Consider the following 241,545-nt stretch of genomic DNA (forward strand, 5'->3'; position numbering starts at 1 on the left):
AATTATAACATTCATAAACCAGTCGGAGAACACTTCAATCTCTCTGGTCACGCGATTACAGACATGAAAGTTGCGATATTAAAACAAAAAAACTTCAAATCCAGACTCCAGCGAGAAACTGTTGAATTGGAATTCATTTGCAAATTGGATACAATTAACTTAGGCTTGAATAGAGACTGGGAGTGGCTAAGTCATTATGCAAGGTAACCTATTTCCCCTTGTTTTTTCCTACCCCACGCCCCAGACGTTCTTGTTAAACCCTGGATTTGTGCTGGAAATGGCCCACCTTGATTATCATACACATTGTAAGGAGAGTGGTCACTTTAGATAAGCTATTACCAGCAGGAGAGTGAGTTTGTGGGGGGGGGGGGGGGTGAGAAAACCTGGATTTGTGCTGGAAATGGCCCAACTTGATTATCATACACATTGTAAGGAAAGTGATCACTTTAGATAAACTATTACCAGCAGGAGAGTGGGGTGGGAGGAGGTATTTTTTCATGCTTTGTGTGTATATAAAAAGATCTTCTACACTTTCCACAGCATGCATCCGATGAAGTGAGCTGTAGCTCACGAAAGCTTATGCTCAGATAAATTGGTTAGTCTCTAAGGTGCCTCAAGTACTCCTTTTCTTTTTTAGTAACATTCAGGTTACTTCTGGTCCCAAAGGACCAGTCAATTGCACTGTAGATCTCAAACCAAAGAATGCTTTTGGCCAATCCCATAATAAAATATCTAGAGATCTGTTATATAAGAAAAGGAAATTAGTTATTTACAAGGTTAAAGCCACACACACACACACACACATATGTTCCAGTTTTAAGTTTCAAAAAGTAATAGAAGCTTCTATAATAAGAAAGCTCTGTGTGTCCATTAACGCTAACCCAGACTAAACAATGGGGATGTTTTCTTTATGCTTAGTAATCCTTGCCCCTCAGAGTCTAAGCAGCATAATAGATAGTTTTTTCTTGTTAGGGCTTCTTATTTCTTCCGCCCTTCTGCTTCAAGGTACGAACTTAGTCAAAAAGAGGAATTCAGTTGCACATCTTTTCACAGTGGGTGGAGGAGAGCAATCAACAAAGTCTTGTTTTCTGATGTTCCATCCTAGTTTGTCTGGCATTGATTAGCCTTGTCAGGCAGGACATAACACTTGTTGGAGACTACGGTTTCACACCAGTTAATGCTTCTTTCCTGTCTAGTGATTTACAGTTACAGAGGCTTACAGTGCAAATGTTCAAACACTACCTTACTGTATGTGCTATAGATGTTATACACGAGATTAATGCAGGCAGCAACTTACAAGCATTCAATAAAGCCTAAATACTAAGCACATTTTTATAACTATTCTCTCCCAATTTCCCCTTTCTGTAATTGCCAATATCACTAACCTGCTGCAAAATGCTTCAGAGTAAGGGGGGGAAATAGCCTCCTTCTGTTCCTGTGACTCATCTTCTCCTAACCCAGGCAGACACCCTTTTGCAAAACAGCTGTCCTGACCTCTTGCCCTCAATGGAGTCTGAGTCCAGCAACAGGGAACCTACTGAGCATGTTCAAAACTACCAAACCCAATTCCAGAAACTTCTGGGTGTGGAGGGCTAAATCTGTATCTGCTTAGCAACAATGATCCAGACAACTCATTCCTCCCACCTCTCTATAGATGTCTTAAAGAGAAATCTCCCTGTTACGAACCTGGTTACCTTTGCAGATGATATTCAGGGACTTACAACATGAACTGAGAATGAATCCCTGAACAGGCCTTGACACCTTTCAGGAACTAATTATTTGGTCAGTGACTTATGCTTTCATGCAATCAAACCCGTCACACATAAAAAAAGGAGTGTCACACACAGGTTTAAGCATCAAACCCAAACACAAGAAGAATATAGGGACGTTTCAAGGCTTACCATTGCCACCACTGGGAGTCTGGCCACAAAGACTCCTGCAAACCAGGACTTTTGCACTGATTCCTTGGAACATTTTCAGTAGCTGCTCTGAGGATCACTACAACAACGGAAATTGGCACGATTGTTTGTGGTTCTCCCTGGTGATATTATTCATCAGCCAGTCAATGAACACTATCTTGCCATTTTATATCTTCCTTCTTATATCTCAACTCCTAAAACACCTTTTTTGAAGTAAATCCTGCAATTTCATCTTTGACATCTTAATACGCCATCATTCTTGACAGATTTGTATAAAAGCATACTATCTTAATATAATATAGATTAATTCACATGTTCTCTGTTTATATTCTGTCTTTAATTCCTCAGTGGATACTTATCAGCTTGCTAAGGACTTTTTCTATGCCATGTGTCCAGTAGTTAAGTCTTGCAACATGTGCTGAGAGGCTCTCCAGTATGTGACATTTATCTTGCCTTTTCAGTCTTACTTATTTCTTTTATTTCTCATTTGCAAAGCCAGAGATCAACATTAGCTCAGTTCTGTGTTCATCAATGGGCAGAGGCCAAAGAATTTTAGAGCTGTAGAAAGTATGTATGTTTTGGCTTCTATGGCACTGTATATATATTTTCATGTGTCCGGTCACTCCCAATGGATCAGTGTCTGACTTTGGTTCTCACAGCCTCGTCAAATCCACAATCTTCAGCATTTTTGGCATAGCCAAAAATTTGTCCCTTACTTCTGTAATCAAACATACATCCTAATCCATATATTTTTCTTTGTTACCTCTGCTTTCTAGATATTAATAGAAGAAATGTAAATAGCAATCTTTGCAATTAATATAAAAGATTCAGGGCAAGCTTCTCACCTAGTGTAAATCAGCATAGTTCTATTGAAGTTAATGGAGCTTCACTGATTTACATCATCTGAGGATTACACTTGTTCCTACTGCTTACATTCCAGTGTTTTATGCCATTCCACTATAATGCTTCACCTAATCAGGGCTCTATATGGCCTGAGAGTAGCCTTTCCTTCTAAAACTAGGGATACAGTTGACATATTAGGGGGTAAACATTTTGGATTTTGCTGGGACATTTGAATCACAGCCTGTATTGGGATGTGATGGTGGGGACGGAAAGGTCTGTACATCAGCAGCAGCTCCTGGAAGCATTTAAAGACATTAGCAATCAGCTGTACGTTATTTCTTTACACCTTTGCTTTGTTTTAGAACTTGTCATTTAGGAGCTGCTTTGCTAACTTTACTATTTCTACTGTTTTTACCTTGTTTTGTTATATTTTATATATTTTTATAATACTTTACATACAACCCTGTCTCCACTGGTGGTGAGGGCAAAGGAAGGTTTGGTGCCAATTCAGTGAGTCAGGCATACACATAATTTCCATTTACTTCAATGGCAGTTCTATGCACAGAGGTTATGCAGGAGTAACCAGCAGGCCTTATGCAGATACAAGAAGAATTTTCCTTGAGTGAGAATCTCCAAGTTTGACCCTTGTTGATTTAATAACTGGTGTCTCTGGAACATCATCATTTGATTTTGTAAGATAACTTCCATGATTTGCCTGAGCATGTGTTACCAGCCTAAACAATTTCCAGAGTTGTATCAACTCTGTCTTAGCAAAGATGTCATAATGTAATTTAACTTTCTTTCGTTTGTCTAGGGCAACAGTGACATCTGGTGGTCACTTTCATTCAGCAGGACTAGTACAGTATTTCTATACCTCTCCTCTTTCAAACTCTAGTCCAGGGGTGGGCAAACTTTTTGGCCTGAGGGCCATATCAGGGTTGAGAAATGGTATGGAGGGCCGGGTAGGGAAGGCTGTGCCTCCGCAAACAGCCAGGCCTCCGCCCCCTCCCACTTCCCGCCCCCTGACTGCCCCCCTTAGAACAGCTGACCCATCCAACCCCGCACCCTGTCCCCTCCTCCCGGGACCCCACCCCCTTTCCAACCGCTCCGTCTCCTGACCGCCTCCTCCCAACCGCCACCCCATCCAACCACCCCCTGTCTCCTGACTGCCCCCCGGGATCTCCTGCCCCTTATCCAACCCAAGCCCCCCCCCCCACCCCGCTATCCCCTCCCCCTTACCAGGCCGCTCAGAGTGGCAGGACAGGCTTATTAAAAATCCTGGGAGGTGGGCTGGCACAGGCTGCGCTGCCTGCATGGCAGCATAACTGTGGGGGAGGGGGAACAGCAGGGGAGGGAGAGGGGGCTAGCCTCCCCGGCTGGGAGCTCAGGGACCAGGCAGGACGGTCGCGTGGGCTGGATGTGGCCCGCAGGCTGTAGTTTGCCCACCTCTGCTCTAGTCATTTGAATTTAAGGCACCTTTCAATCATATGTCTACCATAAAATAGATACCATTGCTGACTGAACATTCTGCCCTTTCTACCCTGGAGAGAGAGGGAGATGCTGCCCCAACAACAAAGAGAGGTGAATAATGAAAGATCCCTAATATGATGCCTGCATAACTGAACTCTGTAAAGGGAATGGCCTCCCTTATGACAATTGTCCTGCAACACTCCCCCTATTCCCATCCATGGAGGAGGAAAGGGGTCTGTGCAGTGCAACCTCCTTGCCTGAGGAGGTTGTGAAGGCTCAGACTATAACAGGGTTTAAAAGAGAACTGGATAAATTCATGGAGGTTAAGTCCATTAATGGCTATTAGCCAGGGTGGGTATGGAATGGTGTCCCTAGCCGCTGTTTGTCAGAGGGTGGAGATGGATGGCAGGAGAGAGATCACAAAATTATTACCTGTTAGGTTCACTCCCTCTGGGGCACCAGGCATTAGCCACTGTCGGTAGACAGGATACTGGGCTGGATGGACGCTTGGTCTGACCCAGTATGGCCATTCTTATGTTCTTAAGATATTAATACTGCATTTTTGCATGGCAAAGTCTATCAATCACTGCACATCTGTGGAAGGGATATGGCTGTCATGAGGGTTATACCATGGATTGTGATGGAGCCAGAATGGAGTCATCTGGGGAGGGAATGGTATTTTGATGGGGAATACCGAGGGGCCCCCACCTACAGAGAAAATGACCATATTCTGAATTCATTTCCAACAATGGATCTTAAAAAGTAGCTTCAAAGGAAGGGCAAAGGAAGGTTTGGGCCCAGTTCAGTGAGTCACCCATACACGTAATTCCTGCTGGACCAGCCAGATAAGGTGCAGTTCAATGCAAAAGAGTCTTCAAATTCTGTTGAAAAGAAGCTTCATCCTATTCTCATCTCTGTGGAGTGAGTCAGACCCCAGATGAGTCATTGAAAAAATGAGAACTGTTTCAAAGCCAGCAGGAAGCAGCCAGTTACTAACACTTCAACATGTTCTAGAACCTCAGCCCATCACTGGAGCTCAAAACAGTTTAATGCGGGGAGCCAAGCATTAGCTTCATGTTCAGACAGGAAAACCAAGACATGGAGGGAACTGATTTATAAAACCAAACTGTGCAGTAGCAGCAAAGCCACAAGGAGAACCCAGTTGTTCTGACTCCCAGGCCTCTGCACAACCACACTGCTTTTGATTCTTCCATTTCTCTGAATCCATTAATCTGTGAGTGACCTGGGATTTCAGAGGGGGCTGGTTGGGCAGCCCACCCAGACATACTCATCACAGGAGAAGTTGCAACAGGGCTGTCACATCACCAACTCATGGCCAGTTGCTGCTAGCAGACCCCATAATATATTGGCCCCAGAAAACAGCAGAGCAAGATGATGCTGGGGAAGCCAGTGTTTATTCAAGAACCAGACAGACCATGGAGTATCATGCAATGTTGACTGTTCAAGGGCGATCGAACAGGGAGAAAGACATGAGCATAGGAGAACTTGTGGATAGTCAATTTCACTGTTTCTCTGGCATAGCCAGTATCATCCTGTTTGTGTGGGTCTGTCCACCAGCCAAAGGAAAGAAATGTAAAAATAGGAAAGTAATTGTGACACCAGGACAGGGGAAGTTAATTTCACTTTTTAAGGTGAAGAATGACAGTGCCTCACAATGGTTTGTCACAATGCTTGTAAGAGCCTATGAACTCGTTAGTTTGCTAGCACCATATTGCAGAGCATTGTGACTGTACCTAATGTCATGAGAGTTTGCTCATATACTTCAAGAGAACTTCAGGGTACTCAGTACTTTACAGGATTAGGATCAGAATTATGGGCAACACATTTCATCTTGTTTGTATGTCATTTAATTCAGGTATAATTCTTCATTTTCACAGAGCTATGCCCATATTTCTTGTAAAATGCCAAGATTTACTTTAGAGAGACAAGGTGAGTAAGTAAGGTAATATCTCATTGGACCAGAGGTTGGTCCAATGATAAAGACATTACTTCACCCATCTTGTCTCTCTAATATCCTAGGACCAACACAGCTACAACACCACTGCATACAAGATTTACTTTATAGGCCAAATTAAACATTTGATTTTTCTTTTGTGTTTTTATGCTTTTTCCTTTTATAAATATAGGACATTTTCATTGGCATTAAATCAAATTTGCTTTAATTTTCCGAACAGATAATATTCCTTACAATTACTATATGATTTTAAAATTCAGTACATCATGTATAACATACTTTGCCATAACCTCTAGCCACTGGTAAACATGATACATATTTTCTGGTGATGAGATAAATCTACTTTAGGCTTTCAAAGAAACATGGGTTGTTAAAAATATTTAACAAAAAAATTCTTAATCTCTTCCAGATGGCACATCATTATTAAGAGCTTGGAGTAAAGAGAAAGAAATAGGGCCAGATACCCAGTTCTTATATCCGGCGCATTATAACCACAACAATTTGCCTACAGCTAATAATTATTTGACTGTTCCAATAGTTAGATATTTTTACTGCGTACTCTGGAAATCCTCCTATCTTTGTTCAGTTCTACTACATACATAGATGATATCAGTTTTGTTTGTTGAATATGTTCATAATGTAGTTTTAATCCAGGCATTTCACATTACTTGATGTTGCTTTCGCTTTAGGACTTTGTCAGAAGATCACCACAAATTATTTGGAAATGCAAAATGAAATTCTATCACCCAGTAGGGTTCATCCAGATTATTGGACTTGAACACATCAATTGTGATCCTCTGCTGTAAGCACAGTGTGGTTTTGGCAACATTAGTGAGGTTATAAAATGGATCTTGTGCCATTAGGCCAGGATGCATAGTTATTTTAATAACTAAGTACAAAAATTGTTACATTACCTTAATGTTGTAACCAAAAACAGCAAGGACATTTGACTAGACTATATCAATTTGCCCTTCACTTATTATGCCAAAGTATTCAAAGGTCTGAAGTACCAGTGGGAAATTTTACAAAAGCTGTAGGTTAAATCCTAGCTCCACTGATGGAAAAACTTCCTTGGCAAAACAAGTAAATTCAGTTGACCCAAGAATTCACTCTCTGGCAGCTGCACAATATGTGAGCACAGAGAAGTTCAAGGATGATGCTTCAGTCTTAACTTTGAATTTTCATTCATATCAAAATCATAATTCTAAAAAATATTTGAGAGAGAAGAATTGGTTCCTTTGGTCTATTGAGAAATTCCGCCTCATAACACTGTAGCAGCAGGAATAGCTGAAGGAATGAAGTAGGATCATGCTTTCTAAAACTCCAAACAAACTTTAACGCAGCTAGAGCCCTCACATTGCATCTACTGCCTGCCTGGAGCTGACAAAAGGCAGCCCCTCCTCCCCCCCAAAAAAAAAACTACTTTGTTTAAATTACCAATCTTCCAGCCTCTCTCAAAACACACCCACCTGCCACCCCGCCAACAGGAGAGGGGAAGTCCATTACCATATATGACTGAAATTAGCACATTTTGAAATTCTCTCCCACTCCTCCATGGACATGGACAGCCCAGGATGCAGTGTAACTAGTAGGGCTATGCTGCTTGTGAGGTCTTGTAGGTCCCTACATTCCCTTTTATTTTATATTATAATAATCTTGCACCTACATAAACCCCGATCCTGTGAACACTTAAGAATATGCTGAATTTCACACCTTATAAATAGTCCCTTTCTCTTCAATGAAGCTAACATGCTTAAAGTTAAGCATGTGCTTAAGTATAAGCAGGATTGGAGCTATAGACCAGGGGTCTCAAAGTCCCGGCCTGTGGATCATCTGTGGCCCGAGAACCTCCCCACTGCAGCCCGCGGAAACTTTTAAAAAGTTCTTTCAGCCGGCCCTTGTGGCTGCCAGCCGAGGGAGGAGAGCGGGCAGGAGAGATTCACATGCCCCTCCCCCCAACATTGCTCCATCCTGCTGCTCCTGGGACCAGGGTGAGCTTGTAGCAATGCAGTGTACCATGTCCAAGTTCAGGCCTCAAGTTCCCTATACCTAGGGTGACCAGACAACCCGATATTAGGGGATTTTTCTTATACAGGCAACTATACGCTCCCCTCCCCATAAAAGTGTCCCAATTTTTCACACTTGCTATCTGGTCACCCTACCTGGACCTGGAACACTGGAACTAGGGGTGCTGCCACACCACCTGGCTTGAAGTAGTTTCTGTTATATACAGGGTTTACAGTTTGGTTAAATGGCTCTCAGCACCTCCACTATATAAGTTGTTCCAGCACCCCTGCAAAGACATCACACTCAACCCCTTGGAGTGATCCCATTTGAGCATCCAGAATGGAGCCAACAGACTCTTGAAAGAGGATCACTTCACTCAGTGTCAAGCTTGTAAGGTGGGCAGGGAAAAGTAAATGGAGAATATGGAAATTCCAGTGGACTGAATATTTAAATATGCACAGAGATACAACTATTCTCTCATCCTAGCGGAGGTTCCTCTCACCTTTGTGATGGCTAAAAAGGCTTATGTGAGGACACTGGCACTGCCATGGTGTCAGTGGCCAGGACATGGGCAGTCACGTCGAGTGATTGACACAGGCACCAGAGCCCAGGGTCAGAGCCACAATCAGAGGCTAGGTGCCAGAACTTAAATTAGGAATCAGGTCCAAGGGTCAGAAACAGGTTACCTGAAGTGGGGCAGGGCTAGAACAAACACACATAGGAGCTAGCTCAGCCATGAGTAAATACTTTGAAGAGACACTGAACTGCTGCTGGGCTTAAGTGCTGGCCTGCTGACTCTTCAAACCAATCAGGCAGTGCAGTCAATCAGGCAGCCAACTACAAGCCAGCTGTTTTTGTTAGGTTACTAGGAGAGTCGCTCTGCTAGTTCCTGGAACATGGTTTGTGCTGTACCTTTTCTGGGACTACATAAAGGGCCCCAGTCTCCCTTCGCAACATTATAGCCAATGTGGCTGTTTTAAAGAAGAAAAACTTATGTAGGGGCTAATAGTGTCCTTAATTGATTCTGCCTGCTCTAGTAATCACACCTGAGTGTCTCAGGGCTTGGCTACACTTACATTTTATAGCGCTCTAACTTGCTGGCTCAGGGGTGTACGCAGCAAGTCAGAGCACTTTAAAGCGCTAGTGTAAACAGGCTGCTCCCAGCACTCGGAGCTAGTCCCCTCGTGGAGGTGGATTACCAGTAAAGCTCCCGCGACTGCGCTTTGAAGTTTCCAGTGTAGCCATGCCCTAAGCTTCTGATCCTCCACTCACTTACACCAATGTAAAGCAGGAGTATCTTCAGTGGGGCCAACAGAATTACACCAATGTAAAACTGGAGGAAAATAAAGATCTTTGTTCCTAAAGCAATCATTCATTTATATAGGTTTTGATACACGAAGGATAACTTTACATTAGATAGCATAATATGTATGAGGGCTATAAAACACTCTTGCTTCAGGGCATAGCCAACCTGTAGCTGATAGGTGTTGAGAAGAAACTTCCCCTGTGAGCAAGTTATGCCATAACTGTCCATTATGGGGATTCTTGCATCTACTTCTGACACATCTGGTGAAGGCCACTGCTGGAGACAGGATTCTGAACTAAATGAACCAATGAGCTGAGTGTGACAATTCTTATGATCGTCTGGTGCAAACTGTCATAGCTTCATAACGGAGCTATGAGAATTTATATCAGCAGAGGATCTGCCCCATTATATTTTGTAAGATAGCTCACTGAATAGTCAAAATTGGGTAGTCAAGGCTACTATGCTGGGTTTTTTCCCCCGAAAATCAGCCAAAAGTTGATAGTCATTTTCAAACCAACTTCCATTCTCCAGCTCTTTTAAAAGAAAAACAATTTCATGGTCAGTAGAGAACTTTTAAATATGGTTTTAGAGAAAGTCAAATTTCAGCATTCATTATACCTTCTTAATAACAATCTCTCACTAATTTTCCTCTCAGGTGGCAGTTACATTGATATCAAAGCAATCGCATGTGACAGGATACTATGGCCCATTACTCTCAAAGTGATTTATATTTATTTATTTATTTTACTGTAAAAAAGGAGTAGTAGTGGGGATTTCGTGGCTGTTTTACAAAGGCAAATTAGTGCTCAAGAGAAATACAGGCCCAAACAATGGTACTAGCACTCAAGAATACAACTTTGAGCATTCTGACCTTAAATGAACCATAAAAGGCCTTTCTATGTGTATTCAAAGCCATATGTGACAGGAAAGCAATTTACCCACCATCTCCTGGAACTACTCTGCATTGCTGGGCAAGAACAGATGCCGTGCGTCCCCAAAGGAAAGTGTAGGGTGGAGCGAGTTGGGCCATGACCATACCATCTCCCTGCACCTTCTATTCCACTTTTTGGGCAGCTTGTGTCCCAGGAAGCAGTTCCTGCACTCAGGAGAGCACAGAGATTGCAGTTATGGCAAACCAATGTACTGCTCCTTGTGCCTTCTCCCTCCTGCATGTTTTGCACTAGCTCAAAGGTCACAGCTGTTCAATGTATATGATCAATTTAAGGTTTGCTCGAGCTGAACAATTCCCTGATTAGCCTGTTCCTTTTGACACAAATCTGAAATGCCGAATCTACAGCTTACACAGTGCAAAAAGGGGAAGATACAGGAGATAACTAAAGTTCCGTACTGCTGTAGAGAGAAACAGACCCCTGAGCAGATTCATACAACTAGAAGCATATTTCCTATTATTAGTGCATACAGTAGCTCCTTACTTAACACTGTCCTGGTTAAATGTTGTTTCATTGTTACATTGCTGATCAATTAGAGAACATGCTCTGTCAAGGTTCCTTCCCCACTCTGAGCTCTAGGGTACAGATGTGAGGACCTGCATGAAAGACCCCCTAAGCTTATTCTTACCAACGTAGGTTAAAAACTTCCCCAAGGTACAAGCTTTGCCTTGTCCTTGAATAGTATGCTGCCACCACCAAGCGTTTTAAACAAAGAACAGGGAAAGAGACCACTTGGAGATGTCTTCCCCCAAAATATCCCCCCAAGCCCTACACCCCCTTTCCTGGGGAAGGCTTGATAATAATCCTCACCAATTAGTACAGGTGAACACAGACCCAAACCTTTGGATCTTAAGAACAATGAAAAAAATCAATCAGGTTCTTAAAAGAAGAATTTTAATTAAAGAAAAGGTAAAAGAATCACCTCTGTAAAATCAGGATGGTAAATACCTTACTGGGTAATCAGATTCAAAACATAGAGAATCCCTCTAGGCAAAACCTTAAGTTACAAAAAGACACAAAAACAGGAATATACATTCCATTCAGCACAGTGAATTTTACAAGCCATTAAACAAAGAAAACCTAATGCATTTTCTAGCTAGATTACTTACTAACTTTACAGGAGTTGGAAAACTTGCATCCTGATCTGTTCCCGGCAAAGGCATCACACAGACAGACCTTTGTTCCCCCGCCTCCAGATTTGAAAGAATCTTGTCCCCCCATTGGTCATTTTGGGTCAGGTGCCAGCGAGGTTACCTTAGCTTCTTAACCCTTTACAAGTGAAAGGATTTTGCCTCTGACCAGGAGGGATTTTATAGCACTGTATACAGAAAGGTGGTTACCCTTTCCTTTATTTTTATGACATGCTCGTTTAAAGATGCGCAATGCTGCCTTATAACGTTATTTGGCAGCCGCCTGCTTTGTCCACTGTTTGCAGAAAGAGCAGCCTGTCGGAGCTAGCTAGTCGGGGCTTGGAACCAGGGTGGGCTGGCAGCCTCCCTATTAGCTCCCCTAAGTTCCCTGTGCGGCAGTCATCTAGCAGGCTATCAATTGCCGGGCAGTTCAGGTATCCCTCCCCACACTGCCATGTGCTGCTCCTGCCCTCTGCCTTGGAGCTGCTCCTGGGAGCCTCCTGCTTGCTGTGCAGGGGAGGGGGAAGAGGGGGGCTAATGTCAGGGTGTCCCCCTTCCCCCGCTCCTGCTTCCCGCTCCTGTACCTCATCTCCACAGAGCAGGGGGGACACACAACAAGTCTCAGGACGGAGGGAGCTTGCAGGCAGCAGCTACTGTCTCAACTTGCTGATCTACTTAAAAAGGCAGTGTACTTAGAGTGGGGTCAGCATACTTAAAGGGGCAGTGCACATCTCTCTCTCTCTCACACACACACACACACACACACACACGGTGTGTGTCTCTGTCTCTCTCTGCCATGCTGTGTCTCCTCCCTCCATTCGTGCTGCCTTGTAGAGTGTGAGGGCTCAGCCAAGTGCTAGTTCATCATTTAGCAGTAAGGCATTCCTTAGGAAATATCCCACCCCCTTCCAGCCTCTGACTCCACCACCTCAACCAAGCTTCACAATGATCATTGCTGTATACAGTATTAAATTGTTTGTTTAAAACTTATACTGTGGGGGGCGGGGGAAGAGAGTGAGTGAGTGAGTGTCTCTTGTCTGGTGAAAAAAAATTCCCTGGAACCTAATCCCCTCCCCCATTTACATTAATTCTTCTGGGGAAATTGGATTCTCTTAACATCTTTTCACTTAAAGTAACATTTTTCAGGAACATAACTACAATGTTAAGTGAGGAGTTAATGTACTCATATAGCCTCCTATTAGTTATACTAGTGCGACTAATCTGGGTGGTAGTATTTGCAATGTCATTTATCAGAAATAACACTGCCTCTTACAAGTCACTTACAGGAACAGCTGTTGTTGCACCACTGCATAGACTGTATGTATTTCATCTCCTGACCCCTTGCCAGATGCTGCAGTGTTATCCACCGTACAATTGGCTGCATTTGGGTCCTCATATGGGCTTGTTGCAAGTGAATACAACACTTCATTTCTTTGCAAGTCTTTGCTGCTGCTTATTGCGTACGGGGAACCTGTAAAACAAGTACTCTGCATCAAAGAGTTTATGAATCTCACAGAATTAAAATACAACATCAACTAAAATAAATCAACTAAATAAAGTAGTAACTATCTCCCTTTGAAAAGGACGTTAAATAAATTCTTCTCTCCTACCTCCAAATAATGGAATTTGACTCCATTCTATTCAGCCCAGAATTAAGACCTGTGTTGGTTACTGTCTACTGTACCCCACCTCTAGTAGCTAGGAAAACGATTCAGAATCGCCTAGCTGCTAGATTCTTCTATGGACCCAGCACTATTCTGTCAGAACACACAAACACTGAGAACACGACTCTATCTTTGCACCCCAGAGAGAGCAAGAAGCATTGTTATATTCATTTTACTGAGGAGAAACTGAGGCATAGAGAGATTCTGTAACTTGCCCAAAGTCATAGGGACAGGATGTATGTGAGAGAGCCAAGAATTTAACTCAGATGACCCATATCCTATTCCAGTGCCTTAACTGCAAGACATCCTCCCTAAAGAACAACTGTCTACTTAACCAAAACTAATTTGATTAACAAAAAGTTACTTGTCAAAAAAAGCATTGGCATTATTTGAAGTTTAAAAATGTAAAACTGTGCCCAGACAGTCTAAGACAGGGGTGGCCAAACTGTGACTCCGGAGCCACATGCGGCTCTTCGGAAGTTAATATGCGGCGCCTTGTATAAGCACCGACTCCAGGGCTGGAGCTACAGGCGCTAACTTTCCAATGTGCCGGGGGGTGCTCACTGCTCAACCCCTGGCTCTGCCACAGGCCCTGCCCCCACTCCACCCCTGAGCCTGCCATGCCCTCGCTCCTCCCACCCTCCCCCGAACCTCCTGCATGCCACAAAACAGCTGATCGGGATGCGGGGAGACAGTGGGAGGCGCTGATCAGCAGGGCTGCTGGTGGGTCGGAGGCGCTGGGAGCAGTGTGGGGGAGCTGATGCGGGGCTGCTGACCTATTACTGTGGCTCTTTGGCAATGTACACTGGTAAATTCTGGCTCCTTCTCAGGCTCAGGTTGGCCACCCCTGCTCTAAGAAATCTATAGTACACAATTCTCAAAATGTGCTAAGTAGACAATCACTTCAAAAAGGTTTATCAAAAACTTAATGCTCACATTCATCTCCTGGAATTTCAAGAGGAGCCTGAGCTCTAAAATAAGAAGATAAGGGAAGAATCTATTTAGTCATTATCAGTTGGAAAAAAACACTTAACTAATTAAATATTAGTATCATTTTTAATGTCCATTCAAGGCCATACCTGGGAAGTTGTGCAGATGGCTTTCCTGTAACAGATAAATAAAACACACTGTAAAGTTTCAACGGTTAAAATATTCCTGCAGATCTTACTTACTAATTTTACTTTTCCTACCTTTTGATTTGATTTTCTTTTTATAGATCAACCATGCTATCCCACTGATGATGATAATCCCTACGATCAATCCAGTGGTGGCATACAACAGCACGGAAGCAAAGGCTAAAGAGAGGACCAGGGTTAGTTAATCTTGAAAAATTTAACTAGATAGTCAGAAACACACTTGACCATCACCTCCATTATACGGATAGTGCTTTTCAAGTGATCAAAAAATGTTTAACTACAAGGTGGATAATACACATTCAGCAACCCATTAATGTGCACGGTTCCAGGATACAGCATGCTAGGATTGGTAATAAAAACAGCAGATAAATTAGCTTATAGAAATCAAGTTTTCTTATGAGAAACTTTTTCAATATTCTACTGTAATGATGCAACACAATATGTTACAGTAGCAATACTGCAGTGTCTTCTGACATTACTGAAGAATACTGTAGTATTTTAATGGGTTAATGCAGCACAACTGTAAAGCATAAATATTGAGGTTCACATTTTTAAAGGGGCTTAAAACTGTCCTCCATTTTTGTGTCCACACGCATTTGCAGGTACAAATGTTGGACTCAACTGTGTTTTGCCATGAGCCCTGAAAAAGAAACAGTCTGCCTCCAGGTCTTCCCCCACCCCTGCACTTAGTGTACGCCTGGTGCAGTGTATTTCTTACAGTTCGCTGTCTAGTATAGCTAGCCAACGTGTTGGGGAGGCAAAGTCAAGAATCTCTCCATTCCCTGCCCATTTTCATTCACCTGCTTATGGAGAGGCAACCAGGGGCGGGGGCACGGTGAGTGTAGATGCTCCACAGAGCCTTCTGTCGTCCCCACACTGCAATCCATGGTATGCCTTACATCTCTTTACTGCTATGCAAACCTAACCTTGATTTTGCTCTATAGCAATTGGGGTGACATCCTGTCTCCATTGAAGTCAATGGGATGTTTGCCATTAACTTAACGGGGCTAAGATTTCATGATCTCTGGCTATGTGTTATGCTGGCACAAGCCGGTGGTAAGACCTTGAAATACTGTCATTTGTTCCTACAGTTAATCAGATTAATCCCTCAAACCAAGTTATTTAAAAAATGAAACCTAGACTGTAAACTTCTTTGGACAAATGGGGAACTGAGGTCAGAGAGATTAGGGTCTAAAAATCCACTAATTTTCCATCCCCCATTTGAGATGCCTAGGACCTGCTATTTCATAGAACTTAGCATTCTATGGCACTTTATATGTTCACTCCCACTGACTGAAGCTGCAGCTGCTAGTGCTCAGCACTTCTGCAAATCAGATCCCAGGGTCTCAAGTCAGCAACCTTAGCACTGGCATCTCTCAACTTTGGAGTGCTTGGCTTTGCAACCTTAATGCTCTTTTAATGTGTTGGGGGTAGGGGGTAATTTACTGCTTTCTTACGAAAGCAAACTGAAAAAACAGAAATTCTATTATTTGACATCATATTGATACCCACTGGGTCATCGGCAGGTTGGGACATTTAGATCCACCACAAAGACCTATGCCACGTAAGCTAACTTTGTCACTGATAGCAGTAGTAGTACGTTGTCATGTGGATCAGCGCTAGAGGGGGACATGACACTTTCCCTGTGAGTTTCACAGATATTTGCTAACAGCAGAGGAATGGTGAGACTCAGGAATCTTGACTTCCATGCCAGGCTCTGGAGGGGGTGGCTCTAGCAGGCATGGACTCTTCTGACCAATCCCCTCCCAGCATGACCCCTTTTGCCCCATCCTCTCAAACCTGTCCTTGTCCCAGTCCTGTCTCTTCCCCATCCCAGTCCTGTTCTCCTTGCCTACCCTAATTGCAGTCACCAGTCCTCAGGCTTCTCATCCCAGTCCCAGTCTCCTTGTCTCACCCCCTCCAAACTTCCAATCCCAGTCCCAATCTCCCCTTCACTCCCAGGTCCAGCCTTTTTGCCAAGCAATTCCCTTTTCCTGCCTCTTCCGGCTTCTCATCCAACCTGTCTCTCTTCCCAATGCTTCCCTCCAGTCTCCCCCTCCCGCACTCATCTTCTCCATCCCCACTGGTTCCCAATCCCATTCTCCCTCTCTGGGCTCCTTGTCTAATTGCAGCACTTTCCCCACCCCATCCCGACTCCTTAGCCCATTATTTTTTGCTCAGCCATTCCCACTTCTCCCCCCCGCCACACACACACACCCTGGCTCATCAGATCTCTGCCCCTCCCCTTTCCTCCTCCTCCTCCATCTCACTGCTTCTCAGTCCCAGGCACTTTGCCCAGCCAATCCCAGTCTCTTCCCAGTTCCTCATCTGATCTCAGTCTCCCTCACCTACTGGCTTCTAGTGTCCTTCTCCCCCGACCACACACACATTTCTGTCTCCAGCTCTCAGTCCCAGTCTCCCGCACCCCAGCTCCCAGTCCCAGTTTCCCTCTTCTGCTGCCCCATCCACTAGCCTCCTGCATTCAGTCTCCCCCACCAAGCTCCTTCTCACACTCTGATCTTTTCACCCTCCCCCAACTGGCTGTCTAGCTTCTATCATCTCTTCATTCCTTCTCCTCCATTGAAGCCTGGGCCCAGCAGGGATGTCACTGACAGCACAGAAGTTCAGTCTCAGTTCAATTGCTTGGAACTGGATACTGCATGGCTCACAGCAGCCCAGACCTGCAATTGCAGGGAAAGCCCACTCAGCACTGGGCTGGAGCATTGGGGAATTTAGTGGCTGAAATCTAAGAAGTCTTTACTGAGCATCTGTGCACTGCGATTTTTAGAGGCTTATAACTTGGCCAAATTTGGGCAGACTTTCATGGGAATGGTAAAAGGTACACTGCTAACACGAAGGCTGCTCTCCTGCCAAATGTCAAGTCCCTATTCCAAAGATCTGTTCAAAGAAAATGTCACCAGAATTTTAAACTTGCGCAAAACAGCACATTTTTCCATGGGTTGTTCTCAAAAATGGCTGAACCATTTTCGCTGAAGTTTTCCCAGCATGGAAAATTTTATCCCAAATAGCAAAAGTTTGGCAAAATTATAAACAACTCTGGTACCAACCCCAACTATAAAACTTCTAACTTACATGGAATGGCTTGAGTCCTCACTTCTATAGAAAGGTTATTTGCAATCTTCCACACATGTTTACCATTTGACCAGGCATTTACAACACATAAATAAGTTCCACTGTCAGAGTAAATAACATTCAAGATGGTAATATTATGGACTACATGTAACTTGGTTGTATCTAAGCTTGTATTGTACAATAGTCGCCCTTTGATCATCTCATCAATACAGCAAAGTGTATTATACGAGAAATTAGAAGTAACTTGCTCTGTCTGAACAGAAGACAGGCATTTGCTTGTTTCTGTATATTTGATCCAATATATAACAAATGTTTGTCCTGAGTGCTTCATTTTAAATTCACAAGACAGAGTGATGTTACTTTCTTCTTCTGCTGAACGATTATTGTGTGATTTTGCATGAATGCTCTCAAAACTCTCGTTATCTGCAATACAGAATGAAACAAACACAAAAGATGTGACAAACATGCACTGCAACCTGTTATAACATGCTTTGTCTTTGAAAAGCGGGGGGGAGGGTATTTCATTTTAATGAACACTTTACAGGGCATTTTTACATTACCAGGCGCAAATACCTACTGTACTATGGCTAGAAGTCAGCTATTTTAAATAGCCATTTGGGGCCCAATCCTGTGAGGTCTGAGTACCTTCTGCAAAGTTGCCAGTACCCGCACATTCCACTGAAGATGAAGGTGCTCAGCTTCGCACAGAAGGTTATCAGAATGTTCAGTCCATCGGTGGTTATCAAAATAATAATTCATCGGCTGGACCAGCTGTCTACTGGCACCAAAAAAGTGGGGCATCTTCTTAGAGATACTAACTATGCTACTCCTCCTACAGATATATGTCCAGTTTCACTGAGAAAACCTCTGGGACTTAGGAACACATGAAGTAATTCTTCCACTCTACTCTGCACTAATAAGGCCTCAACTGAAATATTGTGTCCAGTTCTGGGTGCCACATTTCAGGAAAGATATGGACAAATTGGAGAAAGTCCAGAGAAGAGCAACAAAATGATTAAAGGTCTAGAAAACATGATCTGTGAGGGAAGACTGAAAAAACTGGGTTTGTTTATTCTGAAGAAGAGAAGACTAAGAGGGGACATAACTGTTTTCAAGTACATAAAAGGTTATTACAAGGAGGAGGCTGAAAAGTTTTTCTCCTTAACCTCTGAGGATAAAACAAAAAGCAAGGGTGGTTTAGGTTGGACATTAGGAAAAACTTCTTAAATTGTCTGGATAGTTAAGCACTGGAACAAATTGCCAAGGGAGGCTGTGGTATCTCCATCATTGGAGGTTTTTAAGAACAGGCTAGACAAACACCTGTCAGGAATGGTCTAGTTATTACTTAATCGTGCCTTGAGAGCAGGGGACTGAACTAGATGCTCTATTGAGGGCCCTTCAGTCCTACATATCTATAATTTTATGATAACATCTGGGAAACCACATTCTCAAGCTGCAATAAACATACGTTGTCATTTCTGCTGCCTGGTTCAGGGTCTTCCCTGGCCTAAGTGCTGATAGTATCACAAGATACATTATTAGACAAATGGCTGAAAAAATGTGAAATTGTGAAACAGCTATTAAAGATTAAATATTAAACAGGACATTCAGAGAACAGTGGTTTTTAATATGAACATATTTAAAAACAACAATGGCCTGTAGAGTGAGATTCTGCAGCATTTACAAGGTAAAATTTTCAACTACCCTCAGACCAGGCCCCAAATTGCAGACACAACATTTAGCATATACCTGTTATGGGTGCTCAACAAATATTTGCATACACAAATTTGGTTCTTAGGTGCCTTCTCTGCACAAATAGGAACAAAACCAATTTTGTGAGTACAGTCAATTGAAAGCTTAAAACACTAGAGGTAAGATTCTGTGTTGTGCCTCTAGACACACAGAACAAAATTCACAACCCAGGCAGAGGGGGGCTAAGGTGACTTTAAGCAGCCCCCAGTACAATTTAGGCAGCCCTGAGGAACAACTGCCCTGAATTTAAGCAGTGCTGCATTCTGCAGCCTGCATCCAAGCCCATACCTGCTATGTCAGGAGTTGCAAGAGTGTTGCTAAAAAGGACAGTCTGCTGCTGTCTTCCTCAGTTTCTGTGCCAAGGGGGAGTTCTACCCAGACCAGATGCTCATTTTAGAGACCCTTTAGCCAGTTTATCCAGCCAGAGCATGGTTGAGAATCTCACTCTAGGGGCAGAAATTCAAAGAGCAAGGCAGAAACCTGGGCATTAATGTTTTATAATTTGTGAGCCAGATCCTCAGCTTGCATGAATCAGTGTAGTCCCATGGCCTTCCATGTACAAGGATCCCTTCCCCTACCAGCTTTAAAGTAGAAAGGTGGCAGGTAAACTGTACCAGATTCACTACAAAAAGTGTGTTTCTAAGAGGAAGTGAAGAGCAACTTATTCCGCTAAAATCAGTGGGGATTTACCCAAAAAAGGGCTGAGCAAAAACTGAATAAAGACATCATGAGTAGGCCTTTGAGTTGGAATGCATCTAAACAACAGGGTAAGTAGACTTAGTATGGCAAAAAATGCGGATTTTCAATGACCACTCGCCAGATATTTGTTTTAATTTATTTTCTTTTTTAACAATTTCCACTTTTGTTCACCACTTTACTCAGTCTAGTTCAAATGCCTAATTCATTCAAAGCCAAATTCAGTCACCCTTCACTCATAACACCTCCTCCATAGGTGTTCCTTATTTAAGTCAAGGGAACACTGGTGGGGAATTGTATTATTCACTCTAAGTAAAAGGGGCAGAATCTGGTCCTCAGTCCTGAATTCTCTAAATAAGCTCCTTTTAAACTCATTAACTCCCTTTCTGACCTCTCAGCTCTAGAATGTATAGATAAAAATAAACCCTTCCCTCCTCCATCCCCCCCAAGAAATGCACTCACCTGCAGTTATGTTTATTATCACCACAATAAAAAAGTTATAAAGTCTGCAGTGAGTCACATTGGTAAAAAGTGGGCAAGTCTGTGATGTGCCAGTATTTGTAAATTGTTCACAGGCAAATACCCCACCACCTTTGGAAGCAGAATTTGGTAATTGGTTTGTACACTTTGTGTTACCACAGCCTTTTTTTGGCCTGTTCATTTCTTCTGCCCATTGATTACTGCAGTTGATTTCTTTGAATTGTTCCAGAGTTTCTCCAGTTTTGTACCAAACTGTTTCCTTGTTCCCATTAGCCACTGTTTCATTGCATATAAGTGTGAAATTTCCGTTTTCATAATGATGAAAGAAAGTCTCACCTGTTAAAAATATGTAAATGATGCAAAATGATTCAGAAATTATTTTACAAATAACCTGCAGCACTTTTTTTACAGTATTATAAGAATCATTAAGTGCCCAATCCTGCGAGCTTGTGTGCTTCTGGGATGCTGCTGTGTTCCTCGTGGGTCATGCTCAACATCCTCCCATTGCCATTAGCAGAAGCTCAGTGCTCTGAGTACTTCCTATGACACCCACAGAACGTTGTAGGATCTAGCACTAAGAACACAGATCTGGAATTTTATACTTGGACCTTGGGGAATGAGCAGAATATTGCACAGATCATAGTAAATGCAGATCAAATTACATAGTTTAAGACTTGACATTGGCTTTGTTTTAAAGGGTGTTTTTTGGCCATTTCTGACCATGAGAATGACACCAAAGAGAGTTCAAAAGAAGAAAAAAGAGGGTACAAATATGTATTTTTGTACTAATGATTGCCATATTTATTAATTCCCTTGGCCAATGGCCAATCACAAGCAGCCATGGCACAAAACTGCAGTTTTAACTTAGAAAATCTGGCCCTTGGTAGTTAATTTTTAGTAAACTACATAAAGATTAAGTCCCTGATCCTGAGAACGTTTGTGCACATGAACAGTTCCAAAATTCAATGGGACTATTCACATGCATAAAGTTACTCACATGCCATTACTGATTACAGAATTGGGGCCTACATGTGAATTACAAAGGCTTTATGAGGCATGTGTCTAAGAGACACTGTCATCACGATTATGCCTCCAATCCTCTTTCCTAAATTTTAGAGTTATAATAAAATATAGCCATTTTGGTGAAATGCAACAAAAAACAGTGTATGAGCTCCTCCAGCTGGTCTGCTGCAAAAAAATTAAGCATACTTAGAACTATTAATATAAGCATAGATGATCGTAAGTAAATAGACAAAACATTTTAGCTTTTCTATTTTCACAGCTTTTTAAATACAGTACTGAATAAATTGGGGTTTAGTACCAGAGCTGGTTGAAAGATAGGGAAATATATTCCACTTTTTTTCATTGAAATGTCATGGTTTGATTAGCATTTTGTGAAAATATTCATGACATTTTATTTCCAGTTTATCCATTGAAATTCAAAATTTTGATGTAAAATTTTATCAGATTTTGAATTTTGTCAAATTTTGACCAGCGAAGTTGAGGACGTTTTGCCAGCCATGGAATCTAGAAGTGTCAATACTTGTCCAAACTACAAAAGCCCCAACAGGCCCTGCATTCCTCTGTCCCCCCAGCATCCTTCAGCCATTAGCAGACCCTGTGACAGACTCTGCCTTCAATAGACCATGAGCTTTCCAACCTGTTCTATTGTGCTCTTTCTGAACAGAGTGAAGGGCAGATGGACTTTTCAGGGCCTATTCTCTGCCTCCCACAACAGGATGGTGCCCCAATGGGACTTTTCCCCCCTTATAAAGCAGTTCCCTTTCATAGGAGAGTCCTTGCCACAAAGACCTAAGAAAATTACTTAAAATAGCTTCTGTTTGGATCTTTTGGGGTAGATTTAGCCAATCGGGGTACGACTGATTTGATCCTGCCCTATGATATTTTATTGATGCTGTATCTTGAACTGGTTATTGGGGTGTTTATTGTATGAAAGTATTCATTTAGCTTAATAAGGGCGCTGTTAGGAAATGTACTCAATAAGAAGAGAACAATGGCTCAAGACAGCCACATGTGTGCAATCACTTGAGAACTGTTAAGGGACAAGACCAGAACTGTTTGCTTTGGTGATTCTACCTCCATCTCAGAACAATCTACAAAACTGGTTCTGACTAGAAACTTTTCCAACATTACACGGTTTTACTATCAGCTGTGTACACATGATACATAATAGAGCCCATGTATACTTTCAAAAGCAAAATTAGAGGTGGACAGTTAATATATCTTTTTTCTCCTGATCAGCTGTGTTTGAAGCTCAGTTATGCACATACAGCTGGGGGGATTTTTTTTTTTATTATTTTTGGGTACAAAAAGGAACCACTAGGTCACATTCACATTCAGAACTTCTGTGTACATTTTTAAGACCTAGTCCTGCTCCCTTGGAAGTCTATGGGACTCTTTGATTTCACCAGTAGCAGGTTTGAGCCCATATTCAATTAAATTAATTAATTAAATAAATAAATAAATAGAGAGCTGAATGCAATTTCTAACTCTCTTTTTGAAAATTTCCTTAGCAAAATGGAAATTGGTGACGTGTAATATGTTAGCACTGTGAGAGCTCACTGAGGGCCAGACTCAGTGACCCTTATTCCTGGGAATAGCAAGTAAGGTGCTACTCCTTCTGAGTAAGGGAGGCAAGATCTGGCCCCAAATATAGAGAAAATCGCTTCCCTAACAAGTGACTCAGTTTTGCTTAGTGCAATATTCTATGAAATACTACACCAGTAAAAACTCCCCACTCCCAGTTAACTTTGCCACCAGCTACGTGCACTTTTGAAACATTCCCGTAACCCTCCCCCTCTGTATTTCACACAAATGCACTTTCCAGACATCTCTAATGCCTCTCCCCACTCCCTCGTCCATTTATTGGTGGAGAAAATAACCTTTTAAAATGTTTTTAAAGTCAGTAAATATAGCTTGCAATCAGGAATACTTCTTGAATTATTTATAATATTAGAAATAATTAATATTAATATGGGAGACCACCAGACACTAATTTAACCATACATTCCTTTATCAAATCCAAAGGCCAAATAGTATTTTAACCTGCCTCTAAACATGCCTGTCAGCCTTAAAATAAACAGTCACTACGCCCAATACAGTAACAAAGTATTCATAACCATGCGATCAGTATACTTTCAAATAGGCCAGACCTAAGGAAAACCATCTAGTCCTGGTGTGCACAAGCATAAAAGAAACCTCAAATTCATAACTCTTTTTATACACTTCAAAAAACAAATGATGCCATAGCCAGTTATCACATTAGCTAATGGCTAATTTGAGACAGTTCACCCTTATTTTCAGTTTTGATCCAGATAAGATTTTCAATCTGCTTTCTCCCAAGATCTTTGCTCCTTATCTTTTCTTCTCCCCCCTACTGTCCAACAGCTTTTTCATTTCACTTGACTTCATCCAGGCTTTACTTTTAAGATCATACTGGTATGTGGGGTGGAAAGGTCCAGGCTGGCTCCTTTTAAAACAGATTCTCTTTGCCTTATTTAAAATCATCTGCAGTCAACCCTGTCAGAGGCATCCTCCCTACTCCATACCTTCAGGCCTTATTATTTCCTTATGTTCTACTTGCTAGTCAGTGCCTTTCTTTATAACACAATATATTCTTAACCAAACTTAAACCAACTCTAATTCTTTAATTTCATATTTATGCTACACTTCAGTACGTGTTTAGATTAAACATCCCAGAAAATGAACTTGACACAAAATACTCTTAAGAATTAAGAAAGTGAGATATGAATAGAAATGAGCAATTTTTTTCTTAATAGCAAACATACCAGTAATTCGTCCTAGAGAAACCAGGATTACCAAAAAATACATTCTTCTGGGAGGAAGAGTTGCAAAAGTTTCCTCTTCTTGGTTTTGTCACTAATTCTAAAAAAATTTCTTGTGAAGAGAGAGAAAAGCGGAAGTTCAGTGAGCACAAGCAAAAGAAACAGGAAACAGATAACTGCCCAACTGCAAGATATGCTGTTTATTTTAGAGTCTGAGACACTGCCATCACAAACTGTCATTCAGTGATGACAGAGGTAATTTATACCTTGGGAAATAAAGTCCAAAGACTAGAGGCTCTTAGGCAGTAGGAGAAAGTCTTCCCTAGAAAAGACAGTCTGAGGTGCCCACAGTAATTTGCTATCCCCTGCCCATATCAGTTGTGTGACTCCTGCAGTGTAACAGGATAGTGTAGTCCTCATTCAATGGGCAAATGTCTAGTGAAATGGAAGCTATTTTAGCCTCCCACTTATCAGGGATTCTTTTGGGCCTGAGCCATTGTCTGAAAAGCAGCCCCATAAGGTATCTGGGTCAAAGATGCAGCAGTCATTGAGTCACTAGCTGGTTCTTTTCCATGCCCCAAGGAAGACATCCAGACAGAAAACACCATTTGGGGAACAGAGACCATGTGAGGGAAGAAAGATTCCTTCATAAGCCTCCACTACTTCCACAAGGGTACTGGGTGTGAAAATCAGAAGAGAAGGTGAGCAGGGCCTGTGAACAGGTGGTCTATGCCACTCCAGCTTATTTTGCACAAACTGCTGCATTGGTCCTTTCACATTTAAGGGGCAAAGTGATACCACCAGTTTGTGAGAAGTAACATGACTTTATTCCCCTCCAATAAATGGAATGAACTTTTTTAATCAAAAATCTGTTTGTCTTGTCTTCAGAAATGCTAGCTCTTCGGGGGAGCTAGAAAAACCACAGTCTGACCAAGTTGTGCTGAGGGTAGGATGACATCACAGGTAGTTCCCTAATCCACTGTCAGTGAGTATGACAGCTTGTCTGGGCAGTAGGGATGGCTGGGAAGTCTTGACAAGGTCCCCTGGAGTTCTGTTGGGGGTTGTCTTAGACATGGGGTTTTTTTTGGAGATTGAAGCCTCAAGAAGCAGCCAAGAAGCAGCAGGCTGAAGCTGAAGAATGGAAGCTGCTTGAAAAGAAGACTGGAACATCCTGGAAAGCAGCTACCTGAAAAAGCAGCAGCAGCAGAATTCCGAGGTTGGCTTGGCAACGAGCAGCTACCTTGCCAGCAGCAACAGAAGAGCAGTAACCGCCACTGCATCCGCGGCAGAAGAGCAACAGTGCAGCTATGGCAGCCACACTCCGGGGATCAGACCGGACAGAAGGACCAATAGACGAATCGGAGGAAAATTTAAATAAGGAGTGTAAGTCTGATCTTCTTTTTTATCTATTATTTAAGAGTGCATGGGTTTGTCTGTGAATAAATCTAGATGCCTGCTTCTTCAAGGAGATCTCCACTACCCATCCCACAACTGGCTGATCACCCCTCATGGCATGTTAAATGTCAGGTGTTAAATGTTAAAATTTCAATGTCAAGTGTTAAGTATTCATGTTGATGTTAAGTAAATGTTTTAATCTGTGAATGCAGTAATGGGTTCTCATATGTGTATATAGGGGCTGCGTATACTGCATTGTGTTAAGTCTGAGGTTAAATTATATCATTAAGATTAGAAGCCTTTATGGATACAGGACCTCTCTATGCTTGTTACATTGAAACCACTGTATTTCTTGTATGTGTTAAGATATCCTATGTAATATGTGTCTTTTATTTTATTGCACTGCTTTAAGTCTTTAATGTAATTCTATTGCATTTTGCTATGCTTTATATATCCTTTCTTGCTTCATTTACTACATTGTAACCACTTATTTCCTTTAAATAAATAATTATTTTGTTTTCGAAGAGTTACTGCTTGTGTGTCCATCCTTGAGCGGAAGGCTGTATCCCTGTCCTTTCAGAAGTCAGCAAGACTAGCTTGCTCTGCGGAGCCCTCTGTGGGTCAAGACAAGCCCCCTGGTAACACTATGGAAATTCCTTTAGGGCGAGCCACAATCTTGTTTATTCCTTTTCTTAAAATTAGCCAACCTTTAGGTAACTTAATTAGCGTCTAAAGTTTTGGGTAACAAAGCCTCCCCATGCTGCCGGAAGTCCTGTAGTGCTATGAAAACCTCCCCGTACTGCCAGAAGCCATCGTAGTGCTATGGAAGCTTCCCCAGACCCGCACAGGCCATCACAGTGATAGGAAAACTGCTCTGTACCACCAGAAGCCATCACAGCACTGTGAAAGCCTCCCATATTTCCAGAAGCCATCATAGTGCTATGTTAGCCTTCCCCTTCTGCCACAAGCCATCATAGCACTATGAAAGCCTCCCTGGACCACCACAAGCCATCGTAGTGCTATAAAAGCCTCCCCATACCACCAGAAGCCATTGTAGCACTATGAGAACCTCCCCGTACGGCCAGAAGCCCTCTTAGGGCTACAAAAGCCTCCCTGTACTGCCATAAGCCATCATAGCAGTATGAAACACAAACTCAAACATATTAAAAAGGGCCACTCCTAAGGGAGAACATTTGTGGTCATGGCCATCATTAGCGTTTCTGTAAATTCGTCAGGAAGGAAGGGTGAACCAGTTTGGAAATGTTACAAAAAACTCCCACCTCCCAACCTTTGCCCATCCCTCAGCTTATTCTGGACCAAACTATTTCCAAAGTTAGAAAATATCTGGTTCCTACAGGCCGTGAAATGGTAAGTATACTTCCACCTAATCTCTCCCCCGAATTCACCTGCTCTGGATGCTCTTCTAAGGCCTGTGAGCTTCCTTCAGGGGACATAACGATGGACCTACTCATACCTCAAACCCCTACACTGGTATCTGAAGTCAACATCATCAGGATTTAGTAAGTTCTCTCCAAGGCCTGCTGCTTGCTCTCTTTATGGGTAAAAAGTATTCTGGATTTTGCAGCTCAAATAGTCCTAAGAAATGCCAGTTTCCTCTTTTCCAAACTCCCCATATTCATGCAAAATTAGTGGCCAGAAAAAAAAAAATCTGTTTAATAATCCCATGGGCCTTTCAATTCACTAACTGTGTCACTCACCCCAGTGCAGAAGGCCTCATGTATGCCCTCTGCACCCATTAATCCTCACATTAAAAGCCAAATCCTGAAGTCATAATTTAGGTTAACTCAGTCAAAACTGTACTGATTTCTGTAGGACCAGGATCAAGCTCTATGGGGCAAACCCATTTTCCAGCCTAAGATACTCAGGCTGGTTGCTGGGGAGATCCATGGCAGAGGGAAAGCTGGGGAGGAATCTTCCTTGGAAGGTCAAAGAGTTGAGCCACTGTGGAAACTACGCTCTGGAAACCCTCCAGTTCAACCCTAACCCATCCCACTGCCTGTTCCATTCCTAACTCCAAAAACCCTGAAGGGGTTTTGTGCCATACAGAAGGAATAGTCCCTGCCTCCTAAAACCTTCACTCACTTGAGAAACCACACTATTTCAACTGTCAGAACCTCTCTACCGCTACAGAAAGGGATGCCCCCCCGTTGAGCAAAATGAAGAGACCACATGATGGCAGCATGACACTAAAAACCAGAAGGGGCCGCTCCATTGTATAACGACTGAAGACTCTTCCTCTTGGTTTTACAGAGACTTAGTAAAGTCAATTTAGAAGCAAATTTTAGTTTTGCAAAAGCAAGCTTTTAGAAAACCTAGCAGCATCAGTAGAAATATCCCTGTGTCTGTGTGTTTATTTCAAAGGAGACAGGTTGTTGAGATTTCAGAGAAGTGGATTTCACCACACATCTTCAGTTGAAATGAACACAAGATGTGCATCCCAAATACACTGCTTTGACAATCTCAAACGTTATTTTGAAAGAATTAATATTCCCCTGCAGAGTTTGCAAACAAGCCGCCCAGCACCTGCTTGTGCAGGAGAACCAGAAAGGGAAACTGACTGGAGAAAAAGCGAAAACAACTCCTCTATTTCTCTTGTTCAAGCAGCGTGAAATACAGAGAACAAGGAGTATAAATGATGACAAGTAAATTAGGTGTGTACATTTTTCTCTGTGTTAGTAATCCAACCCCCTAGCTCCCAGCTTTATTTTGTTCAAACCCCTGTTGTGATGCTTCAGCAGGTCCCCTTCCATGAGTCCTCCCACCATGCCCCAAAACTGTTGCCATTGTATGTCCTTACTTATGTCCATTGTCTCCTTCTCTGCTATCCTTTCAGCCAGTTCCTTCCCCCTGCTCCCAGTCTTGGTTTTTCCCCCTTTTGCTTTCTCTTTTTTGCTGCACATCCCTGCAGGCTCTTCCTCTCCACTCCCACACTAACCATGGACCACATCTTGGGGCTTGAAAAGGATATCCGTTAGCCGTCTTGTGAGACTGAACTGCACATGTTATGTGAGTTGAGTTTCACAGCAGCAGGCAGGAGAAACATGGATCAGTGGACTACTGTCTGAACCTGTAACCCTGTACACATCTGCTGCTGCCAGAACTGGTTGCCGTATGGGCCACCATAGAAGAAAGAAGGAAAGGTGAGAGCGAGGGAGTTTTACCTGCATGTTTGCAGAGAGCAATGTAGATCCAGGTCAGGTAGCTTTCTCTCTCTGCCCACAGAGCTCTTGTTCTCTCACTCATATCTGCCTGGCACCCACCCCTGAAGTTTGGAGACACTGGTGTAATGCTGTTATTTAGTAACCTGGATATGGATATTATTTTAGAAAGAGATCATTTTTGACCTGACAATGTCCCTTTATTCACCTTTAGGGAAAAAACTGTTTTCAAAAGCAAAAACCGAGTAATCAGCTAGCATTTCCTGTGTTGTTTTATATATGGGCTGGATCACACAAGGTTTTACAAGAGAAACATTTTTATTAAAATCATATATAAATTGTTTCTCTGACTTACTGTATGCTTGTTCATTTCCTGTAAGATTCACTTTGTTACAGATTTGCTATTGTCGGAGAAAAATACCTTCTGCAGGGAGGCCGGGGGGGAAGAGGGATACAAAAGGCCAATGATTTCTTCTCCACCGCACATGGCTAAATATTGACTAGATAGGTATACAGACATCGAGAAAAGGAATTTTAAAAACAACTTTTCAGAAATACCTGTAAATGTTTTAACCATCTCCTTCCAGTGAACAGGAATCTTATCTCTAGCTGCCATTTTAATTATATTTCACAGCAGGTGGCCAACTAGGTGACACAAAGTGGGACGAAAAGAGTCTTTTTTGCCATTAGAGAGCATTGGAAATCAAAGTTGTAAAGTTTTAAGGTAAGTTCTATAATATGTTAAACACACTTTTGGCTATATTGGCAGCAAATGCTACTTTAGCCCTTGATCCAGCAAAGACTTGTGCATTTGCTTAATGTTACACACTGTGCATTGTCCTACTGAAATCAATGAGTTTTAAGACCTTGCAGGATTGGGGCCCTAACTGTTGTACTATTTGTTCCACACCTTTGGCCCATCAAAGTCATTGGGAGTTTGCCACCGACAGTTCAATGGCACCAGCATTTGGCAATATGGGCCTGGGCAAAAGCCTACTGAAGCCATTGCAGACTCCTATTGACTTCAATGGATTTTGGATCAGGCCACGTATTCTGAGTGATGGCTTGATTCTGCACCACTTGACGATAATGGGAGCAGGATTAGGCCCTGAATGTTTTCCCATCTAGATTACTACACAGTGTTGGTGCTAATTTTCATTGTGTAATCTATTATGGAAATTGAAATAAGCACCAGTGTAATATAAAGTACATTAAGAGATTAAAATATTCTTTGGAAATTTTGTAAATACAATACTAATTCAAATCTACTTATCCATGCTAAATTATTAAAACCTACTTAAATAAATTAAATCTGAAGAGTCAGTTGTCTTACATCAGCAATACAAATTTCTAGTAGATCATAAAACATTTTAAGATACATCAAAATGCATCTTATTTTTACATCGTGTTCTCCAGAATTATTTGAATTATCACTTTCTCCACTGACAGCAAAACCCTCAAAGTTTACACTGACATAATGAAACAATGCACAAGAACACAACTGATATTAAAACTTACAATAAAATACTGTACACATTATCCTTCACCCCATCTCAGCTCTACCTGGATATTAATTAGAAAGTTCACAATACCTAAGGACTTCAAACAACGACATGTTAAGTTGCTCGTGTTCCTCAAATGGATTATTCTTAGTCTACAACTACAAAATATAATACTATATAGTTAACACGCATGTGCGCACACACAATATTTTTTTTAATGAAGCAAAGGCATCATTCTCTGATGGTATTTGGATTTTTAAAACTGGTCTATTAGAAGCCAGTTCTGCTTCCAGTGAAGTTAATGGGAACATTTCCAGTGACTTCAATGGCCGAAAGATCTGGCAAGGTGGTGAATTGCAAAGTGATATTGACCTGTTAAGGCTTGACTTTTAAACAGCAATTAACTGTGGGTACAAGCGTTAATATTTCAAAACCCACAAAAGTGGAGGCAGCACTGAGGTTCCTTTAACAAATTTGGCATCACATTCACCAATGTGTTACTCCACTTTTAAACAGCTGTAACTCCACCGAAATCAACTGGAGTAAAACAATGGTGAGCTAGGGCTTTGCCCCCTAAAAACTATTTATCAGCTTAGCTATTAAAAGCTTGCATTTACCGCTTACAGTAAACATACACACCTGTGGAACAGAAGCATGTTATTTGGTACATGCACTTAATTACAAATTGGAATGAGGTTATAGCCTATTTAGACACATAAGTGCTCTTCTCTCTGCATAAATCTTGTGATCAGTCATGATCTTGACTCTCCCTATGTCGGAACTTCCTGCTTCATTTGGTGCATCTGCTTCTGTAGCTCATCCCTGTCAAGTTTCATTTTGGCTTCTAGAACTTCCCGTAGGGACCCAATGCTCTCATAGATAGCCGCAAACCCTAATTACAGATAGAAATTGAATTAGTTTTATTATTAAAACTAAAGAACATTAGAAAGCAAAATTCAAGATTACAACATATAACAGTGCATTTTTCATTATCAGTAGAGCAAATGTCCCTAATAAAGATAGACACTGGGCCAAATTCTCTGCTGGTATAGATGTGTGAAACTCCATTGAAGTCAATGGAGCTGTGCCCATATACACATTATGGCAGCCAAGAGCTGTTGGCAAGCACAAGTCCACACCCTCTTGCCTGCTACTCCCTCAATAGACTACTGAATTCTTCTGTTTTCTAAAGACAAAGAAAACAACAACAAGAAATCTAAAGCTAATTCGGTTTCGCTCTGTGCTTTGTAGGAATCTCACCACTGTGCAGATACCTGTGCATGCAACAGGTGCGTGCACGGTTTTGTAGGTACATCCATTATGCACCCAGTTGAAAAATCGGTCCCAAAGTTGGTAAAGAGCTTTGAGATCCTCAGATGAAAGATACATTAATGCAAATTAGTATTATTATCATAGCTAAATTCTGGTAGCAGAATTCAGAGTACAAAGCTTGACAGTAGTGGTCCTACCAGCATTAACTTCAGCTTTCATTTCTTTTATATCTTCATTAATCTCCATCTGAAGCTTGCTGATTCGAATATTTATCTTCTCTTCAGCCTGTTTTGTTCCATGTTCTTCCATGGTTATTTTTTGAATTTCTTCTATTTTATCAAGTTTCTCTGACATCTGGCTGAATCTCATCTCTATGGCCCTTTCACTCATTTCCTGAGATCAGTGAAAATAATTATATTTGGTTATTCTTTGGGTAATAAATTACCAAATTCTTTGGGTAATAAACTGTTCATTCCCTAGATATGCAACAAGCATCAATGCTTACTTATAATTTTCTATACAAGATTTAAACGTTTAAGCAGTTATAGAATATAGTTAATAAAAATTCTCAAATTGGCTGGGTCACTGTAAGCTGCTTCTTCATTTTATTTTTAAGATAGAATATTTGTAAATTTAAAAGTAATGTTCAGATTTATCTATCATGATAGGATGTGTTTCAAAAGCTCCCAATCAATGGGAATTTTATCATTGCATCAACAGCAGTGGACTTATGCCCATATTGAGCACTTCTGAAAATCCCACCAAATGCCAACTCAGTAACATTTGCTTGTATACATCTCTAGAAGTATTTTCAAAACAGTTTATTCTTTTATTACAGAAACCTACAGTCTTTTCCTTAAGGGCCACGGAAATCTGATCAATTTTCTGTAAAAGCTCTTTTTCAATCCGTTCATGTTCCTGTTCCAACCAGCTGCGGGCAGACAATATCTGGCTGCTGAGTTCTTCTACTGCACCTTTTAATCTAAGAGAATAAAATAAACGAGCATGTTTGCAAATATACAAGAGCATCTCAGGTTCTTTGATCACTGGGCTGTGGAGTTTTTATGACAATCAGCATAAAAATCCCCTTCTTCCTCCATAGCATGTTTGACAGCATATTCATGCAGTGTTTTGAAATTTCACACTGCTAGGCTTGGTTTATGTTAATTGTTTCAGATAATCAAGGATGAGAGAATGTAATAGAACAGCAACTAGTTGCACAAAATATGGTTGCAGTATTTTGAGGCATATATGATGCAGACCCTTCAAGAAATAGTATGTCATAGCCTAGAAACAATTGTGGCATCCCATTCACTTTACAGTCTTTGAAGCCCATGAGAGTTTGGACTGGAAAGAACTGAGTAAAGATTTTAGGATTTGGATCTACATGTATATTTAAATGTGCTGTAGTATTTGAAGTCCTATGCATTTGCCTCTCTCATTTTGGCATAGTGCTGAGATAGTTGCAGTAACTCTATGTGCACATATATATTTGCAGTCAGTTTGAAAATGTTACAACTATTGAATTCCGTGTCTGGCTGTCTGCACATGTATATACAGTATACATTCTTTTCCCGGTCTTAATACTAACATCTGGCACACAATGTTTTACAAATTTAGTTCAAAGTGGTTTGTGACCAGATTTACAGAAGTATTTAGGTGCCTAAAAATACAGAAAGGTGCATAGTGGGGTTTGCAAGACTAGCCCCTTGATTTATAAATAGCATGATTTTCCAACAAGGTGAGTACTCACTTAACATCCAGAAGGTGGAGCTGTTGATTGCTCTCTTTGTAGGCAATCTTCAGTTTTGCTTCTTGTTGCATTATTGACTGCTCTACTCTGCTCAGAAGGTAAGAAATCTGAAACAGAATTCTGAATTTACTATTTTTCTCCTCGAACTCATCACACATTGTATTTGGAACATAAATACTTATATTATGAGTGAAGATTTTAAAGGGACGCTGCTCTAATTGATGGGCCCAAACTTTAACCTACTTGCAAATTTTCCTTTTAGTTTTTTAAACTGTCCTCATCTTGCAAAATGTACTAACCCACACAACTGGAGTGGCAGCATTACTAAGATCACAATTTCTCAGCCAACAACAACCGGGGGGGGAGCTGTGTTTCCTTGCAGTAAGAGCATCTGCCTGGACCTGTTTTTGTGAGTAGGTGAGGAATATCACCTAGCCGCACCCCACCTCCAAAACCTCCCTGTGTGAGGTAGCTCTCAGGAGTACTGTCCATGGTACACACCTCTTGGGCAGGCCCTCATTCTTCCTTCCATTACCTTCTGGACTTTCCAAACCCATTGAGAGAGTATGGGGGAGGGAGGAAAATAGGATTTGTCCCAAATGCACACATTAATTCCTATTATTGCCCATGTGCACACATCAGGTCATGTTACAACCTCATTCCAATGCTGAATTCTCATTGACAACAATGGTATTTACACACAGAGACTGAAGGTAAAATGTGGCCCATCAAGAGAACAGGCCCTGTGCCAGCAGTCAGTGTGCTGGCAAACTCTGTAAAATTGTAATTTTAAAAGTTACTGCTTAAGAGCTGTATACCTCACTACCTGGGAAACCTGAGTTACTCAACACATGGGAAATCTGAGTTTATAAATTAAAGGAATATTTTAACTATATAAGTGTAGAAAATGCATCTTAAACCAATCCATTTCTATAAATCAGCTTCTATATTTGAGGCATTCATTAAAACAGAACAGATTGTTTTAAAAGCTAGTAAGAAAAAAAGTGAATTATCAGACTGCTCTTGTGTGCCAAGCTTTAGATCAGTGTGAAATTTTTATGGCATACAATGGAAATGCTAATGTTCAACTACAGCATCATGAAGAATGAGACTGTAGTTAGCAGGTTACGGAATATAGATTTTTTTCCATGTTTTAAAATTGTAAGTGTAACCTGCTTGAATCATGGAAAATGTCTTTGTTGAGCTCTTTTCTGTTCAGGGTTTAAATATAGAAGTTGGAAGTGTCATGGGATTGATTTTCCTCTGTGACTAATATACCTACAGTACCACTGGCTAACTCAGTGGGATTACTTGATATATTTGACAGATTATTACTGCACAGATACAGGTCTAGATTGTGAGTGGCCCCTGTGAGGCTATGCTAGTGCACAGGAACAAGCAAGAAGCTTGTCCCTCACCTGCATGTCTGCTGTAAAACAGATAGAGACAGGAAAAGCCCTGGCATCACTCCCTCCATACTCGCCCATGGAATCAGGCTGGTGCATCATGGTATTCTGTAAAACTATTTTCTTATATACAGCATTTTGTATAACCCAAATGGCTCGTGAAAAATGCACAAGGAGCAGCACTCGTGGAAACTGTGCCTGCATGGTACAAAGTGTTCCTGGTGCTCTTGCAGGGGCTCTGCATCACTCCTGGTTTGTGGCTGAATGCCACAGATTAACCCAGAGGGAACCCCTACTGAAATGCAGCCATTACTGGGGTTGCTCACAGAGACATTAGAACAATACACGCAACCACTAAGCAACATTTTAGGGACAGGAAATTATGAATACTTTATCCAGTTAGAGCAATAGAAGAATGTAAGTAGGTGAAATGTACGTACCAATTCAGATTTGGTCCGGATTCCAGAGCAGACACATTTGCATCTACATTTGCACAGAGTGTCATGGGATCTTTAATGAGTAAAAATGGTCAGGACCTTGATTATGTTTCTTCTGAAAGCCAGCAACTCCAGTGGCATTAGCTTAACAATATGGTATTTTTGTTCATGAAGTTAAACTCTCCCTCCTATGAGGATCACTTGTTTTATACAACATACCTGTATTTCTGCTTCTTTGATTTTAGATTCCAAGATCATTTTAGAAGCTTGTTGATCTTTGCTTAGGCTTTGAAGTCTTTCATATGTAATTTTGTGCTCTGCAGACAATCTGGCTAAACCAGCATCGCACCTGTTGAGATAAATAAATACCAAAGCAATGGATGACTGTTGCTGAACACAATGTATAGGCCAAACTTTTTAAAATATATCTATTTTAGAATGGACATTTCTATGAAGGTATCAGTCTCTCCTGCAAAACATTGCTTTTCTATGAGATTCAAAGAAATATTGATGTCTCTAACATCCACCTAATTGCCCCATAACTGGTATAAGTCTCCATACTGTAGTAGGTGCAATCCTGCGGTAGATCTCAGCTCTGAAATCATATGGACAAAAGGTGTGCTTATGGAAATCACATTACAAATTCAAGGATGTACAATTTCAATACCTTATACTATTCCTTATGATCCATCAGACATCTCTTAAGGTGTGTGTAATTGGCCATTAGTCTGCCACACAGGCAGTTACTCACACAGTTTACTTATTAGATGCAATTAGAAAGTAATTATAAAGAGCATATTTAAATTATTGCACCTAAGCTGCTTTGGGTTTTACATGCTTATTTATACTTCTATTCACAAAATAATAGCATGGAACCATATTAACTACTCCAGGGCCAAATTCTGCAGTCATTAGTTTGAGGTTTTCTCCTCTCCAGGTAAGTTCCCATTAAAAGCAATGGGAGTTTTGCCTCATGAACTGGCGAACTGCGCCATAAGATTTACCATTTCTCTTCTGCACATTGGAATACTTCTGTAATTCCACCACATTTTCAAGACAAATGGTGTGTTCTAGTATATGCCTGTGTTTTTTCTCCCACATTTCAGAAATATTTTTGACTGATAGACTTCATCTACAATAATACAATAAGTGCATGAATGAGTTGTAAAAATATAGGTACTGTTGGTTCAGGAGTAAGACCTCTCAAAAGTATGAGTAATGTGTATTTTTGTTAAGTGAAATATGTAACTGTCATAGTTACATAATCTAATATACGGAACTGATTAAGATCAGATAGCAGTTAAGGTTTTGGAAGAAGCAGGCGTGGAATGTGACAAGCAACAGCAAGCTAAACCATTATCTAAATTAATCTCACATTTTAACCATTTTTGGTATCATTTCAATTGGAAAGCATTCACTCTGGGATGCACTTTCATCATCTGAATTATAGCAAGTATCATTGTTACTTTCCCTTTGTGCTTGAAAGGTAACAACTCAAATGGCAAACAGAAGGGAAGACACTTAGCAATATGGTAGAATTACAATATGAAAATAATAAAAGAAGCAAAGTAATAGAGAAGTGAGAACACATTAGAAAATCATCATTTAGCAATTCAGTGTACTGGAGGAAACGTGATATGGGCAGCAAGAACAACTTAAATTGGATGTTTTTCTAGAAGATATGCTCTAAAAATTATTTTGCAGAAGTGCTGGCCGGTGTTATACGGGAGGTCAGATTAGATAATCACAGTGGTCCCTTCTGGCCTTGGAATCTATGAAAAAAGTCAACATAGGACTAAAGATGTACCTCCAGACTAGGGTATCTGTGGAGTGTTTGGAGAAAACAGAAGCTAAATCTCTCTATGTAGTTACCATTAGTGGAAACCAGAGACATGAAATTATCCTGTGTCTATTCACCAATAGCACATGGACTCCAAGAAGTGGTTAGTCTTGTGTCTGAGTTCTCATAGAAAAGCATAAAAAGCAATTGCTTTGAAACTACTGTAGCAAATGTATGCAACAGGCATCCATAATTTTTATGGCACATTGTTATTTTTGGCTCATATGATCATAGTGGATCGTTGTTGTTTGTGAAATTGAGTACATTTGAAAGGGGGCAGCTGGTTGTATGGTATAGAACATAAGGGATTTCCAAAGTATCCCAGATTCTGATCTCAGTTACACTGATGTTAATCTGGAATAAACAGAACATATTGGTTTATATTTCTCCAGGTATATTTTGGTTGGTACCATATGACAAACTGTGGAGGCATAAACTCAAAGTATTAAGACATCAGCATGCTCTTAATGTTCATTTTACTAGGATTTTCTTTAAATTTTATTCAGTACTCTGTACAGTATGGTCAAAAGAGAGACTATCTCAGTGCTGTACATTCAAGCATGTGGTTGGTATCTTCCCAGAAGAAAGTACAGATATGCTGCAACTATGGGGCCAGATTCTGACCTCCATTACACGAGTGTAAATCTGTAGTTAAAGGTTTGTAATGATAAAAGAATGTTTAATGAATGTCTCCACTGGTTTTCAAATGGTACCAACCAAAAAATAAGATAGCATGATTTACAATTTGAGCAATACCTGTTTCTTAAAATAACTCTGGTTCAGATTTAAAGACAAACTAACAAACAATCTCAAGAGACTTCACCTCTGTTGGGCCAAAAGCTCATTACAGTGACTATTCTAATGAGATTTTGGCCACATCGAAATTAGGATAAAAACAGAACCTCTTTATGGTTTTGAATTTTACTCTGTAACAAAACCCTGAGGATGGTGTACAAATCCAACACCACTCCAGTCATACTCCTCTGAAATCTGAACGAGTTCTAGTTTCAGGTTCTTTTTTGGCCAATCTCTAATGTGACTATAAAGTTCTTTTAAATAAAAATGTATCAAAATCCAACCTGCAGTATTAATTAATTCCTTGTGCTGTTATCTTTAACAAAATCATGTTGCCAAGCCCACACACCTAGCCAAAAACATGCTAATGGTTTGTGGGACATAAACACAAAAGAGAAAAAGTCACTTTTTTGTACCCTAACAGATTTTCAAAGGCCAAATAAAAAATACTTGGCACATATTTACCTGAAGTGAGATCATTTAAAAAATATGAAGATACAAAAGACTGGGATTAGAAGAAGTCCCTGAAGAAATTTTGTTACTTGAAATCTAAGTGCTGAGCTTACAGGACATAAAGGACCCGATTTTCAAAAAGGTGGATGCAAAAATACACATCCAGTCACCCACCTAATTTGTTTGTGTAGTTACTAGGGTTATACATGCAATTAGAATTTTGTGCAAACAAATATATAAATACATAGTGTACATCTGCATGCTTAATATGCCCATTTTGGCCATACAAATATCACCTAGTTTCACAGGCATTTTTTCGTGTGCAATTGCAAGCACACATTTTTGGAGCTTAGGCCAAAAGTATATTTTGTTGTTTGTTTTGTTTTTTTAAAAAGTTTACTGCAAGATCCCTTTACAAACTTCTGTACTTATATGTGCTCAGTAAGTAAAAACTAACATGGAAGAAGATGACTTTGTAAACCAAGTATTCTGGGTTTCAATATAGAATATAATTGCAGAAACCAGCGGTGTTTAATATAAACTGCACAATTAAGCTGCCTTCCAAATCTCAGTAAACAAAAGGAGTATTTAGTTTTATGAATCACTGAAAAGTGTTTTTGTTGCTAAGAAATCATTGGACAAATATGAGGAGAGTCTGCTGTTCTATTACTTCAGAGGTTATGCCTACAGTTCGAGTGGGTGTGCTACCCAGATCGCATAGACATACTCACACTCGCTCTCATTGAGCTAGCATGCTAAAAACAGTAGTGTAGCCAGGGTAACAGTTAGCAGCAACATAGAGTAGCTGTGTGGCGTATGTACCCACAAGTTTCAGTCAGGTTTGTATTTTGCTAGCTTGTTCACTCGCTGCTGCCATGGCACCCTGGCTACTCTTCTATTTTTAGTGCGCTACCTCAATGAGACCTAGTGCAAGTATGTCCATGCAAGCTGGGAATCACACCAATAGCTCCAAGTGTAGACATACCCTGACTGTCGCTAGTGGCTGTATGCATATGGGCACCAAACCAAGTACTAGTCTGCAGGAGGTAGATAGAAGTACAAAAATGGTTTACTTAAGACTAAATCCTGTACAACACTCATGTGACTTGTAGTAGCATGATGTATATTCAAATGTGCAAGCAAGCTACTCAGGGTAGCAGTGGTTACACATTATGCACTGTTCTGCCTCACAAGCAAAGGGTGTATTAGTGATGGGACGGTTGTGTGTCAGGAACAGTCAGGATGTGTCAGTCCCTGCCCCTCCCCATTCTGTCTGCTCAGGGAAAGGGGAGTAAGCAAGCACACAATGCTTGTTTACTCCTGTGTGTCTGGAACCAAAAATTTAACAGTATATCATTTGACTGAAGAATCTACAAGCACAGTAACATTTCAGTGAGTTTTCATATTGCAAATGCCATAGGCATCAGCATGCTTTTATTTATTTATTTTGGTGCCTTTATGGGAACTGAGCTCTTTTAGAAATCTGGCCCCAATTCCTGGTTCTGAGCCCTTCTAAAAATTCTGTCCATAATGACATGGAAAGTTAAAAGAGACTGGTCAAGCCAGACGCAAGAGGGAAGCTCAAACTGCATTTCCAAGTATGAGATCAAAAGAAGACTAAGATTTTTTTAAAACTTCAAAATAGTTTTAAAGAATAATCTTCCACCTGCTAGATGCAAGATACAACCTCCACTCTGTAAAGCATGCTGCAGTTCTGGGCTTTTGCATTCCTTTGTGTCTTATGATACAAATCTCAAGATGTTGTTGGAATTACACCCACAATTCACCAAGGAGCAAACATTGTAGGGACAAAAGAACAATATTCAAGAGCAGCTAGTTGTAATAAGGATAAAAAGCATTCCAGTCCACCTAGGATAGCTTACCAGTTTTTTTTTTTAAAAGTATTTCATGATTTCTATGCTTTTGTGAAAAAACATAATGAACATAATTCACCGAGCGCAGAAGTTTTAACAGCTGTTCCATTCATATAGCAAGGAAATGCACCCCAGTGCACAGGGGCCAATGCAAGGCAAAACTTAAACATTTATGCATTTATGCATAAATTAAAACCATTGAAGCCTATAACAGTAGGCTTCACCGGTATGTGGGACCTTGGATGGACCATCTGAACATGTGTGCTACAGTATATCAGTTTACCACTAAGACACTTTGGAAAGATCATCCAGTGTTGTAATAACAAAGTGTACCCACTGGGTTCCGGGAAGAGGACAGGCGGGAGCCCGCTCACTGCTTAAGGACCACCTCCCCCCCCCCCAGCCTAAGGGAAGGATATACAGGACCTGGAAACCAAATGATTCCAGGGGACAACTAATGAAATAACAGGGACAGGAGTGCGGTCAAAGGGTCAAAAGAAGGGAGCCTGATGGGGACACCAAGCAGAGAACCCCGGACAGCGCCCACTGCTCCTCAAAGGCATCAAGAGAGCCAGTGGACACCACCCAGAGGAACTCTGCCCGGATACGTGAACGGATAGAGGATCGGAAACAGGCCCCACAGTCACAGGAGTCTCCATTGGCCAACCTCCTCTCCCTGGTTTTATAGATGGCTGTTTTAGCCAGGGCCAGGAGGGGGTTGTCCAGGAGATCCCGTAACTTTGTGGGGCCAAGGATACGGAGTGCATAGAGAAGGAGGTGAGGGGAAAAGTGCAGCCAGAAACGTAACAGGATATTTGTGAGGAGCCGGAATAGGGGCTGCAACCTGGCGCACTCCAAGTAAACACACGCCAGAGTCTCCCTCACGCCCTCATGTTCAGGTGTCCGGGATAGGGGTAAACCACGCCAAATACATGCCCGTGCTCACGGCCCCATGAAAGAGCCGCCAACTGATATCCCCGGCGGGCCTTGGGACCAGGGTGGAGCATAGGCTGGCCTACTGGGGCTCCTCACCCTCTAAAGGTGGTAGGAGGTCCTGCCACTTTGTGTCAGGGCGGGACGCGAGGGTGAGGAAGTAAAGAGTGTGGAACACGAGCATGTAAAGATGTTTCCTTGGTGCGGTCTGGAAACGAACCGTGCAGCCGGCTCACGGAGAAGGGGCGGGGGGACCAGTTGGGTCCACAGAACAGGGGCCTGATGAAAAGGTCCGGAGAGCCTGGGGTGGTGGGTGGGTGGGGTGTGCCCTCATGCAGGACCCGATCGAGGTAAACCCGAGCAGCGGGCATCAAAGCGGCCCTCACCTCCTGAAGTACGTGCCGGGGAGTACAAGGCCTGGAGAGTCCCATGTGCTGAGCAAGCGTCAGGGGATCCAGCCAGTCTCCCCGGTCGTAATCCAGGAGGTCTCCGACTCTGGTGACTTCTGCCAGGACCAACCTCTGGCACACCGAGGGGGACTCCACCACCTGCACACGGAGCTGGGGATTGTGTAGCAGGGGCTCCGCGAGGAGATCTGCCCCCTTGGTGGCCGCCACGGACCTGGTCGCCGAGAACAGTTTCCAGGTCCGGAGGAGGTCCTGGTAGAAGACTGGCAGTCCAGAGAGGTCTCGCGGAAGACCTCTCGGATCGAGATAAAGGAGCTGCCATTCATATCGGAGCCCTCGGAGGCGGCGCAGGAAGGCGTGCGCCAGTACTCTCCACGCTGGACTACCTGCACCATAAAGGAGTCTCTGCAGGGACTGGAGGTGGAAGACATGGATCTGAGTGCATAGGCACTTCAGACCCTGCCCTCCCTCCCCAAGGGGCAGATGGAGGACCCCTGCAGAGACCCAGTGCAGTCCTGGCCAAAAGAACTCCAGAATCGCTGTCTGGAGGTCGGCCAGGAAGCCCGGGGCTGGGACCAGGGTGTTGAGCCGGTACCAGAGCATGGACAGGACTAGTTGATTGAGTACTAGTGCCCTCCGTCGAAGGGAGAGGCACCTGAGTAGTCCTGTCCAGCTCCAGAGCCGCTCCGTCACCCTGCCCTGCAAACCATGCCAGTTCTCCGGCAGAGACAGATGTGTGGCAGAAAGGTAAACGCTGAGATAGAGCAGCGGACCAGCGCTCCACCGGATGGCCTGAAGCATGGTGGGAGGGAGCTCACCTGCTACCCGTCCCCGACCACCAGGCCAGAGCTCTTGACTCAGTTGACCCGGCCAGAGGAGGCCACCGAGTACACAGTCTGGCAAGCCTCCACCCGCACCAAGTCGCCCGGGTCCTGGACCACAAGGAGCACATCGTCGACGTATGCCGACAGGACCAGCTGCAGCTCCGGCTCTCAAAGCACCAACCCCATCAACCTCCTGCGGAGGAGACAGAGGAAGGGCTCAATCGCCAGAGCGTACAGCTGGCCCGAGAGGGGGCACCCCTGCTGTACTCCCCACCTGAAGCTGACCGGCTTGGTCAGGGTCCAGTTGATCCTGACCAGACACTCTGCGGAAGCATACAGCACCTGGAGAAAACTCACAAACTGGGATCTGAAACCTAACGCTCGCAGAGTGCCCAGGAGATACCCGTGGTCCACCCTGTCGAACGCCTTCTCCTGATCCAGGGACAGGAGGGTGAAAAACAGACCATCCCTACACCCAAGCTCCAAGAGATCCCGGACCAGATACAGGTTATCAAAGATGGTACGGCACGGGACGGTGTAGGTCTGGTCTGGTCGGATCACATCCTCCAGCACAGACCCCAGCCGCAGCGAGATGGCCTTCGCTACGATTTTGTAGTCCGTGCTGAGGAGCGAGATGGGACGCCAATTCCATAAGTCGCGGAGGTCCCCCTTCCTCGGCAATAAGGTGAGCACAGCTCGCCTGGACGAGAGAGGGAGGACCCCGCTTTATAATGACTCGGACCAGACAGTGACTAGATCTGGGCCGAGGATGTCCCAGAACACGCGGTAGAACTCCACAATCAGCCCGTCCATGCCCGGAGATTTGTTGGTGGGCATGCAATGGAGGGCTTCCAAGAACTCGGCCAGAGAGAGAGGCAGGTCTAGCCGGTCCCGGTCGCCCGTGCTGACCGTCGGGAGTCCATCCCAGAGCACTCTGCAAGCGGTAGGATCGGTCGGATCCAGGGAGAAAAGATGTGCTTAGAAGGTCCTGGCCCTCTCGCACATCTCCGCCAGATCCATGAGGGGGGTGCCGTCCTTCGCTAGAAGGCAGGTGACGTGCTTCTTGGCCCCCCTCTTTTTCTCCAGGGTGTAGAAGAAGCAGGAACTGCGATCCATCTCCCGAAGATCATGCGGGATCGAACAAAAGCACTGTGGGCCCAATGGTCGTCGAGGACCCAGAGCTCCTCCCGCTTCTCCCGGCACGCTCTGCAAAGGGATGGATACTCAGGGCTGGTGGCCGCCTCTCTAGCTCTAAGACCTCCTGTTCCAACTGCTCTATCGCTGCATCCCTCTCTCGGCTGGCACCCTGGGTGTAGTCACGGCAGAAGAGCCAGGCACGCACCTTCCCCAGGTCCCACCACCGCTGCACCAAGGGAAAGGCACACCACTGCCCTCGCCAGGCCAGCTAGAACTCCTGGAGGGACGCCACGAAGCCCATATCCTCCAGCAATCTGTTGTTAAAATGCCAATAGGCCACCCCCGGCCTCTCCGCACGGAGAGAGGCCATCATGGTGGCCAGATGGTGATCCGAAAAAGGGGCCGGCCGGATGGTGGAGGAGTGGGCTCGTGAAAGATGGAAGCGTGACAAGTAGAAGCGGTCCAATCAGGAGTGGCACGACCGATGGACCTCCACCCGGACATAGGTAAACATCAAGACATCATCCGGGTGGTGGTCATGCCAGACGTCCACCAGGGAGTGATGCTCGACAATCTCTCGGAAGACATCCGCAGCAGCCGGGCTCTGCTCGGTCCCCAAGCGGTCCCGCTCCTCGAGGGTGGCGTTAAAGTCCCCACCCAGGACCAGGCACTCACAAGGATCCATGGAGCCGAGGAAGGCAGACGCCTGCTGATAAAAACGCATCCGCTCCGGGCCCGATGTCGGGGCATAGATGTTAATGAGGTTGACTACAAGCCCCTCCATGTGGACCTGGAGGTGCAGCAGGTGGCCCGGCACGACCTCAGCGACACCCAGCACCTCAGGCCATATGTCGGGGGAGAACAGGGTCACCACTCCAGCCGTACGAACTGTGAGATGGCTAAAATAGACCCTGTCCCCCCATTCCAGCTGCCAGCTGTCTTCGACGGCCGGATCCGTACGGGAGAAAAGATGAAGAAAACCACAGAGTACCCACCCTCCCGAAGGAAGGAGAGCACCTGGCACCTGCGGAGACCCATCCTACAGCCCCGGGTGTTCAGTGTTGCAAAGGTAATAGGTGCCATGAGGAGGGCTGTGGGGGATCCTCGCCGGCAGGGATGCTCATGGCCCCCAGTGGGCTGCGCAGCAAACCATGACCTACCCCGAAGGTGAGCAAGGAGTCACTGAAGCCGCAGACCCGATGGTAAGCCGTGGTGCCCTGCTTCCTGGTCCTCTTACCCTCCCCCATGAGGGCCCTCACGGCCCGGAGGATTTGGTGAAAATGCCCCCATCACTGGAGAGCGAGCTGAACCTTATTGCGGGAGCCACAGACGTCTTCTAGAAACTCCCGCAGCTCGTCTCACAACCGATGGGGGTGTGGGGTCACTGTCCCCCGGTTGACCTCCGGTGGGGCCCCTGGCACAGCCCCGTGGCCCACCAAGATGGGCAGGCAAGGGGCAGACCCTCGACATGGCGCCCGATGGACCGGTGCCACCTGACCCGCCTCAGACCCCAGCTCAATGGGGGGCAGCGGAGGGAAGATAGCAGCCCCTAGTGAGTCGGGACAGGGAAACACAAAGGCCGCTCCCTGGGGGTCATCCTCCGGGAAAGGGAAGGAGACGGCCCCAGGGGTGGCAGTGGCATCATGGGAAATGGAGAGAATAGGGACGGGGTCAGGAGTAGGGTCGGGGAGAGGGGCAGAGGCAGGATCCTGGGCCCCAGTAACTGGGAGATGGGAGATGGCTCCTCTCGGTCTGGCTCAGGGGTCTGAGGCTCACCGGGCCTCTCCCATGGAATAATGCACCCGGTAATGGGCCCCCTGGTAGGTGACCAAGAAAGACCCCTTGAGCGCCTCTCCGCCACGCACTGCTGGCGGCAGTTGAAGCTGCACCTGCCGGTGGAACGAGAGGACGTGACGGAAGGCGGGGTCTTTGCAGCCCAGCGGGAGAGGGCTGATGACAGAGATTCCCCCAGGGTAGAGAGGGCAGACAGCAGGGCAGCATTGGGGAGGAGAGGAGGAATAGAGGTCAGGACTACACAGGCACCCAGGTCCTCCAGCGGCTCCAAGGGGATGAACATGCCCCCCACCGCCAGGCCCTTCGCCACTGCCTCCTGGGCGGCGGCCTCCGAGGCAAGGAAGAAGACGACCTTGCCATACATTCTGGAGGCCGCCACCCTCACCAACGCCCACACATAGGTCTCCAGGGCAAGGCAGGCACCAGGAGGCAATGGACGCCGTGCTTTCTGGTCAAGGTGGGGAAGGGGCCCTGGCCGGTAGGGATGGTAACAGCAGCGGTGGCTGGGAGAGATGACAAAGTAATTGGCGGGGGGCTGCCGCCACCTGGGCATACGCTCTGGGGGCTGGAGGGGGTGGCACCCACGGTGCTGGTAGAGGGAACAGCAGGGAGGGATGCTGCGGCCGATAGCAGGGCCGCAGCAGTGGGGGCAGCCCTTGCCATGGAAGGCCTAGTCTTTTTAGCTAGGAGCTCCCCCAGAATCGGAGGGGGAAAGAGACGTGGCAGCAGCGGAGGTCACCCCATTGCCTGCCACTGACGGTGCCCCAGCGGGGGCGATAGCCAGTGGTTCGGCAGCGGTGGTTGAAGTAGAGGCTATAGGGGGTGTCGGGGGGGGCGGGGTCTCCCCCAGGGATCCCACCCGTCATGTCTCCTGCCATGATGAGCTGGGAAGGAGGGGAAAAAACACCGGAGAAAGGGGTTGAGAGGGGAAGCAGGTCAACCACTCCTCCCCGCTAGGCTGCAGGCAGGGAGGAGAGCGCCCAAAACGGGGGGAGGGGGCAGATTCGTGGGCTATCAAGGACTTGTGGGGGGGTCAGTCACCGACCTAGGATGGAAGTGCGGCTCCTCTAGCTGCACTAGGGGAGGGAAGGTCACAATAACATCGGGGGGGGGGGGGTGCAGTGATCAACCAAAACGGGGGGGGGACACAAGCACATGAGAGGGGGGCATGGGCACACAAGGGGGAGGGCTGCAAAGGAAAGGGAGTAGCCAGGCTGGGGGTGACAGGGGAACCCAGGGGCTAGCTGTACGGCCAGGGCAGGACAAACAAACCAAACCGTGGAGGGGAAATGGGTAGGCAAAGAAACTGGGCTCGCAAAGGGCTTAGGCAAAAAAGTTGGGGGGCAAAGGGCTGTAATCGGAGGGGGAGGCAGTTTGAAAAAGGAGGGGCGGCACGTGTGCTTGCGAAAAGTCACTGTTGGCTGGCTGCTGCTGCAGGCCCAAATGGTGGAAACAGGCGTGGCAGGCCGGGCAAGCAGCTGAGTCCTAGAGGCGGGAGCTTGAGGCAGATGGTATGTGGCCGGTGGGGGTAGTGGAGGGGGCAATGGTAGTGGTGGGGGTTGGGGACACACATGGACCAGGGGCAGGCTGCACACCACACCCCCTACATCCCCACAAACACAGTCAGGACCCCCCACACACCATGACCATGGACCACCAGGACCATGAAAGCGCAGTTCCATAATCACTCAGTCCTCAATGGCCCCCTCCACAGTGGTCTCCAGGGTCTGTGCGCTCCCCCAGCAGCCGATGGTCTTATTAGTCCTCTTCCAGCTCCAGCAGCTCCCCAGAACAAACGCAGCAGCAGCAGCAGCTCCAGCAGCCCTGGCAGCCAGGCAGGAAGGACCCCCACAGGTGGCAGTAGTGGGGTCCTGGCTTCTCCCTCCAGAGGTGGGGGGAGGGGGAGCAGGCCAGCAAGGCCCCCCACACACACTCAGCAGCTGTGGCAGCAGCAGCAGTCCTCCAGGGAAGGAGAGAGCTCCAGCCAGCAGCAACAGCCCAGGGCAGCCAGAAAAAGGAGAGAGCTCCAGCCAGCAGGGCAGCCCAAGCAGACTGACCCTCCTTCCTAGAGTGGGGTGGTTACCCGCTCCGGCCCTGACGGGACTGAGGCTGGCCCGGGGAGAGGGCTGGAGCTGTGGGGAAAAGCCCAGCCGGGTTAAGGGAGCAGCCGCAGCCACGTCAATCAGGCCCAGCTGGCCCCTATAAGAAGCTGTGAGAGCCCAGTCAGTCTCCCTCTGCCTGGAGAGGGAGAAGGGCCTCGCTGCAAGGTGCCGAGCAGGACACCTAGGTTGGAGCAGGGCTGGGGAAGGGCCAGAGTTGCTAGGAGCTCTGGCCTGGAAAGCCTCAGGCTGCAGGCCTGACTAGAGGCTGAATAGGTGCAGGGTTGCAGAGGGGCAGCCCACAGGTAGGTGGAGGCAGCAGGTCCAAAACCCCCTTGCCTGTGATGAGTGGCGTATATGCTGCAGTCTGCCCCCGATACAAGGAGCTAAGTGGGAACTGGCAGTAGCCCAAACTGAGGTGAGTTGGGGTTAGAGGGTGGGGGTTCCCCTGGGTGGGGAGACCCAGAACCTGAGAGTGTGGGGGTACTGCCAGGGGGGCAGCACCCCAGAGAAAAGGGCACCAGGTCCTGGGAGGTGGATCACTGGCCTGCAGAAGGCACTCCAGGGCTGGATGAGCTAATTCCCAATGACTACCGGCAGGAGGGGCTGCAGGGGTAAATCCAAACTTTTACACAAAAATTTAAAAAAAAATTTTTTTTGGAAGAAATATAATCTCTCATTTTCAGGGCATAAATCAACCTCTCATGACTGCCGATAAAGAAGAAGCTTTCCCTACTGGCATGTTATTCCTTTTACCTGCCTTCTGAAGGGCTTCTTTTAGCTTCCTTTGACGGTAGACAGGACTGGCTAGTTCAGAGACAAAATGCTGGATTAGATGGAGAACTAATCTGATCTAGTATGGCAATTCTCAGGTTCCTAAATTTTTCATAAAAGTTTCAGTTAGCTTAATGATGTTGATTATTTATTATTGATATTATACAGCATCTTTCATGTTGAACAATTTCAAAGTGTTTTACAAAATGATTGGCAAATAAAAGTAAGTAGAGATGGGCATGAGGCACAAGCTGGAATCTGAACTTAAACTTTCCCAGAGTTTGGAGGGTATTCAGCTGTAGGGATTTAGGCTCATCCCTTTATAGAGATGAGAACAGCTGTGAAGTTCAGATTCAGGTCTGAACTTCTCCAGAATTTGGGGGAGTTTGGATTTGTGTTATGCTTCAAGAGCATCTGTCTATAAGGATAACACTACACTCACTGAGAAATGCAGCTACCTGGAAGAAGAAACAGAATAGCTGTTCAACACTGTACAGATGAGATCCACTACAGAATGGTTTATGATAGGAAATAATACAATATCCATTTGAAATTGCAAGGGGAATTTAGATAGGCAGAATGTAATCACCCATGTTGATATTTCGCCAGAACCCTGGATTAACGCTCAAATTCTTACAGAAGCTGGTCAAAAAAGTTAACTCCTAGATCTAGCCTGAGAGCCAGCAGGCCAGACTCACCCTTTGGACTCTCCTGGTGGAACAGTTTGGGTGAAATTATACAAGTGAGTTAATTTCAAATTTATTGATGAAATAACTGCAAGCAATTTAGAACTGTCTCCCACTATGTATTTGTATAGCATCTAGCACAATGAGGTCGCAGTCTCAGCTGGGGTCTTTAGACACTACTGTAATACAAATAATGATAAATTGTAATCAGGAGTTATGGGAATTTTTACAGCAAAATGTGCTTGTAACTGAAGGCACTTCATTCACTCTCACAGAACAATGTCCTAACTGAATTCAGCATTTTACAAGTAAAACAAGTTTTCTTCCCCTCAGGGGGAAGATTTTAACAAAATGCCTGATGGGGAACCACGAAACAGCAAACAACAAGAGAAAATAAACTGGTTCTGTCTCAATAATGAACATGAATTTCCAGCCCGAGGCACTCTGATGACTGACCTTGAGCATTGCACTTTGTGTAATCTGTCATGTAGTTATAATTATCAGGGGAAACGCATGAACTTCCCCGAGTAAACCTATCAAGAAGAAATAATGGTCTAAGTGCTGATAGCCCACTATCATCCCCCATTTTAAGCACTTAGCCATTTAGGGCCACATTTTTACAAGTTCTCATTCATGTGAGTACTCCCATTGAATTCAATGGCACTACTTGCATGAATGAGCACTCACCAGTGTGAATAAAGGCTGCACAAGCTGGCACTAGCTGTGTTGCTCCAAACATGGGATCTTGTAGAATCTCACTGTGAATCCTTTACATGAAAAAAGAAAAGGAGTACTTGTGGCACCTTAGAGACTAACAAATTTATTATTTGTTAGTCTCTAAGGTGCCACAAGTACTCCTTTTCTTTTTGCGAATACAGACTAACACAGCTGCTACTCTGAAACCTTTATATGAAAGAGCTATGCAGGAAGACTCATGCAGATGAATTTGGCAGTGACCCTTCAGTGATAAATAAATATTGTTCAATAGTTTGTCTGACTTGAAGACAACAAATCAAGAGATGGTTTTGTTTTCCTGCTGTACTTAAAAGAACTGACTGAATGTCTGTCTGAAAAAATCAGTCCTCTATAATCAGTGCTTTAAACCCTGTTTAAACCACTCCTTGGAAATTGGGCTAACAAGTCAACGTGGAAACTATATGCCGCCCAATATAGACACCAGGAAATCTTACAGAAACTTAACCTTTCACTTCCCTTAGCTGAGGTTTTTCTGACCTTTTGAAGGTATCAGTAACTATCATTTCAGATGAACCGCAGTCAACTAACAAAACTGGTCCGGCAAAAAAGAATAGAATGTCTTCAAAAATCCAGATAATTGGACAAATTCATCCCTGATGTAATTCGGCAGAAGCCATCAATCATAAAGATTCTGTATGCGAAATTAAGTCCTCATCTACACGTGTGCAACCCCACTACCTTCCGATTGTGTCTTCTTTGTCATCGGTGCCAGCTGTAAGTAGGTTTACCCAGGTGTCATTGAGAGTATAACCGAAAAACAAAGTCTTGTCTACACTTAAAATGCTGCAGCACGTAAACTGCACCGATGCCGCTGTACCACTGCAGCATTTCAGCGAAGAGGCTACCTGCACTGACAGGACAGCTTCTCCTGGCAGGATAGTTAATCCACCTTTCCGAGAGGTGGTAGCTACGTCAACAGGAGAAGCCCTCCCGTCGACATAGCCCTGTCTAGACCAGGAGTTAGGTCCACACCCCTGAGCGACATAGTTATACCAACATAAGTTGCTAGTGTAGACCAGGCCTATATGAGGGCTTAACTTGGCCTGTAGAATCTCTATCACTCTATGCTTTCCTCCACTCCCCTTTACTTTAAACCCTGCGAATAACATGCAGTTTATCTAATGTTTAATAAGAGTAAGCAGTTTGTTTGTTTGTTCAAATACATTCAAAAGCAATATATAATTTTATTTTGCTCCCTGGGAACGCAAACTGTTCCATGGTATCTTTATTACAGGTGAGCTAAAGAGTTAGTTTAAAAAAAAAAAAAAAGACAACCCAGCCTGAACCTCAGTCCTTTCTAAAACTGAACCAAACTGAAGCATTTTTAGAATTCAAGCCCATTAACTGAAATCTAATTTCAAGAATTAAGTCATGTAACTAGTTTTAATATTTGATACTGGAAGGCAGGAGATTATTGTGCATTGCCATGAAAACACTGAGCCAAATTCATTCTGGAAGTTAAGCCAAGGTTAAATTTGACCCACTGTCATTCAATGTCAAAGGCATACTTCAAGATTAATAGAAAATGAGCTGATTGCAAAAAATACCCCCAAAACTGACACTTACCTTGCAACTCTCCCCCGAAGATCTCCCAAACCAGACAACTGCCGCATTTCCAGGCTCTTTAAGGTAGAATTAGTTCCATAACTGAGGTTATCCCTGACACGTATCTGTTCCTGCAGCGTCTATAATGCGTTAATATGCAAACGGGAGTTCAATAAGTCAATTATACATTCAACAGGCCACTTATTATATTTTGCTAAATCCAAATATAAAATCTATTTTTTAATTTAATAACTGTCTTTATAGGCATGCAGAAAGTGATGCATTATATTAATTTATGGCTTCTCCTGATTTTCAGGGCCCAATCTACACACACAACTGTCACTGAAGTCACACTGGAAGCAGAATTGGGCACTCAAATACTAGCCTATATTTGTCCATCTACCACTACCCTGCTAATTTCTGCAGACGTCAGCCTTAAGGTTGCATATTTGACTGTGATTGGATCACCTGGATGTGTGCATTGTGGGTGGTGCATGTGGAAAGTGAAAGGGAGTTTTTCTTGCAGGGGTGAGGAGTCTGAGTATGTTTAGGTGATAGGGCCTTTAAACTAAGGTTGAAATGCATGTTAGTGCTGCATTAACTGATGATTTCTTACATTTTCTAGTTTTGTGTTGAAAGGAAATAGATAAGCACCACAAAACTGTTTGTGTAGAATTTATATTTAAATTCCTGCCACCTATATGGTTTTTTTTATAGCCATGAAAAGAACTACATACTCTGCATGCACTTTGTAAGGATGTACACACAGTTTACAAACTCTCTTCAGACCTTATACTTGCATCATATATTAAATCTTACTAAATTTTCTTATTACTCTTGGCGTCAATAGCAGAGATGAGGTCAGCCCCGGGAAAGAATCAGAACATACCTCAATGTCCCGGTTAAGCTGCCTCACTATTGCCGTTATGTTTCGGATGTGTTCCTCTAAGAGTTGCCTAGCCAACCGATCTCCTCCTCCTTTGTTCTGCATTCTATGCAAAGTGGAAACAATGTCCTCCTTAATGCGAAAAGCGTGTTCCACAAGGGCAGCAGTTGTTTTCTCATGGCTTAGAATTCTGTCTTCTAGCTGATCCACTAGACTTGCAGATGCTAATGGGACCGCGGTCAAAGCTTGGCTGTGTAGTGGTATATTTCGAACCCGTCTAACAAAAGAAATATATTCAAACAAATGAATTATTAATGCGTTGGCAGATACTGAGGACCTTACTCACAATTCTATTGTAACTTTTAACCACAGCCATGTATGTAAGATTGATACCACCTCAGTAGAACCACTGGGAGGTAGAGTGCCTCCAGAAAGAATACTACCTCCCAGAAATCCTGAACACTTCCAGGGAGAGGCCCATTACTGTACATAAGCAGGTGCAGCATTTACTGCCATGAGTAATAGGTGTAAAGGGAGATCAGGGCCTCCTCCCCACCTCACTTAGGGTGACTAACCCAGGCATGTGCACTTAACAAAAGGATATTAGTGTGTTTTGGGACAAATTAAGACAGACAAAGCAGTTTGGCTGGGAACATGAACTCAGCATGTTTTTGATTAAATTTTGCAAGCATTACTACATGTGTGCAAACTTTGCAGCTGCTTTTTATCCATCTTTGTTCAACGCAATAACTGCAATAAAGTTAAATAAAAATAGACTAAGAAGAAATATCTGCATCCATTCTCTTCTCTCCCGGTAAGGCTACTCCTGGAGTATGCATCCAAAAACTTCTCTTGGGAGCTGAATAAATGCATGCTAAAGCTTTGTAAATCCAGGAGGGACAAAATCCAAGCTTCTCACAGTCTCTAAGGCAACATCAGCTCCCATTTAGGCACCTAAATAATTGTGCAGATTTTTCAAAAGAGCTCAGCGCGGAGCAGCTTCTATTGAAAGCAATAGTTGCTGCTGAGGTGCTGAGACTTTTGAAAATCTGGCCATCAATGAACGCAGTCTTTCGCAGAGGTTAAGTTTTGTAATCCTTTGGGGAAAAGATTTTCAAAGGCACAAAGAGAAAAATAGGTATTCAGCTCCCATTGAAAGTCAATGAGCATTGGGTGCCTAATGCCCCTTTGTGCCTTTAAACAGCTCTTAGTTATTTTCTTTAAACACCTTAGTTTTTTTTTCTTGTATGCTGTATATTGTATCTGATATTCACAGGGGCCAAATCATGAAGTGAAAGCTAAATTCTGTTCTCACTTCAGTGAAATTATAGCACAATGTAAGTTAATGGAGATGCAACCAGGGTGTAAATGAGTGTAGAATTTGGCCCAAATTTTTACCTTCATTCCTTACTCATGAAAGACTTCCACTGGGACAAGTCCTGATGTCCTGGGTTTTCACTCTGTCACAGTTGAAGCCAGTAGAAATTTTCCTTGAGAAAGGACTGAATAAAAGCCAAGGGCTTTAGGATTTGGCCCATGATTTGGATATGCAGAGTATATGTCTACCATATTTAATTTAGTTTAGTTGTTGCATTAAGTACAAAAGCTACAATGTTAAGCATGATTGTAAATAGAGAATTAAAGGAGAAGCACAGATACTCCTGCGCTCTGTAGATTCTAGATTTCTAACATGCCAGACTGTACCTTTCAGTAGGGGCAAGTGTCGGAAAGATTGGGCTTCGTTGTGCCATTTTCTTTTCAATAATTTATGTCTGTTGAGAAAATACACATTAAATTATTTAACAGTTGTTTATATCTGGCACTGAAATGACTTTGTGTATCTGTTTTAAGTGAACCTTAAGATTATGCTAACAACCCTGACATTGGAAGACATTTGATATATTGCCCATGATTTTGCTTTCAGACTACTTGCATCCAAAATTTGATATAACACAACAAAACAGGGGGGAGAATTAGATGACTAAAAAGCTTTTTCAAGTGAATGCAGCATGCATGAAAGCTGCTAGATTGACAAGCCTGTAGGCGTAGTTCTTTGTTTATCCACAGAACTAATAGTAGTAAAGCCTCTCTCATATAGCACTTTTCATCAGTCGACCTCAAAGCGGTTTAGTGTCTCTAATGTGTTTAGCCTCACAACCCTGTTCTGAAATAGGGAAGCATTAATACCCCAATTTTTTACAGTTGGGAAATTGAGGCACAGAGAGGCTAAATGACTTGTCCAGAGTCACACAGGAGGTTGGTTCTTGGTGGAACAAGGAATTGAATCTGGCTCCCCATGTCTTAAGCCAGTGCCCTCACCACTGGACCATCCTTCCTCCCAGAACAAGATTGGCACAGGCAGTGGCAAAGTGAACTTCCTAACACCAGTCCGCAAACAGGACCACTACTAGGGGTGAGAGGATATTATTATGTCAGGGCTTAGGCCAGGTGAAATTTGCCCCATGAAAGGCCTATAGGGAACTCAAGTGATTCAGAAGTCTAGTGTTTGTCTTCTGCACAGGGATGAATCTGACATTCAGTTCTTGGCCTCTCTCATCAGAGAAGAGTGCCAGTTAGTGCCTCTGGTGGCTTTGTGATGTGGACACAAGCTTGTTGGAAATTTTCCAATGGAACATTTTTGTCAGAAAATGCTGATTCGTTGAAAACTTATCTTTTATAGAAATATGTTGATTTTGATGGAATTCTTTTTCATGAGAAGAATGGAACAGAACATCCTGATAAGGCTGAAGTGTTCCATTTTGATCTTTTCAGAATGGAATGTTTTGTTTCCAAACAATTTTTCAGGGTTTTTAAAAACCCTGATGTTATTGAAATCAGAATGAAACATTTGTATTTTATTTAATTTTTTTAATTTCATTTCATGGGAAACTTCAAATTTTTTGGTTTTGTTGTGTCTCAGAACAGAAAAAAAATTCTAAATTATGGAATTTCCCATGAAACAGAAAATCTTGTTCCCACCCAGGTCTAGCAGATACCTTTCTACTGTGAACTGGACTGAGACTTGCTAAAGTATTTTACACAAGTCACCTCAAAGCCACAAGATAACTTTTAGTCATTATTGACCTAGTGAGCACAGTGGAAATTATATATACAACTCCTATTTCCCATTCTAAGTATTGATAAATTTGGTGGTATCTCAAATATTACTATACGGTACCCAGGGATAAATATAAATTGTGTAACAGTGACCACACAGTGATGTGATGTTCAATGGCTTTGCAACTCATTACCAATCCTCCTGGCACTAAGGCTGCATGTCTTTGATGTTTTTCGAGTATCTACAGTATGAGAGAAGAATTTGCAACACAAGGATTGTCTGGTAGTTTCTCTCAATGTTCAGATCATAATTAATATGGTGCTATTTTAAAATTTTGTTTTAAATTAGTTTAGTGGGAAAAATTCAAATACATTGCAATTAGAGTGACTTCAGCACATGTAGTCACAACCAGGGTAGCTTTGTTCTAGCTTGCTCAAATAACAATATCGCTGAAGCCAAGGAAGCAGTGTACGGACTAGACACAAGTACATAACCCAGGGTCTGTGCTGCTGAACCAGCTGCTGCAGCTCCACAGCTATCGTTATTCAAGCTAGCTCAAGTAGCCATTTGTCTAATTTTAGAAATTAACTAAATTGCTCAGGTGATGTACACACCACACTTTGTCAGGATGGTCACCAGGATCTGCTTACACTGGATTCCATGCAGACCACTCCCATTTGGGGAAAACTATACTCAAACTGTGCCCTTGCTTTTCATTTCAGATAAAAAGATGGATACATGAAATGGTTTAGATTTTTTTACAAATATATTATTGGGACTATGGGGAGATTTTCAAAAAACATAAAGGGCAGTTAGGCATCCAAATCCCACTGACAGGAATGGACATTAGGCACCTAATTCCCATTTATGCCTTTGAAAATTTTTCCCTTTATTATTGCTCCCTATTATGAATAGTCTCATTAACTTCAACAGTACATGTTTGCAAGATTGGGCCTGTGGCCTAGCTCAAAGCTATGACAGTTTACACCAGCTGAGGATCTGCCCCCATGATTCTAAGGTCTTGTCTATATGAATATTTAGTTCACCGCAAGCCAGGGTGTAAATCTACCTCACTCTAGCCTGCCATGGAATAAGTGTCTGTGTGGACCCTGCTACCATGCATTAAAATTCCATAATGTGCTTTGATCACTCCCATTTTGAAGCAATATAATTTAAGTGCACTTCCGAACTTTCAGTGTGCAGCAGCAGGGTCCACACAGACATTTTAGTGCACAGCAGGCTAGTGTGGGGTAGATTTACACTCCAGCTTGCCAGGCGCCAAGTGTTCATATGGACAGTCCCTATATATTGACATCTGTGGTCATCTAAACAAACTACGGTGACCAGACAGCAAATGTGAAAAATTGGGGGACAGGGGGTGGAGGGTAATAGGAGCCTATATAAGAAAAAGACCACAAAATTGGGACTGTCCCTATAAAATTGGGACATCTGGTCACCCTAAAACAAACCCAATACTCACAGGCACCTACAACTTTCTAAACTGCTATACCTTTCTGATCCAACTCTAAATTGATATACAAAAATAGCATAGAAATAATTCTAAACTGTGATTTAAAAAACCAGTAAAAGCAAGAAAATTTAGTGAAAGCTGACACTCCCCTCTCAATTATGGTTAACTTTTGCATGGATCAATTAATAGTGAGTGTCTGCTTGTTAGCATCTACAGCTGTACCCTGGAATTACCAATCCCCAGAAAAATTTTAAAATATCCCAAGTTAAGAGACTTATTCACAGATGAAATATTCATTAAAATCAGTAATTTAAAACCAAAAATCCTTACAAGAAAGATTTATGGTTAGCCAAATGAACCCCACCAACTTCATAGCTAGGCTGTGATACTACTCTATAGGAGCAAGAGTACCTCTTATAGAGTAGAAATATTCATGGTGTAATGTACTATTCAGCATGGGTAAGTGTATCATGTTGTGGCCATTAGTATTCCATTTAAGTAACCCAGCCATTTGAAAGCTTGTTTTGAGAGACAAATAGATTCCACAACACTGTAGTCTGTGGAGCAGACTTAACTGTGTTTCCAATATAATAGGCTTTGCAATTTAATAATGGAAATGTTAACCCTAGTGTACTGGATCAGGAGCCAGCCATGTTTTAACCAGGTCCCCTGACTCAGTTCTAGTTGGGTTGAGTAGCCTTGAGAGAGAGGAAACCCCACACAAAAATAAACAAACCGTCTGTTGACTAATTCATCTCCAGCATCAGAAATTGGGAAACCACCAACTAAGGTCAACATTGCTAACCTATGGCACTGATGGGAAACAACAGAATATTCCTAGTAATAGGAAATGTTTTTGCATCAATGATTAATACAAAAACAAAACACAGTCAGGATGATACGTAAGGATGTGTTTGTTGAAGAATGGAACAAATGTTTGAGACAGTACATTATATGGGATAATATGTTATGCTGGTTCAAATATTGGCAGAAAGACATCTAACTTGTGCCTGTAGAAACAGAGGTCATTGAAAATCTGGTCAAAATTTGTTTTCTATTTCAACACATATGGTAATAACCACAGATCCTGATATCACTTGCACCCATGTAACTCTAACTTCAGTACAGCAACTCTGGATTTATACAAGTGTAAATGAGATCAGAATTTGGCTCAGTAGGTTATTTGCAAAAAGGAGTGGTAGCCATAACCAAATCCATCTACTCTATGCCATCTGAAAACAAATGTTTTTAACATTGTAGTGGGGTGTTCAAACCTCACACTGGACTGGAAGGGTTAAAGGGCAGTACTGGGCCCAGCTAGCCCTACCCTTCCAACCCTGCAGAGCATGCTCCATCTGGAGACAGGGCTGAAAAGGAAGCAACCAAGATCTGAAGGGGGAGGTTGTGGAGGAGTGCAGACCAATCCTGAAGCGGGGCTGGAGAAGCCTCCCTGAAGGAACAGGATTGTATGCAGAGCCCCATATGTGCTGGCAGTTGGGTTTCATTTTCATTTTTCTTTTCTCCTTATCTGGGGCCAGAAGCTGAGGGAATGAAGCAGTGGTAGGAATTGACCCAGGGAAAGTAGCTCAGAGTCCTGCTCTGTAGGCAAATGCTGCTGACCCTCCTCGGGCCCTGGGTCAGAGCCCAGTGTAGTGGATGGGTGCAGGCTACCCTACCACTGCACCATGAATGAGTGGACACTAACCACTAGGCCCTTCAGCCCACTGAGGATCCTATTACAGATGTAGCAATGATTACTCCTTTTTCACATTGGGCCTGATCCTGAATTCCATGTGAACTCAGAATTGCTACAGAATACGAAGAGTTCTATGAAAACAGTTTTGCAATTGCTGATGAAACTTGGTGCAATATGGTGAACAGATGGAAGGAGAAAACAGGTTATTTTAATACAAGTGTCAACTTTTGAAGTTCAAAAAACCTGTGAGGGATATCCTGAAAAAGTATCAAAATACATCTCATGTTCATGCATTAGAACATGTTTCAAGGCACTGCTTAGAAAACAGAGAGCATTTTTGTAGCAATGTGTGTGTTCCAGTTACAGTATAGCATTCCATGAATAAGGTTTATTTTTTTAAAGATAGCCCCATTTTAATGAGAAACACTGTAGTAAATGGCCAGGACACTGACTGGGACTGAGACGACCTGATTTCAATTCCCTGCTCTGCTTCTGCTTTGCTGGGTGCTCCTGGGCAATACTCCTCTGTGCCTCAGTTTCTCCATGTGTAAAATGGGGATAATGATACTGACCTTCTTTGTAAAGTGCTTGGAGATCTATGATGAAAAGCATTATATTGGAGATGGGTATTATTATTTACACATTTTTACACTGTACAGATACTAAGGGCCAAATCCTACAAACCATTCCTCACAAAAGTAGTTTCCACTAAGGCCTGGTCTACACTAGGAGTTGAGGTCGAATTTAGCAGCATTAAATCGATTTAACCCTGCACCCGTGCACACGACGAAGCCCTTTTTTTTTACTTAAAGGGCTCTTAAAATCGATTTCTTTACTCCACCCCCGACAAGGGGATTAGCATTGAAATCGGCCTTGCCAGGTTGCATTTGGGGTAGTGTGGACGCAATTTGACGGATTGGCCTCCAGGAGCTATCCCAGAGTGCTCCATTGTGACTGCTCTGGACAGCACTCTCAACTCAGATGCACTGGCCAGGTAGACAGGAAAAGGCCCGCGAACTTTTGAATCTCATTTCCTGTTTGGCCAGTGTGGCAAGCTGCAGGTGACCATGCAGAGCTCATCAGCAGAGGTGACTATGCAGAGCTCATCAGCAGAGGTGACCATGATGGAGTCCCAGAATCGCAAAAGAGCTCCAGCATGGACCGAACGGGAGGTATGGGATCTGATCTCTGTGTGGGGAGATGAATCAGTGCTATCAGAACTCCGTTCCAGTTTTCGAAATGCCAAAACATTTGTCAAAATCTCCCAGGGCATGAAGGACAGAGGCCATAACAGGGACCCAAAGCAGTGCCACGTGAAACTTAAGGAGCTGAGGCAAGCCTACCAGAAAACCAGAGAGGCAAACGGCCGCTCCGGGTCAGAGCCCCAAACATGCTGCTTCTGTGATGAGCTGCAGTGCCATTTTAGGGGGTTCAGCCACCACTACCCCAACCCTGTGCTTTGACTCAGTCAATGGAGTGGGAGGAAACACGGAAGCAGGTTTTGGGGACGAGGAATATGATAGCTCACAGCAAGCAAGCGGAGAAACCGGTTTTCCTGACAGCTAAGAACCGTTTCTCAACCTGGACCTGGAGCCAGTACCCCCCGGACCCACCCAAGGCTGCCTCCCGGACCTGCCAGGCGGAGAAGGGACTTCTGGTGAGTGTACCTTTTCAAATAGTATACATGGTTTAAAAGCAAGCGTGTTTAATGATTGATTTGCCCTGGCATTCGCGGCCAGCACAGCTACTGGAAAAGTCTGTTAACATGTCTGGGGATGGAGCGGAAATCCTCCAGGGACATCTCCATAAAGCTCTCCTGGATGTACTCCCAAAGCCTTTGCAAAAGGTTTCTGGGAAGGGCAGCTTTATTCCGTCCACCGTGGTAGGACACTTTACCACACCAGCCCAGTAGCACGTAGTCGGGAATCATTGCAGAACAAAACATTGCAGCGTATGTTTGCTGGCATTCAAACAACATCGGTTTTTTATCTCTCTGTTTTCCTCAGAAGAGTGATATCATTCATGGTCACCTGGTTGAAATAGGATGCTTTTCTTAAGGGGACATTCAGAGGTGCCCATTCCTGCTAGGCTGTTTGTCTGTGGCTGAACAGAAATGTTCCCCGCTGTTAGCCACGCGTGGGGGGAGGGGTTAGCCACGCGGTGGGGGGAGGCAAAATGTGACCTCGTAACGAAAGCACATGTGCTATGTATGTAATGTTAACAGCAAGGTTTACCGTGAAAGAGTGTAGCCATTGTTATATAAAATGTATCTTTAAATACCACTGTCCCTTTGTTTTTCCTCCACCAGCTGCATGTGTTTCAAGGATCACAGTATCTTCTCCTTCCCAGAGGCTAGCGAAGATTAGAAGGTGGAAACAAAACGCAGTCATGATGAAATGTTCTCTGACCTCATGCTGTCCTCCCACACTGACAGAGCACAGACCAATGCATGGAGGCAGACAATGTCAGAGTGCAGGAAAGCACAACATGAACGTGAGGAGAGGTGGCGGGAAGATGATAGGTGGTGGCAGCGTGATGAGAGGAGGCAGGATTCAATGCTGAGGCTGCTGGAGGATCAAACTAATATGCTCCAGCGTATAGTTGAGCTGCAGGAAAGGCAGCTGAAGCACAGACCGCCACTACAGCCCCTGTGTAACCAACCAGTCTCCTCTCCAAGTTCCATAGCTTCCTCACCAAGACACCCAAGAACGCGGTGGGGGGGCCTTTGGCCACCCAGCCACTCCACCCCAGAGGATTGCCCAAGCAATAGAAGGCTGGCATTCAATAAGTTTTAAAGTTTAAGTTTTAAAGTGCAGTGTGGCCTTGTCCTTCCCTCCTCCCCACACGTCCTGGGCTACCTTGGCAGTTATCCCCCTATTTGTGTGATGAATTAATAAAGAATGCATGAATGTGAAGCAACAATGACTATTTCCTCTGCAAGCGGTGATCGAAGGTGGGAGGGGAGGGTGGTTAGCTTACAGGTAAGGGGGGTTTCATCAAGGAGAAACAAACACAACTTTCACACCGTAGCCTGACCAGTCATAAAACTGGTTTTCAAAGCTCCTCTGATGCACAGCATGCCCTCCTGTGCTCTTCTAACTGCCCTGGTGTCTGGCTGTGCATAACGAGTGGCCAGGCGATTTGCCTCAACCTCCCACCCCACCATAAACGTCTCCCCCTTACTCTCTCAGATATTGTGGAGAGCACAGCAAGCAGTAATAACAGTGGGAATATTGGTTTCGCTCAGGTCTAAGCGAGTCAGTGAATTGCGTCAGCGCGCTTTTAAATGTCCAAATGCACATTCTACCACCATTCTGCACTTGCTCAGCCTGTAGTTGAACAGCTCCTGACTACTGTCCAGGCTGCCTGTGTATGGCTTCATGAGCCATGGCATTAAGGGGTAGGCTGGGTCCCCAAGGATAACTATAGGCATTTCAACATCCCCAACGGTTATTTTCTGGTCTGGGAATAAAGTCCCTTCCTGCAGCTTTTGAAACAGACCAGAGTTCCTGAAGATGTGAGCGTCATGTACCTTTCCCGGCCATCCCACGTTGATGTTGGTGAAACGTCCCTTGTGATCCACCAGTGCTTGCAGCACTATTGAAAAGTACCCCTTGCGGTTTATGTACTCGCCGGCTTGGTGCTCCAGTGCCAAGATAGGGATATGGGTTCCGTCTATGGCCCCACCACAGTTAGGGAATCCCATTGCAGCAAAGCCATCCACTATGACCTGCACATTTCCCAGGGTCACTACCCTTGATATCGGCAGATCTTTGATTGCGTTGGCTACTTGCATCACAGCAGCCCCCACAGTTGATTTGCCCACTCCAAATTGATTCCCAACTGTCCGGTAGCTGTCTGGCGTTGCAAGCTTCCACAGGGCTATTGCCACTCACTTCTCAACTGTGAGGGCTGCTCTCATCTTGGTATTCATGCGCTTCAGGGCAGGGGAAAGCAAGTCAAAGTTCCATGAAAGTGCCCTTATGCATGCAAAATTTCGCAGCCACTGGGAATTGTCCCAGACCTGCAACACTATGCAGTCCCACCAGTCCGTGCTTGTTTCCTGGCCCAGAATCGGCGTTCCATGGCATGAACCTGCCCCATTAGCACCATGATGCCCACATTGCCAGGGCCCGTGCTTTGATAGAAGTCTGTGTTCATGTCCTCATCACTCTTGTCACCGCGCTGATGTCGCCTACTCGCCCGGTTTTGCTTTGGCAGGTTCTGGTGCTGCATATACTGCTGGATAACGCGCGTGGTGTTTAATGTGCTCCTAATTGCCAAAGTGATCTGAACAGGCTCCATGCTTGCCATGGTATGGCATCTGCATGGAAAAAAGGCGCGAAACAATTGTCTGCTGTTGCTCTGATGGAGGGAGAGGTGACTGACAACATGGCTTACAGGGAATTAAAATCAAAGGGGGTGGCTTTACATCAAGGAGAAACAAAAACAACTGTCACACAGAATGTCCCCCTCAAGGATTGAACTCAAAACCTTGGGTTTAGCAGGCCAATGCTCAACCCACTGAGCTATCCGTTCCCCTGGTATTCCAGGTAGGACTGAATCTCCATTAAACTTTTCAAGGTGTGCCTGATAGACCTCACCAAAACAACTGTTGGCCCTTGATTTCATGGAGGGAGGGAGAGAGGGAGGGGGGAGCAAATGAATACAAAACAAATCTGGTCTATTTCTTGTTTTGATCCACTCCATCTATCTTTTACATCTTAGGCTGGCAGCAGATGGTGCAGTAGGACTGCTAGCCATCCTCATCTCCTGGCTGCTCAGCAGAAGACGGTACTATACGACTGCCAGCAGGACTAAAGAGAAGGACCTGGTCGAGTCACTCCTATTTATGTCCCTGTGCCTATGTCTGCCCAGGTGCTCCTGACTGACCTCACCGAGGCGGCATGATGATGATGATGGTTATCAGGCCTATTGCACCGTCTGCTGCCACAAGACAATGAGCTGCTGCTGTGTAACAATGCAGTACCGCATCTGCCAGCACCCAGGAGACGTACGGTGACAGTGAGCTGAGCAGGCTCCATGCTTGCCATGGTATGGCATCTGCACAGGTAACCCCGGAAGAAAGGCATGAAATGATTGTCTGCCATTGCTTTCATGGAGGGAGGGAGGGTGGGCCTGACGACATGTACCCAGAACCACCCGCAACAATGTTTTTGCCCCATTAGGCATTGGGATCTTAACCCAGAATTCCAATGGGTGGTGGAGACTGCGGGAACTGTGGGATAGCTACCCACAATGCAACGCTCTGGAAGTTGACGCTAGCCTCGGTACTGTGGAAGCACTCCGCCGAGTTAATGCACTTAGAAAATTTTGTGTGGGGACACACAATCAACTATATAAAAACGATTTCTAAAAAACCGACTTCTATAAATTCGACCTAATTTCATAGTGTAGACATAGTCTTAGGGTATGTCTACACTACTGCGGTAAGTCAACCTATGCTATGCAACTCCAGCTACGTGAATAACGTAGCTGGAGTTGATGTACCTTAGGTCAAGTTACCGTGGGGTATACACCATAGGGGGTCGACGGGAGAAAATCTCCAGTCGACTTACCTTACTCTTCTTGTCGGAGGGTAGAGTACAGGGGTTGACTGGAGAGCGATCTGCTGTCCATTCGGTGAGTCTTTACTAGACCCGCTAAATCGACCGCTGGTGGATCGATCTCAGAGTGTCAATCCCTGTGGTAGTGTAGACCTGCCCTAAGTGTCATTAAGACAATGGATTACTCATCTGAGGGCTATCCTCACAACAGTCTGTGAGGTAGGTTTGGTTAGCACTATTATCACAATTTTACAATTGGGGAAATTTAGCCAGTGAGGTTAAATGACTTGCCCAAAGAGGTCATACAGTGAATCAGTGGCAGAGCCTGGATCTGTGCTCATTCCCCCAGGTCAAACTGCATGTTAATGACCCTGATGCAGCAAACCATTTAAGCACAGCTTAATTTTAAATATGTGAATAATCTCATTGACTTCAGTGGAACTATCCTGATTTATATCACTAAGGACCTGGATATTGTCCCAAAAACAAGACAAATTTTAAACTATTTTAAAACATATAATTGACAGTATATTTTAAATGTGGTTTGTTTTTTTACCTCAGCTCACAATGGCTTCATCCTGCCATACTTTTGCATCTGTAACTCCCACTGAAGTCAGTGTCTGGATGCAGAAAGACTGCAGGATTAGTCACAGATGTACTTTCAAATACAAATTGTCCTAAAAGCCACCAAAGACACTGATTCGTCTGAAACAATATTTCCAAATATGAAATATTCAGCTATTTGTCATTTTTAATTTAAACACATCACTCCATGGACCAGTGCTTGTGCTAGGCCATTGCCGGCCCTAAGCAGAAATATTTCCTCCCCCCAAACATACACAACACAAACTAATAATTAATAGGGGGTTCCCTTAAGTTGCTCGGGGTCCTAACCAATTGTTTATTCTGCTTACACCTCATGCTAGCTCTGCAGTACATGCTCAGATCTCTCTGATGTTGAGACCTGACACACCTACAATGATATTTGAGGCAGTTATCTCATCCTGAATGATACTGGGGGCATGTCTACATTGCCCCGCAGTTCGGACTAGGAGTCTGAATGGTAGTGCACACCAAAATGCTGCGCTGTAACTCCTCTGTGTGGATTCTGCAGGTGTGAATTTAAAAGGTCCCCAGAGGAAATAGACCTATTAGATCTGGCACGTAACTGTTATTGTTTACAGAGAACTCATGACCGGTACATTCTTACTTGCAGCACCCACAAGGGGGAGTTACAGCACAGCATTTTGGTGCCCACAGCTATGCACACTCCCTTAGTCCGAACTGTGGGGCAATGTAGACATGCTCTTAGAGTTCTCACCACCTTCTTCACTGCCAGGCTTGCAATGGTTTAAATCTGTTGTCAGCTTTAAGCTCCATGCTATGATTTGTTTACTAGCTCTTCACTGTGGGCCAAGTTCTAACAGCCTTCCCCAGGCCAGAGCCCATGACAAAGCACTGGGGGGTATGTCTACACTGCAGTTAAACACCCACGGCTGGCCCATGTCAGTTGACACAGGGTCGTGGGGCTCAGGCTACAGAGCTGTGAAATTCTTGTGTGGGCATTCTCAGGACCCCACGAGAGGGGGAGGGTCCCAGACCCCAGGTTTCAGCCTGAGCCTGAACGTCTAGACCACAATTTTAGAATCCCGCAGCCTGAGCCAGCTGACACAGGCCAGCCACGGGTGTTTAATTCCATTGTAGACATACCCTGGGATTTTGCTCTACTACATACTGAATACGCACTGGGTAAGGACCCCAGGATTGGGCTTTGTGTGTCTAATGGGCAAGCCTCAGTAAAGGCCTGATCCAAAGCCCATTCAAGTCAATGGAAATACTCCCACTAACTTGATCAAGCCCTAAATTCCGCACTTTTTCAGAGACCAAGTCTCCAGCATCTTGTCCACCAGCATTCAAATTCCACGCAGCTCTCTGCAGTTCTGGAAGTGTATGTATGTCCTGTAAATAATAATAGCTACATGTCAGAACTAATAGTTATATTCCCTCTCTATGTATGTGTGTAATACCCATTAATGTTAACAGGTGTGCAGCAAAAGAAAAATGTAACTCTCAGGGTCAGATCCTGAGCTGGTGTAAATTGGCATAGTTCCACTGAACCTAATAGAGGTCCAGGCCCCAAATGTTTAACTTTTTAAGTCAGTAGTTATTTTAAATTAATTTTACTGTTTGATATATTAACTTAAAGCACAAGACAGTAATCAATATTATCAGATTTACAAGATTATTTCATGAGTTCTTTTCTGAATATTCTACATTTATCAAATTGCAGATACATGGATATCTCACAGCTATAAGTTCCATACCTGATTGCAAAGATACCCACTCACTTGAGGCCTACCACAACTTCTGTCTCATATGAACCTGGAGTACCTCACTGTTATTCCTGTAGATCATTGACATCAGAAACACAAAACTTGAAACTAAAGATAAAACTACATGCAAGAGTAAAGAAACAGACATACATAAATTCAGGTTTGATCCTGTTTTGTTGTGGCATACCTCTCCCTCTGCCACACACTGAAAGCACCCATTGCCCTGCACATTTGATTTCTGGGGGGATGAGAAGAAGGATGTTCTAATGATTTAGGCACTAGCTTAGGACTTGGGAGACTGGGCTCAATTTCCTGCTCTGCGATAGTTTTCCTGTGTGACCTTGAACAAGTCTCTTAGTTCTCTGTGCTTCAGATACCCATCTGTAAAATGGGTACAACAGCACGCTCAACCTCAGTGGGGTGTTGTGAGGGTAAATAGATTACAGATTTTGAGGTGCTCAGATTCTATGACAATGAGGGCCATACAAGTACCATACATATTCACAATGGAAGCAGTTCTGTTCTGTAGCTTTCATAACATTGAAATCTACCTAAGATACATACAATAGGATCTGAGCACCTCACAGTCTGTAATGGATTTATCTTCACAACACCCTTGTGAGGTAGGGAAGTGCTATTATCCCCATTTTAGAGTCAGGGAACTCAGGCACAGAGAAGCTAAGTGATTTGTCTTAAATCCACACAAGAAGTTGATGGCAGAGCAGGATTTGAAGGGCTTCCCAAGTCCTAGGCTAATGCCCAAACCATTGGATCATCCTTCCTGTCTCAAAACAGTCCAGGAATACCTTTGGAGGCGACAAGGTTGTGGCAAGGGGCCCTTTGGGAGGGCGTGGCAGGGATAAACTCAGGAATCACAATGTTGCACTGGAGCATTGCAACATACCAGGATGGTGTTTCGGAGTGAGCAGAAATGTTAGTGTCATGACTCAGTGTGAGGATGGGTCAAAAAACAAAAAGCCCATCACTTTGCTACATCAAACAAGTCCCTACACTACATACACTGCATTGCCACATTATGAAGTTTTACAGGTCCCCTAAAATGACTGCAGCATACGTCCATGAGGGATCATCTGAGAATATGGGGATGATTGTGGAAATGCTATGATGGGGAGGAAATTGACATAACAGCACAACACAAACATCACCATATTGTCATGCGACAGAGAGGGGCAAAGTTCAGACAGACTCTTAGTTGTATTAAAGCTCCTGTATTCACTCACCAGTGTTGGATTAGGGCAGGACATGGCTGCCCATCCTTCCCTTGCATCCTAGCAACCTCTCTGCTGGGTGTCTCTGCTCGGCTTTTTAATATGTTTTTACTTCTGGGATAGCTGTATGCAAAGATTCACAGATCGCAGCTAGACAGCCTGGATGTCCATCCGTCCCTTCCTGCTGCCAGTGGCAGCCAGGTCCTCTCCCTCTCCGCGGGGCCTGTTGCCACTAGGCCTGGTAGATGGGAAGAAAACGGCTGCTGAGAGTTGTTGCCAGGACGCTGTCTCCATAGAAACCTGCAGCTCAATCAGAGGGAGCCAGGGTTCTCCTAATAAACAGAGAGCGAGAGAGAGAGACTTATTTATAGGAGGCAAATATTCACACTCCATCCAACAACCAGAACAAATCCCTTCTTATCACCATTTCCTCACAATCTATTTCATAGCAGTGTCAACGCCTTGCAGAACAGGGAGGGGAAAGACACAGCAAATAAAAACCTTATTCCATATGTTACAGCATGAATGACTAATGGTGACAGATTCTAGCACAGTATTGGGCCAAGTATAAATGCAGTGGCTCTGGATAGCTTGCATTCTGTTCAATACAGTCCGCTGAAGCCCCTGCTCTAGTCAATCTCTTGCTTGAGAAAGGTGATCGATTTAATTGGAGTTACTCTGAATTCCTAATGGTATCAACAAGATGAGAATCTGGACTATAAGGGATTTTTCCCCACAGTGTATGGAAAATCCTGGTAGAATACAGGGCTGTCAAACTGTGCCAATTTGAATCAGTGAGAAGTTAAAAACAATTACTTATATTTTCTGTTGGTCTCAAAGCCAGTGTACTATTTTGTGCCTGTAAAAAGTAAGAGTGTGTGTGTGTGTGTGTTAGAGCCCATGAAGCGTGCATTGACCTACATTTGCATGCACAAATCATATATATAAGCTAGGGGAAAGAGTAGCCAGCAAAAATGGTGAACATTGGGTCTGCTTCTGCTCTCATGCTGGTGTGAGTCTATTGACTTCATTAGAGTTACAGTGGTACAAACCAAAAGTAAGTAAAATCAGATCTGTTGCAGCAATCCCAAAAGTAGAGCCTAAGCTACATTTGCCTTTGGCTGAAATAGATATCAAATCCCACTACTGCTGCCAACACAAATCATCACAGTGCTAACCATCTGGTATGTCTGAAGGTTAAATAGCATCCTGACATGCACATACTTTTAAATAAAAGCAACTAAGGGTTTGAACCTATAGGGCATTGATTGCCCTCTGTTTATATTAAAGTCAACTGCACCTCAGAGAATCAAGTCTGAAATGAAACAGTAACTCATTTCTGACCATCATTGGACCTAATTACAAATTTATTCCCTGATCCTGACACAATAGAACATGCTTACTTTATGCATCTGAGTAGTCCTCTTGATTTCAAAAGGACTACTCAGGTACCTAAAGTCAAGATGTTAGAGAGCTTATTCCTTCACTCTCCCACTTCCCTGGTCCTTCTCGCATGAACAGAGAGCAACAATACCCGAAGTCCGAAGGTGCAAACAATTCGATGTTTATTGGGGTGAACTTCCAGCAAGCTTAAATACAAGTTCCTTTTTCCTTATTTTCGAATCCCAACTTACTTCCTGTTTGCCCCTAATTTATATAGTAATATTCTTAGCTATACCTTAACCAATCATTCTACTGAAATTTAACTAACCAATCCTAACATATTGTAACATGATTAGCTAACCAATTATATCTCACCACCTTAATTAGATTACACCCAGCAAAATTAATTATACAGCAGACAGAAACAATCACAGAACCAGACAGAGATTATACAGACAAACAATAGCAAAGTGGGAACTATAATGACAAAACAATCCAGAAGTGAGGATTTCACATCCCAGCTATTGATAAGTGAGTTCTTGCCAGACAGGATGCTATCAAACTAAGTTTCCTTTTACATTTTCTAGGCACTTCCCTTTCTCTGGAGGTGATAGGAATACAATCCTGTCCTGATAGTGCCTGACAGCCCAATAGCACCTTATTTCAATGTGACTAGTTTGGAATGTGAGGATGTGACTGTTCGCTTCCTAGCTTATGGCTGCCTCTGCTGCTTAGCCAAAGGCCTTAGCCTAAGAACAGTGCCTCAAACGGTCACAGTAAGAGAAGGCCCTTACACCAGCAGACAGTGATTTTGATTCTTTCTTTTATACCTCTAGAACTAGCCAAGTGATAAGAATACCCCTAAATTCTTAAAGTACAGGCCTTTGCAGACAGGCCTGAATATCTATATCCTAACACCTAAAGTTACTCGTGTATATCATTATTTCCAGGATTGGGGTTTAAGGGTGTCAAATGTACAAGTAAAATTGACTTGTTTGCTTCTTCTTTTTCCAAAGAGTATGTGAGGGAGTGAGTGCCTGTGTATGTGAACAAAAATAAGGGGCAAATATTGCATCCGTTGTGCAACTAAATTCCCATTTATTTGATGACTCCACTAATTTTCAAGAGTTTCTGGTATGCAAATAATGCAGGGCACTATAGTTATAGCAATACATACATGGTATCTCTATTAGTCTTCTCAAGCCTCTATCAACCTGGCCATCTCTGGTCCCACTACCATCCAGAGCCAAAGGGCCTCTGTACTTTGTGTTAGACCAACAGCTCCACCATCCCTTTTGATTATGGTATGATTTTGCTCATGAGGCTGGTCAAGCATGACTGCAGAGAAAACATGTTGTGTCTTGCAAACTGATGTTTCCTTTTAGGAACTCTCTAGCTGTGTCTGGATGCACTGTGTGAAGGCTTATCTTATCTTGGAGGTGAACAGGCACCCAACGAACATAATTACTGTGATCTAACACAAAGAACCAGGGTGAGAGCTTTCCAAGGCATTCATTGTAGAGAGCAAAGTTTGCCTGGCACATTTACAGCACATAGGTCAATACAAGAAGATCCAAATTAAGTGTGGTATGCCAGAAGTGGAACACTGGGTTTTCTAATTTTCACTTGTCACACCATTTATACCTCATGAGGGCCTCATCTTCCCTGAGACATTGGGTATATGGTATGTGTGCATTTTGGAGCAAGATGCACAGACTTTTTTGGCAGTTACTCGATGGGCATGCCTAGTATGTATGACATGAGACTCTTTCAAGAAGTCAGCCATTCCTAGGGAGGCCACTTTGGCCTGAACAAAGGCTCCCATTCATTCACTATCTTCTAGCCAATCTCCAATTAAACTTGCCATTTCCAGATGACCACATAATGACAGATTTGTCCTCACCATACCCAGCAAGCCAGGTCCACTGTATCTGTTTGGGTATGATGAGAAGGGGTTAGTTCTCAGTGATCACTGTCACTTGACATGGATTTAGGTGGAGTACAGTGTTCCTTATCACATCCATGACATGATGAATCATTGCCACAGACTTCGAGTCATCTGGAAAGACGGGAAGAAGCGCATTGATGACTGGAGCGAAGTCTGGCACTGGATTTTTGCTGGCATGGTAAGTTGCCCAGGAAATGCGTTCATCTCCATTGAAGGTATCCAGACTTGCTGCTTGCTTAACTTGTTCAAGCCACCTGCATTCTTCCTGCAGGGCTTGGGTAATCAGTCTTGATTTCAACATTTGCGGCAGGGATGGGAGTATTCATTTTCTTAAGATCATTGGAGGGACAATTGTGTAAGACTCAGAAAGTGATGATAAAATCTCCTTCACTGATACTACAGTCTCACAGTCAAGGATGGAAATTCCATGGACATCTCCCTCCACTTAAGTACTGGGAGGCTGAAGAAAGTGGTATCCTAGTTTTGTGGAAGGAGTCTGTTGCTGTGGTGAGGCTGGGATTGTGGTTTGTGATGTCTACAGCCACAGTAGTGAACAATACATCACAAAGCTTTGGAGGACAGACTACATTCTCAACCTCCAAGTGTTGGCATGCTCTGTTTGCTGGTAGAGATGGCCAACACTCTGTCATAGGAGATGGCCAATCCAAACTTAAAGGTATCTGGTAGCTCACTTTTTCATGTCTGTGCATGAAGTGTCAAACCAACATAGATAGGTAAATGCATTTCTCATGCTCTGTTGTGGTACAAACTTTCTGTTCCTTCATGGTAACAGATATTTCTGTTGTACTTCAACAGCTGTCCCAAAGTAAAGGTAGCTGGATGAATGGAAACTTGCTCTGAGTGAGGTTTAATGTTTGGACCATCCAATACCATGGACATCAGTGCCAACAGTGACTTGGGAACAGATTTTTCTTGGCATCCTGGGTCAAATGATCCATGAAATTCTGTTTTCATTTGAGTCATTGTTGCTGTTTGGGATAGGTGAAGAGCTTCTTCCTCACAGTCTTCCTCACATGCTTTTTGGAGTGCGTATCCAATATCCTGGTTGAAGGCAAGAAGCACGTCATGTGTGCTTGGAGATCTGGAGTAGTGAAATGATGTGGGATTTTAATTCAGTGCTGTGAATGTGCCCTGCCAGTGTCATTCCCAGCTGTTCTAGTCTAGCAGTATAGAGCCTTGTGAGGTCTGCTAGTTTAAAGAATGGAGCCACGTCTTCATTCAGTCTTGTCTCTTCAATGTATGCTATCAGTTCAGCAAAGGCAATGCCACGTGACATCTTCTCTGTGTTGATTTGCTCAGTTTTCTTCTCCCTGGCTTTGTTGCAGAGACACCAAACATCCTACATGATACTTTGCCTCTTGGACCTCTAAATCCCCTCTACTTAGTTTTGCAAGCAAGGGCTGGTTTTGCAGATGAAGTGCACTCTTGTGGACTCTACTATCAATGCTGAGGGTAGAAGTTTCATGGAGGTCTTCTGATGGTAAGCTCATTTCACAAATAAAGCACACTTCTTTTTCTGGAGGCCCTTTGTGTTCATCACTTAAACGTGTGTATTTCCTCTGCAGTTCGCCAAGGTGATCCATAGCTTACTCAGTTCTTTTTTTTTTCCTCCTCAGTTCTTTTAAATTTGGTCCTGTTAAACTTGATGTAGCAAGATTTGTGCTGTCCATTGTTCTTATTCAAACTCTTTTTAATACCATTACCATCATCTAGTTTGCATATGTTTATGAATATGGGAAGTGCATTCACTTTATGGAAATGTCTGCTATTTTCTGTTAGAGTTCGATAGCCAGATCCAACATGCTCTCTTTTCAGTTCTGCTGGATTAACTAACTCTGCACCTGTGTCTTCCTGACAAAGTACACACTTCAGTCAGTAGAGGAATGGGATGTCTGTGTTGATGGACCTGGATCTTGAACAAGTTTGTGTCTTTTTGAGATGGGTGAAGCACTAGTACTAGCCAATGGTAATCTAATATTTTTTGCTACTGTGTACAGCTAATATTACTCAATCACCAAGCAGCTTTCACACAACCAAAGTAGCATCTGAAAGAAAAAGAGAAGAATACACTGGCAATCAAAATTAGTACAAAATGTTTCCTTACAGCAATTTTAAGATCATGCTGAAGCAAAACCAAGAATACATCCCTTGTGTGTCCAACTGCAAAACAACGTAATTTGCCAATAATGACAATGATGTTAAAATGGCTGCCACAGCCAACATGGCATGAGCTGGTGATATCTCCATATCTGAACATCTTTATTAGGTCATGCTCTGAGACAAATTTCATGCTTTTACATAAAATGCACAATTCCAATCTTTTTTTTTTTTTTTTTTGGCCACAGATCTGATCAGCTAAATATATAGGGGCAAAATTCAACCTTTGGAGGGTCCCACATGCCCCAGAAGCCCCATAGTAGCCTTCCACAAGGGTCACAGGAGTAGCCATCCTCCCCAACACCCACTTGTTTGCTTTATTATTCAGGCTTGGTACAGGGAGATGCATATTTAAAACTAAATGTATATTCAAGGCATTTTTAGTTTAAAAGAACATTCTTCTTAGTTTTTGTACTCTTCTTAGAATCATGACTTACCATTAAAATATATTTCCACATTGGTTTTCTTGTGTTCTTTCTGACACACAATGCTCCCCCCAATCTTTGTAACAGAATTTAAACTTAACATGGTTATTGAATTCACTTCTTCTTTAGTGCACCAACATCTTCAAAGCACTTGGTGTTTGTCAATTAACTGCTGCTGCAGAGGGAGCACCAGAGGACAAACTGTTTTTGTGGAAGACCAATTAAAATATTGCATATTTTTATTGTGTATTTATTTATTTATTTATACTACTTCCTACTGATAAGGTTCATGGTCCTGCAGTCCTGACTTAGGTGAATATCTAATTCAGTTCAGTCAAGAGTTTCCCCTAAATAACAGGCCCAAAGAAGTAGTTTGTGGGGACTTTGTTTGTTTATTTAAGAGGGAAAATGAAGAGGACGTTCTCCACCATCTTAGAATAATCTTAACCTAGGTCAGAGCTGGAGCATACACAATGATATTGCTTTTAAAAAAGTGTCTAAATAAATGCAAAGCAATTGACCACATTTAAAGATCATTTTCCAGTACAGGTTGAACCTCTCTAGTCCGGCTCCCTTGGAACCTGACTGGTGCCGAACCAAAAAATTTGCCAAACCACGGGAAGTCAATATTGTAGCAAGCGGGGTCTCTTTTTATTTTTATCTCACTGAGACAAATAAACGGAACGTTTGCAATGCCACCCAGCCAAGGTTTACCAGCTCTCTTCATAACAAAGTGTTAGTGTTGTTACACAATTTTACTGTATTGGCACAAGGAAATAAGTAGGTAAAGTATAAAAAAAAAAAAAAAAAATCATGCCGGACCACGGATGTTGCTGGACCAGAGAGTGCTGGACTAGAGAGGTTCAGCGTGTAATTGTTTAGGGCTTTTTATTTTTTTGTTGGTCATATCATATTAGAAATTAGAAAGACAATTGTTTTCCTTTGACATTGTGAAAATATTGATTTTTTTTGTCTGAGTGGAAATTAGCTCATTAAACAACTCCACCTTATAAAGAATGCTACCTTGCCAAACATCATTGTTGTTGTACTTGTAACCATATTTGTTGATGTTGCCAACAGAGACCATGAAATTATGTGCTCCCACAATATTTTTATTTTCTGATAATGAAGAGATAGATTGCATTCTTAAAAGATAAATTTAGCAACTTTCCCTGTTCAGATCGATAACAAACAATAATAACCACTAATGAAACAGTACTGACCAAACATTTCAGTCAGAAGCGAAGACTCATTTTAAATAGTGGCAATATAGGTACAATTTTTAGCTTAAAAAGTTTGAATTGATATTCATGAATGTTTCCACTGAGGACAAAAGGGCAAATTGTATTCTTATTTACTTTGGAGTGACTCAGGTTCACACCATGGAAATCAATGGAGTTGCTTGAGTTTTATACCAGTGTAAGTAAATGGAATTCTGCAACAAATCCAGTAAAATTTCTGTAAATGGAATTCTGCAACAAATTTCAATGGGAGCAGGAAAGAGCTCTCTGGGCCTAAGTTTGAGATATCCCTTAATCAAGTCCAAAGTCTCTGTAAGTGGAGATCCATGTGATTATGCTCTCAGTTATACCATGTATAGCCAGAGGAACTCAATTGACTTTGTTATTATTATTACTACTTATTGTTCCAGTAACATCCAAAGGCCCTATTTTGCTAGGCAAATATAAATGCATAGGTAGGAATGTTAAAGCTAAGCATGTGTTTAAGCATGCTTCCTGAATAGGTGTGCTTTCCTTCAAGGCCAATAGTATGGAGTAGGGGATGAAGGTGTCAGATTCAGAGGATGACAGTAATAAGGTCACATGGTTACATTGATTTATAATGTGGAAAACCTGATTGTTCCAATCATTTACATGTTTTTTAAATGTACTACATTTACATCTACACTACATTTATTCCTGTGTAACTGAAAGTAGAATTTAGCCATCTGTTTGTTAGCAAAACAAGTTTAAGGGTATTATAGTATATAATTATTCTTTGAAAAGCAAAATCAAGCAAAAAATATCATCTAAAGTTTGCCTGATTTATACCTTTTTTTCTCTATGATATAATGTATACATCTAAGAAATACCTAAGTGTGTGGTTTACAAACTGTAACTCTTACATTTTTGTTAATGATTCTAAGCCCTATTTTAGCAGTTTTCAAGCATTTGAATATTAACAAAATGAGTCTAATTAATAAAACACAAAGCTGTGGTCTGCATAGTGGAAAATTTGTTCTAAATATATTTCAGGAACTTCTAACAAAAAAGCAGCAGTGCATTATTTTTTTTTACTGTCAGCTTTTACCAATTAAAAAGCAGACAGAGCAGTGCCTATGTCATGAAAACTTCAAATCTTTTCCAGATTCACAGAGTTCCTATAAGAATGTTATCCTTTGAAACTTCAGTACATTTTGAGATTGAAGGTAAAGTGAAAGTTGTATTCTGTAAGGTTTTCAAACATTTAGAAATATTTTCTTGGCAAAAACAGTTAAAGCCCTAGATATTTCAGGCTCGATCCTGTTCAGTATTTACCATCCTCGCACTTTTCTAGAAGAGCAGTTAAACATGTGCTTAACATTAAGTCAATGAGACTACTCATGCACTTAAAGTTAAGCTCATGCTTAAGTGTTTTGTTGGATCAGGGCAACCGCACTTAGCACCTGGTAGGTACCAACCCCACAGTGTTTAAGTCAAGAAAAAAGAAAAGGAGTATTTGTGGCACCTTAGAGACTAACCAATTTATTTGAGCATGAGCTTTCGTGAGCTACAGCTCACTTCATCGGATGCATACTGTGGAAACTGCAGAAGACATTATATACACAGAGACCATGAAACAATATCTCCTCCCACCCCACTCTCCTGCTGGTAATAGCTTATCTAAAGTGATCATCAAGTTGGGCCATTTCCAGCACAAATCAAGGTTTTCTCACCCTCCGCCCCCCACCACACAAACTCACTCTCCTGCTGGTAATAGCCCATCCAAAGTGACCACTCTCTTCCAAGAAAATGTCCACTTCAAAGTGGACACACAAAGTGACCACTTCAAGTCAAGAAAATGTCTCTTGTATAGTCAGATCACATTATTTCATGGGGGGTATATGAAATACAGATTTGTATGATAATGTATAGGGATGTAAATTCACTTTTGAATCCTGCTTTCACACGTTCATTTTCATAGGAAAACACTCCTTTCCTCCATGGTGTTATGGTCAGTTCTGTAAAGACACTATCAGCTAGGTTTTGTTATATTCATTTATCAACATTTTAAAAAAAATCAAGTGTGACAGAGCACCTTTAAAGTAGTATATCCTGTATTATTTGTTTTAAATTTCCTTATAAACCTCTATAAAAGGTTTTCTGCTGTCCTGGTGATAGTTCTGAAGGTTTTATAGACATCAGTTGACCCGTGATGTGAAACTCACTGCTGCAGTTTTCTTTTTTTTTACAGTGCAAGCCCAGGGTTAGTGGGACTCGAATCAGTGGATCCTGGGTTTGTAAGCCCATAGTTTGAGCATCCACACACATTCTAAACCTAGAGTCACCAATTTCTGGACCTGAGCACCAAACCTGGGTTCCAGCGTCCACACTGCAGTACACAGACCCGAGTGAAACCATCATATCCCAGGCTTCCTAGCACCCCCCTCACCTGTCACCACTCTGGTTCATTGTGCAGTTTAAGAAAACTTGACTATCACCTCCCTCATTACAGACAGTTGTCGCAGTCTCCCAATTCATCCTGCCGAGCCATCTTTTAGGTCTGCGTGCTCCCAGCATCCAGAGCCAGAAACATGGAGGAATGACCATGACAGTCTATACCTTGGGAGAGCATACTGTAACCCCCATAGTCCTCATTTTCATATAATCGTGATCTTACATATAAAGCATGCCTTGTAAAGTATGGTTATGATCTGCTGAAAGTCCTTTCTCTATCCATAGATGTGTATCATTAATGCATATGCATTTATGAGAATTGTGTTGTATGGTGTCATAAATAGAAAGGGAAGGGTAAACCCCTTTAAAATCCCTCCTGGCCAGAGGAAATCTCCTCTCACCTGTAAAGGGTTAAGAAGCTAAAGGTAACCTCGCTGGCACCTGACCAAAATGACCAATGAGGAGACAAGATACTTTCAAAAGCTGGTAGGAGGGAGAGAAACAAAGGGTTTGTGGGTCTGTCTACATTTTGTCTTTGCCGGAGATAGACCAGGAATGAAGCCTTAGAACTTTTAGTAAGTAATCTAGCTAGGTATGTGTTAGATTATGATTTCTTTAAATGGCTGAGAAAAGAATTGTGCTGAATAGAATAACTATTTCTGTCTGTGTATCTTTTTTGTAACTTAAGGTTTTTGCCTAGAGGGGTTCTCTATGTTTTGAATCTAATTACCCTGTAAGGTATTTACCATCCTGATTTTACAGGGGGGATTTCTTATTTCTAATTACTTCTATTTTTATTAAAAGTCTTCTTGTAAGAAAACTGAATGCTTTTTCATTGTTCTCAGATCCAGGGGTTTGGGTCTGTGGTCACCTATGCAAATTGGTGAGGCTTTTTATCCAACATTTCCCTGGAAAGGGGGGGGTGCAAGTGTTGGGAGGATTGTTCATTGTTCTTAAGATCCAAGGGTCTGGGTCTGTAGTCACCTAGGCAAATTGGTGAGGCTTTTTATCAAACCTTGTCCAGGAAGTGGGGTGCAAGGTTTTTGGGAAGTATTTTGGGGGGAAAGACGTGTCCAAACAGCTCTTCCCCAGTAACCAGTATTTGTTTGGTGGTGGTAGCGGCCAATCCAAGGACAAAAGGGTGGAATATTTTGTACCTTGGGGAAGTTTTGACCTAAGCTGGTAAAGATAAGCTTAGGAGGTTTTTCATGCAGGTCCCCACATCTGTACCCTAGAGTTCAGAGTGGGGGAGGAACCTTGAGTTTTATAGACATCAGTTGACCCGTGATGTGAAACTCACTGCTGCAGTTTTCTTTTTTTTTTTACAGTGGAAGCCCAGGGTTAGTGGGACTCAAATCAGTGGATCCTGGGTTTGTAAGCCCATAGTTTGAGCATCCACACACATTCTAAACCTAGAGTCACCAATTTCTGGACCTGAGCACCAAACCTGGGTTCCAGCGTCCACACTGCAGTACACAGACCCGAGTGAAACCATCATATCCCAGGCTTCCTAGCACCCCCCTCACCTGTCACCACTTTGGTTCATTGTGCAGTTTAAGAAAACTTGACTATCACCTCCCTCATTACAGACAGTTGTCGCAGTCTCCCAATTCATCCTGCCGAGCCATCTTTTAGGTCTGCGTGCTCCCAGCATCCAGAGCCAGAAACATGGAGGAATGACCATGACAGTCTATACCTTGGGAGAGCATACTGTAACCCCCATATTCCTCATTTTCATATAATCGTGATCTTACATATAAAGCATGCCTTGTAAAGTATGGTTATGATCTGCTGAAAGTCCTTTCTCTATCCATAGATGTGTATCATTAATGCATATGCATTTATGAGAATTGTGTTGTATGGTGATCACTAAAACATGCTGTAAGTTGCGGGATCATGTAAGGACAGGATTTTATAATTGTACTATAAAAATTGATGTAAACTTTGAATTAATTCTTCCAGCCACCCTTTTTGAACAACAGAAAGGAATGACCGTCTGAGACTGGGATCTTGTTTCCTATATGCATTATAAACTTCCCTCTAGTCATTTCTTTGGTTTAAGGTTTAGTGAGTAAAACACAGGATCTTGTATTGTGTCTATGTTAATTAGATTAAAGGAATGTTAGTTCTGAGCCACAATGTAAACTGTTTTGACCACAAGATTTAGTGAAGTTTAATTTACAGTGTATTCTGCTGAATATAAAATACTGCTGTCTTCTCTGTGAGAGATTGTTTGTGTGAATGAGGAATGCATGCAGCAGGAAAAGATAAGGTGTGAAAGCCATCACAAATGTCCAGATGGTCAAGAAAAAGTGAGATACTTGGAAACACCAGGAGACAATCAGAAAACATCCATTGTATCGATGCTAAACATGTTAGCAGCATTGACGGCCTCAGAGGTGAGGCAACCACTCCCAAAAGGCGTCAACAAATAGGAGATAACGATGGGAAGCCCGACAATAACCATCAAATGATAACAGTGGAAAACCCCAAGATTACCATCACTAAGGACTAATGATTACAGGATGACGTTGCAAAATGCATGGACTCAAATAGGAATTTACAACTATAAAGCTGGGGTGTTCTGCCATGAAACTCTGGGTTCAGTCCTGCAAAGCCTTGGATCGTGACCAACAGAGCCCAGCTCCTTACTCGTGCTCAGTCTAACTGACCATTAGATTGTCTTGAGCTACAACAGACTGGTAACTATAAAGACCATCTGCAGGATGTGTGTGTGTGTGTGTGTGTGTCTCTCTCTGAAAAGCATATGCTAACTGTGGTATTCTCAATAAATATGGCGTATATAAAAGATCCCGTGTGCTTTGTATAGCATAACAATCAGCCAGATATTATCTCCCCAGAGGCAACAGCAAGGTAACCAAGGTCCAGGCAGGGTGTCAAACAACTCATCAACAGCCATTGTCCAGCAAGGGAACAACAATGCAATGACTCACCTGCATGAGGCCACACCAGGGGAATTGCTCAACCTTGCTTGGAGAGACTCAGCAATGCCCCCAGACATGCCTGGACTTGTGCTCCCCAAGCACATGGACTGAGAGTATAAAGCAGGCACAGTGGACACGTACTTGGCCCTTCTCCTGCCCCCACCTTTGCTGCAAGCAACTAAGACACTGAGAAGAAGACAAGACTCCAACAGAGGAGATTGACCCAGGTTTAAGGAACAAACCTGTATATTAAGGACTGCAATATCCAGCGGGGTGAGGAAAAACTGCTTAATCTAGATGTTGCCCAGTCTAATAGGGTTGAGAGTTTAGACTGCGTGCTTATATATATTTTATTTTATTGTGGTAACCACTCTGACTTTCTGCATATCACTTAAAAACAAAATATCTCTGTCGTTAATAAATTTGTTTGTACTATCTGAAGCAGTGCATTTGGTTTGAAGCATGTCAGAGACTCCCCTTGGGATAACAAGCCTGGTACATATCAATTTCTTTGGTAAATTGACGAACTCGTATAAGCTTGCAGCATCCTGCGGGCATAACTGGACACTGAAAGACGGAGGTTCCTAGGGTTGTGTCTGGGACCGGAGACATTGGCTAGTGTCATTCAGTTGCACAATCCCAGCTTACATGTCAGAGCAGCTCACATGTCAGAGGCTGTGCGTGAACCTGCCCAGGAGTAGGGGTTCTCACAGCAGAGCAGGGTAAGGCTGGCTCCCAGAGTCAGGGATTGGAGTAGCCTATCAGATCACCAGTCCGGATAACACCAGGGGAATGTCACAGTGACCATTTGAAGAATTTCTCTTGCTTAGGCTTTCACGAAACAGGCAGAGCATCCATGAGATGCTGGTGGACATTCCAGCAGCATTTTCTGACATACTATAGACCTACTTGTGACATTCCCCTCTGGTGTTGTCTGGACCACTGATTTGCTACCGTGGGTCACACTGAAAGGTGAACTGTCAGGCTGGAAGGTTACTAGTGGAGTTCCTTAGGGATTGGTTTTGGGACCAATCTTATTTAATATTTTTATTACTGACCTTGGCACCAAAAGTGGGAATGTGTTAATAAAGTTTGTGGAGGACACGAAGCTGGGAGGTACTGCCAATACAGAGAGGGACCGGGATATCATACAGGAAGATCTGGATGACCTTGTAAACTGGAGTAATAGTAATAGGATGAAATTTAATAGTGAAAAGTGCAAGGTCATGCATTTAGGGATTAACAACAAGAATTTTTGTTATAAACTGGGGACGCATCACTTGGAAGTAACAGAGGAGGAGAAGGACCTCGGAGTATTGGTTGATCACAGGATGACTATGAGCTGCCAATGTGATATGGCCGTGAAAAAAGCTAATGTGGTCTTGGGATGCATAGGTGAGGTATTTCCAGTAGAGATAAGGAGGTGTTAGTACTGTTATACAAGGCACTGGTGAGACGTCATCTGGAATATTGTGTGCAGGTTCTGGTCTCCCATGCTTAAGAAGGATGAATTCAAACTGGAACAGGTACAGAGACGGCTACTAGGATGATCTGAGGAATGGAAAACCTGTCTTATGAAAGGAGACTCAAAGAGCTTGGCTTGTTTAGCCTAACCAAAAGAAGGGTGAGGGGAGATATGATTGCTCTCTATAAATATATCAGAGGGATAAATACCAGGGAGGGAGAGGAATTATTTAAGCTCAGTACCAACGTGGACACAAGAACAAATGGATATAAACTGGCCATCAGGAAGTTTAGACTTGAAATTAGATGAAGGTTTCTAACCATCAGAGGAGTGAAGTTCTGGAATAGGCTTCGAAGGGGAGCAGTGGAGGCAAAAGACATATCTGGCTTCAAGACTAAGCTTGATAAGTTTATGGAGGGGATGGTATGATGGGATAGCCTAATTTTGGCAATTAATTGATCTTTGACTATTAGCGATAAATATGCCCAATGGCCTGTGATGGGATGTTAGATGGGGTGGGATCTGAGTTACTACAGAGAATTCTTTCCTGTGTGTCTGGCTGATGAGTCTTGCCCACATGCTCAGTAGCTGATTGCCATATTTGGGATCGGGAAGGAATTTTCCTCCAGGGCAGATTGGCAGAGGCCCTGAGTGTTTTTGGCCATCCTCTGCAGCGTGGGGCACGGGTCACTTGCTGGAGGATTCTCTGTGCCTTGAAGTCTTTAAACCACAATTTGAGGACTTCAGTAGCACAGACATAGGTTAAGGGTTTGTTACAGGAGTGGGTGGGTGAGATTCTGTGGCCTGCGTTGTGCAGGAGGTCAGACTAGATGATCACAATGGTCCCTTCTGACCTTAAAGTCTATGATTCTATAGCGCTCTAACTTGCTGGCTCAGGGGTGTGAAAAATCACCGAGTATCCATTGTTCCTGTGAGGCTGGGCTAGGTTTGTCCCATCCATGCCCTAACGAGGTGTGAACTGCCTCTCTGTTCTTGGAGAGTTTTTGCATGGGCTTGCTTTAAGCCACGAGGATACATTTTCAGCCTCATAACTATATACATGAAATTATAACCTATAACCTTACAATAAAATTACTGTAACAATTACTGTAACACCACTAGAACCATGCTCAGTGCATTATGAGCCTTCCAAAGACACCCAACATGACAAACTTTGCATTGGATACCACACAGTCATTTTATAAAGATGAACCTGGGGGTGTAGGGTGTTTCCCCGGGGTACAGAGCGTCACACAACTGAAGACTCGTATTGGCTGATGCTGCTCACAACTCTTAGTATAGCTGCTGATATGGCCTATCTAGATCAGGGCTTCTGGAGCAGGGTCACAAGCACAGACTGGTGGATCACATCATCATAAGGACCTGGTATGACCAGCAGTGGGTCCAGAATTGTCACATGAAGAAAGCTACACTTCTGAAGCTTTGAGAGCAACTTTCAATCGGAAAGTATGCCTATCACAGCTGGGGCAGTATGCACCCAGAGAACACAAATCAGGGTGCTCTGTGCTCCCACATTATGGACTTGCATGGGCCAATCAAAGTTCGATAATAGTATTGTGATGTTATTGACATGAACTGTGACCATATAGATCATTGTTGCAACCAGACTCCTATAGTTGCACCAGGTCTTGTACAGAGGAGGTCATGTGGGGTGTCTATGGAAAGGTTGTAGTTTGCTGGTTATGATTATGCTGTCTGTATGTGTGCATCATTTATACCCTGTATAAACTTTATACAGAGTAAAATGAATTTATTCTGGGTTTAGGCTCCCAGAAAGACTGAATACTGGGTGCTGGGAAAGTCCCTGTTAACTAAGAAGCCCCTGAGCTGAGTTGAACTCAGTTTCAGTGAACTGCAGAGAGGTGTCGCCCAACCCCTAGGTCTGTGCTGAAGCAGATTGAAGTGTCTAATTCAGCAAGACAGGAGTGGAGGGAAGCCTCTTCTGGCAGGGGGGTTTGTTCTCACTCGTATCCCAGCACATCTAGTGACAGTCTTGAGGGAGTTTCTGCAACCCAACCTGTCACAGTGGCGTAGTCGGCAGGATCTATGCACAGCTGATTGCTTTGAGACGCTGGTAGTGATTTTAAGTGAGTTTTGGGTGTGGTGGCTGGAGAACAGACAGAGTGGTTACTGGTTTGTTATTTTCTGTTTGTTTATTTTGGGTGAAGGAAATAAGCACGAGAAAGCAGGAAAATGACGACCAGTGAGGCAGCTACAAACTAGAGCTGGCCAGACTGGAAGCAGAAGAGAAGGCAAAGGACCGGGAGTTTCAAATGAGGCTCAAAGAAGCAGAGGCAGCCAGGGAGGAAGCTGCTCACAAAACAGCCATGGAAGCCCAGAGGTTAGCCCAACAAGCTGTTCAAGAAGAGAGGCAGCTAGCTCTAGAGTTAACAGACAGAGAAATACAGGCCCAGATTGAGACCCAGAAGCATGAACTGACTGTAAAGGAGTGGAAGAGACAGAACCCTTCAGCAGCTGGCTCCACTTCCCCCAAAATCCATAAATGGGAACGGTTATGTCCACAGTATGATGAATCCAGTGATATGGCTGAATATTTAATCCCCTTTGACAGACTGTGCACCCTCCATGCGATTCCTGAAGATCAAAAGATGACCACATTGGTAGCAAAATTGACTGGGAGAGCTCTAGACACATTCAATAAGATGCCAGTTGATGATGCTCCAAACTATGGTAAATTTAAGGAACTGGTTTTGAAACAGTTTCAGATTACACCTGAAACCTACAGGGTTAAATTCAGGAGTCTTAAGAGGGGATCTGGATTGAGTAATATGGTTTATGTAAATTAAATGAGAGATTTGTTAGATAAGTGGGTGAGGGGAAAAGGCATTACAAGCTGGGAAGAAATGTGTGATTTGGTTACTCAGGAACAATTCCTGCATGTGCACAGTGATGATGTAAAACAGTATTTGTAGGACAAAAAGGTGAATGCAGTGGGAAAATTAGCTGGGTTTGCAGATGCTTACGAGTAGTCACCAGCTGCAATTAAACATAAACCAGCGGGGTACAGGGTTGGGGGAAAGCAGAATCACCATTTTACCCCTGGGAAAAAGGAGGCTGGGTGTTCACCTCCCCATCCCCCTGTTACTCATCCCCAATCTCCTGTACAAGCAGAGGAGCCCAAGAGGTGCTATCATTGTAAATCCACTGAGCACCTGAGGAATAAATGTCCCTGTCTGAGTGGGAACAGGCAGCAGATAACACATGAAGCTACTGTCTCTTTCCACACAGGATTTGTAAAGGTTGCTTCTACACAACCAAGCAGTGAGCATACTGCTGTTAAACATAATGGCAAAGTATTCCAAGGATGGAGAGACACTGGTGCAGAAATTTCTGTGGTCAGGAGGGACCTGATCCAGGAGAAGGATTTGTTACCAGGGAAAATGGCAGAATTAGAATTGGTGGAAGGTTACAATGTCCTTGCACCTTTAGCTAAGGTACACATGGAAACTGGTGATTTGCAGGCTGAGCTCACTGTTGCAACAGTGGCACACAATTTTGCTCAGTTGCTACTGGGAAAGGATTTCTTTAGTGTGGCAGAATCTGTCCCAGGGTTTGTTAGCAGCAAGAGGGAATCTTGGGCTGAAAGCCCCAGAGGGGAGGGTAAAGTCACAAGTGCTGCTGGGGAAATAGGAGAGTGTCTCTAATTCCTCAGTAGCAGCAGGGATGGTCATAACCAGATCCTGTAGCCCCGGGGCTCAAGGCAAATCCCTGTGGGAGGAGCTGGATAGAGCCAGCTCCTGTCCTGTTATCTCCCTGGGGGAGGGGAATGTTCCACCTGGTAACAAGGAAGCCTTCCCAGCTGCTGACTGCCAGGAAGTTGCAGGTCAGCAGGGGACAGGTCCTGCCCTGGGGTGCACAGAGACATGTACCCCGGAGATGGAAGTTGGGTGGGAACAGACCCCAAGGACTCTGTAGCTGGAAGCAAGCCCAACCTGAGTTAAAGGGGGGCAGATTTTGCTGGCCAGTGAAGGGCTGTCATAGCTGGTAGCTGTGAGCCTACAGCTGGATCAGGGTCACCTTCCCTTTTGGGGGACACAGGAGTGTCTGCCTCAGAGGGGAGCCCAGAGAGGGAAGTCCAGACAGAAGGTAAGGGGGGACCGGAGGGTCTGCCCACCTTTTGTAGGGAGGCTTTTCCCCAGAAGGAGGGTGAAGAATCTGCATCTGAAATGCCAGTCCCCTCACCTGTGAATCAGGTTTTAAGGGAAGACTGGGGGTCAGATCTCCTGGAGGGGAGTGTATACCCAGACGACCTGTTGGGACCAGAGTGAGGTAACAGAGGGGATCTTACCAATTCAAAGCACTCCATTAAAGAATGTTATTCCTGCTACCTTTGTAAAAGATAACACTGTCTTTTCAAGGCTGGGGAAAGAAAAACTTTGCATTTAGGAAGCTTCACAAAGGGGTGGGGTCCAACCCAAAGAAATTCCAGAGGGAGGGGCCAAGGGCAGGCATGGTTGCAGTGCACCCTTTCCTTGCCAAAATCTCAAACACATTGAATTGAATTGAAAGCCTTCTCCAAAGAGTCAGAAAAATCTGTATCAAAGCACCTACCATGGTACACAAAGGGGTTGGACACTGACCAAGCCCAACTGTGTGAACAAAATCTGTCCATCATAAATTGGCTGTTAATCCTGTGTCTTTTGCTACTTCACCTATGGGTCAAGACAAAGGAGTTAATGCTAATGGTAAACACTTTAAAGGTGTGTGACATACCTGATTTGTGGAAAAAACTTTTGTACATGCTAGGGATGGTGACAAAACAGTCCCACAAATGTGTTGCTTTTCAGCTTATACCTGCAAACAGGCTGGAAGCTTGGCACAGCAGCAAAAGCATAACAGGCCTACACGGCTGTGTGGATGGGGAAACTGAGGCACACCGCCTCCTGGCATTGGTGGCTAAATGCCAAGACACCTACACTTTAACAGATATTGCTACCTGCATACTGTTAGCAATACTGCACCCCAACATGTTTTCAGGCACCCAGAGACCAGGAACTTTGCTAGGACACCTATGAATGACATCATAGGGTTTAAAGGTACTGGGATGGTGTGTGACCAGAGACAAATAGGGATTTTACATGTACTGCCTCCACCATGGACAGTGTCCAAGACTCTGGCAGTAAGTTCAGGAGGAGGGTGTGACATTATTGACATGAACTGTGACCGTATAGATCACTGTTGCAACCAGGGTTCTATGGTTGCATAAGGTCTTGTACAGAGGTCAAGTGGGGTGTCTATGGAAAGGTTGTAGTTTGCTGGTTATGATTATGCTGTCTGTATGTGTGTATCATTTTTGTATTTGAAGTTATGAATATTGGCTATGTACTTGTATCTCAGTGTGTTTGATTCTAAGTAGCCTCAGTGAAGCATTTGATCAGCTTCTTGAGAAAGGACTATCCTCAGTAAGTGTCCAGTCAAGAAACACTTAACTGACAATGGACTTTGGGAGACACTAATCCACATCTGAGCTTTCCTGGGAACGTTCAAACTAACATGTAAACAATGGCATTGGCCTGCAAAAAGCTGAATCATTCATGGATAAGTGACTTGCCCAGGTGGCTACAAACTCCATCTTGTTGCTGCGACTTTGCACAGAAGAACAAAGGGGTTTCCACCCACAAGACAGAGAATATAAAAGGCTCTGGAAACCCCTCCATTTTGTCTTCAGCTGGCTCAAGAGATGGCCTCTCCATCCCCAAAAGATGCCTGAAAGAAACTGGAACAAAGGACAGTAACTATGGTGGTGTGAGTGATTTCTGGACCCAGACTAGGAAGGAGTCCAGTCTGTGAAAGAAGCTTATTGGAACATCTCTGGGGGTGAGATTTCATCTGTAATCAGTTTCTTAATGTATTAAGCTTAGATTTGAGTGCTTTGTTTTATTTTTCTTGGTAACTTACTTTGTTCTGTCTGTTATCACTTGGAACCACTTAAATCCTACTTTTTATACTTAATAAAATAACTTTTTACTTATTAACTAACTCCGAGTAAGTAATAAATACCTGGGGGAGCAAACAGCTGTGCCTCTTTCTCTCTGTGTTATAGAGGCTGGACAATTTAGGAGTTTACCCTGTATAAGCTTTATACAGAGTAAAACAGATTTATTCTGGGTTTAGGCTCCCAGAAAGACTAAATACTGGTGCTGGGAAAGTCCCTGTTAACTAAGAAGCCCCTTAGCTGAGTGGAACTCAGTTACAGTGAACTGCAGAGAGGTGTGGCCCAACCCCTGGGTCTGTGCTGAAGCTGACTGAAGTGTCTAACTCAGCAAGATAGGAGTGGAGGGAGGCCTCTTCTGGCAGCGGGGTTTGTTCTCAGTGGTATCCCAGCACATCTACTCATAGAATATCAGGGTTGGAAGGGACCTCAGGAGGTCATCTAATCCAACCCCCTGCTCAAAGCAGGACTAATCCCCAATTTTTGCCCCAGACCCCTAAATGGCCCCCTCACGGATTGAACTCACAATCCTGGGTTTAGCAGGCCAATGCTCAAACCACTGAGCTATCCGTCCCCCCCATACTGACAGTCTTGAGGGAGTTTCTGTGACCCAACCTGTCACAAGTATGTTTATAAATGTGTTTGTACAATGATTACAGTAAATGAGCTATTATCACATCATGCAGTGAAATGGGGACTGATTGCCATGCATTGTACTTATGGGTGACATGACTGATTATGAACTGCGGGAGGACTTATTGCTGTGCATTATACTTATGAGTGCAGTGACGGATTATAAACTGGGGAGAAGAGTGTCTGGCATAACCTGTGGATTTACAATGTGGACTGATGTAGGAAAATAATTGAGTAATTGTGTTAATACAACTTCCCAGTTGTCCCTTATGTGTTTATCTTTATTATTTGAACTACACATTATATGATGTGATGCAGTGATGCTAACAAACCAATGTTCTTAATAAAAGCCTTTTTTGTGAACATGGATGTAATAAAATAAAATATTAAACCACTGCCAGGCAGGGCAATTACCTAATAGCACACCAACACATTAGCAATAAACCAACACCAAATTCAACAATTTTCAAATTAAACAAAGGGCATAAACCAAACATTGAACAGCACAAACAGCAAACAAATAAATAGGGCCAACAAATAAATTCCCTAAGTTTGCGTGTCCTCTGGCCCCTCCATTCTCCTTTCCCTTTCTTCCATATTTAGCATGCATTTGATGCCACTGTATGGGGGCAAAGGCCGTCACAGGGGTGGGACCCTGCAGAGGGAGGGGTCATCACATGGGTGAAAGCTTGCAGGGGTGAGGGTGTCATCAGAGGGGTGGACATATGCAGCAGGGTAGGGACCTATATGGGGGTGGAGAACTGGATGGGGTAGATTTGCCCTGTCCAGCTGCTGTTAAGTCCTGGTTGCATGGGCAACCCAAGCACTGTTCCTGGTCTGCAGAACATGGTACTGTGGAGGGGACTCAGGATGTGCTGGGGATGCAGCAGTAGCCTGTACTTCGGTGGCCATAAACGTAAACAGCCTCTAGAACAGTTCTTTCTGCTGAACTCTTATCTTCTTCCCTCAGCCGGTGTTCCTACTGCAGAAACTGCACTGTAAGACTCTCCTTGCGCACCACAATTCAGTCCTCTTGCTCTGTCACCTGTCTGTGCCATTTCACTTGCTGTGAATCCTTCTCCCTCTGTTATTGCACCCCTTGGGACTCAGACTCAACACTCCCCTCCCCCGCAGGTACCTGGGCCCAGAGGGCTTGCTGGCCCATGTCAGACAGAACTATGTAGGCATACCCATAGTTTTCAAATTTATGGTATTCTTTTAAGTGTACTCAGTTTCATTTTTATTGTGCTGGAGCTTCACAGACATCTTGCTTTTACTTTATTATTAGACTGAGAATCTCCAGTGTTCATGATTTTGACACACACTGCAGTGAACTGACATTTGAAAGGAAATTCCTTCCTTTGGATCCCTGCACAGTTGCTGAATAAGTATCATTCAGTTAATATGATCAGCTGGGGAATTAGATGTTTATCCTAAATGTAAGCTAAATTAAACCACTGTGTTTAAATGCATGAAAAGGGCTAAACTATGCCTTGTACACATGCCCCACAGCAAACGGCAGTGCAGAGCCACATTGCTCTGACAGAAGACCAGGAGGCATTTAGCCCAGAGGAGGCAAAATTCCTCCCAGAATGATAGGGTGCAAGACACTGAGTATCTGCTATTGTACCCCTTTGTGAGACACAACTTGCTGCTCTCTGTACAACTGTACATTGACTGGTATGTCATTCCACTGGTCAGTGTATTCGTGGGGCCAAAGGCTACCCCTACTTCCTTCCTATACTACCCTACTCCCTTCCGGGCTCTGTCTGCACGTCTCAGAACTTCAGAAGGTGCAATTCTGCCTGGCCCTTACATGAGCTAAGCAATGAGGTACAGGGGAGTGTCCTTGTATCTTTCATCCCCACTGTGGGCTGGGCAGAGGTAAGGCAGAATCTGGCCCTGTGTGACTTAGGCACTGTGTACAGAGGGAAGCTTTATCAGTTATACCCTACTTGAATTATGGGAAGATTGTGAAAAAAGTATGGCTGAGTTGTGGACAAGCCATGGAAAACGGCAGAAAATAATAATGGACCTTATTATATGTGGTAATAAAGTCCATTATTACTTATCCACAATTTTCTGCTGTCAGCCACTTTGGGCTCAGATCAGGGGCTCCTGCTCTCAACACCAGGGCAGCCGGGGCTCCTACTGTCAAAACTGCAGTCAAAGCCTAATATTGTAGAATCTGCAATTTCTGCAATATCACAAGCTAAGCCAGGCATTAATTATACTGGTATAGTTATACTAGGGCTATCAAATTATTTTAAATAATTGCAATTAATCACGAGATTAAAAACATTTGTTGTGATTTATCACAGTTTGGGTTTACATTTATGGGAGATAATGCTGTGTGCTTAAAGAAAAGGAGTACTTGTGGCACCTTAGAGACTAACCAATTTATTGAGCATAAGCTTTTGTGAGCTACAGCTCACTTCATCGGATGTGTCCGATGAAGTGAGCCGTAACTCACAAAAACTTATGCTCGAATAAATTGGTTAGTCTCTAAGGTGCCACAAGTACTCCTTTTCTTTTTGCGAATACAGACTAACACGGCTGCTACTCTGAATGCTGTGTGCTTCTTATTTACAGTATCACCTGAAGGTGAGAACAGGCATTTGCATGGCACTGTTGCAGCTGGCATTACAAGGTATTTATGTGCAAGATATGCTAAATTCATGCTTCGACTTGCAGGCTCTAAAGTTTTAGATTGTTTTGTTTTTGAATGCAGTTATATAAAAAAATTATACATTTGTAAGGCACACTTTCACAATAAAGATATTGCACTATAGTACAGTATGAGGTGAATTGAAAAATACTATTTCTTTTGTTCTTTTTTACAGTGCAAATATTTGTAATAAAAATATAAAGTGAGCATTGTACACTTAGTATTTGGTGTTATAATTGAAATCAATATATTTGATAATGTAGAAAAAAATCCAAAAATATTTATAATCTATTTAAAATGGTATTCCATTGTTTAAGAATGCAATTAACAATGACTTTTTTTAAATCTGGTTAATTTGTTGTGTTAATCGCATGCCCTAAATTATACCAAAATATCCTGCAACATTTCCTGTTTAGACTAGGCTTTAGCTAATGCAGCTATCAGCTTCATTGCAGGACACATTCATTGGCTCTGATTCTCATTAACATTAAGGCCCCTTTACACCACTCTGGCAGCATACAAGTGGCCTTAAAGTGGACACAATGTAAAGGTAATTTATGCCTACTCTAAGGCCCCTTTATACTGATAGTGTAAAGCAATCATAGGCCTTGTCTATGTGGGAAAGATTGTAGTATAAACTAAGGAGTGAATTTAAACTAATATAGTTATACAGCTATAACCCACTAGAGAGGACATTCTTTGTACAGTATAACAGTGCCTTTTTCAATTTAGTTTGTGTCACATGGTAAAGGTTTTCAGCTGAAAGAAAAAGGCCATTCTTATACAAGAAGAAGAATATCCAGATGGGGATTTATGCCTGCAAAGTTATAACTATAATATAGTAAGTATAGTGGTATAACTGGTAAAACTTTGCCATGTAGAAAAATCCATACTGTAAACGAGACTCAGGCCCATTGTGTATAAATAAAATATGCCTAAGCATATTCTAGACAGTGATTTTAAGATATTCCTTCTATTCACACTACTCAAAGAATGGATCTCATAAGATCCATACTTCTCTTGTGCCTCCATTATTTTTTGATTAAGTAGTAAGGAGAGAAAGAAAAATATTCTGTGCTGCAAAACACTCTCCCCTTCCCCAAAGCTGGCTGGTTGTAATTCTCAGAGAAAATAAGTTCACAAATTCTAAAGACTATTTACATTTATTGTCAAAAAAGTATTTTATTTTTTCCCTCAGACACTCTGTAATTTTGCTCTGCTGATCTCTTTTTCTGACTTGAATTTCTGCAGTAAACCTTGCTGTGGGGTTCACTGTTCAATCTATTACATACCTACCTTAGATATAAGACCATCTCACATTTCCTCTGTAATGGTTAGAAATATCTTTTTGACAACGTAATAATCATCTCATGTAGCACTATAATAAAACCTTACTTCCTAGAAGTTTTATATACAATAGTTCTCTTAATACCGAAGGCTGTGTCAGCATTTGAATCTTAATCAGACCTTCACCAGAGTTTAGAAATCTGCTGTAAAAATTCCTTCAGTGCTGAAACTCAGTCAGATTTGTTTTACCTATACTGATTTGTTTTCCTTGTACTGCTCAAGGTGAAGAGAAAAAAAATATAGAAGTCTTGTGGATTCAAAAAGCTGTTTTTAACTCAGCCTAAAATAGCTAATTTTATTAAACGACATTATGCATAACATCTATTCACATGGATTTGAGGGTCATATTAAAAACAGAACTATTTCACTTTTTAAAGCAGTTATTAAACTACAATGTTTATATCTAGGAGCCAATGTATTCTTATTACTTGCATTGCACTAGCACCTGGAAGCCTGAATCGGGGATTGAGGCCCTATTGTTCTAGGCACCGTACACACACAAAGACCCTGCACAAAAGAGCTCACAATCTAAGGCCCCAATCCTGCAAAGACTTATTCATGTGCCTAACTTCACACACTGAGCCCCACAGTGCATATGTCTAATCACATGTGTAGGTCTTTGCAGCATCAGGGCCTCAGAGTATGATGAAAGAAAAGGAGTACTTGTGGCACCTTAGAGACTAACCAATTTATTTGAGCATAAGCTTTCGTGAGCTACAGCTTATGGAAGGAGAAGTCTGTTTCCTCAAGTTCAGGGGGAACTTGTGCCTTTCTCCACTATACATTACACAAAGGGGAGAGTCTGGCTCTAGCAATTAAACCATTTTCAACATCATTTCAGGTGAGCCTATTCCTGACAACTACTGTCAGCAATGGGTCAGATTTCTAGTTTAAATGGAGCCTAGAAGTACTGAAAACAGAATTGAGCACAACAGGTCCGAGCAGTCTCTCAAATTAAGTGTCCAACAGGAACAGGGTTTTCCTTATTCTCCTCCCCAACCCAGTCTCCTCTTTATTTATGTAATTTATATTAAGATTTTAAGGAAATAAGCTTTAATATTAACACAAACGTCAAGTACAAAGTAGATATAGAAACATGTACATATAAAACCTAGATAGATTACCAATATATTTTATTGCTTACATTCATGAGTATAATATATCCATAACAGGTTCCCCCTCTGGATTGATTTCTCTTTTTTCTATCTTTCAAGGTTTACATAACTTTTCCAAGTTCAAGTGAAACACTGAGCAAACTGTTTTTTCCAGTTACAATAGAACTACTGCTACTCACCTTCTGCTGGAGAATAAAGCATGAAGCTCAGCTCTTACAAACTCCAGCTCACTTTTAGCACTGTCAGATACGTTTGTGTTAATAGCAGTCTGTGGTTATATTTACTATCCAACTTTTTTCAATTAAACTGTTTTTCCCCAAAATCACTGTCAAATAATGCCCAGGCCTCCAATGCAAATCATAGGTTTTACTTGGTGAGTAATCAGAGTAGCAGCCATTAGTCAGTCTGTATCTGCAAAAAGAAAAGGAGGACTTGTGGCACCTTAGAGACTAACATTTATTTGAGCATAAGCTTTCGTGAGCTACAGCAAGCTCACGAAAGCTTATGCTCAAATAAATTTGCTAGTCGCTAAGGTGCCACAAGTACTCCTTTTCTTTTTGTCAGTAATGTAAGCAGAGTTGAGCTGAGGAGGCGATGTTTTGATTTTTCAAAACCAAAACCAAGCATGGCTCAGATCCAAGGGAGCTGTTCTATTTTATGCAAACCACTAAAGTTTGTGGGACTAAACGGAAGGCCAGATAAATTGTTTTTGTTCCTTTTCTATAATGAACATACCAGGGTGGTCTGGATATTGCAATACCTCATCAATCAGGTTTTATGTTTGCCAATCAAATCAGGCCTGGTTCTTCAGATCCAGTTTGAGAACCAAAGCAGGAGTGGCTCAGATCCACTTTGCAAACCAGCATCCCAATTCTGTCCTCAGAGCCATGAAGACAGACCTGTTTACCTCTAGGGACCTCCATTGACTTTCATCTACCCACACAAGTCGAATTACAGAATCAGAACACATCCCAGGAATGGTTCAGACCTCTGTTCTATTTTATCCAGACCACCAAAGTTTCAGGAAGGCCTGTTGGATAAAAAGATTCCACTTATGGCTAATCTCTAAAATATTGTCTGCTTGGAGCTTTTTTAAAAAAAATAAAATTAACCACTGCCTGTTTCCACATTCAGTGATTAATTGAAAAAAAAAAAGAAAAAATAATATGCAGTGGTTAACAAATAAATAGCAGCTATGGGCAGTGGTTTTTAAAAATTGTTTGGAAGGCACACAATCATTATGTATCTAATTGTAAGATTTTATTTATTTTTGTTTTCTATATTACGTTCTGACGGTGCCTATATGCCCCAGTTAGGATCCCACTGAAGCCAATGTAATTACTCCTAAGCTTAAATCACATCCAGAAGTACTTTCAGGATCACAGCCCTAGATCTTAAACTTTTGGGGACAGAGACAGTCTTCTTAGGACTTGAATACCTAGAAAATTACTGAATTATTCTTAAATTAGGACAACCTAACTGGCATGGACACCTAATGTGGATACTGGTGTAAAGATACTTTGTCCTCTTCCTTAGCAGTATAAAAGTTTTATATTTGTAACCAGGCAGACTCACCGGCGGCACCCCCTGCTGGTCATCTCTGGGAATTAGCCAACCAGCCTCCAGAGCACCCTCTTCAGGACAGTGTCTCACCTTGAGGCTGGCTCCCATGTCCCTCCCAGGACCCCAGTGCCCCTTTCACTAGGTTCTGCCCCCTGACAGTAGCCCACAGTTCTGGATCTCTCCCTCCCAGGGAAACCCCCCACCTACTATCCCTGCCTCACCTCAGTCATAGGCTCCTGCCAGTCACCAGCTAGTTCCCACACCCTGGGGCAGACTGCAGTATGAGCCACTCATCACAGGCAAGGTTGGGTTTGGACCTGCTGCCTCGGTCTAACCGTGGGCTGTCCCTTGCAACCCCAGTACCGGTTGGGCTTAATGCTAGGCCACAGCCGGGGGCTTTCCTGGCTGGAGCTCCCCAGGCCCTTCCCCAGCCCTGCTCCAATCTAGGTACTCTGCTTAGGTCCCTACAACCAGATCCCTCCCTCTCAGAAGCTAGAGACAGTCTAAGCTTCTGGCTCACAGCCTTTATAGAGCCAGTTGGGCCCTGTTTGGGCCATGGCCCCCAGCTAAGGCTGCTTCCCCAATCAGCCCGGCTACCTTCTTCTGCTCCAACCCTCTCCCAGGGCTATCTTAAACCCCTCTGGGTCCAAGTGGGTGTCCACCCCACTACAATATTGATTTAGCTATTTTTATAGGGCGACAAAACAGCAAGAGCATACACACTACAATCGGACTTTTATTGCGAAAAATGCCCAGTTTTGGCAACAAAAAACTTCCACCCTACCAGAGACATTTGTCTTTTCCCCTCCCTTTATTGTCAGCAAAGAGCGAGTGTAGACACTGCTGATTGTTTTGTCGACAGAACTGGCTTCCGCCAGTATCCCACAATGCCTGCCCTGATTGCTCAGCTCAGTGTTTTGATCTCTGCTGCCCTGCAGGCATGGGCCCCTCCCCTTTCAAAGCTCCAGGGAAGTATCTGTGTGCTGCTCACTTTGAGGAACAAACAAAGAGCGAATCATTGGCATGCTCTTGTTCTGCCCTGCACTAGGAACACAGCAGCAGGCAGGGAGACAGATTGCTATGCTGCTTTGCTCTTCATCAGCATGAAGAGTTCACAGAGCTGCTCATGATGCTGCTCTCTGCAGCTGAGGGGGCTGTGGGAGAACTCAGAGAGAATCCCAAGATATGCAGCGATCAGCCACAACACTGCACGGTGGGATACATACCCATGGTGCATTGCTCACCCTGTCGATGATGGTGGCCCCAATGTGGACATGATCTGTCGCCAAAGGGAGCAAGTGTGAACACCCTTTGGTGATTTTTGTTTGGTCAACTTTTGGGTGTCTACATAAGTTTTGTCAACAAAATTTGGTAGTGTAGACAAGGCCATACAGGAAGAGGAATATGCTTGTGTGTAGCCATGCCTACACTATAAAGTTTTGTCAGTATAACTACATCAGCAAGGGGTGTGAAAAAAATCACATACACCCCCTAGCCAACATAACTGTGCCAGGAAAACTGCAGTGCAGAGGGCAAAAGGAGTGCTTTCGGGAAGGTAGGGTAGCTATGCCAGCGGAAGAACTCCTGTCAGCATATCCTGCTGCATTTACACTAGGGAGCTCTGCTGGGATAGCTCTGGTGACAAAGCCTCTAGCGTAGACCAGGCCTCAGTAACAGCTGTTGGTCATGGCTGCTCTTGAGCAAGTGCTCTGGCTGGCTGTGGCTTGTTCTGGACAGGAGCACTGGGACACTGCCAAGGGCACGCCCAGGAACAAAAAACAAACTCAAGAAGTTGCAGGGGGCAGACAAAGACTACAAAATCCAGAGGCCCTTGTGGCTGCTCCAGCGGCAGCAGCTCCACGCGGCCAGCTGCTAGGATCTCCCTCAGGAATGACGCTATAAAAACAAACCGTGATTGGCTAGGTCCGAGCTGAATTCTCCATTTATGGACAGAGCGGCTGGGGCTGGACTCCGGGGCAGCGGCTGCACAGGCGGAGCGCGGCTCTCGCTCCCACTCCCGGGCCGGGCCGGGCACACACGCCGCTGAGGAGGCGAGTGCCCGTCAGAGCATGAGAGGAGCCTCCAGCCTGTGAGGCTGCTGACGCCCGTCCGCCCGCATGGGGTCCGCGCTGGCCTCCCCTCTGCGCCGCTGAGCTTGGGTCCCTCGTTGCCCGCTTGGCGGACGCTGGACGCTAACCGAGGGGGAGGAAACCAGCCCCGTCCCCGCCTCCCGGATCCACGGGCAGCCTGTGCGGGGCAGCAGCGGCAGACGGGGCAGCCACCGCGGCAGCGCAGCGAGATGGTGGGTGAGCGAGCCGGGCTGGCAGGCGGAGACCGGACCGGGCGAGTAGCTCAGCCCGCGGGAGGGTTGGGTGGGGGGACAGACAGATCCCCCTGTGCGCTGCCCGTGGGGGGCACCGCGGGAAGGGTGGAGGGGGGACTGTCCCAGGCTGATTGCCCCGTGCCGGGGAGCCAGCGTGGTGCTGCGGTTACCGTGCCCGCCCTATCGGTGTGTGCTGAGCGGGCTTTCGGGGCTCGCCCCCGGGCACACAGCCCACCGCAGCCGCGGGGCCCTCCTTCATCGTGTGCCTGGCGCCCCCCTCCACAGAAGCCTCCTCTGGCCAGCTCTCGGGTGCCGAAAGTTACTGCCAGGCCTGTTTCTTGTCCCAGGAACAGCAGGTACCGTCCCCCGCGGGACCCGAGCCAGCCGCCTCCGTCCCGCTGCGGGTGGCACTTCGCGGCGAGGATGGAGAGTAGCTCTTGCCAAGCAGCCGGTTGCTGGCTGCCCCGAAAGTGGGACTCTGGGTTGCCAGGTGCCAGCGCTAAGGCGGACAAGGACAGGCAGCGCCTTATGTGGGCAGATCACCTGGGGAGAGCCGTGTTCACCGCGTCAGGGAGAAGCAGCCTCCCGAGCCGACCTGGGGTAGGGAGAGCTGGCGGGGTCCGGGGAACCGACAGAGACCTCGCTTTAGGCTCCCTCGCCCAAATAAATGCTCCCGTTTAGCACTGGCTGCCCTAGCAAGGTGAACCTAGCTGCCCAGTTTGTATCAGGCGGAACTGAGAGCGGCAGAAACATGGTTGGTACAGGGGGAATTAAAACGTTTTTTCTCCTGCTCTTCCTGGTGTGTGAGAGAAGTACCTATTGTAGGCTCTTCTTCTTACACCGGACTGCCCAATGGTGTTTTAGCACCTGTTAGTACAGTATGTGTATAATGAATATAACCATGGGATTTGGAAAAAAGTAAGAGAAGGGCCACACAAAAAAAGTCTCACTCATTTGCTGTGAACTATGGCTGGTTGAAAATGTAGGAAAAAAAATCTATTAAAAAATCTGGGTGTTTCCCAATTTCAGCCAAATTAATTTTTTCATGGGAGGTACCTGGTTTTGATTCGCCCCCCACCCTCCCTCCCCCGGCTAAAACCTGAAAACCCCAAAATTGAATTTTTTTTTTTTGTTTGGTTGTTTTTTCAACCATTTTCCTGATGTTCTTGTGTTTTTTTTTTTTTTTTTTTTTTACTTTTTGAGGAAAAGTTTAAACTTTCTATTGGAAAAAATCGTTTTCCAACAACCTCTACTATAAATATTAATCTGGGAGCTATAGGTGCATATTCTGACATAGTGATATAGTATTATCCTAGGGTGACCATATGTCCTGGTTTTATAGGGCCAGTCCCAATATTAGGGGCTTGTTCTTATATAGGCACCAATTACCTCCCACACCCTGTCCTGATTTTTCACACATGCTGTCTGGTCACCCTATATTACATTGTCTTTTGCTTGAATTTAAAGATATGTAAAGGACCAGTCAAAGTTAGAAACACAGTGGGCCAAATTCATCCTTAGTGTTATTCCTTTGAACCCAGAGGTAAATATAGCCCAGTACATTTCTGGTAAATAATAAAAGTTGTGAATTCCGCTGTGGTTTCCTGGAGAGAACATTAGATTTAGTTTTGTTGTTCACAACAATTATGTAATTTTCTACTTTGTAACAAGTGTGGGAACACAACTCCAGGACAGGCATAGATATTTTATGACAACCCTGGGCCATAGACTCTGTTTGTTAAGAAACTTACATTTAGCAATTAGCACTTTCAGTGTTGCTTTTATGAAGATCCCAAGTCACATGGAATTGTTGTCACAGAGCTGGGCCTTCCAAACAATCTTCTCAAGCAGAATGGAACAGTTAGTCACATCTCCCCAAACTACCACTGCTATTATTATAGCTCTGTCATTGTGCACACAGCTATACAGAAGATGATGACACTGTTCCTGCCACAAGAATTTTATAGTCTGAATTAGTCATACTGAAGAAAGATTGGATTCCATCTGAGCTAAGATTCTATTATGCAAGGTGCTGAACATGGTGCTGATGCAATATAGAACTTAAGGGCATGTATAATTTTAAACATGTGATTTGTCCCATAAAGAGTATATCTGAGGACGGTTCTTTCCTGTTATATATATCCTACTTTGTCCCCATGAGTTTCACATGTCTGTTGCACTATAATCTTTGTGGCAGTCAGAATTGCTTAACATTGTGCCTGTCTAATCTCTATTTTAGATTTATTTTATTTACTGTATATCAGTGTGATGAAGGGCAAAGATGCTTTTGGAATGTAGCGACATGGTAATGATGTCACAGAATAGATGGTACTTTGCAGTGTTCTTCAGGCTACATCTATAAACCCATCCTTGTCTAGCACCCATGTCTTAGAGCAAGTGTTTGGGCCAACTTGTGAGCAGATGGACATAGTGATAGGCAGCCAAAAGACTATGTATGTGCAGCAGATGTGATTGTTAAGGCCAAGATTCTTAGCTAGGAACTTTGAAACAGCTGGCTCTGCTGAATGTCCACTATGAGTACGGAGATGCACCATCACTAAACCATCTCTGAGTTGGATTAACTGTGGAAAAAACTAAGGGTTCTGCTGCTAAATTTTTGGCTCTACTAACAGTGTTGCATGGTAGGCATTAATTACAAAGAAGTCTCCTGCTGAATAGCAATAGCTTATGTTTATACATCATCTTTGATGCCAAAGTATTCCAGATAATTATTTCAGCTACCTGTGGAGTGGAATGCTGTAACGTTACTCATTAGTTTAGGATAGGAAAGGAAAAAGAATTCCATATCGTGGGAGAATGGGCCAAATCCTGTAACCCTGAATCTGAAACATTTAGCTGATTTGACAAAAAAACTTATTTCTGAAATGCAGTGGGCAAAAACCCTTGACTTATGAATTCCAAAGTGTTTTTATTTTCCAAGGATTCACTCTGGAACTTGTTCTGATTTTAAGATTCTTAGTTTGTGCAAGGTCTGGGACCATAATAATCAAAACTTCTGAAAATTTCCGTGGAAAGTTTGAGTGTGCAAGGAACATAAGATTGGGCTGTTAGCTTGCAACACATTTTAAAGGACATCCACTTTGATTCAGTTTCTAAGCCCCTGTTTTATACAAGATGCATGAGAGGTCTTTTTAAGAAGATATTAGGCTAGCAATCAGCAGAGATAACTAATGCAAGGCTTTACTATAGCACTGAATTGAATCTGTCATTCAGCTTCCAATAGGCACCTGCAGTTCACATAGAAATGATTAACGTGAGTAAGTATGTTCTAAAAATCACAATTTCATAATGATTAGAGACACATTTTCATAAAAAATTGTGAAGGGACTTTTCATCGGAATACCGATTTTTGACCCTATGAATATTCTGCTACTTTCATAAAGAATCTGTTATCATTACCGTACCTTTCATTTTAGTTATTAATGCTTTCTTTGTGAGTTACCTTTCCTGAATGTTTTAGATGCCTTATTAATTTTGGTGACAGAGCTTTGACACGTAACACAGAAAGGGTGTCATAAAGATTAAATGTCTTAGAAATTGAAAAATTAAATATTTCAGCAGCTAACAATATTCAATATTTCAAACAAATTCTCTTACAGATTAAAGTTCTAATGAATGCTTATTTCAGTTAGAGGGTCTGTCATTTTGAAAGAGTCTGTTACATGAACCATGTAGCAAAGCAAATTTAACATGTATTACTTTTAATATATTACATCCTGGTAAATTTGTCATGATAAAGGATGAACTTACTGTTGGTAGTAAACCTAAATAAAATAGCTTTTGAATGCTCTCCAGTGGAAAATTGAGAAACTTTACTGGAGAACCCTGTAGTCACTAAAAACTGATCAATACTTCTAACATACTGTCATTTCTACACTTTGTTACAAACTCCATTGATTACCTGCCAAGAATGGATGACATATATCATTGCCTGTATATTGTTGCTTTAACATTCTATTTGTTTACATCCAGCCAGCCCTAGTCTGAAAGGACTTATTTCCTGTGTAATGGCCACTATGCCAATAATTTAGACTATGTATCCAACATGTAATTTATATAATATTAAATATGCCTAGCTCCATTTGTTTCCAGATCTTATATGGATTCCTCCCCCTTCTCTGTCTTGAATTTATTACTATTTTTGGGGGGGGGAGAGGAGTAAGGGTTTGTTATATAGAGTTAATTTAATAGTAAGGAATGGCATTTTTACATAAAGTACCATATTTAGACCATGGCAATACATTTTTCATTATACATTTAATACCTGCTTTTATTCCTGCAGTTGTATATATGTATGGAACACATTGGGCATATATATGTTCATCATACTTTTAAGTTATCTTAATTAAATTTAAATATTTTGTGATAAAGAACAAGATCTCAGTCCTGTGCATGTCCTTAAAGAGATCACCATATCTCCATATGTAGATGGAGGAGATTCTTGTCTGCATCTCCTTTTCTGGGAGAATTTTCATCCTCACAATATGTGGAAGGTCTGGGTCAGATGACACTATTGTTTTTACTTTGATTTTGCTCTAATGTTTTTGGGGCCTATTTCAGAACCCCCTGAATCAATGAGAGTTCCCATTAACTTCAGTGGGCTTTGGTTAAATCTCTTGGTGAGGCTACAATATTTGCCATACATCAGTGGATGTTATTTTCAACTGCATTCAAATGCATTTTTGTATCTTGTAAAATTTGTTTATCTTTTTTATTTTTATTTAGAACCAGAAATGATAGTGCTAATAGTGTCAATGGAAATTGGTGACCCTGAATTTCTTTTCCCATATTTTGCTGTTGAACCACTGGAAAGCTGAATCTTTGTTTAAGAGTGAAGTGTAAAGAACCAATATGGCCTCTTATTTATTCCTTTTTTCTCCCACCCAAAAAAATCTAACAAAAAATGTCTTCCCCTGTAGATACATTTGAAATTGTTGTAGTCTAAATAGCGTGTGATTTATTAATTTAATGAAGTAATTTTTTAAATTACTGGATCAGTGGAGCATGACTTTAAAAAACTTATTTCCATATAGCACTGCAAGAAAGTCTGTTTTGTCAGGTATTCTTTTTTTCCTTCAGTAAAATCAGTCTGAGCGCCCAACTATGAGGAGCCATAGTTTTAAGATTGTCTACATTCAGATCAAAGCCATACTTTAAAAGTTTTAGCACTGTTTTCCTGAAACCCCGAAGAGGGATTTTCCCTGCCCCCTCCCCCTCACAATTTCTTTGCTAGCCAATTTGTCTATAGATTATCCACACAGGAATTATTTTACTTCTTAGAAAACTTATGTGCTAGTCTACATTTATAACAGCTACTTAAGTGTTAATTAAAAAAAATTAACTAACAGTGTGCTGAAACTTAAATCACATTCCCCAGGCACTATATTAAATTCCTATTGGTTTTCATAACTGTTTTTATTCATTTTGCTATTGTGATATTTATAAATGAGAAGATGGAGATTTGTGAGGTTGTTTTTTTATTTATAGTCTTGCTTTATAATGAAACTCCCCCAGAATGCACAGGGCCTGACCGTGTAAGGTGCTGAGATTTCAATTACAGCAGAGATACCTCCGTACCTCTCCTGAAGTACTCAGCACCTTTTAAGGATCTTGAAGTTATTTTACTTAGTGTTAAAATCAGTCCTGCTGCTCTTTCCCTATGTAATGCTATGAAACATTCCAAGAAACTGATGATAAATGAGATGTTACAAGTCTGAATTCAAGACAAAATTGTATTGGTATGTTTATTGCAGATATTTCTTGCCCAGATCTGTTTATCAAGTTAGGGTATACTGTATTTAAAACAGCTCAAACAGCAATAAGAGTTCATTAATTTTCTTTGCTATTATTTCTTTTTGTGAAGTAAAGGCTACAGAAATTGTTAGTAGTTCATTCAGTGGGAGAGACCCAGTCTTGCAAAACCTTATTCATGTGAATGGCTCTTGCCTGTGAGTAAGAACCATTGACCCTACTCTTCTGACTCAATTTCATAGATTCATTTTGCCAACTTTCCATTTTAAATTTTTCATTTAAAAAATGAAGTGAAACCTCAGGAAATTCATCTGCAACTGTGTAGTCTGCATGGCTTCATCACAAAAGTTTAAAGTGGCCCAGCAAAGTTCTTAACAAAACTGGGCTGAGGTATTTGTTTGCAATAAAACGTCTAGACCTGGTCTGCATGGTGCAACAAAACTGGCCTGCATTATCAGAATGCAGAGACTTCCATAGCCTGGCCAGTTTTGGGGTCCAGATACAGAGCCTGTTGACTTATGTGCTGGAAAAAGAAAAATCTTTTTGAATTAATAGTGTGCTGTCTTTCACCCCTCACTTGCAGTAGTGCCATAATCTTAAACAGCTTTAAAATTAAGATTGCTCCCATGAGTATGGTAAACTGGATTTGGCTCTATATAATCTGAGAGTAACATATTTGACATTCACAGGCAGATATAATGCAATTTTAACTAAAATAAAAAATGTTCCTATATTTCTAAAAAATACAAACCCAAAGACCCCAACAAAGATTTCCTTTGCCTCCTCTGGCAGTTTCTACTGTAGATTATTTCTGCTGAAATAATTGTGCATCACTCTTTTGTTACCTGGTGTGTTTGTGTGTGAGGTTTTCCCAAAGAAAATAGACGGGATAAATAATATGTTGCTTTTTATCTAGAATCATTTACAAATCCTGGAACCAGACAAAATCAAGTTTGCTCAAGTCAAATGAAAACGTGTTTATATACTGCCATTCTGAAACCAACATTGCAGTGCTAATCATTTTGTCCTACTGTAGGTGTCAGAATTTGCCTCTCCTCTTGGCATTGCTGTCATCCTCCTTTCCTCTTTTTCTCTCCCTTCTTAACATAGATGTGGGTGGACTGGTTTGGATTTTAAAAAAGGAAGAAATAATAACACTCTTTCTGTACAGAGATTGAACTATATTTAGTGGCAATAGAGCTAAATACATGGGGCCCAATCCTGAAAGGTGCTGAGAATGTCCTGAATGGTGTTGAGTGCCTTCAGCCCCCATGGAAATCAATGAGTGTGAAAACATCTCAATGAGCCTTTGAAGGTGCTCGGTACTTTGCAGGAGTGGGCCCTAAAATAGCTAATGTATGGAGCAAATTGTGACCTTGTACTATACCTTTCTCCCTTTCCTATAAGAAATTTACAAGCAAAATATTTTATGCTTTTGTACTTGAAGGGTGCTTTTCTGACTGTAGACAGTAGCATTAGCCATAACCCTGTCCTCTGCCAAATGTGGAATAGTAGAGCAGAATAACAGCATGTGCTTTGCATTATGTGAACTCTGTCTAGAGGTGCATGCATGGAAAAATTTCCTAGCTACATGGTGTTCATGTCTGGCTGATATATAAGACGAAAGTACAGTAGTTATTCAACAGCAAAACTAATGATTTGTAATGCATGTGTGGGTTTTGTTTGGGTTTATTTTCTTTTGGTACAGGTTGTACTTTCCCCCTTGTATAATTTTTCTTTATCTCTTTCTAGAGCAGTGATTTCAGCCTTTTTTAAAAGCGATTTTATAGATACATTGTGTGTTATGCATCAATTTTTCTTTTAAAAGTAGAGGCTCACTTTTTAAGTCCAAACAATGCACACAGAATGTTGCGGTTGCATTTGCATTCACAATTGCCACAAGTGTACCTACAAATCAGGAATTGCACATGCAATTTGGACATGTCATGCATGATTTGTGTGTGTAGTTGGTTGTACAGGGGTCTCTGCCCTCCGGTTTTTGGTTTGTTTTTCATATATGTCTAGTCTGCTAAATAGTAAATTTTTTACTGATGCAGAAGGAAGTAAAGTGAAAATGTTGTCAATGAATTGTTTGCGGTCATTCATTCCACAGGTAGCTTTCTCTTGAGATTAAGTCAAGGGATAATTTGCAGCAGTGTTATACCATTGGTTATGCAGAAAATCTCTGATTTAAATAAGCTGCCCTGAAGCAAAAAGGTTGTATGGTAAAATGTCAAGGCAAGATAATCATCTGCTCCCATATAACTAGCAATATCCCTAAAGAAAATAATTTGTTGCCCAGCTCTTAACAGAAGTTTTAGTAAAATAAGTTACAATGAAAATCAATGTATTTTCTTGCAGAAATATAATTTCAACTATTTTCCCTAGAAATAAAAATCATTTTGAAAAACAGACTATAAAAATGATATTAAAGGCCAGTGTTGTACTCTGGTATTTTCTATCCCCAACTTTAACAAAAAAACCCACATATATAGGGTTGGCAGAATTTGATTTTTATATATCTATAAAACTTTGACAAATAATATTGATTTTTAAGCTTTTACAAAGATTTTTATTGATTTAAATTTTTACAGTTTTGGAAAATTATGGGGGAGGTTTCAGACTAATTATTTAATAAGTGGACATTGAGATTCAAAGAGTTAAAGCTTTACAGCCATTAAAATGCAAACAGTCGACCTAACATGTCAAAATATACAAAGTAAATATCCTTAAATCAAACTCTAGTAAGTTCTGTAGCAGCGTTTTTCTCACTTTCCTATCTGTAAATTTTTATTATCTATGGAAATAGTTTTCCTTGGTTTGTGGGTGTATGGTGAAATTGACATTTATCATTTACCAGTAAAAATGCAATCCTTCCAAGTCAACTTTTGTATAAGAATTGTGAACAGATTTCCTTAATCTTCAAAATTGTAGCAACTTGTCATGTAGTAAAATATGGATGTGACACTGCTGTGAGTGTATGTAGGGAATATGTAAGTATATTTTTAAATTTACAAGGTTAATCCTGTGCGGCAACAATATTTTGTTTTGTTTGTTTTTTTTTTTGCATCAGCTAACCCTAATTATAATCCCAATCATTGCATTTGGCAGAAAAACCTACAGGACGGGGGGGGGGGGGGGGGGCCGCGGGAAGAGTCTGCTGGAAAACAGTGTTATGTTCACTTCATGGAGTTTTCTTCTTCTTCTCTCATCAGGGAGGAAGGGTTTCTGGCTTTCACATCTTGCTTTGCATATGACCATGGATAACTTTAGGGATGACCTTACTGAATTTAAATGGATGGATTTTCAGCTGGTGTCAATCAGTATAGCTCTGTTGAACTCAGTAGTGGTGACTTAAATGGAACTATACTGATTTACATCAGCCTATGATCCGGTCCACTGTGTCAGCCTATTTAGCCATACGATGTGGCTTCATTATTTTTACCTCTCACCTTGTATTCTGGTTGTTGCCACACTGGTACTTAAGTGATACCTGTGGCTTTAAGTCAGTCTGAAGCCATAGGGAAGGAAGACCAAAGTAGTAATTCTTAGAATTGAGGAGAGAGAATGTTTACTTTACAGAAATAAGTATTTGGAAAATACTCCAGATCCTCTACAAACACAGACAAATCAACAGGCTACGGCTTTGGCAGAATGTTATCTTACCTTATAGCTAACTTTCCAAATGGAACCATTTCAGCCCATTGGAATAGCCAATTAAAGTCTGATTTTGAAATGTATTATACAGAGTGTGGTTATTGGAGCTGAGGCTTTACAAATATACAGAACTAAATAATCTTTTAGAGAAAAATCATATTAAGGTACTCTTTTTTAAAATGATTTAACCTAAATAGAGCCTAAATTAATAACTTTTTCTTGGGATTTTAAAGCTTTTAGGGGGAGACTTTCAAAAGAAAAAATGAGAACATCTAACTCCCATTGAAGTCCTCTGGGCTTTGGGTGTGCAACTGTCCTTTGTGCCTTTGAAAGTCTCCCCTTATTTACAATGATGTTCTCATACTGTAGGCTTGTAATATCAGCTACACATCTGTGGCGCCAGGTTCCTAGACCAATTCTGCATTACAGGAAAAAAATGCCATCTAAGTATTGTACAGAACAAATTACACATGAAAGCTATGTTACAAGAACATTAAGGTTGCAGAGTTAAGCATTCAGAAGTAAGGAAAAGACAGAATTAAGGTTGTCTCTGCAAACTTAATTCAGCTCTCTTGTGCATATACATTATGATAGCCTTTGATTACATGATCACATATTCTTTTTCCACAAGACCAGAATAGATGGTAATTACTTAGTAGGAAGCTATTCAGCTTTCTCCTCATTGTTCAGTGTGTGGCCCCATGCCTTATTTACTGCACATGAGTCAACCCTTGCTCTAAAGACAGAATTATTCATTTCTGTATGGGCTTTTCTGTGGTGCTTATCGCTATAGTATCTGAATGCTTCACAAATATTAATGAATTTATTTTTATAACACCTTGTGAGATGAAAGGATGGTATTACCCCCATTTTATTGATGGGGAACCAAGACACAAAGGGAACAGCACTTCTGGAAATCAGATCCCAGGATCTCAAGTCAACCACTCAGAAAATGAGGAAAACCTCAGTTAGTGACCAGCATGAAAAGTTTGGTTTTAAGTGACTTGCTTTGTAGCAGATAGGAACTCTGGGATAGAAATAATCCTGTTCTCCAGTGCAACAGTCCACTGCCTTAACCATAGGACCATCCTTTCTCTACATGCAATTCCCTATCTCATTCACTACACAACTTATACTGTATGCACCAAATGAGGCAGGGATTCTATAGACAACGGTTGCTGTCACTGCATAATTCTGATTAATCCCCCAACCCCAGGTCCATCCGGTGAACTGAATGAGGCGGGGTCATGTGGATAAAGGATGTGATTAAGTAATTAAAGACTGTATCTTAATGCATATATTCCCAAGGGAGGTGTATTAAGATTGCACAGACAATCTTAATTCTGGCATTTGCTAATTTTTTATTGTTTGGATTTTCACAAGGATGGCAAAAGGCACATCTCTGGCACAAAGGCTGCCTCCCTACCACATTTCAACTCCCTGCTCCAAAGCCTGGGAATATTAGAACTTCTAATAGACAAGGCTGACCAATAACTTTATTAATAAATGGTGCTGCCAGTCCTACCTGTAATATAGTGAAGCCTCCATACTAATATGGGCAAATGAAAAATCTGGTAAGCAAAAATTATGTTTAATTCTGACCCTTTTTAAAAATTGTTGAAATAATGTGAGAAAAGTGTCTCAGTTCTCTGCAAAGTCCAGATAAATCATTGTCATCTGTATAGTTAGTCTGGATTTACATTGGAATAGTTGTAATGATAATTTAGCTCTTGTCATCTGAAGATCTCAAAATGTTTTACAAAGGTGGGTATGTATCATTACCCCCTTTCCACAGATTAGGGAATTTGAGGCACAGAGAGGTTAAGTGATTTGCCTGAGGTCACGAAGCAAGTGGCAGAGCTGAGAATGGAACTGAGGTTAGTAGCAAAAAGAACATAGGCTAACAAGGGCAACCGTCCAGATGGGAGCACCATTCTAAAAGTAATGATACTACTTGTTGGAAAGTGCATAAAACCAAAAAATTGCATGGTAAATTTATAAATCCCTCTCTTCCTTAAAGTGTACTAGCTGAATGTAAATCTTCCAGAGTGGTGCAAAGGGGCCATAGCATGAGCCAGATCTGGCTATATATTAACTAAGGGCTTGTCTGCACGGTGCAGCAGTGTGCACTAGAGGAGTGTGAATTCTAAAGTGTACCAGTGCATAACACTGTCTCCTATTGGTGCTGTTAGAAGCAGGTGCAAGTTAGAGCAGCACCACAGCTGCTATAATTTGCACCAGGATCAGGTGTGGTACTTGGCAGCTCACGGGATTGAGAGAGTGCAAAGATTGCCACCATTTCCCCACTCCATTAAGGCTCCATGCTGAGTGGAGTTCAGCCAGACCCCAGGATTGGGGCCCTAGAGATCACAATACACCATCATAAAATTGGCATGTTATACAGAGCTCACTGTAGGCTCATGTAAATGTGGTTATTTTAACCTAGTTTCTCACTGGCAAATTTGGAAAGGGGTGATTTAAGCAAAACTGCGTCTCCAGAAGTTATTTTGATATTTAGTTCAGCAGACTGAAGTCTAAATGAGACATTTTGGCATCCTGTATGTAGGACTTACAGCCTTATAATGGTTAGCTGCATGCATTCCAACACAGGAAGTGTGAGGGCAGCTTTTGTAGCCAGCTCAGAGTCACTCGCTGAATCACCTTAGTCAGCTGAGCTCAAATCTATAAATTGTTTGCTACTGTCACCCTTGTGGTTAATTTAAGTATCGAAGCCCTGTTCATGTCAGAACTGTTCAGCCTCATTTATGACAGTAACAAAGCATGGCCTCTCCATTTTGGCACATGTTCTTCACACTCAGAGTTAAATCTCTTACAAATGTCTCTTATTATGAACGAATAGTACGTGCTGCCAGATCTTTGGGCCAGCACCTTTACAGGTTAACTGCTTGAACTCTGAGATTCCACTTTAGTCATAAGTCTGAAGATTCTATGCAGTTTGGCAATGTTGTTGTTTGTTTTTTTGGCAGTTAATGTCAACCTCATGCCTTTTTTGAGTTGCATTTTACTATTAGCAGATATATAGAAAAACAGAGATTAGGATTATTTTTTATCAATAATTTTTTTGCAATGTCAAGCAGCAGCTAAGTATTTTATTTATTTATTTTTACTTGGATAACAAATTTATAGAAAGCATCAGGGCTTCTGATATTTGCAGTGACAGTATCTCACAATTAAATGTTTTTTTACCTTAACACTAATATAAGAACTCTCAACCCTCCCTGTACTAACAGAGGTCTGAATAACTATGCTAACAAAATATTTGAACTTCATGTAGATAAGTATTGCTCACAAATTTTAAATCACATAAAAGTAGTTTGCTGGGTTACAAGTCCTGTTCATTTTATAGGGTACATACTTGTATACTCAAAAAATTAACAGATGTTTTGGTATGAAATTACCACCACCATTTTTTTGTAATATTCCATAGCAAAAATTGACCTATAAAATATTTTCATGCTCTGTATTCTTCCTGAATGTTTCACAACATTAAGATTACATTAGTTCTGGGGTCTTTGAGCTATAATGGTTCTTTTGGTATCTCATGGACACATTTGATTACCTATAATATTCCCTCTGCTATCTTTCTGCCCATCAAATGGTAGATTTACGATGAGATGGAAAATATTTTGACATTTCATCCATAAACTAGAAGCCATGTGATCCTTTCAATATGAACCCAAATGAAAAATAAGATACATTTCTAGAAACCTAATCTCAAAAGCCATTTTGTGTAACTTAAAGGCAACATTAGTATGTGAATATCTTAGTCTTCCATGGAGAAAAATGATTCAAACTGTATAAATGGAATATAGATTTCATATGTTTAATAAAAAAAAAACCCTGCACCCTGGAATAAGTTCTGTTTTTAGTGCACATCTGCCAAAGGGGAAAAAAATCGTGCAATAAAAGTATGTAAGAATGATTTATAGAAAAACATTTGGAAAGAAATGTCTTTTACTAGAAACATCCCCTTCCAAAATCATAGGAGCTTTATTTTTGTTAATTATAGCATAGTCAGCTTGATTTTTGTTGTTTATGGAAAAATGCAGAGTAAGAATTCCAAAACAACTTATCCTTCTTTGCCTTTTAAACCCTTGATTTTCCACATACTGGCTACTACACATTCGAGACCTGAATTATAAAATAGTTACACATAATTTGTATGTTTCCTGTGGGTTTATTTCCCAGAAGATTGCATGAGGCATGGTTTCTTCAGGTAAATGTCTTGGTTTTGCTGTTTATTAACTTCCTTTCTATTTGAACATGAATCAGAATTTTTAAGATAATCAGAAAGCTTTTAAAAACTAGAGATGAGGGCAAAGTTAGCAAGACAACATATGTGCAAATTACTCATCAAGAAAATAATCCACCAATGAATGAGACCCTGTATTAGTATGAGCTCCATAGTCTTATTCATGTGTTGACCTTTTTCTTAATGCTACAGATACTTTAGATACTTACTTTCACTCCAATAATTTGTTATGGACCAGTCTTCACCTAGAGAAAACTTCCTTTGAAGTATAGGTTTGCAGCAATCTGAATTGAAATTTTGCATATTGCAATATAGTTAAACAATTCCACTATCTGCGTTCATTATAAATGGCTTCTATACTGTCCATAACATTTCTGTGGAATGTAAGAAATGCTGGTGTAAAAACGGTACTCCATAAATTTTTATTGCTTTGAGTATCTTGTCCCTAAAACAGGCCTATTTACTTGACTCTAACCATAAAAATACAGTCATCACTCTATGCCTTGTAGTGTTTCCAGGATTGGGCTCTATTGTGGTGACTGCAGAGCAAATTTTCAAAAATTGAAATGTGGAGACAGTGAGCGCATAATGCAGTATGTACTTCTTGTTACAAAGGAAACATAGTTTCATGAACGTTAATTGTGAAATTTAAAAAATGAAAGTTTAAACGGTAGGCCTTGGGGGACAGACTGCAATATTAAATGTAATTTTGAATTGTGGCTGGTAATTTGGTACTTGCCGATCAAGTTAATGTGACACATTGTAGGCTGATGAATGATAGCTGGGAAAATCTAGGCCCAAACTGGACAAAAATGTAAGAATAGATAGAATAGCATAGTGGAATGCAAGTAATGATCAGTTTCTTCAAAGCTTCAGTATATGCTAAATATTTTTGCTTTTAATGTCACAACCAAACTGACTTTGTTTTAATTATTTTCAGTTACATTGTTGTTTGTATTGCAGTAGCACCTGTAAGCCACAACTAAGATTGTGGCCCCATTGTCCTACACACTATACAGACATATAGTAAGAGACAGTATCTACCCCAGAGAACGTACCATCAATAGACAAGACAGGTAAAGGTGGGGAAATTGTAACTACTCACATTTTACAGATGGGCTCCAGAGGGACAGATTTTTAAAGATATTTAGCTTTCAGAGTAACAGCCGTGTTAGTCTGTATTCGCAAAAAGAAAAAAGGAGTACTTGTGGCACCTTAGAGACTAACCAATTTATTTGAGCATGAGCTTTCGTGAGCTACAGCTCACTTCATCGGATGTTCCGATGAAGTGAGCTGTAGCTCACGAAAGCTCATGCTCAAATAAATTGGTTAGTCTCTAAGGTGCCACAAGTACTCCTTTTTTCTTTTTGCGAATACAGACTAACACGGCTGTTACTCTGAAAGCTGCTCTTTAGGAGAGGAAGGCAGGAATACAGGGGGAGGTGCTTATAGTGGTAAAGAATCAATACCCCATTTATAGAGCCAAATTCTGGCCTAAGCAACACCCACAATGTGGAACTCTCATTAGGTTCATGCTGGGCTCCACAGCCAGGAATGCTTAAGCAAAACAGGAGGCTCTTTTCCTATCTGTCCTTGAGGCAGTTGGGTAGATCTTACACAAATGCCCAATCCCTTCCCAGGGTGACTTTGCCTAACTTCTGTATATGCCACTCAGTTCCTAAGGGATGATGTCAAGAGATAGGCTTCCTTTCATCCCATGAGGAGGGATATGTTCTTCCTCAGCTAAGTGACAGCCAGAGAGACTGAATGGGCTCATTAGGGTGAATATATGCATCCCTTTCTAGGTAATCAAGGGGCAGAGCCCTCTCAGTGACAGCCTCTCAATACAATGTAAGGACTCAGTTTCCAGCTTTGTTCAGTTCATTTTCTTATTCCATACCCATCAGTGTGGCATATCCAAGCTTTCTTTGCTGATGGAGCTGTGCAGTAGTCAGAGCTGCAGTAGCTCCCACAGGCCCAGCTGGATGGTGGTGGAGTTGGTAGGTGGGATTGGGCTCCTATAGAATTACTGGCAGGCTAAAAGGAATGGGAAGTCATAAGTGTCCTCAAAGTTCTGCATACATCATTGACATGTAAAAATGGGTCAGGAGTTTGCCCTTAGTGAATTACAATTTGAGTTCCAACTATAGTAGAGAAGTGTGGGGGAAAAAATGACTTCAGTATAGGATAGTGCTGCTGTAGTTTTTGTTGGCCAAGTTACACTTGTTTTCTCTCTTTAAATAGCCCTTCTCTTTTGGATTGCAACACAGAGGTCAAGGCACATGGTGATTTCCAGATAGGAGGATATGGATGTATCCTCATTGAAGCAAATGAGCCAATTTACATTATCTTGCTGAAGCGATAGAAAAATTGATAGTTCAGTATCTGACCTAGGGAATCCTAGAGCTACATCCTGGATTCCCAAAGTACGAATACTGAACTACACTTGTCTAGTTATTAAGATCTATTTAGCCTGGTTCTATGCTGTCTTGCACTTTGTGTGGTTGTTTACACTTTTGGTTGTTCTGATTCGCACAAGTGTAAATAAATACAGAATGTGTATGGCAGTGGAGACTTGGGCCCATCATATTAGAGGAATGAGGACTTTTCCTAGCTTGATACTGTACGTTGAATAATTAAGTCTGCATGTGTGCGAAGTCTGCAATTAATTCTGCAACCTGATATGTGGTTCTACTTCTTTTGTGTTAACAAAAAAAAGTATGTGCAATGTTTTCATTAGTGATAACGGAGATGAATTCATTTGCCAAGTGTAAGCTATCTCCAGACATATGGAATATGTATTATGTCCTCTGAGGAATTTGCTGTGGTTTTCATTGATCCTGACCTCGGCATCAGGAATATACATTAATTTAGCAAAGTGCAGGAACCTATACTCAGGCTACAGAGTGGGTAAAGTAGCATACAGTAGTAGAGGATGGATTAATGTGACACTATGTATGTAGTACTGCCACATTAACAGACAGATTTAGTATTAAAGAAATATTTAGCTTTCCAATTTTAAGTGTCAGTTACCCATCTGACTTTTCCAGAAATCTTAAAGCTGTTGCCATGAACTACTCTTTTAAAAGTTTTCCTAGTGGTTAAACAAGAATTCTAGTTCTAGGGCTTTTAATTTCTGAAATACCAGCACACCCAGTCCATAGAGACTTGATCTCAGTGTGCTGAATTGATTCATTTCCAACAGCAGTTTCTTGGAAGTGGGAATGGTAGTGACTTGCTTTGTGTTTTTGTATCCCTAGTTGATCATAGGAACACTGGAGGGAGAACTGAAGAGCAGTGGATAGCTAATTCCTGTATTTCATTACTGCTATTGTTTAATAGATTTCCAGATGAAACATATAGTACCATCCATGAAAAGTAGGAGTGACTTAGATGTCTAGCCGTTGGTTTTGCAAAACCTAACCTTCCTAGAACCACAAGCTCAAATCCTGGTAGGATTGTCTTATGCTTAGCTTTTATTATTTCCATGGCACCATTAAAAATAAAGGATTGCATTAGAATAGATTATAGCTGTCTGAGGGTTTTTACACCAGAGAGCCAAATCCTGGCCTCTTAAGCCTTCCTCACCCACAAGGCTTCTCCCAAGATCGTCAAGGGGAGGAGAACCCTGCCTTCCCCAATCTAAATCCCGGGGAACCTGCACAGTCACTCCACGATTGGTAATGCAGCTTAGGCACTGTTGACTGTGAAGCATGGCTGCTGCGCTCTGCTTTGCAGGAGATGTTGGTAAAGCTACTCTTTGCCCCCACCCATGTATATTAGAAATATGGTGGTCCCAGTTATTTGGGCCCTGTTCATATGCAAGAGGGGCGAGCGTAGGGCTTGTCCTTTAGTAAAAGCCAAAAGATAATTTGTTACACTTTATCCTTTTCATAGACTCATAGGACTGGAAAGGACCTTGAGAGGTCATCTAGTCCAGTCCCCTGTGCTCATGGCAGGACTAAGTATTATCTAGACCATCCCTGACAGGTGTTTGTCTAACCTGCTCTTAAAAATCTCCAATGATGGGGATTCCACAACCTCCCTAGGCAATTTATTCTAGTGCTTAACCACTCTGACAGTTAGGAGGTTTTTCCTAATGTCCAACCTAAACCTCCCTTTTTATATGATTCTGTCTCTATACCAACGAACAGGAGGGTCAACTTAGATCTCCACGTGATTATATTATCACTGATGAGCAAACACGATATATTCATGGAGAAGAGTCATAGTGTTTTTAATAAATGCACCTTCTGCCTTATATTGCCGACATAGAAGAGGACACCAATAAATAAGTAAAAGATATCATTGAATTAGGTATTTAAAAAAAATAGAACTCAAGAAGAAAATTGGAATAAGTATATTTGCAATTACTTGGGGAGCTTAATATGCTCAATATATGGAATTGCTGAAGCGACTGTCAAGCTTGGTGGGTTTTTTTTTTTTTTTTAAGTCATCAGCTAAAAGAACCACACTCTGAAAGAAAAGAATGTAAGATGCTTCCCTAGCACCAGAAAAAAACACACATTGACTTCATTGGCAGTTTTGCCTGCTCCCTTTAACTTAATAACAGAAGTCCCCTGGACTTCAGTGGGAGCAGATGTGTCCTTACTTTTGGATCTCCTGGGGATGATCTTTTCTTTTCCTTTTTCTTGTAAATCATGCCAGTCCCAATTAAATAAATGATTAGTCTGAGAAAGACTAAGAAGACTAAATTGTAAGAGTCGAAATCTACTACAGTATGAGGCAAGATGTCTTTTATAACTGAGACTTCCACCATGTATTAAGACTATCTAAAATTTTATCCACAATGGGCAATGGCTTGAATTTGAGACAATTCATTAGTTTGTTTAGATAATTTAGTATAAATGCACCAAAGGAACCTCTCTCTTAAAAGCTCAAAACACAATAGGAACTCTTTTCTAAGAAGTCCTATTGCAGTAATGTGGGATAGAAAATACTAAGGCTGTCTACACTATAGCTTATGTTGGCCTAATTTATGTTGGTCAGGGGCCTGAATAAATCACCCCCCTGAGCGACATAAGTTACACCAACATAAGCACCAGTGTGGACAGTGCTATGTTGGCAGGAGAGCTTCTCCTGCTGACATGGTTTCTGCTGCTTGCAGGGACTGGCGTAATCAACTTAGAGCGTCTTCCGTTGGCATCAGTGTAGCTGCACTGCTGTAAACACTCTAGCGTACTTGTGCCCTTAGTTTCCATCCATAAAACCTCCTTTCCTTAGTTAGAGAGAGGAATCTAATCAGAGGCACTGACTTTCTAATGTGCTGGGGGATTCTTGACCCTCCAGCTCTTCCCTAGGCCCCGCCCCCACTCCACACCTTTCCCCAAGCCCCACCCTGCCTCTTTCCACCATGCTCTCCCCCACCCCGCCTCTTCCCACTCCATTCCACCCCCTCCCTTGAGCACACCTGTCCCTCACTCCTCCCTTCCCCCACAGCACCTCCTGCACACCATGGAACAGCAGATCCACAGTGGGCAGGAGGTGCTGGGGATGATTGGCGGGGCCACTGGTGGGTGGAGGTGCTGGGAGAGGAGGGGGAAGCTGGCTGCCAGTGGGTGCTTAGCACCCACCCTTTTTTTTCCTGTGGCTGCTCCAGCCTGGAGCACCCACAGAGTCAGCACCTATGAATCTAATGTCACAGTTGACAGTTATTCTGGGAACAGTTTCACTTCATGTGGAAAAAGACAAGCGCTGAAGTAGTTTGCACACACATTTAGATTGTCAATGTACTCCTTAGAGTACATATATATACATACATTCATAAACCTACTGCAGTCATTAATGACATTTTTAATGAGCCTGTTCTGAATGCAGTAGCTTAAGTGTAATACAGAGAAGCATGTTATTTTCAGAACTAATGACCTCAGTGATCACAGAAAAGCTATTTACCCTTATACACCTTTAGGGTGTTCCCCTGTGGCTGAAATCAGTTTGTATTTCCTTTATCTAATTACTTTGTTAATGAAAGAAACACACAGTGCTTCTCATATCAGTCCATTATTCAGTTAATCACTTGTCATATTCACTCTTCCAGTACATTGATCTGTAATCAGCATGTGGTGTGTTTAAAAAGCTGTGAGCAAGAGGGTGGCCCACAAATGCCATTAATGCATGATGAAATTTTTATTTTGTTTTTTAGCTGGGGCATTGAGGCTCAGACACTAAGGCCTTGTCTACACTGCCACTTTGCAGCACTGCAACTTTCTCGCCCGGGGTGTAAAAACCACCCCCCTGAGCTCTGCAAGTTTCAGCGCTGTAAAGTGGCAGTGTAGCCACTCCCCCAGCGCTGGCAGCCACTCCCCCAGCGGAGGTGTCGTGTTTTTTTATTTTTTGAGTGTTGGGAGAGCTCTCTCCCAGCGCTGGTGCCGCCACTACACAGCCACGTTAAAGTGCTGCCGAAGACATGCTGTAAGGCAAACCAAATACAATCCGTTAGCTTCCCTCATCTTAAAACATTAGCAACAACAGTTGGTTGAAGGTGTTTTACACCTAGCTGATATTGGGTAACTAACTATGGAGGAGAGTTGGTCTCTTTGATTCACCTTGTGTGTTCATTTTCAATAAGTCTGAGGCCCTCATGTGCTCCATACAAAGGTGATATGTACCAAAGTTGTATGTCAATATTTAATTTCTGTCGCCTGTCAAATGTTCTAGGCACTTTACATGAAACAAGATATCAGATTGAAGTGTCAGAGGCATAACATTAAATCAGAGTACTCTGCTTGAAGATGTTCTGAAATAAAGGCTTTACAGACAGTTTAAAAAGTCCTTGCTCTGAAGTTCTCCAAACAGGGGGGCTTGCACTGAAAAATCAAGGCCAAAAAGGCACTATACAGTATCCTTTCCAGTACTGCATCCAGAAGCTCAGCAAGTTACCTGGGATCCAGTTGATTAAATGCTGAAACTAGAGATGAGCCTGAACCATCACAGGACCTAATCACATTAGTCACACCATCAGGGGCTTGTTCACCTGCACATCTACCAATGTGATATGTGCCAGCAGTGCCCCTCTGCCATGTACATTGGCCAAACCGGAAAGTCTTTACGCAAAAGAATAAATGGACACAAATCTGACATCAGGAATAATAACATTCAAAAACCGATAGGAGAACACGTCAATCTCTCTAGCCACCCAGTAAAAGACTTAAGGGTGGCAATTCTGCAGCGGAAAAGCTTCAAAAACAGACTCCAACAAGAAACTGCTGAGCTTGAATTAATATGCAAACTAGATAACAATAACATGGATTTGAATAGAGAATGGGAGTGGCTGGGTCATTACACATATTGAACATATTTCCCCATGTTAAGTATCCTCACATCTTCTTGTCAACTGTCTAAATGGGCCATCTTGATTTATCACTACAAAAGTTTTTTTTTCTCCTGCTGATAATAGCTCATCTTAATTAATTAGCCTCTTACAGTTTGTATGGCAACTTCCACCTTCTCTGTATGTGTGTGTTTATATATATAATCTTCTTACTATATGTTCCATTCTATGCATCCGATGAAGTGGGCTGTAGCCCATGAAAGCTTATGCTCTAATAAATTTGTTAGTCTCTAAGGTGCACAAGTACTCCTGTTCTTTTTGCGGATACAGACTAACACAGCTGTTACTCTGAAATCTGAACCAAAATTGTGGATCCAAACACCACATGTGGGTCAAGGGCTGAGTCTGCAGCTCAGATTTACCTCTCTAGTGGTCTGAATCTGAGCAGAGACTCCAACCAACCTGGGATGTGAGGCAGTTTGCATCTGGAGTCTTCTGTCCCTTCAATTCTTTTCTAGAGCTTTTAGCACCCATAGTTCCCAATTTACCAGTTTTCATTATATCCAGCTTTCCTGCATACTCCAGTCTGGGCTTCCATTCCCCCTGGCAGGGTCTTGGGCTACCTTTTTCCCTCCTACCATATGCCACACAAACAAATAAAAGGTGCCCTGCTTTCAGAGGCCTACATGGGAAAGGGGCAACGCATAGAAAGCTCCCCAGAGAACATGAAATTCCTCAAGCTCCAGCATATATGAAACAAAAGCCTCTCTTCCTGATGTTTGTAGAGCAGGTTTTTAGCTGTCTAGAGCAGTGCTTCTCAAGCTATCTGATGTGGGGGGACCTGCAATTTTTTTTCCAGTGTGCGTGCAGACCGGCAGCCGATGGCTCGTGGACCAGTACCGGTCCGCGGACCACCACTTTGAGTAGCACTGGTCTAGAGTTCAGTCTGAATGACTGCAAGGGACAAAGCAAGTTAGAGTGTTCCAGTCAGCCTGGGTGTAACCCAGCTATTTTAGTTTCTACTGGATTTCTAGTGCTCAAGAACAATTAAGTCACTCTAATTTAGTGTGATACAGAAAGTCTTCAGCCAAAAATACCAATGGTAACTTCCTACTTGATGAATTCTGTGCAAACGTCAGATCTTTTTTTTTCTCAGCCACCTTCTGTTTCTTTTCTAAACATAGCTGGAGATGGATTCAATCCGTCGTAATCAGGGTATTTAAAAGTGATGCTGTCGAGTCAATAAGGTCCCAATATTTATTTTACCTTTGAAATGGCTGTCATCTGGTACTAAAATATCCTCCAGATTTGATTTCTGTATGAGAAATACAGATGAGAATGAAAAATCCACAGCCCTGTCAGTGAAAAAATGTGTGTTTGTTTTTTTTATAAAAAAAAAAAAACTGCTGCTTCCCTGGGGCTTTTAAAAAAAAACAAACCACCACCAACACAATGCCCTCTTTTATCATCCTCCTCTTTTTGGATTTATAGTAGCTCGTAAACTAATAAACACTATTCCTGGAGTTGTCTGTCATCATCGAGAATGCAGGTGCACAAATAAGGAAGAAAACAAAAGGGAAGTTCATATCAGCTTAGTGCGTTTGCCAAGCAAAAAGGCACAAAATCAGTAGCTAAAGAAATGTTACATTCATGCTGTTAACAGGATATTGCAAACTATGAAAATGTTAAGTATTTAGATGAACGTGACTTTAAGGGTCTCTTTGTGGCTTATAATAAGCCAACTGAAATGCTTTGAGGAAAAGGAAGTTCTGTCTCATTATAATGGAGCCATGAGATTTTATGGGCTTAAACCTTTGGCAGGACTTTACCATGGGAGTCTTGTAACAATTAAAGTAATTTCTCAGCCCTAATACTTCCACACCTTTCTCAAAGATTGAAAGTGAGGGAGTGGTTTTATTTGGTTTAGTAAAGGCAAGTCAGGGTCATAACTACACTAGTAGGGAGGATATTTTCTTTTTCTTCTAATCCATTTACTATAGCTGTAGCTATAACACAAAAATCTCACTTTCCCCCAAATCCTGCCCCCTTTTTCCTGTCCGAGTAACTTGGCTGAGCACTGAAACTACTTTTTGCAAGAATCAAGGAAAGATCTCACACCCAGGCTGTGGAGTGGCAGCAGAGCCACGCTGGGTATGTCTACACAGCAATTTAAGCCCAGGCTCAAGCCAAACCCTCCTTGCATCTGCACTGCAAATGCAATTCAATTCCCTGTTCTTCACACACTTTCTGTGTGACCTTGGGCAAGATTCTTAGGCCTTGTTTCACTGGAAAGAAAGTGTTTGTTACTACGTATGTCACTAATATGTGTTAAAACCCTAGTGTAGGCAGGGTATGTGGTAAGTGTCAACCCTGTGCAGCAACCTCGGCTTTACCTTACTCATCAACGTGTTAAAACTACACCTGAGTCTAATGTCTAAGTGCTGAATAATTTACAGTAATTTCCTTGACTCTTACACATACATAAAACTGCCGTGAGGTGAGAGGGAAAGGAGTCACACGTACAATCACATTCAGTCCCCATTACTTGACTCACATGACTCCTTGTTGGGCAATGTTAATCTTTGGGATACTGCATGCTCGAGCAGGAGACCCCTGTAATATTACTCCGTTCAGCAGCCTTCCAATAGAATGTAAGAGATTTTACTTTTGCAATACTTAGTTGCCATTGGCTAATGGAGCAAGAATGTCAAGTATTGCAGTAAAGTGTAATGTGCTGCTAGAGTAGTGCATCATCACTACAGAATCAGCAAAATGCACCATTAATTACTCTTACAAATTAGTTGCACTGTAAGTTGTAGATAGGAGTATTGCAATAACAAAACTGGAATAATCATAAAATGGATCAGATAGTCATTGGTCCTATGTGGGTGTACCAAAAGAGGCCACAGGAAATCCTTTCCTCTCCACCACACCTGCACGGAAGGCAGTCTCAATATGGCATCAGATAAAGAATATCTTTTGAAACTACACAGAATATTATAGCTCAGAAGAGTATACTCATTCTAGCATTTGACTCTGGGGTTAAAACCCCTACTCCTGTAAAACATTTGGTGGGATCTTGAATGATCACAAGTGGTCAGGTCCTCTGTGTTACGTTTCATTTGAAAGACTGTACCCTTCAGTTGTACATTGCTGGGGCATTGGCATGGTACTGACTCAAAGGAAAGAGCACCAATTATTAACTTATCAACATCACTTCCTGCAGAATCCTAGGTTTTTCTAGGTGCTCTCTCATGCACACTCTGACCAGACACAGCCCTGCTCACTTCCATGAGATCAGACAAGAACAGAGCCAGAAGTGGAATGGCTTCACATAATGGTTATCAAGTTGTTTCTTATCCCTTCTTGGTGTGAATGAAGTGAAGCTAAGTGGTTGTGGCACTCAGATTCCACAAGGAGTATGCCAAACACACCTGCACCCTTCTCTAATTCGTTAAAATACATATTTTTAGTGCCTCCTATTAACCAGATGAGGCGCACACAGCAACATAACACAGATTTTCACATACATGGCTCTTTGCATTTACATGCTTTACAGGAAAAGTAATGAGAGATGACCAGATGGGTGGAATGTTTAAAAATAGAGTGCTCAGGGAATGATATTTTCCCCGCCACATCTCATTAGATGCAATAATGAGATTATAACATAGAACACTGCAAGTTAGAGAAACTCTTTAATAAAGGTTTATTATTTTGTTTGTTTAATGAATTTTAGTTCTAAAATAAGATGTAGAATGGCATCAGAACAGGGTAGAAAAGAATGAGTAGCATTAGTGGAGATGGGGGGCTGATCCAAGGGCCACTGAAATGAACGGAAAAGATTCCTGTTGAGTTAAGTGGGCTTTACATCAGGCAGGTGGAGCACAAAAGGCGCTAAAATGGCATTTGAGCATAGTGTGACTCTGGCCTCAGCCTTGCCTTACTTTTCTTCTCTTTCCTAATGTGACTCAACCAAATTCATTAGAGCTGTCCTGCGTGGTGAAGTGTTGAAGGAAGGTTCTGCCTTGACAGTCTAGTCAACATTCCATTCCCTTCCTTCAACTCTCTCCTCCTTCTCCCCTGTGACAGTCACAGAAGTTTCTTATCTGCTCTCCTCCTCTAACCCCTCCACTTACTCTAGTGAGCCCATCTCATTTGCTGATCTCCCTCACACTCACTCTTATCCCCTCCTTGACTCTTTTGCATAACCTCTCACTCTCCTAGGGCTCTTTCCCCTCATAGTACCTTGGGGTAACTAACAAGTATGAGCTATCTTGAGGCTCACAATGAAGATCAGGCATTTTAGTTTTCCTCGGTAAACTCACTAAAAATGAAAAGTTAGATTCTGCAGAAGTTAATAGATAACTCCCGCAAACTCACTAGGAAAAGCCTCCTACTAACTTCTGGTGATTTTTTCCCCAAGTCCTGGCCTAAACAATGTCATTCTCTCAGACCAAAATGCATCCGTATTTCACTGGCACTGAGCACATCAATTATTTCTCTGAAACGTGTATAAACAAGAGCTTCCACTAGCCTATCAAGCACAACAGGAACCATTACCCCAGTACAACCTACAGAGGACAAGGCTATGAACGCTCTCAAAAAGCAAAACAGGTAATATACAATCACCTATTAAATAAAACACATCTGAAAATCTGGCCTTGTTGAATGAAGACATCAGAAATTTGTTGCAACTGTAATTATTTGAGAACTCACAGCATAGCTGTGAACATTCTTTTCTCCAAATGGCTATTCAAAAGACTGGATGATCTTCAGCCCATTTTTAAAAATTGAAATAAATAGTTTGTTAGATAATGCCATATAAAAAGTTTTCAAAAAATAAAACACACACAAATATTAACATTAAAAAACTAACGATGTTTGAAGACTTATGGGAAAATTTGTTTACCTCTATCATCACTGCCACCTTTGTTGTGAATAAACTTATTCTATATTCAAGTTAAACACAGCTCATTTTGTATTGTTTGTACTTGGCAATAATGTTCACACCAAACTGAAACCAAAGTAAGGCACCTTAGTAAAAACCAAGAGCCAGATCGGAAGCAAACTTAAAAAAAAAAAAATCAGTATGGAACATTTATTTTTCATGGAATGTAGAAGGGAATAATACAAGAAAGAGAGAGGTTCAGGGGGCCCTTGAAACATAATATTAACACTGGGCATAGCTCCAGTCCTCAAGTAAATGTAGGAATGATTTTGCCCAGAAGGCATTTGTGGCTAATCCTAGTTATTAATGAACAGTATAAGCTGTCAATAAAGGAATGCAGTCTAAATCTCCTTTTTATCATTCATTTAAAGTTCTTTAGTGGCATAAGCAATAAATAAACAAACCTGAATGTGAATAATGCAACAGCTAGAACATTTAGACTCTGATTTTTAACTATTCTTTTAATTATGAAGAAATAATTAGAAAGGAACATCAGCACCATGAGATGTCCAGATATTTGAAACAACACATCAACATTTTTTGCCACTTTTATGTATGCCTAATTAGGTTTCACTGAAAACCAAGTCTTTCCCCTTCACTCTTCAAAGGAATGTGGCTGATTATGGGTGTGACTGGAAGAGCAAACAGTTTTTAGTTAGCCTTTCTATTTTAAAGATTAAGTGTTCTGCCCAGAAAATATCTTCACAATGCACAAATCATGCATTTATCTCTTTGAACATGTGTCCTAGACAGACTAGTGAAAATTTAAATTGAGGATTCTATTTTAGTCTGATATATAATGAAAGATGTTAATTACATTAACACTGACATCCCATCTCCACATAGCCTCATTGGTACCACTAGGGAGGGAGTAAGGGACATGAGAGAAAGACACTGACATCCATGGGGCCATGATTTCACCCATATTTTTAATTATTAAAATTGTAGAGATCAGTTTACTGTACAAATAAAGATTCATTTACAAGAGAGCAGGTCACTATAAAGAGAGGCTGTGCCCTTATTAACTGAACAAACAGGCAATCTGTGTTATAATTACTGTTCAGTATTCTCTGAAAATTCCAAAATTCCCAAAACATTTTGGCACAGCAAGTGAGCCCACAACAGCAGTAATGTCCAAATGCCCTCTGGGAATCACAGATCTTCAGGCAAGATTATCCGTGCCCTCATGTGGGACTCTCCATAGGCAACAGCATAGCTATATTAATGAAAAAAATAAGTTACCATAGAATTGTCCATGTAGAAAAATATCTCCACTACCCGTGAGTTGGGATGACTTCATAATTATAAACACATAAACTAGAAGTTCATGCCACACATGATGTGAATGTTAGAACAGCACTATTTCTTATATAAGAGAAGGTGAAAAATATCTCTGAGGTTCACAACCTATCCAGATCAAGAAAATATGAAGGACAGTATAGTAGAGGGTTATGTTAATACAGTGGGCTACACTCTGCTCTGTGGAGGATCTGGAGATGAGAAAACACAAATGTGACTTTGTGCCACTTTTGTGCTCTCTTGATTCCTGGGTCTGCAGGTATAGTTTATGTACTGTCTACCGGTACACTATGTGGCCCTAACTACACCGACATAAGCCCCATGCCTCTTGTGGAGGTGGAGTTATGTCAGTGTAGTAGGGCACTTACATTGGCGGGAGCAAGGCTGTAGTGTGTACACTGACATAGTGAGGTCGACATAAGCTGCCTTATGTTGACCTAATGCTGTAGTGTAGTCCAGGCCTTAGTTTAGCTTCAAAAGTAGAAGTGACTAGCAAAATATCTGTCTAGTTAAGAATGTGATTTTAAGCTACTGTTTAAGGACCTTTTAAGGATTATTCTATGAACTAGTATTCTGATGAAACAATACTACAGTTTTATTACTCTGCCGTTTTTCTTGCATAATAAGGAATCTATAAAGAACATCATATGATTTTGCAGACGGAAGTGATGCAGGTCAGCTTTTCCACATATTTTTTAAAGTATGAAAACAAGCTAAGCTAGATCACTGGCCAAACAGATGAGCTAGCAGCATTTGGCGACTGCTGGAACTTTCAGGTTTTCTCAAGAGTTGAGAAAACAGAAGGCAGTTCTAAAACTCTTTAATGTGACTTGCAATTGAAAGTGTTTACAAAATTTTAATAACCTAAAATACTGAACATTTTTTAACACCTTCTTTAGTTCCATGTTCTAACAATGTCTGTCCACTCCAAAAGCAGGTTTCCTCCAATCATGTATCCGTGTCTTCATCTCAGGTATTACGTTAATTCATTTTGCAATTTTCATGATATCAAAGAGCCAGAAACTGAAGTGTACTATTCTGGAAACAATATGCTGCCCGCTGTTGCACTGGTGTGCAGGGATGAGGGGAAAGAGGCAACGTATTTCCCCCCATAAGCAGTCAGGCAGGATACTTCCATACAGCACAGGCGTGCATTGGGAGCTACAGCTGACTAACATGGGATTGGGTGTGTTTATGCTCTCTCCTAACTAGGTTGTACGTATGTTGCCACCAGCTGTAAGTGGTGTGGTAGCTGGTGGGAGGGCATGTGGCTCCTACTCAGAGGATCAGTGAGGTGCGCTGAACAGTATGTTGCCCTGAACTGTCTGACTGGATTCCTGAGGCATAGGAACCAAGCAGCTCCTATAACGTTGGCTGCCAACTCCAGTAATAAACAAAATAAAAAGTTAATAGCTCACATTAGTGACACACAAAACCTTCAGGAAACAGATCAAAATTCATAGTGTCTGTTTTAGTCCATTTTTAAAAAAATTAATTATGTCTTATTGTAGTTCTAGAATCAAAAAAATCTCCCCACTGAAAGTCAAGGGTTTCGACGCTGCTAGATGTGAAAGATAATAATGGCTTTTATGTTTTGTAGCACCTCATCAGAAATGTGCTTTTATCTGCAGATGTGATCTTAACTCAGTTAACTCCACCTGAAATCCACAAAAACTCTAAATATTTATCTTTCACTGAATTTGCTGGATCTCTTTAATAATGGGAGGGAAAAAACTTGTTCAATATATTGGAAGGAGGGTACTTTTGAAAGTATTCTGCCAAAACCCTAATGGCAAATAGAAGGACTGTTATACATTTATTACTTTGAAAATGAAACCTTGTGAAGGCTAGCTATTGAAGAAGTGAGACTACAGAAATTTGGCAGGAGAGAATATTATTTTTGGTAATAAACATTTTGAGGGAGACTCCGCCATTGATACCTGAAACAGGATGGCAGACTCTGTGAAGCTAAATAAGGAAGCAGAGCTTTTCTGTTGTGTCATTGAGATGACAGGTATAATCAGTGCTGAGTCATACTATTAGGTGGATTTTGTTAGCTCCAAGGAGGATATGAAGGTTTGGAGAACACTAGGTTCTGGAATAGAAATCCTGTGGGGGAAAACACTAGGAACACTAGTAATTCTGGCTCAGGGACAGTAGCTTAGGCTAAGGTTTGATTGATTGGTTATTGTCTGAGTTAACAATGAAGTCAAAATCTACAGAGAAAAAGTTTTAATTATACAGAGAACATATATATTACTTTCAGTGTAGGGTGGGAACTCTCCTAATGAAAACATCTAATCCGAGATCTAACTCGTATGATTCTTAGGCCTACTTCAGCCTTAAACAGCTTTTGTGCTATGCTTTATACCAAGTGGAAGCTCTGCAGATATATTGATTTCCACAGCTACAGAGGCCAAGGGCATAATCCAAAGCCCACTGAAGTCAGTGGGAATCTCTAATAACAGAAAACAACCTCCATTTTCTTTTGGCCATCAACACCATCGGGATGTCAAGGAATAGCCTCATATCCTAAACTAAAACCTTCAGTAAACAGATTTGCAACAAAGACAGAAGATAGACACATTGTTTCTTCACTATCACTGTGGTACCTCCCAAAAGAACTCTGGTAGAGCCAGCTAGTTCTAAATTTTGGACCCCGTTGTCCCATTTGGTAGCAATGTGAGAACTCAGGGGTTTATTTTATTTTGAACCCACTCCAGCATTGCGGATTATTAATTCATCCATTTAACAAAACCCTGCAAGAGTCACATTCTATTTAAATTAAGAGGGCGGCAGAAACCGGTTTCGAGAGTAGAAAGATTGAGGAAGGTCCAGTCCTTACAAAAACCCTTAAAAAAATCAATAGAAAATTATATCTTTTCTATAGCATTTTAAAACCATGTATAAAATAATAATATAGAAAGATGCCTTGACTGTTTGAATTTTTTAATTCCCTATTAAATGTAGGTTTTAGTTATGTCCATAAAGCCCTGTTCTACTTCTATAGCATCCTATTGGTCTAATCCCAATTAAATTCTATGGAGTTATTTGCATTAAAGAAGGTGAGCAACAGAATTATTTATTTATTTGTATTACCACAGCACGTAGCCATGGACCAAGATTCCCACTGTGCTAGGTGTTGTACAAACAAAAAACAGTCCCTGGCCCAAAGATCTTACACTGTACGTATAAGATAAGAGACCACAGATGGATAGACAGACAGAGGAGGAAGTACAAGGAAACAATGAGAAAATATTGGTCAGTATGGTAGGCAGTGGTCTCACCACACGAGCAGCCTAAGAGCTTGCCTACGCTGCTAAGAAAGCTACTTTTTTTACCTCAGGGCAAGTAACATGCATAAACTATCCTGAGGTAAAATCACGGTGGCTCCTGCGGCTGGCAGCAAGAGCCCCAAGTGCCTGGAGCTGGCAGCAGGAGCCCCTCCTTGCAGGGCTCCCGCGAGGAGAGGCTCCTGCTGTCAGCCTACCCCAAGCAGCTGGGGATCCCTCTGTCAACCTGCCCCAGGCAGCCGGAGCTCCCATTGTCAGCCAGATGTGTGACCTGAGAGCACCTTAAAGGCTCAGAAACCAGAAGGGAAATAAAGATAGCTCACATTTCATTGGCTTAAAAATCATGAGGTTTTTTTTAAATCTCATGATTTTGTGGGGGGTCTAACTCATGATTTTCTAATGGTGAGGGATGGCAACACACTTTGCAGAGGGGTAGTAGAGGAGTGAAATTGGTAGGACTCTAATCTAGCTCACAGATGATAGTCAGAACCCTCTGGGCAGCAGCACAATTGTCAAGAACCATGCCAATTCTCCACTCTTGCTGCAGCTGAGAACAGCACCAGAGAATGACTCTAGAGTTAATAGGGGACAGGACTAAAAATTGGAGGATGTGGGAGGCTCTGGAGAGGGAGAAGAGACCTAAAGCTCTCTGTCCCTTCTAGTATCTAGAGGAGAAGCAGGTGTGGTGAGATAAGTTTATAAGATACCAACTTGTCAGAGGCTGAAACAAAAGATGAAACCCCAAGGAAGCCACAGGGGCAGCACCATGGTAGAAATCCCATCATCCTCCCTCTTCATGTCAATTTGGGGTTGCAGGGAGTGTTAAGCATCTCACTCTGCAGTTGCTTATGAGCCTGGATGCTGAGGCACCCCTCCCCAGCTGTCTTCTTTCATCTCTGCCTCTGGCTAGTTAGATGTCTGGTAAATGTTGCAAGCTCAGGTCTGAAGGAAGGCAGAGGGGTTAATGTAGAAGGAGAAGACTAACAAAGTACATTGAATGGCATTTTCATGGTTAATGACAGCCCTGTACAGGGTAAATAAAGAGAACACTTCATCTAAGTATTTAGAGTTCTAAAGTGTATACACTGAAGACGAAGCATCTACTCTGCCCTAGAGACGTGCCCGGAACTATATTTTTAATCCTGCTCCCGTCCCTCCCCACAATACCCATTCTTGCATTCTTTCTTGCATTTTTATCCTGCTCCCATCCACAAAAACCTGATCCCGGAAATCCTGAAGGAGAGACAGATTTCCCCATGCTACTAAAAAAAAAAAAAGTTTGTTAGTATATTATATGTAGAAATGGAATTCAGACAATTTTTACCACTAAAATAATAAAACAAATCTTGCTTAAACCATGTAAAAAATACTTTAACTCCTGTTATAATAGACCTCAAATCTTTCTGTCCCTTGCTTAAATTTAAATATTAAAACCTTTATTTAAAAAAAAAGAAAAAGAAAAACTTGCTTTACATTGCTGAAATTCTATTTATGACAAACTGATGAGAGATTTAGTGTTTTTCCGCAAATTCCTGAAACCTTTTTCTTTGCCCACCCAATCCCACAACAAAGTACATTTTACCTGCTCCCGCTATCATGGCAGTGGGTCCTGCGGGACGCATGGGATTTTAGTTTTGCTGTAGGGCTCTACTCAGCCCTTCCCACCGTGGCACCTCGTTTACTCCTCAGATGTATGGAGATTTAAGCACGTTTGAAAAGTGGGTTCAGGAGAGTTACAACCCCCAGCTTTTCATAATTTGGGGCAGCTGTTTGGTCACTCACACAGCTCATCTTTTTAGCTGATGGGTATTTCAGGGCAGCTTCCATTGCTGCCTTTGGGACAAATCCTCAAGGAGGTTGTAGACATTTTAAATGTACTGGTTGTTTTCAACAACAAGGAGAGTTAATGGCAACATTTATGGGACACTTGGAGCTCCTGAGCCAACTCTGTGATTATAATCGGGACGTAAGGGATATGCTTTATAATAGGCTGACGTGAGTTTATGGGGAGTGGATTCAGTGCAGATTGTTCGTAGAGCCAACATTTGATTTTTTTTTTAAGAGGGCCATAATCCTTGTCTTAACGATAGAACCCACGACAAAAATCTGAACCTGAGTGCTTTAGCACAGGGCAATATAATGTAGCAGCTAAAAATAAAAAACAAATGCCAAATAAAACCAAGCACCTGCCTTGTTTCTGGTGTGTGTGCTGGTGGGGACAAGGAAAGCAGAATTACTCTCCCAACAGCAGCTCTTTCTTTTTTTTTCTAAATGCAGAATGCAAATTCTACATGAAAAGTGGGTTATGTTACCTGAGAGTTTTGCAGTAAAGTTTATAGTGCTGTGTGAAATGCATCTGGTTTTGGTTTGCAAGGTTTGCAGCCCCCTAACTTTCACTCTGAGTTTATGGCTTGATTGAACCCAAAAGCTGAAAGCAATATTCAGCCAAGCCCGATAAGTTTTACTTGGTTTCACGTTAAGACCCTACAAAACACAGGCTTCAGCCACAATTTACACCTGGTACGATAAACTGAACTGATATCCATGAACCTACCGTATAATTTGGGTTTATAATAAAACTCCAAATCATTTGAGTTTCACCTGTTCTGAGCTTTCATTATGCAAGTTTTGCACTCATTTAGCAAGGTAAAAGATGGTTGGTGTGATGTCTGTTAGGTAACACACCTACCCACATTTACAATAAAGGAAGATGAAGAAGCTTATGGTTATTCACTGCATAAAGTCAGACAACACAGAGAGAAAAAGTTTCTGGCTACTTAGGAGCTGATCAAGTTCTTGATGAGGCATATAGACACAACAATGGATGGGACCTAGCATAAAATATGGAAACAGGTGCAGGCCCCAGACCATTTGCAAAACAAATATAACTTTTTTTTTTTAGGTTGTTTAGGTTGGGTTTTATTGTTTTTAGATACTACTCTTAAATTTTCATACCAGACCCAAGTATTTAATAAGGATTAACTTTTACATAAATGAGCTGTCTTCAACAAAATGTTAATAGTCCTGGAGGCTGTGTTGGCAAGAAGCCAATATCTCACAGTGCTGGAAAACCAGAGGGAAAAGACAAAAGCGCATCATATTGCTCCAGTTCAGAGATTCTTTTAAATAGGAAGATTTAAATCTTTTACCTGCAGTTGTGTACAAGAATGGATAGGTTTTATTTTCCTTCTAAGTCAGTATTCAGCCTTCCACCTGCAGTTTCCCTTTAGCCAAAATACTGTTTGAAGTCTGTGTGTTTGTGATGCTAACAGTAAATTTCAAGGCATAACAGGCATTCAGATTTGGTATTCTGCCATAGTTCTAAGATATTAACAATAAAATTACTGGCTGTGTGAAGCAACGCATTGCATATAGCCTTTTAAACCTCTTTGGGTACAGATATCTTATTTACCTGGCATCTCTGCCAGAGACACAGTTGTATAACACAACATTTGCGAAATTGCTAATAATGTATGTTCTGATAGTATCAGTTTCTTATAGCAATAGTGTGAAGAAGGCCCGTTTACAAATGAAATCTGTTGTTGGCACATCTGGTAAAAAAGCTTTCAGCTATAAAGATAGCTAATTCAGACATCTGGTTTTCAGTTAGCCCTGGTCTACACTATGAGTTTAGGTCGAATTTAGCAGCGTTAGGTCAATTTAACCCTGCACCCATCCACACGACCAAGCCTGTTTTGTTGACTTAAAGGGCTCTTAAAATCGATTTTTGTACTCCTCCCCGGCGAGGGAAGTAGTGCTAAAATCAACCATGCTGGGTCGAATTTGGGGTAGCGTGGATACAATTTGACGGTATTGGCCTCAGGGAGCTATCCCAGAGTGCTCCATTGTAACCGCTCTGGACAGCACTCTCAACTCAGATGCACTGGCCAGGTAGACAGGAAAATCCCCAGGAACTTTTGAATTTCATTTCCTGTTTGGCCAGCGTGGCGAGCTGATCAGGACAGGTGACCATGCAGAGCTCATCAGCACAGGTGACCATGGAGTCCCAGAATCGCAAAAGAGCTCCAGCATGGACCGAACGGGAGACACTGGATCTGATCGCTGTATGGGGAGAAGAATCCGTGCAGGCAGAACTCCGTTCCAAAAGACGAAATGCCAGTATATTTGCCAAAATCTCCAAGGGCATGATGGAGAGAGGGTACAACAAGGACACACAGCAGTGCCGCGTGAAAGTTAAGGAGCTGAGGCAAGCCTACCAAAAAACAAAGGATGCAAACAGTCGCTCCAGGTCACAACCCCATACATGCTGCTTCTATGATGAGCTGCATGCAATTCTAGGGAGCGCCCCTACCACTACCCCACCACTGTCAGTGGACAACTGCAAGTGGGGAGTCTCATGCAACAGGGATGAGGATTTTGTGGATGAGGAAGATGAGGAGGAGGAGGATAGCACACAGCAGGCAAGTGGAGAATCCCTTTTCCCCGGCAGCCCGGAACTGTTCATCACCCTGGAGCCAATACCCTCCCAAGGCAGGCTCCCGGACCATGGAACCGAAGAAGGCACCTCTGGTGAGCGTACCTTTGTAAATATAATACAGGGTTTAAAAGCAAGTGTGTTTAATGATTAATTTGCCCTGAAGACTTGGGATGCGTTCGCAGCCAGTATAGCTACTGGAAAAGTCTGTTAACAGTGTCTGGGGGTGGAGTGGAAATCCTCCAGGGACATCTCCATGAAGCTCCCCTGGAGGTACTCTAAAAGCCTTTGGAGAAGGTTTCTGGGGAGGTCAGCCTTATTCCGTCCTCCATGGTAGGACACTTTTACCACGCCAAGCCAGTAGTAAGTAGACTGGAATCATTGCAGAACAAAGCATTGCGGCGAATGGGCCTTGGCTTTGATGGCATTCAAGCAACATCCGTTCTTTATCTCTTTGTGTTAGCCTCAGGAGAGTGATATCATTCATGGTCACCTGGTTCAAATATGGGAAATTTGTTTAAAGGGACATTCAGATGTGCCTGTTCCTGCTGGGCTGTTTGCCTTTGGCTGAAAAGAAATCATCCCCGCTGTTAGCCACACAGTTGGGGGAGGCCCGTTCATGCTGAGCTGTTTGCGTTTGGCTGACAGGGATCTTCCTTGATACTAGCCACGCGGTGGGGGTGTGGGGGGGAAGCGATCATCCCAGAGAATTGGGGGGTGGGGGTTGGGTTGTGCTGCACATTCACCCTAAAACCACAGCCCCTCCTTTTAAATGGCCAACCCAACGGGCTTTGCTTGGTATGGGAAAGGAGGGCACTGCTGTTTGAAACTGTTCCCACATGTTATGAAGGTTGAAGAAGCCAAAACTTTGCCTTACTGTGGCTGCCTGCAAGCCGAATTCTGTTGTCCCGCCAAGTGTGTGTGATGTCTCACACCAAACCGGCAGGCACTCAATATAAGAGGCAAAATGTGACCTTGTACCAAAAGCACATGTGCTCTGTAATGTGAATCGCTTGATTCAGTGTGAAATAGTCTTCCCTTTGTTCTCTAAAATGTATCTTTTTAAATACTACTCTCCCTTTTTTTCCTCCCGCAGCTGCAAATGTTTCTATGCTCCCCCTATCATCTCCATCCCAGAGGCTAGCGCAGATTAGAAGGCGAAAAACGCACTCACGATGAAATGTTCTCAGGGCTCATGCAGTCCTCCCACATTGAAAGAGCTCAGCAGAATGCGTGGAGGCAAACAATGGCAGAGACCAGGAAAGTGTTAAATGAATGCGATGAGAGGAGGGAGGAATGCGATGAGAGGAGGGAGGAATGCAATGAGAGGAGGGAGGATGCAATGCTGAGTCTAGTGGGGGAGCAAACTGACATGCTCAGGCGTCTGGTGGAGCTGCAGGAAAGGCAGCAGGAGCACAGACTGCTGCTGCAGCCCCTGTATAACCACCTGCCCTCCTCCCCAAGTTCTCCCTCACCCAGACGCCCAAGAACGTGGTGGGGAGGCTACGGGCACCCAGCCACTCCACCCCAGAGGATTGCCCAAGCAACAGAAGGCTGGCGTTCAATAAGTTTTGAACTGTAGTTTGGCCTTGTCCTTCCCTCCTCTCCTCATCCACCACCCCATTCGGTGCTTCCCTCCTCACCCACCCCACCTCGGCTATCTTGCGAGTTTTCCCCCTATTTGTGTGATGAATTAATAAAGAGTGCATGATTTTGAAACAGTAATGACTTGATTGCCTCTGAAAGTGGTGATTGAAGCAGGGAGGGCTGGTGGCTTACAGGGAAGTAGAGTCAACCAAGGGGGCGGGTTTTCATCAAGGAGAAACAAACAGAACTGTCACACCGTAGCCCAGCCAGTCATGAAACTGGTTTTCAAAGCTTCTGTGATGCGCAGGACGCCCAGCTGTGCTCTTCTAATTGCCCTGGTGTGTCTGGCTGTGTGTAATCGGCCGCCAGGCGATTTGCCTTAACCTCCCACCCCACCATAAATGTCTCCCCCTTACTCTCAGAGATATTGTGGAGCACACAGCAAGCAGCAATAACAATGGGAATATTCATTTCGCTGATGTCTAACCGAGTCAGTAAACTGCACCAGCGAGCTTGTAAATGTCCAAATGCACATTCTACCACCACTCTGCACTTGCTCAGCCTATAGTTGAACTGCTCCTTACTACTGTTCAGGGTGCCTGTGTATGGCTTCGTGAGCCATGACATTAAGGGGTAGGGTGGGTCCCCAAGAATAACTATAGGCATTTCAACATCCCCAACAGTAATTTTCTGGTCTGGGAAGTAAGCTTCCTGCAGCCATTCAAACAGACCAGAGTTCCTGAAGATGTGAGTGGCATACACCTTTCCCGGCCATCCCACGTTGATGTCGGTGAAACGTCCCTTGTGATCCACCAGTGCTTGCAGCACCATTGAAAAGTACCCCTTTTGGTTTACGTACTGGCTGCCAAGGTGGTCCGGTCCCAGGATGGAGATATGCGTTCCGTCTATCGCCCCACCACAGGGAACCCCATTGCAGGAAAGCCATCCACTATGACCTGCACATTTCCCAGAGTCGTCATCCTTGATAGCAGCAGCTCAGTGATTGCGTTGGCTACTTGGATCACAGCAGCCCCCACAGTAGATTTACCCACTCCAAATTGATTCCCAACTGACCGGTAGCTGTCTGGCGTTGCAAGCTTCCAGAGGGCTATTGCTACTCGCTTCTCAACTGTGAGGGCTGATCTCATCTTGGTATTCTTGCACTTCAGGGCAGGAGAAAGCAAGTCACAAAGTTCCATGAAAGTGCCCTTACGCATGTGAAAGTTTCGCAGCCACTGGGAGTCATCCCAGACCTGCAACACTATGTGGTCCCACCAGTCTGTGCTTGTTTCCCGAGCCCAGAATCGGCGTTCCACTGCATGAAGCTGCCCCATTACCACCATGATGTCCAAATTGCCAGGGCCCATGCTTTGAGAGAAGTCTGTGTCCATGTCCTCATCACTATCGTGATTGCGCTGTCGTCGCCTCTTCGCCTGCTTTTGCAGGTTCTGCACATACTGCAGAATAATGTGCGAGGTGTTTGCAATGCTCACAACAGCAGCGGTGAGCTGAGCGGGCTCCATGCTTGCCATGGTATGGCGTCTGCAGGAGAGCAGAGAAGAGGTGGATGACGGCAGATGCCACGAGAATAGATATTTATACAGAACAATGAGAGGACCTGCGAGGTGGATTCATGACACCAGGAGAGCAGAGTTGCAGCAGAAGCGGTGGAGGATGACAGTTAGCTCCGCGCACAAGTACCCGGGAGCACATGACAGACAACATGGAGAAATTCGCTATTGAGACAAGAGCAGCAGAGCGGGTTGCAGTGGGAAGTGGGGGATGACAATGACAGTTAGCAGTCCTACTGTACTGTCTGCTGACAGCAGTATGGCATCTGCACGGAAAAAAGGTGTGAAACTATTGTCTGCCTTTGCTTTCGCGGAGGGAGGGGCGACTGACGACACGTATCCAAAACCACCCTCGACAATTTTTTTGCCCCATCAGGCATTGGGAGCTCAACCCAGAATTCCAATGGGTAGCGGAGACTGCGGGAACTGTGGGATAACTACCCACAGTGCAATGCTCCAAAAGTCGACGCTAGCTACAGTACTGTGGACGCACTCCACCGACTTAATGCGCTTAGTGTGGACATATGCAATAGACTGTAAAATCGATTTCTAAAAATTTACTTCTATAAGATTGACCTAATTTTGTAGTGTAGACATACCCTTAGTTTTCTTGCTCCAATAACACCCAATTTGCACATTATAATATGTACACTAAACATTCTAAAATAATTCTAAAAACAATTTAGAGGAAAATACTGATGTTGCTATTGTGCTTAAAGTCTGCTTTTCCAGACTAATATAAATTATCACTTTAAAACATTAGCTGAAATTCTGCCCACAATCAGTTATGCAAGCCCATTGCAGTTACAGGGCTGATAGATATGTAACTTAGGCCCAGAGCCCATATAAATATAATCACAACCATACAAAACCTGTCTCCCTATAGCTTACAGTGTTGTGGTAGCCATGTTGATATGAAGTAATATCTTTTATTGGAACTTCTGTTGGTGAGAGAGACAAACTTTTGAGCTACATGAGCTATAGTGTAAAGGTGTTCACGGAATAGCATACCATTGTAAATATGACATACTGTAATAACCAATGAAGTAAAACATGCCGTCATTCCATTCTGTAAAAAAATCATATAAACCATGCCAGCAAATACTTCTGTAAAAATAAAATCCTCTTGTATTCTGCAATTCTGCTGCTCTAGGATTTGCTTCTAACACTATCCCTTGCTACAGAGTTGTCCTCCAGAACTTACGCTGTAAGATAATGTTTCAGTATTAACTGAGTGTAAAATGATGCAGAATTGATTTTCTGGGTATGCAGATAGCTTGAAAAAGGGCTCTGAGGAAGGTGAATATCCTCATTCATCTGTGGGTGTTAACTCTTAAACCTAACCATGTCAGTTTAAATGTCAATATTTGTAACTATTTCAATACTAATCAGTTTAACAAAACTTCCAGCTGATGTGCTTGTCCCACAATTCCAAAGTGTCTTCTGCACCTTTCTAGGTTCCAGAAGCACCAACTGTGCCCTGCCCTACTGCTGAAATGAAGCATAAATTATGTGTTAAGGTAAAATTTTGTGACACGTTGAAAACTTAAAATGTAGGGACAGAAGAAAAGTGAAATGTAAATAAGTCTAATTTTCACAAAGGATTCTGTAGTGGGTTGTATTAAGTATTTTCATAATTAATTCAACACCTGAAGTTGCTGCAGAATTTCCTATCTACCACCAAGGACTGCTGCAGAAACCAGGGGACCATGACACAGAATTTTTAGATCCAGTTTTGCACAGAATACACTGTGACAGGGTCGGGCCAGATGGCTATAGGAGAGTAATAGAAGGCAGACATATTAGCCCCAGGCTAAGTAGGTCCCTTTTCCTTGGGTAAGGTAATAGGGAAGGTTCGAGAACAATCAGGAACCTTCTGGAGACAATTAAGACAGGCTGATTAGAACACCTGCAGCCAATCAAGAAACGGCTAGAATCAATTAAGGAAGGCTAATCGGGGCACCTGGGTTTTAAAAGGAGCTCACTTCAGTTTGTGGTGTGCGTGTGAGGAGCTGGGAGCAAGAGGCACTAGAAGCTGAGAGTGAGAACATGGACTGTTGGAGGTTTGAGGAGTACAAGCATTAACAGACACCAGGAGGAAGGTCCTATGGTGAGGATAAAGAAGGTGTTGGGAGGAGGCCATGGGGAAGTAGCCCAGGGAGTTGTAGCTGTCGCACAGCTGTTCCAGGAGGCATTCTAGACAGCTGCATTCCACAGGACCCTGGGCTGGAACCCGGAGTAGAGGGCGGGCCCGGGTTCCCCCCAAATCCTCCCAACTCCTGGTCAGACACAGGAGGAGTTGACCTGGACTGGGGGTTCAGAAAAACGGCCAAGCTGAGGGCTGCCGTGAAGCTCCAAGGCGAGCAAATCCGCCAATAAGCACAAGACCTGCCAAGGTAGAGCAGGAGCTTTGTCACAACACTCAAACTAGTCTCTCTATATTAGTCATTATTATTTAGGACCAAGTCCTGTAAATGCTGGTCACAGCTCAAGTAAAAGGGATTAAAAACAAAAGTATATAAATTGTAGGAATAAAGGAAGCAATTCTGACCACTAGCTTGCACTATCAGTACACACACGGAGCAGAGCTTTGGAAGGAGTAGAGATTGTGGCTTGCTGCTTCCCCCTTAGCACTCTGTGTCATGATATATATCCAAAAGATGGCATGCAATGTATAATTAGAAAACCAACAATTCACGGAATCATTAATATTCCTGCGTGATGTATGTGTAACACTGAAGGATCCTGGGCGTCAGGGAATGGGATCGAAACTGGGATCTTTGAAGCTTAGTGTATGAGTCTCTACTGCGTGAGCTAAAAGCCGCATGGTTCTTAGCTAAGGCTGTAGCAAACTCATCAATCTCTAAGTGGTCTAGGCGCCACTAGAGGGGGACAGAGCACCACACCCAGCAGGCATGGGTTACATATGGATGGTCAACCTTCAAAGGCTTATAATATGTGCTGGAAATATGTCTAAAATGTGTTTTAGCAGGCATGCTGGGGAGTAAATAAACAGTTTTTTCCAGACAAGGAAGGCAGTTCTGCCTGCTTGAATGTGTCTCCAATGCAAATTGAGCAAATTGTGACCAGAGAGAAAGAACAGAACATTTGCATGCCAGGCAAACAAAACCATCAGGTGAGCAAGTGGGGAAAAAAGTAATCATGTAACAATCTGAGCAGAAGATGGAGACTGCATTCCCAAGAAGTCTTCCTGCCTCTTGTAAGTCCATGAACTTTGAGAGAGGGATTTTTTTTCTGAGGTTTACTGGACTGTGTGGAGAGGGGTAGAGAAGCCCTAAGTTATCCTCCACCTGAGGAGACAAGGAAATCCAGCTCCTTGGACTCTGTATGGTCCTGACTAAGAGCATTGCTGGAAAAGGAAGATTGGTCAGGAAACTAAAACTGTAGCTTGTTGAGTTAGGTCTTAGCCATTAGAAAGCATATTTTCACTTTTATTGGTAACTGTTTCTGTCTTTATCCCTTATACTTGAACTCACTTAAAACCTCTCTCTTTTTGATTAAATAAACTTGTTTTACTTTTTAGCTAAATCAACCCAACAAACTGATGTTTCTGTCTCTTTAAATAAGCAGCAACCTTAATATCTTCTGTGCATGTTAAATGGTAGGGGAGGTGCTTTGCAGAGAGACATCTCTGAGGAACTTGGGAGATGCAGCTTACTGATTGTTACCTGCAAAGCATGGCTAAGACTGGCCGAGTCTTGAGAAGTTTGCTGGTGAGGAAGACAGACTGGTGTGGAAGGGATACCCAGCAAAGCTCACCTCTGTACCTCAGCAAGAGTAACACAGTGGCTCACAGTTCTGGATGTCTAGAACAGCATGTCACATACTCCACATGGGTTTTCATCCTTATGGTTCTGCATGTGTGCAGATCCACTGGTTGCACACACCTGCCCTGTTACATTGTGCAGAGGCATTGTTGAACAGGTTCAGTCTGCAAAAGGTGTGGGCCTCTCTTTCACCAACTCTCCATTGTCTGGCCTCGCTACTAAAGGAGAAGCACTACATGTCCGCTGCATTTTGGGGGTTTACATGACTAGAGCCCTGCGCAGATACAAAATTTGTATCCGCATCCAATCCACCGTCTGCAAACATGGTCCGCAGATATAAATCAGATATCCGCAGATTTACAAGGCTGTATAGTGACCACTCAGGATTTGGCCCTTAAGAAATATGTATGTATACAGTAAATAATTTTTGAAGTGGAAGGTATTTGCAAAGTAGCGGCTACAGTTGTACTCTGTAATACTATATGCTGCTGAAACAAAGCAGTGTGTGCATTTGTGTTTATGTAAAAAAAATAATGTTCTTTTAAAGAGATAATTGTGCTACAAAATGCACAGTGGTCCATCATAATCCCCAGATTCAGCTCTGATTCTTTGGTGTGGTGGACAAAATTCCATAAAGCTAATGAGAAAGGAAAAATATGAACTCATTTACTAGGGCCCAGATCCTCAAAGGTATTTAGATGCCTGACTCCAAAAGCCTGATCCTGGATCTCACATCATTGTAAACTGGTGCAGTAGCTCCATTAACTTCAGGGGAATCACTCCTGATTTGCAGCATAGGTGAGTTCAGACTCAATCTCTGAATCTTTAACCTAGCATGCTGATTCAGTATTGGAGAGGTAAACAGGAAGCATCTGTAGTCCTGAAGAATTTATAGTGCATTTGTTTAGCATTTTGTGAAATTAAACAAAAAACTGTACATTAAAACTTCCCCCACTAAGCCAGAACTCTTCCCCCCTCCCCCCCCAATGAGTAATGGAGAAACATCAATCACTCTGTTAGTCAAGAGAGAAGTCTCTCTGTAGATATGGAATGCTGACTTTTAAGAAATCTCCTGACACTTAAAGAAAAAAAGCTACAGTTTTCATTTTACTTCTGTGCTCACAGTTGCAGCCTAGTAATGCCTTAGTCACTCCAGTGCTGCTATATTGAGTTTACGAGAAACCTGACTACTTTCATCAGAGAGAAATCTACATTAGCCTTATTTTTAAAGTGACTATCCAAGGCGCAGATGAGAAAAGTAATCTTGGTCACAGCTGCTGCCCAGTGTTACCAGTTCTCATGAATCTTGCGATGATTTGGTGGGTTTTTTTAAAACCTCCAGTTGCTGGAGACATGTGAGTATATGCAAATTTCAGTTTTAATTTTTAAAGTAAGTTTCCACCCTCATGGTTGTGCAGAAAAATATGAAAGTGTGACTGTACTGTACCCCGAAGATTCAAAAATCAGAAGGCAAAAATAAAAGAGCCCCAAATGTATTTTTTAATCAATCATGATTTTTTGCATCCTGACTCAAGTTTTTTGAGCTTTTGGTGTTGGCAGTACTGGTGACATGCGTGTAAGCTGCTGGGGCATGGGCGGCCTACAAAGCAGGTAGAGCAGGAACTTGCCTGTTGGGCCCTACATAGGTGCAAGAACTAATACTTCTAAAAAAAAGATTATTTTTTAACTTTTTATTTTACTTATTTTGTAAATAAACAAACAAACAAAAACCCACAGCCTGAGACAGGCCCCTGGCATGGAAAATTTCAGCCCAAATGGTGGAAGTTAGGCAAAGTTGTAAGCAAATGAAAAACGGATCTTGTAATGGAAATTATCTGGCAACAATAAGTATAGGTTACAGAGGCGTTAGAAGCTTCCTAATGGTGTGTGTGGGGCGCCCACTGGTGCCCAAATCGTGGCCCCACCCTCCTGCACCACCTCTTCCCCTCAAGACCCTGCCCCTTTTCCCAATACGGCCGGTAAAAAGTTGTGGTGCGATGGCCCGTTGGCCCGTCTCACCCCCCCACCCTCCCCACCTTCTGGCACCCCATATATAGGTGAAGCTGGCAGCACAACCTAATTGTGTAGCCTATCTTACTGTGATTCTGGATGGGTAAAATTCATCCCAGTGCAGAGGCCCACATTGGACTTAAGGGTCAAATGTCACCCATTATGCTGAGTCCCCCTAAAATAGTCAGTGTATATGCCCTGTATTATATATATGTATGCCATTATGGAGAAAAATAATGCAACCTTACTGCAAAATCAAAGCAAAGCTGCTACAGATAGAATGCATACTTACTCCTAAGAACCTTCGATGCATTGGTTTTATTATGTAAAATCCCTTTGAAAGCAGTGGTGAATTTGAGATGAAATTTGCTTTAATTAAAATACCTGGTGAAAAGTAAATATTTAATGTTAAAAGGATAATTCCATGGTAACAGTTTAATATTAAATGCACAGATGCTAATTATCAAAATTTAAATGGTTAGGCAATTTAAAAAACAAAACTTTCTTTCCCCCCCTCTAATGACCATTGGCAGGGACACTATTGTGCACTTTAAAGACTAACTCCTTGCATATTTTTATTTTTCCAAACTTAAGCCACCTTTAATTGTGAAGTTAACTAAGATAGAGTTCTTGCAGGTTCGTAAACTCTTTGGGGACCTAGTGCCTTTCTGTTAAAATATAAGAAAGCTGAACTGATTAAAATAATTCTGTAAAAAAAAAAAAAAATCGATTTGGAACGAAATAGCACTAACTTTGACCTTAATGCAGTTTGAAGCAGCAGAGACATAAAACCTGAAGAACTAGATCCATAATGTAAATGTAGACAGACTGATGTTCTTCAACTATAACAAAGCTATCAGGCATTTCTATAATGGGAACATTTTGTTCTCTGGGAATAGTAAAATGAAAAGCAAAATATTAATGCTTTAACACGGATGAAGATGCCTTGGGTTTATCCTCTGATGCTTAGGTCTTGTTTTGCTGATCTAACAATTTAAATCTCATTTGTAATCAATTCCTTTAGAAATCTTGCCATCTTCTGCTTGCATACTGTATTCTGTGTAAGTAAAAGGAAGCAGAACCTGCAGCTGAAATTAGGCTTTTACTAAAAAGCCAGTGGGTGCACATTCTCCCTTTGGAGCATGCTGCTGTACATAATTCCCATTAACTTTTATTACACACTTGCAGCAAAGGAAGAAAGTGGTAAAAAGAAACTCAAAAAATTGTTAGCACTGAGTCCAGCCAGAGGTCATGCCCTCAACAGCACACATAGGCTGCTGTACAGACAACAGTGGCCACCCACTGACCAAAGGAATAGCTACTGGTCCTGTTTGCAGGCAACAGAAGAATGACTGGCTAATATAAATCAAGTTGTAACCATTGACAATTGATCTTTACAGAGCAATATTAGCCGCATGACTGGAGTCAGAAAAGCAGACCTAAAGAGTTGTGTGCACACCCCTATCTTGATATTCAAGTCTGTACCAGGGATTCAGAGGATTCAGTTGTGACACTTGGCAGACACCCACTGACCATGCCACTAAACACAAACAGCTAGCCAGGGGGTTACAGTTCGTTCAGGAGGATGCTGTAGACATCCATAACCCCCCCTCCAAGAGGAGGTCTGCAGCCAGATGCACTGCTGGAAGATCCGGTAGCACTGACCAGGGAGGAGGTATGGACAGAGCAGCCAGGGGATGAGCTGATTCAGTAGATCCCTTAAGTAGCCATCTCCAGACTGCTGCCATGGGTCCGCACTTCATTATAAAGATGCCCTTATCCAGGGGTGGGTCTGCTGCTATGAAGAACCACTAGCCAAACCCTCATTGTAGAAGAGCTTCTGGGACTGCAGTAATAGCCTGGAGGCAGCCTACAGAGAGGAATTCTGTCCCTGTGGAAGTCTTCAGCACATAGTTGTTTACTTGGGGTGGGTACTAGAAAAATAATTCGGCCTCAGTTCTTTGTGATTGTACATCTCAACAGCTGTGAGAATCAATCTTGTGAGAAAACACATACCTTAGTTTCATCAAAGAAAAGATTTATGTCAGTTGGCAAAAAGAACAACTTCCAACTGCGGTTTATTTCCAGCAATGCAAATAGGGCAATGTCTGAATAGAAAGGAATTTACTGGGTAAATTTTGGCCTGTGAAAATGGTTTGGTGCTAAAAATTCCTGAGATTCCAAAGCCCTGAAAGATAGGGACAGGGAAGGGAGGGGAAGTCAATTAAAATAGGAAATGGCTGTACACTTAATTATTGTAATGTTTCACTTGCTTTGCTTTCAGCTGGCACCAATATACAACATGTGCGGCACAGCATCAAAATGCTGTCTTCTGACAGTGTATGAGAGAGACACTGGTCCACTGTATCTCATATAAGCCATTTAGAGTTCAGTTTTGTTCCTTATTTGGTTTTAGAACGACCAGGAGAAGAAAAATTCAGACAACATGACTAATGCTGAGGCAGTCAGGGGCAGCTTATACTAATTAACAAATTACATTTTCAGATGGAGTGGAATCCATTTAAACTGAAGCCATATTATAAACTTTTTGTGACCATGACATACAGTAGCTGAAGCGGAATAAATTCATCCTCTATAATCACACTAATGACTGCAGGAAGTGGCAGGAGAAATAGTAATTTTTCTGGATATTTTAGGAGAATTTAACTTTTGCAACACACATATTGGATGCACATAAACAGAAGAAATTAAGTCATGACTTTCTCAACCAGTGCAGATTCCCCAGAACTAACAACAGTGGAAGCTGTAGCGTAGACGAGGCTCAGGCATTTTTACCATCCTGACATCTAACCTTGTTCAAAACTTACTTAAAGGTGCAACATAAACTCTACCATCTGTTAGAAGACATGCTGTAAAAAATGCCACCAATATGACTGCTTCCACCAGTTACGGTAGGCATCGCCAAGTGGCGCTGCTTTACAGTCTTCAACGTTGTTCTTCTCAGTGAATAAACGTTCAGTTGTGAGAAGACGTGCTGTGTTTTTAGCTCTGCTGTGCAAGGCTCGGTAAGGGGAACTGTGTGACCAGCAGGAGGGTAATTTGCTGTCTGCCTTGATCTCTGATTACAGTCAATTCTTGAGGCAGAGTTTCTCTGTGGCAACCAGTTATTGGTGTTGGGCCGAGGTTTCGGAAAGAAGGAATTGCCTGGACCACCTGTATTCCAGGACAGCTGTGTAGGTGTAAATAAAGTTACACTAAAGCCTTGTCTTCACTGCTAAAAGTGGTGTGTTTTTTACCGCAGGGTAACTAATGCATATACATGCTGATGAGCTGTCCATAGGTAAAAACATAGTGAAGACCAAGCACTTTAGTTTTACCATGAGGTAGACTGCGAGGTACACAGCCCTGGACTTCCTCCAGGAGTTGACCTCAGTGAGTTTAGCTCACGGTAACACCAAAGTCCTGCATCGTGGCAGGGGTTAGACTAGATGACCCTTGCAGTCCCTTCCAACCCTACGGTTCTACGATTCAATGAAAGTGCTTGGTCTTCACAGTGGTTATTCCTCAGGATTGCTCAAGTGCACATTTATGTGCATTAGTTGCCATGAGGTAAAAGGTGCATCTTTTTTATCAGTGAAGACAAGGCCAAGATGGGGAAGGGAAAAAAGAGACTGCCAGCTACCCACATGACGACTGTGGGGTAGCAAAGGAAAGCCCCTTTTGTTCCCATCATCCAAGAAGGAAGGAACCACTCCCAACAGTCAGTACTGGGCAGAGAAGAGAGGAGAACCACTAATGCTATGTCTGAGAAAGGTTTGGAAACATTTGTGTGTGACAATGAAACTACAGGAGAAGTACAAACACTATGAACTAACTTTTTAAAACTACTGAATATTGTCAATACTTAACATTTAAAGTTTGTGTTGAATAAAGAAAGGCAAGCTAATTACAGATAGCTTTCTGTTATGCAAAATTCCTTTGCACCATACTGATACAGTTTTTGGAGCATCATCTAGGCCAGCTTTGGAAAAATCTCCTGCTTTCTGGAGCTACCTTAATATGTATTCAGATTACCTAGTTGTCAGCTAATACGTACTGAATCTTGGATCATCCATTTTAAAGGGAGGAAAAAAATAATCAGTACTCTCCTCCATTGTATAGTAGATCTTCTCAGAGATATGAACAGCAGAGTTACAAACAGACCAGTCAACCACACACCTCATTTGGAACTGGAAGTATGCAATCAGGCGGCAGCGGAGACCTCTCTCCCCCCAAAAGGCAAATACAGTACAATACTGTGTTAAACAAACTGCAAAAAAAAAGAAAAAGGAAAAGCAGCATTTTTTTCTCTTCATATTAAAGTTTCAAAGCTGTAATAAGTCAATGTTCAGCTGTAAAACATTTGAAAGAACAACCATAATATTTTGTTCAGAGTTACCAACATTTCAGAGTTATGAACAACCTCCCTTCCCGAGGTGTTCGTAACTCTGAGGTTCTACTGTAAGTGCTACTGAATAGAAGAGACAGGAAAACAAGAAAATTGCAGGCATGAATGAGCAGAGAAAGCCTTCAATTTCTACCAGCTGAGCCAGTGTGACAGGGAAGTCCTGCTTTGAAAAATGAGGAAGCACTAAGCCTGCCATAGAAGAGGAGGAGGAAGGAAAGTACACAGACTTTGACAATTTAAAATATAGTGACTGCTCCTAAGCATATGTTTCTTAGACTGCTGGGCTTAATAATGGCAGCATTTTAGTGGCCTAGGCCTGGCTTTGAAGGTAATGCCTCACTGGATGCAGGGAGATACCGCTACTGCTGGACAAATGCAGTGTTGTGTCAGCCAGTAATAGTTCATAGATTTATTAGGCCTACTTAAAAATAAATTATATTTTGATGATCAGATTTAGGGATTTTAACATTTGAGAAATGGATCCCTTAAAGTGAATAATCTGATTCACCCACAGCCTAGCTGGGGCTCCCCTTCCTTTACAACTTGCAGGCTGCTTTTGCCTGCAGAACTGCAGTAGCTCCTCTCTGACCCACACCACATACAACCTTTCACAATGCAGCATTATGATTGAATTTTTAATTACACCAGTCAAGAAATTTGTGTGTGTGTTACAATAGAGTCCTTTCACTACATGATAACCCAACAGCGGACAAAATGACACACTGGTCAGCAAATAATGCACTATTTAATGGAAAATATCTGCACTTTCTCAGTAAACATAGACTCACCCATACTGGATATATGCTAAATTAATTTTAATACTGTGCCCCCAGTTAGACTGTAGATATATGGAATTATGTACTGGTGAGTTATGTTTAAAAAATATCCTTTTACTACTACATACATGTTTTGTATTGTTGCATAGATATATTTGTACAGTCATGTAAAATTCTTTTGTATATAACAAGAGGGCAGAGAAGGGTCACAGTATGTAGATAAGGTATTTCTATAGCAATCCAGCAAAAGAGGATGAGGAACATAGTGTTGTTTTTTCCTGTATGTTCATAACTTGTACAACATGTAGATACACGTATACTGTACGGAGACAGCCAAATTGATCCTTGGTGTAAATGGTGCCACTTACCTAAAAACAGTGGAGTTGTACCTGCATATACCAGGATTGAATTTTGCCGCTGTGGGGCCTAAGCCTGTCCCACTGAAGTCAATGGGAGTTTTGCCATCGATGGATTTCGTTGGGAGCATGATCCAGCCCATAATGCATTATGGAGGCACCGGAGTAACCCTGGAGTCAAGATTAAGTTGAAATTCACACTTCAACTGTATTAAATTCTCACAATATTGCGCTCCTTTGAGAAGAGTATTCTTTGGAACCTTTCGAAATAGTCTCAGCTAAAAAAACGGTAAATATTCCAAATAATACAATATGTAATCCCCAAAATCACCAGGCAGAAACAGTGATGTAGCCATTTATTTTGGCTTTTACATACATTTTTTCACTTTGGTAACATTTTATTTATTTATTTTACCTTATAAGAATTCCTGCTGTTTTTGGTATTGGTCCCTGACTCACTGAAGTAGGGTGTAGCATATGCAGTCTATGGATGCCTCACACTCACAAACCAAGACTGGGGAAACAACCTTCACAAAGTAGAAGTGCTATTCAAAACCGCAGTTGCCTCAATGCAAGAAAATAACTTTAGCCATCACAGAAATTTCCTTTTTTCTATTTTATATCCCTAACTGTGCTTTTTAGGATGTGAGTTTTCTGGCCTTCTTTTTTCTTATTCTGTTCTTCAGTGCATTTATAGTGTTTTTATTTTCCTTCTTTGTTCAATCTGCCTGTCCTACAACTAAAAACTGAATACCTTTTCTTTGTCATTTCCTCAGATCTTCAGCACTGCTTTTTTGTCTTCCTTTCTTAATGTTTCCCTCATGTTTAATTTAAAGCATTTGCCTTTTATCTTAGTCAGTCTCTTTGGCTTCTTTTGCTCTCCTTACTTTCATTTCCTCTTTCAAATATTCTCTTACTGTTGCAGCAATATTCCTATTCTTCTTCTTAACCTACATATATAGCAGCTGTTTTAAGCACTTTTCTCTCTTGTTGTTGCCGTTTGATTTTTGATCACCACAACCTGGGATTGAAATTCACATTAAAATTTCCAGAGTATTTTTCTACTGATAACATATCTTTTCATGCTGGAGAAATATGTGAAAAACTACTATAAATGGATTGTAAATTATAAGTATTTTGATAGCTGATGCGACTGCTGAGTAGCTGTGTCCTTATTTTGGTCCCCAGATAATTCTTTAGATTAAAAAAAGAAAGAAAAAAGGTCTGGAGCACACAAATAGGGTTAGATCTTTTTTTAAAAGGATAGAAAAAATGAGTACAACCCATGTTTATAGATAAGTGGATTCATTGCTTAGCGTACAGACATGCTTTAAAATGAGGATTTCACAGAGAATGGTTCTAAATAAAGATTGGGTTGAAGGGAGCCCTGATAACCAAAAACCACTTTTTGGTTTAGGTTTTGAGGCTAATTACCTTAATTGTGAGCCTAACTATGGGAAAGTGGATAAAAGTTTTGAGGCATCTTTTGGGATCACTGTGTTTTCTATTCCTCTTCCCCTCTCAGAAGCACACCCTAAAAGACCTTCTATATGCCAAGGGAAAAAATGAAACGCATGATTCCCTACTGGTATAGCTCTGGTGGGTTAGCAGTGGTGGAAACTGTTGTGTAGATGGAGGGCAGGCGTTTTTACCTCCATGACATCTTGTGTTACCATGGCAGCTCTAAGCTCATATTTCTGTTCTGGTTGGGAGGGGAACACAGATGCTTCACCTGCAAGTATTTGTTGTGGCTAGAAAAAAAAAGTCACACCTTTAACTGGGGAAAGTAAACATCTTGCACCCTTTTGGGAGCTGTGAATCACCTTTGCTGGAGAGAAGGTTGCCATGATCTGGAGCTGCACTGAGGGTGAATTACAGGTCCATGTCTTTGACTGTAGATGCAGCCAAAGGCTCTGGTGACCATCCCTCTGGCAAAAGCTCTTACAAATTCTGCTTATTCAGATGGCTAGAGAGAGCTGCTGCAGCGAGACATTAGGCATGCCTAGCCCTTCCTCAGGGACTGTGTGTGCAGCCTCTTCAGATTTCTTGTTTTAAGTGTTATATTTTTAGACAAAGCACTTTAAAATGGTCTGAACTACAAAATATTTTGCTTTCCTCAGTTAAAGAAAAACCCTGTTGTGTGTCCCAGCGTGACCCAACCTTTTTATAGCTACATCAAATACTTGTAGCGTAGGATGTTGTCGTTTCTTGGTCTTTTTCACAATAAGGACAGAAATAAAAACACAGTTGCCATTGTAACACAAGGTGGAGTCTGACATCCAAACTTCTGTAAATAAAAATCCAGCTGCAGCATTTGATCCATCTGCTTACATTCTGAAGAAAACAATAATGATGTGCTTGTAACCCATAATTTGTGGAATTATGTAAGCAGGGAATTTATCTTACATATTCCGCATTTCAATTATGCTGCACAAGTGACAACAGTTATAAAATCTCGGGCTTCAGTGCTTTACCATCTTTGCCACCCTTCTGTCTTCTTCAAGATTCAAATAGCCATATCTGTTTGTTTTAATTAACAGTTGACTTGCACTATTAGAAGATACAGTGTAGTCCAAAGTGACTGTAGAATGACACTTGTTGTCTGTTGCTGAGACTTGAGAGATCAGAAAAATGGAAACTGCATCTTAATCTTAATTTCTAGCTTGTTTACAGTTTTGAATGTTTCAAAGCATTTATAACAGAGGAATAACAGAATAAAACTGACTATAATCATGTGATCAATCAATATCTGCTGGTGTTGTCAGTTTTCAATCTAACAATTGAGTTGAATATGCTAGCTATTGCATTGGCATTCCTAAAGTGGGGTATCTCTAACAGCAGAATGTTAGCTCACAGGAAGTCATTATATGACCCACAAATATTCTTCTTGTCAGAATGCAAAGTGGGTCTGATCATAAGCGTGGAACAGCAACAGAATGAAAAATAAAAGCTGACAGTAATGCTTTACACACCTTTATTCCTGTTTCCTTGCCCAGCCTTAGTTCCTATGGCTATGTCTACAATACACAACTTTTAGCGACACGGCTGTGTCTCCACAGCCATATTGCTAAAAGTTGCACAGTGTAGCCGCCGTTTGTTGGCTCTCCTGCTGACAAAAACCTTCTACCCGCCACGAGCGGTGTTTGCGTTGTCGGCAGGAGAGCGCTCCTGACGACAATGCACTGTTCACACTGGCACTCGGTGGTGGCAAAATTTTTGTCTTTTAGGGTTGGTGGTTTTGTTTTTTTTTAAACACCTCTGAAAGACAAAAGTTTTGTCGTTTAGTTGCCAGTGTAGACATAGCCTAAATCTACTCCAAGCATTGGTTTTAGAGAACATCAGCAGAGTTGCTGAGGGACCCCTGGCAGTGTGATACCCTGGGGCTCTCTTCCAGCCTGTGTTTTTGAGAACTCAGCGCCGACTGAGGTTTGTTTAAATCTGCCAAGCTCCTCTTTTTACAGCTACTTAGGGCATGGCTACACTTGTAGATGCAGAGCACTGTGAGTTAAACCAGTCTTCGTAGAATGCAGTAGGGAAAGTGCTGCAGTCTGTCCACACTGACAGCTGACAGCGCATTGGCATGGCCACATTTGCGGCACTTGCAGCAGCATTGGGAGCGGTGCATTATGGGCAGCTATCCCAGCATGCAAGTGACTGCAACGTGCTTTTCAAATGGGGGGTGGGATGGGGTGGAGTGTGACAGGGAGTGTGTTGTGTGTATGTGGGGGGAGAGAGAGTGGGTTTTTGAGGTGCTGAGAGTGTGTCAGCATGCTGTCTTGTAAGTTCAGACCTCTCCTCCCCCGCCTCTTTCTCAGTAAATGTTTGCTTTTTCTCGGAACTGAAAAGCAGCCGCATTCCTGCAGCCGATTTCACAACAATGACAAGAGTGGCCACTTGACTTAAGGGGATTATGGGACGTTTCCGGAGGCTGATCAAAGCACAGTAAAGCAACACCTCGTCCACACTGGCGCTGCGGCGCTCCAATGGGGGCATAGCAAACGTTATTCTACTCGCTGAGGTGGAGTACCAGCAGCGCTGTAGCTGCGGAGTCAGAGCGCTCTACGTGCCTTGCCAGTGTGGACGGGTAGGCACGTGAGCTAGTGTGCCCGGGGCTCCTTTATTGCGCTGTAACTTGCAAGTGTAGTCAAGCCCTTAGGCTTTGTCTTCACTGACAGTGTTATCTCACTGTAAAATCCTAAGGGAAGACAAAGCATTTGTAGTGTTTACTGCAAGATAGCTAGGTGAGGTCATACCCATACCCACATCATGGTTCTTGACCTTGTCAAGTTTACCTCTCTGTAAAACTGATGTGCCTTGTCTTCGCTATGTTTTGCGGCAGGTTAGCTAACTCAGCGGCTCCCAAACTTTTATTGGTTCACGTACCACCCAGTGGCAGATTTAGAGTTAGTAGGGCCCTGGGCACAGCTTTATTTTTGGGGGGCCCCCCGGGGACCCAGCCCAGAAAAAAAACATTCTCTCTTATCTCCCCCGCTGTTTTTCATTCTTTTTTTCTTCATCCTCCTCCTATATTATAAGTAATAGGAAGTAAATGAAAATAAAGTGAGGCATCTCGATTGTTTTTGTAGTCTTTTTTTTCCCCCTCCACAGACCACTTGAAAACTGCTGAGGGTCTCGGTGGACCACTTAATGATCTTTCCAAATGTTGTTTGTACTGTTAGCTAACTATTATAAAGTGCTTTGGATAAGAGCGCTTTATAAAAAAAACTTAATAACCTTTCCTCGGTCCACCTGAATGGAGTTCTGGACCAGAGTTTGAGAACTTCTGGTCTAGATGAAAGCCTTATTTGCGTTATGCTAACATGAAAAATGTGTAAAAATAAAAAGTATAGATGACGCATGAAGGGAAAAATAAAAGTTAATTTCCTCTGAAATGTATTCAATTTGAAAAACAATATATTTATTCAGATAGCTTTTTTCCTACACTTTTTCTTTACAAAATCATCAATTAAGTCATAGTAAGTAATATTTTGTAAAGAGGCACTTCCAATTGTCAATAGAATAATCACAGAATCATCAAATATCAGGGTTGGAAGGGACCTCAGGAGGTCATCTAGTCCAACCTCATGCTCAAAGCAGGACCAATCCACAACTAAATCATCCCAGCCAGGGTTTTGTGAAGCCTGACCTTAAAAACCTCTAAGGAAGGAAATTCTACCATCTTCCTAGGTAACCCATTCCAGTGCTTCACCACCCTCCCAGTGAAAAAGTTTTTCCTAATAGCCAACCTAAACCTCCCCCACTGCAACTTGAGACCATTACTCCTCGTTCTGTCATCTGCTACCACTGAGAACAGTCTAGATCCATCCTCTTTGGAACCCCCTTTCAGGTAGTTATCTGAAAAGCAGCTATCAAATCCCCCCTCATTCTTCTCTTCTGCAGACTAAATAATCCCAGTTCCCTCAACCTCTCCTCATAAGTCATGTGCTCCAGCCCCCTAATCATATTTGTTGCCCTCCTCTAGATTCTTTCCAGTTTTTCCACATTCTTGTAGTGTGGGGCCCAAAACTGGACACAGTACTCCAGATGAGGCCTCACCAATGCCGAATAGAAGGGAATGATTACGTCCCTGGATCTGCTGGCAATGCTCCTATTTATACAGCCCAAAATGCCGTTAGCCTTCTTGGCAACAAGGGCACACTGTTGACTCGTATCCAGCTTCTCGTCCACTGTAATCCCTAGGTCTTTTTCTACAGAACTGCTGCCTAGCCACTCGGTCCCTTGTCTGTAGCAGTGCATGGGATTCTTCCATCCTAAATGCAGGACTCTGCACTTGTCCTTATTGAACCTCATCAGATTTCTTTTGGCCCAATCCTCTAATTTGTCTAGGTCCCTCTGTATCTTATCCTACCCTCTAGCGTATCTACCACTCCTCCCAGTTTAGTATCATCTGCAGACTTGTTGAGGGTTTGCAGTCCACGCCATCCTCCAGATCATTAATGAAGATATTGAACAAAAACGACCCCAGGACCGATTCCTGGAGCACTCCGTTTAATACCGGCTGCCAACTAGACATGGAGCCATTGATCACGACCCATTGAGCCTGGCTTTAGTTTAAAGTGGTACACTTTGTAATATTTCGAGACTTCAGTAGTAACCATAGAGTACAGTAGTTCCTCTGGCATGCTGTAGCCTGCTGAGAGAATTCATATGTAAATGTCAGCTAAATACAAGAATTCATAGATTTTAAGGTGAGAAGGAAACATTATGATCAAACCATCCGACCTCCTGCATTACACAATCCATAAAATAATTCCTGCATCAAATTAATAACTTCTGTTTGAGTTATAGTGTATTCATTTAGAAAAATATCCAGTCTTGACTTAAAGACTGCAAGTAATAGAGAATCCACCGTATCCCTTGTTCGTTGTTCCAGTGCTTAATTATTGTCATTGTTAAATGTTTGCACCTTATTTATAGTCTGGGGGTTTTTTGAGCTTCAGTTTCCAATCATTGGGTCTCATTATGCCTTTCTTTTCTAAATTAAAGAGCTGTGTATTTTTGGAAATCTCTCCCCATGTAGGTTCTTGTAGACCATGATCAAATCACCTACAAACCTGCTCTTTGATAAACCAAATAGATTGATGAGTGACTGATACTTTCAATAACTGAAAATTTTGAAGTTAACATTATTTGTGTGTAAAGAGAGGCCTTTTTATTTGTCTCTGAGTCCAAGCAAGAGATGGGGGTTGCTGTTTAATGTGAGAAAATATTTTGGGGATCAGCATATATGAATGAACTGACTCTTTAATTTTTAAAGCTAATGAGAAATCTGTATCTCTTCAATACCTATTAAATTATTTTACAGGGCAGCAAGGGGCACTACCGATATCACTGGCAGAGTCACAATGTCAAGCACAGTGGAGTGGATGATATGGTCCTTCTCTCCAAAATCACAGAGGATTCCATAGTGGAGAATCTAAAGAAACGATACATGGACGATTTCATCTTTGTATCCTTTATGGGCATGTTTTTACTCGGGCAATGTGGGCTTGCAGCTATAGAGTATAAGACTAATTAATATATATTATATATATCTTGTTCCATCCATCCATGAAAGCAGATCACTGAAAGATGCTGAGCATTTTATATGAAAGTTCATGTGGGATTAAGCAAAATGCTTTACACACTGAGCAAAAAGTTGCGGCCAGGAGATAGTACTCCACCATTTAGTAGCACAAAACACCTTTGTTCCTTTGGAGCTTCGTCTCTCTTGGGTTACTCTTGCGAAGTTTTTAGTCCTGTGTTTTGCACTGATGAAAGCATGTCTGATACTTCATTTTCTCCCTATAAAAATGTGGCATTTGTGTTAAAATTATCTGTCTAACAAAGTGGTATTACTAAGTGTTTTTCAGAAGAATTCATGGTTAAATCAGACACGTTAGATTTTAGATTCTTGTTGTAAATACTATTATTCCTTTTTTATCCCTCTCCAGTTTGTGCAGGCTTTTATTTATTTTATTTTATTTTTAATCTAGAGATGAGTTCCTGAATTTTCAGTTGTTAATGTGTCCATCTATGAATGAACATTGGTCTGTGCCACTTTGGGCAGAGATTACTGAATCTTTCCACTAAATGCTGACATTGTTTCTGAGCAGAAAACAATCATTTCATGTTTATACTGACATAATGAGTTCGTGGTTTACCATATTGGTGCCCTGGATGTTGTCATTCTTTTCTGAATCAAATCCAAAAATGTATGAGTGGAGCACTGCAAATTCACAATATAGAAATTATGTCCAGTAACTTTTATTTCCTCGCTGGCTAACATGACATCATTTTGTAGCTATTATTCCATAACAATAGATTCTTATGTAGGGCACTAAATGCTAATTCTACAATTTGGGGGTAGGGAAGTGTTTAAACAGTAGATTGTTTACCCATGAATGCTTCCAGATTGCTAAATAGAATCTGAAATCCTTACTAAATTGGGCTCTTGCACATAGACACACAGCTAAATCCAAGCACCAGTGAAGTAGGTCTGACTGTAAAATAGTATCAGTCACCACCTACAAGCAGATAACATCTTTCATTCCAAAGGATCCTAACATGTTTTACAAACCGTATATAGGCGTGTGTAATATATATTTATACATATATTACACACGCACAGAGGAATTACTTCATCCATCCATTAAATTCTCCGCAATAAAACACTGCAGCTATGTAAGAGTGCACAGCACAGCTATATAACAGTTGAGGAGAGGAAGTGAAGTACAATAGATTCCACTTAATAGCAATCCTGATATTAGCAACTTCTGGTTAATGGCAATATATTGCCAGGAACTAATCCCATCCCATTAAACATCATTGTTACTAGGATTTGGATATTAGCAATAGCATGTGGCTTATTACCACCTCTTTTTGGAAGAAAGGCGCCACCTGCAGGCAGTTTGCAAGGCTGCTGCCCCAAAAGGAAGCGCTTGGATGTGCTGAGCACCCCTTACAGGCAGGTTTTTGGGGCTGCAACTAGAGAAGGAAGTGCTAAGACTTGCCTTCTCTGGCTGCAGCCGAATAAACCAGCCTGGGGCCAGCACTCAGCACATCTCAGTGCTTCCTTCTGGGACCACAGTCCTGCAAGGGACCACGCAGAAGGTGTGGGGCTGCAAGGGGAGGCTCTGGGCCACGCAGTAGCAGGGAGAGGGGCTGGAGCCCATATGCTAGAGCTGTACAGTACCTCTCCCTGCACTCTCTAGGTTGCACCCTGCTGTGGGACTGTGCACAGGAAAGGAATCGCTGGGATGTGCTGAGCCCCAACTCCTGGAGAGCGCAGGAAGAGGTAGTATGCAACTTTGTGGGCTCTAGCACCCCCACTCACAATGGAAAGCCCCAGCATCTGGGCTGAAGCCCCCTTCCCTACTGCTACCCTGCTCTCAGGCAGGTTTGTAGGGCTGCAGCCAAGGAAGGCACATCCCAGTGCTTCCTTCCCTGGCTGTTGCCGCTTATTAGCAACTGCAGATAATAGCAACTTTTTGCTGGCAAATGAGGGGTTGCTAATTAGCGAAATTTACGGTTTTCCATATCCATGAATCTGCAGGAGGATTTCAGGTAGCAGAATGTAATTACCCAAAGCAGAATTTAACCAGGACACCAGAGTAGCCTCCTATAAAAGTGGTTCTCAACCAGGGGTACATGCACCCCTGGGGGTACACAGAGGTCTTCCAGAGGGTACATCAACTCATCGAGATATTTGCCTGGTTTTACAACTGGCTACATAAAAAGCACTAGTGAAGTCAATACAAACTAAAATTTCATACAGACAATGACTTGTTTATACTGCTGTATATACTATACACTGAAATGTAAGTACAATATTTATATACCAATTGATTTATTTTATAATTATATGGTAAAAATGAGAAAGTAAGAAATTTTTCAACAATAGTGTGCTGTGACACTTCTGTATTTTTATGGCTGATTTTATAAGCAAGTATTTTTTAAGTGAGGTGAAACTTGAGGTTATGCAAGACAAATCAGATTCCTGAAAGGGGTACAGTAGTCTGGCAAGGTTGAGAGCCACTGCCCTACAACACCATTCTGGGGTGCTGCTTTCACAGTAACTTGCCTAGAACAGTGCCACCTACTGAATCACCAACACGACTTCCTGCAGCACCCTTAGTAAGTCTCTCATCAGAGAACTGACCCAACCTGAGAGTATGCTGCTTCACTTCTTTCAGAGTAGCAGCCGGGGTAGTCTGTATTCGCAAAAAGAAAAGGAGTACTTGTGGCACCTTAGAGACTAACCAATTTATTTGAGCATAAGCTTTCGTGAGCTACAGCTCACTTCATCGGATGCATTCAGTGGAAAATACAGCTCTCCTGCTGATATTAGATCATCTTAAGTGATCACTCTCCTTACTGTGTGCATGATAACACCCATTGTTTCATGTTCTCTGTGTATATAAATCTCCCCACTGTATTTTCCACTGAATGCATCCGATGAAGTGAGCTGTAGCTCACGAAAGCTTATGCTCAAATAAATTTGTTAGTCTCTACGGTGCCACAAGTACTCCTTTTCTTTTTGCTTAACATCTGTACATCAGGTAGCTCCACTGAAGTTTACACCACTGAGAGTTCAGACAGTCCCTTTAAAATGCTGCTTTTTGTCACGTTCACAACAGCTAGTCCTTCTCAAGCTGTCAATAAGACACTCCAGAAGTGGCTAAACAGTTCAAATATATAATTTCCTTTTTTGTATTTTTACTGAAAGTGTCTTTTTTTTTTTTGTCCTCAGATACATGCTCCTGAGCTCAACAGTTAACTTGTGCTAAAAAAATTAAAATAAATATTTTCCGAATCATATGCGATATGTTTGTATTTGTAAGCCTCAGTAATATCATTCTTACTATTAAGGATTGTTGAAAGTTATAGTTATTTAACAGCATTGATGGGAAAACCCAATTATTTTTGTAAAGCTTTGTTTTATTGATAATATTTATAGCTCAAAATATTATATCACCAGTAATAAGGTAATGCTTTATGAAATTATAGCCACTGAGGAGGTCTCATGAACCTTAACTGCTCTTGAATACAGACATATATTGGATCTGTATTAATCTCTGTGAATCCTTTCAAACAGATGCCATACTTTGGAGAAAAGGAAATTGAAATGTACCAGGGAGCTGTAAGTAAAGTTTCCTATAAGATATTGCAGATATTCAATTGTATGTAAAGGTTCTTCGCTCTTTGTTTGGACTAATATGAGTATATGTTGACTGGTTTTGGTGGTGGTGGAACTTACTGGCCTAGACTAACTTAATTTGGATGCAGCATCTAATTTTAATGAGGTCCTGCTTCTCCCTCCATTTACATGCTGGATTCTCTGAGACAGAGTTAAGCTTGCAAAACAGATTCATGTATTGATTTAAGTTTGATCAGGTTTCCCACAGCAGACAGTTCCCCTATACAAGAGGAATTTTTCACCAGCTATCTATACCTTAGATCTCTAAAGCTGGACACCAAAACACAGAGGCACACAAAAGTAGAGGCCAATTTTGAAAATTGGGCTGTAAGTATGGGGCAGAGGGAGGGCACAGGTAACTCAATCTGCTGCACTGGAATCAGGCATGTCCGTAGACCGAAAACTACGTATGCTATTCAGTCTGAATGGGGTGGGGGGTGGTCTCACATGGCCAATCAGCCTGAGGCTCTGTGCAGTGTTTATTTGTTAGCTTAAGGCCACTTCTGAAAGGGGCATAAATTATGTGAGTTTCTCTTGGACAGGTATATATTTAAGTATTCTACATTTTTAAAATAGAGTGTTTACATATCTCAGCCAGGACAAAAATTGATTTTAATATGTAACTGCTGAAGTCTGAGGCTCAATTTAAGATGCAGAATTTTCTGTCCTAGCAAGAAACTCTTCCGTGATAAATACTTATATTATTTTTTTCTGTGGTATTTAATGATCTGTCTGAAATTTACATTATATTCCCCAACCCCCTCCCATAGGCTCAGTATGAAAATCCACCACATATCTATGCTCTAGCGGACAACATGTACAGGAACATGATTATTGACAGAGAAAACCAGTGTGTCATTATCAGGTAAGAAACAGCTGTTCACCTATTATAGCTGCTAGTTTAAAGCTTTCTCAGAAGGAAGCAGGGTCTCTCATTTTATCGCTAGATTCCCTTAATATTGTAGAATTATTCATTTGTGTGTGTGTTGTGGGGGGGAATCTCAGATAATATTGATGATGTATTATTTATTTTGGAACGACTTTAGAACACTGAAAGCATTATGGACCTTTCTAATTGGGCACAAGTGATGTCATAACTATGTTTAATAATGCCCAGTAAATGTACAGGCTGAATGCTTTCCCTTATTTTTATATATAAAAATTCAATTTCAGAAAAGCAGCAAGACACTCAAGCAAGGAATTTTTGCATTTCTCATGTGGTTAAAGTCACTTGGTCTTTGGCCTTGTACCACCCCCAAGTCATACTGTAATCACCCACAAATAGGCCCCCCTCATCATTTCTTACTGCAAAATTATAACGCACAGTACACTCGCAATCAACTGCATTCAAGCACACATGCAACCTTCCAGCACATCTTATTTTTCAGTATCATAGCATATCAGGGTTGGAAGGGACCTCAGGAGGTCATCTAGTCCAACCCCCTGCTCAAAGCAGGACCAATCCCTGATTTTTGCCCCGATCCCTAAATGGCCCCCTCAAGGATTGAACTCACAACCCTGGGTTTAGCAGGCCAATGCTCAAACCACTGAGCTATCCAAAAGAGGTTGAGTCTTGTGAACTCTTTGAGGGCATTACCATGCTTCTTTTTCTCTTACATCAATTTATATTAGTAGTATTAATAAAAACCTTTTGTCACTGAAAATTAACTATTTCAGGATTTTATAATATTACTAGACATTTTTTGGATCCTCATTTTTGTTTTATAATGTTGCCTTTGCTTGTAGCTTAACAAAAAGAACCCTTCCTCTCCTCAATGCGTGACTCATGTCAAGGGTCCCCTTATCAAAAATGCAGTGGCTCTGGAGAATGTATATGAAAGGGACATGGTTACAAATAAAACCATGATAGGAGGTTTAAAAACTGGCTTTTCATAATTTCCCCATCAGCTGTATTCAGGACTTCCTTTCTACTTCATTCCCAGAGGGGTTTTGCTATATATGAGGTCATTGTTAGTGGATTCTACTGTATGTGAGGTTGTTACTCTGGTGTCACCTTTTAAAGCTGCCCTGAACCTTACTTAGTTTGTTATAAAGTCATCACTAAATCAAACAGTGCATCTATAACTTCTGGTCTGAACCAAAAAAGTATTTGGAATGACTCCTCAGCTATGCCCAGGAAGTCTTCCACTGAGCCTGTCCCCACCTTAGTTTAGATCAGCAGAAAGGTATTTAAATTTGTAATGGCCCCCAAAGAGCCACCTGGCTTGTGGGGATAATCAGAGAGTTCTGTATACTCTGGCCACCCCTCCTATGCCAGGGGCCTTCAGGGGTGGCAAAGAGCTAGCTGTGTCAGCCAAAGATTCCTCGTACCAAGGAAACTTACAGGTACCTGGGGAACTTTTTGGCCTCTGTGTCACTGGAGTGGTGCAAATGAGCCAGAACAGGGGTCAGGATCTGAGTCTTTATGTTTGAAGGTGTTCCGCATATAAGGTTTTCTGCCATCATATTAAATGTCATAGTGTGAAAGCAGAGATCATCTTAATATGTGTCACAGATGAGCTGCACTTGAAAGCCTACAAAGAGGAGTTGTGTGAAAATTCTTCATACTTGTGGAATTTCTTTTTGAGCTGTGACTCATAGTCCTGGCCAAGCTCCCAAGGGTGACATCCCACAGTAGAAAAGTGTTGGGTGCTCCTAGTACTGTAAAACAAGAGCATGTAGCTTCTTGGAAGTAACTGATTACACATGTGCAAAGATACTATCAGCTCAGACTTCCCCCACTCCTCTGCCTTCTTTTTAGCAATACTAGAGTTATTTGGTTCCGTTTCTGAGTTCATAGGTGTTAGAAACAAGTAAAATTTGGGTTGGTTTTGCTTTGAGCTTTGGTCCTTCAAATCCAGAGCTTGGGGTAGTTCATATCTATGAATCTGTGAATATGCAGGTCCAAATTATCTGAATCCCCACAATTTGAGGGTTCAGAGAAACAATTCTGGATTTGACCTACATAAGGGCCAGGTTTTCAAACATGCCTAGCACCCAGAATGTCAAGGTCTTTGGAAAATCTGGCCAGTTATTTAGGTGCCTGAATTGTGACAGCTGAGTTCTTTTATAAAAGACAGACCCTGATTGTGGGTAGTGAGCTCTTTTGAAAGTCTGGCCCATACTGTAAATAAAGTATGGTTTGTGTTCCCTGAGACGTGTGCACAGCCTCATCACGCTCTTCCTGTGTTGTGCTTGATACATTTGAAGGGTGTAACAAGAATGAAAGAAGAAAATCATTTTCATTGACATTATATACAAAATGTTCCTCTTCCTTGATGCATGTTTATTTTTCCTAAGATTATTTTTGTGAGATAAACACAGGAAAAGCAGGAGACTAAGTTTCCAGATGTTTTTTATGTTGGTGTTTGATTTTGGGGACAACTGTGAATGGTTCACTGCTGGGTTGTTAGATTTGTCAAATCAAAGAATTCAGCCAGTTGTACCGTTCGTTTTAGTTAATTTTTATATTTTTGTCCTCTTGATCAAATTCCATGTACATTGCTTTGGATTACTTAAAGATTCTTCTGATTATGACATCACAGCTCCTAACAGTTACATAGTTACAAGATGCAGAGCTGATCCACCTTTCATTCACCAGTCTAAATTTGGAGTGACTCTACTGAAGTCGATGAAGTTATAATGGTGTAAAAGCACACCAGTCTCTTGCTCTGGCATTGCCAAAGAAATGCTTCTGTGGGTAGCCTATTAGTGAGCATTCTTAAAAGATATCCAAAATAGCTCCATCTCTTCTTCCGTACCACTTGTTACATGTACTTGTGCCCATTCTAGGGCTTGATTACTGATTATATCAGGCCATTTTACTTTGAACATTCTCTACAGACACCTATAATGAAAGCTGTTCAATTTGCATTGGATGGACTTACTATTTTCCAGGACTCTGCTCCATAGAAGAGAACATTTAGGACAGTGTTTCTAAAGATCTTAATTTGGTGGTTTTGTTAATCACATTGGACTTCCCTACTGTGTAGAGTTTTTGAAATACATCGGTTGCTTTACCTATTCTGCACTTTATATTGAATATGGAATCACCAGAATTGTGAATGATGCTACCCACCTAAGTACATTTAGTAATGGTTTTCAAGGCTTCACCTTCCAAGTAGATAAAATCTTTGGTAGGTAAATTAATTTTCATAACTTCCATCTTTGATTTATTAATAATAAGATCTAATGGCTTGGCAGAATTTGCAAGACCATTTGTCTGTTGCTGCATATCTTTAACTGATTTATTCATAAAACAGATGATGACTGCAAAGTCTAAGACTCCAAGCTCCCCATCTATTCATGCAGTGTCTGTTTCCATACTGACAGTCTGTCACATAACAAAGTCAATAGCAATGACAAACAAGATGGGGGACAAGATGCAACTGTACCTGACACTACTGTTAACATTAAACCAGTCCATTAGCTTCTGGTTTATCTTTACTGCACATTGAATGTTCTGAGACAATTTTTTAATAATTTGAATGAATTTGAATGGTTTTGTTGTTTTATATTATCTGTCTCAGTGATTTTCTGTCTACACTATCAAATGCCTTTTGGAAATCCACAAAACTCAGGACTACTGGGGGCTACCATTCATTGCTTTGCTCTACAGTATTACACAGGAAGAGCTGGTCTACACAAGATCTACAACTTGTTTGTCTCTAAATCTGCTTAGGGTGATGGCATAGCAGACTTTCCCCTGGGACTGAAAGCAGCATAATCCCATGCCACTTGTTACAAAACTCTAATATCTCTTTGGGGGAGTTAGATTGTAATCCCTCTTTTCCCTTCTTCTATGGTGTATTCTTTCTCCCAGACCAAATTGAAGAGGCATAGCAGGATTTTCATACTGCCCCTTCCACTTGCTTTAAGCAGTTTTGCAATTTGATCTTTACCTGGCAATTTATTGTTCCTTAGTCTTTCAGTAGCTGCTTTAAATTCATCCAGAGTAATTTCCTCATAGCAAACATCAAGCTCTTCTGTCTTTGCTACATTACTGAAGTTAAATGTTTTTTTTTGGTGAGAGTCTATTAAGAATGCCATGGAAATGTTCTGCTCTGCTTTTCTTTTATTCATCTAAGGTAGTAAGGGTTTTCCCTTATTTATCTTTTATTGGACCTGCCCTTCTGCAGCTAAAATCTCAAGCTATTCATTTACTGTTTTGAAAAAAGGGTTTCTCTCCCCTTTCATCTCCTGATGCCATTTCTGCTTCCAGTGCCTGTCTATCCATATATGCTCTTTTGAGACAGCCAGTTTCATCTAGTAAGAAAATACTGAGTCTTGTCATATATCTTTCAAGGGACAGACAAGCCTGTTTTATTTGTAGAATAATTATCATGTGTGTTAAGAAAACTGTACATGTTTCTAATTATAGCTGTAGAACACTGAGCTTTTATGAATGGTTGTGGACAATGTAAACAATGAGGCTATTCAAGGGTTGGATTCTTCCTGGCCTGGTGCAGGTGCACAGTGTCCAGGTGGTAGGGGAAAGGGTGCAAGGAGCCTTCCTTAGCACCATTTGTGTGGCCCTCATAGGTGCTAGGCAGAATTGCAGAGTCCCTGTGATCAGGAGAAACAGGGATTCCTCTATCCCTCTTTCCCCAGGGCTGTGCAGTGCTCTCTGCAGGAAAGAGGGCAGGAGGGGCAGAATGTCACAAAAACATCCGCTTGTCCATGGCAATTGAGTGGTTAAAGAGCTTGGGTATTTGACAATTTTAGTTACTAGTGCATGCATCTGAAATTCACAAGAGGCAGCATATCTGTCTGTGCACTTGTTCCCATATATGGAAGAGAGCGTGGTTTGAAGTGATTTGCTGTGTAGCCATAGTGGCCAAAATGTTATTCACATTAAGCGGTTTAGGCTTCAGCAGCGGTTTGATATTTGATTTCATTTCATTGAGTTTTGCTAAGGCATATGCATGGTTATTTATTTAAGTGTATATTATTGGATCTGGCTTCTGTATCCTACTCTAATAGCCTATTGAACTGTTCCTCCCCCCTGTCCCAAATAAAAAAATGGCTGCCCTTCAATGGATACCTAAGAACTGCCAACAAAAAACCCAACAAAAAACGATTCACTCAGCTGAGATTTGAACTATGAAGGGTTGTCTGTAGACTTGTTTTGATGTTGTTTTAAATTCCCTCTAGAGCATCATTGTCTTGTGATCATGGCAGTGGATGTTATGATTAGTAATTTCCTGTTTTGTGTGAGATAATAGATATTTTCTTCAGATTATCCTTAAAGGGTTATGTTTCTGCAAAGGTGGAAGCTTTATTCCCCTTTTTTATCAGCTCGGACGACTTCTTCCATGAGGTGTTTTAGTGTGCTATGAAGAAATTTCTCAATTCAAGTCTCTCTTCCTGTTTTTAATATCAGTTTAGTTTTCATCTGCATCTGGTAGTGTTTACTTACAAGAAGGCTACCTATCATGACCTTAGGATGGTACAACAACTTTACTGATATTAATTTACTTTAATAGAGACTTCTTTCCACCTTCCCCCTTTCAGTAAAACAATCTGACTAACTCTTTATCTTAAATTGGTTAAGGCCAAAAGTCAATTTAAAAAAATCTGGTCCTGCTGCTGCATTGCAAAACCCATGCAAGCCTCAAACAATTGATTTTTTTGAAAACTTCTGCAGTGGAGAATGCCGCTGAAGATGTGATTGAATCTTACTGGTAGCAGCCACTCAGGAAAAGGCACTCACACACAAATCTTCAACATGATAAGAAACAGTGAGGCAAAAGCCACCAGCAGAATGGGGGAGAAATATTTGTGTAAGGCAAAGCTGATGGGGATGCTTTGAACAAAACTAAAGAAATGAAACTTTACATGTAGACTTCTCCAAACAAAATATTATTCATCTGCAGTGTCCTTGGTCGGTAGATCTAAGAGCACTTTGTGTACGTTAACTAATAAAGCTCCTCAATGTCCCAATCATGTAGATAAGTATTATCCCTCCCATTCTGCAGATGGGGAAATTGGTGCACAGGATTTTAAGTGACTTTCCCTCAAGTCACACAACAAATTAGTGTCGGGGGGGCACAGGAGTCGGAAGTCTTGACTCCCAATCTCCTACTTTAATCACTAAATTACCCTTCCTCTCAATGATGAAGAAGTGGAAATAAGTTTCTACATAATTTTTTAGCTTTATTCTGAGTTCAGTGAAGTTTTAAGAGTCTGTGTTATGCAAATTTGACTCTTTCAGAGTAGCAACTACTACTGGAAAAAATTGTTTAAAAACCTAATAAGCATTTTTTAATGATTAGGAAGATATCAAGAAAGTGAACTTGATTTCCAGTAATGAAAAACTCCAGGTTGAAAATGAATTATGTCAGTGCCACTTACAGTTTATTTTCCATAATCCGGTTTCTTCCTTTTTCTTTTAGAATATATACCATATTTTGCAATTTTTGTAACAGCTATATATGGAAACATTTCCTACTGTAACATGAGATTATTTCAAATGAAATGTCATTTTTGTTTCTCTAATGAACTTGAGCCATTATAGCCACTTTTTTCTAAATTTAAGAAACATGCTCTTCTATGATATATAAAGAGACTAAGATAGAAAATGGAGCTTGTATTATTTTATAATCATTGGAGAAGTAAAAAAGCAGATAGGTATCCATGGAAAAACTGCTCTGGGTGAATCATTTACGGGAATTATTACAATTCTCGAGGCATTTAACTAATTTTGTGCTTTACTCAGGAGAAGGCAAGATACTATCAAACAAAGTACATCAGATACAGTTGTTGCAGCATATAAATAATGTACCATCATCATATTGCGGCTCTAGATTAATTTTGGCTATTTACTGGTCTCTGATCAATAAAACTGTAAAAACTAGGAAAAGTATGTGCATGTGTAAATGTAAAGTAAACTGTGAAAAGGCAGGCTTGAAACCAAAGTCACATTATTTAAAGTATCACTTAAATCTAGAGACTACAAATAAAATGGAACTAAATTCCTCCATGTTAGTATTCATAGCTACCACTATTTAATGAATAATACAAACCACACATCATTTGAAGAAGGGAGTGGGGGCGGGATAAGTTATACAGTGAGGAAAGCTTTTGTTTAAAGTGATTTATGACACTATTTTAAATGGGTTCAAATTTATTAAACACGGTATTATTTGTCTTAGCGTTTCTTATCCCCCTGTTCTCCGTAACTTGCCCTTAGGTTACTACAGCATGGTCTTGCAAGGTATGCCCCAAATGGGAAACTATAGCTTAGGGATCTTTAGGGATCCATTTATGTGTTTCCCCATGTGAAGGTTGTTCTAAACAGCATGCTAATGTTGTCTGGGAGGTATGCACCTGCATCCCACTGACTTTCAGTTGGAGTTGTGTACCTAGCCCCCGTGGTTCCTTTTGAAGGTTCCAGCTGTTATGCTGAGCTGCTGTGGTTAGATACAGATAGGCTTGGAAAGGTTAGATTTCTATCGATAAATGTTAATAAACATTGATTTCACTGCACGCGCATAAACCGATGGAAAATATTTCCATCAATAACCATCATTTACAGAGAAGCAAAGTAAGAAAAATGCTGGTTGAGAACTTACTAGCATCAAAATGCAGTGATTTAGACTTTTCAGTTAGGTGTTTTACAAATGGACTAGTGAACGAATAGTAAAAACAGGTCTGATTGGTTGATTTAAGGATATTTAGTTTATATATTTTGACATGGGATATTGACAGTTTGTGTTTTAACAGTTTCTAAAGCTTTAACTTTTTGAATTCCACTGTCTACTGTCAGTAAATAATTCTGACTCCCCATAATTTCATGCATCTGAAAATTTAAATAGCTGAAAAAACTAAAAAAAAAAAAAAAAAAAAAGCTTAAAAATAAACAATGATATTATCTGTCAATTATAAAAAAAATAAAAATTGAATTCTGCCAAGCCTAGATATAGGCCTTTATTTATTATATCACACAGGAAATGTCCTTGAAAATTATTGGTTGCTCATGGGCAAAACTGTACATGAAACGAGGGTATCTTAGGGAGCATAGCAGGAAGTATATGGCATCTCTAGTAGGTCACAGTACTAAAGGCATAATTCTACCTAAGGGAGGACATCTTTTAAAAGTGAAAGTGTAATTGGTGGTTCATTTTGGAATGCCACTTTAGAAAGGCTTTTTGTTTTCTCTCCTGTTTCATTTGACTTTCTTTCAAGAGTGAGATACAATATGAGCCTATATACAGCTTAGTTCTTATTGATAATATAACATGGAACAATCAGTTGCACACATACAAAATGGGAAATGACTACCTAGGAAGGAGTACTGCGGAAAGGGATCTGGGGGCCATAGTGGATCACAAGCTAAATATGCAAAAGAAAAGGAGAACATGTGGCACCTTAGAGACTAACAAAGTAAATTTGTTAGTCTCTAAGGTGCCACAAGTAAATTTGTTAGTCTCTAAGGTGCCACAAGTACTCCTTTTCTTTTGCGAATACAGACTAACACGGCTGTTACTCTGAAAGCTAAATATGAGTCAACAGTGTAACGCTGTTGCAAAAAAAGCAAAACATGATTCTGGGATGTATTAGCAGGAGTATTGTAAGCAAGACACGAGAAGTAATTCTTCCACTCTACTCTGCACTGATTAGGCCTCAACTGGAGTATTGTGTCCAGTTCTGGGCTCCACATTTCAGGAAAGGTATGGACAAACTGGAGAAAATCCAGAGAAGACCAAGAAAAATGATTAAAGGTCTAGAAAACATGAGCTATGCAGGTTGGACAAACACCTGTCAGGGATGATCTAGATCAGGAATGGGCAAACTATGGCCCGCGGGCTGGATCTGGACCTTCAGAGAAGAATTGAAACAGTTCCCAGAAGCGGCTGGCACCACTTCCCTGCAGCCCCTGGGGGAGGGGGCTCTTGCGCTGCTCTTGCCTGTGGGTACCTCCCCCTAAACTCCCATTGACCGGGAATAGGGAACCGTGGCCAATGGGAGCTTCGGCGGAGGTACCCACAGGCAAGAGAAGCACGCGGAGCTCTCTGCCCCCCCTCCCTCCTCTGGGGCCACAGGGATGTGGTGCCGGCCGCTTCTGGGAGCGGCATGGCACGGGACCAGGGCAGGCAGGCAGGGAGCTTGCCCTGGCCCCAGTGCGTGCCACTGCCACCCCGGAGCTGCTCCAGGTAAGCGGCGCCGAGCCAGAGCCTGAACCCCTCTTGCACCCCGCACTCCAACTCCCTGCCTTGAGCCCCTTGCTGCACCCCACATCCCTGCTGTACCCCAACTCCCTGCCCTGAGCCGCCTGCTGCACCCTACACCCCTCCTGTACCCCAACCCCCTTCCCTGAGCCCCCTGCTGCGCCTCACATCCCTCCTCTCCCCCAACCCCTTGCCCTGGGCCCCTTCCTGCACACCGCATCCCTTTCCACACCCCTCACTCCCTCCCACACCCCAGCGCCTTGCCCCGGCCCTGCATGCAGTTTTCCCACCCAGAAGTGGCCCTCGGACCAAAAAGTTTGCCCACCACTGGTCTAGATAATGCTTAGTCCTGCCTTGAGTGCAGGCAACTGGACTAGATCACCTCTCGAGGTCCCTTCCAGTTCTATGATTCTATGATCTTGTAGGGAACTGTTTTAATTCTTCTCATGTCTCCATACTTTTAAAATATAGCTGATCCATACATACTGCTTTCTTTCTCCCTGCAATCTCCACCAATGTCCCTCATTTTAGTCCTGAAATTACCTGTGCTCCACACAAATTTGGAGCCTCCTCATTCTTATTGTTGAGGGTTGCTTATATCAGAAATAAGGAATCATGTAACTGAGGTTACAAAGCAGTTTGAATAATTTTTTGTGTATCCCTCATTTTGAATATTTGTCATACATTGTGGTCCCACGCTAGGACCCTGGTAGGTTGAGAGGTGTGACTCCCCATAATCTCCTAACTAGGTAAAAACAGTATCCAAACAGGGTCAGCTGTTACTGGAGAAAACAGACAGCACTACAGAAATGCCTGCATTACAGAAATAAATAACTAAACTTTAGGTCACATTGCAAAAACTTCCCTCTCTGGTAAAGTTTTTCTACCATAATCAGAATATTCCCGTGTGTAAAGAAAAAAAAACAAAGTTTTCTTTAATCTAAGAAAGGGCCAGAGCAGAAGATTTCATTAAGTCCATTAGGGATCTAGCTTTGCTAAGCTGTTTAACATGGACACACTCAGACACCATGGTGATGGGTGCTAATATAAAACCCTAAGAGAGAGAGAATATTCTCACAATGGGCAAAATTCATCCCTAGTGGAACTGCACTGACCTAATGGGAGTTAAACCAGAGATGAATTTGGGTCCATTGATATTTGTTTCCTATAGCTCCCACAATGTGCTAGGTACTACACAAAGAGAGAAAAAAGGACAGACCCCATCCCTGCTCCTATAATATGTTTGCAGATTTATTTTAGACTTTCAGGATCATCATTCATCTGTTTTTCCAAACTCCTTCAATCTATTTCTGGGTGTTTAATCATTTCAGTCTCCACAGTCAGACAGTTGCAGGGAAGAAAATGCTGAAACTTCACTCAAGTCAAACTTAAAAGCGAGCTGAACCCATTTTGTGCAACCCAGCAAAATGGAGGCTCACATGATGAAAGACGGCTGTTAGCCTACTGCCAATGGCAATCCTCATGCTGAAAAGTGACTTTGAGCCCAGTCCGGCACTCCATACCAAAGAAGAGCTTCCATTTGCTCAAATCCTGATCTCAATTATAGCATCAGGGTTTCTGTAAGTTTCACCCAGCAACAATGGTCCTTAAGAGCTATTCTGACAGATGGAAACTGGTCACTCATCTCTCGCCACAACACATCCCTAAAACTGGCAGGGGAAGTGGTGTCAGAGGCATGAAGGAAAGATTCCTTATATCTCTAAATCCTGATAGCCGGTTATTCTGGCTACTGGCTTTTCTGCACTGACGGAGCAATGCAAAGCATTTGGTGGGTCGGGAAAGGACCTGACTCTTGTATCAGCACAAATTGGGCCCACAGAATAGGAGGAAACATTTCAAGGTTTATTGCTTCATGTTAATACAACAAAATGTTTTAAGAGATGTTTAACCAATGTTTGAGCAGTTTGGAAACTGGTATCGCTAGAAGCCGCCGATGCTCCAATTACATAATTCGGATTGCTTGTGACTGTGCTTTGAAATGGTGTGAGGATTTGAATACCATATTAGAGACATGAAGTTTATTCCTAGATTTTACTAGTGTTACCTTGAGTTTCTGTGTACCAGTTCTCTCAAAAGTTTGCTTCACATTAGAAATATTTAGTAGAAACCTATCAAAATCTGTTACTACTCTCTCCAATAGGAAATTGGAAAAGGAAAATATAAATCAGTGCTGTTCACTTCAATTTTAACTTTTAGTTTCTTTTTATATTTGCTTTATACACTAGCTCAGGTATCTGATTCAGTTTGGATGGATTTATCCTTCCTGCTTTTAAAATTGAGTATCCACTCTGGTCAGACTTTGCTGTGAAGAACTGCACTTTTTCTATTTTTAGCTTTCAGACATTGTGTTGATGTGGACTTCTAAATGCAGAGATTACTCTCCCTGCTGGCCCACCTTGATTATCATACACATTGTAAGGAGAGTGGTCACTTTAGATAAGCTATTACCAGCAGGAGAGTGGGTTTGTGCGGGGGGGAGGGAGAAAACCTGGATTTGTGCTGGAAATGGCCCAGCTTGATTATCATACACATTGTAAGGAGAGTGATCACTTTAGATAAGCTATTACCAGCAGGAGAGTGGGGTGGGAGGAGGTATTTTTTCATGCTTTGTGTGTATAAAAAGATCTTCTACACTTTCCACAGTATGCATCCAGTGAAGTGAGCTGTAGCTCACGAAAGCTTATGCTCAAATAAATTGGTTAGTCTCTAAGGTGCCACAAGTACTCCTTTTCTTTTTGCGAATACAGACTAACACGGCTGTTACTCTGAAATCTCCCTGCTGTAGTGAATGTAGCTGTACTTCAGATTTTTCCACAGGATAAAGCCAAATGGCTGCATTCTCTTCTTCATGCTGATTAGGGTTAGGTGAAGTGGTTCAAATAATAAAATAACTGACTCAAGCCTTCACCCAGAACTCAAACTGAATTCAGAAAAAAAATTGTTGAGAGGTTCAAAAACTATTCAGCTTTTTAAAAATTGATAATATTTGATCTGTGCTTCCTAGTTGTTATCAGGATGAGAAGCCAACGTGGTAACATTTCTGATGGCTCTTCTCAGAATATTTTTACATTGACTGGAAGCCCAAAGGATGGTTCCAGTCAAACCTTATGAGAATTCCAGTCTGGTTTTACAGACCCAGGAGGTCTGGATAAGCATCTGAAGTTCTGAGTGCTTATCAGACCTGAACCTATTGGGAATTTGACCATCGTTGATGCTAATGGGGAGTTACACATTGGCATCAACTGGCAAATCCATTCCCCTTTCCAACACAGGCGGAGGTTATCCTGGGAAATATGGGGCAGGATTTGAGCAGGGCATGCATTTGGTCCACACCCAGGCACAACTGTGCATAGTCTGACCCATGGTATCAAAACGTGTTGAATTTGTTCAGAGACTTGAGGATCCCTCAGACTTTTATGCATGAGGACAAACGATTTCAAAATAGAATACTGTGCCCTCTCACCACCATCTGGATGAGGCCTGATTTGTCCCATCAAAAGTGGTGTAAGATGGGTTAACTATGCTGAATATGAGGACTGATGTGACTTGCACCAACATCAGTGTAAATTATGACTAATTCCACTGAAATCACAATTTTCAAGTGCGAGATCAGAATCATGCCCAGTATGTAGTATCATCTTAACCCATTCCAGTTCAACACAGAACCTTTTTCCCCCCTTGAGAGGTCCTGTGATCTTTGTCCAAGAGCTAGCAGTAGATGAAAGGGACTCCTAGTCTGTTGCAAGATGTATCCTAATGTCACCACTGAAGTGAAATATGTAAAGGAAGGGAGGAAGGAATTGTGAAAAGTTAGAGTGGAGTATTAAGCCTTCTCGTAGCCTGTGTCAAGAAGCATAAGACCAGGAAGATAGTACTCAGTGAGTCATTATTAATCACATCCTGAATGACTATTTCATTTAGGAACGCCTAAAAAAAAAAAAAAGAAAAGACTCCTGTGGAATCTAGGCAGATGGCTTGCCTTAAAACATAAGGCTGGGATTTTCAAGGAAACCTAAGGGAATTAGGCACACAAATCCCACTAAAAATCCAATGGGAATTGGGTTCTTAGCCCCTTGAAAAATTTCAGCTTAAGTATATTAATTTCTTTGTTTTAATACTTTCTCTTTTTATATGTTTCGTGGAGATTTTGTGTGTGTGTGTGTGTGTGTAACATTATTTATTCTATGTCATTCAGTGACAAACATGCCTCAGAAGTATCACGTTAGAATGTTATATGTCATATTCTATATGCTGTTAAATCACCTGATTTAAATTTGGGGCATATTTATTGTTTGGTAGCTGTTCTTGGTTAAACAAGGTAAATCTCAAACAACTCCAGTAGAAACCTGAGTTACTCTGTATTTATACTTGTCTTCACTAGAGTTGTTCCTGATTTAGTGTATCAGAGTGTAGAATTTGGGCCTGTGTTGGAAAACCTTTTGGTAGGAATGACAATTTATCTTTCTTCTTTTAGTTACGTTTTCCTCAGTAAAAAGAAAAAAGAAAAGGAGTACTTGTGGCACCTTAGAGACTAACCAGTTTATTTGAGCATGAGCTTTCGTGAGCTACAGCTCACTTCATCAATGAAGTGAGCTGTAGCTCACGAAAGCTCATGCTCAAATAAACTGGTTAGTCTCTAAGGTGCCACAAGTACTCCTTTTCTTTTTTCTTTTTACGAATACAGACTAACACGGCTGTTACTCTGAAACCTGTTTTCCTCAGTGTTTCCTTAGAAAACTAAATCATGAAGGTCTAACTATCAGACTTTTATTTTGGGGTAACCTCTCTATCTACACAGTTTTAGTGCTGCTGAGCATGGCAGTATCACACATTTTATCAAGTTCCATGTTGTTTTCAGGTCTGAACAACTTAACAGATGTGTCTTTGTGTTCCTCTCTTCCTAGCGGTGAAAGCGGTGCTGGAAAGACTGTAGCTGCTAAATATATCATGAGTTACATCTCTAAAATATCAGGAGGTGGCCCCAAGGTACAGGTGAGTTGATATAGTGTAATGTTGCTGTAAAGAAACCATGTCAAATCTTACTGTATAGCCACAATGCAAGAGATAACACTTACGAGGTAAATGGCTGAGCACACATGTACAGCCAACATAGATCCCCTAGCATAGAAACTGGTGTGGCTCTACTGCACAAATGGGTCTTTCAGAGTTCAGGTATCCAAGAACTGTACTCTGTAGGGGACGGATGAATTGGAGCCAGGGATTCACCCCTGCACAGATCTGCTGGTCCTCCACCTGTGGATGGGGAGTCCATAAGATGAAAACCTACTAGTCTGAACAGACCCCTGTGGAACAGCTTCAGTGTTGATGCTGAATTATTTAAAGGTTAAAGATTTTGGGGAAAAAGCGTTTTTAAGGAAATTTGTGACCTCAAGCTGTAGGGAGAGGAGTTTAATTTATAGCAACCAAACATTATTTAACAAAACCTCAGAAAATCTGCTTTTTCTACAATGTCAAATATGAATTTTTACTAGACCTTTCAGATCCAGAGAGAATTGAACTGTCTCAGTGGTTCATATCTCCCATTAAATCATGGATTTGTGTTCACACATTAGAGGGAAAAGAGAAGGACTTTTATTAAACATCATTTTAAACAAATTATCTAGTAGGAAATGTAATTTATGGGAGCTAGCTAGATTGGTGAATAGTTGCTTGTTAATAATTCTGAAACTACTGTCTGCACTATCTACACAAGCATTTTAACTAAAGCTAATGCAGTAAATTATCCATAAAATTCCACTAATGGAGTTCTATGAGATCATCGGCTGATTGACAGACAACTATTCTTGGTATGTAGCGGCTACCCTTTACCAGTGTGCTTTTTTTTTTTCTGCTTACCATAATACATTGGCCTTAGTACAAGCTCTGATGATGATTATGTTCTTCCTGTTTTGTTTGTGGAGACAATGATACAGGGAACATTGCACAGTCATTCAATAGCAAAGGGAAAATATGCATTGTGTTATTTTTGGAGTGGACTTAATCAAATTATAAATAATTGTTTCAGTTATTTTAAGTAAATCCCAGCTCTTCCTACAAGATGCAAAATAAACTCACCAGTTACAAGACAGAGCTGATTAAACTGATACGTTTCCTTGAGTAGTGTATTATTTTTGTGTGAAATTCAATCCTCTCTACACAAACCTGAATATACACTAATTTTGAGCAAGAAACTAACATCCTGATCCTACTCCCATTAAAGCAAATGGCCCTTCCACAGCCAATGCTTCAAACTATGGGCTGATGCCGCTCCACACCTGCTAGGCTGAGTTTTATGATAATTGAATCTGGGTAAGTGAGAATCCAGTGGCCTCCTCATGGCCTGCTCCCAGCACTTTTCTCCTTGCTGTCTGATTCGAAGCTCTCACAGAGCTAACCACTAGCCCATCTGTGGTCTTGAGCTAGCATTCCTTATGCAGGCAAAACTCCCATTGTCTTGACGAGTTTTGCTTGTTTTAAGGAATTGCAAGATTGGGCTCCAAGGTTATAGGTTTAATTAGTAAGCAGTTATTTCATAAATAGGACATAAATACTTTGAAACCGAGTGATGATGTGTATGGTGTTAAAATAATTATTGTTCCCCATCCTGATCACCAGATGCTTTTCACTATCCAAACATATCCTATGTATTTTGTCTCAATTTTTAATTATTCAGCAGAGTTCTGAATCTGCTTTTGAAGCCCTACATTTTCCAAATTCTCTACCGTCTTCCATTTTATCCCATTTGTCATTGTCCTCAAGATTCCAGTTTCCTTCTCTACTTGTTTCATTATACTTCTTGTTGGGAGAGTAAGTCTTATTTAGAAGGGAAGTTAAAGGTAAAGAGGATAAAATGTGGCCAGAAATGTTGCAACCTTGGGCCAGATTGTGCCGCCAGATGCACTTGGTATAAACCTGGAGTAACTCTGTTGATTTAATGTAGATTTATATGCAGTTGCTCAGGTTAAAATATGATCCTCAAGGTTTTTTGTCCAACTCAATCTAGCCATGATCCAGAAAAATAAAGTTGCTCAGATAAAATGTACTTAGTGAAACAGAGGAACATAGGATTCACCATACAGGATCCAAACCATTAGTCCATCAAGTTTGGTAGCCTCCTCCCAGTGTTCCAGGAGAAAACTAACCCATTTCTCTCTGATCCCGCTTCCACTCCAGTAAATCACTCAGCCAATTGTGAACTGTTCTACATGGATATTTGTTATTGTTTTAATGTTCCCTAGAAACAGGGTTTTAAAAATTGCAAGCCACCTACTAACAAGGGGAGAAACTCTACCAATTCAGGGGTAGGAGGATTCTCCCACCAAGGCCGGTGGTAGTGGCTTACTGATGCTAAGGGGTGGGGATCTGCGCCACTTTGCTTTTCTTCCTCCTGTATTCTTGTCCATCCCCCCATCTTCCTAGCTGCTGCAAGAGTGTGAGAGAAAAAGTCTCTGTTACTTTATCCTTGACCAGAGTCTGCCTCTGCTTCAAACCCTGTGAGCAGCAATGAAACTGTCAAGAAACAGGTCAGTTTCATTGTGCTCCTTCTTGGCATAGCCAGTGCTGCTGCTCATAGCTATCTGCAAGTTCAGGAAGATGACTGCATCAGTTTACTTTCTGTTTAAGTTTGGATGATTTTCTTCACAATTATAAGAACTAGAAACTGAATTTTAAAAAAAAAACTTGCATTCTGCAGACATGTTGGCAGATTCCCCCTCACCTGGCCAAGAGGATATTCTAAAGCCTGCTTGTAGAGACAGGCATCCTTGCTCCTTATATATATCAAGTTTACAAATCATGGTTTCATATGAATGCTCCAAGACCTTGATAAAGATCCCAAAGCAGATTTTTTTTTTTTTTAATTACAGCATGTGAAGGACATTATTCTGCAGTCAAACCCTTTACTGGAAGCCTTTGGGAATGCGAAGACTGTACGGAACAATAACTCCAGCAGATTTGTAAGTTCCTCTCCGCAAAAGATTGCTTTTGCTCCTAACATGTGTGGGTTTGATTTGGGCATCTTTGTGAAGGAAAATGCTGGTTTTCATATAAACGGAGAGGCACACATTTCAAGGTCTCCTAGATGTTATTGCAAATGTTTGTTTCTATTACTGCTTGGGCAAAGCTATTTGTAAGCAGTGTGATGTGTAAACAAGACAATTAGCAACCTAACTGGGGCTAATCTGCACTGAACTGGAAGGTATGAGCATATCTATTTTCCAACCCGTGTAATAATTAGCTGTGATTTTTTTTTAATGGGATGGAACAATTGCTAGACTTCACTGTTGGGCATGAAGGTTATTCATCTTTCCAAAAAGCAATAAGGAATTGTTTTCAGCACTTGATTATAAATGTTATACATAGTAATGGGAACTAACACTACATATGCAGAATAATGGCCTGATATTGTACCCTAAGTTCCATTTTAAGTAACGTAGCCCTTACAACATTTAATTGGGAAGAATCACCATGTATTTATAAAATATAGTGAAGAGAGAATGGAACAACGTTACAGTACATATGTGGGACCAAATACCCTGCTTTTTAAATGGGCACAGCTCTATTTAATTAAAATGGAGTTTTATCCTTTTACACCAGCATGAAATTTGAACCGTGCTTTTCAGATGTTAGACCCTTGTTGAAAACATACTGGATATAATAAAATATAAATGTCTTCACAGACATTCAGATATCAAGTGAACTAAAATATACAACTAGGTTATCTGATGCATCCTGCGAGGGGGAAAAAAAATTCAAAACTGTAGATATCCTTATTGTTTTCCAATGTATTTCCTCATCTGTGACTACCTGTATTAGCAGTGTGCCTTGCTTGACAAACTTCTTCCCCTTTTGCTCCCCTTAGTCATCCCCTTCACAAAATAGAAGTAAGGGTATATTTTGAAGTTGTCATGGGTTATGAATGCAATTCCTCAGTCCACCAAGATAAAAGGATCATTGATATACATCACCTGGAAACAGAAGGCAGTATTAACCATTGGTTTATGGGGTTGTAAATCTACAACACTGGAGTAGTTCCCACATACATCAGTAGTAAATTTAGCCATCAGTGTTTAATTTCTGCAATCTGCCTAATTTACACCAACCAAATAAGGCAGAGGAAAGAAGTCCCCCAGTTAGTCCTTACATATGGGTTAGTGTACATCTTTGTTCTAATGCACTACAGAATTATTGTGTTGGGTTTAGAATTAGGTAACTGGACATGGAAAAGTGGGGAAGAAAGTAATTGTTTCTTAAGAGTCCAGGCCTAATTTAACCTTGAAGTAATACAGAATAAATATTCTAGTTAGTTTCCTTGAGTTATACTGCAACAGGTGTCTGCTTTAAGCTTAGTTTTTATTAATCATTCAAAAACCTCTATAATTATTTGTTACAGGGGAAATACTTTGAAATCCAGTTTAGCCCAGGTGGGGAGCCTGATGGTGGAAAGATCTCCAACTTTCTCCTGGAAAAGTCTCGGGTGGTAATGAGGAATCCTGGAGAGAGGAGTTTTCACGTTTTTTACCAGGTCCGAAATGTACAGTTCCTTTCACAGTTATTAAAAAAAATACTTCTTCCATTTCTAGTTTTTCCTTTATATTGGTACATCTCTTAATGAAGTCATGCTATTGACTGCATGTTTAAAAGGGCAGTCTGAATATTGCTAGGTACCTTCAGTGCACACTAAGGCATTGTCTAACATAGACTCATTCAGTGGCTTGAGTCTCTTTCCAAATCCAGAAAACAGTAGACTCTCAGTGAAGTAACAACATGATGTATTTCTAAGGGCCAGCTTGAAAATTCACTGTTACCTCCCACATGGAAGAGTTTAACAGAATATAGTAGATAATTTCCCTGCAGATTTTTTAAAACTGTCCTGTAGAATGTAATAGAGAATGATAACTTCTGTCCTAGCATTCGATTGTCTAGCTGCAAAAGAGAAACAGGCATCATTCTCCATTAAACTCTATAAGATTTTAGGATTATTTTTATAGTACCCTAAAAGTTTCATCTCTATTACAGTTCATAGGACCTTTCTCTAAGGGCTGTTTTTCTTTCACTACCTTTTGATGGGAAAGATCCTTGTAAGCAAAATACTGGTTAAGTTGTACTAATAGAGACAATGTCAGTACAAGTGACTGTGGGCCAGCTTCATGGACATGAAACATCACTGCCAGATGGAAAAAGTGGAATTGGAGCTGGAAGTGCTTCAGGGACTGTGCATTCCCCTTCTTTGAGGGAAGTGAATGCATTGTTCTTTTGCGCCCTACTCTTCCCAGTTTAGGAGAGGCTTTGACAAACTCTGAAGCGCACCCCATTTTCTCCTCACCCCAAAAGGTGGCTACAACATAAGCCATGAAGATGAAAAGGACAGAGGGAGTCTTTAGGGTTCTGACAGTGATTGCAGAGGATCCACTGGGGGTTTGTTCATTCATTTTTGGGTATTAAAGGTGTGTCTATCTGAGGCAGCATGGTGGCTCAGTTCATACAGTCTGGTGATACAAAGAAATCAGGAAGCTTCTTTAATTGCCCTATCCCAGCCCTGTGCCACTCACTCCCAGCCCTGATCGGCATAAGAGGTGTGAGGAGGCATAGCTGAACAACACTGTACTTGGGTGATCCCCAGCTGGCATAACAGACCCTTGGGGATTATGACAAGCCGGTGTTGTTCAGAGCAGCCAAAAGCCACTTTGAACTATGCTGAGGATGGGGACAGTGAAAAACTGGCCTCTGGGTCAGGGAGTCACAAATTAGTGGGGCCACCTGAGGAATCCTCCCTGGAGATTTAGTCCTGGTATTGCAGACTTGAAGACAGACCTATCCTGACATTCATTTCACATTTTCGTCACACCTCTAATGCGAGGGAGCTCGTATCAGCGTGCAGCATTGCAAACTGAGAGTCTTATTCAAAGATCTACTACTGAACACAGAAGTTTAAAAAAAAAAAATCATTCCTGGGAATGGGAATCAGTGTCTGTTCTTCCAAGCCATGTGATCAGAGAAACCTGAGAAAGGTACACTGCTGGCACTGCGTTCACCTGGCAAATAAAGAGACTGTCTTCTCTGACATTACAGCCTCAGTCACCTGTTCAAGAGCTGTCCCTCCCCAGTTGGAGAGAGTTAGCTATGTAATGGAATGATATCTGATTTCTGGTGTTTTTCTTTTGCAGCTTATTGAAGGTGCCTCCTCAGAGCAAAAACACAGCCTGGGCATTACTAGCATGGATTACTATTACTATCTGAGCCTTTCTGGATCCTACAAAGTAGATGATATAAATGACAAATCTGATTTTCAGGAAACTCTGGTGTGTTTTTTAAATCAGTGCTCTGTGTTTGTGTATTCATTCAGCTATATCTTTTAAGGCAAACAGTTTAATGTTTCATATTTACAGAAAAAGGAAAACCACATGCTGCAAATTCTTGTAGATAAAAACTCACCCATATAATTTTAATTACCCCTTTATTATGAATGGGTGTTCTTTCTGGCTAGCGCTCTGATAATTCTGCTAAAATAGCCACGCTATTTATTTTAGAGGTACAGATTCAATAGAAAAGAAGATCAGCCAATGAGCAGCAGGCAGAGAAAATGCATTATGAAAAATATTAAAATACAGCACAATGATTAGCTTCCACTGAAAAGTGAAAATTGAAAACAGAAAGCTCTCAACTGTATATAGTAGCATGGGCTGAAGGTTAGAGGAAGGGACTGAGGGCTTGTCTACATGTACAGCGCAGTGTAGCGCTTTAGTGAAGACGCTACTGTGCCTCTCCTGTTGGCATAGTTAATCCGCCTCTGGGAGAGGCAGTAGCTGTGTCAATGGGAGAAGCTCTCCCGTCGCCATAGTGCTGTCTATACCAGGGGTTAGGTCAGTATAACTGCATCGCTCAGGGATGTGGATTTTTCGCACTGCTGAACAACATAGTTATACCAAAGTAAGTTTACAAAGTAAGTGTAGACCAGGCCTGAGAATCCGGAGACCAGGGCTCTGCATCCAGCTCTGATATTGACTTGCTGTGTGACCTATGGCTAGCTATGTGGACACCTCTGCCATTTCCAATGCAAAACATTATTTAAGTGCCAAGTATCATCATTATTACTGTACCAGCCTATGTGGGACTTCGGCAAAAATTACAGATTAGGAATCAGATTTGTAAAAGAACCATTTACTATACTTGATAAAAAACTATTCTGCAGATCAGTTATAAGCCTAAGCCAGCCAAAATGTAACTATTCTAGAATCATGCAGTATGCAGTTTTCACTTTTGTTAGGTCTAAATCATCTATTTGTGTGACAGGAATAATGTTTTTATAATACAACATTGTCTTAGAATCTGAGTCTCCTTCTTTAGCGCCTCAGCTTCATTTTAGCATATATGATGAGCTCATCTAGATCTCACATCCTGTTGATGAAATTCTGTGGAAACTTTAATGGGATTTGGAGGCCTGATTGCTTTAAATTCTTTTGAAAATCCCAGACTTAATTTTTTTAATTCCAATTAATTATTCATGGTTTGTGAAAAATATGGTGAATGAATAATGTTAGTAACTTGATGTCTTTCTTTTCCCAGCATGCAATGAATGTGATCGGCATCTTTGCAGAGGAGCAGGCATTGGTACTACAGATCGTGGCAGGAGTGCTGCACTTGGGAAACATCAGCTTTAAAGAAGTTGGCAATTATGCTGCAGTGGAGAGTGACGAGTGTAGGTAGCTCTGGAAACAATTACAGGATTAATGATGATGCAACAGGCTGAGGCCCAGATGTTGCAAGGTGAACTGAGTAGTGAGCTGCTTATCCAAATACAATACATCATTTCTCATGCTCTGGGATTGCTAATTCGGTTTCTCTTCCAAAAACAATACGGGGTCATAGTCCCTAGTTGCACCCCAGGCAATCTTATTGACTTAATGAGAGGTGGAGCAGCAACTCCCTCCAGAGCTGGCCTTGGTAGCCAGAGCATAGATGCTTGGGGCATTGCCCATATTCCTACCCTATCCAGGCATTAGATGAAAACACCTGCTGTCTTTTAAAAAGTGGATGGCAAGGCAACCCTAGTGTAGCTTACTGTAGAAACCTGAATGAGCATAGGAAGGAGAGTAAGAAATATTAGGTTTCAGAGTAGCAGCCGTGTTAGTCTGTATTCGCAAAAAGAAAAGGAGTACTAGTACTCTAAGGTGCCACTAGTACTCCTTTTCTTTTTAAGAAATATTAGGAGCTGGATAATTGTATCCTTCCTTATTATGTTCTGAACCTTGATGCTTTTTACCAAGAACTTTTTAAGGTTTAATTTCACTTAATTTCTTTCAGTCTGAGTTCAGTGCTTAATTTTCATATTTCTTCCACAGAGTGGTTTGCTTGTATTCAAATCATTGGTGTAAACTGTCTTATATGTTCTAAGGTTTGAGGTAAACAGCTGAAGACCTTTTTTGGGATGGGGTGCAATTTATTTAAAATCCGTCTGAGTGTAAAGACTTGAATAATTTCTTGGAAGATTTAGAGAAGGTTTTGAGCCATAAGTCCCATTTTTACCACATCCCACCAGGTTTATTTCCGATGACTGCAACTTGAGATACTTGTGCGTTTTCTTGTTTTGTTTTTTTTTTGCTTTTTTTAAAATCTTTAAATCACCATCCGTTGGTTTACTTAAAAAACAACAACCCTGGTTGTTCTTGCAGTTTTGGCTTTCCCTGCTTTCCTCCTGGGAATTAACCAAAGCCGCCTGAAAGAGAAACTGACCAGCAGGCAGATGGACAGTAAGTGGGGAGGCAAATCAGAGTCCATTAATGTGACGCTTAATGTGGAACAGGCCTGCTACACCAGAGATGCTCTAGCCAAAGCCCTTCATGCCCGCATCTTTGACTACCTGGTGGATGTAAGTTGAATTTTTTCTGATTATGTCACTAGGGTTAAATGATGAAAGGAAAAAATATCCCATGTGGGCTTTCCCCCACAATTCTCTGCTTTTGGCCATTGTATCCTTCCCCCACTGCACTACATTTCCTCAAGCCTTAAATATCTGTTAATTGCTAACCCACTGCTGTACAGCCCTCTCCATGCCTCCCTTCCACACACACACAAGCAGGGCTCCCTGGTGGCTGCCCTAGAGCAGGAATGCTAAGGGCAGGGGAAAGGGGTGCAGAGAAGCTCTTGCATGCAGTACTCCTGCACTGGAGGCGTCTTTAAATTGCTTGCGTTCCTAGAGCATTTAGCTGGGGACATTATAAAGATAGTGGCAGCACTGGATGGCACAACAAGGGCATGGCCATGGAACTTGAGATAGTGGCTCGAAGGCCCATGCTACATCTTTTCAAACGGTTTAAATGGCTGGTGAGTGCGCCATCTCCAGCACCGTTAGAGGCATTATGCCTCCTCTCAGCCTCCAGTCACTGCTGCCCATGTGGTGTACCACTTCTCCTCGCCCACCTGCCCTCCCCCCATCCCCAAAATACAGCTCATGCTTTCAGAGCCTTAATGTGACCTATAGTCTGGGGCCCTGTCAGGAAGGAAGAACAGTCAGGTAATGAAACTCCCAGGGGGAGTGGTTACAGCCTCCCTTCATTGTCCCATTCTTGCTGCTTTCCAGCTGCTATTCTACTCCCTCTCCCTTCCTCTCATGCAAAGTAGTCCCTTTTCAGGATGAGACTGTAGGCTGAAATGGGAAGGGAGAAACATCAGATATTGGACAAGATATTGGGCTAGCTGGAGCAAAGGTTTGTTCCAGGGTGGCATTGCTATTTTCTTATAACTGCCTCACCATGGCAGCTCCCACTGCCTATATAGTAGGTGTCACTGGTGTTTTGCTCTTTTAAGTTGCTGGCAAGGAAAAGCAGAAATTTGAAAAGTTTAATGGGAAGAATCAGGTTGCATATCAGCAGAACTCTAACTGTTGAGCTTTTATAAACGTTCCTTTTATTTCTTGTTTGCTTTTTTTTATTTCTCTTTTTAAATGATCTAGTAGCTCTAATGAGAAACAGATTTACAGGTAATAGCTCTGAAGGCTCACTTGCTTGGATAACGTAATGTAATGTATATAATGTATACTGTAATGGATAATGTAATACTCATTTGCTAACTGACGATAGAGTTTACCTTTTTAAATAAAGTGAAATACACTTGCGGAGAGAAAAGGGGAGTTTCATTCTTCATTGCATATAAAGAGGTTATTTTTGTACAACCCAAATTTTTTCAGTTCAAAGTTGCTTAAGGGTTTAAACTAGTTTGTTTTGTATAAACATGTTTTTTCCTCTCTGTTTTTTATTAGTCCATTAATAAGGCTATGGAGAAGGACTATGAAGAGTATAACATTGGTGTCTTAGACATTTATGGCTTTGAAATATTCCAGGTAAGAGTGCAAAATTCAGGATCTGAATTGACCTGATGGGGAGAGAAGGATTTTTTTTTTAAAACTCTGTTCAAAAGAAAGAAAGGAAAATGTCATCTTCCTGGGCATTCATATGAACTACAGTGCCCAGTGGTAATAAGTCATGTAATAAAAATGAAGTACTGAAAACAGCTTCAGAGAATCTTGGTCACTGACCTTTACACTGAGGTGGTGACAATACATGGAATAACTGTAAAATCAGCTTCCAGCCCATCATTGAAAATGTTCGTTAAAACCTCTCCAAAAATTGCTTATTATAAAAAAAATCAAAAGCTGTTGAGTGTAGAGCATGAGGCTAACATTGTTAATTTTTTTTCTGTTTCATTATAGAAAAATGGTTTTGAACAGTTCTGCATCAACTTTGTTAATGAAAAACTGCAGCAGATTTTTATTGAACTGACACTGAAGGCAGAACAGGTAACTACACATTGATAATCTCTGAGTTAAAAATTCACAGAGTTAGCTGTCACCCTTTTGTTTGGTGCTGGACTGAGGTTTCAGCCAGTGACAACAAAATTTGCCTTTTCGTAAAGCAAGGCCAAAAAAAATCATGGCAGTTAACTAACCTTGAAAATGTAAATAGAATCAGTTGCAGACACATTTGTCTTCCAATACAGTGATACAAAGGTGAGTCTCTTGCACAGTGTATTTATGCAGTCATATGACTTTCTGACCACACGCGCTGTGTGATCTGACTCACTGACAGAAGTGGAAAACTGCAGCTTGGTTCCATCCCTCCATTTTTGCGGAAAATGGCACTAAAAGTTAAATGCAAAAACAGTTTGTCTCACCCATTTGTCTCTATTTTTTAATGAAATAGAGAATTCAGTTAACTTGGCTGTACATTTATTTATGCTACCCATTTCCTCACTTCTCTACCCTTTTAAAAGCATGTCCCGTTCTCTGCCCTGGAATGTCTTTGCCAAGTTTCTCCTTACATGAGCATCAAATTCTACATTGGAAAACAAGGATAGCATGCAATGTGCCCAGAGAGGTATGGTCTAGTAGTGCAAGTATAAACCTGGCACCCAAGGACTCCAGAATCAGCAGCTAAGTGTTCTTGGGCCAGTATTTCCAGAAGTGTACATACAGAATTGCACTTCCACAAAAGTGCACACAAATGCACTAGTTAAGTATCTAGCTGGACATTTATGTATGTAATTGATACAACTAGGGCTGGTCAACAAATATTTTAATGACATTTTTCTATCAAAATTTTTTTGAATTTAACATGTGTTTGACCAGCTGTAGAGTTGGTTGCACTCACAGTCACAGGAACTGTGCCCAGAAAGAGGGAGCATAGCTGGTCCTGCATTTTTGCATGTACAGTTCTGAACATGCTGTTGTGGAGATCTGGTCCTTAGCCTCTCTGTCTCAGTTTCTCCATCTGTAAATTAGTCTTGAGAATATTGACAATCACCTGCGTCTCAGGTATTGTGAAACTTGTTTTGTTAGTGTTTGTAAAGCGGGTTGAAGATAAACATGTTAATTGAAAATCCTGCTCTGATTAGTAACTGCTCGAGTCGTGGTGAGGAGAGTGGAAGGACTCTGAGGCCTCTGAACAGCACAAGGTGCACTGGATGAAGGGGGAGGATTTTATCCTCTGCCATGTCAGTGTTGTGTAATACAGAGCTGGATTGTACCCCAGTATTATTTTTCACAGAGTAACTGTAATCTGAGATTGGGAGACATATCAGATCAGAACAAGGGAGAGGTATGTTGTAGTTGGTGTTTTGGTCACCAGTATTACCACTAAATTATTGAATTTATATTCAAAGGGCCAGATTCATCCCTGTGGTAACTCCGTTGACTCAAAGAGATGAATTTGCCTCAGAAGTCCTGTATTCGTTTAGGACACAGTTCCGTGAATCCTCTACACGATCCCATAGAAATTATCCAGCAGGAATTATTGTCAGTGCTTTTGGCAAGATCACCAAAAAGAAGCTCCCAATCACCTGTATAGGCAGGTCTTTTACAACCGTTTGAATAGTATAGAATTTATGTCTGTGTGGACTATCCTAAATCCACTACTAAACCTACAATGTGAATGAATATTTGGGTCTTTCTTTCTATCTCACAGGAAGAATATGTGCAAGAAGGAATTAGGTGGACACCCATAGATTATTTCAACAACAAAATAGTATGTGACCTCATTGAGAATAAAGTGGTAAGTTTTTGTCACAAATACAGATGCATGAAACTGAGACAACAGTTTTTTCCAAACTAATAGTTAGGACTGCCTCGCTGTCAAGAGTAGCCCAGGGTTGTGCAGCAAGTGGGACACCCGAATCCCATATGGGTAACATGTATTAGAGATGGACCAAAATTAGAACCCCTATACTAGTGCTGGTCAAAAGAAAAAAAAAACTACCCCATTTTTCTGCTGGAAAATGGAGTTTAATCAAAATCTAAATTTTCCATGAACTCCACATCGCACTGAGGTGGCTCAGTCACAGGGAGACCACACTGAATCATGGGAAATGTAGTCCAGTTGGGGAAGTGGGCCCATAGGGGAGAATGGGACATGAGGGAGCAAAAACTACAACTGCCATGATGCACTGTCACAGCTCAGGCAAAAGCAGAGATTAACGTTTTGACATTTCCAGGTGGAATGTTTTCAGAACTTTTTTTCCCATGAAAACTTTTACTATTTACACTTTTCATCCTGATTTGGGATGAAAATAAACGTCAAAATATCAGAATTTCCCATGGAACAGAAATTCTGGTTTGTTTGAGCAGCTCTACTATTTACCCCCACACAAAGTCCCAAACTTTGGTCTTGGTTCAGAGGAAATGGTGAACTGTATGCATAGCATTCCCAGTGTTGCCTCTCATTTATCTGAAATGTGGGTTATCTTTTGGTGGTGGGGGAAGAAAATTGTGTATTTGTGACAGCTTTAAGCTAAAGGAAATAGATTTTCTGGGCACATTCACTTTTCTCCCTATCATTAGAGCTATCTAGTCAATCCTAGGACTTCCAGTTCTTCCTTATCTTTGCTTTCATGCTAATGGACAAATTAATCCCCAGTATAACTCCATTGGCTGTGGGGAAATTACACCTGGGATGAATTTGCTCTAGTGTTTTACTCTATCTACCTTGAAACCACATCACATGTTTCTTTTCTTTTCTTCCCCTTCTTCCCCATTGACCTCTGCCCTGTCAGAATCCCCCAGGAATTATGAGCATTCTGGATGATGTGTGTGCCACAATGCATGCAGTGGGAGAGGGAGCTGACCAGACGCTGCTCCAGAAACTCCAGATGCAGATTGGGACTCATGAACATTTCAACAGCTGGAACCAGGGATTTATCATCCACCATTATGCAGGAAAGGTGCTACAAAAAAACAGCTTTTAGAAGGAAAAACCCCCAATTATTTTAAATGCTGTCTAATTTCTTTTAAATAAAAGCACAGTAACCAAATAGAGGGGAAATAGTTTTAACCCTGGATTAAAACTAAATTATCAGTTGCACAACTATCAAATTTAGTGAGTCTGACCCTCCTCTGACTGCCATCAGTTTTTCACTGATATAACTCCATTGACTTCAAAGGAATTACTCTTGTTTTACAAAGGTATAGGTGAGAGGAGTATCAGGCCCCATGTTCTCAAAGGACAGGTCTACACTTGAAATATTTGCCAGTATTGTAATGTCTGTTAGGGTTGTGGACTTTTTAATGACATTTTTATATAGGCAAAAGCGCTAGTGCAGCTAGTGCTTTCGCTAGTACTGTTTATTTCATTTGGGAAAAATCAAATTATGATGGCAAAATACTCTTTTTCCAGTATAAAGTCCATCTACACTAGGAAGGTTTACTTTTATAGCTACACTGGCAGGCCTTTTCTAGTATAGGCTGGGTTAAATCTGGGGCTCAGCTGTGTTTCTTCTCTACAGAATGTGGGTTTTTTTAATTTTTTGTTTAATCTCACACTAGGGACAACGGTCCTAGAGTCAGATTAGCAATTTGCATCTGTGATAAAATAGTTACAACAAAACCACTAGTTAAAGATGTTATCAATTTGTATACTTACAGATGTGCAGTATCATTCAAGGTCAAAAAATTTTCTGCATGTCAGAGAGAGATTAGGTTAAAAAATAAAATGAGATTAAGGACATACTTTAATTGAGAAGTCAAGGAGGAAGCCTGCCAAATTGTCATTTCTCCCTTAGGCCACCCTTACTCACACTGAGTAGACCCTTTATACTGTAATAAGTTCTGTTGAAATCTGTGGGACTGCTTGTGGAATAACATACTGCTTAACAAGAGAAGTAGTATCAGATTCTGGCCCTGAACTTGTACTGTGGCAGCATACTGCAGGGATTTCAGAAAGTGTGTTATTTTATATATCAAATGTGCACCCAACAGGAGTAAGTTACAAACAGATTTGCAGCCATAGCTCTGAATTTCCTTGATTTGTTGGTTAAATGTAGGTCCTTTGCATTAGTTTCATTTGATCAGTTATTAAAAATACAAAATAAAAATAACCAAGAAACTGATAAAAGTATCAGTCAGTAGCATTTATGTGAACATTTTAAAAAAGAACCATAGAAAGTATTGGGTCAGTGCCTATTCTGTTTCCAAGAGAATGTCATTGGAAACCTTAGAATTCATTGAGAACTAGAATTAGAATTAAAATCATAACTGAATATGAAATATGGATATACAGGAAAAGGTGTTATGAAAAGTAACTAGTTGTATGTACATAGATACTTTTCACATATGAATATCCTCCCTCATTGCAAAAGCAATCATGTCTAAGGACTAACTGTTTGTAAAACTAGAAGGTGTGAAGAAAAAGCAAAAAGTATTAAAATATTTCTTGAAAGAGAAGAAAAAGTTTGACAGTTTGTTGCCAGAATTTAGACCAATATGAATAAAAACAGCTGAATTATAAGCCTCTGAAAAGTGGTGTTTCCAATGGAAACCACAACGACCCTTAACAGTTAAATTAAAGTCATTTTCTAATAAAATATAGTCCAGCTATTGATCATGACATACTGTGTATGACTGGCTAGAAGATCAGCAACCAACCATCAGCAGTAAGGCAATTGAAAAGAACACAACATACATAACCTACTGAGTGAAGCCATGGACTTCAATGAGATCAAGATTTCACCCAGTATTTTCTTATTGTAGTAGCATGTGGACAACAATGAGGTGCAGAATATTTCGTGTATTCTGGTTGGCATAGGTTATTACTACAGGGGTTTCAGTATTAGTCTACCATACATGTCTCTTGACATGGCGCTAAGACTCGAAGAACTTTGACATGCAGAAACACTCATTTCCTATTTCTTTCTCATACTGACAGCAACAACTGTTTCCATTATGGACTGCAGTGCTAAGATACCATCAAGAGAGTCCTTTTTCTTCTTCTTTTTTTAAAAAGTGAAATAAAGGAACCTAGTCAACTTGAAATCTAGTCAGTTTAAAAAACAAACAAGTTAAAATTACTTTTGCATCTGTCCCCAAGTGTGTCTGCCAGTTTTTGTGGTTTTTACAAATGACATCTGTGGCAGTGTGAGATACCTACTGAAACCAGAGAGGAAGTGAATTACACAGGAGAAACACGGAAACTGATGGCATACAAAGTGCTGTCAAATAATGGTGTCCCTCTTAAATTTGGAATCAATATGTAGGTGTTCTGTTTATTATTTTGTACTAAGTCCTGCTGTATTTCTCCTATTTGTTCATGATTTTTTTTAACACTGCAGTACTTATTGATCTTATTGAATTACAGAAAACCTTGATTATGTAGAACTTTTGTTGTTGTTGTTGTTTTTCCCTATATGATGTTAAATTTATTCCCAGGCTGTTGCATCTCATTAACCAGCTGCATGGTATTCTTTTTCATTATATTCTAAATACGTAACTGACATCAGCTAAGTCTTACATGACAAACTCATGAGGCAAATTATATTCAGGGATTTATTGGTTACCATGAATCAGATCAACAGAAAAATCATGGGGGTTTTAAAATATTGTTTAATTATCAGGGTCTCTACTAAACAACATTTGATTTCCACCTTGGCCCAGGTATCCTATGATATGGATGGATTCTGTGAGAGGAATCGGGATGTTCTTTTCATGGACTTGATTGAACTCATGCAGAGCAGTGAGCTGTACGTAGACAAAACTTGTTTAACACTTAACACTTTTGGTAACTAGAATGTTGGTTCAAGTAGATGCTGGTGGCCTGATTCTCCACTGCCTTGCACCAGGTGTAGCCATTTACACCTGCGCAAAGTGGGTATAAAACACGACCAAATCAAAATGGTAGCATTTTGTAGCCAGTTTACACAGATGTGAATGACTATACACTGTGCAAGGTGCAGTGGGGGATCAGGCCAAAAGTAGACTAGATATGATCAGTGTACAGGCTAGATATGGTCAGAATCTAGCCCTGAATAAGGGCTTCAGGATCTCGTCCAGTGATTTGTAAAGTGCTTTGAAATCAATAGAAGAAAGGTTCTTGGTTAAAGGTACAAAGTAGCATTTTTAAATATTGTATATTTTAATTAATAATGTTGATATATTAATTTTTAAAAAAATTAAGGCTATCCATATAATATTCCTTTGAATCTGGGATTTTGTGACCCTTCAGAAATTCATGTGTCAGCGAAAGGGATTGCTGAAAAAGCACTGTCTGCAGATAAAGCTGTTGGAAAATGTTGATCTTAGATTGATTTGGTATGGCTGCATTCGCAAATTACTGTAAATAATCATGCATAGTCTACTAAACCACCAGTTTCTACCATGTATCCCTTGATATACTACAGTGTGCACAATGCATGGTTGTTCTGTCCTCATACACCAACATGTCTTGCTAATTCTTTTCCAGACCTTTTATAAAGGCTCTATTTCCCGAAAACCTCCAAGCAGACAAGAAAGGCCGCCCAACCACTGCTGGCAGTAAAATTAAGGTATGTTCAGTTTATGCCTCTTGGATATAACTGGTGGAAAGGGCGGGGACAATTTTTCTTGGAGTTAGTGTTCTTATACTTGAAAACTTTCCTTTTACAGTAACAGGATCAGCTCAGAGGGGTCTGATGCCCTAGCCTTGATAGAAAGACCCCCTCCCCCCCCAAAAAAGTCAGTTTCCCATCTCATAGGTACCTATACAAACAGTTACTGAACATTTTTCTACTTGGTATGACATCTGTTTTAGCTGAATTGATGAGCTAGACCTTGTGACCTCTTCATACTTAATATTTGCATAGTGCTGGAAAATAAATTAGTTGTATGAGTGGTAAATACTTTTATTATGGTTATTTAGTAAATTTATTAAGGGAGAACAAGCCCAGCTACACTGTATCCAAAATAAGAAATGTGCCTATACTTCAAAGATAACAGGCCAAATTCCTTAGCTGGTAAATTGGTACAACTCTACTGACATCAATGGAGGTACACCATTTTACACCAGCCAAGCATCAGGCCCAGAGTATTTTGTTTAAAGGTGCATATTGCATTTGGGAAATATAGACAGGTTTTTGCATTGTAACCATTTCAGAATGAAAGTGAAAATTCAGTCAACTTCAGTATTTCATTAAATGTCAAAAAACAAAATGAAAATATCCCAGCAGATTCTGCACAACTAACAAGCAAGGGAGTAACTTCAAATTAGCAACATTCCTGGGCTTTGTGAATGAATAGGGAAGGAGTCCTGGAACTTCACATACACACTGTATACAAAATTACTTTACAACCAGGCCAACTTTGTAATTTTCCTCATAAACAAAATAGGAGTTCTGGACAGTGAAAAAGAGTGAAAAGCACTTTATTCATTAAATACTGTACATACATACCCACACATGCTTATACATTGCATTTGGAAAATATATTTCCCCCCCAATTACATGTATATAATTTTCCTCCCCAATACAATATATAGTATGTGTCGGTGGGTGTGTGTATTTAATGAAAAAAGTGGTTTTCACTGTTTTTCATTGTCCAAAACTCCTATTTTGATTATGAAGAAAATTACAAATCTGGCTTGGTTGTAAAGTAATTTTGTTTCAGCCATCACAACATTATATTTTCACTTTATGTGAATTTTTTTGCCCAGCTTTAGTTTGAATTTCCAAAATGGCAATTGGTGGCAGTGATAGCAGCACTGGCATGTGCATAATGAATGAGCCCCTTCAAACAGCTGCTTGGTGTCCTACAATTAACTACAGATAACTTGTCCCTTTACAGCCCAGAAAGCCTGATCCAGTGCTCACTGTAATCAATAAAAGGCTCCTGTTGACTTCAGTGGACATCGAATCAGGCCTCACTGTTCAGATTTCTAGCATATTATTTGAAGATTGGCCTGAACCTATGCCCCGCAGATCCCAAAGTCCCAAAAATTTGGAAGAGTTTGGATCCTAATCTGAATTTAGCAATTTCTTGTTATTATTACTGCAAGAAGGCTATTAATAACTTGAATTCTCACTTACGTCAAATAGATCTTAGCACTTTTGTCTAGAAAGCAATGTTAGTCTAACGACACTGCCCCTTTTGTCATATTTCACCTTGACTGTTGAGATCAGCTGAAAAAAGAAAAGGAGGACTTATGGCACCTTAGAGACTAACAAATTTATTAGCGCATAAGCGTTCGTGAGCTACAGCTCACTTCATCGGATGCAACTGAAGCATTCACATAACAGCCCCCAGATTTAAATGTCAGGAGCTGGAGATAGGGTGATTTCATTTAAAAGCCATCAACTCTCAACTCACTCCCCACCCTCAGGGCATCCTACCATGGCAGTATATCTACTAAAGCGTTTTCTTAGGAGGTGGCTCGGCATGGGATTGAGTTTCACTGTAGTGGGAGTTGGTGGACTTTGTCAGTGGATGTAAAGTCAGTCTGGTTGTATTAATTTGTGCATTCAATGTGTACATGTTCCTAGAGATTACAGTGGTTATATTTTACAAATCAAATCAATAAGATGGAAGAGTTCCCTTTTTTTGATGGAGCAAAGATGAATTATACAACACAAGAGCGAGAAATAGAAAGATAGAAGTCCAGTAATGTAAAAATAACTGATAGCTTCCTTGCTAATGACAGGTGGCCTTCAATTTGAGATTTTTAATGGAAACACTTTGTGAATTGTGACTTTTTCCCCACGTATGTGACTATTTCCATGTAGCCCTTTTACAAGGTCAAATGGAGTCTCTCGCTAGACAACCACGCTTGTGGGGCTACTTGCTGACTCCTGCTGCATATTATCCAAAGATACTGTGGTGGTCAGTGGAGCAGTAGACAACTGACACTTTGAAGAAATGTCCTATATAACTTACCTGAATCAGCTCATATCTAAGTTTTGTTCCTCATTTCACAGAAACAAGCAAATGATCTTGTTGGTACCCTGATGAAATGTACACCTCACTACATCCGTTGCATCAAGCCCAATGAAACAAAGAAGCCTCGAGATTGGGAGGAGAGCAGGTATGAGTTAGCCAAGTATGGGGTGGGCAGAGCCAAAGTAACAGTCCAAACAAGGCTTCCTTTGAGCAGCAGAAACATTTGTAATCACACAGCATGCCAGCAAACAGAACTGGGTACTCTAGACACAGTACTTGACAGAATCCTTCAGACCTGGCATATAACCACTTACTCTACGGCCTCTCCTAAACTCTGAGGAAACACAGTGGTTTCGTTTGATTAGTCATTAATGTGGTTAATCTTAGTCTTTCCCTAGCTAGTTATGGGTAATCACAATTTACAGAATGTATTTGAGTAACTCCCATAGTAATTAAGGGCTAAATTTTCAGAACAGTATAATAGGATTTACACAACTAAATCCTGGTACACACAAACAGAATGTAGCTTATAACTTTTGTTTGCTGCTTTGAAAAACATAGCTTCTACTAGGTAGTTAAAAACCTAGCAGTCTGAACAGAAGTCACTCTGGGTCTACACTGTGATAAAAGGCCTGTGCGCAGCCACAGCTGGCCCAGGTCAGTGGGCTCAGGCTGCAGGGCTATAAAATTGCAGTGTAGACATTTGGGCTTCAGGTGGAGCTCAGGCTCTGAGACTCTATTTTCCAAAGATGTGTGTTGTTTTGCCATTGCTGAGGTAATTGGCAATGAAGTACAGGTAAATAGAATGCAACACACTGTGTGATACCAGCCCCAGAAGTAAATTGACATCATCTAGCCTTACAACTATGAGCACTTTTCCCCAGTTTTTAAAACGAATGATCTCTCATTCATTAAACTGGATTTTATATTTATATTCTATGCATAGTGGTAAAGCCTCAAACACCCAGAAATTCTTCATAGTTGTTAGTGATGTCCCCAAGGAAAGGCAGATCTGCTCATATGCATATCCCTAAGCAAAACTGTAGTCTGCAGTTTGTTTCTGTAGTGAAGATTGAAGTTCTGTAGTGGGGACTGACCAAAGGGATTTTTTTGTTTTGCTGTTTTCCTTACATAGTATTGTTATCTTACTGCTGTGGGAAAGTTCAGTGACACTGGAAATAGAACATCTAAGTGGGTTGAAAGAGTCACAGTGATATTTTGCTGAACAATATTGGTTTAGCTTTTGAAAGGAATATTTTCCTGGGATCATTTAGTCTCATGCACCACACCGATGAACACATATTTGAAAAATTGTTGTGGCTGCATATACGATCTGCTTACAATTAGTCTGTTAATAGACTTCAAAAATATTGTTGTCTTGCTAAAGAAAGAACTTTACCCAGGGAAGCCTGTGTTACTGTGTACTACACAAACCCATGTCGCTCCAGGTTTGTACTTCATTTAAATAGTTTCAGAAACTGTAGCACTCTGCTTAAGATAGACCTTGTATCAAATCTAAGATTCAGCAGGATTAGTTGCTTATTCCAAAATTCGGGATGTTTCTTGAAAATGTGTTTTTCTTTCGATTCTGGTACAGCTGCTTGGCCTGAAATTTTTCTGTATTAGCAGAATTCCTAGACCTTGACTCTGCTTGAGGTTGATGCCTAAGGGGAGATTTTTAAGAGTGTCTTTTTCCCAGGAAAAAAAAAGGACAAAAAAGAAATGTTTAAGAAATGTAGTGTTGCTGGACACTGGTACTGGAAGAGTAGTAAGAAAAAGGGAGTTGTATTGTTGTTCCACTGCATTATTCCAGATGTGAACAGGAGGGAAAGCTATAAACAGGAAAATATATTTTTGAACATCATCTCTCTACTGTTACTACACCAGAAGCCTTGGAATGGGTACAAAATCTACTTTGGTTCCTTGAACACTAACACTGAAATATGCAGCACTTTTTATTGTGAGCACTTACATTGCTTAAGGAAACCATTTTTATAAACTTTTATTAAAAATAAAAAATAACTGGTGGATTTTGTCATTGACAACATGGGATTTAAAAAATGAGAAATTATCCCCCTTTATAGTGTGAGTCATAGAACAGGAATGTCTCGATTTAAAAAAATCAATGGGCAAAAAAAACATCCTGTACTTTAGAGGCTTGGAATGAAGCTAAACTTAGAAAATAACTCCAATGAAGCAACAATTGAGAGCAATGCTTAATTTGTGCGGGGCTTGCCAGGGCTGAGCCCCGGCACCTCTAGTCTTGGCAATTCATAGCCCCGGCACCTTTGGGTTTGTTTCGTCAGTTATGAATGTAAAAAAATTGCTTGAGTCCTGGCACCTTTTTCGCTACAAATTAAGCACTGATTGAGAGGTACCAGAATTTGAAATAGGTCTTTGTAAAGAATGGAAAGATGGTGAGCAAAAGATTTAGAAAAATTATATACATAATTTAAAGAAGCATTTTTTTAATGCGGTGATTTGTTAAATACACTTAAAAAATTTAGCAGTCCTGTTGTTTCTTATTGCAAGCTATTGAGATTTGGACCTTAAAAAAAATAATCCGTCATTTTAATACACACCCCCTCCAGCTCTCCGATGTGAATTATAAACATTCAGGAAATTAGGGAAATGCAGAGCAGTAAAGCAGGACTCCTACAACAGCAACAAAAGTTCACTGAAAAATAGTCCCTTATTCTGAGTTAATGTCTAAGCTTTAAAAAGTGGTCTAGCAGTATATACTTTTGTTTTTAAATTTAGAAAAATGTAAAATATGCTCCCAAGCTCCAGAAAGGGAGAATGAAGTCCCAAAGAGAAGCCCTTTCTTTTACATTCTTTTTTCCCCCTTGAGATTTAAGATGAAATCCTCAGCTCCTGTGCAGAACTGAAGTAAAAGGGCTTTTCACAGAGGAACTATAGAGCTGTCACAGGAATGGAGTCTTCCCCTTCAGCCCATAGACAAGATACAGAACACCTCCACAGCCTGCCTACAGCTGTTAGTTCAGCCTTTGGGACTGGTGCCAACCTACAAGGCTTGTGGCCATTAGAACTATGCAGTGTGTGGACTGCTGAGCATGCTCCAGCCACTCTTCCAGCCTGACACAAATCTTCCCTCTGTAATATGGCAGAGATAGGAGCCATGGTACCCAGGGACACACTGCTCAGCCTCTGCTTTCCAGCCCCTGGTACTCCAAAAGTGTGCTATTTTGGACCTTTGACCATCGAACTTGGCCCTTCTTGCACAGTATTGAGTCTGAATAGCCAAATATAAGATACTGTGTTTTATTTTGAGCTATGTAAAGTGCAGGTGAAAATTAAAAATTTACGATAAAAGAAAACAGGTTAGTCTCCCAACGTCCAGTGTCATCTCAGTATTTGGGGCATTTGTGTAGGTCAACATTTACTTGGCTTTTTTTATGGCCAAGTATTAGAGCCATGAACTGTGTACTAATCAAGTCCTGAATTATTCATTAGACCTTTAAACAAAAGGGAAAAAAGAATATCAAAGTAAAACTGGAAAGTTAAAGTTTTGGTTAAGGGACCTCTAAACAAATGAGAACAGGCTTAATCGAGTGCTCATCTTCCCCTAAACTGGGAAAAACTGTAATGAGATAAACTTACAAGGCAAAAGAACAGAACAGCTACAATAACTCCGTCCCAGTCTTGATGGGATCCACATTTTCATCCCACCATGTAGTGATGTACAGTTTGACTATTATTCCCTCTATACTTTGTGTGAGTGAGCGCGCGCGCACACACACACGTGGTTCAGAACTAGAGACTTTAAACAGAATATATAATTGTAAGGATACATACATTTATAAAAAGGCTGAAAAGAAAGGGATTATAAATGTCACTGTGTTTCTCCCCACAGGGTAAAGCATCAAGTGGAATACCTAGGGCTGAAAGAAAATATTCGAGTAAGGAGAGCAGGCTATGCGTACAGACGGATATTCAAAAAGTTTTTGCAGAGGTACAGTATTACAGGCATTGCAGTATTGCTGTACAGTGGTTTGCTACATGGGTGGGGAAAAGAGGAGGAAAGAAAAGCCACAAGCCCTGAAAAAGTTTCTAGTTTCTCCCATTAGCTTTAACTGTGCAGTATTCAGTTTATATAGAGATTTAAAGGAACAAAGGCTTTTAAAGCCAACTTTTTGCCATTGAGAAGTATCATGTTCTTCTCTCAACTTACCTAAAGTATCAATTCCTACTGCACTGCTATGGATCTCTCAGAGGTAAGAGTTAAAGTCTATGGGAATAGAGAACTAGAAAAGTGTTCAGTAGCATATGCTCCAGTCTATGAAACCCATACTCCTTTGAATGCCTTATTGTGGGGCTAGCTCTGTATTTGTACATTAACATCTATCTCTTTGCTGAGACTCTCTTAAATTAAAGTAATTTCAATCAAATAATAATATATATTCCAGCCTTTGGTGGAATAATTGACACACAGCTACCCAGGATCAAATTGAGACATCTTATGATAGATCAGCAAGCTGGTACTTTTTTTTATTTTTTTTTAAACTTTTAAACTTTAAATCTTGTATTTGAGAATCTAAGCTTTAATTCTAAAATAATATTGTTGCAAAGGCTGAGATAAGCAGATCACCCAACATTTCCCACAGAGCGAAACAGAATCACTCAAGATAGCGGATAGATCTAAAATAATGAGCATGGACATCTTGTTTTCATCCGTCATCATGAGAGCCTCAGCCAAGAAGAACTGTTCAGTCTCAGTACCATACTGTGGTGCAAAACCAGATTTGCTGGGATCAAGAAAATCCAAGGAACAATGCACCAAGAAACAAAACGTTGCTTCCTTTTTGGAAGCAACATTCTTAGTGACAGTGCCGCCGGCATGAAGCAGAGTCCTGCCCAGAAACCTCATGATTTTTAGCATGTGTCTCCTCTTTTTTGAAAACAATGGGTAAAATTAATTGGTGATGTACCTCCAGAGTGTTTTCAGGGATTAATTTAGCCCCTTTTCTGGGATAATTCATCGTGGAACAATCCTTCACATGATTTAATCTGCTCCCAGTCTTCTAGTAAAACATAAATGTACTTCATATTGTGTTAGCCCACCTCAGAATGTTATGCTGAAGAAATACAACTTGGAGAATGAAGCACTTTCTGCTTGCTAGATAGAATAAGCAACCAATAGTGCATGTTAAATCTAGTGTCCGCTAGATAATAGCTGAACATTGACTATGTATTGGGCCCATGCAGATTCAAAAACTCTCTGAATGAAAGCTCTGCCCAGTGAAAGCCTAACAGCACTTAGGGAAGAAGGTGAATAGATTTCTACTCTTACAGGCAGAGATCCACAGGCAGTCTTAGTCCATGAAATCTCCCTGCAGTAGGATTTAGCTCTTTGCTTCAGTGCAGTTTGGTACAGTTTAACTTCTTGTTGTGAGTAAAAATCTTCCTGCACCCTTTCCATTCACAGTTACCTAACATCCAGAACAAGCTCTGTTCTGACACCATGAGTCAGTGTGAGTAAAAGTGGGCTGAGGCATGGGATGGACAGGAAATGCATGTTTGTGCAGTTGTTTTCATTGGGAGCTCCTTGGCAGCTCTATGTAAGTGGAGATTTCTGGGCTGAATGGACTTTTATGTCTGAAATTTTCATTTGCATGTGAAAAGCCAAAGTCACTGAAAAGGCCTGTGTGTTTTAAAGCATAACCAATCCAAGAGCTAAGCCCCATACTCCCATATTTAGACATATGACCTAACTGCTTATTGTGCATTTATAATGGATTCTTTTTTTGGCAGTCATGATTTGGCATTTTTTCAAAGGCATTTTAAACCCAGGCTCAGCACTTGTGCCTGAATCACACTTCCACCTCATATTGCATGAGCTCGAAAAGCCCAGATAGAGGGACATTAATACTACTGATTGAAATGGACACCATCATAGAATACACAGAGATGTGTATGAGGAGAGTGCTGTGCCACATGGCAGTGCACAATATAGTACCACCATACATTATTACATATTATAGAATAATGTGGCTGACCGGAAACACAGACACCTCACAGCATTCAGTGTGTGAAGTGATCGTGGTGGATATAACTGGGAGGAAAAAAAGAGTTTCAAAGTTTTTTTTATATAGCTTTGAAGATTACTATTTATATTAAAAATATTTTATTCGCTGATTTCCACCCCTACCACTCCCCCCCCAAATGGCTAGAATTTGTGATATGAAACATGTGTAAGACAGATTCAGAGGGAATATGCAAGATAGTGTAACTTAGTTTTTCTTACACTGACTTAGTCTCCCTTATATTAAGATTCCTTACACTGACTTAAACCCACTGTACTGATGAATTTACATGCTGAACAGCCAGAAGAAACTGGAAATTAAGCAGGGTAGGAACCTCTTTAACTTACAGCTCCTTCTTCTTACTCCTCCACATAAATTACACTAATGTTAGATATCCTGCTGCATCAGGATGGGTTTACCTATGTCTAAGAGTTTTAGAGGGACCTAGTATTGTCCAACTTACACCATCTTGCATATTACTTCAGCATTTGACCCTTAAACATTTATAAATAAAGCTGGTCCAGTTAGTCATTACAGATGTAGTTCCTTTTGTTGTTCACAAATTCTCCCAGTTTTCTTCTAGTACGTGCTGTTCGTGAGTTTTTTCTTAAGTTTGGGCAAGTAATTTGCATCCTTTGGGTTGTTCACAGTCTGTTGCCTGTCACTGTTATTTGTGATGTGTAGTTTGTCATTTACGTCGCATGGCATCTGATCCATGTCTGGGAAATGTTTTAGACAGAAGAACAATGAAAAATGAGCTTTTCCAATAAATAACCATTTGTGCAGTTTCAGGGTCTGGACACATTGTCACTAACACCTAGAAGCTGCCTCAAGGAACTCAGGAATCATAGTGAACCAAACGCAACACTTTATCACTGATTCCCCCCCCCCCCCCACTATTCAAATAGTTCCACTAATAAACATGTATTTACACTGTACCTTAGGATGCCTGGCAGGCCTCAGGAAAACAAAGTTGTGATAAGGTTGTCCAAAATGGAGATGAATATAAGATTGATTTTGAGGGGCAATTGTCTGCTGCTCTGTTTCCAGTCTAGTTCACAAAGCAGCCCAAAAGTGCTTCAAAAGTTACTTATCCACAGGTATGCTGAGACATATAAAGCCTAGCCCAGTGGTTCTCAAACTTTTTTACTGGTGACCCTTTTCACATAGCAAGCCTTTGAGTGTGACCCCCCTTATAAATTAAAAACACTTTTTTATATATTTAACACCATTATAAATGCTGGAGGCAAAGCAGGGTTGGGGTGGAGGTTGACAGCTCGCGACCCCCCCCATGTAATAATCTGGCAACCCCTTGAGGGGTCCTGACCCCCAGTTTGAGAACCCCTGACTTAGCCCATCGGTGGGCAGTAAAACAAGAAAGCATTGTGACTCTGTCCCAGTCAGTTCCAAACCCCATGTTTCTATCTAGTTAATCCTTAGAAAACTGGGCAGTTCCCATGTTGTTGTAACCTGGGAGTTAGGTAATTTCCAAGGTTTAAGGAGGATGCTATGGGTCTTCATGTCATGGAGAAGAGAGGCCAGCAGTGAATCCCACCCTGTCCTGCCTCTTTCCTTCCATGAACCACCACTTCTCCTGTGGCTGGTTCTCTCAGGCAGAAGCTGCCTGTCTCTGTTACTGGGTTCCATGTTCTCCTTCACTCTACAAAACAGCAGGGTGGTACTGAGATACTCATCCAAGACACACCATTCCCCACCTGCCACATGCCTAGTCTGTTCCCTATTACAACACTTCCCTCCGACCTCATATTCTTGTTGTGGCCAGTTACAAAGCACCCCAATCTTGAGCAGGTGGCCATCATCACAGTCCCTCCCCACTCTCCTGTAGGAGAGGCCACGCCAGGGGCCTCCTGGTACAGAGCAGGCCAGCTGCTGACAATAGCTGGGCTGGGACAGTGAGGCTGGCTACTAGCTTAGAAATTAGAGTGCTTCACAAGTAGCCATAACAAGGATTAGAAGAGGGGAATGGAGAAGGGTTGGAATGGGAAACAGGCCATGTGTTTGGGGTGGAATCAGTGAGGTGCCAAGGATGAGTTACTGATTACTTCAGTATAAATACTGCTCATGAACCTATTTATCCAAGGGTTAAGGAGGCAAAGCTTGACGTATGTGTTTTAGTCACCTACTATTGGTTTAGGGAGACTGGAAAAGTTGGAACCAAGGACATTGATACTGGACAGCACCACTTTGGTTAAAGTGAAAACCCATAAATTTGTGTGTCCTTCCACATCCCTTTCATAAGCACTGTGACAACACAGACAGAGGGGCTAACCCTAGGGACAGTACTGGTTGAGAGCCAGTGGCATTCTTCTCCTGCTGTGTGTGTGATGCCGAGTCTTAATATTTTTCTTCTCTCTTACTGCTGTCTCAGATATGCCATTCTGACCAAAGCAACCTGGCCTTCCTGGAAAGGAGATGAGAAAAAGGGGGTTCTCCACCTGCTCCACTCAGTCAATATGGACCCTGATCAATACCAGCTTGGGAAAACTAAGATCTTCATCAAAGCTCCAGAGTCTGTGAGTATGACTCATCCTGAGCCTTTGCGCATGGCACAATTTGGTTGGCGTATGTACAGTTCTGCCGTCTCCAGTTGTGCAAGAGGCCTGTGTGGGCAGGACATGAGAGGACTGGAATAATATCATTCTAGCCAGGCTTGACAGGTCATCCTCAGGTCTGCTCTGAGGATAGAGGCAAGATTTACAGGTGCTTTTATAATGGGTGCAATACGTAATAAGGCTGCTGCATGACTACTTGTAACACAGTGAGCATGAGAAAGTCGTCCTAAGGAAGGCAAGATAGGATGCAAGGATACTTTGGAAAGGAGGCTCCATTACACGGCACACGAGGGTTACATGGGACATGGTTTGCACTTAGTTGGTTATATGATAAATTGTAATATGCTGGGGAGTCAAACTATGAAACCATATGTGTAACCATTAGAACAAGAAATAAAGCAAGTATTATTTGATCAATCACAAATTTAAATAATGAGGGGTAGAGTCAGCGCAGAGAAAATGCCCAAAATATTACGGAGAAGAAATTGTTTTGTATTTACTAGACCAGCATCAAATGTTCTGACATGACTGAGATTTGAGAGATGACACCATATGAGCATTAGGGAGCTGGACTATTTATCCCAATACTCGCGGAACTCTTGTTGAAAAAAAAATCAAGTTCAACAACTTTTGTTGAAAAAAAAATTCTTCTTTTTACATTTATTATTCAAAAAAGATCCTTCTTAGTGGGAAAACATATCCCATTCAGCATCATGTAGTCCTTTTCAGTCTTGAGACAATCAGACTTTTGGAACACAGTCACATTAATTAGGGATGGAAAAAGACCTATTAGCTCACGTAGAGCCTGATCCAACACCCATTGAAGTCAACAAAAGTCTTTCTCTATGGACTTCAGTGGACAATATTTCAGGGCCTGAGTCAGTGGAGGACTGTTCCCATTCCAGTACATTTTTTCTGATGGTGTTTCCACGATTTCCCTTGAAAGAATATTACACAGCCTATTATATCATGAAGGCTGATTGGAAAAATGTATGTCAAAACTTGTTTTCTACTGAGAATTGGATTTTTAACTTAATTAAAATATTCACAGGAAGTATTTGCTTTCCTCACATTTTCAGTTTTTTTCATTGGAAAAACTAAACCTGACTTTTTGGGGATTTTGGCAGGTTTTGGCTGAGAACCAAAAAAAAATTCTGTTTTGACAAAAAGTTGAAATTTTCCACGGAGGGAAGGAGATGCACATTTTCCAGCCAGCTCCTAGATGGCATATCTTCCCAGAAAAAAGTACCCACCCACTGGCATCATGGTATTATCTTATTAAATTATCCAAACTATTAAAAGGGTCACATTAATTTTGAGAGAAGTGAAGCTTTAGATGACTCATGTAGGCTTATATTTTGTCTCTCTCAAAATAAAAGGAGGCATGTGATTGTTACGGGGGAAAACATTTGATTTGCTATGAAGGAGTGTGAAAGGAACTAACCATGTAATGAATACATTTTATTAAAGAATTTCTCTTGTATTTTTGTTTCACAACTTATTTTACAGTAACCAGCACTTTTTTTATCTTAATGTTTTTATTAGATGAGGGAGAGTGTGACTTTGATGGCCTTAAATTACAGCTGTTGGGCTGCTTTGCTTTGCTGTACTGCAATTAGTATGACTGTTAGCAAAAAAATAAAAATGGTATGTGCTGACAGGATGCAACATCAGTAATGTTGCTATAACCTGAAGTGCACTGATTAAGGGTGTGACCATGCCCCCATTGAAGTTGATTGAAGTTTTTGCTTTTGACCTAAGTAGAAGTCCTAGAGCTTGTGTGCTGAAATCCTATCTAGTGCTTGCATCATTGTGAAGGACTTCTATAAGCTTTCTGTAGATGGAGAGTTGCCAGCTAACAGTGAAGTAAGGTTTTATGAATGGCAGACAGGAGGCCATTTCCATTACACACCTGAATAATTAACTGTCTTCACATACAAGGGAAAGTGAGACCCAGAGAAAATGTTTTTTATTAGATTGTGGTTTTCTTTGTTTAATATCAATTTGTACGACCCCCCCCCCATATTTATAGCATTTCTACATCTTTGCAAGATTTGAGGAGCTAAACTGAGCAAAGGGTTTTTAAAAGTCTGAGTCTGCTGCTTGATCTCATGGTTTTTACTGTTTTTCAGGGATCTATTATTGGCTGCTTGAAACAAACTGCTCATGGCAGTTTAACAAACAACAGCAAGAGACAGTAAGCACCAATCTGGACAATATTTTTGTGATTTAATCATGCTATAGTTAGCTGGGTGGTCGTGCTGATAATAAAACCAGCACTAACTAAGAAGGAGAAATTTTCTCCTATAAAAAAGGCAGCCTTCTAACAACGAAATTTACAGTGCCATACATTGATACAGTGAAATACGTTATATTCCATGGCAATTATGAAAATTGCTTTTCTGAACAATTCTGGTAAGCCAAGTCTGTACATTTGGCTGGATTAAAACAAGTACTCTTTCAGCCTCTTCTGACTATTATCCAGAATCTCATTCACTAATTAAAAAAAAAAAAAAATTCTGAGCCTATGATGGATGTTTCCTCAGAGCGCCACTGAGAAAAAGGAACCATCCCAAGAATTTCGGTTTATGTCCATTTCACTCATATGCTTACATTTATTCTCCTGGGTCCTGGATTAGCCGACCTAGAATATGCCATAAAAATCCAATTTTGTGGGTGATTGGTGCATGGTTATTTCTGGGTTTTGCACTTGCGTAAGAGATAGGATAACCAGATATCAAGTGTGAAAAATCGGGATGGGGTTGGGCAGGAGGTAAAAGGGTCCTCTATAAGACAAAGTCCTTAATATCAGGATAGTCTGAATAATATTGGGACATCTGATCATTCTAAGAAGGGGACAAACATTTCTGACAGGATAGCGCCCAGGTACCAACTACATCTTCTGTAATTATTTTTTGTGATGTCACCTCTTGTGTTACGTTATACCATGAATGGTTCACGACATCACACTAATATTTAAGGCTGTAATTTAGGAGGCTACATTAGATTACCCATACATCATACAAGGAGAGAGGGGAAAAAAGGAGAGAAACTATAGTTCCTCACAGTATGTATCAAAATGTAAAAGTCACTGTCAGCTTTTATGTCCTATTTCATTTATAGCTATATACATAGAGTTGAGGAGGGTATTTATTATGTTTATGGGTGTGATCCAATACAGAATAATCAATTGCAGGGGCTGTCTGTTCTTTATTAAAAACTATCAGATTAATGCATTTTAGTGTGAGTTCAGTGTTTGAGTGGGGATTTTTTATTTCACACACAGTTTTGAGGCACTAAATAGTTAAGACGCACAGAAGTAAAACACGTTTCTAAAAGGAGTGTGGTAGCATTTCCATATTTTTTTTGTATTGAAGCGCCACATTAACTTACCTCATTTCTACATATACATTGAAAATTTTTATTTTCTGCCCACATAATTTTAGTACCCACAAAACAAACATTGACTGCACTCTCTAAAAAGGATTTAGTGTTTGTATTTTTGAAGCACATCACTCCCTGTATTACATGTCAGAAGTTTGGGGGAAGAGATAGCGTTTTAATATTTTAAATACGCTTCTTTAGCATTTCACTAACAACCACTGAGGTTGTCACCACCACAGGAACCTCTTGACGTTATTCTGGTGTGTCCATTATGGTCCCAAATGCAAAATCTCTATCAGGCTTGAGTCTAATCCACAGTACATGATCACACAATTGCATTATATCTTGGCAAGTGGGCCATTGTCTGCATTTTTGCATGGAGTCAAACCTAGGACTTGCTCTGTGTCAGCAGCAATGTTAGTAAGTCAAATATTGATTCTGACAATGAAAACATTAAACATGCACTGCTGACATCAGTTACTTCTGTTTTTTTAATCAGATATGAAACTTGTTAGATTGGCCAGACCTAATTTTAACCATAAGATGAGCTGCAAAGCTTGTTACAAATAATTGTGAAGAGCAGAAGCAGCCATTATGATCTTCTAAATGTGATCTCCTGCATAACACCGGCCAGAGAATTTCATCCAGTAATTCCTGCTTCAAGCGGTGTTTGAACTAGAGTATATCTTTGAGGAAGAGATCAGGATTGTGTGTTTTCTTTGCAACACAACTGATATCACAAGCACCTACCCTGTTTTTTTCAGATATTATGCTTTAGAGGGAAACCAAACTGAAAATCATGCTTCAGTGTGAAACTTTTGAACTACAGTTTTACACATAGCCCTTCAAGTGATTACATTTGTGCATTTGGCAACATTTTGTGTAGAGTCAGTTTTACTGTTTTCTTGATGCTCAGTTCCACTTCCTGCCCATGGCAACATCACTCCAATGCACTATTCAACACCCAGAACGCCCCTGCAGTTCTGAGGAGTTTAGAGACTGGGAGGACTTCTCTCAGTGCTGCTGCTGCTGAAGAAGCTGGCAGACAGGCAGCCATGTGTACAGAGGAGTGGCAGTGATGCTTTTAGACCTGCCTATTGTCTCTTGCAGAAAAGCCCCTGATAACAGAGGCAAGTGATTTGAAAACCCCTCCTAAAACATAATTAATCTTCCCAATTATTTGACTGGTATAATTTTAAAACTTGCTCCATTCTCAGTGGATTCTCCTTTAAGACCAACTTCCCATCCTACGTTTTGTGTAAAAGCTTTATATTTACCATATGATTTCACTTTGGTAGTCTAGTTACTTTGCTGAACATGCAGAAAAGATCTGTTTGCTTTAAAACCCACATTGGATTACATTGGATAGGCATGACATTATTTTTCTTTTGGTAGCGTCCATGGTTTCAAACCCCACGACTTTGAAAGACATACACACAAGCCAGCTAATCTTTTAAAATAATATCTTTTATGGAATTAAAACAGCCAACATACACTGGGAATTGGCAGCTTTTTGCCCCCTCTTAGGTTATATTTTAAGCATTTTTTATGAAATTTCCTAATTCATAGATAATTCATAGGAAAAGAGGAAATTTAGAGTCTTTGGTTTTCTATCTCAGAAAACAAGTGTCATGAGAATTCTAGCAGCCTTTTCTAAGAAACACCCTGCAAAAATATAAAAACCAAGAGCCCCTGGCTGGCATAACTGATTTTAAAATGAAAAGAGAATAACCTAGTTTTAGAGGCTTCCCTTTTCATATGGAGTAAGGAGCAGAATTCATCACCTTGCTGGATTAATTTGTGTAAATCTCATGGAATTTTTGAAGCAGTCAGGCCTGTGTCTACACTATAACTTTTAATTGGTTTAGTGCCCACTTAGTGCCACGATTGGCTGTAAGCATGGTTTTGTCCACGCATAGCACTGTCACGTTGGACCATTTTCCTGCTATTTTTTGAAGATCTCTTTTCGCAGTTCCATGTGTTGTGAAGTTTTATGGTCTGTTTGTATTCTTGGCATAACACATTGACATGCCTGTCTCTCAACCAAAATCCAGCAACCACATGAAGTATTCTGTGACCGTGGAAAACAATAGACATATCTTCATGAAGGACCTTTCCCTGATTTCTACAGGATCTTCATGACCCACTTGTGGATATACTGGGATTTTGCATATTTGCAGGGGAGAAACATACATACTGTTTGGCAACAGCCCCCAAAATATTTGTCAACGGACAACTTCAGTAGGAAATAGTTACGGTTGAAAATGTCAGCGTCATTAAGGTCTACCTACTGCCTCAAAAATATGTTATCATTTCCATAGATAATAACTCAGAAGTCTAGAAATGAACATTTTAGCATGCAGACACTATGCTCATGCCATATATTCCTCCCCACCCAACTTTATCTTTGACTCTATGATTTGTATATATACACACACAGTTAAGAATTCCTAGGATATTATAAAATCCTATTTCCTTATCAAGGGTCTAACTTCCAATGTGCTATAACTAACATATAGTACCCTGTTACGTATTTAAAAAATAAAACTAAAAAGCAGTGCAGTTGTTAGTGAACACTGGAGGCATACCGACCACGTAGATAGGTCAGCATACGCTTATCTGAACTTAAGACACCATTCCATAAATCCAAGTTTTTGCTTTCTATTCCTAAGAGCAACTTAACTCCTCAAACACATCCTATGAACTGAAAGCTAATGGAGCTCTGACATGTGGTAAATGGGGAATTTAACTAAAATGGGAAATCTTCAGTTATAATTATATAAGTGGCATATAATTTCTTATGTATGGATTGCGAAGAAAATAGTGTTTCAGAACACAACAATGGGGCAACCTCAAGAATTTCTGGATATCGCATCCAGGGAAATTTCCCAGAAACCCCCTAAAACCTTGCCAAGGATCGGTATATCATGCACAGATTCACTGATCCCGATCCAAGCCATGTCTGCCAGGGAACCTGCCAGGGAACCCCGAGTAACTTGGACCCACAGAACCATCCAGGGGGCTTCCACTACTGAAGAGTGTAACCAAGAGGCACAAGGAGTTTGAAATTCAGACTTGGACAGTGCAGGAGCTAGTATTTATCCACGCTCTGATGCCTCCTGTATGTGAAATGAGAGGGCAGTATCAAGTTATGGATCCATTATGACGTGTTGTCTAGGACAAGACCAGCCACCTCCTGTACTCTGGCAATGTCATGCCCAGATTCAGCCAAGAAGCAGCAAATGCAGGAGGGCAGGTCATGCAGTATGACTGAGCAGGGCCCACTAGAGAATCACAGCCTAAAGTTGCGATAGCAGTGCTGCAGGGAGAAAAGACTATCCCTGTTCACCGTTCTCCAGACTTTGGCAGCAGGAGTAGGGGGTAGACTCTACATGAGCCATCGTTGCCCATATCGCCATCAGAGGACACTTCCTCCTTTCCCTGCAAGAGCTTTCTTTCCCAGTCTGATGCTGGGCCCACTGATAGTGGTTGTAAGGCACTCTTGGTTCTGGAGTGTAACAAATAGGTGGCATCCATGGAGGTTGAAAGTGAAATGTGGATTTTTCCAAGCTCACTTATTCCTCACCTAAAGTTTTTGACCTATTTTTCCTCTCTATCTGTAGCTGTTTTTGCTTGAAGAGATGAGAGAAAGGAAGTATGATGGATATGCTCGGGCAATCCAGAAGGCATGGAGGAAATACATGGCCAGGAAGAAGTATGTACAAATGAGAGAAGAAGGTATGTCTTTACTTCTAATGCTGTAGGAGCTACATGAACTATCCCAGAGCCAGAAACAGAGCATGATTCAAATGAGCAAAGTAATATCTCCTATCCTGGAGTGCAAACTCTTGCATTACTTTGTTTAAGGTTGAGTGCATTTTGCTAACAATTTGAAGTGGTAGGGATAGATGTTATCTAGTAGTGAGGGAGAGAGCTTTCCACAACTAAACAGAAGCTGGGACTTGGGACTAATACAAATTCCATCCTAGAGTTTGTCATGCTTTATTGCCTTCCTGGGCAATAGCAAAACACTTCCACAAGCTCTTAACTCTAAACCAAAGGTGAGGTGTGCATGTTTTGAAAAATGTCTGATGCTTATTAGAAAACAAATCTGTTATGATGGCAGAGGACTTTGAGTAATAATTCAGGTTTCGTGGATTGGTACTAGATACAGATACTATTTCATTTCCAGGGACAAATCTTGCTAAGCAATATAGTTCTACAACTTTTTCTTTCTTTCTTTCTTTCTTTCTTTCTTTTTTTTGGTAGTTGTTCTTAGAGATAGTTCCACAGAGATCAGGTTTGCATCAGAATTTCCCCTAATTCTGGAGATGGTTCTTCATTCTGGGCAAAGTATTTAAATAGGTATGGCTTTCAAAGCACACATCTGCCTGTCAAAAGGATTACCAGCTTAACCAGTGCCTTTTTTCACCTGCCAGATTTGCCTAAATTTTCTTCTAATGTTAAGCTCCTCTTGAAGCCCTGTGAGCTCTTTCTTTTCATGAATTTAGAAAGTTCTTTGGTTAGCAGTATTTATTAATGTATTCTTTTGGTGTTCAAGCCTCAGATCTGTTGCTGAACAAGAAAGAGAGAAGGCGAAACAGCATCAACAGGAACTTTATTGGGGACTACATAGGCATGGAGGAACATCCAGAGCTACGTCAGTTTGTAGGGAAACGGGAGAAGATTGATTTTGCAGACACAATTACTAAATATGACAGGCGATTTAAGGTATGGTTACAAAAAAACCTCATGATCCTTGGTCTAGTCATGCTGTCTAAGTTATGAAGCAGTGTTTTTTAGGAACTATCCTATAAAGGAAACTCCACCATGCTTGGAAAACATCAGTTTCTGATTGTAAATAGGGTATAGGGCAGTTCCATACAACCTGGGATTTCAGATCTGAAGGAAAACTATCACTCTTGGGACTAACGGATAGAGGATGCCATCACATTCTTTAGCCGTGGTCCATGTTACATCATTTTCAAACTTTCTGTCCCAAGGACAGAAGGGGCTGTGGCAGATGCTGGGTAGAAAGTGGTGTTGGAATTAAGAAATAGAGAATAAGGAGCAAAGCTCTATCTTTATCTAAATGCAATCCAAGCTGAATAACATTCACCCACTTCTCTACATCCTCCTTCCACTGCCCCCCAAACAAAATAAATCTGGTACATTATGTATCTGTGACCCATTCATGTCCTTCTTATTTAGCTAATTTCAGGTGCCTGTGTATTTTGATGATGCTGTACATTTATATTTTTTCAAATCATTTCACATTTCAGGGCGTGAAACGAGACCTTGTCCTCACCCCAAAGTGCATATATCTGATTGGGCGTGAAAAGGTGAAGCAGGGGCCAGAAAAAGGCCTGGTGAAGGAGGTGTTAAAGCGGAGGATTGAGATGGAAAGAATTCTTTCTGTTTCCCTAAGGTCAGTGCCTGGCCAGGAGAAAAATCATGTAGGAACAGGAGAGGGGAGGTTGTTTACTAGGGCTGGAATTATATAAGCACTATTCAGTGAATTTGAAAATTAACAAAGGGAAGGGGACTGGCAGTTCTGAAACCAAACTGCTTTTCCATTCTTACCAATCTGCTAGCTACAGGAGTACACACACTTACATTTACACACAAACACATACAGATTTTCTGAGTACCTGTTAATGTGGTGCAATCAGTAGTTCTTTTACAGGAGTTCTCAGTTTGGCCCATGGCTTCCCAGAAAAATGTTCTCCACCTGCATTAACACTAAGAGGTGGTAATGACTTTTGATCCAAACGTCTGTCTTAGAAGTAATTCCTAATGCTTTTTGAGTATATATTGTGTGAGTCCTACTTCCTGGAGTGCTGCCAGAAAAGCTTGCTGGAGTGGTGTTCTCTCTGGCCATTCTACATTAAGACTTTAATGCTGGTTAGTCTGCTAAGTACTTCTGCTGACTCAGGGACAGACACATTCCTGATTACAGGAAATAGCTTCTGTGGTCACATAATGCTTATAAACCACTTCCAGGTGACTCAGTACAAAACAGCAAGAAACTGCACATCAGACAAATGGATACCCATCTAAAACACTTCCTCCCTCACAGAAGGAGAGAACAAACTCTCCTGCCATCTTTTTAGTTATCACATTTTGCCAGTGCTGGCGTTTAGATTGACATTCGGTACACAATGATACAGAACCATCTGCTTAGGGCAATAAGAGAAATTAAATATTAAACTAAACTAATTTTTAAAATATTCCCATACTTAAGTATTATGGGTTGATAACTAAAAGCAAACTTTTGAAGTATATGTTTATAAATACCTGTCTCATACTAGTCCAGTGTAAAACAGGGTGTAAAACGTGCCCGCTCACTCTATGGCATTTCTAAGCAGATAGGTTAACACATACTGGTCCTGTTCTTTTCCACAGCATTTTCAAAGCAGGCCTGTGTTGTTTTATTTGTCACACAGTTATAACAAGAATTGCAACCGTGAATGGCTACAGTAATAGGTGTTGGCTGGACGTTAGAGTGAAGTCTCTTATTCTGGTGCTTGAAAACTAAACTGAGTGTGGGTCCTGAAAATTACTACATCCAGACACTCAGACTAGGACCCTAGTACTCTGTGTATACAGCTGTACTGAGTAAGCTAAAAAGAAGCCTGCCTCCAGACTGCCAACTCAGTAAGAGTGGTTACACTCATTACTTCAGATGGAAGCATACCTTTCTGTAGATAAACCAAATCTGATGAATTCAGAACTCTATATTTATTATATTGATGTTATATTTAATGAGGCTTTGGCCATGAGTTGTCAATGTGCTGTTATCATCAAAAAACCAATGCTTGTGGCTTCCAAAAATTTCAGAAATTACATGGCATAAGAAAAGGAGTACTTGTGGCACCTTAGAGACTAACAAATTTATTTGAGCATAAGCTTTCGTGAGCTACAGCTCACTTCATCGGATGCATTCAGTGGAAAATACAGTGGGGAGATTTATATACATAGAGAACATGAAACAATGGGTGTTACCATACACACTGTAACCAGAGTGATCACTTAAGGTGAGCTATTACCAGCAGAAGAGTGGGGTGGGGGGGAACCTTTTGTAGTGATAATCAAGCTGGGCCATTTCCAGCAGTTGATAAGAACGTCTGAGGAACAGTGGGGGGAGAAGAGATAAACATGGGGAAATAGTTTTACTTTGTGTAATGACCCATCCACTCCCAGTCTCTATTCAAGCCTAAGTTAATTGTATCCAGTTTGCAAATTAATTCCAGTTCAGCACTCTCTCCTTGGAGTCTGTTTCTGAAGGTTTTTTTGTTGAAGTATTGCCACTTTTAGGTCTGTAATCGAGTGACCAGAGAGATTGACATGTTCTCCAACTGGTTTTTGAATGTTATAATTCTGGATGTCTGATTTGTGTCCATTTATTCTTTTACGTAGAGACTGTCCAGTTTACCAATGTACATGGCAGAGGGGCATTACTGGCACATGATGGCATATATCACATTGTCTCCATATTTAAAAAAATAAACATAGTGAGAGTTGTCTTTTTTTTAATGTTTTCATTTTAATGTGGGCCGAACTCAGAATGAATATTTCTTACACAAAAAGAAAAGGAGTACTTGTGGCACCTTAGAGACTAACCAATTTATTTGAGCATAAGCTTTCGTGAGCTACAGCTCACTTCATCGGATGCATACTGTGGAAAGTCATCCGATCAAGTGAGCTGTAGCTCACGAAAGCTTATGCTCAAATAAATTGGTTAGTCTCTAAGGTGCCACAAGTACTCCTTTTCTTTTTGCGAATACAGACTAAGACGGCTGTTACTCTGAAACATTTCTTACACAGGTTCTTGTTCTCTATTGAGTTAGGGTAGCCATGCTAAATCAAGTAGGAAGAGGGGCACAGAGGTTACTATCTGTAATAGGACCAGACTTTATGGGGCATCTGAGATACTTCTGCCATGAAAATGGCAAGAATTAAAAGTTTTCATTGCCATTCTTAATAGATTTTTACTGAACTATTGGAATAGTATAGAATCCTTCCTGTTGTACACTTAATGCCAATTCGTGTGCCTGTATGTTACCAAAGGCCGAGTATTCTTGTAGAAAAACAATCTGTCTCTTTTTTTTTTTCTTTCAAACACACGGAGTTCAGAAACCTCACGGAGTACTATTTCTATTTAAATTCTCTTTTATTCTCTCAAACACAAATCAATCCCCTAATTTTCAACACAATCTTTCTCAGCCTGGAAATTTATGCATGTTTTTGAATATATTTAAAATAATTGGATTCTGAGCCAACCTGGAAATGAGTCTGAATATACCCCAGAAGGAAAATATGCTAAATTAAATTTTCATCAGGTCATATAGACTGGATTACAATTATACTTCTGTAAAGGGCATTTCAGAGGGTTCATTTCTTTTCTAAACTGTTCTGATTTAACAGGAGCACTCAGAATAGAAGAAAGCATTTTTTAAAATGGGGATGAGGGAGGGAGAAAGGGTGATTAATTGTCAGAGAAGTACGAAGGTTCAACTTTTCCTCTCCTTAATGTTCTGTTTGGGGATTACCTGGGATGGAATTGCTGTGGTTTGGTTACAGAGGAGTAGAGTGAGTGTTGACACTTGTATTTTAAGTTTCAGAGTAGCAGCCGTGTTAGTCTGTATCAGCAAAAAGAAAAGGAGTACTTGTGGCACCTTAGAGACTAACAAATTTATTTGAGCATAAGCTTTCATGAGCTACAGCTCACTTCATCAGATGTGAAAGCTTATGCTCAAATAAATTTGTTAGTCTCTAAGGTGCCACAAGTCCTCTCATCAAGGGCATCTAGAATGGGCTGATAGGTATTCTCTCTCTTTTGTATATATATATAAATAAATACTCACACTCTGTAAGGGAGAGACTTGCAGCCCACAGCAATTTGGGGGAAAATGAATATCAAAGAGCTGCTGCTGGGTGCTTCTCCCACATTTAAAGGGCCAGCTATCAGCCAGGCATGCTGGGAAAGGATCATTGTAAAAGGGTGTGCCCAAAAGGGGAAGTTAATTAATAGCCAGGTAATCAGAAAGTAGGTAATTGTAAGAGTGAGAAGACTGAATTAGGTGAAAGAACCTTGTGTGCTTGACCTAATTAGTCCTCTTCTATTTTATTATGATGTGTTGAAGTAATAAATATCCAGATTTCTTTTAGACATCAGTGACTTATTTTGATTTACTCCCATATGTACTTTTTTGAGAAATGAAGTCATCTGCTGACAGCCATGTAATTTTGGCTTCCCTTCCACCTGCCTATAGAGAGGTATGGTTTGCCACAGCTTTCAGTTGCAGTCACTAGAGTACGTGGATATTGACCCTCTGAGTATTACTGTAGTAGCTACTTCTAATAAACTGCAGTTTAAAAAGAGCCTTTCTAAATAAATGTTAACTGTAAATCTAATAGGACATAAAATGCTGAAATACAAATTCATTTCTTTTCAGAGAGAAATGCATACAACAGCTTCCGCATTTGCTTAGTATGTGACATCTAACATGCTGAGATAGTAACCCAATATTTTCTGATGTTGTTAGCAGTCAGAACAGAAGATGAAAGGGAGGCCAGTATGCAACAAAGCCTCACACTGGTATGGGTGCCTTTAAAACCAGTGTGCAGCTTCTAACATCTGTAAGAAATTGCAGCCCAAACACATGAGTAAGACAGTAGACAGATCCAAAGATTAGTCTGAATCAGAGTAGGAGAACAAATACACTTGCAAGTTTTTGTTTCATGGCTTTATGCCTGTGACCAGGATAATGCGAACGGGGAATGGAGCCTTTTGATAAAAATATAAGCCTCTTCTAGTGATTTTGCACTCGCATGCCTCTAAAATGGAGCTTTTAATTGCAACTGTTTGGGGTGTTTGTGGAGAACATTGTTATAAATCACCCAGGCACCTTCTTCCTCAGTCATAGCCTGGTCAGACATGTAACCATGATGTCTGTGTCCTTGCTTTGTAACCTACTGTGACCACTTGTTGGTGAAAAAGTATGAGCAAGTGAGAGAGACACAGACTTCATCCCTTCAAAAAAGTGTTCTGGAATCCTCCCACAGCCTTCCGTTAAAATGCTTCAGTTCCTAGCCAGAGGACTGGGATATTAGCACATCAGTACTAAAACCACTACCCACTAGAGAAGCCATGAGGGAACGCTCTGACAAGAAGACCTAAGACTGGTGGAATATCAGAGAAGCTGTGGCTTCAGTCACTCTGCAGAAAGCACCCCTGCAAAAAGGGCCCCCAACCTCTTAAAAAAGGGTACAGCTTTTTTAAATGAATCATTATTACAATATCTGATAAGCCCATTTCTTCACAAAAAGGGGAGAAAGAGACAGGGGGCCAGTTTGTGAGCTGGTGTAAATTGGCATGGCACCATTGAAGTCAGTAATATAATAATTATGCTTAACACTTTACCTCTTCAAAGTGCTGTACCAGTAGTAACTCAGGCTTAGATCCTCAGAGGTATAAAGGCACCTAGCTCCCATTGAACTGTGAGGTAAGCATTGATGCCCCCTTTTACAGAATGGAAAATGAGGCACAGAGGAGCAGACACAGTGACTAAATGACATGGCTCAGGAAGTCTTGGCTCATTGAACCATGCTTACTGTCCTGGACCACATAGCCTCTATGACAGAAAAGAGAATTATATATAAACAAGAACTATTAAAACATTAAGGCTGATAAACCTGGCTTGGTGACTTGGAATCACAACAGAGAATTTGCTATCATGGGGATTCCAGAATTTTGCAGAATCAGTCAAGCCCAGTCCTTTAGCAGAGTTCCATGTGGCCTTGGGACTCTACCTGCATAAGTTTGTAGGATCCTCAACTGGTGTAAATTGGAATCACTCCATTAAATTCAGTGGAGTGATGCTGACTTACACCAGCTATGGACCTTATCCAGGGTCTATGTTTGCTTCACTGTCTAAGTTCAGGGAGTGCAAGTTAAAGGTGATACAGCACTGGGAGCTTGCTTTGCTTTTATTGGTTTGTGTTTCAGTCTCATTTTAAAAGAAGTATTTCTTTTTCAGCTTTTTTAATTAACTTTACACAACATTCTACAAATCCAGTCTTAATGGCTAGCTTTGCTGTTGTTAAGGATATGAGCTTTTAATTGTAGCACATGTTCCCATTTTATAATAACAATAATTAACTTAAAATGACTAATTTGTATTCAGATATCACACAAGAAGATTGTTTTGGGGATCCCATTACCAGCAGCTGAAACAAAGAACCATTATCTAATGAAGAATTAATAGCTGAGTTTTGCTCTTAGATTTTTTAAAAATCACCATGATTGCTTTCAAATGCTATTAAAATGCAGGGCTACTTTTGCACTTTGGATTCAAGGCTGAATAATGCCTGGTCTGATTTCTTTACAGCACAATGCAGGATGACATTTTCATTCTACATGAGCAGGAATATGATAGTTTGCTTGAATCGGTCTTCAAAACAGAATTTTTAAGCCTTTTATCTAAGAGATATGAGGAGAAAACACAAAGAAAACTACCTCTGAAATTTAGCAATACGTGAGTAACGTTTTCCCAACGGATTTTAAAAAAAATATTAAACAGCTGTTTCTTCTTGCTGCCAGGGTAAAGATGCAAAAACCAGGTTAGTGTAAGCATTGGATTCTCATATTTATATTCCATCCTCTGTGACAGAACCATGGAGATGTGTGAAGTGTGAACGCCTGCATACTCATGCGCTTAGAAAGCCAGAAGACTTTCTTGCATAGCCTGTGTAATACCTTAGGATCAAATCCTAGCCACTCCCCACTTCTCATTCTCTGTGCGCAGTGGGACCTTAATACAGCAAAACTTCCCTTGCTGTGCTGAGTGGGGCATCAGGTTATCGAGAGGCCACACAAGGGAAATTCTTCACCATCAGCGTGCCTACACAGCAGTTCTCTGTGTTAGTTCTCCCAACTGCAATGAGGGTCAGGCCAGTCAGTGAACAGCCACATGGATTCACAGTCCAAACCCTTCCTCTCTTAGAGGAGGACAACGCAGTAGCAGCTGCAGAGTGGCTGTGCTGGTACGTCATGCCCTAAAAAGGGAGAATTCTCTTCAGTCCCATTATGTACTCCTTGGCCTTACCCTAGAGATGCTGAAGTACTACACTGTTGCATGTGATATATGTGCTTAGATACATAATGGGAAGATAAGGCCAGAGTGATGGGTGGTTGGTTGAAAAGGGGTCTCTTATTTAGGGTAGGAGTTTAGATTTTGTGGGGACAGAGGCCTGCAGGGATCAGTGGGGGTAGCTTGGATAGGTATCTGAACTTCTAGATGTTTGTCCAAAGAAAACTCCAGATGTTAGAGAACTTGAATTTGTAGGATTTTGTTTGCATGTTGGGGCTGGTTTTTTGCTTTAAGTGCATGCTGGAAACCATATCAATAAAATTGTATTCTTGCTAATACTCCTATGAAGTAAGCAAATTAATGACATTGAGCCTGGAATTTACATGTCTGTTTTATTCCAGTCAAAGCAGTCTAAGAATTATTTAAGGAAGAATATCATTTTAGCTTGATAATGACAAGGGTGAGTAGGAGAAAGTGTAAAAGGTTCCATATAGTCCAGGGGTTCCCAAACTTGGTTCACGGCTTCATCAGGGTAAGCACCTAGCGGGCCACGAGATGCTTTGTTTACCTGAGTGTCTGCAGGTATGGCCGCTCACAGCTCCCAGTGGACCGCAGACACCTGATATAGTCATATAGACTGGGAATCCAAAGCCAATAACAGAGGTGGTTTTGGTTTTACCATTGTAAAAAGCAGTGCATAACAACTGAGGTTTTGCACATCATGGCTGCCTGAGCTCATCTCTAGCTACAGTACATTGAAGGTAATATGCATTTGCAGATACAAGCTGTGAACGAGACTATTTGAATTTTGATAGAGGCCTGTATCTTCAAAGGAGGACATAAGTACACGTGCAAAAATGTACATGTTCCCCTAGCTCCCACAAATAAGTGTATTTGCATGCATATGTCAATAATGGCATACACTAATGGGTATCTGGGTATGTGACACACACTAGCATGCACCTATGCAGGGTTCTGCAGGTACACTGGGTGATGTGTTAGATAGTATATACATGTATTGTTCAAACCTTTGAACATTTGTCCTCAAAACTTCATTGAGAGCATCTTATACCTTGTTTGTGTAGGTTTCCCAAGAACAGTTAATAATGTCATATAGTACACAAAAAGGCATGAAACTATGTTTTGTTCAGTTTAAAATACTCTCAGCTATAGGTATCAGCAAGGTCCTGTTTATTTTTTCCCATTGTAAAGCTAATCTGTTGGTTAGTGATGTTCCCTGAGTCTTGTATGTGAATGCTTCTCTTTTTGTCTGTGTGTGTGTACTTGCATTAGACTTGAAGTGAAGCTGAAGAAGGAGAATTGGGGACCATGGAGTGCAGGTGGTTCTCGCCAAGTGCAATTTATGCAAGGCCAAGGAGATTTAGCTATTCTCAAGCCAAGTAACAAGGTGCTGCAGGTCAGCATTGGACCAGGACTACCAAAGAATTCCCGTAAGTATGAATTTCCCTTTGACTGTCTTTCTGAATGGATCAGAGTCTTGATTTTGGCTGTTTGTTTTACCTTTATTTCTCAGTCTCTTCCCTATCCACCACCTACCCTATGTTCTTTGTTTCTCTGTGGCATTTACAGGAAGAGTAGGTTGCAGACTGTAATGCTGCAACATACTTGCGTCTCCTTGTAAAGCCTTTGTTGGATTCACTGTTAATTCAGCAGTGCACACTGACTGCTGGTGGAAGCCTCTGAAACTCATGGCCCTGGGACATAAGAAATTTGGTCTTGCAGCATGGGACAGAACACAAGTGGCAGATCAGACATTCATCCCATCCACTAAGGGCACCCTCTTCCCCAAAATCCACAGAGAACCCTTCTCTGGTTTGCGGATCCATGTCTGAGGAGAGGGGCAGGCGGGGCTAGGAGAAAAAGGTGCCAGTAGCAAATTATGGAGTGATACAACAGCAAGGAATCGGCTCCAAATGTAATAGTACCTGAGGATGCATTAGCTTTGCCTCAGAGTACATCTGTGCTGTGAAGCCTTCCTTCCCCATGTAAGGGGGTTCTGAAGACAGCAGGAGGGAGCCCCATTTGCATTGCTCCCTGCTCCATTTGGGTAAGGAAGAGCCACAGATGTAACAGACCTTGTAATAACCTGTTGTCAAATGTTACAGCCTCTCAAACAGGAGCTTAAGTCTTGTGCACGTCATGAGTTATTTTCAAACCATATTTAGCCTGCTTTGTTCCTGTGTTTTTACAGCTGTGGAGTACAGCCCTCTACCTCTCATGCTCCCTTAACACACACACACACAATTTTCTCTATAGCCCTTTAATTCAAAAACAGAAGGTGAGTTCTCAGCCACAGTATGGCCAGCTTGTGCCACTCCAGTGGTGCAAAGGAGCCATAAAGCTAACTGGTGAAGGATTCTGACAAGGGAGAATCTTCTAGTGGCACAGAGCTGCAGTAACCCTTGGCATAGTGGACTTACAGTATAAAGAAATTACTAGACAAAAGGGTGTGTTTGAAGCACCATTATGCCAGCCCTCCCTCGCTTTTGGAACATTCCTTGGGGCTAATGAGAGTTGGGTGCCACTTTAGACCAGGTTTATGATTAAAGCGCACCTGGACCACAGCTGACCCCAGGACTGGGTGAGTTTGTTAAAATGGCATTAAGTTACCTTTGATCCCCCAGGCCTTCGTGTGCTATGCTAACCACAACTTGGCCAAAACCTGAATTTCAAATGGCTCCCTCTAATCAAGAATGAGGATCTGACATTCATCATAAGGACTTGTTTACTGAATGCTACACAGAGGACGGCAATCTGACAGAGTTTAGTGTGTTTATTTTAGGCCCCACGAGACGGAACATTACCCAAAGTCGAGGGTATTCCCAGAGGACTCAAAGTCAGAATTACCCCATGAGGGCTGCTCCACCTCCCCCAGGTAAGTTATCTTGCACTTTGGCTAAGGCAGCATTCCAGATTCAATTTCTTTCTTTGATGTCGCAGCTGGGCATCATTCTCCATAACACTTTGCAGTGGGGGTTTTTTCCCTTCAGTTCTAAAAGTATTTTTGAAATCACCCTAATTGAAATTTGCATGTTTAATTAGGCTCCTCAGTGTGACAGGCGTTATATCAAACCCGTCCTTCAAATCCACTGGCACTTACTCTGAGACTAGTGTTCAGCTGGAGGTGTCTCATGTCAATGGTCATGGATGCCAATATATATAGCCTCTTGCTAAAGAACACTGAATGTGCAGTTGCTTCAATGCATGCATTTTAGGACGCAGTATATACACACAGCACAGGGCTAGACAATACTCAGCCTTGTCACTGCGCTCTCACTGCCGCACATAATGGAACTGGACTTATGCCTCATTTCCTTCCTGTTATGCAACAGCTTTCGTATATGCTAATGCATGTGAGCTGTGCCGGTACGTAGGTGCAGAAGATGCAGTCTCTCCATGAGAAGTTCTCCCCTTGGGGTTGAATAAACTAGTTCCCTTCATGTTAGCTGTGCTAATAAGTAGGGTGCAAAGTTGAATCCTAGATTGATGTCACTAGACTGTGTCTGTTATTTTCATTTTTGCCCTTAAAATAAGAAATTAGAGTATAAGTTTACAGGAAAGAACACTATTTCATTTACCTAACACGTCCCAAGATTTCTTTCCAAAATGTCTTTTTTCAATAAGGAGCAACCACTTATTTAAGTAAAGAAGTACAATGCTAGGAGAAAACTTCATGTTTAAAGCGGACACTCTTTGCCAGATTAAATAATAAAAGTCTAAATCATACAGTACTAACTCAGGCAAGACAAAGTTCAGTGTGTGTCTCAGGCAAAGGATTGCGTGGAATTGTTTTCCAAGATGCCAAGCCTGTTTACAACAATTAAGCAATTGGATACTTGCGCTGCAGTAGTTAAGGTTGGATCAACATTTCTTTTACAAAACAGTGCTTCCGGATGTTTGTAATTAGGCAGTAAATATTTGTTCAGGGTTACATGAAAAGTCAAGCCAGCAGCAGCTTGTTTAATTTTAACAACAGTTGCAAACACTCTTGTCAGTGTTTAAGAATCAGGAATGCAAAGGACAGCCACATTGAGTTTAGATCTTGTAGTGGCCCCTATGCTCTGGAGCATCCACAGTTCAATAGCAAATATGGGTGTAATGGGGGACCGCACCCAGGGGACACCCTCTGACAGCCCATCATTGCATCTTTGTCTCAGTTTCCCTGAAGGAGGAAGTTTGTATCTTGTAACTTCCCACAGAAGTTTGTATCTTGAACATCACCCCCTCAGAATTGTGTTTAATTTAGTGATCTGGCTCAGCTTTAGACATGAAGGTTACTGTTAGTATTTCAGGAAAAAAAGGATAATGCTAAGTGGCTGCTTCTCATTTAAAGGGAGCATTTTGCAAAGAAATCTTGGGAAGGATTAGGGAACAAAATATTGTTCTGTCCTGCGAGTTTGTAACAAATAAGAGTAATTTAGAGTAAGGGTACAGGTGAAAATAAGAGACCCTACTGATATCCGTCTAGGGTTCAACTCTGCACACTACTGACTAGCACAGCAAACATGCGGTGATCTACTTTATTCAACCCCAAAGGCAGAACATCACATGAAGAGACCTCCCGCTCTGCATCTGTAGGGAAGATGGGCTGAGTCAGCCTTAATCCATCAACCCAAGTTACATCCAAGCCCCTTATCAGCAGCAAGGCTTTCATGACCCAGAACCCTCTTCTGGAGTCAGGGCTCTTCTTGGCAATAGCTGGGGAATAGTCCCTCCTTTTGGGTCAAGGTCCTCCCATGGAGGCCGAACCAGAAGGACCCTTCTTCAGGACAGCTTATAGTTTCCTGCTGAAAACTCTCCCACCCAGGAGCATTCTCCCTGGGTTTCTATTGCTAGTGTTCCCCCCTCATCAGGTATCCCCAGATGCTTTCTCTGTAGAAGATTGTTCTTCCTACACTCTCTAAGAACACCCTGTTCTCCTAGTTTCCCCCTTCCTCCCCAGTACCTTCCCTTTTATCATGCTCAGGTGCTTCCCTGCCTAATTAACTACTTCTTAGTTACTCAGTGAGTTAATTAGTCCGAGGTGAACCTGAGTTGCCTCATTCTCCCTTGTGAAGCCTCTCAGAGGCAGGCTGAACCCCTGACCCCTACAGAGGGCTAGCTGCCCTCTGACATCCCTCCAGATCTGTACTAGGTCACTTCAAGATTTTTTGTTTAAAAAAGAAAAAAGATTTTTTAAATAGCCAGTTAACATACAAAACCTATCTGCTGCTCTTGCAGTGTGTTCTTTATTAGTACACCTGTGCAAGAAACCACCCTTATTAGGCAACCTACTGTGTTAAGAAAACATCCCAGAGTATTCCAAACAGACAGACTGGAATTGTCAAAGGAAATTAGGCACCATGTGATTTGGGGACCTAAATCCTTAGTCTCTGATGAAAATTCCAGCCACTAAGTACAATTCTACTTGCCCCACAGTGGGGGAAAGCAGACTGTTTGTCAGCCTCTTGAGTGGCCACATAAGAGAGATTCCAGTGTATTCATGACCATTTTAAAATCATAATGGGACTACAGATGCACACATTTCTGTGTATGCATTTACTTTAAAATAAACCTTAATAGAGATGTCCATAAAAGATAAGATAAAACTAGATTTTATCTAATAGTCTAGATTGACACATTGGTGCTAGAATTTATTTTTTAGAATATAGGATCCTGAAAAAGGGTGGGACTTAAACTGCTGCCATAGTATCAGGGGAACTGTCAGGAACTGAAGGTCATGCAATGTCAATGGAAGGCCAGTGTGTCCTAGATTTTCTGTAAACTCTTCCAGGACCCAGTGTCATGAGGAAATACTAATGAATGAACTCCTATTTCATCACTGTGATTCTTCAGTGTGCTAGTTGTCCAGCTGGCCACTGCTTTTAACTCCATTCAGGGAGCGGAGAGGATCACCGGATGGTGATGCATGTATTGTGCCCAGTCCTGCTTTGATTTAATTTAGTGGGAGTTTGGGGCATGGAAGGAATGCAGGATTGAGCTCATAAGCCCTGATTCTTCGAGTGATGGTCCGTATGTGGATTCCAAACATGGGTGCACATGCATGCCATATGCACCCATGTTTGGAATCCAAATAGGGACCACACATCTCGAAGAACCTCCAGTTACAGGCAAGTAACTTCTTCTGCAATGAGCTCAGAGGCAGGTAGGTGGTGTTTTTTTTTTTTTTTTTTAAGTGTGTTTTAGAGGCAAGGTTTCTGGAAGGGCGTGTGAAGTGCTGCACCGTGGTTCAAGGACAGGTAAAGGCAGCACACCTGCTGCAGGGCTCTGTGCAGGCCAGCACAGTCTCTAATGTGTATAAGACCAAGCACTTGCCTTTAACTTCATGCCTCATGCTGTACCGTGCAACATCAGTGGAGGATGGTAAATGTGAGTGACTGATTAGTTACACACACACATGCAGTAAATAATTTTCAGAAGTCCCTCCTGATCATGAGTAAACTCTGTCAAATTAAGTTTCTCATTGGCCATATTATCACATGCAAAATCCAAAATAGGAGCCACTATTTGATCTATGAGAGAATCAGAAAGCATCTGAATACACCTTTTCTATCATTTAGTGCTTCTGTTAAACAGGCAAACATTTAAATCAACATTATTTTAAATAAAAACCTTTGTAAGGTGTAATAAAGCCAGTGTTCAGAGAGCTCTATAGGGTTTTCCCCATCTGACTCCCTTTAACTTTAGGAAGATCAAAGGCCTGACCCAAAGTCCATTGAAGCCATTGGAAGTCCATTGTTTTTACTGGGAAGCCACAGATGGCTAAACCCCCATGCAATGGTTTTAAAACACAAGGGCTAAGGTTAAACAGCAGCCAAGATCAAAAATGCATGGTTTTGCTAAACCAAGAGCTTTGCAAATCCCAGTGATCATTTAGAGTTTTATCACATACCTGAAACTTAAACAGGGGTCATGAACCCTTAAACAAGGGTCTGGGATGAGTTTTCAGTAACTCCGGCCTATGTACAGAGCAAAGTTGGGGATCTCTGCTGAATTTTGCTCTGAGTTTTCAAATTTCTTGAAAGTTGAGTCCAAGTGATAATTGACAGTGGAACTGCAGACAAAGCTGAACACCGCAGAAAGGAGGCTGCCTTTTTGAAAGTCTGTTATTCTCACAGTTGTACGTCATGGGTTCATGCTTTTTTATACTTCTAGGTCACCATCAAAATGGAGTGATAAAAAGCCCACAATTTGTGCCACATCCTCACACTCCAGCAAACCAACGAGCCAGTCAGAAGAACCTGTATACAACTATGGTGCGCCCACCTTTACCACAGCAACTGTCGGCGGGATCAGACAAGACTTCACACCAACCAGAAAGTCTGGACTTCCTCAAGGTGCCTGACCAAGGGGCTGCTGGGTAAGCTTTTATGTGGAGACTCTTTCAAAGAAAGAAGGGCCTGATCATTATAAAGAGGTTCCTGGACTTAAATTATGCATCACTGGTGAAATTATATTGTTTGCATACATGGCCAAATCATGGCATTAAGCTGTGCTCAGGTGTCCCATTGACTTCCATAGGATTTCCGCATGCAGAATAATTGTGGGCTCAGGTCCATAATCCACTCACCGTGGAGTCAATGTGAACCAGTTCCAGTATTCACAATGCTAAGATCATGTACTTGCACAGTACCTACTAAAGACTCCCAAAGCATTTTACAGACTTTAATTAAGCCTCCACTCCCCTGTACAAGAGGGATTTTCGTACCCATTTTATGAATGGGTAAACAGTGAGCATAGCTCACTCTGCCTCTGTCTCCCAGCAACTGTCAGAACCCAGGAATTCTTACTCCCAATCCTCTGTTCCAACCATGAGACAGTATTCTCTCTTTAATACTATCTTATTTTCATTATACACTCCATATGGGATTGATTATTTTTTTTTAATTTTTTTTTTGGTGGGGGAAGAATGGCAGGATAATTCATGGCAGGAAACTGATTTTATTGGTGAAATTAGGGGCATATTAATTCCATCCCAATTTGTCTCCTTTGCACTCAGGAGGTGCAATGTAAAGAGCCTGAATACTGGTGATATCTGGACAGCTGAGAATTCCCCCAGCAGGGGGTGCTCTCAACTGGCATATCCAGCCATTCCTAGTCCCTTCACAGGGAGTATACCAGGAAGGGCAGGGAGTATGGCTTGAGGACCACTGCTGTCAAGCAATTCTCAACCGGCACACAGTCCCTTAGTGACCTTTGGCAGCTGGTGTGGATTAGAATAGTCTCAATTCCAGCACTGGGACTAGAGCTGCACAAGGCAGAGAATTGGGGAAGCTATATCCAACTCTGTGATGTCCTGCCCCTATCTCCTACATTGAAACTGACGATCAGACAATAATCTAGAGAGGGACCCAGCTAGATATACAGTATTAGATAATGATCATACTCAAGTCAAATATGCAGTTAGGGTTGTTACAGTTACTTTGGGAAAGTAACATGTTACTGACTCAGAAGTTTCAGAGTAACAGCCGTGTTACTCAGTATCCGGAAAAAGAAAAGGAGTACTTGTGGACTTACCTTAGAGACTAACCAATTTATTTGAGCATGAGCTTTCGTGAGCTACAGCTCACTTCATTGGATGCATATTGTGTAAACTGGTGATGTACACATTGCCAATTACTTCTTCAGGGATTTATTAGATTACTGGTGACCTGTACATTGTATGGATGAGATGGTACCAGATATCTTTGCTCACACTTGAGATGGAAATGACTCGATTACCAAAGAGAAGTAACAGGAAGTGATGTCCAGGTTACATTTTTTGGTGTCAACAGTAAGAGAAATATCAGAATCACTAGTTTAAAAAAAAGTAATATCTTTCTATAATCTGTTACTATGACAACTACATGCACTAGGGAAAAATTTCTCCTTCTTGACAGTGGTGCTGAGGTTTTATCAGTTGAAATCAGTAATAGAGATTTCTTTTGTTTTCAATTATGAATAAGCTATTCTAAATAGTTGCAGATGATTATACCACAATAAATTTGTTGGTCCAAACTCATTGCCAGATGGCCTGTGGTGTCCATGCATTTCCCAATGGACAGGTGTTCCCATCAGCAAAACCACCAGTACACCACCACCGCAGTTGGCAAAGAAGATGTTCAGAGTGACCAAGGGCTAAATCGGCAATGGAGACTGAACTACCCACTCAACCCTAGCCTTCCCCTCATTGCTCGAGTGTGGGGAAAGCTTGCACAACTGCTGTCCATATTGTCACTGTTACATGGATAAACAGAAGTCTTCAGTCTCCAGGATAACAGTTTAGCACCTTTCCCAAGCGCTGAAATCACAATTTAATAAATATTTAAACACAATATACTTAGTCTTCATTACAGTGACTAAACAATTTCTCCTCTGAGATCTTTCTACTCTGCTTTTTTGCACATTAGTGGAGCTTTGCTTTAGTGGGAATTTTAATGCCAGCTGATTTTCAGATTCAAAGGCTCTTGCCTCTTCGAGTATTGTAAAACAAATCTGATCATGAATAATCACTCTGCATATTTCCATGCACGCAGCTCCCTAATTCCTTTTAGTGAGATAGTTGTGGTGTGACTGAGATCCAGATGACCCACAGTACATTCAAATACCAAAGCAGTTATGACTTGTGTAAATAAAAAACCAAATCTGCTGTCAGGAAGTGCTAATAATTGGGCTTGGTGACAGTTGATACAGGTTCCCCTCTGTCGGCTGCAGCCTATTAAAATAAATTTTTGAGTATTCCTCAACAGCCCGCTAGTGTCTGGGTGGGGGAGGGGGGGTTTCCTCCCGAACTGTTAGTTTGTATTGTTACTTCACTGCTTAAAATGGCATTGTCCAGGATGCGTTTTGACATACTGTTGTTCTTAAGTCTCCATGCTGATTTTGGTCCTGTGTGAGACATGATGTTCCCTTAGAATGGGTGAGGAAGAGCAGAGATGCAAATTTAGCTCAGTGGAGGGCTATGCTGACAACTTTCCAGGAGCTCAAATTATACAAAATGGAGTATTTTGTAGGCATCCTATTCTTTTTAATAAATAGAAGTGTGGTTCAGAAATTAAAATATTGGAGATTATCACAGATCAAGATGGAGCATTACATTATGAGACTTTGTTTCATTGGGTCTAATCTCCATATGAGAAATATGGGGCAGCCCCAGGATGCATCTGGCCGCAGGCTGTACTTCACACACTGGTGATTTTTTTTGGCAATTACTTAGTATGGTTTAGCCTATCTCGACAGTACCTGTAACAAGCACTCTCGCATATGTCTTCTGTGAATTATAGCACTTGCAAGAAATCTACAATGCTCCATGCTGTACTCTAGCCAGATGCTTGCTCAGGTTTCCACTGGAGGCTATTATAAAGGAACACAGCATGTTTAGGATGATAGCAGCCGGAATCCTCTAGCCCATGGGTGGCCAGCCTGTGTCTCCGGAGCCATATGTGGCTCTTCAGAAGTTAATATGCGGCTCCTTGTATAGGCACCGACTCTGGGGCCGGAGCTACAGGTGCCAGCTTTCCAATGTGCCAGGGTGCTCACTGCTCAACCCCTGGCTCTGCCACAGGCCCTGCCCCACTCCACCCCTTCCCACCCCATCCCCTGAGCCTGCCATGCCCTTGCTCCTCCCCCCCCAGAGCCTCCTGCATGCCATGAAACAGCTGATCAGGAGGGGCAGGGGAAGGTGCTGATCAGTGGGGCTGCCGGTGGGTGGGGGAGCTGCTGACGTATTACTGTGGGTCTTTGGCAATGTACATTGGTAAATTCTGGCTCCTTCTCAGGCTAAGGTTGCCTACCCCTGCTCTAGCCCACAATTTTCCAGAAATCCCATGATCACTTCCTACCTGGCAAACAGGAGAGGTTGGGTACCTTGGATCTTCTAGAGGACAAATGGACAGCTGCTCTTTTGGAATGGAGCTGTCTGTCACTTCAGTGACTATCACTTTGGTTAGGGAACAATGAGTCAAGTCTGTTAGTATCTTTTAATATAATTTGAGCTCAGTCTTTTTCATTGAAAGCAGCTTTTCAAATATTTTATGTAGCTTTAAGTCACTAACTGACTCTGAGGTACCTTGGAATAATGAGTGCTGGGTTAGTTTAAGTTTGTATTAGTATAGGAAGAGTAGATGGGGTGAATTACACTTAGATAGTAATAGGGACCATTGTCATCAAAATTAATTCCCTTTCACCCCGTGAATACCCCACCCCTTTTTCCCAGACTCTCCTCCCCCAAACAAAGTCTCTCTCCCCCAACCCCTTGCAATAGATTCTTGTCTTCCTCTTAAGTGAGGTGGGTCATTTAACCCAGCCCACCACAGCAAGTGGCCAGCTGGCAGCAGTTAGCCAGGTGCTTCACAGTTGTTCTGACTGACTCGTTGCAGAGTTTGAGCTCTCACTGACCCTACTGGCTGGGTCCCAACCATCCCCTGAAGATAGAACAAAAGGTTAAAGTAAAAACAAAGATGCTGCCACACCAGGTATTTTGCTTAAAAAGAGTATGAATTTCTCAAACTAAGAGAATCGGAAGGGCTTGCTTTAGTAGCAATCTTCCTACCCCATCCCACCCCGGCTGTCCTGGTGTAGTCACACTGCTATGTGTAAGGTCACTTCAGCCTTTCCATTGCTACTCTCTATTTATAGACATTTAAAACTCAGTCATAACAATTATGCTCTGGGCTGTAATTTGTTATCCAAGGTCTCAGCCCAACACGGAATCATTTTGCCAAATGTATAGTTTGTATTAAGGATGGCTTGGAAAAAATAGGGATTGGGTTGAACTTTTGCCCAGCCTCTATCCTGACCCCTCCTGTTTTCCAGGATCTCTCATCAGGGGATGGGTGGGCAACTCACTTCCTCTCACCACTGCAAGGTGGCCTTCAAAGGGCAGGCAGGGTGGGAGGGTCCCAGAGCTCAGGATGCAGTCTGAGACCGGAAGTCTACACAGCAGCCCTGCAGCCAGAGCCCCATAACCCTGAGTTGGTTGGCATGGGCCAACCGCGAGTGTCTAGTTGCTGTGTAGACCCTTAGAGTCAGTCAAACACCCCTCATTTGACCCATGTAGTGGTGGAGCAGCTCAGTCACCCATCTGGTACACTTCAGCCTTATAGACAAGCAGCCATGCCACCCAGTACAGGGAAGTTTTTAGAGGATGTGCGGGGGATCTGCTTTAGTCCCTCCAGTTTAAGATGGTCTTTAGGTGATGGCTAGCCACCCCTCTTTGTCCATTCAATGCTGTTCTATTTGCCCTATGATAATACTTAGCACAGTACTTTGTTTAGCTCTTTTCTTTGTCCAGGCAGTTTACAAAATAATTCATCCTCACCATATATGAGAGAGGTAATTTTATTACATGATGCATCAAAAACTGTAAACGTACCTAGAGCCAATTGACTTTCTATGCCAAGAGAAGTGCAGCTGAATTCCCATTGCACTGGAGATTGTTGTTCTGCAGTGCCAAGTAGGGGATTTCTGGTCCTACACGCAAATTTAATATGTATTCATATGTCCCTGTAGATTAGATTAGATGAGATAATCTATTCTATCTTCCTGCTCCACTAACGTTCAACACATTTTCCCTTCTGTGCACCTTTTCTGTATAATGGGTTCTTATCAGCCCTGCCCCCCGCCAAAAAACCCCTTTAATATTGAATTCTCTCCTACAGCCTTAAGAGCTTTCTTTTTATTTGCATGATGTTTTATGACCAACACCTAAGAAACAAATGATAGATACTAATTTGACATCATGTCAACTCCTCAAGTAAACTCCAACTTGTATAGTAAGAATACCAGCATTCTTTGTTCACTAACACCTTACATTTTCCTTTGTTACTTTGTGTAAGGATCCTCATAACTGCATGTTAATTTATTCTTGGTTAAATCTGTTCCTCTGTAGTATTCTTCCTGGACAGGCTGCATCAAATGGGATAATGTGAGTTAAATAATAAACACTTACCTTTGAAATTCGGTTAATAGTTAAGATATACGAAATGCATGTGCAATATAGCATAGTGTCCATCCATCTCATTGTGATGTGTCTGTCTGTTGCCTAGCACAACAGAGCCCTGATCATCTATGACTACAGTCTCTAGTTGCTACCATATTATATCAATATTAAAGGTGTCCATTTAGCAGAAAAGCTAGAGTGAGCCTTATAGTAATACTCCTGGGGTAACTGTGTAAATGACACTTTCATCTCAGTGAAGCTGACTTGTAAACAGATACACCCCAAGCTAGCCCTCAGAATATAACCATTTCATGGTGTTTTACGTGCATTAAAAAGTAGTATTGTAGGTTTAGTCTTGAGGTAGCTGAATGAAGAATTCCCTTTTGCCATACCAGGGAGTGAAGTCCTAAGGCCAAGGGCATGGAATGAAAAAGACCATTTGCTTTATACGTATTGCCCAAGAGTACCAGGATGTTTAGATTTGATGTCAAAGCTTTATTTTTATTATTTGACTTTTCTAACACAGAAATGTCCCCTTGCCTTCCCAATTAGGGCGGGGGCAGACTTTTTTTAAAAACCCACCATCTCCAACTTATGAAATGTTTTTCTAGTTTGCTCTGAAAACTGCATGGACTCATGGGTAGAAAACCCACAAGCAGACACAGTGGTAATTGCATCCGGAGTGTGAGGGAGCAGCCATATATCTCTTATTGCTGGTCTTTTGCGAAAGGCAGGCTGATATGGAATTTCAAATGAAGGAGGAGGGGAGAATGCCTGGAAGAAGCAGTGTACTGTTGGTGAGGGTGAAGTGTGCTCAGACCTTGAAGGGGTTAAGAATTCCAGTAATTATTTGGAGAGGCTTCACCAGAGTGAGCTCTGGAAATAGGAAGTCGTTTTCCAGAAGTAGGAAGCCAATGGAGGTCTTTGCAAGAGCATGGCATGACTGAATTATTTGATTCTTTGGGAGTGGGGTGGTCATGATTTTGGCAAGCTGAAACAGGGCAGAATGAGAGAGTAAACAGCACTGCAATAATCATCTGGTAGTTATAAAGGGAGGACAGGAGCACATCCACAGACACAAAGGTATGGTAATGTTTTAAGATATGGAAATAAAACAAAAGTCCAAATGATGGACTGTTTGATTTCTAGACATTTTGGGTGCTCTAACACAAGCAAGTGTGTAAAATGTGATAGTAAGATTGCTGTATAAAACTAGTTTGTGCTATATTATTTCTGTAAGATTTAGAAAAGTTTGGAGTCTAGTATTTTGCCGAATTGGTGGGGAGCGATCTCAAGTGTCACCTGAGGAAATTGCAGCAGATGATGATAGCTTAAGTTGAGTAACCAGTAATTGATTTAACCTTTTTAACCTTAAGAAGGGTTTGGGTGGCCTTAAAACCAGAGGAAATATGCAGTGGTCTATGGGAGGCCCCAGGGAGAGAAGGGATTCCCAGTGCATTGAGGCAACCTGGGAAGACTTGATTAGTTACAATCTTTATAAAAAGTACTATATTCTGAGCAAGCAATCAGCAAGAGAGCAAATTTTATACCACCTACCCCCAGGTACAACATAACTACCTCCTAGCCATATCACAATGACTTACTGAGCAGTATACCTTTCCAGATCACATTTTATAATCTAATCTCATAGCGAAGAATACTGCTCTGCAACTTTCCCCTGTACACATTCTGTAATGCTGTTCATGAATGCTCCAATGGTATGCAGGGGTGGAGGGTAATTCCCCCAGTACAGGTACAGCAAGGGACTGCTGATTACAGTCCTTGGGCTGCACCTCCTGGAGTTGCAACACACAATTAGGCCCTGATCAAACAATGGAGTTAAATTCTTGCCAAAGTATGACAATTTAATCCCTGATCAGGATCAGTCAATGTGCAATCTAGTTGTAATCTATGTTGCAAGTCACTAGAAAAGTCCATCCAGACTCTGTGTGTGTTCCCTATGCTAGAGAAGAATAAGTCTTATATGACGACAAGCAGCCCCATCTACTGGTTTCCAGACCAGGCTTTCACACACTGTGGCATCCTTAGAATGATATGGTTAGCTCTGTGTTGCCAGTTAATATTTTTACAGCTTGTTTTTGATGTAAAAACTGTTTTAATGAAAACTGGAGTATTGGCTCAATCAATCATTCAATATGCTTTTTTCATTGGCTTGATTTACTGTTATTTTTGTAAAAATGAAAAGAGCTCAGATTTGCTTCTCTTGCAAAGTGAAGGAAAATCTTCCAGTCCCTACAACTCATCTTTCAGAACTACTCATTAAGTCAAATGCACTGTTCAAATGTCTAATCAGAATTACATCAGAAGTGTCTGGTGTCCTACCTGTATTTGGAAACATGAATTGGGCTGCTTGCCTCCTCCCACAGGAAACCTATGAGAGGGAGGTAAAGAAGGGGGGGAATCCCAGAGGCTTTCATTGAAGTGTTGTCTTCCCAATCATTCCTTCCAGCGGGGCTGTCTCCTTGTAGAAATGGGGCCTGCCTCAAACCCCTTACATTGCTTGGAAATTGCATGAACTCCCTGGGAAATGCATGCACAAAGGTGTATTTAGGCATCCAGGGCTAAATAGGGAGATTTGCCTGAGTTTGGGGCCAAAGCTTTCAAACTCAGCAATGCAAAGCACAGCTGGCTTAGAAAACATGCTGCCAGTAACAGAAACAGTCACTCTATGGAAAGGCTTCCAAAGCACTAAGGCCTTAATATCATCCAGTGTTTTCCTGATTATTTTTCTGGGGCACGTGTTGAGGCTTGTTCTCATTGTGTGATTCCAGGGAATTGGATACGAATTGCCATGTTGAAGTTTAATTCTTCAATTGCAGTAGGCTAGTTGGATCTCCTGCTATGCACCGAATAAACACAAACTCTCATTCTGGCTATTATAAGGGTAATCTTCTGGAGGGCTAAAGCAGATAGTACTTCACTTGGCATTTACAGCTATGGAAAGAAAACTTCTCACGGGCATTTGAATCCAGGTGGCTCTCTCTTGCCATCAAGTCTTTGAATTCCTATTCTCTCTTCTACCAATCAGAAGTGTCTGCCTCCTCATTCTCTCTCATTCGCACAGCCCTACACCTGTGGTTGCCTGAACAGCTAGAGGTAACACCCGACTACCAGCTACCAGGTGCCCACATAGCTATCACTCTCCCTCAAGTGGGGTTGCCATCTATCCTAGGGCATTTGGGATTTTTGTGAGGTTGGTGTAGGGCTTGCAGAATCTGACGGCCTCTCACAAACCCATTCAGGGTTGATGCAATGTCTGCACAGCTCAATAGCAATATGGAAAAAGCTCTTTGTTACCTGCCATGGACTCTTTGTAATAGACTCTTGGCTTTGCCACAAAGGAGAGTTCTTCTGAAACTTCTGCAGCTTTCTTTCACAACGGGTGCCGCTAACAATCCCCTGCTGGTGCGTTCATCAGTTCCCCCTGCCCATTTGACTTTTGGAATCCAGAGCTCATTGCTTCCCTCTGTTTTGATTATTGGGCCACATACCGTATAGTTCATCCACCGAGGAACACATTTATATACATTACACATACACACAGGCTAACTACAGAACTGTCATTCATTTCCAATGTTAATGTGCCTAGTTTCCTGCCTGGTCTCAGAAGTAAAAGCAAAAGTTCAGGGGGAAAATGAAAGTCCTTCTGGTGCAGTTTTATTTAAGTGTTAGCTCCCAGAAGACCTTTATTCTGTACAGGTGTTCGATGTAATATGAAAAAACACCACCGAAATAAAAGCACCTAAGTGCTTTTTCATTTTTATCCTTGACTAACTAATTCAATCCTCAGTACACTTATTGTGTCTCCTCATTAATGTTAATAGCAATTGCAAGCGTTCATCCATGGGAGAGCAGCTTGTGAATTCTCTCCTCTCACTGGCTGACCAGAGATAATAAATATAAAATCAAAGGAAAAAACCTCGCAGACCTGAAGTAGCCCCGTGTAAGCTTGAAAGCTTGTTTCTCTCACAAATAGCATTTGGTCCAGTAAAAGATATTATTACCTTTCCCACCTTGTTTCTCTAATATTTTGGAATCAACACAGCTACAACAACTGTTAGTGGTATTTTAACTCTTTATCTCACAGTAATAAGTACAAGGGAAAGGCCCACAAAGAGAGGAGTCAGGCTACAGGGAACATTGTCATATTCAATAACATTTTTTGAAATCCCACTGTTACTTTACAGCAGGGGTTCTCAAACTGGGGGTCAGGACCCATCAGGGAGTTGTGAGATTATTACATGAGGGGCCACAAGCTGTCAGACTCCACCCCAAACCCTGCTTTGCCTCCAGCATTTATAATGGTGTTAAATATATTAAAAAGTGTTTTTCATTTATAAGGGGGTCACATTCAGAGGCTTGGTATGGGAAAGTGGTCACCAGTACAAAAGTCTGAGAGCCACTGCTTTACAGCAAGTTAAGTTAGTCACTGGCATAGGTTCTTGGAGGGTTCTTCTTCATCACAAATAATATATTCCTGAGGAAGAGATGCAGTTTCTATTCCTAGCAGACAAGGGACAAGCCAGCGTGGTATAGATTTGGTTTTTCAAAGTCTCACCCAACATATGGCGTTTTGTGGGTAGTGGTGGTTTGCTTGTTGTTTTTTTGGGAGAGTGGGGGTTCAAAATCAGGTTTAATTTTATCTGAACCACCAAAGGCTGGTGGTGGTGGGAGTTCCAGTTTTATCACATCTTAAATTTTTAGGGGCTGTTGCTGGCAATTTAAGGTATACATCCATTTATTCTACAGAACTGGCCTACTGGCCTCCTAACTCCCGCTGCTATACCAATAAAATAAAAACCAGCAGGATCTTATTAAAGGGGAAAAGGAAAAATGCCACATTTATTGTGAATACAGAAAGAATCATAGTAAGCAGTTAGTTATAGCTATAACATTCCATTCAATTTCATATTTATTCACACATTCATTCATACACACACACACACAGGTTCTGCAAGGTTGTTATCATAGTTACCAGCCTTAGAGTTGCTCATGCCAAGCCACTGGCCAGGTGGCCTGGACACGAGGAGGGAGCAGGGCCTTGTCAAATGCTCATCTGATGCTCCTGGAAGTTGGTTTGCAGAATCAGACCCCAAAGTTCTCACTTTCTAGAGTCCATTTTTATAGGAATTTCTTCCTATGCCAGTCTATGGGAATTGCTTCATCATGCTGTTGCTGAATCAATCAGCAGATGGCACATTCCTGATGGCTCTGTGCTGCCAGATGTTATCTTGTTCTTTGGTTCTCCCATCCTTGAGGCTGTTGGGTGGATTCTAGTCTGCCCTCCGGGGGTCCTCTGGTTATTTCCACTTGACGCCTTCTTCGGCCGATGGACACTGGATTCTTAGGCTGGCACCTCCCTGATCATTCAGTTATTATCCACACCAAGCATCCATCCACATCCATCCTCTATCTCTATTTTAATCACAATTGTTAACAAAGCGAGATGAATACAACAAAAGGGCGGGGCGTCTCTGGGTGCTGTTTCTGTTGTTACAGAGTATTGCTTTGAGTCTCTCTGTGTGTGAGTAGTAGTTGTTACAAAGAATTGCTTTGAAAACAGACTCTGTCTTAGAATGTACTAACACAATTAGCAGCTTGCAAGTTTCACACAGAGAGGGAGAGAAACAGTACCAAAAACCAAGAGACCTCTTAATTAGTAATACCCTGGAATTTAAACTCTGGGGAATCAAACTCATTTGTGATTTTAATACAGAACTTCTTTAATATGATCCAACACCGCCTGCAACCAAAATCTCATAGCTCAGGTAAGCCTCCTCTGAACTCGCAGCTGTGAACCCAAGAGAGTGAATGATTGTTATTACTTTGCTCCAGATGGCTTCCTATGGCATCATCCAGGCCCGCCAGGCGCAGGGGCGGCAAAAGGGGCAATTGCCCAGGGACCTGGGTGATTTAAAAGGGCCCAACCGCTGCTGCAATAGCAGCGGCCGGGAGCCCCAGGCCCTTTTAAATCACCCGGGCGGGCCGCAGGGCTCCTAGGTACATGTGGGGTGGTACTGGCAGCGGCGAAGGCAGCTGGGCTGGCATGTGGACGAGTGCGCCCAGCAGCACAGCTGGCAGCAGCTCGCTGGGCACCAGCAGCGCAGCACCCCCCGCCGCCCCCACTTCAGGGAATGCCATTGTCACTTCCCATATTTGTATCTTAAAAAAATATCTAGCAATGTTCAGGAAGGCATCTTTGGCTATGATCTTTTCAGGCAGTTCAGTATATCACTATCACTAAGATTGGTCTCTGTCCAAAGATACAAAGCTCCACATTCAGCACATGCATACAAATGACTTTTCCTCTCAAGAGCAGATAAAGTCCAATATTTTTCCTAGCAATTAAAATGTGTGTTGTATGTTTTATTTCAACTGCCTCTTCCATAGCATATGTACTGCATGCAATCCTTCATATCCTCTAAAGAATTGATTTCATACCAGGTAGTTGAAGGCTGCGATCAGATCTCCCCTCACTTTTCTCTTCTGCAGACTAAATAAGTCCAGTTCCCTCAGCTTCACCGTGTAAGTCAGGTGCCCCAGCCCCCTAATCATTTTCATTGCCCTCTGCTGGACTCCGTCCAATATCATTCCATAATGTATGTATTTAATTTAAATATATAATTCAAAATAAATTCTATAGCTCATATTTAGGCTCACAATTTGTTTAATACTGGTGCTGTAACTGGGAAAAACGTTAACTACATGAAGCAACGCCTCACACTTACGTATAGTGGGTTCTCATGTGTTACCACTAGGCTAAAAAGTAGTGTCGTAAACCTCAGCCATCCCATTCTAGGGGGCCCAGTGACTGTCTGTCCTGGGGCCCGGAATTGCTGTCGGTGGGCCTGTCATCATCTGTTCAGAGCAAATACGAACATTCTAGACCAATAGCAGATAACCCTTAGCAGACAGACACATTAGGAAAAGCTCTTTCTGGCCATTTGTTAATGCTTCAAGATTTTAATGTGCCCACAGACCTTTCTTCCCATAAAGCACATTACAAAGTTTAAAATTGCAACCACTTACAAGCATATTTTAGGGCCACACCCCTACTGATAGATCACTTAAGAAATGCAGCTCTTCTCAAGCAAAGAAGAGCGGCACACTATAAGTCTGGCATGACCCTGCCCTGGCACAACTCAGCCGCCTCACATATCAGTGCACTCTTTGCATTAGTGCACTGCAGGGGCTTTTTGTGGGGCTCAGACTCCACACAATATATCTGCTCTCTTCCACCCCCATTGCCTGCCTGCTCCTTTCCTTTCCTCTCATTTCTCTTCCTCCCCCTGCACTTAACCTTGGATTCTTGGAGGGACTGTAGCCACTCCAGTAACGTCATACCACATCACCCAGTGCTTCACATTTGAGCACAGATAAAATCTATAGACACTAGGAGCTGATGCAAGTGCAGTATCACTGTCCTGCCTAACCATAGCATTGGAACAACAGTGAGCTTGTGAGAAAGGAAGGCGTTTTATATCAGAGGCAGAATCTCTGGCAAAGGGTGCCCTGCAGCTTAAGCTTTAAATGTATTTTGTGTGTTTGGGGGCAGGGAAAGGCAAATGGTGAGCCCTCTGTGAAGTGAAGTGCTAGAAGAGCTGAAGTGGGCAATCTCTGGCTCAAGGCAAAGCTTACTAATGTAGGTAAAGCAGCACAGAATTACATGATGTGGTTACTCTGGAGATAAGTATTTGGAGAACTGGAACCTCCTACCTCTTTGTCTACCCTTTGTCACAGAAGATGATAATGTAATGTGCACTACAGCCCTCTCTGGGAGACATAGTGGGGGGAGAAAGGACTATATCCTGCTCCATGCACATGGATGCTCCTATGACCTAACAAGTCTTTCTTCTATAACTACTGTGATATTTACAGGGGAATCTAAGTGAGCAGGCTTGGCCCTCAAATCCAGAGAGTGCTTTCCATTGTCTGACCCGGTGATGTAATGGAGCAAAGTGCAGTGGGGTTGGTTGAGTGTATATTCATAGTTACAGTCTTGGAGCATTTCCCCTGTCAATTACTCTTGTCCTCCCCCCCCACCCCACCCCCGCAGTGTTCGCAGGCAGACAACAAACCGGCCCCCACCAGCTGGAGGGAGACCTAAACCACATCCAAAACCCAAGCCTCAGGTACCACAGTGCCGGGCACTGTATGCGTATGATGCTCAGGACACAGATGAACTTAGCTTTAATGCCAATGACATAATTGATATAATCAAAGAAGGTAAGTAAAGAGGTTGGTGGTTTTTTGTTTGTTGGTTTTAAATGTCCTTTGTGAACAAATTGCTCCAAGCTCCCCAGGGCACACTGTTATTGTTAATGTGGGGTTTTATAGCCAACTCCCTGGACATTTTCCTGGAGAATGACTCCTGCATTTCTTGAAGCAGTAGGTGGTCTGCTTTTAGGACAGGCAGGATAAGGAGGAGCCATCACACCTATATCGTGCCCACCCTAGATTGCTCAGTTATTCCCCACTGGGGAGTCCAAATTCAAGTGCCCCCCCATAGCCTCTGGTTGCATGTATAAGACCATGACAACAGCTAAAGCACATCAGCTGAAAAGCAATTAGTGATGCAGTTCCAAAGCCAATCCCCCCAGTGAACAGATAAGGCCTTGCAGTGTGTCCAGAAGGTTAGCCAGTCCAGGCTCTCATAGCCCTTTGCATTTGGTCTCTAAGGAGTACCTGTAGAAGAGTTTTGCCAGTCTGCACAAAAAGGACATAAATCAAAGAAGGCTAAAAAGGAGGGAAACTGAACATGAAATAAGGATTTCTAAAACCTCATTGCTCATTCTGCTCTTTTTGTCACAGATCCCTCAGGCTGGTGGACAGGCAGATTACGAGGGAAGCAAGGACTGTTCCCCAACAACTATGTGACCAAGATATAACAAAATGCAAAGAAGGTTTTGTTAAATGAAGGATGGCATGACACTACCAATAGTTGAAAAATAGGATGCTTTCCCCTCCCACTCTCGCATGAGGACAAATGGCAGTTCTTCGCCAAGGCCTATAATTCTTAGCGGCATCTTCACCAGTGAAGTTGTATACAAGCAAGAAAACAAGTCACTCAGTTTACTGTCCATAAAGCAAACATGAAAATCTATGCCTCAGATACATGTATGAAAGCAGTGAAAAATGAATTATTTATTATATTTAAACCTGTTTCTAGTGCAGAGTGAATGAAGAGGTGGTGTAGTCCTTACAGTTTTCCTGAAACTGCACAGTGCTTTGCAATCTAGGATTAGGGACTTTGGAAAGGTTGTATTTAACAAGTGCCTTTAGTTTATTTTTTTTTTATATATATATATATATATATATATAAAAAAAATATGATGGCATTACATGCACATTTCCTCTGATACAGATCACTCTGGGGAACATGGTAAGAATGCTGCTACATGTCACACAGATTTAGGATTGGTGATGGTATATTTAAATAGTTCTGTACAGATGTGTAATGGAGCTGGTTTGCTTGCCAGTAAAGTTTAGGGATTCCAAAAGGCACTGAAAAAAAAGAAAAGAAAAGTACTGTATGCTATACAATGATGCCTTCTTCATGATTTATATTAGAATATGGCTGGCCCATGTTGGATTTATGCTTAATGCTGTACCTGTTACAGGAAGCAACTCTTTCCCCTGAGCTGTACATGTATAGGAGCAGATCATATACTGTATATAAAAAAAATCTAATATTTTAGAAACATGTATGAATGTATAATGTAGTATTCACTGTACTTATCCATAAAGTAGTTTTATTAGAAGTTTTGTGCCAGGTACTTCCAAACATGCACTATCCCTTTTTAATGATAAAACCAGTGTTAATGCTTTTAAGCCCAGTTGCCTCCCCGACCATTTAAAATGGCTGTTGCTTACCATGCAGATATCATCAGCATCCATTCTTTTTCTCCTGACACTCCACCAATAAAATTCAGGAACCAATGAGCTGAGTTGGTTTGTTAAATTTGTAATATTTCTGTTTTGCATGCATGAGTACCTGGAACTCTTTTCAGAATGGATAACTAAGCTCCCAGTGTATGGAGTTCCAGAGAAGGAAGCAGTAGGGTCTGTGAATATATAAAAAGGCTTTGATCTGAAGAGAGAGGTACTGAATATTCTTCTTAGCCCCTGTATGATTGGTTAGAGCAGTGGTGGGCAACCTGTGGCCTGCATGTAGCTAATCAGGGTAATTGATTGCAGGCTGCAAGACAGTTTGCTGATGTTGACCATCCACAGGCATGGCCCCCCACAGCTGTGGTTTGCTGTTCCTGGCCAATGGGAGCTGCAGGAAGCAGGGGGCTGTAGGGCCATGCTAGCCACCGCTTCCCACAGCTCCCATTGGCTGGGAATGGCAAACCACGGCCGCTGGGAGCTGTGGGGGATAGTCCTGCGGATGGTCAACATCAGCAAAAAGTCTCGTGGCCTGCAATCAGATTATCCTGAAGGGCCACAGGTTGCCCACCACTAGGCTAGAGGGAAGTACTGCACAAGCGAATATGAAGTGGATTTTAAAGGCAGTCTTCTGAAGTTTAAATCGGGGACCTGCAATGAGCCTAAACTGCCCGACACCACTGTCCCTCCGCAATGCACTGGGTGTAGATTATGTGCCTAAAAGGGTGGGTTGAGCACTGTACAGAAACAGCCAAAACCAAGCATAGTCCTTGGCCCCAGCAGTTTACAATCCAAAGTCAAATGCGACAGGCCAACTTGGAATAGCCAACAAAGGAAAGTCAGGGAGAGCTAATAAAAGAGAAGGTACTATTTTAAAAAGGGGACATAAGTATTAGCTTACTTCTCCTACGTGATAGAGTAGGAGTTACTTTTGAGAGGATAGTGTTTTGGTGAACAAGTTTTAGGAGTGTGATCCTTGGAACCAGCTCAGCACAAGGGTCCAGGGGAGCAGGGAGCGGGAGTAGAATTGCCTCAGCACAGGAACTTCACCTTGGGGAAGCAGCATCTGTCAATAGGCAGCAGGAGAAATACAAGAAGGGATTACAAATTCAGAGTTGAGATAGCATTAGAAGGGTCAGCATATGGCACTTTCCCCTTAGAATTTGTTCTGTTTGTATCACACTGATTAAAGGGAATTTTGGTCTGAAGAGGGCTCCTAGTCACTACAGTGATGTAAAGAATAGAGGTGGGTTCAGGTAACCACACTGGACCTGGCAGTATGCGGTAAAATTGTCACCATCACTGCACTAGCTGAGGCACATACTGTCATTTTTCTCACACTGACCCCCTATAGCACGAAGGTAAATGGTTTGAGTGCTGTACAATATGTAGTTTAATTAAGGCTGGTTTGCTTAAGTCCCTGCTCAATTGATCACCTGCCATTTTTATTGTGCACCTTCACATGTGACAGGTGAGTATGCAGTAACGCAAATATATAATTATAGTCAATTTAGTAATAGGGGAATCCCTGTCAATATGCTATCGACTTCCATGAATTCAAGAAGTTGGGCTAAGACTTACATCTAATATAAACAGGAAGAAGTTTGATTCTTGTTAAGAGATTTGATTTGCTAATGTACTCCATAGTGTTTGCTAGTATTGTAAACTTCTGTTAATACAGTTAGCCTAAGACTTGTCTACATGACAGGTGTTTCTGATTAGGTAGGGAATCCACTTGAAGCTATTCCTGAATAACCCCCTGTGAGACACACTGCAAGGGCACCTGACCGACTCCAGCTGTAGATAAGCCTCTACAGAAGGCAAACCATTAAAAGGAGTGGCAGTGTGCATGCAGTGATCTCAGATACCATCCCACAGGCATATGGCCAGTGAGGCAGATTCCTAGTAACACTGTTGTGGACTGTTGAGGTACAAGTATAAAGATAAGCAAAGTTTTTCCAGAGGAATAGTTTGACCACCCCACCCCCCCCACAAAAAAAAGTTTTAAGCAGCCTGAAACTGTCCCAATTGACATGAAATTTACTGACCATTTAGGCCTCAACCCATTCCAGAACTTTGGACTCCCACACTGCAGGGGAGAGCACTCCACTACTACAGTAGTATATTTTCTGGGGCAGATTTGTCTTCTGTTGAAGCTGTTCCAAGTTCAAGCCCTTGCACTAGTACCTAATCAGATGGGTCTCCCTCCTTCTAGGTTAGCACCTAAACCACATGCTTTCTTTAGCCCAGGGGTCGGCAAGCTATGGCACAAGCTGATTTTTAATGGCACACTGCTGCTTGCCGAGTCCCAGCCACCAGCCCTGCTCAGCCTGCTGCTGAACCCAGGCCAGGACCCCAGCAGGCAGCAGCATGCCATTAAAAATCCTGCCCACCCTGACCTGCTCTTCTCCATGCCCCCCCCCACCCCAGGCAGGGTGAAGAAACTTGATCCTGCTAGCTGCTGCTGCAGAGCAGGCAAGCTCCCCCTTCCCCCAGCATGCTGGGTTCCTACCCCTCCCTCCCTGCCACTGATCAGCTGATGGCCTTTGCGAGGGAGGGGGAGAAGCAGAGCCACAGCAAGCTGGCTGCTCCTGGGAGGAGGCAGAGAAGAGGTTAGGGACAGGGCTGTGGAGCA

The 241,545-nt window shown here is 41.8% G+C and overlaps 3 protein-coding genes across 4 annotated transcripts; 1 reads left to right on the forward strand and 2 right to left on the reverse strand.

Annotated features, from left to right (window-relative positions):
• Nucleotides 1-11,428: 11,428 nt before the first annotated feature.
• LOC141994524 (uncharacterized) lies at nt 11,429-20,623 on the reverse strand. Its single transcript, XM_074964752.1, has 6 exons — nt 20,404-20,623; nt 17,494-17,916; nt 14,455-14,559; nt 14,344-14,368; nt 14,201-14,235; nt 11,429-13,071 (listed from the first exon to the last, which is right to left on the reverse strand). The coding sequence occupies exons 1-6, from the start codon at nt 20,600-20,602 to the stop codon at nt 12,881-12,883; spliced, it is 978 nt and encodes a 325-aa protein (XP_074820853.1). The 5' UTR covers nt 20,603-20,623; the 3' UTR covers nt 11,429-12,880.
• An 8,503-nt stretch (nt 20,624-29,126) lies between these two features.
• FAM81A (family with sequence similarity 81 member A) lies at nt 29,127-67,661 on the reverse strand. Of its 2 annotated transcripts, XM_074964753.1 has the most exons (9): nt 67,341-67,661; nt 53,679-53,746; nt 51,978-52,251; nt 51,110-51,228; nt 35,391-35,520; nt 33,329-33,435; nt 32,422-32,557; nt 31,773-31,968; nt 29,128-31,195 (listed from the first exon to the last, which is right to left on the reverse strand). In XM_074964753.1, exons 2-9 carry the CDS (start codon nt 53,723-53,725, stop codon nt 31,074-31,076), a joined length of 1,131 nt encoding a protein of 376 aa, XP_074820854.1. In that variant the 5' UTR covers nt 53,726-53,746; nt 67,341-67,661; the 3' UTR covers nt 29,128-31,073. The 2 variants fall into 2 exon arrangements, with proteins under 2 accessions (XP_074820855.1, XP_074820854.1); XM_074964754.1 differs by lacking the exon at nt 53,679-53,746 and having other exon boundaries at nt 29,127-31,195; nt 67,341-67,624.
• A 29,026-nt stretch (nt 67,662-96,687) lies between these two features.
• Nucleotides 96,688-238,962, forward strand: MYO1E (myosin IE). Its single transcript, XM_074966252.1, has 28 exons — nt 96,688-96,930; nt 153,242-153,385; nt 156,968-157,057; nt 157,885-157,979; nt 172,209-172,296; nt 175,170-175,259; nt 176,696-176,827; nt 178,470-178,604; nt 179,869-180,001; nt 180,975-181,171; nt 182,561-182,641; nt 183,011-183,097; nt 184,761-184,847; nt 185,845-186,012; nt 188,717-188,802; nt 189,522-189,603; nt 192,004-192,110; nt 195,840-195,938; nt 200,399-200,543; nt 207,590-207,704; nt 208,528-208,697; nt 209,249-209,394; nt 215,360-215,506; nt 217,355-217,512; nt 218,865-218,957; nt 223,238-223,442; nt 237,079-237,248; nt 237,834-238,962. Exons 1-28 carry the CDS (start codon nt 96,928-96,930, stop codon nt 237,908-237,910), a joined length of 3,330 nt encoding a protein of 1,109 aa, XP_074822353.1. The 5' UTR covers nt 96,688-96,927; the 3' UTR covers nt 237,911-238,962.
• The last annotated feature ends 2,583 nt before the right edge of the window (nt 238,963-241,545 follow it).

The sequence above is a fragment of the Natator depressus genome, chromosome 10 (genome assembly GCF_965152275.1).
Source record: "Natator depressus isolate rNatDep1 chromosome 10, rNatDep2.hap1, whole genome shotgun sequence".
NCBI lineage: Eukaryota > Metazoa > Chordata > Testudines > Cheloniidae > Natator > Natator depressus.

Coding starts and splice junctions, on each gene's coding strand:
- FAM81A (XM_074964753.1), bottom strand. CDS start 53,725: ATGGCACAACGAAGCCCAATCTTTCCGACACTTGCCCCTACTGAAAG. Junction 52,252..53,678: donor ACACTTGCCCCTACTGAAAG/GTACAGTCTGGC, acceptor TTCTTTTGTTAG/ACGGGTTCGAAATATACCAC. Junction 33,436..35,390: donor TCAAAGAAGCAGAAATACAG/GTATGTTGTATA, acceptor ATTCTGTTTCAG/ATTTCTTACCTTCTGAGCAG.
- MYO1E (XM_074966252.1), top strand. Junction 178,605..179,868: donor CTGATTTTCAGGAAACTCTG/GTGTGTTTTTTA, acceptor TTCTTTTCCCAG/CATGCAATGAATGTGATCGG. Junction 195,939..200,398: donor TTCAAAAAGTTTTTGCAGAG/GTACAGTATTAC, acceptor CTGCTGTCTCAG/ATATGCCATTCTGACCAAAG.
- LOC141994524 (XM_074964752.1), bottom strand. CDS start 20,602: ATGAACAGGCCAAAAAAAGGCTGTGGTAACACAAAGTGTACAAACCAA. Junction 14,560..17,493: donor GAGGACTCAAGCCATTCCAT/GTAAGTTAGAAG, acceptor TCCTCTCTTTAG/CCTTTGCTTCCGTGCTGTTG. Junction 14,236..14,343: donor CCATCTGCACAACTTCCCAG/GTATGGCCTTGA, acceptor TTCTTATTTTAG/AGCTCAGGCTCCTCTTGAAA.